General features: G+C 37.5%; 1 protein-coding gene and 2 pseudogenes across 5 annotated transcripts; 2 read left to right on the forward strand and 1 right to left on the reverse strand.

The window, feature by feature from the left end:
- Positions 1 to 57149: 57149 nt before the first annotated feature.
- LOC149228268 (uncharacterized) lies at positions 57150 to 167307 on the reverse strand. Of its 5 annotated transcripts, none has more exons than XM_089378130.1 (3): positions 164016 to 167304; positions 141084 to 141465; positions 57150 to 58245 (listed from the first exon to the last, which is right to left on the reverse strand). In XM_089378130.1, the coding sequence occupies exons 1-2, from the start codon at positions 166999 to 167001 to the stop codon at positions 141086 to 141088; spliced, it is 3366 nt and encodes a 1121-aa protein (XP_089234256.1). In that variant the 5' UTR covers positions 167002 to 167304; the 3' UTR covers positions 57150 to 58245; positions 141084 to 141085. The 5 variants fall into 5 exon arrangements, with proteins under 5 accessions (XP_089234256.1, XP_089234258.1, XP_089234257.1 ...); XM_089378132.1 differs by lacking the exon at positions 57150 to 58245 and adding an exon at positions 108288 to 108305; XM_089378131.1 differs by lacking the exon at positions 57150 to 58245 and adding an exon at positions 140536 to 140701.
- LOC149228269 (serine hydroxymethyltransferase 3, chloroplastic-like) lies at positions 112009 to 115702 on the forward strand (annotated as a pseudogene).
- A 64910-nt stretch (positions 167308 to 232217) lies between the features above and the next one.
- On the forward strand, positions 232218 to 233225 carry LOC149228270 (dihydropyrimidine dehydrogenase (NADP(+)), chloroplastic pseudogene; annotated as a pseudogene).
- The last annotated feature ends 55133 nt before the right edge of the window (positions 233226 to 288358 follow it).

The raw sequence follows: 288358 nt of genomic DNA on the forward strand, positions 1-288358 counted from the left end.
CTACTCTAATCTACGCTAGCATATAATACATCACCTAAGTATAATCATATAACCAATGTAGTCAACATATCATTAGATCTATATCATACCTCTTAACCTTATGATTAATCATAAGATTAAACAAGGAAACATCACAATACTCAAATGCTAGATCTAAGTCTTAAGGATGGAAGTTTGGAAAATAAATGATCCACGGATCAATTCTACTACCATTAGAAGGGACATAATATCAAAAGGGACAATCCACATTTTGCTTACACTTGTTGATTCTTTCTTGTAGCTGAAATATGGAATAAATAATGATCAATTATAAGAATTCTCGCCTAATAGCTATCTTTGGTACAAATCTCATTGATGTCGCTAGGGAAATGCTATAAGTGGCATGAGGAGAAATATTTTGGAGGACAAGACATTGACTATTCGGCCGCTTGTTACAAAAATCAAGTTCTAAAGGGTCAACCAACATCGACTCATCATGTTCAAAACCTGTGACCTGAACTTGACTAAGGGATGATAATAAGAGGATGTAAGGATGACTCAAATGCATCAAAAATCACATTTTCCTGATCATTAGACAAGGTGCAAGGCAAAGAAAAATATTTTTTCTTTAGGAAGAACCACAATCCCTTGTGTTCAAGTGGGGAAAATAACTTTTCCTTCAAATTACGCTGATCGTCTTCTTCATCACAAGCAATAAAAATGCATGCCTCTTTTGCTCTGCTACTATATTTAATGCTACATCTAGGGTTCCCTCGGCCAAACATGACGAAAATACCCTTTTCAAAGGAATCAAGGGGTTGCGAATACTCTCAAATTTTTACTATATCATGGTTTCCAAGAGACTCCTCTAAATGGGCATCAAAATCCTCTTAGGAATTTGTGAGACCTTCCCTGATAGGTTGAAGATCATCATAATGAAACATGTAGAAGAGGCCCTTCCATTCATTATAATAACATTCATGATTTGATGCACATAGGAATGCCTCATGTTGATCTTTAGCAACATGCTCATTATTATTTTGGGATTATGTGGTACTTTCTTCTTCTTGGCTATCACAAGGAACTTCATATTCAAATTTTTCTTGTATAGTTGTTGTATCCATCTTAGAAATAATGCTTAAATATTGAATATAAGTGAAATGTTGAATCATTTCATGATGGAGTCGCCAAGATGAGATTTAAATTCCTTTGCAATGGTGCTTGCCTCACCTTGCAAGCATCAAGTCTTTAAAATATTAAAAGAAACAAGGACTTCATTCCTTTAATGGAGTCACCAGATGAGAAGATTTATCCTTGTCTATGGGATAATCTCAATCAAGGAAATGAAGCTTAGACTTCATATTATGAGGAGTTTGGCTTAATTCCTTCCCTACAATGACGTCATAAAATGTTGCTTCAAAATCTAGCAATCCCGGGGAGGGGAGCTCACAAGAAAATAAGGAGACCAAGGGACAACAATGAGGTGGAGGCTCACTATCACCACAACACACCAACTCTACTCTTTAGTTGATTTTCACTACAAGGGAGGCTTCCCAGTTTAGTTCACCTAAAGGATATTCTTGGTATAGGGTTCAAGATGAAAATTGAATATGTTCATATAGGGTACTCAGACTAAGACCAAGGCTCAATTCTATGTAATAAGGAGAAGCCTACCCTCAAAGGAACCTCTAAAGGAGATTTAATAGGCTTACTTGAGATACTCATACCAAGGACAAGGCTCAATATTTTTAGACAAGGAATTTTGTACCTTAGGAGTAGCCTACAAAAGGCTCAAGGAGATAACTCCAACTAAGAACAAGCCCCAATCTAGTGAAACAAGGAATAACATGCTCTCCAGGGTACCTATCAAAAGTACTTATGGGCTAGGATTTAAGGGATAATCAATGATAATGGCTTACAAAGGCACATAAGACCAAGAAAAGGCTTATGAAAATTGGCTTAATCAACAAAAGGAGCGAAAAGCCTTCAAGTGACCCTAAGTTGAAGATTTAGTGACAAATTAGGGTTTTTTTTGCCCTAGAATTTCCTAAGGTTAACGACGTCAAGGGATAAGTAATGTTAATGGCCTACAAATGCACATAAGACAACGAAAATACATGAAAGTTGGTTTGATCAACAAAAGGAGCCAACAGCCTTCAAATGAGCCTATGTTGAAGACTTAGTGATGAATTAGGGTTTTTTCTAGCCTTAAAATTGCCAAGGGTTGATGACATCAGCCCCAGGGAAGTAATTTCAACCATGCAAATGGCTAGCTTTCGATGTTTTAAAGCTCAACAAGGTGAAACAAGTTCAAATTAGCTCAACATCCAAACCCTAACTGAATTTGAATTCAAACCCTAACCCTAATGGCTTGCCTTGAAGGACCAAAATTTTCATGCCCAAAAATTTAGGGGCTAAAATTTTAGGGTTGAAAATTTTCGAAGCCAAAAAATTATAGCCAAAATTCTAGGGCTGAATTTTTTAGGGCCCAAAATTTTTGGGGAAGCCATTTTAGGGCTGAAAATTTTCATAATTGAAAAATTATGTGCCGAAATTTCAGGGCCAAAATTTTAGGAGTATAAAAAAAGGAAGATATTTTTGAAGTTTTTGATTTGTTTTGATAATATATGTGGAAAAAGCTAGTGATTGATCTTGGGTGATGGATTCTAGAGGGAGATCTACTCATGGAAGAATCAACCCCTATAATGGAGTAGGGGACAATGAAAATCCCTAGTTTTCAAAACCCTAGCTATGATTTTATGCGGGGATAAAATCATTGAACAAATATTAACATGAAGGTTCATTCATGGAATTGTCACACGTTCTTAAGGGTAATGCATACAATAATTTTCCAAGATTTCATAGAAGAATATTCAACAAAAATTAGCACAAAGAAACCCTAACAATAACCATTCCATGCAATAACCGCACAAAGATATTCAACAATATAGAATACTTACAAGAAATGCATGAACCAATCCTTAATCATCCCAAAATGATGTCTCCAAAACAAGAGAATGTATCTAATAGAAAATACTTCCATAGAAAATCACATCTCCACAAAGATACAAGTATATTTCAGCTAGGCCAAATTCCTTTAAAGAGGCCCAATTGATCCAAAAGTGATGATCTAAATAAACATAAGATGAACTATATTTATATGAGGTCTACCTCAATTAATTTTTTACTAATGAAGTCCATAAGATAGGTTTGGCATAATATAACATTGGGTTATAATCCAACCCACTAGCTAAGTGACAAAATAACCCATAATTTCCAACATGTGTGAGTCATAGCCCTAGGAAATGCTAAAGTCATGCCATTTTAGGGCTCCAAATGCCATGTCATAATGTGATGAGGTTTAGAAAAGTGTCATAAAGCCAAAATCATCCAAAATTTGAGGAATTTCCCACAAGACCTCCTCTGGGGCCCCAAATCTAGCTAGGATGTCTCCATGTCATCTCCATAGGTAGCCAACTGTCAAAATATGGCATCCTTTCTTTAGGGCTACGACTTCTCCAAGTTCAAAACCCCTCCCAAGTATCTGATTGGGAGACCATCATCATCTGGACTTTCAATCAAGTCCCGCCCATTTGGTTGTGTCAAGGCCAACCTGGGGGCATGCTGAGTCGAATGGTGTTATCATGAATAATCCTCTATGCTAGGTCAAAGTAGACCAACATCACGGGTTTTGAGGATTCTATAGGAGATGCAACATCTGCTCAAGTCATTAATAGGAGGTTGAACTCTCTCAACGTTGCATTTGTTAAACCATATATCTCTCTAAAAAGGCATGAATACCTATGGAGTGGTTTCTTTAAAGGCCCTGGATGTTGTTGATCACCTAAGAAAATCAACATGAACTCAAGTGAAAGAAAACATCCATCACATACTAAGACCATAAATGCATCTAAGTGGACAAAGCTTAAATGTTAGAGCATATTAATAATTCAGACAAGGATCACCTTCTGCTATCTAAGTAGACCAAGTCCAGTAAATATTTTCTGTACCTTAATAGAGGTGACTAATGGTCAACCCCATTAGGTGCTTCCAGCCCTCAAGGGGAAGTTGTTGGGCTCCCGTTTTGTTGCATTTTTCAATAACTCCTTTAACCTTTTTACTGCTCACAACCTATAAACAATGTAAACTATCAAACAAGAACTATAAACTCAAAATGAAAAATCTAGCCAAAAAACCCCAAAAAACATGAAAAAATCCCAAAAACAAAAAAAGTTGATGTTGGAAATTTTTTTTTTTTTTTGTTTTTTTTTTTTTTTTTTTTTTTTTTTCGGGGTAACTTTTCAACATTTTTTAAAAATGGTAGTAAAAACTAAAAGTGTTGATGCTAGAATAACATCTTTTTTCGAGGTAAATTTCCAACATTTTTTTAGCAATGACGTTAAGGATAAAATATCACGACTCCGAAAAATCATAAAATTCCAACGATTTTTAGGCATAACATTAAAAATAAAATATCACATCTTTGAAAATCCTTAAAATTCCAACAATTTTCAACCATGGTGTTCAAGATAAAATACTTATAACTATTTTCAACCATACCATTAAATATAAAATATCATGACTGAAAAAAACCTTAAAACTTTGACAAATTTTCAACCAACATTAAAAATAAAATATGACATCTTTGAAAATCCTTAAAATTCCAACAATTTTCAACCATGGTGTTCAAGATAAAATACTTATAACTATTTTCAACCATAGCATTAAATATAAAATATCATGACTCAAAAAAACCTTAAAACTTTGACAAATTTTCAACCATGGAATTCAACTAAAGATGATGACTACAAAAAACCTTAAGTTTTCAACATATTTCAACCATGTCATTACGGAAATTTTTTATAAGCAAAAAATATTTAAAAATTAACCCCAGAATGAAAGAGTCATTATACAAACAATAATTTGTTTTTTAAATTCTAAAAATATAACGATTTTAAAATCTTAGCCTAAGACAACTTGAAACATTGCAACAAACATTTAAAAATGAACCATCAAATTGACACACAATGTAAGCGAACTCGACTCATTGTAATGAAAACTTAAAGACTAACCATGAAATTGACTCATTGTGGGGTCGAAATTGATCCATTATAATGAAAAATTTTAAATCAAGTATCAAATTGACACATAATGAAAATAAATAAAATAAAACAAAAGAATAAATAAATATAAATGAAAAATATAAAAGAAAACAAAAAACACAAAAAAATTAAAAAAATAATGGCAAACAAATAAAAATATATATAAAAACATAAAGAACTAAAAAGCATGATCCAAAAAAACAAAAAAAAATTAAAATATTCAGAAAAATAAAAACAAAAACAAACATTAAAAAAATAAGTAAATAAAAATATATATTAAAAAAAAACCCATAAAAATATATATAAAAAAGGACAGAAAAGAAGAAGGTTAAAACATAAAAAATGTAAAGAAAAAACAAGATTAATTTATGAAAAAAACATTAAAAAAAAAAATTCCAAAAAAACATAATTTAAGAAAAAAATGAGCAAAATTAACAAAAAAATAGAAAAATAAAAAACAATATTACATAATAAAAAAAATAAAAAATAAAATAATAATAATAATAATAATAAAATTTTAAAATTATGGCCTCGCTAGCCCAGCTCAATGGCCATATGCTGCGGGGCCAGGTGGAGGGCTGCGTGCAACTCACCCTTTCCCCAACCCCGCAGCCTAGTGGGCCCTGGGTAGGGCAAGTCCATCGCCCAAGCCTCACCTAGGGCCCGTGGCCTTTGGGGTGAGGGGGGAGAGGGTGCGGCGGCGAAGATGGGCGGGGCTTGGCTGAATGGCCTTTCCCCGCCCAAGGCCCATGGGGAGATGAAAAGATCTCGCCTCGTTGAGGCTGAGGCCCCATGAGCCTTGGGCGAAGCAAGGCCATCGACCAAGCACCACCCAGGGCTCGTGGGGTTGTGGTTTTTTGTTTTGTCTTTTTAATGTGTTTTTCAAATTCAAGCTTCTATGATCCATATCTTGAATATTTGAAACATTTTCGGTAGAAATCACAATAGAAGATTTTGGTCGACATGTTTCGAACCAACCTCTGTGTGTGTTTTTTTTAAATTAATTTAATTTAATTTAAATTATTTTTTATTGATTTTTATTTGTTTTTTTTTAATGTTTTTTATTTATAATTTTTTTAATTAAAAAAAAAATTGTTTTAGTTTTATTTTTTATTTTTTAATATCTATATATATATATATATATATATAACTTTTTGGAAAAGAAAAACTTCGAATGTCATCATCTTTCGATATAAAATTCATAAAATTTGCTATTTTTTCCAAATTTTTTAATTCATTTTTTTCATAAATATTTTTTATTTAACATGTCATTTTTAGTGAAAAGGTCTCGAAATATGTGTGTTTTTTTAATTATATTTATATGCAAAATGTATGTTTTTTTGTCTAGTGTTTGAAATTATTATTTTTTAGTGACAACTATTTTATGTGAATTGAAGTATTAATTTAATGATATATAAATATATAAAAATCATAATCTCAAAATATTAATGTTATTATTATTTTTAAATTTTGCAAAATAATTAAAAATTTCATTATAAAAAGGCATTGCAAAGAAAAACAGAAAATACATGTTTGGAAAACCCTTAAAAACAAACATCTTAGGATGAAAAAGAAGAAGAAGAATAAGACAACTTGAAAAATAATTAAATAATCAACATTTAAAAAAAAATTATGCATACTTAAGACATAAGAAAATTTCAAGTGTCAAAAATATATTTAAAAAAATAATATTGATGCTTTTCAAAATCCGTACAAAAATCACCACCATTTTAAAAAATTATCCACACTTAATATATTAGAAAATTTAAAGTGTCAAAAATAAGGCCTATAAAAAAGGAGCTCATGCTCCATCAACACTTTTCAAAATCAACATGAAAATCATTAACATTTAAAAAAAATGTTCATACTCGATATATAAGAAAATTTAAAGTGTCAAAAATATATTCTAAACAAAAAAATGTGTGTTCTAAATCAACAGTTTCAAAATCGGATGATTTTTTGCTACGTCAAAAAACGGATACTCGGTACAGTTCCCGTTTGATGGTTTACATTGTTTACATTTGAAACCACATATTGCCTATGTTATTATGCATTATGAACCCCTTGAACCTGAAACCATTTGACACACATGTTGAGGTAAAATTTCTTATAATATTTAATTCCTAAGTCTCTAACAAATTAACTAAATTTTCTGTTGATTTTGCTAATGATGAATTGTTTAATCCAGTTTCTGTACCAACAATTCAGTTTTGATACTCAATTATGGTTAGCACATTTGTGCCCTTCTAGAAGAAATTACGCTTCATGGGTTTTGAAACCAGAGGCATTAAAATAATTCCAGGTTGGTCAAATCACACCCAAGTCACACATGTGAAGCTCTAGCTCCAAAAGAACATTACAGGTCAAAGTTTCTAGACAATCAAATTTAGGCACGATTCTTGAGGCAATGAGGGTGAATCTAAAACTTTTGAAACATGAGTTTTGTTCGTAGTATGGAAAATTGGTTACAACATAGGTTTTTTTTTTAAATATTGAATTATTTGAGAGATATCAGTGGTTCTTTAATGCTAATCTACCCAAAATGCATAATTTCTCTGAGATTTGCAAGTAGTGCCTTGATTTGAGAAAAACTCCAGATCAACCACCTAAAGAGAAAGAGGAAACAATATCATCCATTTTCTAAAGTGTACAAATTATTTGTTGTATCTTGTTTATATCTTTGGATGTTATCATTTGGATATCACTTTGGATGTTATCATTTGTCATCTTGTTCCTATCTCACAGTTGAGCTCGGGGGATTGTTTTTTATAAACCCAAACGCTCTTCTTGTACAAATATTTAGAGATAGAATAAGGTTGGGTTAGAGAGAGTAGAGTAGAAAGGAGAGGAGGTTGATCGCTCATTCTATAATGTGTGGGAATAGTAGCTGATTATTGTTTTAGAGAACCATTATGGCAACAAGCTTATGTGTTTCGACTATTTGTAGATAGAGCAGATCTCTTATTCATAAATGATGCTAGTTCTTTAGTTTCTATGCATCTCTTTAGCATCTTATTAGTTTGGATTATAGTATTTTTAATTTGCAGATGTATTAGTTTGTTAAACTTGATAGTTCATTTTTAGATTTCTCTACTTGTCTTTAATTCCTTTAGAACGTTTTATGTTCTTGCTTTTACTTTCCAACATTCATTTTATGCTCTTCCTCTTTGCTTTGATAAGGCTAACTTAGTTTATATATGATGGGCTTACTTTGATTTGTAGCATAAGGAAGATACTCTATAGGAAAGGGTTATTGAACCATCAATACAACAAGAAGCTACTCTCACAAAGTTACATGAACGTGCAAACCCTTTGTATAAAATATTGTAACTTAGAGCTTTCATAACACTAGTTGTTCTCTCACCCAATGATGGATTCCATAGTGTTAAATTTCAACATTTAAGTTTAAATTGTTCTATAATTGCTAATATTAGATAAATTACAACTTTGATCCTATATAGATTTTTTTAGCATCTCCAAGTATTACAATCACGATTCAATAATTAAATGTTGTTAATATAATACATATATTTTGACCAACATTGGTGCCATTGTAGAGGAGGTGCTAAAACGGGATTAGAGAATTGGTAGATAAGTTATTTTCTTGTTTTTGTTAATACTCATGACTTGGGGGAGGAGAAACTGTAAGACGTAATGCAACCCTTAGAGACTTCAAAGCGGTGAGGACAATCTCGCGCAAAATAGTCATCGTTACAGATCAAACATGGGTAACGAGGTTTCCTGGCCGAAGGAGAGGAATCAAATGATTTCTCTTGAGGGGAATTATTTTGTTTCTTTTTGTTTTTCCCCTTCTTCTTGCTTCCTCGTTGCTTTTCATTCTTTCCTTTGTTAGATGACATGACATTGATTTCGGAAGCAAGATTGTTATCAGGTGCATTTGTAGTTTGATTGGAAATGGCAAGTGTTTGACCAGATGGTCTACCTGCCATTTGTGTGCTCGAAGAACCAATCACACCGTCACCGGCATGAGAGTCCTTACTCGATGGTGGTGGAGGAACAGTGAAAGTTGGTCGGGGTTCATTCAGAATCTTGTCATAGAGAGTGCCAGACTGTGTATAAATCAAGTCCAAATATTGGGCACGAGCAATTAATTCCTCTTTAGTGACAACTCCACCTTTCGCCACATCCTCGGTGATAGATGACAACAAGGATTTTATAAACCACTCAGCTAAAAGTTGATCAGGGACATAAGTTTTAACCATTTGACAATGACGATGCCACTCATGAATATGATCAAAGATATGCGTAGCAGTAGTTTGTTTAAAGTTGGTTAATAGTTACGTTTCAATTTCATATCGTATGGGTAACTGGAAGTGGGTTAAAAATGTGGTAGCTAAGGTTGTAAAGTTATCAAAAGAAGCTTGTGGTAACTCAATGTACCACTTCGCAGCCAGACCAGTAAGCGTTCTCTAGAAAAGACGTAGTCTAACTGAATCATCATTCAAAGATTTTGATGAACACCATAAATGAAAATTCATGACATGGTTGGACGGGTATTCTCCAGGGTTTCCATTGAATTTCAGAATATTGGAAGGTAATTTATGAGGAATCACCGCCACCAAGGTGCATAAAGAATTGGGTCATTGGTGAGCCGATTTAGATCTAGTAATTCAAGTGTTGCAACAAAAGCCAACTGTCTATTGAGGTCAGGTTGAGCATATCCAGGGTAAGATGGAATTTCCTGGGCAATAGGCCTTTGCATACTAGCATAAGGCATCTGATGCTGGTAACCTTGATAAGGATAATTTTGCTGAGAAAACCCGACGTGAGGTTGTTGTTGAGCACCAGGATACATTTGTTGTTGTCCAAACCCAGCATAGGCTTGTTGACCAGGACCTGGGTAAATTTGTTGCTGACCAAACCCAACATAGGCTTGTTGACCAAGTCCAGGTTGAGGTTGGTATTGTTGGAATTGTTGTTGTTGATATTGGGGCTGCCAAGGTTGTTGAAGCAATTGTTGTTGTTGTTGATACAACGATTGTTGATTTAACGGTTGTTTCCCACCAATGTAAGCTTGACCAGGTTGTGAATACACTAAACCAGTGTAGGTCTGAGTCATTCCAATAAAAGGTAAACTAGCCTGAGGTTGTTGGAATCCAGGCACAAGTGGTTGTTGTAAAACTACCTGAGAAGGCTGAATATGTACACATGAAACTTGGGGGTCTGAGGTTGAAGGGCCAGCTTCCACGGGTTGAGATACAATAATCTAAGCTTGTGATTGCAGTAAAGCTGTAACAACAGGCGTTGTAGGTATGGATGAGACAGATTTCATAGGTTGTGATGGATACACAAGCCTAGGTTGAATGGGCATTGTTGGCTACCACTGACAGACAGTCATTCCAGGCTGACCTAAAGACGACGACATACCGACATATGGTTGCCCCCCAGAAAATGGAGGATAAGGAGAATGTGCATATTGTTCTCCATATGGGGGTAGTCTAGTGTAAAGCGGATACATAGGATGGTAACCAGATGAACCAGCTTGATATGAACTTGATGGGTCCAGTTGTTCGGTATCTGTTAATGAAGAACCGGATAAAATCCCAGTAGAGGACATTAGTGAAGACCAAGGGCTAGAAGCAACACCTGAGTGAGTTCCCGATAAAGATTGGTAACCCAATGGGATGAACATAACACCATACAAGTGTGACTCAGGTTTCATAGTAAACATCGAAGAGGCTGCGACAAAAGATTCTGCCGTAGCCGTAATAGATGGCACTATTTGGGATGTTGACTCTGCCATAGTCAAATGTCCAAATAAATTTCCTAACGAATCAACGGGTGTTTGAAAGTAATCAAAATCAAAAGGAGAAGTAAAATGAGGAGTATAAGGATACATATACAATCCAGTTCCAAAATGGAATGGAGTTCTGGGTGATTCTACATCAGGTTCCTCTTCTATCGAAATCAAACTAGGTGGAAGATTTTCACCGTCAAGTCCGTAATAGATTTCTGGTATTTGTTCCAGAGGTAAAGAGGAAATCTCGACAGTTACAGATGTCTGAGGATGTACTGATCAATATTCTTCCCATAAGGTAACAACTTCTGATTGTTCAACCTCAAGATCCAAATGTTCTGGTAAAAGAACAAGTTCAAGTTGGGGTTCTTGAACAATTTCTAGTTCAAAAGTAACTTCTGATTGAACTGTGATAGGTTTAGGATTAACTTCTGGTTGAATAGATTCAGGTTCAGAAGTAATTTCTTGTTGAACAACTTCAGGTTGAGAATCAACTTGTTATTGAACAATTTGGGTTACCATTTCACTAGATTCAATTCTAGTTTCCTTATGTAATTGTGGAGATACCACTTCAGTAACAGATGTACCAGTAATTATAGGAGTAACTAGGGTCACAGTACCTACTGGTATAGGTGTTTCTGGTAATTCAGATGAAGAGGCAGAAATTTGTGAAGTACTGGATCCAGTCAAACGAGACCACTTCGACCGGATAGGTATAGCTTCGGGCGGTAAAGATAGTTTACTCGCTTCTCTCTGCAAACGACGGGGTAAGGATTGATTTTCCTCCACGATTACTGATTGATTTTATTACAAAATAGAAATAAACAAAAATGGGTAAGCTAGGCAAAAAGGTTTACCAAGCAACTGTGAACTGCAGAATACCTCCCGACGAATCAAGAAGCACAGGCAGGAAATATCCCTGAATGTTGTGTTCGATGTATCACAATGTACAAGGCGGCTGACTCAGTTACCTAAGGATGGGTAGCAACCTAGTGTTGGCCTCCCATATATACCCGAAAGTACGTGGAGGCCCAATCTGTATTAGCATTGTCTAATGCGAAACTGCACAGTGAGAGCATTCATTTATACTTTACGTACTATAACACCATCCTATATACCCAAAGGTACGTGGACGAGCTACGATATACTCATGTACATGGAATGAGGTATCACACTCGGAATGTATCGTAGACAAGTTAGTGACAATTGCTATGTTTTACGATGCCGGAACATGTCTCTAACCTATAAACTCTAAATGTTTTGTGTTAGGTGACAATGCTCCATTAGGTTAATTGATGTTAATTTTAAGTTGTACTTGATTAAGAATTTTCCTTTCAAGTTTCACCACGTGATGTATTTTAAATTCCTAAAATGCAACTAATATGATAAGCATTCTTTCCATTCAATTTGAATAATGAAAACCTTAGCTAGTAGGGATAGAGCAATCAGATTCTTTTAATCAAAGAACAAAGAACACATCTAATGCAATTTCCCTAAACTATTGCTATGAGCACACACAAACTCTTTCAATGTACAATGCAAGTTTTTCTTTTCAATTCCCTTAATATTGAAATGAACAAAGGGAAACTAATGCACATACAATCAATCAATCTTTTTGAAAGAACGAAGACATTATGATAGTTCCGTTTTGAAAGAAATGAAGACTTTTACGAGACTTTCTTTTGAACAAAGATCAGTCAACTATAAACTAACTTTGACAATGAATTGATAATGATAAAGAAATCATTTAAGAAACACTAAACAATCAAGGCCAAAGTAGGGCTAGCAAAGGAAACAGATTTCAGAGAGATAAGCATCATTGATCTTTCAGCAAGCAGAAACAAAAGAAAATTTGGGAAAATCAAGTCAAAGGAGGGATTTTTGACCTAAGGAGGATCAGTGCAGCCTTGAATGGGAGACAATGCACTTCAGAGCACTATCCTCAAGCCAGGGGTGCTCTGCAGTGCTCTGTCTCTAGATCAAACTTGCGTCGATGCTAGAGAGGCCATCCTAGGGGCTTGCAAGCACAATTTTTACCAAAAAACACTTCAAAAAGAGCTGAAACAAGATCAATGGAAGCAAGTAAAGTCTACTAGGGTGTACTAGGATGAAGGTAAACTTCCAAGAATGATAATCGTTCCCCAGCGGAGTCGCCAATTTGTTATGTGGAATTTTACATCTACGGATAAACACAATTTCCCTAGGTGGGTAGATACACCTAGAACAACAGATTTAAAGCGCTTAACCTTTTTCTATAGAAGATAAATAAGACAAAGGACCTACTTGTTATATTTCGTTTTCCCTTTGTCTCTTTGTATGGCTTCCATCACTCCTTCTCGAACTTAATCTGCTCGACAAGTACCTGCAATCATAAATAGAGGACAAAAACCAATCAAAGCAAGAGATCTATCTACTATAAGCAAATGGAATCGAAATAATTTACACATATAATCATCATACATAAAGACAAGAATATGGGAAAAGGTGTAAACAACTTTATTAAGTAGAAGGAAGAATTACAACCATGAAGTCTGATCCATTGTCACTCTTCCAGCTTGGGTTCCAACCAACATCACATCAAAAGCACAACACTCTGGCAGCATAACAATACTTTCTTACAATCTCAAACCTCACACCAACAGTATCTCCTTACAAATTCTCAAAGTCCAACCCCTGATCACTTAGATGAGTGCTCAATTTATAGGAAAATGGAGGAGGTTTGGTCATAAATGAGGGTATTGAATGGACTTCCAAACTTAGAATTAGTTTCCATGGAGGAAAGGATGAGATGATAGGAGGCTACTTAACTCATTCTCTATCCAATTTCGAGCTCATAGGAGATGATAAGTGTGGGAATCTTCTAGATGGCTCCAGAAGATAAGAATATTCCCATAACCCTATGATGATTTCGCTCAATCTCGCCCAACGCAGGTCAAAGTGGGCCTAAGTGCTCTGGAAAGCACCCTGACATGGGCCTACCTGCACTGAAGCACACTTACCCCTGACCAAGGCTGCGCTGGTCCCTCAAGGAGGCATTTCTAGAGGGCTTCAGACCAAGAAACTCTTAGGGAAGGAGGCATTCAAAGTGATGACTTATCTAGGGCATGTAGCAACTGAATTAGGGTTTGATGAGCCCTAATAGTACTGATATGAATGATGGGAGTGATGTGCACAAATGGATCTGTAACACTCCTAAAGAATTTGTAAAATAATATTGGAAATAATAAAATAAGATTAAATTACATCATCAAATTTTAAATGGAAAAAATAAAAAACTACTTTTCAACTCATATTTTCAACTTATCTCCCTATGGGTTTACTCAACAAGAGGGAACACTCGTTGGATGCAGAATTTGATTCCTCATCCAAGAAGTACCCATCTTGCATACTTTCGATGGACCGTGCTACATGAAAAATGATAAATAAATTTAAAAAAATGTGATTGCAATCACGGTTTTTTTTTTTGTATTTCTCATTCTTTGTGTAGCAAGGTCCATCGAAATTATGCAACATGGGTACTCTTTGGGTGCATAATTAAATTTTGCATCCAACGAGTACTCCTACTTGAAATTTGAGTAAAACATTAGGGAGATAAGTTGAAAATACGAGTTGAAAAAATAGTTCTATTATTTTATTATTTTTTAATCTTTTTACTTTTTTACTCCAAAATGGTGAATCATCCCCCACTGTTGACATCATCATCTTGAATCCTATTGTTTCTTATAAAGTTTATTTTAGTTGTACATTTTTCTTAGGAGGCTCATTTTAGACCTCAAAATTCCTCTAATGGATATTAATAATGAAGCATTTTTATATCTTATTCTTGTATTAGCTCTAGGATTTATATTATCTAAGATTTTATTATATCTCCAAGTGTATGACAATCTCTCTCACATTAGAACTTAATTGGCATATCGTTCTTGGAGCATGTTGTAGCATTTTCCTAGAGAAATAAAAATTCTAATGAAATTTGATAAGTGATGAAATAGGATAACTAAAGGTGCTAATTTGGGTTTTCATTGCTTGTTTACTAGTGATAATGAGCTTTTCCATATCAATGGTTCACAATCACTTTGAGAGATGAACTTGCATGACCATTAAAAGTGGAGTAGGGGTGCAATCCAAACCATTGTTTTTTATTCTAGTGACATGTCTCCTCTTCATTCATTTTGGCACCCACAAATGTTTTTCAAAACCATTATTCTTCTCCTCATAATGGATAATAAACTGACGAGTGGCAACATATGTCAACATTGTACATGGTCAGTGGAAAATGACATTAGCAAAAAAAGTGAAGCGTGGCTATATTTTTTCCAAATAGAAGCTTGCCATGTGAATAAAATTCTATGATATACCACATATAGTATTTGGTAAGGTTATTTGCCATATTAAATTGCAATTAGAGTACAAAGGTGCGGACTCTTGGAAGCATCAAACTCATCTACAACAAATAGTATCCAAGTATTTCTAGTACTTTCACATTGCATTCGATAAAATAACGATGGAGACAAAAACTCAATACACTTAATTGTTCAAAGAACTCCAACTATACAAACCCCAATTGAAGCACAAAATTTCATTGATAGGGTATATAATATTTTTGATATTGTTACTTCTCGATTTATCCCTTATGAGTTAAGAAAGGTTATTTGTGATAGATTTAGAGACTTACGTGATTATCTTCATATGTGGGAATCAAACCTAGCCAAATTCCTAATTCCACGAATTTTTGTTTTGTTGAGTTTGTTGCTTTGTGTGCACAAAATTATCTATCTGATATAAGAAACATAGTGTCTATTAATGGGTCTATGTTATTCTACATTAATCCTAAGTCCATTTTAAGAATGCTCTGACTGCCCCAGAACTTTGAAGAAACAATCCTAAATGAAGGAAGTTTGTCAGTTCAATACAATGAGTTAACCTCAAATGAAAAGCATGTGTTGTTACAATATTATTTTGATAAAGATGGAGTGGTCCCAAAGAACTATCCCCCATACATGTCCATGTTTTATTTCCCTAGATTTCAATACAAGCCATAATCGTGATGTCCATGATCATAGGGTAAGACCATGATAGAAATACGGAACAAGAAATCCTAGGGTTTATGGCAGTTATTTTTCCGTCGTGTACAAAACCCTTTATTAAATTTTATTATGCTCAATATATGGTAGATATTATTCATTCTCAGCTAGTATAATTCTAAGTAACAAGATATTTTAGGTATCAATCTTACTTAGTATACTTGATCTTATTTTTCCAAGCTCTTTCTTTTCAACGTCTTAAACTAAGAAAAAAAAAATGAGCTAGGCAAATGGGCTTCAACAAAGTTAATGTGAACCGTACCGAGTTCTATTTTTTTAGAGGTTGCAAAAAATCATCAAATTTTGAAAAGTGTTGATGCAACATCAACATTTTTTTAGCATATTTTTGACACTTTAAATTTTCTTCTTTATAAGTATGGACATTTTTTGAAAAAATTATTAATTTTCATGTTGATTTTGAAAAATGTTGATGCAACATCAACTTCTTTTTTTGGAGGGACTTAATTTTGACAATTTAAATTTTCTTATATATTTAATATGGATAATTATTTTTTAATTGTTCGTTATTTAACAATTTTTTAAGTATTCTTCTTCTTCCTTCAAATGTTTGTTTTTTAAATATTTTTCAGATTGGTTTTTTTGTTTTTTTTAATCAATTTTTTTTGTAATGAAATCTTATTTTTTTGCATAGTTAAAAAGGGCCAATATTTTAAAGCTAGGATTTTATATATATTTATGTATTGTTACTTAATAATTCAATGTGCATCAAATAATTATCATTAAAAAGGGAATAATTTTAAACATTTGACAAAAAGATACACATTTTGAATATAGATATAATAAAAATACACATTTTGGGAAATTTTTGCTAAAAATGACATGTCAAGTAAATGATTTTTATGAGAAATTTTGAACAAAAAAAGTTAAAAATTAGCCTTTTTTATGAATTTTATGTCAGAAATGATACTTTTCAATTATTCTTTTTCAAAAAATAATGATTCTCATAAAAATTACAGTCAAAATTAGGATAATAAAAATATTAAACATATAGCAACAATAATTGAATATTTATTCTTATCATAAAAAATCTCAAAGTCAGAACATTACAAGTATAACTAACGAATAGTTCTCAAAATTGAGCTTGATTTTCAAGCATAGATTAAATTGAATTTGCAATATCATATAATTCATGTTCATCATATTCTAGAGCTTCATTATTGTGTTCTTCCATGGTATTTTGTGCTTCAATTTGGCCATTTTCCTCTCTTGTTTGATCTTTGATGTCTGCAAATATCTCCAAGTATCTCATTACAATCATTCTATCTGATGGTGGTTGAGGTTCTTTTGTCTTTTTTGCTACAAGTGATTCATTAAAATCCTCTTTCCTCAAACCAACTTCTTTCATTGCATCTAGAAGAACTTCAATAAAATTAATTATTTGTTGAAAAATTTTGCATTATAGTGAGTCCTTTTTAATGGCTATGTATTTTCTTCCTTTTTGCAGGCAACATGTTAGTGGTGTACCTAATCATCAAGTATAAAATAAATTATTAAGTAAATTAGTATAAACACACAAAAAAAATTTGAAGTTTTACAAGAACATAAAAATTATTCGTTTCAGGGATCAAATATATATCTCATAGCTTGCTAACTACCTCGTAATTTCTACCATATCGAAGTTTGGCACAATATATAAATATTTGTCCCCCTTTGTTGCTTCGTTTATCTTTAATATACCATGAAAAGTCCATTTTATTTTCATTTGATATCATCTTCCATTCTCTAACATTTTTCATTGATTTTGAGGGGTCAATTACTTGACTTTTACCATAGGGGTTAGTTCGGTTTTGTTGAGTAGCATTTATAGAGGGTTCACTTGCAACTTTAGATGTTTTAATGATTGTCATTGATCCAGAAAACTTTACCAATACCTTCTTTAATGCCATTTTCATTATATATATATATATATATATATGGGGGGAAATTATACTCATGTCATATTAAAAAAACAATTACACTTGGAATTTAAACAAAGTTAAATATATTACTAATTTTAAAAAAATAACAAAAAAAATATTATAATGTCTAAGTAAAACCATTATAAAAATATAAATATAAGATAATGTCTCAAAAAAAAAAAAAACAGATGACTTAAACCAAAAAAACTTAATTAAAAAAAAACAACACTAACTTAAACAAATTAAATTAAAAAAAATACAAATTCCAAATAACATAAAAATAATAATAATAATAATAGAAAATTTTTAAAAATTCCAAACGTTTAACAATATAATTTTAAATCAACATTAAAAATAAAATAAAATTAGAGAATAAGAATAAAAAATTAAAATTAAGCCCACAGGCCTTTGAATTGACAATTAATGGGTGTATTGTTCAGACACTCATTGCGATAGGTCACCAGTTCAAATCCCCCACAGGTCATCTCTAAAAAATAAATAAATTAAAATTAAATAGTAAAAATTAAAATTATAACAAAGAAAAAAATATTCAAATATTCAAATCTAAAATTAACCATTTCATTTTAAAAATAAAAAATAACTTAAATTTAAAAATATAAAAATGTAAATTAAATAAAAAAATCATTTCACCATGTTTGGTGCCTAAGGGGTCGCGGCATGGCCAGAGTGACAGGGGTCCGCTACCACTCTGGTCGTGTCGCAACCCTTTGGCCTCTAGCACGCTAGAGGGTGGTTCCCACAATCACTCTCCGCCATGTTGGGGACCAAAGGGTCTCAGCACGACTAGAGCAGTGGGGGGTCCACCACCGCTCTAACAATGTTGTGGCCCTTTGACCCCCAACACAACAAAGAGCGATTCTCGAAATCACCCTCTGTCATGTTAGGCGCCAACAACAGAGGGACCCCCGTTGCTCTAGTTGTGTTGTGGCCCTTTGGCCCCCAACACGGTAGAGGGTGACTTCCAGAATCACCCTCTGTCTTATTAGGCGTCGAAGGGTCGTGACACGGACCACCCAACCTAGTGGAGGGTGATTTTAGGAATCACCCTTTGTCGTGACGTGGCCCTTTGGCCCCTAGCACGGTGGAGGGTGATTCTCAGAATCACCCTGCATCATGTTCAATGCCAAAGGGCCACAACACAGACCCCCTGAAATCACTCTCCACTATGTCACGACCCTTTGGCCCCAACACGGTGGGGGGACCCCCGCCGCTATGGTTGTGTTGCAGCCCTTTAGCCCCCAACATGGCGAAGAGTGATTCATGGACTCACCCTCCATCGTGTTGGGTGCCAAAGGGCCGCAATACGGTCCTCCCAGCACAATGGATGGTGATTCTCATAATCACTCTCCATCATGTTGTGGCCCTTCGACCCGCGGCACAACGGAGAGTGATTCTAGGAATCACCGCTATGTTGGGGGCCAAAGGGTCGCAACACAGCCAGAGTAACTTTGGTCGTTTTGCGGCCCTTTGGCGACGAATTTGATTTATTTATTTATTGATTCTTATTTATAAATTGTATTTTATTGTCTATGCTTGTTTTGTTTTCAATTTACAATTTTTTTAATCTATATTTTCTATTTTTTTATTTTTTATTTATATATATATATATATTTATTTTCAGTAATATTTGTTATTTATTGTTTTTAAATTTGAATAATTTTTTTATTTGTTGTATTTTTTAATTTTTTTTTGTTTATATATCATGTTTTTAACTTTGTTATAAAAAATAATTTAAAGAAATTACTTCTTAAGTTTTTTTTTAATTGTCTTTTTTAGTTTAAGATTTTTTTGGAAAGTATAAGAAAAAATTTCAAAAAAAAAAATAACAAAAAAATTTTTTTTTAAATGATTTTTCCATTTCAAATTCCTAATTTTTTTAAGATAATTATTAATTTATTTTTTATTTTTTTTCTAAAAATCCTAAAGTATGGTTTTTTTTTTAATGTTTTTTTTTCCCTAATTTTTTATATAAATGTGATATATGTTTTTATGGTTTTTACCCTAAAATGTGATTTCTTTTTAATTCTTTGGGGAAAAAATAGTTAAAAAATAATAAATTTTCAATAAAAATACATTAAAACAACATATTTACCCAAATTCCTTTTTAAATGGTAAAAATAAAAAGAAAGATAATATTTTAAATATAAAAGTATGTCCTTGAATGTCTTTTTATGGCTTTCTGGCTCCTCCGTAAATCACTCCAAAATTTTTAACAAATTCTCCACATGATTTGATATGATGTTGGGAATAGAAATGATAAAATCTAATATATAGGGAAGATGGTGGAATTAGTTTAGATTGTTAAATGTAAGCTTAAAATTAAAAATAAATAAAATTAGTATATATTTAAGATTATGGGTTTAGATTAACTTTTGTTAAATCGGGTACAAAAAATAAAATACAAATTGTAAACATAAACTTAATTACCTAATTAATGTTAAATAATTAAAATAAAAGTTTTATTTCATTTTTTAAGGAAAGTATTAAAAAAAATTGTGGAAAATTTGAGTAGAAAGTAGGGTTGAAAATTTTAAGGAAAACTTTGAGTAGAATGTTTTGGAATAAATCTTGGAGGAAAATTTTTTAGATGAATTTTATGGGGGAAATTTTTTGGAGAAAAACTTTGGAGGAAATTTTCATTCTCTAGCTTATAAATGTAGAGAGAGCATTTGTAATATTCAACATCTTCTATGAAATGTCATAGATTCATGTGATAGTGAAGTTTCTATTTCTACAACATCAACATCTTGTTCACACTTCATTATGAATAGAGAGTCAAACTTTTCACTTAGTAAGGAGATTGATGAAAATGCAAGTAATGATATTGATCATATTAATCAAGAAAGTCTTAATCCTAAGGATTATAAAGGCACCACTGATGAAGGGGAGGATGAAGAATTTCTTCCAAACGATAATTTTAGAGGCACATATGAGGATAATGCATTTTCTCTGAGTTAGGATTTCAAAGGTGCTCATGATGATGATGAATTCCTCTGAGCGAAGATTTCAAAAGCACAAATGGTGATGATGAATTTCCTCTGAGTGAGGATTTCAAAAGCACAAACAATGATAATGGATTTCCTCCAAGTGAAAATTTCAAAAGAATAGGTGAGGATGGTGAAGGATTTACTTTGAACGAGGATTTCAATGGAACAGATGAGGATAGTGAAGGATTTCCTCCGAGTAACAATTTCAAAAGCACTGATGATGATGACGAATTTCTTTGAACGATGATTTCAAAAGCATCAATGACGATGACAGATTTCCTCCGAACAAGGATTTCAAAAGCACAATGACAATGATGGATTCCCTCCAAGTGAGAATTTCAAAAGCATAGATGATGATGATGACTTTCTTCCAAGTGAGGATTTCAAAAGCACAAACAATAACAGTGAAGGATTTCTTCCGATTGAAGATTTCAATGGAAGAGATGAGGATGGTGTGTCAGAACCTATGAGTGAATTTGAATAATTGTCTAAGACATTTTATGTAAATGATGTTTGCATGGTAACTTGAAATAAATATTTTAACTTACATATGATCTTACATGAAATTATGAGTCATTTCTATGTTTTTTGGATTATATGTTTTAATTATGAAGAATTCATTTATTTCGAATATCCACAATGCAACAATAACTTTGAGAAATAATTTATGTTTCGTTCAATCAACTTAGTATTGATATTTTTATTAAAAGTAATAAAATTTAATGAATTAATGTTGAAGTTTAAATTATATGATGATATGTCATGATATTATTTATTGTTATGATTTGATAGACCATAGTTTAAAAAATTGTTGCAATTTTATGCCCCATTAAAAAGGGAATACTTCAATTTGATGGTTGATTTTTAAGTTTTCATTGCAATGGGACAAGTTGTGTTAGGCTAAGATTTCAAAAGAGCTATACTTTTAGCCTTTAAAATAAAAATTACTCTTGGTGTAATAACTCTTTGATTTAGGTGTTCATTTTTAAAGTTTTTTTTAGTCATAATATTTGGTTCATAATGTCATGGTTGAAATATGTTGAAAACTTAAAGTTTTTTGTAGTCATGATATTTGGTTTTAATTCCATGGTTGAAAAATGTCAAAATTTAAGGTTTTTGGAATCATGATAATTTGTCTTAATGTGATAGTTGAAAATAGTTATAATTTTATGATTTTTCAGATTCGTGATATTTTATCTTTAATGTCATGGCTAAAATTATTGGATTTTAAGTTTTTCATAATCGTGATATTTTATCATTGACGTCATGGCTGGAAATTGTTGAAATTTAATATTTTTTTGGAGTCATGATATTTTATCTTTAACGTCATTGCTAAATAATGTTGGAATTTCAACTCAAAAAAATAAATAAATAAATAAAAATAAAAATAAAAAAATGTGTTGATGCAGCATCAACACTTCTCATTTTGAGGGTGTTTTTTCATGTATTTTGTGCAAAAAAAAATTGGTTTTCACTTCCATTACTTAAAAAATGTTAAAATTCTTACCAAAAACAAAAATTGTTGCAACATCAACAATTTTCATTTTCGGGGTGTTTTTTAATGTTTATTTTTGTGCAAAAATAGGGGTTTTTGTGCTAGATTTCTCGTTTTGAGGTCACAGTTCTCGTTAAATTGGTAACTTTGTTCTTTTTTACTGAAAAAGAATGCACAAAATAAGGGTTTCATTGATATTGTTAATTGGTTTACATTAAGGGAATTTTGAGGTGTAAATTAGGCCTCCAAAGAAAAATAATAAAATAATGGTTATTAATTTTTAATGAAAAAGAAAAGAAACTACTTTTTTATTGTATTTTCGGATTATCTCCTTATTAATTTACTCGCATGTCAAACGTAGATATTTGTTGGATGTGGAATTAAATTTCATATCCAACGAGTGTATAATCTTGAAATTTGAGTAAACTTATAAGGAGGGAAGCCAAAATACAGTTAAAAAAATAGTTTTCTTCTTTTCCCTTCCAAAAGATTTACCCTTGGGGATGTGATCATCATCTTGAATCCTATTGGTTCTTTTAAAGTTAATTTGTTAGTACAACTTTTGTTTTGAGGCTCATTTTTTACCTAAAAATTCCCCTAGTGTGTTTATGGCTTATACTATTTTACATGGAGGATGAACACCTAGAATATTCCTAGAATAGAAAAAGCTTTTACAACTCATCCTAGGAGTTAAAGTTAGAGACTAGTTTTGGTATGAAAATGACATAATTATTAGGAGATATGGTTCAGAGGTTCAACGTTTCAAGTTACTAGCCTTTTTGAAATTGGATTTTTGCTACAGAATATATCAAACAAAGACTTGATTTCACTTTTATCCATTTTGCTTCAAAGAAACACCACATCACCTTTAAATTAAATAAATAAGTTGGTCCATTTATTGTTAATGCAAGAACAATTCAGGGATAAGTTGAGGATATGATTTTAGCATTGGATCTTCAACAAGCATAAAAGTGTAATTATGATCCATACCATGTAATTTCAAATAAAATGGTGAAATTTGGATCCACCCCTTATGAGCATTCAAGTCAAGCCAACATTACATAAGATTGCAAATAAAGATAATTAGGAACAAGTATAGTATTTATTGTAGAAAGAGAAAAAATTTCCACAAACAAATGGAGAATCATGATCAAGAAGATAAAATGCCTCATTCATGCGTTATTGGATCCCCTTAACAAAAAGAGAAGACTAATAAAAGAACATATCCAAAGTCTTCTCATATTGTTTTGATATGGAGAGAGTGAAATTTCAAAGAGGCCAAGAATTGATGAATAGTCAAAGCATAAGGGTAAACAAGTACAATTACAAGAAGAAACTTCAACAAGTGAGTCTATTTTTTCAATTGAGTATATTACTTCAACAACATTAGAAAGTTCAATGTAGGTTTACCAACAACCATTTGTTGATATTTAGGAGAAAATGGTTTCTACAAAACTACAGGGGATTAGTGTGAAGGTCACTACACAATTCCACATATTGATCACATAGACGTCATCTATTTTTGGGTTATTAGTTAAGACTATGATGAAGTATTTAATGTTTCTCTTAATAGGTTTTAACCTCATTATGGGGACAATCATATATGCAGCACTCATGTCTATTAGACCCTCTGTCTTTGCCTTCGTTTCAATTGCCCTTCTATCCCGCACAACAAGCTAACGTTGGTTGGGTTGTAGGCCTTTAAAGGAAGGATATCTTATTTGATTATGGGAATCTTCGTCTTGGGTAAACCCTAGAGTAGGTAAGGTCCACGCTACTAATTGGATAAGACTGATTATCATTACTACTACCACTGTTCCTTCTTGTTATTCCAAATTGTGCTAAGCTTCCTAAAAGTTTGCCATGTATACATATTAATCGATTGGAGATAGCTTCAATGCATGAATAGGGATACAACTTCCTTCACCCCTCAAGAAATAGGCAATCACTCGATAATCTTTTATGCAGAGAGAGATTTATTTCCTGCCAAGTGTTCAAAAGGGACAAAAGAATGTCATGAGTCCAAAATAGTTAAAACAAAGCAGTTTGTTTTCTCAACTCATGAACCTCAAAAAGAAAAATGTTCAAGGAAGGAAATGTACCCTCAAGTTTGGAATCAATATCCATCCCAAATGAATTTATTGTCAAACTTACAATTAGAAAAATGACATTTGAATTTGGTTATTTTAGAGCAAAAAAAAATTAAACAATCAAAAGAGTTGGAGATTACTGAGCCACTATACTTAATTTCAAATTCGATGATATAAATAGGATTGATGAAATGGACTTTTATATATATATAGATATAAAAATGAAAAATGATATACATAGATGTAATGAAGACTTGTGTAAGGGAAAAAATTAAAAAAAAAATGAAAACAAAATTGAAAAACAATTCAAACCAGAAAAGGTGGCCAACAAAACAAAACATATCAGAATTAATGAGTTGGAAAAATGGATAGTGGATTTGGCGTTGACCTAGACAATGCAAATTTTGTACAATCATTAACTAAAATGAAAGATATTGGCATTCAAGTGTCGAAGAAGAAATTAAAAATGCCAAATATAGACCATCTACAAACTTCAAAAGTTGAGGCCATACAAAAGGACCAAAGAGTACAACAGATGACACAAATGAACAATCAAATGGAATTACAACGACAACAAATTTATTCATTGCCTAAAGAGAATGTTGAACTTAAAGGTTCAAATGCTTCTTAAGTCAACCTTCCATAGTAGTTGATCCTACAAATCAATTACCAAGGACTCCTTTTTATTTCAATATCAAAGAAATTGGAATTGGGGATCTCAAGAAATTTATCTTTATAAAGAACAATGGAATTGATATCACTAAAGATCAATTAAGGGAGAAGCATGGGGTAAGTCTGGGTTCTCTTCTGCGGTCTCTAGTGGGTAGGGTTACAAGCCTTCGATGGTCTATGGTTGTTGCAGAGTTTGAAGGTTTACACTCGCGTCTAGCGTCTTTCTCTCAATTCTCTTTTTCGATGTTTATGATCTAATTATTTTCTGGTTTCCTTTTTTCCTCTTCTAGTTCCACATTAGAGATCCAAGTGGAGCACTTTCCATTGTCTTGCAAGTTCAAGGCTTGGGTTTTTAATTTCCTTTTATTGCCAACTAGTTTCTTCTATGGACACTTGAAATACATAACACAGAAGTCTTCGTTTTCTTCAGGGACACAGAAATCTCTGTGTTCTTCAGGGACTCAGACCTTTCGTTCATACAGTAAAGGTTTTGCGCATTGCTGTCGCTGAAGCGCTTAATGCAGTCCTGCAATTATTTGCAGGAAGAAGGGTTCACGAGAGCATATCATCATTCAGCTAAACAGAGACGGTTGCCGAAGGATCTGTTGCCGCAAATTGCAGAGAAGAAGAAAACATACCGAAGTGCACTGCTGTCAGGGACCGAAAGAAACAATGCATACGAGGTGCCTTCAGATCGCAGATTGCTTCAGTTGGGCATTTCGTACATTGAAACGTAGTTGTAGTGAGCTTCGATAGCACTCTCATCACCCACAGACTGAGTGGTGCCGAAGGATCTTTTGCCGCAAAGAAATTCCGCAGATTTGAATCTGTGTGTCCGGTAAATGTAATCCACTGGAAACTTGCGTAACCGTCAGTCCAGGAGTTTGGAAGCGCACTGGGGACCACGTCGCAGAAATCAAAATAACGCATTTGGCTCTGTCATTTGATCTAGCATCATTGTTCGTGGCGCGAGGGTTTTGGCTTCAAAAATTCAGAAGAGCGGAGCACGACAACAATTATTTTAAGAATATGCAGAGAGAACTTTTTGGGAACTTTCCCGCTGCAATTTTCTTTGACAGGTTTTTCTTAGAGCGACCATGAGTTCTCGTTTGTTCAGTGCAGCTATCCGAGCAGTGTGAGAAGTGTGGTCAACAGTGAGAGCAGTGTGCAGTGTGAGAGCAGGGAGCTTTTATGCCGCAGAAGTATCAAGCAGCGAGCAAGGAGCAGCAAATGCATTCAAATATGATGAATGAACAAGAAATTTCGGAACATGTGGAGACGAATGATTTAGGGCAAGTGAAAATTGCCTCATCCACCAAAGTTGGGAAGTGGGTTTGGGTCAATGCTAAACAATATCGAGTCATTTTAAAACGAAGAATAACCCATATAAAATGGAAGCAAACAAAGAAGAAACGGTTTAAAAATAAAAGTACTCGAGCCCTTCGCAAAAAGCAGTCAAACAAGTCCTCTATACAAGCATGTGGCAACAAGAAGTCCAGAGGAAAATTCATTGATGGTTCTGCCTTATATAGTCCCACATCCACACCTCTCCCCTGGGTATTTGATCTTTATGTGAAAGAATTGTTAAATGCAAAACAAAGGTTGGAGGTTTTAGAAGCTAAAGGGCAGGAAAGAGATCATAAAATTTATATAATAACCGCTAAGAACAAAGCTTTAGCAGAAAGCAATAAAGTTTTAAAAGAACAAGTGGCATTGCAACAGGAAACTCTCCACCATGAAGAGAACACAAGAGAAGAAACAAAAGGAGATTCCACCAAAGTTTCCAAAACTTGGGCTCAAGTTATTAGCAATTCTGCTAATAAGGAAGAAGAAACAAATATTCAGTTTGACAACATGAAAAATAGTGAAGGCAAGGAAAGACAAAATAGGGCAGCAAACATAATTATTAAAGGGGTGAAAGACTATTGGAAAAATGAATGTACTCTTGACTTTGCAAGAGACTTCTTGAAAAACAAGTTGTTATGGCAAAGACAAATATGCCAAGCATGGAGGGTGGGTAAGTTTAACGGGGAGAGAGTCAGGCCTATAAAAATCATTATGCCTAGCTTGCGTGATAAATATATCATTCTAAGAAATAAACATCTCTTGAGGGGTTCTCATTTTTTCCTAGAAGAAGATTTAATTATAAAACAACAGGAGGAAAGAAAGGAGGAAATTTTAAAGGTTAAGGTAGAAAAAAATGAAGGCAAGAGAGCATGGATTTATAAAGGCAAAGTTGTGATAACGTGATTTGGACCTCCTTCCAAAACAGAGTAGCAAGATGGTAATAAAGAAGAAGCAACTAACTCTTCAACAAGAAATCAGAAAGCAAGGTCAGTATGGGAATGCAGGGACAAAGACTCAAATGTGAGTCTTGCATGTCAAAATAAATAGCAATCAAGTCATACCCAGGTTTCTTAAGATTAATTTGTTGGAACTGCAGAGGTTGCCCATGGAGAAGAGGCCCTGGGTTAGGGCCTATTGCAGAAGATAGAGACATAATTTGCTTCATAGAAACACATGAGCATGAAGGGTGCAAGACACCTCTGTTTGAAGGATACTGGAAGATAGCAGCGTGGAACAAGGCAGCAAGGAATGGCAAAGGGCACAAGGGTATCATGCTTTTAGTAAGGGAAAAAGAAGGTCGCCTCATTCAGTTAGAAAAAGAAGACTCAAATAAGAAATTCATTTGGTCTAAAATATCAGAAAATGGAAACCGCATCAGAATTGCAACATACTATTTTGCGCTGCAGGTTTCAAAAATTTACAAAGATAGAGGGCTTGACCACAAAGATGCATTTGCAGCCTTAAAAGCGGATATTGCAACATATTCACAGCTAGGTGAAGTCCTTATAGTGGGTGATTTCAATGCTAGGACTACAAGTGAGCAAGCGAGCATTCTTTGTTGTAAAGATGATTGTAACCCTATTTGGCTTATAGAAGAAAGTAATCATCAGTGGGAAAGAATTTCATAGGATAGGGGTTGCAATTTCTTTGGTGAACAATTGCTTACTCTATGTGGGGCCTTTGATTTAGTCATTTATAATGGCTTGTTTAGATAGGCAGTCTGGTAATTTCACTTGCAATATTTACAATGGAGCAAGTGTGATAGATTATGTAATTTGCTCGCATGGTTTGTGTGAGAAAATGGAGGAAGTTTTGATTGGAGATTAGCTATGGGACTTGAAATCAAATCACAAGCCAACTTATTTATGTTTCTCTTGGATTGAAAAGAAACAATTAGAGTCAAAAATTCAGCATGTCCAACAAAATCTCCCACATGGCAGAATTCTTTTGATCCCAGAAAATTGTAATACCTTCAAAATGACGCTAGAGAGACTCTTCGAGAAGGAGAAAATTACAATTCACAGCCTTCATAGTCATGAATTAACACATTTAATCCAATGCGCACTTGCAAAGTGCAAAAGAGAAAAAATTAAGAACTCTGAAACAAATTGCTTTCTCGTTAATGCTTGGTTTGACGAGGAATGCAAAAAGGCAAGGATAATGTGGAAAGAGTCAAACAAGGATAACATAAAGCTCAAAGCTTACAAGCAATTATTAAGCAAGAAAAAGGTTGATTTCATAGTTTCAAGGAGGGAAGAACTAATCTTCCTTGGAAAAAATAATCCCAAATTATTTTGGAAGGAGCTCCAACCGAAAAATATACAAATTGGAAATAATTTTACAGCTTCTAAATGGTTTGACTATGCAAGACAACTCTATGAGCAGGTTAGCCCCGAGGGATAGCTCAAATGGTCGAGTTTCCGTTGATAGTACTCTCCCGGTTTGGGAGGTCACGGGGTCAAATCTCCTCGACGCCCTCGGGGTTAGGCCTGATGGCCGTGCTTCTCTACGTGGACGTAGCGGCCCACCTCCGGTGAACCACATCGAAACTCTATGAGCAGGTTCCCAAGGTTGACCCTGCCCCTTGGTCAACACCGATATTGAAGTCTTCACAGTACAAAAGGTAGAGATGGATATCTAGAAGTTGGGTGTTGGAAAAGCAAAAGACTTAGCTAAACTCCAAGCAGAATATCTAAAGTGGGGCTCAAAGATTCTTGCTCCTCACATTGCAGAAACATTCAACAACATCATACAACAAGGGCTCCCCACAGATTGGACAACTAGTCTGGCAATAACTCTTTTCAAGAGCGGTGACGTCAATAATCCCTCCAATTTTAGGACCATCATGATAAACCCTTTGTTTGCAAAGTTAATTGAAAGCATGCTAGAAAACAAAATTAGCAAGTGGGTAGAAGAAAGAGATAAGTGTGCTAAAGGGCAAGTAGGTTTTAGACCTAAACATTCCACAGTTAATCATTGTATAACTTTAAGGCACATCATTGAAAAAGTTTGGGACAAAAAGGAAGAAGTATTTTGTTGCTTTGTTGATTTCAAAAAAACATTTGACTTGGTTCCTAGGGATAAGCTTTGGCACAGAATGGATGAACTTGGTGTTCCTAAACATTTGAGAGCAGTGGTGCATAGGCTGTATAAGAGGTGAAGGTCAAAATTAAAACTTTAGCAGGCATTTTTAAAATTTTTAGAAGCGATATCGAAGTCAAGCAAGGTTGCCCATTGTCTCCTACCCTTTTTGGTTTATATATCGACAAGCTTAAGGAGTGGTTAAATTCGCAAGGGGGTGATGGTATCTATTTGGGAAAGTTTGTTATAAGGCTTATTTTGTATGTAAATGACCTTATTCTGATTGCTAAATCGGCTCTTGGTTTGCAAGAGCACTTACTATCCCTTGAGCATTTTTGTAGAAGTGTGGAGATGCAAGTCAATATCAACAAAACGAAAGTAGTGGTCTTCTCTAAGAAAAGAAAACATAATCAGCATAAGTTCTACTTTGAAGGCAACATTCTGGAAGAAGTTACAGATTACAAATACCTCACAATTGACTTCAACAAAAATCTAAGCTAGAATGGTTGTAGAAAGAAAAGAACTTTGGGGGTTTGGAAAGCATTTTATGCTTTCCAAAATAGGTGTAGAGAGGCAGAGTTATGGGACTGGAAAACCACTCAAACTCTTTTTGGGCTTCTAGTGATTCCGGTGATTCTCTATGGTTGTGAATTATGGGCCAGTAGTACATCCGACATGCAGTGGAGACAAATTGAGAAAATTCAGAAGCGTTTGATTACAAACAAATTTGAGATTAAAAGTGCAGTTCCTTATGATATATTGTTAATTGAAACAGGGATTGCTCCTATTGAAGCAATTGCTATGGCGCGAGTCATCAGACATTTAAAAAAAATTGAGCAAATGGAAAAGGGTAGATGGCCTAAGGTTGTCTTTAATGATAGATTGTGCAAGAGCAAAAAAACTTCAATGCGGCAAAATAACAAATGGTTTAGCAAATGGGGTATTTGCTTGAATACGTGTTCCATAAACAACAAAGACATAAAAGTTTTTGTTATGGAAAAGTTCCACAAGCATACTTGGGATAAGGAGCTAGGAAGAAAGAAAAATTACTATACTGAAGTGTTTAATCCCACTCATAGTCATCAACCAAAAGCATACAAAGAGGCTAATATCTCTTAGAGAGCCAAAATTCGTATTGCTCAGCTAAGGACTAATTCTCATCAACTCCGTTGTGAAACAGGGTGCTGGAAAAGACCAAAGGAAGTGTGGGAGTAAAGAGTATGCATTTTTTGTTCTTCCAGAAAAGTGGAAACAGAAAAACATTTCATTTTAGAATGTGAGGCCTTCAAAGACAACAGGGAAAGTTATGCAGATATGTTGGCAGCTAGCTCTTGGGATAATCTATTTATGGAGGGGTTTGTCGAGACGCTGAGAGCATTTATTTTGAAGCTTCATAGAAAAAGGGCTGAATACATCAAGCAAATGAAGAAACAATTTGTCCCATAGGCTATCTTTAGCCTCGTGGACGTTAAAATACTTTCTTTCTTCTTTCTTCTATGTGAGGTTTTTTCCTTGGGACTATCTTTGCCCCTCTTTTTTCTCATGCAGTGACATCGCTATCCTATCTTTTGTCTTCCGCACCCCGAGATTCAGACTTTCCTTTCTGACTACGTTGAGGGCTGGCAAGTGTGTTTTTCCTTGTAGGTTTTTAGTACAATTCATGTGGGTATTTATTATAGATAATTAATATGTCGTCAGATTTGGATGTCGTGGACTACAAGCTCAATAACCTATATCTAGAGGGCATTTTTTGCACTGAGGTGAAGTTAAGTTGAGGTACAAGCAATTTGTTGGTATAGAATGGAATCATACCTCCCAAAGGGGTTTCATCGAGTGTCATCCCAACCATTGAGGCTATTGAAAATCCACACTCTTCCTTCCTTCCAAAGTGACCCTGGAGCAAAAAGGTGGCAGAGATGTACCATCTATTCCCTCTATGAGGAAACCTATTAGAAAAAAGCCTCTGAAATCTTGCAAGGTTTCCGCTTTAATTATTGGTGAGGATATTGGACTTAAGGAAGTTCCTTTGCTTATGGAAAGGGTTATTGTCGGAACGTTCGCAGGAAAAATGTCAAGCCTACAATCAATTTCGAATTGGGTCAGTTTGAATTGGGATTCAGCTCTAATATTTTCTCCAAATATCCATATTTTAGTCTAAGGATGGTCCTACACCATCGTGCAATCAAAAGGTGATGTTTTGATGATTTGAAAAAGGATTGGAGCTGGAAAAAATTGAGCTCGTATTTACAATGATGGGCTATTAATTTCGATCATGCTTACAAATTGATGGCTTGATAGAAGCTTTGGGAAATTATGCCAGGTCTACTACTGATGTTCTAGTCTCATGATATTTTGGAAGCCATTGGAAATCATCTTGGAAACTTCATTTGCATTGAGGATGGGTGTCTGAGCAAAGCTTATTTATCAATGTGTCTGTCTTCAAATTAAGGTCGATGTTAGGAATGGTCTAGTTGAGGAGATAGAAATCAATTTATGTGGGAACAAGTGGCTCCAATTAGTTGATTACTCGAAGGTACCATTCAGATGTTATGCCCACATGAAAGTGGGGCATCTCTCATATCAATGCAAGAAAAACCAACATGGGATAAGGACCACCAAGAAGATATGGGTGCATAAGAATGCTATTCAACTCTTGAAGGACTTGGACTCAGCAACTCTTGAAGGACTTGGACTCAGCACCAACAACACATCAAAACCACTCCTCTATGAATCTAACTACTTTAGGTATAGTTAGGGCTTCTCCAAAGATTTTGGATAATTTGCATCCTCGTTCTGATTTAGTTTTTCCTATTAAGGATTCTAGTCTTTGAATGGTTTCTCCTCCCCTTCTTGCCTCGAGGTCTTATGAATTATTTTGTTCCTCCTCTGGTCTCATTTGTCCCTTTGTCGACTAGCCCACTTGTCCCTTACTATTATTATATGTTGGTTTCAACAGCGCCCGCAAAATCCTTTTCAGAAAAGGTTTAATATATCCATCCTTATCCTAAAGAGACTGTTACGCATGACTATGATTTACAATCTCATCTTAAGTCTACTAAGGAAGCCATTTTGGTAGGTGGGATGGTTAGTGACACTCTCCATGTCATTAACGTTGGTTGGAAATCCTATCTTTCCAAATCTCAGTCAAAAGTTAAGGAGGATGTTAGATCCGATAGACAATCCACCATTCTTGGGACCCTTGGAGCAAAGAAAGTCCCTGCGGGGACTACAAGATGATTATTATCTCCATGAACATCAAGGGTTTTAGGGGAACCCCTAAACAACTAGCCCTTAAACATCTCCTAAGGAAATTGAATCCCAATATCATTCTTATACAGGAGACTATGACATCAAGAGAAAAAGCTCAATCGATTCTAGAGTCTTGGTTCAAGGGATGGAACTTTTGCTCTCTATGTGAGGCCGGATTATCCAAAGGTTTCATCACGGCTTGGAATCCCTCCTTCAATGTCATATCTTCTTCTATCTCTAATGGTGTTATATTTGTTATTCTATATTTAAAATGCTTTGGATCATCATGGAATATTGTTAATATTTACAGTCCTTATGTTGGCTGCAAACTATATTAGGAGGATCTTCATTCTTCGAGTTTTTTGACAAACCACTCCACCATCATAAGTGGTGATTTAAACTTGACCATGTCAATTAGGGAGGTCTGGGGTCCCAACCCAAGAGCATACCCTTTGGAGGAATTTTTTTGCCACCTTTTTTCTTCCATGCATTTGTTGATATGCAACCTGTAAAATTGTCCCCAACATGGAGGAACATGTAGATGGGTGATGGTGCAATCTCAAAAAGACTAGCCCATTTCCTTGTCTCTGAGTCCATCCTTCCGGACAATTTGATCTCAAAATCTTGGGTCAAGCCTTATGACAACTCCGACCACAATCCTATCGTTCTTCGCCTCAAGCCGGAAAACACCAACCTCTTTTAAGTTTAATGCCTCTTTGTCAAAGGAGAACGACTTCGTAAAACTAGTCGAGCATAATTGGGTGCATTTGGAGGAGGATAGTTCCACCCACTACATGATTCAATTCTCTAACAATTTAAGATTTTTTGAAGCAAAAGATGAAAATGTGGAGCAGGAATTTTAAGGAAAAACAAAGGCCTTGTTTTATTGACAATGATGGAAATTTTTTTGACTTTTTAAATTCAAATGTCTCAGGAATATTGTCACAGGATTCCCTAGCCTCTCTTCAGTATTTGGAAGCTTCAAAAAGTGAGATATTAGCTCGTGAGGAAGAGCTATGCCAGCATTAAAACAACGCTATGTGGCTAGAGCCTAGTGACAATAACACACAAAAAATTCGTAATTTCGCAAATGTTCAGAGGATAAACAATACGATATGGGAATCATGGACAAAAAAGGGGACGTTGTAAAATCTTCTAAAGGCAGTCGATGTTGGGGTTAAATTTTTCAGCTCATTATTTTCGGAGCCTCAAGGTTTTTCTATTCTTGAAACTTTGGAGGTATTAAATCATTTTCCTCATGCTTTTAACGCTGATTTGAACAAAGAATTGGATGCACAAATTTTGCAAGCTAAAGTTTTGGGTGCATTTTCTTCCATGCAAAATGGGAAATGCCCTGGACCAAACAGTTTCACAGTCAAATTTTATATTGGCTTCTATGATATATTACAACATGACATCCTAAAAGTTGTAAAGGAGTCGCAATAAAGAGCATGCATGCATGGTTCACTTAGATGGTAAATTGGATCTGGGTTAGATTAGATTTGGCTTGATCCATGTCATTTAGAACCTTCTAACTCGGTTTTATATTAATACCTATTAATATTTTTATTTTCCTAAGTTTAGACTTAGGAACTCATTAAAAATATTAATTATTTTAATATCTCTCTCACCGCGTAGAATTTCCCCAAACCATTTCTGGGTCTTGGAGATCTCATGTGCTTTAGCCTCTCCACCAATTTTCATGGCTAGAGCACATCCAATGCTATCCCAAATCAACACTCCCTCTTAGCGAGGAATGTGCTCTAGTAATGCTCCATAACTAAACATCATCCAGCATCGGTACCTGTGTTGATGTTTGGCCTTGCTTCCCAACATCCTCTGCACTGATGCATCATGTACTGTTTCCCATGGCTCTACTACTGTCACTGCTACATCTGTACATCAACTCCCTCTGCATCTGTGTTGTTGTTGGTCCTTTCTCCCAACACTGCATCTGCACTGCAACCCTCCCTCATCATGCTACGTCGTGTTGCCCATAGCACTACCATTGCTACTACTACACTGCAACTCATTTACTGAGAGGATGGTAACTGATCTACCTAATTATTGACATCCATGTCAAGTTAGAAACCCTCCTGATGTGGAAGCTCTCTCTGTTGTTATCTTGTGCTCCCTCTGTTGCCTCTCCATTGCTACAACAACTCTGTGCCTCTCGCACTGCTACAAACACCTTTGTTCCTTCCTGCACTATTGCTACCTCCTTTGTGCCTCTCGCACTGTTGCAACCCACACAACGCTACTATAAATCCCTACACTCAAGCACTTTCTGCCGCTCCATTCCCATCCGCTTCTACCGACATCCGCCATCCTGCTACTGTCACTTTAGGGCTCCCATAGCCGGATATAATCCAAGTGTTTGGGTACCTCAAGGATCCTGCCCCACATCTCCTGTAGTCCTCCTGACTATAGTTCAATGTCACCCCACCTCTTCTCTAGAGGTACATGAGCACTCATGGCAAAATCGTCATCATCCTCTACCTCCTTTTCCGCCTTAGCCGGCGTTGCCTTGGAGTCAGAAGCCTCTCCCTTATTCTTCTTTTTGGGACACTGGATTGCATAATGGCCTAGCTCCCCACAGTTGAAGCACTTTATCTTGGAGATGTCCTTCTTCTTCCTCTTCCCTTACTGTCCCGCAGATACTAGAGCTGCATCCTCTTCCTCCTCTTTCTTGATTCAACCTCCTTTGTTGGTGCTTCCCACCTTGGTCAGCTGTCTGATCTCTTCTTGGTGAAGAGCTGCCCACAATTCTTCCCATCCTAAAAGATTCGCTCTGCGCAAAATGCTTTGGACAAATGTCTCCCACTCCTCGGAGACTGCGTTCAGGGCGGTCCTCACCATTAACTCCTGATCCGGCATAGCCCCTATGGAAGTCAGTTGGTCCTGAATCTCCTGCAACCTGCTAAGGAAGTGATCTATCTGCTCCCCCTTCTACATCTAATACGACCGCAGCTGATTCTCCAGTAGCATCTTCCTTTGCACTAAAGTGCCTTAATACAATGTCGTCAAGGTATCCCACATTTCCTTTGTCGTATTCTTCTCGAAAACATGTTGAACTACATGATCTTTGAAGCCATCAAGGATTATGCACTTTGCCTTGGCCATCGCATCCTCATACTTTTCGTTATCAGCTGGGTCAACTAGGATAGCCACGGTTCTCAAGGCAAAGGCCTTGATGCGATGTCTATCTAGAACAGACAGGATCCTGGCCTTCCAAATGACAAAGTTGGATGCTCCGTCTAGCCTGTCCTGATCCCTCAGTCCGTTCATTTCCATCTCTGCTCTTCTTTTCAACTCCTTTGAGTCTCTACTTCCCTCCTAGAAGTTCTCTCTTTGACTCCTTTTGAGTCTCTACTTCCCTCTTAGAAGTTCTCTCTTTGACTCCTTTTGAGTCTCTACTTCCCTCCTGGAAGTTCTTTTCTAGACTCCCTCTGAGTCTCAATTTCCCTCCTGGAAACTCTTCTTCCAACATCGAATCGTACCTCTGTGATCCCCTTTGCTCCTGCAACACTGATCTGGATTTCTTGGCTAGAAATCTGCCTAGGTAGCGACTCCCTCTACCTTGGTTATGTCCCGTTAGGTACTATTCAATTTCGACAGCAACAACACCCCACTAGCTTCACTATCCACAATCTGCCCACAGCGTCCTATGCCCCAACAACTGAAGAAACTGAGCCTCATGGCTCTGCGCAATCCCGGCAGTGGCTGAATCGCTCCTCTGGCCAACTACATCACTCCAACCTGGTTGAGTAGGATGACGTGGCTCCTCATGAGCCTCTTTTGCCTTCCTCTGCTTCTGTGTTGGCCTCTCTCTTGCTCTAAATGATGACGCAGGCCCTCTGCGTCACTCCTTCTCTACTGCTTTCTGCTTAGGAACAACTTTTGTCTCTTCAGACAGTTGTTTCTATTACAAATTCTTTGTCTCAACTGGTGCCTTCAACTCTCCTGTGATCTCCAATGCTTTGATACCATGTTGAAATTTCTAAGTCTAACCCGTTAGAAATTTTCCTGCACTATCTGGTTTATTTCACCTACTTGTTTAATTACGGAACCAATTATTTAACCATATAAATAATGAAATAAACACAAATCAAGTCTCAACCATATATAGATCATCAACTGAAAAAAAATAGACAAACACACAAGGGACATCGTTATTTTTAGACAATCGTCCCTGAAAAAACCCAACTTGGGAAAACCGGTGCAGCAGTTCTGAGGGTTTTATTATTAAGCAGCTTTTCTTGAAAACAACTGGGTGAAAACTGACTCACCCTATAGAGATATCTATCTGGCAATAATACCTCTCTTCGGAAGCAGATATTCGGCTAGTCTGCTCCATGAAACTCTCTCCAACGCCTCTCTGAGACTCTATGTCAGCCCTCCTGGCCTTTGCGTCAGCCTACAGATTCTTTGTGCTGCCTCTCTAGCCCTCTGCGTCACCGACGCAGGTCCTCTAGCCCTCTGCGCAGTCACTTTGGCCCTCTGTGTGGCTCCTGCTAGCTCTGCGTCTACCTCTCTACCTCTGGACTGGTCTTCCGGCACTATCTCTGCGTCTCTGCTATGCACTCACTTCCCCTTGCTGCAACTCTGATCACTGATTCAATTTCTCTCAGCAAACCTCACTCCAGAAAATCGAACTCACTGGTCAACTTGGTGTATCTCCAACTGACCCTCAAGCCTCTTCTTATACTTTTTATGTTGACTCTTCAATGACCGAGATTAAATCTCTAATCAATGACTAAGATTAGATTTGGCTTGATCCATGTCATTTAGAACCTTCTAACTCGATTTTATATTAATACCCATTAATATTTTTATTTTCCTAAGTTTAGACTTAGAAACTCATTAAAAATATTCATTATTTTAATATCTCTCTCACTGGGTAGAATTTCCCCAAACCATTTCTAGGTCTTGAAGATCTCATGTGCTTTAGCCTCTCCACCAATTTTCATGGCTAGAGCACATCCGATTCTACCCCAAATCAACAAGGAGGTCAGCTGGTCCTTGTCAAATCTATTCTCGAAGCAATTCCTATGTATTGGACCTCAGTTGTGGCCATTCCTAAAGGAATATTGAATAAGATTTGAAGTTTGAATTTTAAATATTTGTGGTTGGGAAGCAAATCCACAAATGGTATTCTATTGGTCAGTTGGAAAACCATTACCAAGCCAAATCTTTTTGGAGGCTAGCAATTGAAAAACTTATACTTTTTCAATGAAGCACTCACGGCTAAAAGCTTATGGAGACTTGTTAATAATAGGTTTTTGTTTGGAAAGGTCTTAAAAGACAAATATTTTAGAGGTACGAACATGATCCATTGGATCAAATTTCTGAGGAAATCAATATTCTTCCATTGTTTGGAAAACCTTTTCAAATGATTTTCCAATATACAGGAATTGGATTGCCTAGACGATAGGTGATGGCCTAAGTGTGAGGATAGGTCAAGACCCTTGGGTGGGAGTAGGGTATAATTATATCCTATTTGAAAATACTATATCCTCTCTGCACATTGCAAGGGTTCACTTTATGGTTGATGCGAAATATCAGAATAATCTAAAATGGGGAACAAGAGCTTGGAAATCAATGTAGGTCCTTGGTCTAACTGAGTTGGAAGTAGAAGAATGGTCAAATTTTGTGGGACTACTAGTCACAACAATTATTAGACTATCTAATGAAGAGGATGACCATCTTATATGGTCCAAAAACCCCTCTTTGAATATTTTCACTACCAAGCTCAATTACCAAGCACTCATGGAACAGTCAGATGTTGAAACAGTGTGGTGGTGGAAGTTTGTATGGAAGCAAAAGGAACCCCTTAGGTGTAAGCTAGCACTGTGGTTGGATTTATCAAACAAGCTTCTCACCTAGGATAATTGTATTAAAAGAGGATGAAGTAGCTCTAGCCATTTTCCCCTTTGTAAATTAGATGAGGAAACCATCTTCCATTTATTTGTTTCATGCCCATAGATCTAGCAAGTCCTGACCTTGGCTAAGGTTTCTTTCAGTCCTTCTGCAGCATCCTAGGACAAAGAATCTTTGGTAAATTAGGTCTTGGATTGGGCCAATGATCCAACAACGAAGGCTTATCCTATATTTTCTGCTTCAATTGTCCATGTTATATGGTGGCCTAGAAATCGGTGTTTATTTCAGGCAAACATATTCCAACAAAGGTTGTGATGGGGACTTTTGAGTTTACCTGCAATTTCCTTAAAGCATAGATTAAAAGCAAGAAGCCTCGGATCCCAACAATGCCTCCCTTAAACAAATCTGTCCCGTGGGGGTTTTTTGATGGGACAAGGAGACACTTATATCTATGGAGCAAGGGTAGTTCTATATCTAAATGAACAACATTTCCTCCATATAAAATATGCTCCAGGTCAGGGTACAAACATGAGCGCTAAATTCTCAACCCTTTGGGCACTTGTTTATGTGGTTTTCCATAAAGCAGTCATGCAACTACAATTTATGGGGAACTCAAAACTTGTTGTTGATTGGGTTTGTTGTATAGTTCGGATTGTTGCTCCACATTTGGCACATATCTTGTAAGGCATAAATCAGAGCATGAATATTTTGGATTAATTTTCATGAAATGATATCTATCAAGAACTCTAGTCACTAGTTGATAGACTCTCCAAGGAGGCATTACAACTCTTACCTAGAGTTTTGGAGTACCAGGAATTTGTGAACGATAGTCTAGTAGGTGTTGTATCCCTACAAATTTGAACTTGCTTTATTTTGTTGGCCTTTTGTAATTTATTTTACATTCAGACGAATGTATCAATCAAGAACTTTATTCTTATCTTTTACATGACCTATATAATCAATCAGGTTCCATAATTTTGGGAAGACTTTTGATCAAGCCTCAAAAGAACCTCTTAATATATACTTATTTTTTTCTAAGGAAAAAAACTAAGGGAGGAGGAGGAATTAGCAGCTAACGAACAGAGAATTAAAGAATAATTGGAGAAAGATTGGGAGTTGGTACAGAGAATTCATGTGGAGAACTTATTTGATTGGGGCAAAGCATATTCTCTTAGATCATATCATCTCGAAGATAACAAAATTCTAGAATTCTTTCATTTTAATGGATGATGAATATACTTTGGCATCATAGGTTCAGGAAAACATCATAAAGGTCCAAGAAGAACTGCAAAATAAGCCACAATGATTTGACCACTTAGGTGGTTCGACTTGGCTCACAAGTATATTAGTAAACCAATGTTCCCTTTGCATTTGACTTGGGAGTTGAAGAGATGAGGAATAGTGGTTGAAACATGCTCAATGTTCCACTAGCAGATAGGAGAACAACTCAACTTGCTTGGAAAATGACATGATCTAGTTCCTAAAAGCTAGATTTGGATGAAAGGAAGGACTTTTAACTTCACAACAGTTATTTTTTATTCCACTCTCTAACATATGGTCCTTTAGACCCCCAACATTCACCTCACGACCTTGCAACAACTATCTCTGACCTCAAACTGTTACATTTTCGGTCCAAACAACTAGTAGTAACTCAACCTTACCACCTTTTGCTTGGATCTCCAATGTCCCAGTGCATTTTGCCTTGATTTGGCATGCTACTACTTATTCTTACAATGATTTCACCTAATACTTCCCCATTGGCTAGAATACACCTCTACACTACCACATCATCACCATATATGTCACATCATCATGCCTAATCATGAGATCTCTAATGCCCTAAGGAATCTTGGAAATCTTCCACATGGGTTTTGTTCCTCTCATCCTAAAGACCAATTTGATGTAATGCATGAAAAATTCTGACAAGTCCTACCATTGTTTTCACATCTAGAAGCCCCATGTGCCCTCTGACCAACTTTGACCACATATTTCTGCATCATTCCTTCATTGTTTCAAAAAAATTCACCATGGAATGTTATCTTCTCATCATTTTGAGCATTTTGAGAACAATTTGACTTTTTTACTTTGGGGCCATATGCATTGAGAAACGTGAACTACCTCGAGAAAAGTGGACATGTTGAATTTGTGAGACTTCCATGTTGAGAACTGTCTGAGGAATACTACACGAAGACCAAGGCCACATACATAATTACACACATAACCATACAATAAGACATAGGTGTACCTTTATGTGGGTTGGACTAGCCCATGCACCATCCACTGTTAATTTGGCAGCTCAACGACAAATTCCAATCATGGGACTAGATTCCTCTTTTCGAGAGGACCAATTTTTTACTTTTGAAGCACTTGATTTAGACAAGGGAAAGTGTATTTTTGAATTGAAGCCCACATGTGCACAAAAGAACAGGCGGCCCAAAAGAGAAATTAGACACCCTCGTATGGAAATAAATACAAGTCAAGTGACCCTCATTTAGATATCATCATGATCATTCTTATTTCTTTAGTTTGGCTCGCACAAGTCTGCGGTGGTTCACAAAGATTTGTCCGTACAGGTCCGAAATTGCAGGGTATGAAGCTCACACGTGAGATCTAGGGTTTTGGTTTCCAGTCGCAGCGATGACATGGGAATTTTTTAGTTGCAATCATAGGCACACAAGCTCATGAGTGCAATTGGAGGGTTTTAACCACACACACATACACTCTTTGTGTGCAGTTGGAAACTACGTTTTTATTTTTCATTTGACCAGAGAATTTGACAGTTGACCACACACAGTGGTAGTTGACCATAGGCTTCTAAATCAAGGTTTCTTTTATTAGCATTGTTGGGTTCATCTCTTTGATGTTGTTTAGTTGATTTTGTTGGATAGCTTTGTGGTTGAAGATATGGATTATTGTACTCTTTCTTTGTTGAAACATTCAATGACAATCTAATAAGAAGAAAATTTTGAAGGGATTTTCCCCGTAATGGGTTTTTCCCTAGTCTCCGACCGATCCCGGTGTCTCTGTATGTGAATGTTTTTCTTCTAGTGTTCCTTTATGTTCCATTGCATTGATGATGATATTGTTCTTTCTATATAATTGCATATGTTGCTGAATAATATGGTAAAATTAAATAATGATATGATGTTGTGGGGTGAATTTAATATGTAAATGAAGAAATGCAATTATCTAAAGCAAAGAAAAATATAGCCCTACGAAAAATTAACATGGTACCAGAGTTGGGCTAAATAAAATTCATTAAGATCACCCATATCAAGATACCCTTGATGGAAGCAAGAGAAGATGGAGGAAACTTAAAATAATGTTAGGGTTTGAAGGCAACCCTAGGTAATTTGGTTATTATAGTCTAATGGATATGATGAGGTTAGGATTTGGAAGAAACCCTAGATTATGACAAAGATTTGATATGTGCAATCTAGAAACCTTAGCATGATCAGTGTGAAGATGTTCTAGCACTTGTGACAAGTTTGGTAGCACTAGATGGAATAGCCTCAATTAGGTCTCGTTGTTGATGAAGTTGGTTGAAATATAATGAGGGAAACAATGTTATATGGACAATGGATAGTCATGACTCTTGAAGGTTGGTTCAAGAGGGAGATGATCACCTCTCATTAAACATAGGTACGTTATTTATTTATGTTACTTTTTTATGTCTTTACTCTTGTTTAGATTTATTGATTTTCCCATTGATTATATTTCCTACATGTATATTTGAGTATTTGGATACTTCTAACCTCTTGATGAGATGAGATAAGTGGATCCTTCTTGAGGATCATCTGAGGTACAGAAAAAGATAACTAGTGCAAGAAGAGAAGAGCTACAGTTGCCCATGACAAGGGATACAAAGTGAAAAAGTATCTGAATGTTATAAGGTATGCATAGTATATTGTTCCAACTACAATATTGGATGGAAAAGGTAAGCCCTAAGGCATGATGGGAATATTACTTTCATGAATAACTCATATATGCATATGAAAGTAAGTTTGATTTATGGTACATGTGATATATTAGTGCACTTGATATTTGACAAGTATCTTACATTTTAGACATGATGGATTTCTTGATTTTATGAAGCAAGCTAGATACATTGTTTTTTATATATGGTGACTTGATACTATTGTTAATGCTTGTGATAAGAATGATAACCTTAATGATAAAAGTGTAACAATAAGATTGATACTTAGGACATTCTTGTTACGTTTTGATAAGTTTAGAAAGTATGAATGGATTCTCTGACTTAAAGAAGTGGTGTAGTGATTATGATCCTTGAAGTATGATGATACACTTGTTAGTTTCCCTAATTATATGGCACAAACCCTTGATGAAAGTTTGATGTCATTTTCATATGTGATGATAAAGTAGTTGATGCTAACATGTTATGACAATGATGAATATATGTTTTAGAACATGATATAACTTGATTTCATGATCTAACAGTTCTGTTGATGTATAATTCAACCTTCATTGCTCTCATACCCAAATTCGATGCTCCTCAGACCTTCAATGATTTCCGGCCCATCTCTCTCTACAATTGCATTTATAAGATCATTGCCAAGATTATTGCCAACCATCTCAAACCTATTTTATCTGAGCATATCTCTCCAGAACAATTTTCCTTCCTCAATCATCGTCAGATACATGAAGTTGTTGGTACTGCACAGGAGGTCCTCCATTCCATCAAGATCAAGAGGCTCAAAGGTATGATTCTAAAGATAGATTTAGCAAAGGCTTTTGATCATACTAGTTGGCTTTACTTGAGAATGCTATTGACTCATCTGGGTTTTCCCTTAGCTTTCATCCAATGGATCATGTGTTGCATAACCAATGTCTCTTTTAGTGTACTTATCAATGGATCTGCATCTTCCTTCTTCCATGCTGAACAAGGCCTTAGACAAGGATGCCCTCTCTCTCCCCTTCTTTTCTTGCTGGTTATGGAAGGTTTGAGTCGGTATATATCTGAAGAAAAAAGACAGGGTAGACTTCAGGGGATCAAAATTACCAACAACTGCATTCTCACCCACCTATTTGTTGATGATGTCCTTATTTTCCTCAACAGATCAATTGGTGATACCACAACTTTTTCTTCTATCCTTAGATCTTTCTGTTTTTCCACTGGTATGGAATGCAATCAAATCAAATCGACTATGACTGTTGTTGGTTGTTCTCACAATGAAACTCTCACAGCTCATCAATGATTTCCATATACCATACTACCATTTGATGATGGTCTAAAATATTTGGGTTTTAGACTCAAGCCCGTACAGTACAAGATTGTTGATTGGGTATGGCTTGTGGAAAAAATCGAGTGGCGACTGAATATATGGCACCACAGATGGCTCTCCAGGGCTGGTCGACTCACTCTTATCAAATCTGTATTGGAAGCTACTCCGGTGTACTGGATGTCTTTGGCCTGGATCCCAAGGGGCATTTTACATAGAATTCAACAGTTATGCTGCAGATTCTTATGGAAAGGAAAAAACGAAGGCCACACATATGCATGGGTAAGATGGGATCACATTGATCTTCCAAAGAAGTGGGGAGGATGGGGCATGAAAAATTTAGATGCCTTTGCAAAAGCTTTAGCTTCCAAAATGGGTTGGCATGTTCTTACTTCAAAGAATCTTTGGACTGAGGTGGTCATTCAAAAGTACATTAATCCACTTCATATACTTGAATGGATCAGGTGACCAACATGGAACAAAGCACATATATCTACAGTTTGGAGAGTTGTATTGAACTCACTATCTTTCGTCCGTGATGGATTAACCTAGAGGATTGGTAATGGAAATCTGGTTCATATCGGCATTGATCCTTGGTCAGGATGTGGGAATGCATACCAACTTCCTCCTGAGCTGCTACACTTCCTCTCGACCGCTGGTATCAATAGACTTTCTCACATAGCTGATCCAGACAATTCTACCATCTTCTATCAAGCCTGGAAATCAGCTGATCATCTGAGCATACCTAACATCTGGCACAATGATTGGAAAAACTTCATAAGTGCACTCTCTGAATCACATGTTCGGATCACTGATGGAGAGGATGAGCTTATATGGGCACACTCTCAGCATGGAACCTACACTCCCAAGGAAGGATATCCTCACATCTATTCTGCTCACAAGCCCCCTGTAACTGACTAGTGGTGGAGTACTCTCTGGAAGCTAAAGGCACCTCCTAGAACCAAACTCTTCATGTGGTGTATACTTCGCAATAAAGCCCCTACAGGGGACAATCTACAGAAGCGATCCTATTTCGGACCAACCTAGTGTATATTGTGTAAGCAGGCATCGAAGACAATTGAGCATTTATTTCTATTATGTCCTGCCACCATTTCATTATGGCATAATGTACTTGAAAGCCTACACCTCCCCAATCGCTGGCATGGTGCTAATATTATGGAAGCATGGCAATTGTGGTGGTCTGCTGCACACCCGACCAAGCTAAGAAACCTCCCCCTCCTGATATGTTGGTGTATTTGGTTGCAGAGAAACAAATGTATATTTCAAGGTTTTTCTCCACTTTGGCCACATGCATCTGCACACCTCATTACCATTTATAACAGTATACCGGATGACGACCGCCCACACACTATCCACAATATCACAGCTGAGAATATAGATAGGAACATCGTAGGCTTTCTTCGATGGTGTTGCACAACAGCATGGCTGTTGGGGAAGGCCTTACTCCATATCACTGAACATCATTCATATAGAATCTAGATGGCTCTGGGAGATGGACTTAATAATTTTGTAGAACTCATTACTCTTAGACATTTACTACACTTTGCACTAGAGAAGGGATGTCGTCGCATACAGATTTTTGGCGATTCAAAACTAATTATAAATCGGTTTAACCAACAATCTGAATGTCGTGCACACGCTTCGAAACATTTTGGATGAGACTATGCTTCTGAAACACAATTTGATTATATCTTCTGTCATCACATATACAGGGAGCGCAACCAAGATTTTGACAAATTATCCAAGGAGGCCTCACACCAGCCATGGGGGCTCTGGATGATACAGGAGAAGATTGATCAGGAACACTACAGATATTTTCATAGACCCTATGATGATCAACAATAGCGTGGGGCAATCAGGCCCTGATTATATGTCTTTCTGAGATATCATTGTGATCATATATATTTACAGTTTTTCATGTATATATTTATCAGATATTTATTTTTGATAGACACACTTCATGTATAACTTCTCAGTATCCCAACTTGGGATTGTATATTTTTTTTATTTTCATACTAAAAGTGGGAAACCACCCATACAACATATTCTTTGAAGCATCTACAACATGTAATTATCAAATCTTAATGAAAATTGTGATTTTTCCTTGGGGAAAAAACAGTTTGTTGATGTAGGACAATATTATGATAGACAAGTTGATGTTTTGAATGATGATGACTGAAGTGGCTTCCCATTTAGAAGGAGAAACTTTTCATGAGATTTTAACACCTATTATTATTTGAAAAGAAGACACTTGACTGTTGGAGGAAGGATTCTAGACATGAATAAACATCTGATGTTGTGGAAAAAGGTTTTGGCAGGTTCTGATTTTAGCAGAGAAGCATTCTCCTAGTCTAAGCCCCAACCACACAGAAGAAGTGTTAGGTCCCTATAATACTAGTGTAGCCCCTTATTGTTATTGTTGTGGCCATGTAGTCCCCATATTGTTATTATTGTGCCCCATAGAAGCCCACTATTGTTATTGTTGTGCCCTTACATTATTATTGTTATGTAGGCTTTGATTATATTGTGACCTCTTAGACTCCTATATATAGAAAGGAGATATTTTCATTTGTGTCATCCAATAATTGTTCATTTATGTAATGTAAAATAGGTTTCCCCCTCGAATACAATAATTTCTAAGTTATTGATCTATCTATTTGTGATTTGGTTGCATAACATTTGGCATCAGAGCTTTGGGTTCTAGGCTTTCGCTACTTCAAACATGTCATTGTGGAATTTCCGCTATAACGTTTTTCTCCGAAGCTTCAGAAGCTAAAATTGCAACCACGTGGAGCCGAAATTTTGGTGAACTTCGTGTACGAATTTCAGATCTTGTCTCGCTATATTTTCGAAGATATGATCCTAGGAAGTTAGGGTTTTGCAGGCTCCAGAATTCCATCTCAAACAGGTGACCTAGGGAAAATTGTCATAACTTTATCTTTGAACATCGGATTTGAATTTCGTAAAAACTAACGGAAAGAGGATGGACTATAGTTTTTTGGGTATCATTTTCACTACCGAAAGTTGAAACATTGACACGTAGAACTCCGCACAAGTTCGCTCTACTAAACTAGTCTATAATCAAATCATCGTAGGATAGGGAATAACTCTTTCTTGAAGAATCCAACCTTGGTCTGACTTGTTGGGTTTGAAAGAAGACTAAAAGGGATACTACATGACGAAATTTTAGATCTTGGAGATTTTCAATTACAGAGATACAACAACTACAATATCTAGCTCCAAAAAAGCAAGAAAAATGTGTGTATTTTTTAAATTTTGCATAACTTTTGTTTGAAAAATTAGTTTAGAGTGATTCAAAGAGCATAATGAAGCATAAATATCATTGTTTAATTTCAAAATGCCTCTAAACAAAAATGAACACACCTAGTAAGCAACCAAAAATCTCTTCTATGACACATGAAGAAGAGGAAAAAATGCAGCATGATATATCAAAACTGCGAGATCAAGTGCAACAAATTTCACTCTCACAAAATAACCAAAAATGAACCGGAAGCTAAGATGGATGGTTTGAAATACGACATGGAAGCAATGATGAATGTCAAGATGGAAGGTTTGAAGGATGGTTTAAAAACATATTTGAAAATGGACCTGGAAAGTTTGAAAAAATTGCTACAAGAAATACTTCCTAGTGGTGACAAGGTACTCCACGAAAATCATGATGAGGATAAAAGGAATACAAATTATGATTTTAGAGACTCTCATAGTGGGTTGAATACTAACCACATTCCAAAGATCGATATGAGGAAGTTTAATGGCAAGGATCCGGTGACATGGATACTACAAATGGAGCAATTCTTTGATCTACATGATGTGTCAAACATACAAAAGTTATGCATTGCATCTTTATATTTATAACAAAATCAGTTTGTATGGTATCGATGGCTTTGTTCTCGTAAACCACTTGTCACTTGGTCAATTTTTACAAAGGAAATGATAGCACATTATGAGGATACAAAGAGCAACAACTTTAGCCAATTGATAAATCTCAAACAAAAGGGTTCAAAAGCGGAGCACATTGAGGACTTCCAAAAATTGAATATAAGGGTAAATGATAATCTAGGGGAGCATAAGATTGATGTCTTCATAGGGACTTTAAAGGAGAACATCCAACATGAGGTTCTCCTTTGGGAACCTGATTCATCGGAGAAAGCATTCAAGGTGGCAAGAAAAGTTGAAAGCAAAATTATGGCAACAAGCAAGTCTACTACTCACAACTACAAAGATGCAAGTGTTGCTCCTAGCCTTCCACGGCCTACAAGGTTTACACCACAACAATTGGAAGAAAAAAAAGCAAAATGGTTTTGTTAAAGTTGTGATAGCAAATACAATAAAGGTCATAAGTGCGCCGAGAAGAAATTATTTTACATAGATTGTGAAGAGGAGGAAGAAAAAAAAATCATATTGGAACCTGAAAAAGTCACGAAAACAAGAACCCGACAGCTACAAAATCGATCAATTTTAGAGTATCTCATTAAGTGGAAGAACTTATCCATTGAAGATTCCACTTGGGAGGAAGATAATTTTATACATAAGAATCCAGAACTACTCAAACGTTGAGGAACAACACTTTTTTTAAGGAGAGGGCCCGGTTAGGTCCCTATAATACTAGTGTAGCCCCTTATTATTATTGTTGTGTCCATGTAGTCCCCATATTGTTATTATTGTGCATCATAGAAGCCCACTATTGTTATTGTTGTACTGTTACATTATTATTGTCATGTAGGCTCTGATTATATTGTGACCTCTTAGACTCCTATATATAGAAAGGAGGTCTTTTCATTTGTATCATCCAAGAATTGTTCATTTATGTAATGTAAAAGAGGTTTCCCCCCTCAAAGAGGATAATTTCTAAGTCGTTGATCTATCTATTTGTGAGTTGGTTGCATAACAAGAAGGCTTAAGGATGTGGTTGTAAGCCCCCCAGCCACACGAAAGAAGGCCTATGGGTGCAATTGTGCATGTAGGACAGAAAAACTAAAGCCTTATGCACGAGGTCGAGAGCGCACCAGAAGTATGACAGTGCTACAAATATGGTGCTGACAATAGAAAGTCATATGAGCAGAGAAGTTTGAATGTTTGACTTACTATAGAAAATGTGAATGTGTAGACTAAACTTGTGTTTGTAGGGGACTGGAATTTGCATTTCAGTATGTTATTTTGATTCGATCATTGAGTTAATATATGCAAGTATTTGATAACAGTTGCAAGGGTTTGACAAGATTTGACTTATTGGTTTAATATAGATGAACAATATTGGAATTTTGACATGATGTTTGATAGTTCATAGATATGTTTTGGCTATTGGATTGATTGAATTCATAATAATAAGAAGTTATAGTTTTGATGAGATTCGATTCTTGATAATGGTAACTTGCCTTGATGTGAAATTACAGTGCTATGTAGATATAATTGGTTTTGTATTGGCGTCATTGGCATTTGGCACATTGGTTGAAGAGTAAACAGTTATGATTCAGTATGCATTGATCTCACTAAGAATGAATAGAACTTAGATGAGTTATTCTTGGTGTAAGCATTCGCATCTAGGGACATAAATGATGATCATAAGAATGACTTGATGAAGTCTTGCTTGATATTATAAATAACAATTGTTGACAAGTTAAATAAATAAGGTTGTAACCTGGTACTTGGATGTGAGCTCTACTTGGGGACTTGGATTAAAAGGCTTAACAATGACACTAGTAGGAACTTTCTTAGCTTTGATATTTGTTCTGGTTTGACAAGTAGACTTATTTGATTCAATTGCATAGTATTTGTTTAAGGCTAAGCATATTGGTTTGGTTAAGTATTATGTTTGCAGAAAGCATTGTATAAAGCAAGCTCCCTGAGCCTGGTATGCCCGCATTGACAGTCACCTAGTAAAGCCTGAAAGATGAGTCGATCCAAACCTCTACTTCAAAGTGGTCCAAGGTATGCCTTTGACTTTGGTTTTATATGTTGATGACCTATTCATAATAGGGAACGAGCCTCTGATGATCAAAGGAAAAGGGAGTTGGCCTCTGAAGTTTGAAATGAAGAGCGTGGCATGATGAAGCTTGGAAAAGGGAAATATATCATGAAGCTTTTAAAGAAATTTTGGAAAGTGGGAATGCAAATCCTTGGACACCTAAATGGAATTGAAGAAGTTATGCAAAGATATTGCTAGACTTGACTTAGCAACCGACAATTGATTGAAGCATTGATGTTCCTTGTAACATCCATCTCGATATATGTTTTGCAAAGAACGAACTGAGTCAACTCACGATTAAGTCACTTCATACATACTGGGTTGTCGGCAATCACTTTTTGAGATATTCACATGGGATGATCAATCTGGGTCTGAGATATACTTCCAGGGATATATGACTACATGGATGTACTGATGCTATTTGGGATCGTTATTGGTGACATAAGCACATCTGGGTGTTGCTTTAGTACGAGATCTACCATGATATTTTGGATGAGAAGTTTGTAGCTTTAAGCACAGTCAAGGTTGAGTCCAATGTTGCTAGCATGGCTAGCTGTGAGGTAGGTTGAAGAAACTCTTTGGAGAGCTATTTTGAACAGGCTCTGGATGTGACAGTGATACATTGCGATAATAAAGAGTGGGATCTAATTGGCAGAGAATCTCATATATAATTGGGACTGAGATATCTTCATATATTGAGACAATGATGTTGTACAAGACAAGCTTAGGCTTGTGGTTGCTGCCTCCGTGAGAGGGAGGATGAATAAGGTATCCTTTTGTGATATATATTTGTTCTAATATAATATTTGATTTGATGTCCTACATGAACAAGAGATTGTTGCTATTGAGACATTATGATTGAACTCTTCAGTGAGTTGTTTAAGCTAGTACCAAATATGAGCACGTTGATATGTTTCTGATCTACAGAGAGCAGGACTGATCGAGGACACTAAGCCAACTCTTCCCCCTTGTCTGAGCTCCCAGGGTGTGGAATTGAGATAGAGGGTTCCTGGGGTTGAGGGATCTCTGGACAATAGGGTGTTACCCCTATCTGTTACCCATAAGGTGGAAGATGGTACTCCCCTATCTTGGTCTATGATGAGTATACCCCAGTTGGAATCATACCCACAAGTCAGGCTTGTTGGGATTGTTGCTCCCCATCTGACCAACGAGTTGAGAGAGAGCTTGGGGGTGTGTGATCCTTACCTTTGGTAAATCAATTATCTCACCCAAGTTGAGTATGATGCAAGTGTTCTACCACACGACTCCTCAAGGTCATTGATGGGTAGATCAACAAGCAATAGGATGGTTGTGATCCTTGCTTAGTAATTTGTATCTCGCCTCTTGCTCAATGAGATGACTTGGGATGAGAGTGTCCCATAAGACCTTCCCCACTGTCATAGACATAAGGTGAGAGTGTCCCATAGGACCTTCCTCATTGTCATTGGATTTCGGGTTGAGATGTGCTCCCTAATGTGGTTCCAAGTTGAGTAGGGCTCCCTGCTGGCAGTGATTCCAGGTGGTAGCAGTGGCTCCCCAATGGATAGACGATTCTTTTAGATTCGAGAGTGTTTAGCAAATGAGCAAAGACAATCAAGAGATAAGCATAAATGAGCAGAGATTAGCAGTGATGACATTTGATGACGACATACTTGAGATAGGATATGATTTGATGACAAGATTCTTGTGATGATTACATGATGTTGTTGGAATTTCTCCCTAGCTGAGAGGGAGTGTTACTTTGGCAGCTTGGTGACAAATTCCAATCATGGGACTAGATTCCTTTTTTTGAGAGGACCAATTTTGAATTTTGAAGCACTTGATTTGGACAAGGAAAAGTGTATTTTTGAATTGAAGCTCACATGTGCACAAAAGAACAGGTCGGCCCAAATGAGAAATTGGACACCCTCGAATGCTTATAAATATAAGTCAAGTGACCCTCATTTGAATATCATCATGATCATTATTATTTCTTTGGTTTGGCTCGCACAGGTATGAGGTGGTTCGCAAAGATTGGTTTGTACAAGTCCGAAATTGCAAAGGCCTTAAGCTCACACGTGATATCTAGGGTTTTTTTCCCAACCACAGGGATGGCATAGTTATTTTTCGGTTGCAACTACAGGCACGCAGGCTCATGAGTGAAGTTGGAGGATTTCACACGCACGCACATACACTTTACATGTGGTTGGAAACTAGGGTTTGATTTTTCAGTTGACTGCAGAATTTGACAGTTGACCACAAACACTGACAGTTGTCCACAAACTTCTAAATCAAGGTTTTGATTATTAGCATTGATGGGTTCATCTCTTGGATGTTGTTTATTTGATTTTGCTGGATAGTTTTGTGGTTGAAGATATGAATCATTGTACTCTCTCTTTGTTGAAACATCCAATGACAATCTAATAAGAAGAATTTGAAAGGGTTTTCCCCGCATGTTGAAAAGTGTAACTAGGTTTGGTCTTCATAATGACATGTAATTATGATTTTATGTAATAGATGAAAAGAAGAAAAATAAAATTATTGCAATGCTTGCACCATGGGTTTCATGAGCAAGAGATTTTATTTTAGTTAGGGCTCCCATTGAAAGCCCTTAGGAATATTGTCATTTAGTTAAAAAAGTCTAAAGAGTCATTGTCATGTAATGAAGGAATGTTACACATTGTAAAGAGTCAAAATTTGTTTTGTAAGTCACCCTCCAAGACATTGTCACTAGCCCTCACTCAAGTAGGCCTACAATGAAGGGATAATTCTAGAAAGGTGAAGTCATCCTACTCCAAGGGATCATGTCGACCTAACAGTGATGAACCAACTACTATATATACCAGTGCTCGACCTCATTTGGAAGATATCAATTCGGTGAAGCAAGTCTCTCTCTCAAGTGCGCAAATCATCCTAAAAGGAGCCTCTGAGTAAGTGAAGGTAGACAGACAACGAAGAATAGAGTCATCATTGGTGGACTGTTTTGGGCTAGTTTACCCTCACACTTCCGAAGGTTGCAGATCCGAAGTTGTCAAAAAGGAGGTTGAAAGGTTGCAGTCACATTAAGGTGATATTGTTTGGGTAAATACTTTGCTAGAAGGAAGCCCAGTAAGAGAAAGAATTTGCCTCTTGAAGAGACCATCCAAGAAGCAAATCTAATCTACGGTTTCTGTGGTGAAAGAGAGGTTGAAATTCTGAAGGAAGCCGAGAAAAGGAAGAGGAAGAGCAGCGCAGATCTAAGGGAGAAAGGAGGCTTGTGACTTGGCCTTGGAAGGGCTCTAGTGTCAAGGGTCTTTGTCATGGTCTTGGTATTTGTCAATTGAAGATTCTATAAGAAAAATTTGTTTGGGTTTTCCTCTCAAAGAGTGAGAAGTTTTGGCTCTGGTTGATAGCCTATATACTATGTCTCTTGTCTCTTTTTTGTTCATGAATAGGTAATTGTCTTGATGAAAAGAACACAATAATAACTCAAGAAAAGAAGATCATAATCAAAAAGTAAACTGACTATCACAAGCAATTATCATAATTAGAGAAATCATTTAAGTATAGATGTCCTAAATTTCTCAACACCGCAGTGGTTTTTGCCCTGGTCTCCGACCAATCCTAGTGTCTCTATGTGTGAATGATTTTCTTCCATTGCTCCTTTATGTTCTACTGCATTGATGATGATTTTTTTCTTTCTATATAATTGCATATGTTGTTGAATAATGTGGTAAAACTGAATAACATTATGATGTTGTGAGGTCAATATAATATGTAAATGAATAAATGCAATTATCTAAAGCAAAAAACAATATAGCCCTAAGAAAAATTAACATCACCCCTACATAACTAAGGCTCCACTAAACCATGAGTCCCCCTGAGACGCATCCAAAATTCCCCAATCCTATATAGGACAAAGAGATCAAGAACTTAGTCCAAAATGACAAGCCATGGCCGACCATCACAAGGCCTAAGATACCCAAATACGAAGACTCATATGGTTTTTACAAGGCTTTTGGCTTGTGACCTTGGTCTTAATGGTTATAATGCAAAGTTTAAAAAAGTATGTACCCCTATTGACATGAGCGGTAATAGTACCTTCTCCTCTTCCCAATCTATAAAGGAGAGGATAGGGGTATAGAATTTACTAATTAAATATTGCAAGTAGGAAATAGTTGAAGGGTATGGTTTGAAGTTTTCTATGTATTTCCTATTATGTGATTTAACATTTAGATTTGTGATGTTCTTCAATTTCTGGTAAAAATCAGATTTGTTGTTTTGATAGAGATATATGTTTCAATTTTCCTACATAGGTAGGTTAAAATCAACCTGAGATTGTTACCATATGCTAAAGAATTTTAACAATATGTACATACCAAGTTTTTATAATTGTTGAAGGAATAATGTTATTCAAAAAAAAAATTATAAAAATTGCAAGAAACTATCATTTCAAATATTAAACAAGAGTTGTCAATAGGTATCGAATCAAGTACCTAAATCTAGATAGGTATTGACTCTAGAGAGGTTTTGAATCAAGGTATTCAAGACAATATCTACAGATTGTACATGGAGGTCACTTGGACCTCACCTCCGGCAAGCCTAGGCTTGAATATGTTCTTCTGCCTACAACATTTTTTGGGGTTGTAAGATGGCATCATCATCCATCCCTCTTATACATGTAAACATTGGATGCACTCACTTAAGATCCCTTTGGGATAGCTCCAAGTCGGCTCTCATTGACTTTGGATAGAGATAGACCACCATATACCACAATCTAATAGCATATACCATGTGTGCCACCTGTAGGAGCTAAAGAGAAAGATGCACCTCACTTTTAGGTGCCCCCTATAGTATGAGATCAAAGAATGCTATCACTTCATCTATAGGGACTCATGGGGCTCCCTCTCTACTTTCGTCTAGTACCAAGACCAAAGCTGCTTAGCTATCTTCATCAGGGAGATCTTCCACTATAGATCACAACTCTTGCATGCCATGCCTTGTCTTGGGATGACTAGGATGATCACCTCATACTTTCATATTGATCCATCAGATCAAAGCAATGAACAAGAAGTAGAGTTCTAAAGTGCACTAGACAATAGAATGGTGAGACTTTGTCTGTTTCTCCTCAACCTCTCCCTATGGGAGACCAACCAATATTATCGAGACCAATTCAGAGGTCTTAAACTATACATCACAACACATGTTTTTAGCGTGTTATAGGGATCAACTCCATACAAATCTAGAGTAGGTAATCTCCCACACATCAGACTACCTCCCAATTCTAGAGGAGTAACCAAAGATCCATTTTCAAAGTTTCTTTCTTTTGACCTTGGATGCTAGGAGTATCCCTCGCTCATGTATCCCCTAGCATCATACAACCAGACCCCCCATTGGTTTCAAACGACTCTACACTAAGCCAATGCCTAGCTTGCCCCCCTCATCCTTGGCCATCACAGTTCCACATGCTTTAATACTATAAAAATGATAAAATGAATGCACATGCATATGAAAAGAGCGGAGCTGTTGTAATAAATGAGAAATGCGTTACCCTAAAATGTCGATGATCTCCTCCAATGCCAGAATAAAACAAAACTCGAATGAAGTTCAAGAAGAGGGATCAGAATAAAACAAAACTCAAATGAAGTTCGAGAAGAGGGATTAGAACTCTTTTGCAACACCTTAGAATAATGTCTTGGTGAATGTACAAACATCTTACATAATACCTTCTAATATTCTTCATGAGGACCCCCTCCTATTGACATGGGATTCTTCTTCTATACTAGGGGTCTAAACATATTAAACAAATGACTTTTATAATGACTTGAGTGGATTCTTCTTAGATTGACGTGGTCTGTATAATTTTTTCTCAAATGAGACTTTTAAAAATTTCATGTCAACCTTGAGGTCCCCTAGGTTAACATTCTGTGAACTTTCAACCTTAAGCTGGAATCTTAAATATGAATTTACAGCAGCAATATTTCACTTCTCTTCAACCCAATTTCACAAGGCAACCTAAGAGAAAAATAGCATTCAAGAGTGTTTCAATGTGACAAAGATACATACCTTAGGGGACATTTTCCAAGCATATAACACATGAAATGTCTTATTACAACAGTAAATCTCCTGCTTTATCTTTAAGATATGTATTAAATCACTTAACCAATTCAGCTCCGAGTTATATCAAATTAGCATGCACAACATACGCTGAAATTCAAACCTGCAAGTACACAAAATTTGGACAGCTGCAACACTTCATATAGATAAAATAGATGAAGTATATGTACATACCAACAACTTATCACAAACTGGTACAAGTCAAGCTCTCCAAATTCTAAATAGATAAGCCATAAGAAAACCCTAACCACTGACTCTTGGCTAGGAATCACTCCTAACCAAAGTTGGGTACTTCACCAAAACTCCTCAATAATCTAGACTAGCAAGTCGTCCTTGCCACCTACATTTGCATCCCACAAGTGTAGAAAAATGTCTCCTATCTTCTCAATAACAACCACACCAAGCAGCACTAGGGTTTCCAAATGTGACAAAACCCAAGCTGTCTTCTCTCAAAAGTGCTACAAGATAAGATGCTTGTTGTTATCTCCGAGATCTGCACAAAGATAAGTCTATTCGCCAAGTAAAAACGCTATGGAAACTTAAAAGGTTCGACCCATTGTCACCTCAGGGGATACTTCCCTCACTTTAGGCTAAATAATTTGCACCACGAGGGCGATTTCCCTTATAGGACTGACAATCTGCCCTTGAAACCAATTAATTTAATAAAAACATTGGTCAAAACAGAAATTTGAAGTCTTTAATAAATATATGATGGTGAATTCTAGTAGATGGATACCTTATCCATTGGACTAAGGACTGCAAAACACTTCAATGAATTGGAAACTTGACTATGGAGTATATTAAACCAACAAACACGCTAAAAACAATAGTATTTCCAGTTACAACAGATCTACGTTTACAATTACAGCCAACATATAAAGCCCAAAAAGCTACTGAATGATCTCCATTAAGTATTTTCATCAAAATGTAACATCAGAGCTGAATATATGAAGTAAAAAGTCAATCTTTCATTGTAGAACAACCTCCATACATTACATAATCCAGATTCGATATTAGTAGGCTTTAAGAGGACAAACAGGGCGTTCTCTCAGCCTGAAATGAACCGAACTGCTTCATATCATGAATGTCCAAAATAAATGGAATAATATAGAAAAATCCATTCAAAGTTATATTGAATAATTTATGAAAGATGATGATCAAAATTGAATTACAACGAGGGCTCCGTATAAATAAAATTACTTGGGCGCCTTTTCATCAAAATTCATGTCCTTTAGTTAAGACATGTCCATTCATTAGCATCTATCTCTTCATTAATTATGATTATTATTATTTATTGCTATTTACATTTATGTTTGTTACACAGCCCTCATTTTCTGATTAATAAATGTTACAACATCAAAAATATTTTCCAGAAAGGAAGCAAAAAATATAGGTACAGAACAGCAGTCTAATGCACGATGACAGCCCTGAATATGCCCATAATGAAGCTCCAAATGTGCAAAAGTATCTTCAACTTCCAGCCAGATAGCTTTGGGTATTTCTCCACAATGAAAACACAACATGTCAGTGAGGGGGAGGCCTCATTTATAGGCTGTCTTCTCAATAACCTCCTAATTGGCAATTCTCTAGAAAGTTACGGGTTCCTCTTCTCCTCAAGATAATTCTCTGGAAAGTTGTGGATCCCTCTTCAAAAAATGATAAAATATACATAAGAGGGTCTGCAAGTCTCGTTGAAATAAAGTGATCCTCTTATTAGTGCTAGATACCTTGAATGAGAAACTTATAAAGGCTTCATATGTTTTCTTCTTACTTGTAGCACTAAGACAGTTCTTCTAGCAACATCTCAAAATAACAAAATAAATCCCGAAAGCACTAGCCTTTTCTATACACTTCCATGTCGAGTGCTTCTCTTGAAAATGCAATGGCAACCCTCATATATCCCTCAAAATGATGGGTGCTCCTTCCTTGAAGTGTCTTTGACCATTGTGGGAGGGACTACGATGGTGTAAGTACCACAACACCAATAGGATCAAGTTCAAAAGATGCTCAATTAAATCAATGACAACATCCAATGTAACGCTTGGAAATATGAGATAACTCTTGCTCAATTCAAACTCAAATGCTCATAAACTAATAGGTCAATAAGGCATGGACCACATGTTATGTTTAAAATGAGTTCCGAATCATGTATTGATTACCATGAGACAGAATCCATACATAGAAGATGCATGTATTTGTATCTCACAATTATTCCAGTGTCCCTCAGTGCTGCCCATTGATCAGAAATGTGAACAGGGTATACTTCAGCAAGTCAAATGGACAATGAGTTCAGTATTGCATTATTATTCAAGCATGCTTAATTCCATGTATCATAGCAGAATTATCATCATAAGACAATAAAATAGCGCAGAATTTAAAATGCCATAAACACTAGCTTGAATGATACACCAGCAATAGAATGTATGTTTTTTACACAGTTTCACAGAACAGCTTATATCATTTCATGATATGCCAATATCACATTTGATCAGTAACGAAGCCCTGATAGGAAGTATCCCAGCAATGAATATGAATGTAAGAGCAGACTTGAAACGTTTATGGCAGTGGTACTTTAAGTGATTTTTAGCATGTTATCGTAGTGTTATATGACATTACAAAACTTCAAAGTGTAATCAATCTCAGCATTCAACCATGTTACGGCAAGCCAGATGAATTAGTATCATAAATTCTATATTGAAGCAATATTACCATATCACAGTGTTTCCTTTAAAATCATGAAAGAAAGTGAGGAAAAGGGTCCAGCAATGATACCAACAGACAGTAATGAGATTCTGAGAATTAACCCACGTTGTTAGTGCTCAAATCAGTGGATTAGTGGCATCAAATGCAAACAAAATTAACCTTTGCAAAGTGAGATTTAAAATGTGAATCAAACTCAGCATTTAAACACATTTAAAAGCCTTAATCCATGGTTACCATGTATTATTCATAGCTAACGAAACAATCCATAATATGTCTGAGAGATGTCACTAGAAACAAGAGATGAAGTGCCAATCTTAAAACATATTCAGAACCAGTGTTGATAATATCAGTGTCGGCAAAATATTGGCGAGGGTCCAGAAAACATCTTATCGGCAATATCAGCGAAAATATCGGCAAACATAAAAAATCAAATTATTTTTTCAGATTTTTAAACATAGCCGATATTTTCAAAATGGAAAATATCGTGATATTTACTCGGCGATATATTGTTTTGCCGAAAATATCGCGATATTTTCGAATATCGCCAATATTATCAACACTGTTCAGAACAGTCATATTGTAATTTGTAATCATGTAAATGGAAATAAGAACTATCCCATAGAGTTGATACTAAAAAAAAATATGATAGCATGACACTATGTATCAGCATTTAATTCATTTCTTGCATGTTTTAAAGGAAACATCAAATAGAGAGAGGCTAATTACCATCATATGACAACTATTCCAAAGGCATGGAAGAGTTTTACTTTGGTTACCATTTCACACATCAAAGCAGAATTTAGATCATGAACAACATTGATACCCTAGACATTTAATTGCAGAACACTGAACATAAGTTCTTAGAATGCTAACAATGTAACCAACAGGCAAAGCATTCAACAACATATACGTTTACTTGACATTATCAAAGCATTTTAAATTTTAACCATAGATTTGCCTCAAGGTTGTTCCAAAACTTCAATATGTTAGGATATTTGCAGAAAAGAAGAGTGACATTAACGCTGATGCACGAAATCTAGAAAAAGGGGCAAGATCGAGTATTTAATTCCAGCATTAACAACACATCACAGATTATAAATTGAAGCGCATTGACTCTGAATTATTTTAGGGTCAGATCCAAAGATTTTGCATTTAACTCAAATAAAACCTTGAATATGCTAAAATAGAATGAATAAATCCTTAGAAGAAACCGTTAGCATATAAGATCCAAAAGGGGAGAAAAAACCCAACGAGATTTGATAAGTTATGACTAGATCCAAAGAACAATTGATTTACGCATGATCTACTATAACGCAAGCTAACTGTAAAGATTTATCCTGAGCACACCATTCAGCATTAACAATGTCCATTAAAGGATATGACATGAAAATCAAGCCAATCCAACAACCTAAATCAAGGATTCAGTATTTAAAACCGTACGTTGTAGTATGTACATACTACAAACAAAATAAAAAAAGGGAAAAAGATAAAGAGAATTTTTGGTTTTTTGGTTGAAGAAAAGTGATAGGCCAGTACCTTAGGGGTTATGGAGTCCCTATGCAAGGATATATGTGAAATCTAGGGTTTTAAGATGACATAGTGTTGATGGCACCCAGAAAATTTCCCTTCAAGTGCTATCTAGGGTGACTAGGATATTTACAAGGATGACCAGGGGCATTGGTCCATGAAGAGCCCTCTCCAAGTACACCAAGGTGATCTTTAAAGATGTTGATTTGTGGTAGCATCGGATGTGCTCTAGCCATGAAAATTGGTGGAGAGGCTAAGGCACATAAGATCTCCAAGACCCAGAAATGGTTTGGGGAAATTCCACCCCGTTGGAGAGATATTAAAATAGTTAATATTTTTAATGGGGTTCCTTAGTCTAAACTTAGGAAAATTAAAATATTAATGGGTATTAATATAAAACTGAGTGAGAATGTTCTCAATGACATGGATCAAGCCAAATCTAATCTTAGCCGTGGATTAGAGAATTAATCTCGGCTGTTGAAGACTCAACAAGAAAAGTATAAGAGGAGGCTTGAAGGTCAGTTGGAGACACCCCAAAACTGAACAGTGAGATCGATTTTCTGGAGCGGAGCTTGCTGAGAAAATTCTAGCTAATGGTCTGTTGTAGCGAGGAGTAGTGAGTACATAGCAGAGAGGCGGGGATAGTGCCAGAGTGTCGGCGCAGAGACCAAAGAGGCTGACGCAGAGGCAACTAGAGCTAAGCAGAGGCAGCAAGAGCTACGCAGAGGCAGTTGGGGACTACGCAGAGGCAAAGAGGCCTGCGTGGGTGACACAGAGGGGCCAAGTGTTGACGCAAAGATCCAAGAGGCTAACGCAGAGGCTTCAGGAGCTATGCTAAAGCTAGCAGGGCTAACGCAGGACCAAGAGGAAGCGCCAAAAGGATTTTCGTGGGGCAAACTAAAGCTAAGAGGTTGAATATCTATCTCCGAGAAGAGGTATTACTGCTGTGTAACAATCTCTGTTGGGTGAGCCATTTCTAGCACCCTAGTTGTACTCAAGAATCTGCATAATAATAAAACCTTCAGAACTGTTGCACCGGTTTTCTAGCATTGGGTTTTTCCAAGGACGATCGTCCAAAACTAACGGTGTCCCTTGTGTGTTTGTCTCAGTATTTCAGTTGTTGATCTGTATATGGGTTAAGGCTGCATTTGAGTTTATTTCAGTATTTATAATTATAAAGAACTTGTTAATGGAATAAACAAGTAGGAGAAATTAAACCAAAAAATGTAGTAGGGATTTCTAACGTGTCAGACTTAGAAATTTCAACATGGTATCAGAGTGTTGCAGATCATAGAAGGACAGAAGACATAAACTATATCGGAAATTTGCAGCAGTAGTAGCTGTCCCGAGAGACAGAGTTGCTCCTAAGCAGAAGGCAGCAGAGAAGAAGTGATGCAAACAGTCTGCGTCATCATTTCGAGCCAAAGAGAGGGCCAGCGCAAAGGCAAAGAGAGGCAAAAGAGGCTCACAAAGAGCCACATCATCCTACTCAGCCAGGTAGGATTTCCGATTGACGTAGTTGGCCAGAGGAGCGATTCAGCCTTTGCAGAGATTGTGCAGAGCTAGAAGGCTCAGTTTCTTCAGTTGCCGGGACCTAGGGAGCTGTGGGCAGATTGTGGTTGGAAAGCTGGTGGGGTGCTGCTTCTATCGAAGCAAAACAATACTTAACGGGGCAGAACCAAGGTAGATGGAGTCACTACATTGACGGATTTCTAGCCAGGAAATCCAAATCCAAGTTGCAGTTGCAAGGAGGATTGGAGAGGAGAGGTTCAACATTTTAGTGGGAGGATTTCCAGCAGGGAAATCAGGACTTAGAGGGATATTTCCAGGAGGGAAGTCAAAACTCAAAGGGAGACCAGAAGAGGAGCGGAAATGGTAGTGAACGGGCTGAGGGATCAAGATAGGTTGGACAGGGTTTCCAACTTTGTCATTTGGAAGGCCAGGATCCTGGCAGTCCTGGATCGACATCGCATCAAGGACTTTGCCTTTAGACCCATGGCTATCCCGGTCGACCCAGATGAGAATGAGAAGTATGAGGATGCAACGGCGATGGCAAAGTGCATGATCCTTAATGGGGTCAAAGATCATGTCGTACCAAATATTGCTGAAAAGAACACAACAAAGGAGATGTGGGATACTTTGAAGACATTGTATCAAGGCTCTTCCGTGCAGCAGAAGATGTGATTGGAAAATCAGCTGCGATTGTATCAGATGCAGAAGGGAGAGCAGATAGATCCATTCCTCCTCAGATTGCAGGAGATTTGTGACCAACTTACTTCCGTAGGGTCTACACCGGATTCGGAATTCATGGTGAGGGAAGCCTTGAATACAATCTCCGAGGAGTGGGAGACATTTGTCCAAATTATTTTGGGCAAGGCTACTTTTCTAGGTTGGGAGGAGATGTGGGCAACTCTTCGCCAAGAAGAAATCAGATGGTTGACCAAGGTGGGGAGTAGTGGCAAGGGAGGTCGAATCAAGAAAGAGGAGGAAGAGGATGCGGCTCTAGCATCTACAGGACAGCAGGGGAAGACGAAGAAGAAGGATATCTCCAAGGTGAAGTGCTTCCATTGTGGGGAGCTAGGACATTATGCATCCCAGTGTCTCAGGAAGAAAAACAAGGGAGAGGCTTCCGGCTCCAAGGTAGCTCCAGCTAAGGCGGAGAAAGAAGTCGAGACTGATGACGACTGTGCCATGAGTGCTCATGCACCTCTAGAGAAGAGGTGGGGAGATATCGAGATGTAGTCAGGAGGACTACATACTAGGAGCAGGATCCTTAAGGTGCCCAACCTCTTGGATGACATCCAACTACGGGATGCCCTTAATGATAGTAGCAGGATGACAGAGGTCGAGTGGAGAAAAGTGTAGTGGAGCAGCAAGGCAGTGCTTGGGTGCAAAAATCTGAGGCAGCGCAGTGGAGGTTGCAGCAGTGCGAGAGGCACAGAGCAGTTTGCAGCAACGCAATGGAGGTTGCAGCAGTGCGAGAGGCACAAAGCAGTTTGCAGCAGCGCAGCGGCAGCAGAGGAAGCACAAGAAAGCAACAGGGGCAGCTTCAACATCATGAGGCTTCCAGACTGACCGGGATGTCAGCATTTGGGTAGATCAATTACTTACTTCTCGGTAACTGAGTTGCAGTGCAACAATTAGCAGTGGCAGTGCTAGGGGCAACATGGGCAACATATTGAGAGGGAGTTGTAATACAGATGTAGCAGTGGCAGTGTCATGGGCAGCAGTACAGGAAACAACGATGCAGATGATGTAAGGCAACATGCCAAGCATCAGCACAGGTACCGATGCAGAAGAATCAATGTGATGTTTCAATGGTGGAGCATTACTAGAGCACATTCCTCGCTAAGAGGGAGTGTTGATTTGTGGTAGCATCGGATGTGCTCAAGCCATGAAAATTGGTGGAGAGGCTAAGGCACATAAGATCTCCATGACCGATGAAATTCCACCCAGTTGGAGAGATATTAAAATAATTAATATTTTTAATGAGGTTCCTAAGTCTAAACTTAGGAAAATTAAAATATTAATGGGTATTAATATAAAACTCGGTGAGAATGTGCTAAATGACATGGATCAAGCCAAATCTAATCTTAGCCGTTGATTGGAGATTTAATCTCAACCGTTGAAGACTCAACAGGAAAAGTATAAGAGGAGGCTTGAGAGTCAGTTGGAGAGACACCAAAACTGATCAGTCAGTTCAATTTTCTGGAGCGGGGCTGGCTGAGAAAATTCAAGCTAGTGGTATTTTGCAGTGATTACATAGCAGAGACGCAGGGATAGTGCCAGAGGATCAGCGCAGAGACCCAAGAGGCTGACGCAGAGGCAGCGAAAGCTACGCAGAGGCAGCAGGAGCTACGCAGAGGCAGTTGGGGACTGCGCAGAGGGAGAGAGGCCTGCGTCGGTGATGCAGAGGGGCCAAGTGCTGACGTAGAGAGCTAAGAGGCTCACGCAGAGGCTTCAGGAGCTACACTGAAGCTAGCAAGGCTGACACAAGGCCAAGAGGAAGCGCCGAAAGGATTTTCGTGGGGTAGACTAGAGCTGAGAGGCTGAATATCTACCTTCGAGAAGAGGTATTACTGCCGTGTAACAATCTTTGTTGGGTGAGCCATTTCTGGCACCCTAGTTATACTCAAGAATCTGCATAATAATAAAACCCTCAAAACTGTTGCACCAATTTTCCCGCATTGGTTTTTCCGAGACGATTGTCCAAAAATAACGGTGTCCCTTGTGTGTTTGTCTCAGTATTTCAGTTGTTGATATGTATATGGGTTAAGGCTACATTTGTGTTTATTTCAGTATTTATAATTATAAATAACTTGTTAAGGGAATAAACAAGTAGGAGAAATTAAACCAGAAAATGCAATAGGGATTTCTAACGTATCAGACTTAGAAATTTCAACAAAAAGCTTCAGACGCAGAGTTCGATTTGGCCAGACAGAGGATCAATTCAGTTGCTGGAGGCCAGGAAGATTTCCGAAAGGTGCCACCGAGTCATTCGCAAAGGTTGGATTGGGCAAATGGCTTGATCAGTTGCAGTTCCAGGCAGAGTGTTTTGGTGCATGCACAGGTTTGACGTAGGGGTTTTGTGGAGCCCATGCGAAGCCAGTTTCGGAGTTGGATCAGTATTGGGTGAGACAAAAATTGTCTCACTAATTTTTGTGGTAAGTTTCTCCTATAGTGGATTGCCAGTTTGTGCATCCAGATTGTACTCAGAATCTCACTGCTGCATAATAATAAAACCCTCATCTTCTACACTGGTTTTTCCAAGTTGGATTTTTCCAGGGACAATTGTCCAAAAATAACCGTCTCATATTTTTATGTGTGTGCGCTAGATTTTCTCAGTTTCTAGTGCTATTTTTCTTCTGCAGCTTTATTTGTGAAGGTTGGAGTGTGATTCATTCGATATTTGTCGTAGCAAATAAATTGTTAAATTAATTAACAATTAGAAGAATTTATTCCAGTTGCCACAATAGAATTTCAGATTTGAAATTTTCACAAAAAATTGGTAGCTATGATCTGAATTTCATCATCAAAAACATGGAGACAAGTCATATTCACACCTTTGACCAGGTGAGCCCCATAAGAGGAAATTGACCCTCCTAAGACACATATAAATAGACCTAGTTGACTTGTCATTTGGCACCATCACATCACAAGCAATTCACTCTGAGAATTGTAGGAGACATTTCACACATGCGAATGAGAAAGGAGTCTTTTTTGTTTTGTGTTGACCAATGCATTGACCTCAACACTTGACATAGTTTGACCAAGTTGTTTGGATTGTTTTGGAAGGCCAAATATTCCTAGAATATTCTCTCTATTTGACCAAAATTTTCTAGTCACATTTTCTGAGGTTGACTACACTATTTAACTAGGGGTCAAACCTCTACTTTGACCAAGACTTCTGCTACTATTTGACCGATATTTTTCACTTTGGAAGGAGGCCAAAATTTGCAAGATTCGTTGACCATCTTTGTTTGAGGTTTTGTCCTTGTTCTGAGTTCATTAAACTACGTTGACGGCAGGGTTTGACTGTAACTGTTAACTGAAAATTTCACAAGGTTTGTTGACTAAGGTGGATTGTCTTCCACAAGCTGAATTTCGGCCCTCTATTGCAAACTATTATCTTTAACCAGATTTGACTCTCTCTCTCATTGGATTGTTTTTGACTTGGTTGAATTGGAAAATCAGAGTTTGACTTTGACTGGTTTATGGATGTACTATTTGGACTAGATATCTCATGTTGAACATTGATTGACTGATAGAAGAAGAATAATTGATTTTGGGCTTTCCCCTTGTGGAGTTTACCTTGGCCTTTGACCAAAATCCTCTATGTCTCTTTGTGCTTTCTTTCTTCTATTGTGCATTATTGTTTACTATTCTATCTATGATTGCTTCACTGTTATTGGGGTGAATGAGAGTGAATGAAATTGTTTTAAGTGATTACAATAGCATAGAACACTAAAAAATTAACACATCATGCTTTTCGGAAGTGTAGTATGGCCTGGACATCATGTGGAGCAAGAGTGGAATAATGTGCCTTCAAGGCCTTAGCTTCTTTGTGCAAAACCATCTCAAACGCGAGTGAAAGCAACCATTCATTAGATACAATAACCATAGATGAATCTAAGTGGACCATAATTAAATGTTAATGGCATAATATAATTTCAAATTGGGGTCCCCTTCAAATACCTAACCAGACCAAGTCTCACAAAAGTGTTCCATACCATTGTAGGGGTGACTAGGTAATCAACCCTACTAGGTGTGTCTAGACCCTAAGGGGAGGTGGCATTTCCAAGGTCAACCCTTCAATCCACAAGTGTTAGTGAGAATAGGTGGCAACATATGGGAATGACTTCATGGCTAAGTGCCATGGTCAGGGGACTAGCTAATGGAGGTCCACATTCTAAGTGTAGATGTAATGGAGGGAGCAATTGTGGAGGGATGACTTACCCCTTTCCTTGGCCTGCTTTTTCCACCCCTTTAGTGCGCCTTTTACTTCTTTTTGATAATTCCTTTTATATGGTGCATAGCTTGAGGATCAAAGCTTTCTCTTTATGATATATCATTTATTTTACCCCTTAAGATTGTTAGTTTCTGTAGCATCGAATGTGTTCTACCCACAAAATTTGGTGGAGAGGTTACAATGCATGAGATCTCCAAAACCCCGAAATTGTTTATGGAAATTCCACCTAGAGATGACTTTATTAGATTATTAACCAATTTTTTAAATATTTATGAAGTCTAAACTTGGGGAATATAATTAATTAATTAGAACTAATTAAGTCAAGGTGTGAATCATCGAGAAACTCACATGGATCGACTCTGATATGATCCTAGCCATTGATTAAGTTTTAATCTTGGTCATTGGCGCTCCAACAGAGGATTATAAGAAGTTGATGGGCACTAGGAGAAAACAAATCAGAACTTCAATTTCCTTGGCAAATCAATTTCTAGAGAGCAGCAACAGTTGCCAAAGAGCTAGAGATCGAATCAGAGACAGTGAGGTTGGAGGAAGATTTCCAGATCCAATGAGTGCATTTGCATAGAGGCAGAAGTACCACAATAAGGCTGACGCAGGGGTTGCGAAGAAGCCTCTAGAGGGCAATTCGATTTAGCTAAAGAGAAGCTGAGTTTGAGTTCCAAAAGTTGGGAAAGGATTCCAGAAGGTCGAAGCTACATACTCTTAGCTAATGGCAGACAGGACAGCTAAAGGAGCAACTGATTCAGGTTGAGCATGGTAGATACTACGCTAGGGTGACGCAGGCCAACGCAAAGGCAGTTTGGACGACTCACTTGGAGGCTAGAGTTGCAGTCATATCTCGGATTTCCCTGTGGGGTGAGGAAAATTCCTCAATAGAATTTTGCAAGTATTTTTCTCTGTAGGATTGCCAGCTTCGGCATCCAGATTATTGTACTCAGATTTTCTCACTGCTACATAAGAATAAAACCGTCCGCTGTTGCACCGTTTTCCCAAGTTGGGTTTTTCCGATGAAATTTGTCCAAAAATAACGGTGCCATTTTTATTGTGTGTGTGCTAGTATTTTCTTAGTTCCAACACTATTTTCTTCCGCAGTTTTATTTGTGAAAATCAATGTGAATTATTTGATATTTCACGTAGCAGAAAGCAAATAAATTGTTAAATAAATTAACGATTAGAAAAATCATTTCCAGTGGCTGCAATAGTATTTCAATTTTGGATTTTTCACATGGTATCAGAGTGTGTGTGACCAGTTGGGATGCTTAGAAGCGAAGGTGAGAATTTCGCTATTCATAGGGAGCAGCAGGCCGAAATTCTCAGATGCTGCGCAAAACCTTGACAAGCAAGCTGAATTGTTAAGGCAGAAGTTCGATTTTTCAGTTGCAAGGTTACAGAAAAATCAATTTGCCAAGAAGAGTGATTCCAGCAGTCGGAGGGACCAACAGTAGCTCAGATTTTCGTTGAGAAAATTTCTAGTTGGACGCAGAGAGTTTTGCAACAGCAAAATCAGCATCGGGTGGAAGAGAAATTGCACACATCGACAGAAAATTTCTCTCAGGGGATCTCGAGTCTTAGAGATCTAAATTTTTCCGATTGCAAATTGTTGGTGCTGTGAGCATATTTTCTCACTCCAAAAGGGAGTGCAAGTAGCAGATTCAACAGTGGAGCAGAGGGAAAGAGGGAGATTTTCAGGGTTTATTTCTCCAATTTTGAGTTTCCAATTTTTGTAGCTCTACATGGATGGTCGTACGAGATTGCCAGAGGAGGCCATGCGAGTTAGCTAGAATGCAGATTTGGGCAACAAATCGACTTCCAGTTTCCAGAGACAAGTGCCAAAGGAAGTACGAGTTGTCTAGTGGGAGTTACAGAATGAATAAGGGTCCCAGCCAGGGACTAGGCTCAAAAGGAGATAGAGAATAACCAAATCCAAGAGGAGGACTATGAAACTCCAGTGTACCGAATGGGCAAGGTCCAACGCAGTTGCAACAAGGAGATCAGTCAAATTTGTTCTGGATTGTTGCAGGGGGACCATCACCTTTTGCTGTCGGAGCCCACAATATCATAGTAGCAGGTTCAGTGTCAGCGAACCCGATTTGTCATTAGACAGTTGCAAATCTAGTCATAGTCAGTACTTGGGAGAAAGTTGCAGAACTAGTTTCAGTGACACAGGCAGCGTGAATTGTCCAATTCCAGTATTCAGGTGCAGTTCTAGCCAAAAGATTCCCAAAGGACAGTGCGAGTTGCCAAGAGGGAGCAGAGAGATTTCTCATTGGGAGATCGAGACTCAGAGGGAGTCTAGTTTCAGAGGGAGCATCCCTATGGAAGCTAGTGCTTCAGGATCTGAGAGATCAGACTCATTATTGTAGTAGTTGCAACAGCAGTGCAGAGGTAGCAGTAGCAGTATGAGTAAATCAGAGTCCGAGAGTTGCAGAGATTTGGGCAGGATCCTTGAGGTGTCCTCCTCATGGATCATTACCTGGCTATGGGGGCCCATAATATTCAGTAGCAAGATGGATCAGTGGCAATTGATGCAGTCAGTACAAGAGTGACAGTTGCAGACTAGTAGCAATCAAATGTTGAGGAGCGTAGTGCAGTGTTGACAGCAGAGCAAGTGGCTCAGTAGCAGAGTCAGCAACAATGTAGATTCTTCAGTGGACATTGCAGTAGCTAGTAGCAGTCAAGACTCGAGAGACAGATGCATCATACTCAACACAGATGATTCAATACTTTGGATGCTTCTCAGTTGCAGTAGTTGCAGTTGCAGCAGCAACATATGAGGAGTTGCATTGCAAATGCAGAGTTAGCAACAGTATGGCACTGTCAACAACAACACAGATGCAACATCAAAGTTGTGAAGTGGTTGGTGGGCAGTATGGCCAGACATCAGCAACGTGACAAGAGTTGGTACAGCACAGGGTGTTGTGGCAAGATGTGCAACACTAGAGAGAACATAGTCCTCGCTAAGAGGAAGTGTTAGCTTCTGTAGCATAGAATGTGTTCTAGCCACAAAATTTGGTGGAGAGGCTAGAATGCATGAGATTTCCAAAACCTTAGAAATCGTTTCTGTAAATTCCACCTAGAGATGACTTAATTAGATTATTAACCAATTTTTTAAATATTTCCCAAGTCTAAACTTTAGGGAATATGGTTAATTAATCAAAATTAATTAAGTCAAGGTGTGAATGATCCGGATCTTGGGAGGAGGCCCCCAAGATCTAATAGATTGAAATGGATCTTGGGAGGAGAGACCCCCAAGATCTGAAAACTTGAATTGCCAGAAGAAAAATAAGGAGAATGCCCAATAAACAAAACCACAAAGAAATTTTTATTTAAAATAGTAATGGAAATAAACCAGCTAGGGCGATGGTAGCTTATCTCTGAGAAGAGATGTAGCGGCTACATGCCTCTGAACTGTAAAGGCTACATTGTGGCGGACAATCTGTCCTTTTACAAAATGTGACTTGTTACTTATAGTATTTTTCCAGTTACAATACAATGGGTCAATTCCATGGGTGAATGAATACCATGGGTGGATTTTACAATACCACGGGCGGATGCCATTTACGATACCATGGGTCAATTCCATGGGTGAATGAATACCATGGGTCGATTTTACAATACCACGGGCAGGTGCCATTTATAATACCATGGGTCAATGAATAATATGGGTGGATGAGTACCATGGGTTCATGCCATTTTCCATTTGGATCATTCCTCCCTCCTTAAGAAGCAATGGTCCCCATTGCATAAAATTCCCTCCTGTGAAGCCTTTGTTGAATATGAAGAGCCACTAAAGATAAGGGTTTTATGTGGTTAACCCAAAACCCTGATAAATGAAGATCCAAGGATAGAGATACCCTGTAATGCTTGTGACCAACTGTGATTCTGACAGTGTGCGGCCTAGCAAATGGACTTCGATGACAAGGATTTTATGCGGTTGACCCATAACCATGATGTTGGTTGCTGATGAAGTAGCAGGTGCCTACATAGCCTGGGGTGGGAGGGCACATCTCCAAATAACCCAAGCCGAATGCTGCTATGTTGAAACTGATGAATGTGAAGTAAGTGCCTACTAAAGTGGGGTAGGAGGGCACGTCTCCAATGGGAACCCACTCCGAATGCTGCTCTAGAATTAAAATGGGCATAACTCAGTCAATATAACTCAGAATATTTATTATAACCTGTTTTTTGGAAGCAGAAAGATCATTTTGCATCTTCCCATGACTTGGAAATCCTTATCTAGACACTCTGAAATCTCAAATTCGTGCTGCAACAGTTCCGCCGTCACAAAAATTCTGATAAAATGGCTGATTTTAAATCAGCGATATCTCCCACATCCGAACTCCGATTCGACCCATTTTTTTTTGAAATTGGGTGATTTTTCGAGAGGAATCCAGATCTGGTATTTGTTTTTGTAAATTTTGTACCAAATGTTTCAGATCTGATCTGCAAATTCGTCGCCCATGGAATCATAACCTGCTCTGATACCACTAATCCAGATCTTGGGAGGAGGCCCCCAAGATCTAAAAGATTGAAATGGATCTTGGGAGGAGAGACCCCCAAGATCTGAAAACTTGAATTGCCAGAAGAAAAATAAGGAGAATGCCCAATAAACAAAACCACAAAGAAACTTTTATTTAAAATAGTAATGGAAATAAACCAGCTAGGGCGATGGTAGCTTATCTCTGAGAAGAGATGTGGCGGCTACATGCCTCTGAACTGTAAAGGCTACATTGTGGCGGACAATCTGTCCTTTTACAAAATGTGACTTGTTACTTATAGTATTTTTCCAGTTACAATACCATGGGTCAATTCCATGGGTGAATGAATACCATGGGTGGATTTTACAATACCACGGGCGGATGCCATTTACAATACCATGGGTGGATTTTACAATACCACGGCCAGGTGCCATTTACAATACCATGGGTCAATGAATAATATGGGTGGATGAGTACCATGGGTTCATGCCATTTTCCATTTGGATCAGTGAATCATCTAGAAACTCACACGGATCGACTCTGATATGGTCCTAGCCATTGATTAAGTTTTAATCTTGGTCGTTGGTGCTCCAACAGAGGATTATAAGAAGAAGTCGATGTGCACTTGGAGAAAACACACCAGAAGTTCAATTTCCTTGGCAGATCGATTTCTAGAGAGCAGCAGTAGTTGCTGGCGAGCCAGAGATCGAAGTAGAAACAGTGAGGGGCAGAGACAGTGAGGCTGGAGAAAGATTTCCAGATCCAACGAGTGCATTTGCATAGAGGCAGAAGTACCATAGTGAGGCTGACGTAAAGGCTGCACAAAAGCTTCTAGGGGCAATTCAAATTAGCTAGAGAGAAGTTGAGTTTCAGTTCCAAGGGTCGGGAAAGGATTCAAAAACATCGGAGAAACAGTTTCTCAGCTAGTGGTAGACAAGACGTCTACAGGGGCAGCTAATTCAGGCTGAGCATGGCAGATACTGCGCTAGGGTGACGCAGGCCAGCGCAGAGGCAGTTTGGACAGCTCACTTGGAGCTGCAGCTAGAGCCCGAATTTGCTTGTGGGGTGAGGAAATTCCTCACTAGAATTTTACTAGTATTTTTCTCTGTAGGATTTCTAGTTTAGGCATCCAGATTATTGTACTCAGATTTTCTCACTGCGGCATAGTAAAAAAACCCTCAGTTGCCACACCGGTTTTCCCAAGTTGGGTTTTTCCAGCAACATTTGTCCAAAAATAACGATCTCATTTTTATTGTGTGTGTGCTAGTATTTTCTCAATTACAACACTATTTTCTTCCGCAATTTTATTTTTGAAAATCACAGTGTGAATTATTTAATATTTGATGTAGCAGAAAGCAAATAATTGTTAAATAAATTAACGATTAGAAAAGTAATTTCCAGTGGCTGCAATAGGATCTCAGTTTTGGATTTTTAACATGGTATCAGAGCGTGAGTGCCCAGTTGGGAAGCTCAGAAGCGGAGGTGAGAATTTCCCTATTCAAAGGGAGCAGTAGGTCAAAATTCTCAAAGGTTGTGCAAAACCTTGACAGGCAGGCCGAATTGTTGGGGCAAAAGTTTGATTTTTCAGTTGCAGTGTTGCAGAAAAGTTGATTTGCCCAGAAGAGTGATTCTAGCAGTCAGAGGGAGCAGCAACAACTCAGATTTTCGTTGAGTAGATTTCTAGTTGGACACAGAGAGTTTTGCGGCAGCAAAGTCAGCATCAAGTAGAAGAGAAATTACACACACCGACGAAAGATTTCTCTCAAGGGATCTCGAGTCTTAGAGATCAAAATTTTTCCAATTGCCGATTGGCAGTTGCTGTGAGTAGATTTTCTCACTCCAAAAGGGAGTGCGAGTAGCAAATTCAGTAGTCGAGCAAAGCGAAAGAGGGAGATTTTCGAGGTTTATTTCTCCAGATTTGATTTTCCAGATTTTGCAGCTCTACATGGCTATAAGAGATTGTCGGAGGAGGCTGTGCGAGTTAGCCAGAATGCATATCTAGGTTGCAGATCGACTTCTAGTTACCAAAGACAAGTGCCAAAGGAAGTACGAGTTGTCTAATGGGAGTTGCAGAATGAAGAAGGGTCCCAGCCAGGAACTAGGCTCAAAAGGGGATAGAGGCACCAAATCTAGGAGTATGAAACTCCAGCGTGTCGAATGGGCAGGGTCCAACACAATTGCAACAAGGAGATCAATCAAATCAGTTACGGATTGTTGCAGCAGTACCATCACCATTGCTACAGGAGCCCAAAGTATCATAGGAGCAGGTTCAGTGTCAGCAAACGCAATTTGTCATTAGACACTTGCAAATCTAGTTGCAATCAATACTTGGGAGACAGTTGCAGAAATAGTTGCAGTGACATAGGTAGTGTGAATTGCCCAGTTACAGTATTCAGGTGCAGTTCCAACAAGAAGATTCCCAACGCAGAGCTTTGCAGTCCAATTTACAATGCAGGAGGATAGTGCTAGTTGCCAAGAGGGAGCAGAGAGATTTCCCATAGAGAGATCGAGACTCAAAGGGAATCTAGTTTCAGAGGGAGCATCCCTATGGAAGCTAGTGCTTTAGGACCTGAGAGATTAGACCCATTATTGCAGTAGTTGCAGTAGTAGTGCAAAGGTAGCAGCAACATATGAGTAGATCAAAGTCCCAGAGTTGCAGAGATTTGGGCAGGATCCTTGAGGTGTCCTCCTCATGGATCATTACCTGGCTACGGGTGCCCATAATATTCAGTAGCGAGATAGATCAATGGCAGTTGTTGTAGTCAGTACAAGAGTGACAGTTGCAGACTAGTAGCAGTTAGATGCTGAGGAGCGCAGTGTAGTGTTCACAACAGAGCAGGTGCCTCAATAGCAGAGTCAGCGACAGTATAGATTCTTTAGTGGACAGTGCAGTAGCTAGTAGTAGTCATGACTCAGGAGACAGATGCATCATACTGGACACAGATGATTCAGTATTTCATATTATTCTCAGTTGTAGTAGTTGCAATTGTAGCAGCAACAGATGAGAGGGAGTTGCAGTGCAGATGCAGAGTTGGCAGCAGTATGGCAATATCAGCAGCAACACAGATGCAGCATCAGAGTTGCGCAGTGGTTGGTGGCAGTATGTCCAGACATCAGCAGCGTGACAGGAGGTGGTATAGAGACAAGGTGTTGTGGCAGAATATGCAGCACTTGAGAGAACAAAGTCCTAGCTAAGAGGGAGTGTTAGTTTTTGTAGCATAGGATGTGTTCCAGCCACAAAATTTGGTGGAGGCTAGAATGCATGAAATCTCCAAAACCCAAAAATCGTTTATGGAAATTCCACCTAGAGATGACTTAATTAGATTATTAACCAATTTTTTAAATATTTTCTAAGTCTAAATTTAGGGAATATGGTTAATTAATCATAATTAATTAATTCAAGGTGCCAATCATCTAGAAACTCACACAGATCGACTCCGATATGATCCTCGTCATTGATTAAGTTTTAATCTTGGTCGTTGGTGCTCCAGTAGAAGATTATAAGAAGAATTCGATGGGTACTTGGAGAAAACACACCAAAAGTTTGACTTCCTTGGTAGATCGATTTCCAAAGAGCAGCAGCAGTTGCCGAAGAGCCAAAGATCGAAGCAAAGACAGTGAGGCTGGAGGAAGATTTCCAGATCCAGCGAGTGCATTTGCAGAGAGGCAGAAGTACCACAGTGAGGCTGATGCACGGGCTGCGCAGAAGCCTCTAGAGGGCAGTTCGATTTAGTTGGAGAGAAGTTGAGTTTCAGTTCTAGAGGCCGGGAAAGAATTCCAAAAGGCTAGAGAGACAATTTCTCAGCTAGTGGAACAAGACGGCTACAAGAGCAGTTGATTCAGGCTGAGCGTGGCAGATACTGCGCTAGGGTGACACAAGCCAGTGCAAAGGCAATTTGCACGGTTCACTTGAAGCTGCAGTCAGAGCCCAAATTTCCCTATGGGGTGAGGAAATTCCACTAGAATTTTTCCAGTATTTTTCTTTGTAGGATTACCAATTTCTACATCTAGATTATTGTACTCAGATTTTCTCGCTGCTGCATAATAATAAAACCCTCAGTTGTTGCACCAGTTTTCCCAAGTTGGGTTTTTCCGACAACATTTTTCCAAAAATAACGTGTCATTTTTATTTTGTGTGTGCTAGTATTTTCTCAGTTCTAGCGCTATTTTCTTCCACAGTTTATTTGTGAAAATCAAAGTGTAAATTATTTGATATTTGACATAGCAGACAACAAATAAATTGTTAAATAAATTAACGATTAGAAAAATAATTTCCAGTTGTCGCAATAGGATTTCATTTTGGATTTTTCACATGGTATCAGAGCGTGAGTGACCAATCAGGAAGCTCAGAAGCGGAGGTGAGAATTTCGCTGTTCAAAGGGAGCAGTAAGCCGAAATTCTCAGAGGCTGCGCAAAACATTGACAGGCAGGCCTAATTGTTGGGGCAGAGGTTTGATTTTTTAGTTGCAGGGTTGCAGAAAATTCGATTTGCCCAAAAGAGTGATTCCAGCAGTCGAGGGAGCAGCAGCGCCTCAGATATTTTTTGAGCAGATTTCTAGTTGGACACAGAGAGTTTTGCAGCAACAAAATCAGCATCGGATGGAAGAGAAATTGCACACACCGACGGAAAATTTCTCTCAGGGGATCTCGAGTCTTAGAGATCTAAATTTTTCCAATTGCAGATTGGAAGTTGTTGTGAGAAAATTTTCTCACTTCAAAAGGGAGTGCAAGTAGTAGATTCAAGAACCGAACAGAGGGAAAGAGGGAGATTTCGAGGTTTATTTCTCTGGCTTTGAGTTTCCAGATTTTGCAGCGCTGCAGGGATGGTCATACGAGATTATCGGAGGCCATGCGAGTTAGCCAAAATGCAAATTTGGGCAGCTGATCGACTTCCATTTACCAAGACAAGTTCCGGAGAAAGTACGAGTTCTCTAGTGGGAGTTGCAGAATGAAGAAGGATCCCAGCCGGGGACTAGGCTCAAAAGGAGATAGAGGCACCAGATCTAGGAGGAAGAATATGGAACTCCAGCGTGCCGAATGGGTAGGGTCCAACACAGTTGCAACAAGGAGATCAATCAAATCAGTTCTGGATTGTTGCAACGAGACCATCACCTTTGCTACAGGAGCCCACAGTACCATAGTAGTAGGTTCAGTGTCAGCAGACGCAATTTGTCATTAGATAGTTGCAAATCTAGTTGCAGTCAGGACCCAGGAGACAGTTGCAGAACTAGTTGCAATGACACAGGCAATGTGAATTGCCTAGTTCCAATATTCAAGTGCAGTTCCAGCCATAAGATTCCCAGCGCAGAGCTTTGCAGTCCAGTTTCCATTGCAGGAGGACAGTGTGAGTTGCTAGGAGGGAGAAGAGAGATTTCCGATAGGGAGATCAAGACTCAGAGGGAGTCTAGTTTCAGAGGGAATATCCCTATGGAAGCTAATGCTTCAGGATCTGAGAAATCAGACTCATTATTGCAGTAGTTGCAACAACAGTATAAGTAGATCAAAGTCCTAGAGTTGCAAAGATTTGGGCAGGATCCTTGAGGTGTCCTCCTCATGGATCATTACCTGGCTACGGGGACCCACAATATTCAGTAGAAAGATGGATCAATGGCAGTTGTGTCATTACAGGAGTGGCAGTTGCATACTAGTAACAGTCAGATGCTGAGAAGCGCAGTGCAATGTTGACAGCAGAGCAAGTGGCTCAATAGTAGAGTCAGTAGCAGCGCAAATTATTTAGTGCATAGTGCAGTAGGTAATAACAGTCAGGACTCGGGAAACATATGCATCATACTGAACACAAATGATTCAATATTTCAGATGCTTCTCAGTTGCAGTAGTTGCAGTTGCAACAACAACAAATGAGAGGGAGTTGCAGTGTAGATGCAGAGTTGGCAGCTTTATGGCAGTGTCAGCAACAGCACGAATCCAACATCAAAGTTGTGCAGTGGTTGGTGGGCAGTATGGCTAGACATCAACAGCGTGACAGGAGGTGGTATAGAGACGGGGTGTTGTGGCAGGATGTGCAGCACTAGAGAAAACACAATCCTCGCTAAGAGGGAGCGTTAGTTTCTGTAGCATCGGATGTATTCTAGCCACAAAATTTAGTGGAGAGACTAGAATGCATGAGATCTCCAAAACCCAGAATTCGTTTCTGGAAATTCCACCTAGAGATGATTTAATTAGATTATTAACCAATTTTTTAAATATTTTCTAAGTCTAAACTTAGGGAGTAAGGTTAATTAATCGAAATTAATTAAGTCAAGGTGCAAATCATCTAGAAACTCACACAGATAGACTCCAATATGATCTTAGCCATTGATTAAGTTTTAATCTTGACCATTGGTGCTCCAACAGAGGATTATAAAAAGAAGTCGATGGATACTTGGAGAAAACACACCAAAAGTTCGATTTTCTTCGCAGATCACTTTCTAGAGAGCAAAAGCAGTGGCCGAGGAGCCAAAGATACAAGCAGAGACAATGAGGGGTAGAGACAGTGAGGTTGGAAGAAGATTTCCAAATCCAGCGAGTGTGTTTGCAGAGAGGCAGAAGTACCATTGTGAGGCTAATGCAAGGGCTGCACAGAAGCCTCTAAAGAGCAGTTCGATTTAGCTGGAGAGAAGCCAAGTTTCAATTCCAGAGGTCAGAAAAGTATTCCAGAAGGTCGGAGAGAGTTTCTCAGCCAATGGCAGACGGGACAACTATAGGAGCAGCTAATTCAGGATGAGCATGGAAAATACTGCACTAGGGTGACGCAGGCCAACGCAGAGTCAGTTTGGATGGCTCACTTGGAGCTGCAGTCAGAGCCTGGATTTTCCTGTGGGGTGAGAAAAATTTCTCACTAGAATTTTTCTAGTATTTTTATTTGTAGGATTGCCAGTTTCGGCATCCAGAATATTGTAATCAGATTTTCTCACTACTACATAATAATAAAACCCTCAGTTGTTGCACCAACTTTCCCAAGTTGTGTTTTTCCATGGACATTTATCCAAAAATAACGATGTCATTTTTAATGTGTGCGTGCTAGTATTTTCTCATTTCCAGCGCTATTTTCTTCCGCAGTTTTATTTGTGAAAATCACAGTGTGAATTATTTGATATTTGTCATAGCAGACAAGAAATAAATTGTTAAATACATTACCAACTAGAAAAATAATTTCCATTTGCTGTGATAGATGAAATTTTCACAAAGATGAGTCAGTTTCTCGATCATCAAGGTTGGTACAAGCAAGGGTTCCTTAAGATGAAATGGATCCTCAAGTGCTCAGGAACCGGGTGATGGCTAATGAGGGGGCTAGAGCTCATGTTAGGCATTTTCTCATGCGATAATTTATGTCTTGGCCAACTATTGCATTTTCACAGTTATTTTTCTTTTGTTGTGGCTATCTTATGCTTTTTCATTCTTGTAGCTACACCAACCTCCAAAGCAAAGTTTTCCAACCCTACTCAAAGATGTGATATGAGTATCAAATCCCAATGAACCAATGAAAATTAACCCAAAGGATGGAAGTGGTATCAAAGTAATGATGAAAGATGTTATGTATGGAATGGTAATGGACATGAAACTTCAATCCAAGCATTCCAAGTAGTGTCCCTCCTGTAACCCTAAGGCCTTAGAGGAGGTCCCACTAGACTAGGGCTAAAGACTAATCCCCTGATAAGCTGAGAGAACAAGTTTACAGTCAAGATTGGCCAATCATCTAGATCACCCCTTTACTCATGTTAATATGCCCAAAACATTACATAAAAGTATTTCATTTTGAAACTCTTAAAGTACCTACTGAGTGATAGCCTGCCTTCATCCAAGAGGAATGTCAGATGGTGCAAAGTGAATGACCTATGTAAATGGAGGAAGAATGTAGCATATCATGATCATTGAGCAATGTGTAGGGCTACTAGGTGGTTGGTTGTCCGAGATAGGGGCAAAGTTTTCTCCTATATAGTTACCCATTTTGGTGGATAACGCCCTTCCCCCACCTCCAGATGCTAAAATGATTTATAAGAAACCAAGGTATTGACTTGATTATGTGCCCAGACTTGATGTGGTCAGGTCCCCAAGGTCCCTTGCAGATGAAGCAAAGTCCCTTCCTCCTCAGTTCATTCTAGCTGCATGACCCACCAAACCTGAGCAACTCCTCCCTAGTCAAATGTCTTCTGAACAACACAATACTCTGCTCAACCAACCTTTCAGCTAGTTCATAAGCAGCAAGTGAAATCAATTGTTCCTTCCTCCAAATGGCCAACAACTCAAACTGCATCTTCTTGCAAATGGCATCACGATCTCCCATAACTGAAGACAAAATGGACAACATGTTTGTTTTGACCATGTCAGGATGATGTTTCTTAATGATGAAGCATCAGAACATCTAATGGATCAAGTCTTCACACCCCAGATCAAACATAATTTCATATGTTCTAACCATGGCCATGATTTCTAGAACCTCAAGCTTCTTCCCAAGGGTAGAGTCTGCACTATTGTTTAAGTCCTAGAAAGTTTCTACTATCAGTCTGAAAACTCTCCTCATAACATCATCATTGTAAGGAGCTATAGGGGTGGTTAGTCTCATGATGTTACAAAGACAAGAGGCAACTAGAAGTGTGGGTTGTATTAAAGCTAGCATGGCAGGTTTCAAAACCCATATCAATTTCTTCTCCTCTAATTGGTTTATCTCAGAAAGGAATGTGTATAGTTCTAATTTGCAAAGGGCTTTTAATGTAATCGTCATGTGCTTCAAGCTTGGCCCCTGTGCAATTTTTTTTGCCTAATTTCCGGTTCTTTCTGCAAATCCTTTAGTTGCTCTTATTGAAGAATGGCATGGACCCCTCTTGAGAAAGATATGTTGTTCTGCTTTGTTCTTTGGCCCATAGTAGCTCTATAGCAACATATAACAGCTATAGATTCTTGAGCATTAATGTTTTCTGCTAACCTCAAGCCTTGTCACAATATAACCACTCATAACATGCCGCATCAATATTTTTCCAATGCAACTGTGCCCACTGTACTATACCCTCAAGATTAAGATACACATACGAACAACAACACTTCACTGTTTAGACACCTCGGCCTCTTCCAAGAAAATGGTTAGACACTACTCTAGAAATACCTTTGCCCTGCTATGAATTTTCTGAGTTGTCTTGGTTCAACTTTTGTGAGATTTTTCCATTCCAACATATTCCTGCGCTGTTATATACTCAAGAATAGCTTTCAATATATGCATATGCCTTTTTCTTCTTCTTCCTTTTTTATCACTGCTATTAAAATTAAAGAAAAAAAGAATAGCAATTACACAACACAGTGGATAGAATATGGATCCTGGAACCCTTGATGCTCAGTTATTGGAACCATAACACAAGAGTGGACCTGTTCCCCAGACCAATCAAAATATCTTGGCCAGTCATCCCTTTATAACCTCATTCTTGATCTTGACCAATTGTGATCTCCGCTCCACAACTTGGCAACATTATCACGCAGAGCTATCCTAATGATTTTATATATTCAGTCCCTTGATAACAACGAGTCTTTGTTACGTCTACTACGAGTGGATGTGACCTGACCGCATGGATACTCTAAGACTCGATGAATGTTGACTCAACCCATCAAATTGCTCCCCAATATTGCTTGCGTCTCATCTCTTTGAGATTAATTGGCATGACAACTTGGATTTTGTTTTTCTCGACCCCGCACACAGTACTCGGCTCTCAGCGTTAATAGACACAGCCAGATCGATCCATCAATACCCAGATCAAAATCACGAACCATATCTTGCATAGCCACTCTAAAATTATACCAGCACTTTGGCCATTACGCAACTCTCATGTACATATGTATATATCAACTTCCAACATCCAACCATGGGTAATTCACGACACAGAAAATTTTAAAATGATTGCCCAACGCACAGGTATGCACCGTCTGTTGGCTGGATATTCAATTAAGCTTTCGGTACTTCCACGAACTTGCTCCTCTGAAATATGTAGATTAAATTAATCAATACATACCCCCTGCTAAAGCAAACTCGACCTGGAAAATGTGAATCTATTTGAAAGCGAGTCTGGGACCTCTAGAGAGCATGAAACTCAACCTCTTTGACAGTGAAATTTACACCATGGAAATCTGAGAGAACTCGACCTTTTGGAGCATTTAGCAACAAAATCAGCCTCCTAAGTTAGATGATCTCGGCCTTCTTAATGTAATTAGTCTCCCTCCTCAAATTTGTGCAATTCGACTCCTCCTCGGGAATATAAATCATGGCTTCCTTCAGTAATAACAACTCAGCCTCCCCTAGTAATGTGAATATGTGCTTCTTTAGAAGAATGAACTCAACCTCTCCTGGAAGTGAGATCTCAACCTGAATATCATTCTGGAAAATAATTGAAGCAACTCGGCCCACAAGGAACAGAGTCTCGACCCACAGAGGAATGCAATTTGGCCACTTGAATCCATAAATAGAAATTCAGGGTGTGGCAAATATTTTGGCTTGGGCTGGATTTGATCTCTAAGAAATTGCAATTCAGACTCCATCAATAATTAACTTTGGCCTTCTATTCAGGAAATCGACCAACAGGTAAAAGGATCATGCAGCTCTCCACTGGGGTCTTGGCACCACAATAATTTGGTTCCTTCCCAATATGATAAATTTGCCCAATTAAATCTGGCACTACACAAATAAGAATTCCACTCGAAATGGCAAGCACAACAACTTGCCCAATGAATTTATTTGTAGGCTCTCTATGTTGATGCAAATTCGTAATTTGTTGGATTTTCACCTCTGCAATGAATGGCTTGACTTCAATGAAAACCTTCATGGAATTGGCCTAAAAAAAGTTATTAAATAGTTTTCAAATGTATAATGGGCCAATAATCGAATAAATGTGTTCTCCCTCAAGGCGTTCAGCCCTGCCAGATTGATAATTACGGTCCCACCATAAATTAATACAAGAATTTGACTTTAATAATGTACCATAGCCCAAGTGTCAAGTCCCACTAGCACAACTAGTTGAGAATGGGCCTTGTCAGCAAGGCAACTCAAGATCAAACCTCACGAGGGGTGGTTGTGCCCTGTGCTAGGGGGAGGAGACATGTTTAAAAATCTAGTCAGCTAAGGGTTGGTGTGGCCCAAGCTGGGTGCGATCCCCAGGTGACTTTGATGGCTTAGACACCCCTGGGTCGCGTCTCCTCAAGCTGCAGGTCAAGCCTGGAGGATCACAAAAAACTTGACAAACAAACAAAAAAATGTACCATGGCCCAAGTGAATGATCCGACCAGATAATTTTGGCCAAATTAATATTCATGCAACAATTTCCTTGCAATTTTGTCGCACATTTAATGAAAAAAAGTGTTGAGCTCCTTTTAACAAATCCTCATTTGTTCTAGGAACTGGGTTTTCGACTTCTCTGATAAATCCTTTAACAATAATAGCTGCAATTGGAAACTAAGAAACCTGCAGGTGGAGCCAAGGCCAAGGCTCTGATACCACTGTAATATCCCTAATGGAAATTTTAACAGTAGATACTAGAAATAAACCTAAATAGCAAAACAATCGTAAATAAACACAGCCAACAAATCAATACACAAATAGATGCCAATAAAATCACTGAGCCATTTTATTAATCCACTGAAAAGAGCTTGCCAAGCAAGCAGAGCAAAACCCAAAAAATATCTTTGATCCAACTGATGAATGACTCTGGCAATGATGTAGATGGCTCGGTGAGAAGACTACTGCAAAACTGCTCACTCCCAAAACTCCAATGAAGCATTGTGAGATTTCTGAGTGAAATCTCCTCAAGAGTGTTGCGTTTTCGTCCAACACCCACTAGCACACCCAAGGGTTTCCATCTTGGGGCTACCAATGAAGTAGAGAACCAAGTTCTCAACCTCTCATACAAGAAGAAATATCAAATCCAAGATGTCCCCTAATGGCCTCCTCCTCTTTTATAAATCTGATGGACCCCTCTAGAACCTCCTATTTTATTATTATTTTAATCCTGGAGCACTTTTCCCTCTTTTATTTCAATTAAAATATTCTTTTTAATGTGGGAAAAGGGTAAATTGGCCACCATGCCTCCTCAGGTCTCTGAAAATCACTTCTAACCATCTTGTCCTATATATATCTTCTCGTTTTGGTTCCAACCAACTATTACACTAAGGTGTTTTTCCAAGTATTCGACCCGAAATGCCACCTTCAATGTAATTAATTGAGTCAGGCCCATTAATAACACTCTTTTTTTAAAGTTTTCGAAATGCAGCGAAACGAAATGCAAACTGTGTGGATGATGGAATATACCAAGCAAATGTCGTAGGACTTCATAAAAACTCCTCAAAAGCCCTCCAAAAGCTCCTAGGCCCGTCGAGGACACCAACCTACACCTGTCTGCCCCCAACTCTGAAAGTCCATCCTATCCATGCCATAAGGTACACCAGAAAAAGGAACATTACAGATGGACCTAGGACACCCCCATGCTAGCCTTGACCCTATTTGATGGATGTTTCCTTGTTTTGGAGCCAAGAAGAGGTTGGTGATCATTGAGATGACTTGGGAGGTTAACATTTCATGCCCATGTGCCAACGCTTGCCTCAAAGCATGCCACATCACCCCCATGTGCCCTAGAAAGGTGACGTAATCATTCTTGGAGATGACATCATAGTGGAGGAGTGATTTGGGGATATATCCATGCACTTTAATGATTTCTTGGAGTGAGGAGCACTCATGAGCCACTTTATCACTTGCTCGATGGAGATTGCCCATTTTGAGAGGATGGCGTAATCATGGAAATTATTTATTCTCACATGTGTGGGTAATTTTTGTTGGAAAATATAGAGACTTGTAGATTATAACTTCTTTTCCTTATCATGATAATTACTTGTGATGCTAGTCAGTTCATTATTACTTCTTTAGTTTTGTTCATCAAGCAATTACCAAAACAATGAAGATCACAAAGAGATAGAGTACACAAGATATAGACTACAAACCAGGGCAAAACCCCTCCAAGGGGAAAACTTAGAATGCTTCTTTTCTTCTTTAGAATCTGCTTACAAAAGAGACTTCCAAGACCCGAAGACCAAAGCCAACAAACCCTTCAAGCCCCAAGCCAACCCCCAGTAATATCTTCCTTAAGATAGCTTCAAAACTTCGATACTACTTCCTTGATGCTGCAACTTTGGCCTCTGGAACAGAATTTCGGCCCTGCAATTTCATCCTCCTACAATTGCTTCAGAATTTCGACCTCCTGCAACTAGCAGCTTCACAAACCCTAGCGAGAGAAGGAAAGAGATCAACTTCGACTTCTGCTCCTCTTCTTCGTCCTTCAGCAGCTCTTCTTCACCTTCACTATTGCAGATCGAACTTGCTTTAGATGAGTGACCAAATGAATCAAGTTCCACTCCTTTATATAACCTTTCTTGACGGTCAAATTCCCTCCCTTTAGGCCGACTTGATCTGCTCCTTGGACCGACTTGGTCTTGGGTTTATCCATGGCTTTTTCTCGACAAAATAAATATTTTCCTTCATTACAACGAGTCCAAATGGGACTATGACACATGACCAATATTGTTCTTTATCCTAGAAAGACCTAGAAAAACCTAGAAGACCTAAAAGCACGAAGAACATGCTTTTGACTCAAACTTGAGTATGAAACCCATACTCCAAAAAATTATATAATTTCTTTTTCTTTCTTTTTTCTTTCTTTATAAAGAATATACAATGTCATGATTACAATTACATCATAATGAAAACCGAACCTAGTTACAATTTTCAACACTCCCTCTTAACAAGGAAGGTATTCATGGTACAAGGAATCTCAATCTTGAAGCATTCTCATAAGAAGAGTCAAATTGATAAGCATCTTTATCATAACCAGCGTTGTCCCTGAAGACTTTATCTGGACAAATTCATCTTTATTTATGATCATTATGCTAGGAGGATTTACGTGAGCTGCCACACTACCTCTCAAGGCACATACCTCATTTGGATGTCTACAAGGTATGCCCTTTTAGGACTATTCTTATCTTGGATTCCAAAACCTAGATCCTCAAAGAATATTGGTCCTCTTCGACTACTCTTATCTTGGATGCCCTACCTCATCCGCAAAGAGCATCGGTCATCAACTTCTTTCCCTAGATTCTCCAATCCATAAGAAGTTTTGTAATATCCCTAAGGGAAAATTAACAGTAAATATTAAAAGCAAAATAGACAAACACACCATAAAATTAGAACAAACCATTAATTTGCTCCCAAAACAACACTATGTACTCATTTTATTAATGGAAAGATGTGTACAATCAAGATGTTGGAATGAGTGCACCTGGGCTTGCTCTTAGCAAGCTAGTAAAAGCCCAAAATGATCCCTCCTCCAACTTCTTGTAACTTGACCCAAGTGTTGTGGAGTAAATTCCCATAAATGGTGCTACTACGTGAAATGATTTGTTTCTAAAGCCCTCTCTGTTGCTCAGAAAATTTCGAGAGATTAATCTCGGCCTCTATTCAAGAAACCCAAAATAACCCACGAAGGGTTTGGCCAAAGCTTGACCCCACAATTTCGACCCTCTTGGGCTTGACTGACTCTCCTGCTGGGTAAATTGACCCACCTAAGAATTCTGCTGTTGAATGCTCCCAAAATGCTTGCAACCCTTTTAGAAGGCTTCCCAAGCCTTCCCACCGAATTTTCTCCTCAAAGTCCCCTATCTTCCCAACTTCCCGGAATGCCTCTAGTTGTGACTGCGCAATCCCTACGTTGTTGTTACTCCTCCTACTGTTGTAACTCAATTCCCTGCTACTAGTACGAATTGGGATGAAGTAGAACTCCCTCCTAGGGCTGGCACTCGAGGTCCACCGAAGCAAGGGCTAGGATTTCCACTCAGAAATACCCGGTGTGCTGAACAACACATGCAGACTTGGCTCATTGCTCAAGTGTGCTCTTGTCAAAAGACAAATTCTAAAAATGATAGATGATTGAATGACCAAAATGAGTGCCTCTTGCTCTATTTATCAAAGAGCCTCCAAGATGCCCATGTGGGCCCAACTCGACTTCCTCCCACCAACTTCCCTCCAATGAGAGCGTACTCCACATGTGGGCCGAATTCTCCATGGGGTGGCCCCCACGCTCCACTAGAGCTGCAATATTTCCCTTCCTTCCTAATGTTTGGGCTATTGAAGATAATGGAGAATATCCTAGAATAGGTAGAGTTGGTTCACGTAACCTCAGGATAGGAATTAGTTTCTATTTCTTAGGATGTTGTTCTAACTTCCCTAAAACCATGTTTTCTATTTAATGTGTAATGTGCATGAACAATGTAGAGCGTTCTGCAGAGCCAAACTCTCCTGGTTTAGACTCTCTTTCGTAGAGCTGACCAGTGGGTTTTATTCTTTAATACAAACATTGCCATTTTTATCATGGTATCAGAGCGTCAGGGCTGAGGAACCTGTACGCTGGCTGGTGGGTGGTTCTTTGAACCGAGATCATCACAGTTGTAAGGCGGATAACTGCAACGATTCCGAGATCGTTGCTAGTTCTGAGTGTACCTCTGCGACAAGTGCACTGTAGCTCCTTCGCGCACACTTTCTAACTTTTTCGTCACAGCAAAGACGTGTATAGCTGCGACAACGTCGCAGAAACAACAGGCACTTCTACGACGATCGTGTAAGCCAATAACAAGGTTGTAGCTACGAGGGGAAGCCAAGAACAAGGCTGTCACTGTCAGAGAAGCTGTGTGGAGAAGCCAATAACAAGGTTGTAGCTGACAAAAGAAGGTTGTCTGGAGGCTGAGAAGGAAGCCAAAGTGATCTGTGGGTGTGCTGTAAGATCAAACAACATTGAAGAACAGTGATCTGTCTCTGTCACAGATCTGGGGTAAATTTAACATCTTTTACCTGTCGAATTTTTTTTTCTAAATCGCCAAGATGAATAACAATATATTTGAAGCATGCATGAACGAGCATAACAAGCTCGATGGTTCCAATTATGCAAATTGGAAGTTCAAGATGTAGACTCTGCTAGAAGCACAGAGTGCTTGGACGATTGTGAATGGGGATGAGCCGAGGCCCGCAGCTGGATCAGCATCGGTCCCAGATTGGGAGAAACAAGAAAGTAGAGCAAGGACAATGTTAAAGATGTCAATGAAAGACTGCATTATACCGCACATCAGAGAAGGTAAGTCAGCTAACAAGATCTGGGGAATTTTAAAGGAATTGTACGAGATCAGGAATTCAAATCGTCTTTTGTTCCTCAAGAGTAAGATCCTATCCATGAAGATGGAGGAGAATGAAACAATTGCTTCATTCATAGCAAGGATCAAGGATCTGAAAACCAAATTATCAGACATTGGTCATACAATGGACGATACAGATCTTGTAACCATTACAATGAATGGTGTCACTGATGATTATCAAATGTTCATCACTGGGATAAATGCCAGAGAGAAGATCCTGCATTTTGAAGAGCTGACAGGTATACTGATGCAGGAAGAAGAGAGGAGATCGACTCTGAAGCCCCAGAGTGTCGATCTTGCATTGATGGCAAGGAAAAACTTCTATAGGGAAAGGAGGTCCACAACAGCAAAACAGAGCAAGTTCACAAAAACGGCCAAATCAGACCCAAGGTATGCATCCGAATAAAAACTACTCTGAAACTAAATGTTTTTATTGCGGAAAATTGGGTCATATTGCCAGGGAGTGTAGGAAAAAGAAATATCATGAAGAATAGCAGAAGCCAAAAAGACATGCAAGTCATCTCGCGAATGGTGATTAGGTGCAGAATTTAAGATTGTTCATGGCAGATCGTGATGAAAATGTTGATGCAGACATCTGGTATGTAGATTCAGGAGCGTCAACACACATGACAGGGAATAAGCACTGGCTCGAGGATTTTAAAGAAATCAACGAAGGCGCACAGATTTACCTAGGTGATGACAAAAGTCATCAAATCAAAGGATGTGGGAAAGTTTTTGTTATTCTATGCGATGGTAATACCAAAAAATTTATAATGTAATGTATGTGCCTGGAATAACAAAGAACTTGATTTCTGTATCTATGATTACAGATCAAGATTTGAAAGTTGAATTTTTAAAATCTAACTATTACATTAAAGATCTGCTAGATGGCATGAAGACAATTGCTACAGGAATCCGAACAGGAGGACTGTACAAGTTGGATGTGAGACCTGCACCGATTCGAGCATTGACAGCAACGAGCCTGACTACAAAAGAGCTTTGGCATCAGAGATTCGGCCACATCAACTACAATGATTTGTTGTTACTACAGAAGAAGGAAATGGTAAGTGATCTTCCTATGCTAAAGCAAGTACATAATGACTGTGATGCCTGTACTTTAGGAAAAAATGCATAGAGAAGAATTCCCTGTTAGAGTAGAAAAGAAACAGAGGGATATACTGGAGTTAGTGCACACAGACCTTTGTGGTCCCATGCAGACAAAATCATTAGGAGGTGCATTGTATTTTCTATTGTTTATTGGTGACTGTACGAAGTTTCCTTGGGTGTATTTCTTAAGTAAGAAGAGTCATACCTTCGAATACTTTATGCAGTTTAAAAATATGATTGAAAGACAAAGAGGGGAACAGATAAAAATTCTCCGCTCTGATCAAAGGGGAGAATACAGTAAAGATGAGCTTATTAGATATTGTAAAGATCATGGAATTTTACAGCAGTTCAAAGTACCCCATACTCCACAGCAAAATGGAGTGACAGAAAGAAAGAACAGAACTCTGGTGGAATGTGTTAGAAGTATGCTGAAAGGTAAGAATCTGTCAAATGGTTTTTGGGCTGAAGCAGTGAATACTACAGTTTATTTGAAAAATAGGAGTCCCACAAAAAATCTTGAGTTTAAAACTCCTTTTGAAGCATTATATGGATATAAGCTTGCAGTAAAACACTTAAGAATATTTGGATCTAAATCATTTTCCCACATTCCAAAGGAAGATAGAAGAAAATTAGATTCAAAAGCCATCAGATGTACTTTTATAGGGTATTGTTCGTCATATAAAGCATACAGATTATTTAATCCCTCTAGTCACAAGATCTTTGTTAGTAGAGATGTTAAATTCCATGAGCAGGATAATGAAGAACCTGATGAGCACTATGAGGAATGGGACATTCCGTACTTTGTGGAAGAAGAAGCAGAAAACAATCAGGGTCAACAGCAAACAAAGGCAGAGGATGAACAACAACAGCAACAGTAGCAAGAAGAAAAAGTAAATGATGATCATTTAAGGTTTGAAACCACCACCCCACCACTCAGGAGATCAAGTAGGAAAGCTCAAATTCCTGCAAGATATAGGGAAAATGCTTTTATAACTAGTATGATGAATGCGGTTGAACCGTCTAGTTGCAAAGAAACAAATGAAAGTAGTGAATGGAAAACAGCCATGGAAGAAGGAATATGATTCAATAATCAGAAATAACACTTGGGAATTGATTGAAATTCCTAGAGGAAAACAAACCATAGGTTGCAAATGGTTATATAAACCGAAAATTAATGCAAATGGAACTATAGAAAAACTGAAAGCCAGGTTGGTTGCAAAGGGGTACACACAAAAAGAAGGGATAGACTATGAAGAAACCTTCACCCCTGTAGCTAAATTGAACACCATCAGAATGTTAATCGCTTTAGCTACTAAGAAACATTGGATGATGCACCAACTAGATGTAAAGTCTGCATTCTTTAATGGAGAACTAAAATAGGAGGTTTATCTAGAGCAATCGGAAGGGTTTGTCCAGAAAGGAAAAGAACATTTAGTCTGTAGATTGAAGAAAGCACTTTATGGACTAAAACAAGCTCCCAGGTCATGGTATGAGAAAATTGATTCATTTTTTCTGCAAGCTGGCTATAATAGAAGTAAGAATGACCCTAATCTTTACACCATGAAAGATGAACAAGGGTGCATAGTGTTGATTTCATTATATGTAGATGATTTGATAATTACAGGTGATGCTACATATCTAATTGATGAAATCAAGCAACAGATGTCACAGATGTTTGAGATGAAGCACCTTGGTGAACTCAGATACTGTTTAGGTCTTGAAATCTGGAGAGATTCAGGTCAAACATTTCTATCCCAAGCAAAGTATGTCAAAGGCCTGTTAGAAAAGTTTAGAATGGATCAGTGTAAGCCTGCACCAGTACCATTGCAGCAGAACATCAAATTGCAGTGTGAGGATGGCTCAAAAGCAGCGGATGCAACACTTTACAGACAGTTGGTTGGGAGTCTAATCTACCTAACCACCACTAGACCTGATTTGGCTTATGCAGTTAGTGTGCTAAGCCAATTTATGTCTAAGCCACTTGAAAGCCATTGGAATGCAGTGAAGAATGTTTTGAGGTATCTACAAGGTACTGTAGATTATGGAATTATTTACACTGACTCTTCTGATGTTAGATTGGCAGGATTTGCAAATTCAGATTGGGCAGGAAATGTAGATGATCGCAGATCTATAACAGGTTATGCATTCAGTCTTGGATCCGGGGTGATCACATGGAGCAGCAAGAAGCAAAACACAGTCTCCTTGTCCTCAGCAGAAGCAGAGTATCAAGCCATGTGTGCAGCGATATGTGAGGCGGTTTGGTTGTGGAGACTTCTCCAAGATGTTGGGGAAGAACAGACAGTTGCAACAACAATCAAATGCGACAATCAGAGTTCAATCAAGCTGGCCAATAATCTGGTGCTATACAAAAACACTAAACATATTGATACACAATTCCATTTTGTCTGGGAGAAAGTGCAATCCAAAGAAATCCATCTGGAATATTGTAATACATGTGATCATGTTGCAGACATTTTCACTAAGCCTCTTGGAAAAGTTAAGTTTCAAATGTTTAGGGAGATGTTAGGCATATTTGTGAACCCATTCTCCATTAAGGGGGAGTGTTGAAGATAATGGAGAATATCCTAGAATAGGTAGAGTTGGTTCACATAACCTCAGGAGAGGAATTAGTTTCTATTTCTTAAGATGTTGTTCTAACTTTCCTAAAACCATGTTTTTTATTTAATGTGTAATGTGCATGAACAATGTAGAGCGTTATGCAGAGCCAAACTCTCCTGGTTCAGACTCTCTTTCATAGAACTGACCAGTGGGTTTTATTCTTTAATACAAACATTGCCATTTTTAATTTCCCTCTAGTTGTGACTGCGCAATCCCTATGTTTTTGTTACTCCTCCTGCTGTTGTAACTCGATTCCCTGCTACTAGTACGAATTGGGATGAAGTAGAACTCCCTCCTAGGGCTGGCACTCAAGGTCCATCGGAGCAAGCGCTAGGATTTCCGCTCGGAAACACCCGGTGTGCTGAACAACACATGCAGACTTGGCTCACTGCTCAAGCGTGCTCTTGTCAAAAGACAAATTCTAAAAATGATAGATGATTGAATGACCAAAATGAGTGCCTCTTGCTCTATTTATCAAAGAGCCTCCAAGATGCCCATGTGGGCCCAACTCGACTTTCCCCCACCAACTTCGCTCCAATGAGAGCGTACTCCACATGTGGGCCGTAATTCTCCATGGGGTGGCCCCCACGCTCCACTAGAGCCGCAATATTTCCCTTCCTTCCTAATGTTTGGGCCCCCACTTAATCCCAAAATTCATGTGGGACCTCTAAACCCACATCTCCTAAGTGCAAACATGAAATAAGACAAAATTGGGCAAGATTGATATTTCCCTTAGCAATATTGCTAAGCAGGAATATCACAGTCCTCCCCGCCAAAACATTGCTTGTCCTCAAGCAACTGCTGAACAAGCGCTCTCTCCATGTTGATCCAATTACCACTACAAGCAATACTGAGGTCCTAATTATGCCACTGAGCCACTCCTGATCCTTGTGTTGACCTGTGATAAAGGAGTCCCAATGGCAAATCTGGGTGACCTCCCCCTGTGGGAACCCACTCTCCCCAATCCGTAACCCAACTGCTCAGCCCTATAGCTCCCGGGTCCCAAACTAATCTCAAAGTGAGTCCATCAAGTGGATGTTGCCCAACCAGGTCATAATTGCGACCCACTCGTGCTCCTACAAAATCATCCACTATGGTAAATCTCGCTACACACCCAATAAGGGAAAACTCCACTGCGCGCAAGTCTATCCTGCCAGGGCACCCCACCAAGGTTACCATCTACCGATGCACGCCTAGAACCCTGTCGAAATAATAGTGAGAATGGCCTTCCTCGCCCCATAGTGATCATCCTGATGGTCTCTGACCTGTCATCCGAAGGAGGATGCAATCCTGTCTCTGTCATCCCCATGATCCTCCCAAAACAAGGTAGTCCTCTAACCCAATGGATCCTTGGATCCCACAACCAAATTGGAGGCCCATTGCTCCCAATTCCTAGTGCCTGCCATTGAGTAGTGCCAATGACCGCCAAAACCCATACGTGCCAATCATCCTGCCATACTAGCACAGTGCCCCAAGTCATCAACGAATCTCTAGGGGGAAAACTACTCTCTGTGTAACTGAAACCCAATGGAAGACTTGTACGATCTTCCCCTGTAGAAACTAGCACATCCCTGAATGTGGTTGAACTTCCAAGCCTTGAGAGGCTGAGATCCCATGTTGATCGCAAAAGGAAACTGCCATGCTGACGTTGCGGCTCTCTAGTCATAACTGGTGGTGCAACATGTTCATACTGCCCACTATGTGTGGACTGTATCCTCCTCTCTTGAGGCCTAGTGGCAAAAAATATGTGAGAGCCCAACTCATCATGTCTAGGCATCTCCATGATGCCGATATCTAAGCCTCTACTGCCAATCTCGACCTTGAGCAACAACAGGATAAGTCTGCCTTGCCATGCAGTGGAGGTCTCAGTGATCCCCCATGTGTCAATCCCAAGGTGAACTAGATCACCCTCTACCATGATCCTTCTCATCACCAAAGGGAGTGATCCACCCGCCAACTGGATCCCTCGATCCCCTAACCATACTAGGATCTCATAACTCCCACTCCTCGTAGAATGTCGTTACGTAGCGCTGCTACCTACTAGAACCCATTTTACCCTCATCTCTAATCCCTATATGTATCCCATGGGTGGACCCTAGGTATCAGGAGTCTGTCTCGCACAATCCAACCTGCCCTGCTCCTGCCAAACCACGCAATGTAGTCCGATATCCCAACTCTTGAAGATACATCTAGATATTGTTTGTAATATGGGTGCCCTCCTGTAGACGAAGTCTACCATCCACCATCCCTCAAGCTCTTGTGACAACTTAGACTATCTCACCCAAACTACATCATGCAGTTCCCTCGCAATCGACTCCCCCTGTGTGAGCCCAGGAGTGGAACCTATGCTACCTCGGCAATAAACCAAGTCGTCCCTAAGCCTACATTCGTCAGCTCATGCCTCCACCAAACGTCTCAACTAGAGAGTCATGGGTGGGGAGGTCCCCAAGGGTAGGATCAAGAATCTGCTGGGGTACTGAAGAATAACCCTATGGGTGTCCTTCTCTCTATCTCAGATCTGTTGATAAACCAAGCGAAGACCTATCCCTATACACCACAGGATATCCTTGTCTACCACTATACCACACTTTACCGTCCTGTGCCTTGTTTGTGTCAAGGCACCAGTCACTCCTGGCATGTACTCAATGTGATGTAAGACACTCCTACTCCACCATGCACCTCCATGTCCACCAGTGGTCCACTGCTCAATGCTAGATGCTCCCACACATCCATGGACGTGATGGCCTAGAATTGTGTCTCTACGTGTCGGGCCACACCTAATCAGTATCATTGCCTCCACCATTGCATCACTATACCCGCCAATGAATGGATCTTCTCTCCAAATCCCCCCTCAGGGATTCGAGAAGTGAACCTCCCTATGTGTCAGCAGTGATGCCACCATTGCTCTGCTCCTTTGCGTCTTTTGTGCCCCACACAAAAGTGAAGAGTCCCCAACTCCATACAAGGCACCGTTTGGTAGCCTACCAATGCCACTTCCTCCAACAAACTCATGCCACAGTATGTTGATCACCCAGTTATCCCGTGTACAGACATCATACCAAGACAACCAAAGGAGGCTGTCCATAAACTGGTTAGCCACTGGTGCTGACCGAGACTCCCCTAGCAAATGTGCATGCTCAACTGCTAGGTCAATTGTACCATCCAAGTTGTAGTCAACCGACATACGTATGAAATGATAAGTAGTCCCACTCGGATCCCAATGCCAATCTGGGCTTCTGGTATCCCCAGTGCTTGGAAGCTCCTATTGAGCTACACCCGGGTCCACCACCATCTCCATAGCCCACTCCACAAGGTACCAACTCAAAATCTCTCACCATCCAACCCCAAGAGAGGGATCAAATGCACGAACTCCCGCACATAGAACAACCCCGACATGCAGATGTTGCACCTTGTGCAACTCTGATCGTCTCATCCCACCATCCAGGTCAACACATGAGATCTGACTAGGTAGCTCTGTCTCTCTCTCTCCAATGGGCAAAGGTGACCCAACAGTGCTGCTAACCTGGTCATCCCCTCTGGTATGTCTAGACAACTCCGCCTCTCTCAATCCAATGCGTAGGGGTGGGCTGATAACGCATTAGATCTTGTCAGTGCGCCTCTGAAGCGAACTATGTTGGAATCCCAGTGCGTGGTATCTATGTTGCCCCTCATCAATGGCTAGCCCAAAGGATGGTTGCACATTCTCCTCCATCATGGGCTTGACATAAGCCTCCAACTGTTCCTCCAATCTGTCTACTAGGGCTACCAAAGGAAACTCCAACAAGGGTGACTCTTGCGTCACACTAGGTTTATCCTCATGCTCCTCCTGCGTGCCATTAGCCTCATGCTCAACTGGCTGGAACGTATCTAGGTGAACTCCCTCCTCCAAGGGTATGTTCTCTCTCATCTTGTCACTACCTCCGCCTCCCATCTTCGTCTCTACAGTATTGCTACTAGTGTTTTGTTCGACAATCATGCTCCTCTTAGTTCCTTCATCTGTGGGTCGGAAACTACGGTTTCTTCTTGTTTCATTTGCTAATAACCATTCTTCGAGAAGCCCTGCCAATCTCTCGATGCTCCTAGTAACATTTTCAAATTCCTCCTGCTGAGACATTTTTGGGCATAAACTCAATCTGGAGAATAATATGGAACAAGTGTTTTAGCCTCTGGAATTCTAGTCCACAATAGCACTTGAGCATTTGTGTGATTTAGACCCACAGCTGGCCAAAATCATGCTCTGATACCACTATAATATCCCTAAGGAAAAATTAACAGTAAATATTCAAATCAAAATAGACAAACACACCATACAATTAGAACAAACAATCAAACCATGAATTTGCTCCCAAAACAGCTCTGTGTACTCATTTTATTAAAGGAAAGAGGTGTACAATCAAGGTGTTGGAATGAGTGCACCTGGGCTTGCTCTTAACAAGCTAATAAAAGCCCAAAATGATCCCTCAATCACCCTCCTCCAAGCTACAGTAACTCGACCCAAGTGTTGCATTGTACATGCCCAGAAATGATGTTGCTGCCTTAAATGACCTACTACTAGAGCCCTCTCTGTTGCTCAGAAAATTCAGGGAAATTAATCCTGGCCTCTACTCAAGAAACCTAGAATAACCCACAAAGGGTTTGGCCAAAGTTTGACCCCACAATTCCGACCCTCTTGGGCTTGGCTGACTCCCCTGTTGGATAAATCGACCCACCTGAGAATTTTGCTGTTGAATGCTCCCAAAATGCCTGCAACCCTGTTAGAAGGCTTCCCACGCCTTCCCACTAAATTTCCTCCTCAAACTCCCCTAACTTCCCAACTTCCCAGAGTGCCTCTAGTTGTCACTGCGCAATCCCTACGTGTTTGTTACTCCTCTTGCTGTTGTAACTCGATTCCATGTTGCTGGTATGAATGGGGATGAAGTAGAACTCCCTCCTAGGGCTAGCACTCGAGGTACACCGAAGCAAGGGCTGGGATTTCCACTCGGAAACACCCGGTGTGCTAAATAACACATGCAGACTTAGCTCACTGCTCAAGCGTGCTCTTGTCAAAAGACAAATTCTGAAAATGATAGATGATTGAATGACCAAAATGAGTGCCTCTTGCTCTATTTATCAAAGAGCCTCCAAGATGACCATGTGGGCCCATCTCGACTTCCCCCCACCAACTTCCCTCCAATGAGAGCATACTCCACATGTGGGTTGTAATTCTCCATGGGGTGGCCCCCACGCTCCACTAGAGCCGCAATATTTCCCTCCCTTCCTAATGTTTGGGCCCCCACTTAATCCCAAAATTCATGTGGGACCTCTAAACCCACATCTCCTAAGTGCAAACATGAAATAAGACAAAATTGGCAAAGATTGATATTTCCCTTAGCAATATTGCTAAGCGGGAATATCACAAAGTTCAAATCTAGATGCTTATCCAATCCTCCAAACTCCATTCTTCCTTATGGCCTTCACTAAGACTTACGGTTGTTAGTCCTAATCTAGTGCCTGACCCATAAAGATAAGAACTATCTGATATTACTCCCTCTCAATCAGGGAAGAGATATCCACCAAACCAAGCTTACCTCTCAGGTACTCAAGCTTCTTGTTTGGTAACGCTTTAGTCAGTATGTCTGCTACCTGTTCATTTGTAGGTAAATAGTGTAGCTCCATGACCCCATCTCGTACCAAGATTCTGATGTAGTGGTACTTGTTGTTTATATGCTTCGTCTTAGCATGAAACACCACATCTTCCGTCAATCTTATGCAACTGTGATTATCACAATGTATCCATGTAGGGCTAAGTGGTCCTGAAAACAAATATGATAGCAACTTCCTACGCTGAATTACTTCTAGATAGACCTCACTTGTAGCAACATATTCAGCTTCAGCACTACTCAAAGCAACTGTATCCTACTTTTTGCTCATCCATGAGACCATGAAAGATCCTAGGTTGAAGCATCCACCTGTCGTGCTTCTTCCGTCTACCTCACTGCCACCCCAATTTGACTTTGTATATCCCATGAGTTGGACTTCATTACCCGTTTACCGATAGCAGTGATATATAGTCCCACATAAATATCTTAGGATATGCTTGGATGAAATCTAGTGATAATGTTTTGGCTCCATCTAACACTAACTTAGGACATTTCCTACAAAACAAATGTCTGGTCTTGTGTTTACTAGATACATCAAGGACCCAATCAATTGTCTGTAGCAAGCAGGATCCACTGGACTAGATTTTGAGCTCCTCAACTTCATTAAATCGGTAATCATAGGAGTCATCATAGGCTTGCAATCCAGCATGCCATACATTTGAAGGATCTTGATCACATACTTCCCTTGACCAAGATATATCTCTCTTGGCTTCTACCATACTTCTAGTCCCAAATAATAATGCATAATCCCAAGATCCTTCATATCGAATTCGGCTGCTAACTGCTTGTTGCATTCCTGAATCTGATGCTCCACATTTGTAAATAGTAGATCATCCAGATACAAGAATATGATAATTGGCTCATCCTAGACCACCCTAATATATAGGTTAGGGTTTTCAATACTCTTGGTAAAACCAAGTCTCAATAGGTATGCATCCATTCTTGCATACCAAGCCCTAGGTGCTTGCTTTAAGCCATATAGAGCCTTCTTCAATCTGCAGACATGAGTCTCCCTCTGATTTATTTCAAATCCTTGAGGCTGCTCAATGTAAACCTCCTCATTGATGGTCCCATTCAGGAAAGTTGTCTTGACATCCATTTGATGGATGTTCCATCCCATAGTAGCATCCAACGAAGCCAATTTTCCCATTATGGTTGTATACCTAGTTGTGGGAGCAAAGGTTTCTTCGTAATCAATTGCTTATTTCTGTGAGAAGCCTCTTGCTACAAACCTTGCTTTGTGTTTGTCTATGCTCTCATCTGCAACATGCTTTATCTTGTAAATCAATTTTGAAGTGATAGATTTGTCACTTGGCCTAGGGACAATCTCTAAGGCATCATTCTTCATTACGGGTTGGTATTCTTCCTGCATAGGATTCCTCCACTCTTGATGTTTAGCTGCATCTTCATAGGAGGAAGGTTCTGCTTCAATAATCCTTGTCAAGTATGCAACATATCCAGAATACCTCTTCGGTTTTTTACTTTCCCTGGAGGTCCCTGATGTTGTATGTCCTTCTGCTTCTTGAAGAGTAGTTTTCAACCAAACATGCCTCTTTCGACTTTTTGGAATAATCAGTGGTTGCATGGGTTCACAAGTACCTTCAACATTTTCTTGAGTAGAAGTCTGCTCTTAACCATCATTGTCCCTAGAGATATCCTCAAACATAGGTATTTCTTCTTCATCAGAGTCAACCGAAACATCCCTTGATTTCTTGTAAGCTATGTTCTCATCAAAGATAACATCCTTACTTACTTCAATTCAACGATCCTCCTTGATATAGATTCTATACACTTATGATGAAACACTATATCCCACAAAGATGCCCTTCAGACTAGTAGGATCTAGCTTCTTTCTCTTGTCCTTGGGTATATGAATATACATAGGACACCCAAATATTCGAAGATGATCCACACTTCGCTTCTTTCCCATAAATGCTTCTTCCGGAGTCATGTTGTTAAGAATCCTTTGAGGACTTCTATTTTGTAAGTAGATAGTTGTCGTGCATGCCTCCCCCATAGGAATTGAAAGAGATCTTGATCATGTAGCATAGCCCTAACACATTCCTCAATAGTTCGATTCTTCTTTTCTACCACGCCATTTTGTTCAAGATTATAAGGAATAATGAGCTCCCTCTTAATCCCTGCTTCCTTGCAGAAAGTTATTAACTCCTTGGAGGTGTATTCTCCACCATTATCGGACCTAAGAGTCATGACCTTTCTCTCGGTTAGGTTTTCCACTTCATTCTTGAACTCCAGAAACTTCTTAAATACCTCATCCTTATTCTTGACAAGGTATAACCAAGTCTTCCTTGAGTAATCACTAATGCAAGTTAAATAATACTGATGCCATTGCCCACTAAGCGACTTTATTGCCATAGGTCCACATACATTCGAGTTTATGAGATCTAAAATTTCATTAGATCTGATGTCACTACTTGCAAATGGTTTCTTTACGTTCTTGCCTACAGTACATCTCTTAAAAGAACCTTCATGTTATTCCTTCAATTCGAGGATGCCATTGACCATTTGACTTAGAGATGGCAAAATCTTAAAGTGAATGTGTCCATACCTTCTATGTCATAGTTCAGAAGGACTCACATCCAAGTGAACTAGAACCTGGACTAGAGGTGTATAGAGTCTATATAATGTCCCCTCATTAACCCCAATCACCTTAGCATCATCAATACTTGAGCCCTTACCCCAAACCAAAACCTTGCCATCAACAAAAGAAATTCTATCACCTTTATCCTCTAGACAAGAAATAGATAGTAAGTTTTTCTTTAAACCTAGAACATATAAAATGTTGTTGAGGTGAATGCTTCCCCTAATTCAAGCTCCAATGACGTAGACCCAACGCCTTTCACCTGATAGCTCTTGTTGTCTCCAAGTTCAATAGAATGAGATGATTTTTCCTTAGATAGGGTTTGAAGTTGACTGCATTCTCCCATCATATGTCTGGAAGCACCATTGTCAATAACCCATACATTCTCGTCCTTGAATGTGTCAGATAAAGCGGAGAACAAACTTCCATTTGCTACTTCCTTTGCGAGCTTGGAGATGATCTCCAATAGACAATTCTTGATAGATGTAGCAAGATTTCCAAGAACCTTGAAACCCTTCCTTATAACCCTTACCATTGCACCAACAAAGATGTGATATGTAGTCTCCTTTTTGCACCTTATCTCTGATTCCATGTTGGAAAATATGAAGACTTGTAGATTAGAACTTATTTTCCTTATCATGATAATTACTTGTGATGTTAGTTGGTTCTTTATTTCTTATTTAGTTCTATTCATCAAGAAATTACCAAACAATGAAGATCACAAAGAGATAGAGTACACAAGATATAGGCTCCAAGCCAGGGAAAAACCCCTCCAAGGGGAAAACCCAGAAAATACTTCTCTTCTTCTTTAGAATCTGCTTCCAAAGAGACTTCCAAGGCCCAAAGACCAAATCCAACAAATCCTTCAAGCCCGAAGCCAACCCCCAGCAAGATCTTCCTTAAGACAACTTCAAAACTTCGATACTACTTCCTTGATGCTGCAACTTTGGCCCCTGCAACAGAATTTCGACCCTACAATTTCGTCCTCCTACAACTGCTTCAGAATTTCAGCCTCCTACAACTAGCAGCTTCACAAATTCTAGCGAGACAAGAAAGAGATAGACTTTGACTTCTACTCCTCTTCTTCATCCTCCAACTACTCTTCTTCACCTTCGCTATTGCGGAGCGAACTTGCTTTAGATTAGTGACCAAATGAGTTGAGATCCACTCCTTTATATAGCCTTTCTTGAGGGTCAAATTCCCTCCCTTTAGGCCAGCTTGATCTGTTCCTTGGACCGACTTGGTCTTGGGCTTATCCATGGTTTTTTCTCGACAAGATAAATATTTTCCTTCATTACAATGAGTCCAAATGGGACTATGACACATGACCAATATTATTCTTTATCCTAGAAAGACCTAGAAGACCTAAAAGCACGAAGAACATGCGTTTGACTCAAACTTGAGTATGAAATCCATACTTCTTTCCATTTTCTTTCTTTGTAAAGAATATACAATGTCATGATTACAATTACATCATAATGAAGACCGAACCTAGTTACAATTTTCAACAATTTTGATGTATTTATTATGTTTTAAAGCTATCTTAAAAGTTCACCTTGTGACCTTTAGGCCTAGTTGAACATTGAAGTAAACTTTTCAGGCGTTTACTTGTAAATTAGTGAACAATGACTTGGTTACCCTCATATAAATAAAGGGGAATCATTATTATTTGTATCATCACACTTCACCTCACTTCTCTCTCTTAATAAGCGCGCACTAGCTCTCTCATTCTTTTCTCTTAGATGCAATGTGATCTTGGTGGAGCGAATTGTCTTGGGAGGAATATTTTTGCATGAGGAGACTTGTCTTGGATTGATGAAGTGATTCTTAATTGAATAATGTAAGTTTATTGCTGATTTTCTTCCATTTTGCATGCAAATTTCTGAAATTAGGGTTTCTTTGTGCCATATTAAAAAGTGCAATATCTTTTATGAAATCTTGTTTCTTTATGCTTTGCAAAATTAGTCTTTCAAGAATCCATCAAAGGAACTTTGTGTATGCCTCCTTTGATCTTAAATCTCCACTTAAAGAAAGTCGTTAGGGTTTCTAAGAGAGGGTTGTCAATCCTCCACCCTCCTCATCTAGGTTCCTCTATCTTTGACCTTGCCATTATTGACTCCATTTCCCAATTGAGAGAAGGCACTAGACTAGCTTGTGGTGGTCATTTTAATTTCTTCTTTTTCTCTTCAATTTATGGTAAATAGGGTTAGGGTTAACTTAAATCTGCATTTTATAGAAATTTATTGTCTATATTTATTGCCCTATTGAAAGGTATTACATTTAATAAATATAAAAAGGCAAAATCTAGCATTAATTGCATGTTTTCACTCCAAAATTAGTGTTGACTTTTTGATAATTATTGTTGTCATATGCATTTTCAGCCATAAAAATATCATTGTTTACCTAATCCTTGTTTGCCTCTTCAATATCCTTCACTCCTTTGTTGATCTTATCACTCGTAGGCCATTTCTCAAGTTGTTATATGCCATTCTATGCCCTAAATCTGCAAATCATAAAACCCTAACTTATAGCAACCTTCTTCAAAATTATAAAGGTCCTAGGAAAGTGTACTTGAACTCTTGGCAACTCTTATCTCAACCTGTCAAGGCTTGGCCAGTACCTTTTCGTTCAATTAGTAGACCTTATATCACCCTTGCGTCGTCCTTAGTTACATATCTTGTTGGTGATCTCTTATAGAGAAGCCTCCCTTGTGGGGATAAGATCCACCACTAAACAGCTAAAAAGAAGCTACTGAGGTGACAGTGGTGGCAAATATCTTGTTGCCATAAGACTTGTTGCTACAAAATCTAGCAAGCTTAAGAGAGGGATGCCCATTGTCATCAAAACCAAAACCCCCTACTCAGATTCCTTTGTTCCCATATTCAGATTCCTTTTCATTGATCTGCATTGGTTAAGGACCTCAGTGACCAGCTAATCTATCTAAAAAACCTCAGTGTTTTTAACGTAGGCTGAGAAGGCATTATATTTTTTCACAGATGGAAAATAAGCCTCATACATGGCCTCAAAATATTCGAAGTATCTCAAATACCTCAGTCAAAGTTAGTTAAGATTTCTTTTATAAGATTGAACAGATGCTTTAGTTTTCAGTGTTATCCAGTATCTAACTTGAGTAGTATATGATATAATCACATGAGTTTGACCAGCGATTGCAATGTTTAAGGAGATAAATGGTATGATTTTTTAAAACAACTAGTGTTATCTTTCTTACTCTGGAGTATGACCATGGATTAAGTAAAATATGGTATCGAACTCCAATTTGTTGCCTCTGATCTATGGGGAAATCAATTAAAAGACCTAAGATGAAAGATCCAAGGCTCAAGATTCTCAGAAGATGATCCAAAGTAGTTTGAAATTATTTAGTTAGTGAAAAAAACAGTGAAGGTGTCTTCAGGAAGTCTACTAAGGCTTGTTTGAATTGCAATCCCTAGATCGAAAGGTATGTGTTACTTCTCTTAGTGATTTTTAGTTGAAATTATTTTGAAGAAGATCTCATAGTGAGGATGAGAAAACAGAAAATATGTTGCATTTAAACTAGTGCTAGTGTTCTTGGTTCCACATTGAGTGTATGAAATCGTTGGTTCCACATTTAAACTAATGAAATCATTTAGTCTCTTCTATAGAAAACTCGTATAACATAACTCCTACAGGTTAATGTATCACGGGATGTGTAGCCTTAGTTAATGTGAACTGTTTGAGGTATTTATTCCATAACAGTTAATATTCCTCAACTGAATTCTGGGGGAAGTCAAATTGGAGTTGTGATGTCATTAGGAAGAACAAAGGTTATAGGATTTAAAATCACAGTAGTAGAAGGAAGAAGGGGATCCCTTGTGATTTGTGGTAATGATCTAGATTCTACAGTAAGGGGTAATTGCAGATCAATGGTGGAGAAAATAGTTCTAAATGAACCAACATCTTTCATGTTGCCCAATAATATCCAACCCGTTGGCTTAAGGGCCAACAGGAGAATTGCTTATAGTCTTCCAATATTTGGAAAAAGGGTCTGCCTTTCCATCATTTATTTCAATGTCAAATAAATATTAATCACCATTCTTCATCCTCATCAAGCTATCAAAGAAATTGAGGCTAGAACACAAAGGCTATAGATTATATAGATTTCCCTTTTCCTGAGTCACATTATCTCTAGTCAAGTTACACACATAAAATTAATTTGACTCTTCCTATGGAGCTATTGAACTAATGGATTTGTTTCCTGGAAAGTCAGATACTTTCAAAAGTTTTAGAGCATGCTCCATAAAGAAAACTTCATTTCTTTTGCAAGTAATTTTTTCTTGTGCATTTTATAAATTAGATTTTAATTCTTCTATCTCCTCTTTTGGTATTCTCTCCAATGTTCATGAAAATTATGTAACAATCCAATTGGTGAAAGTCAGACATGCCCAATTAAAAAGAAATGGAACACTACTCACAGGAAATATGAAAACACATAAAGCACATTGCTTTGGAATATAAGATTATGCCAACTGCAAAAACTAGGGAAGCAACTCAGCCACACAATGCTTGTAAAATCCCTCAAATTTGACATAAGGACCACAAAAGACATATAAGGGGGCAATCAAATTATATTTCTGTGCCTATAATGTAGGCCCATACATCAACTTTATAAAGTGATATATTGTTTAACAACCTGTAATAACATTCTTAGAATCAAGGTACATGATCTAGTATGATGCCTGACAATCCAATAAGTCCTTCCAGGCCTAATGTACCTTGTTATATGACCTTTCAGATATACCAATGGATTCAGTAAAATATTTTCAGTAATAATGTCATATTGAGTAGGTTCATTATTGGAGGTTGTGGTAGTTGGATGCCTCTTCATTGTTCCTTCACTCTCTACTGCATTTCTTCCATCATTGGGGATGAGATACAATTGCATTTTATCTAGCCAAAAAGAATTCAAAGATGCATGATGAATAGGATATGAATAGTGGATCACTATCAACTGCAACAACTCTTCTAACACCCATGTTTGATGCTGCAAATATCCCAAGAATTCTAGATCCAATTCCATAATCTAACACATTCTCTCCACCTTTTACACATTGTTGTAGCAACAAGATACATAATCTAGTAGTCGGATATTCCCTTGGTTCCACATTGAGTGTATGAAATCGTTGGTTCCACATTTAAACTAGTGAAATCGTTTAGTCTCTTCTATAGAACACTCGTATAACATAACTCCTACAGGTTAATGTATCATGGGATGTGTAGTCTTAGGCACTAGCAGAGGCATGGTCTCAACATTTATGACAATGTATTAACATGTCAAAGATATAATACTGGTTGTCAGTGCTGAACCTCGCATTCCTACCACCATTCTCACCAGATTCCTTAGTTTTGGCAAGATCACAATCTAGGCCTTTGTTCCCATATTCAGATTCCTTTTCATTGATCTGCATTGGTTAAGGACCTCAGTGACCAGCTAATCTATCTAAAAAACCTCAGTGTTTTTAAAGTAGGCTGAGAAGGCATTATATTTTTTCACAGATGGAAAATAAGCCTCATACATGGCCTCAAAATATTCAAAGTATCTCAAATACCTCAGTCAAAGTTAGTTAGGATTTCTTTTAAAAGATTGAACAGATGCTTTAGTTTTCAGTATTATCCAATATCTAACTTGAGTAGTATATGATATAATCACATGAGTTTGACCAGCTATTGCAATGTTTAAGGAGACATATGGTATGATTTTTAAAAACAACTAGTATTATGTTTCTTACTCTGGAGTATGACCATGGATTAAGTAAAATATGGTATCGAACTCCAATTTGTTGCCTCTGATCTATGGGGAAATCAATTAAAAGACCTAAGATGAAAGATCCAAGGCTCAAGAATCTCAGAAGATGATCCAAAGTAGTTTGAAATTCTTTAGTCAGTGAAAAAACCAGTGAAGGTGTCTTCAGGAAGTCTGCTAAGGCTTGTTTGAATTACAATCCCTAGATCGAAAGGTATGTGTTACTTCTCTTAGTGATTTTTAATTGAAATTATTTTGAAGAAGATCTCATAGTGAGGCACTTTCATGGAAAGTCAGATACTTTCAAAAGTTTTAGAGCATGCTCCTTCCATAAAGAAAACTTCATTTCTTTTGCAAGTAATTTTTTCTTGTGCATTTTATAAATTAGCTTTTAATTCTTCTATCTCCTCTTTTGGTATTCTCTCCAATGTTCATGAATATTATGTAATAATCCAATTGGTGAAAATCCACCACTAGGACGATGAACCTCTCTTTCAATACTATTCTTGTTCCATTGAGTAACATTCTTGTCAGGAAGTCCACTTATATCTAAATCTTCGTGTACAACATATATCATGGCATCTATGTCAATAATTAGTTTGATATTTCTTTACCATTGATGTGGTCCAAATAATTCACTGAAAGCACTACAATAATATCCAACCCGTTGGCTTAAGGGCCAACTGGAGAAACAATTTGAGTTTTTTTCCAAGCGAGAAACTAGATTTACATCATAGTCTCAACGTTTTACATATTTACTTTGCATAAGGAGAAATTTTGACACTTTCCTAATCTCCCTCATGGCATGCACACATTATTCTTCTCGATCATGTTTCCTTCAATATATATTTCCATAACAAATCATGCTCTTGTAACAGGTGACCAATAATGATGGTACTGATATGCTCCACAAAATGATGCAGAATATTGTCGAAGGGATACTCCAAAAATAATTTGATAATTATTTCAAGAGCCCTTGAATGAACCAACATCTTTCATGTTGCTTTGTGTTAATGTGAACTGTTTGAGGTATTTATTCCATAACAGTTAATATTCCTCAACTGAATTCTGGGGGAAGTCAAATTGGAGTTGTGATGTCATTAGGAAGAACAAAGGTTATAGGATTTAAAATCACAGTAGTAGAAGGAAGAAGGGGATCCCTTGTGATTTGTGGTAATGATCTAGATTCTACAGTAAGGGGTAATTGCAGATCCATGGTGGAGAAAATAGTTCTAAATGAACCAACAACTTTCATGTTGCCCAATAATATCCAACCTGTTGGCTTAAGGGCCAACTGGAGAATTGCTTATAGTCTTCCAATATTTGGAAAAAGGGTCTGCCTTTCCATCATTTATTTCAATGTCAAATAAATATTAATCACCATTCTTCATCCTTATCAAGTTATCAAAAAAATTGAGGCTAGAACACAAATGCTATAGATTATATAGATTTCCCTTTTCCTGAGTCACATTATCTCTAGTCAAGTTACACACATAAAATTAATTTGACTCTTCTTTTGGAGCTATTGAACTAATGGATTTGTTTCCTGGAAAGTCAGATACTTTCAAAAGTTTTAGAGCATGCTCCTTCCATAAAGAAAACTTCATTTCCTTTGCAAGTAATTTTTTCTTGTGCATTTTATAATTAGCTTTTAATTCTTCTATCTCCTCTTTTGGTATTCTCTCCAATGTTCATGAAAATTATGTAATAATCCAATTGGTGAAAATCAGACATGCCCAATTAAAAAGAAATGGAACACGACTCACGGGAAATATGAAAAAGCATAAAGCAAATTGCTTTGGAATATAAGATTATGCCAACTGCAAAAACTAGGGAAGCAACTCAGCCACACAATGCTTGTAAAATCCATCAAATTTGACATAAGGACTACAAAAAAACATATAAGGGGGCAATCAAATTATATTTCTGTGCTTATAATGTAGGCCTATACATCAACTTTATAAAGTGATATATTGTTTAAAAACTTGTAATAACATTCTTAGAATCGAGGTACATGAAGTCTGCTAAGGCTCGCTTGAATTGCAATCCCTAGATCGAAAGGTATGTGTTACTTCTCTTAGTGATTTTTAGTTGAAATTATTTTGAAGAAGATCTCATAGTGAGGATGAGAAAACAGAAAATATGTTGCATTTAAACTAGTGCTAGTGTTCTTGGTTCCACATTGAGTGTATGAAATCGTTGGTGTTTAACAGTACCACATTGAGTGTATGAAATCGTTAGTGTTTAACAGTAAAAAAGCAAGGGAATTCTACAACAAATCCATATGGAATTTACTCATTTAACAATGGATTTCATGCTAGATCATGCCTACATTCAAATCCATGAGGATTAATATTCTATTTTCTGCACAAAATTCAAAGAGTCACTAATTTTTCTAATAGAATTTGTCCAAAAAATTGACTGCATGGAATGGGAATGATTCAAAGCCCACCCATAGACATCTAGCATGGATATCGACCCCAGCCAAACTAGTAAACCAAAAGAACTAAGATAGACCTGCAAGGATGATGTTGTTTCAATGTCATACAAATGAATTATTATATTTTGTCTTAAAAGTTAATAGTTTCCCATTATCATTGTTAAATAATTTTTGTGAAATTCCATTTTGCCTCAAAATTCAATTTCTGATATATGTTCTTTCAATGTTGACTCAACAATTCTTTTGCAAAGTACAATTCTATTTTATATGAACAAGTGAATTTATATGAAGCATATGTCAACTCTTGGAAATTGTTGATACAGGTTTGCAAATCAATTTAAAAGTTTACTTGTAGAATATTCAGTGAGATGTCAAAAGATAATCGTGGAAAGAAACCATCAAGGAAAATGAATGTATTATCATACTTTCAAAAGACTCCATCCAAAAATACACATTCTCTTCATGATTCAAGCTCCTTTGAACAATCTGTTACTGAGAGAGAGGTTAACTCTTGTGGAAATGCATTTGATATCCATACGATGGATGAAATAATAGGTTCCTCAAGTGATCAGGGTGAAATAAATGCAGTTTCAACAAAAATTGGTGATGAAAATGTTAAAGATTTTTCCTTGGAAGGTGACACAATCCATTCGCGGAAAAGGAAAAGAGGCCAGTCGACCATAAGGAGACAATTCCAAGAAAATTGGGTCTCTAGTTTTCCAATTATTGAAGAAATACCTCCTACAAATGAGAACGAGGTTTTCCGACAAGTTAGATGTAATGCGTGTAGTTGGAAAACTCGAAAAAATTTCAGATGAAGCTAGATACAGTACAAAAGCATGCAAGAAAAGTATATGAAAAGAAAATTGTAAATGGTAAAGAGAAATCTATTGTTAGATGGAAATCTTCTGAGGAATGTCGACATGTTGAATATGCAAAAGAATATAAAAAATATTTAATAAGAGGAAACTTGAGGCAAGTGGAGGAACCATCATATCTCTATTTGAAAAGACGATGGAAAGAAGTTTGTTATCCAAGACGATACAATTGAGCACTGTATTTCACATCTTATCTAAAGGTTGTCCTATGACAGATTATCTAGATCACATGAAATTTCTATCTTTTCTTCAAGTGTCAAACTTTCCATCTTCTCATTGGTCTGTAACCAGTGGTTGGGAATGGGCAAGATATCTAGCTCAAGTAGAAAAGGATGATTTGAAAGAGAAGATTGCAAATGCTAGGTTTTTGGCATTGTCTTTGGATGAGGTTACGGCTATAGATAATACTTCATGGATTTGCATGAACATTTATATGGTTAATGACCATATTAGGCATTCCTATCTACTTGGGATTAAAAAGATGAGAGATACTTCTACAGCTGAAAATATTTATGAACTTGTTCTTAATGGTTTGAAGGAAAGTGGTATGGATCATTTAATGATTGCAAAAAAGTTGGTATGTGTTGGAGCAGATGGAGCATCGGTAATACAAGGACAAAGGAATGGCCTTTGTGTTAGGCTACAACTATCAACTTCACCATATATGTTTAATATTCATTGTATAGCTCATAGCGAATTTTGCATTTAAAATAGTAATTAAGTTTCCATTAGTTTCAAAAGTTGAAGATCTTGTATGTGAAGCTCATGCATGCTTTTCTCATAGTCCCAAACGATATTTACAATTTCAACAATTTGCAGATGGTGTTACGGATGGAAAAAAACTACAGAAAGATGTTGATACAAGATGGATCTCATTAAATGGACCAACTCAAAGACTATTTAGTGAGTTCAAATATTAGGTAGGGTTGATGTATAAAAATCGCTACAATGTAGACAAAGCTCAAGATCTTCTTTCTCGACTAACTAATATAGAGACATTATTGACATTGGCCAGAATTCTTCCTATGCTACATGAAATGAATGTCCTCGTGAAAATGTCTCAAAATCACACAATGCATATTGTGAAATACACAAATGCGAGAAAGTCAGCATGTCTTGCATTGGATAATTTGTATATGATGCCAGACTCTTTTACTGGTCCAGAGTTTAGAAGTTGGACTAAGATCATCAATATAGAAAACACTGAAATTTTTTTGACGTTTGATGAAAATGGGATACTATGTATCGCAGTGCGTGGGTATATAGTTCCCTTTCATTATATTAGTAAGACAGGACGAATCACCAAAGATTGCCCCGTGTCAAGAGACCAATTTGAAAATATTGTGATTTCGGTGAGACAAAATTTGATAGAAATTGCAAAATCACTATCATTAGAGATAAGAGAACAATTTCCTCGAGATGAATTATTGGAGGCCATGTGTGTGGTATACCCTCAATATTGGAACAATTGTCAATGTCCAAAAACTTTAAAAGCCGATTTCCAAAAAAGATTAAAATGTTTAGTAGATCTTTTTTGCAAGAAAGTCTCGATACATGGAAAACAAATTGAAGGTTTGAATTTCTGATCGGAGAACCCACAGTAATGGAGTTTTTACACCAACGTTTCGAATCCCAAATGGGATCCATCATCAGGGAAAAAAGAAAGATGAAGAGAAAGATGATAAAAAGAAGAGCCAGAGGGAGGAAATAAATACTCATGAGGGCAGAATAATAGAGGTAAAGCACAGGTCGGCTGGAAATAAATGATGAAACCTAATTTTAATATTAATTTTATTTATTGATTTTTGATTTTAATAAATTAATTAATTTATTAAATTAATCTTATTTATTTAATAACTTTTTAAGATAATCTTAAAAATGTATAATTACCTAGATATTAATGTATATAATGATAATAATATCAAAAAAAAAAAAAATTTAAAGAAAAAACTTGAAACCCTAAAGTAATATAATCTAAAAACCAGAATATAAATTTTAATATATTAATATTTAAATCATAAACCTAATACTATTAATATTTATATAACCTAAAGACAAAACTAAAAACTTTTCATCTAAAAATTTAACTAACCTAAGTACTCTATACACATTCATATATATATATTAGAATTAATAATTAAGCCTACACCTTCATAAATATATATTTAGAGTTAATAACAATCAAGCCTAAAGCCTATATCAATTTCTAAAGACTAAAGTAAATATTTTAATCTCTTAAAACTATATATACAATTATATCTAAAACTAATGCAAATGTATTAATATTAATAAACATGATTCTATAAGTTAATGAATCTATATGACAAAATAATATAAGTTAATGACACTATGTGTCAAAATAATATTAATATATAAGACTTAATAATAATAATATGGTTATATTCATCAAAATTGTATCAACAAGGTGGACGCTTTGCTGAAACAATGTGGAACAGTGGAAGCAATGTCATTTTTTGGAGAATCCTAATGAAAATGGTGCTATAACAAGATTATGGACTACTTTAAGTGCTAGCCAATACCTGCAAGAAAACATATCAGAATATTTCAAATTAGCAGATTTGTGTCAAACCATGATTTTGGGATCAGTGAAAGATGAGAGAATGTTTAGTGCATTATCATTCTTGAAGTCAAAGTTGAGGAACAAGCTTGATAAACATGTGGGTACATGTTTAAGATTATATGTAACAAAGTATGACATTGACAATTTTCCATATGAAAGAGCGCTAACTGTTTGGCGATCAGATTGTGATAGAAGGGGAGAAACCAATATAACAAATTTCTCTAATGAACTTGATATAGAACATAATGTTTTGGAGGCTCATAATGATAGTTCATTTAGAGAAGATCGTGTTCACAATTTAGAAAATAAGGACCAAGATGAGAACTGGGAAATTGAAATATCCTAGGACTCTTATTTTGGTATACAAGTTCCATTGATCATGCAAGATTACTATATGTCAAATTCAGGTAAAAATAGGTTCTATATTTGTGTTTTTCATTGTAACATTACAGCGACATTACTTTGATGCGTGTTATTTTAAGATTGATGTTTCATATTTAATCATTACATTGTTTGTTTCTTATCTGTGACAGGAAATAAAGTTGGATTTGATGAGGTTGGGACCTATTTCTTTTCACATAGATAGTGTCCAACTATTATTAAATGATAAATAACTAATTTAACAAGACTAACACAAAGCATCAATGGGCTCATTCAAGTACATGAAACTACCTTGATGTCTAACTCTGATATCTTGGAAAATTTTAATGATTTATACGTTGCTTGTGCTTGGGGCATTTTATTGAGTTTTGAGTTTTGTTTTAGTCAAAGATTATGTTAGTCTCTTAAATTATTTTAGTTCTTACTTCATGCTTAGATTCATAGATCTAGTTTTATAATTATTATTGTTTTCTTTATATATTTTGTGGTTTGAAGAAAGTTGTTTTTATTTCCTTTCACTTTGTGGCATGATTTTATAGACTACTATGCTTATTTTATATTTTCTTGGAAAATAATTATTGATATTAGGAAAGGGAAATGAGCCATGGGTAGCTAAGCGAAGAGAAAAATGATTTATGTACTAGGTTTCTACGCATTCATCGTAGTAGACCTCAATAATACAATTAATGCTCCTCAGAAACCGTGCCTCAGTTACCGAGGGTACTAAATTTATTGTGATTTCTTTATCTAGTTTGTAAATTACTCTATGCAGAGGGAAAGCAAAGCTTTGTAGATCCTCCTCTGAGTGAGCTCGATCCTGAAATGAATGTGATAATTGAGAAAGAAAAACAGTCGCAATTCAATGACTTGGAAATTATTTCTTCTGAAAATTTTACATCCTGGGCGGTTATGGAAGCTGTTGGATCATGTCTAACAAACAAGTATTCAAAAGGACTCCCTGGTAAGAGGTAAGTGCCTGAAGATATAACTTGGAATGTGAATAATGGCACCATCATGATTGTGATTGTGTCTGAGCTGCTTGGCAGTTTCTTCTTGCCACTTGGTATTTTTTTTTGTTAAACTCAGCTTCTCTTAGTTTTTGGACCTGTACGTTTTAGTTTGAATGTTTGACATGTGTGTAATGGTTTCTGGGTTCAGCGTTATATTGTAGAGACATGTAGTTGTTGCATGAGTATCTGTTATCACAATGAAGGATACAGTTGTTGGACACTTTTCTATATTTATTCACTACTGTGTTGGGTTGGGATTTATGCCCTGCAGATAATATGTTGGCAATGAATTCATTGACCAAAGTGAGAGGCTTTGCTAGCAGAAGGCCCTAGAAGCATTCCATCTTGACAACAGTACATGGGGTGTTAATTTTCAACCATTATCTCGATCCCCAGCTAATTTTGTTGTTTATACAACTCTCCTCCAACCACATCATCGCATTATGGTGTGTATGGTTCTGAACTACAAACCTCCTTTGATAAGATTATCATTCCTATTTGGGCATGTAACATGTGAAAATTTCTTTGCAACGTTTAGGGTTTGGACTTACCACATGGAGGGTATCTGTCTCTTGGATTCATGACAGCAAAAAAGCGAGTATCTGCGATATCAATTTACTTCGAATCAATGCCATATCATCTAGATGAGTCCATAGGTGAGCTCACATTTCCAGTCTAATAATAATTAGGAGGGAAACAATTCCATGATTGACAAATATTGAACCAATCTTTTGGGGAAGTGTTCAAAGTGTTAATGGTTGGGTTTGTTTTCTTGGGTTATAGGATTCATTGACTATGAGATGCTTGAGAAGAATGCCACCCTTTTTAGGATCAAGCTTATCATTGCTGGTGCTAGTGCATATCCCTGAGATATTGATTACCCTCGCATGAGGCAAGTATTGAAGCTGGGTATTTCTACAGATCTTATAATGGCAGTCCTTTCAAAAATTTATCTTTCCAGCAACATTTATTCTAGCAGATTTTATCAATATGTTCTTATAGTATGTAATGTTGGATTTTTTATGATTTTTAGTACTAAAAAGTTTGTGGTTTGGGAAGATTGCCAATACAGTTGGGGCATACTTAATGATGGACATGGCACACATAAGTGGTCTCATCGTTGCTTCTATAATGGCTAGTCCATTTGATTTTTGTGATGTAGTAACAACTACAACGCACAAGGTGAGTTGATGTTATTAATTTTCTATGCACTTTACCCTTTCGATTAAAAATATGACCATATTAGATTGATATTTTTTTGGATCTATCTTAATGCTATCTATCTGTGCCATGCCCCCCTTGGAGAAGAAAAAGAATCCCATTAATGTTCAAGAAAACGGCGAAGAATTAAAACAAATATGTCATTCCCATCATAGGAGGAGTGCTTATAGAGTTAAGAGGTGTAGATTTTCCTTTTGATTCTCTTACATGTTCTTTGATTCAGTTTCCTATTTTCAATTTTGTATGTTCTTTTTGTTTCTTATCACTACTAGATCAAAGCTTCGATGAAACTCATTATGTTCCTTGAATTGTTTGTCAATTGTTTCACTTTTTTCCTTTCATTTTTATCTTTTTGATATTTTTCATTCTAAAATATTTTTGGATTGGAGGGTTGTGATTTTTAGTCTTTACGAGGTCCTTGGGGAGGCATGATATTCTTCAGGAAGGAACCAGTATTGGGGGTCGACCTAGAGACGACCATCAACAATGTAGTTTTTCCAGGATTACAAGTCAATCTGAGTTCTCCTTCCTTTCCTCCATCATCCATATTGTTCTCCTGCTCACTAATATCATAATATTGGATATATCGATTTTTTGTATCATTTCATTTCTAAAAGATAAATGAAATAATTTGTGGCTTTCTAGGGAGGACCACATAACCATACCATAGGAGGGTTGGTTGTTTGTTTAAAACATGCTTTAACTATAGAGTTCAAGGCTTATCAAGTACAGGTGTAGCACTCTCACATGTCTAAGCTTTTGTAAAATTCATGCATGTGAGTTATTTTTTGAATGGATTTTTTTTCTTATCAAAGGTAAAATAGTTTTAGTAAGTTGTAGCAAATTGTCGAGCCCTTGCAAACAACCTAATGGATTTGGGTTACAATTTGGTGTCTGGTGGTAGTGAAAATCACCTAGTTCTAGTTGATTTGAGGCCCTTGGTAAGGATCCTCTGTTCATATGATGGAGTACACAGCCTACTTGTATATTGATTTCTATTGGATTTAGCTAGTTGAATGTAACATGGTATATATTAATGGGCTTGGACAGGGCATTGATGGTGCAAGAGTAGAGGACGTTTTGGATGTTGCTTCTATCACACTGAACAAGAATTTTGTACCAGGTTACATGAATTTTTTCTTTGTATATTTAGATGTAAGGGATTCATTGATTTTCCTTTCTCCATGGGATGATATAGCTTACTTTCATACCTTACATTTTCAGGTGATAAAAGTGTTATGGTTCCTGGTGGTATACGCATAGGGACTCCTGCATTAACCACCCGTGGGCTTCTTGAGGATGACTTTATTAAGGTTGCAGATTTTATCCACGAGGGGGTGCAGATAGCCATTAAGGCTAAGGGCTCTGTGAAAAGTACAAAATTAAAAGATTTTATAGAATTTATTAAGTCAGACAATTTCCAGCTACGAAATAGCATTGTTGATCTCAAAAAGCAGGTTGAATCATTTGCTAGCCAATTTCCATTGTCTGGTGTTGGCACTGAAAATCTTAGTTAGAGATATGACGTGCTCACAAGATCAGAAGTGTCCTTTATTAACTTTTAGGTTGGGCTTCAGTGACGATAACCAGGTTGGTAAGATTTGGTTCCATGTGTATATTATAGTGATGAATAATGTTTTAAGCTGAATTTTGTCTGAATTTATGTGCTTTCCTAGCATTGGCATTAACATATTCTATTTTGGTGTGTTGGATGTTGAGTTTGCCATTTTATTTATTGGCAATTATGTATGACTCTCTTTTTGTTCATCACAAGAATTTTGGGTTGAAAAATATTGATAATTTGTATGGAAGCTATTATAGCACTTATTTATGTGGTGTGACTATGGATATTTTATATAGCCTAGAAATCAATATTCCATACTTCTCAAGGGCCCAGGTATTGGGCCAATTACACAGTTTCATAAAGTGTGTTCACTAAGATACTTCTACACATGCACAAATTCCATGTATACATGACACATTTGCAATCAATTGGGCTTCTAAGATTTTATTGTTACATTCATCATCTCACATAGGTTGGCAAGAATTGGTCCCATTTGTAGATTATAGCAATGAACCATGTTGAGATCTGTATTTTGCTTGAATTTATGTGCTTTCCCAGTATAAGCATGCAGATTCTGTTTTGCTGTGATGGATGTTGAGTTTTCTATTTTATTTATTGGCAAAAAATGTCTACATAATTTGTATGGTACACCCTTTCAATCCTTCATTTTCTTGAGCAGTTATTTAGACTCTCTTCTATTGGTTAGGAGTAAGTAATAGGAGCAGTTATTTAGACTCTTACATTTATTGTACACACAGTGGAAAAAGTCTGCAAAAAAACGCGATTTAATCCTAAAAATGTGATTTTTTAAACTAAACGATTTAATCCCCCGACTTTTTGGCAATTTTTTCAAAAAGGAAAAAATCGTGATTTAATCGTTATACTCCCGATTTAATCGGGAGTCGACCCAAAAATTCGGCCTCCCTCCCAGGCTGCAAATAAAGAGGCCTCAAAGGCGAAAATAATATAATTTTCTGTTGTTTAATCTTAAGGCAGAGAGTGGAATCTTTCAAACATAGCCCTAGAAATTTGATGATAACATTGTGTTGTGCAATTTGTTTTGTTGTTGAATCTTAATTTAGAGCATTATAGTTGGTTGGTGTTACTGATAAAATTAATTGCTTAGTTTCTATATTCTGTTGAATGTTGAAACATATACGGCTATTATTGGTTTGCTCTTGTTGGATGTTATGTCTACAAAACAATAGGGATCTATATGAGATGTGCAAAAAAATGCAGAGAAGAGACATTAGCCAAAGGCTAAGCTGTCAGAAGGCTGCTATAAGAAATTGAGAAGACTATGAAAAAGAAGTGCATACCTACCTCGATGAGCATGATTGTGAGACATAAGAGCAAGAGGACAAGGAGTATCCAGACTAGCAAACAAGGAAGTGTAAATAGCTTAAGAACATTCCCAAGAATCAACACTGTTATGATCATATTTTTTGTGGATAATGTTGAAAAACATTGGTGATAAAATGCACTTAGAATGTAGACTGCAAGAGTGTAACATGCTTTTAGTGATCGAATTCACATGTAAAGAATGACATTGTAGTAAAACACTGAAAACACCTCTAAACTATGACTTTGACTCTAGATGTTAAAAAAATAAAAATAAAAATGAATAGTTGTGTTTTTTAATTTTTCTGACTTTTTGTCGACTTTTTCAAAAAACTCCCGACTTTAACAAGTTTTTCAACTTTTGGACCCTTGCCGAATTAATCCCGACTTCGAATTTTTCCACATTGAGTTGAACCCTAGTGGGCATGATAACAACACCCCTCTTTCACTGACCAGGTAAGACCCTGTTGACAACATTGTTTAGCTTTTGATTTAATAGTTTTCTAGTCTTAATTGTCTTAACAGGAGAGGGTATTATTCAATGGAATCATAGTATCTAAATGATGAACGTGGGTTAAGTGTTGTTTCAAAATATTTGACTCTTGAATGCTCAAATTTTTGTGTGACCACCAAATGCAAGGCCTTTCAACCAACTGGATGTTCAAAGTAGCACAAACTGTAGTGAGTGGAGTCTCACATTGCTAGAGATTGTTTTTAGTTGGAAGTGTTGAAAAGAATAATGGGAGTTTGCCAATCTGGGATTATGAAATATATGAGTAACTGCTTCTATACCTTGGTGAACTTTCATTTGCAGTAAATGATGTTCCAATATGCATAACCTCAAGTCCATATAGAGCCCAATGCTTCTTTCCCCTTGTGCATTTGATCAGGCATGAATAGGTAATGCTTATCTTTCAATGCTTTCCATGACCCAATCCTAAGTTTGCAATCTATAATGCAAAGGAGTAACTTATTCAACTATGTTCAAAATGACCATTAATCAAATCAATCTACCAGGGCCATTAAACATTTTAGAAGCACCAGCATTGGATAGGAGCAACTAAGAGCCCCTAGATCATAATCAAATCAATCCTAGACACAGAGATCATCATTCTGCATATGCAATCCATGCCGATGACCATTCACCTCTCAATTTTCCAATGGAATGTTATACATTTAATCTATAATTCATGGAAGCACCATTGCAGCAACTCAATTTACAATACTGCTCTCTAGATCACTGTCAGAATTTCATACAATGTATCTTTATTCTTGGGACTCATCAATCAAGATTTCCAGTGGAGCATTATAAATCTAAACCATCATTAATGGAAGCACCATTTCTTCAACTCAGTTTACAATACTGCTCTATAGGTCACTGCAAACATTTCTCTCACCATGAATCTTTAGTTAGGGATCAACACTATTTCATAAACTCTCTCCTTTTAAAGTTTTGTTTCTTGTCACCTATGTTTACCTTAAAGTTTTTCATTTCCTTGTTGCTATGCACTAAATCAACCTCTATTATTCTATAATATTTGTTCGTTTAATGTTTTTATGTCATGCATGAGGAAACAGTGTTGCTCTTGTGAGGGTAAGAATGCAAGTGACAAGGGTTGATCATCTACAACACTCTGCCTCAAATGAGGGGTTACATCAAGTAGGTTTTGAAGAGCATAACGATATAAAAGCTGAAGAGCATATGATGTAGATGTTGAAGCTGGTGCTTCTGCGTGAATTATAGTGCAAGGTGCAAGTTTAACCAAGAAGATTAGTGTTAACAGACGCTGAACTAAAGAGGATATGCTGAAGGCAATTGATGATGTTGACTTCAATGGATGCTTAATAAGAGTTGTAGTGAGAAAATACGGAACTCACCAGCATCAATACATTATTGGCTAAATACCTCATTCAAGGAAGAAGAAGAAAGGGGTTGTTACAATGTTAATTGAACAAAAGGAGGAAATAGTTTATTGGTGTGAGATACTTGAAATTGGCCATGACCTAGAGTTGATACAACTTAAGGCTAATGTTCCTCCACTTTGAGTCCATTCAAAGATGGATTTTGGGGAAATCAGGGTGTGCATGAGTTAAGAAAATATATCAAGAGTTGGCATTATGAACAATTGAAAGCCTAAATAGAGACAGTTATGGCAAACACAATAGGCATACATAGTGTTGGCATTGCTTAGACATTACTCATAAGTTGCAACCCCTAGAAGTGTGTTTGGGCCTTTTAAGAATTTGCAGTCGCTCCTGAATTTGAAATTCTGAGAATTTTACATTTGAGTTTATGGCGATGTACTTTACTCTCTGGAAGTGGGCTTATATGATAGTTTGTGGTCAGAGTTTGGCTTCTCATATCTCTAATCTCTCTGGATATGGGCATACTAGTTAAGAATTTGAAATTCTGAGGATTGGACATTTGAGTTTAAAGCATTGTACTTTACTCCTTGCAAGTGGGATTATATGTTTATTTGGCATCTACAACCAATCTTGATTCTCAGAAAGGTAGTTGTTCTTACTAACATTCAGTTCACACTTTGTCTATTGATTTTTGGTTTTTAGTCAGGTAATACATGTTTTCCCAATGTTTATACTTTGTTTCTGGGAATATGGATTTGTTTCTAAGCCCCTGTGAAGTGGTACATAGAGAGTTTTACTCCTCAACCTATTTGCAAGTTGTAGTTTTGAGTCACGACTACTCACTGATAAAGACATATTTGGAGCCTTTTCAATCTTCTCTGTCTATACAATCTTCACCCATATCTGGAGCCTTGTCATCTATGTCTCACAGCAGGTCAAATTTATTAGAATTAAGGAGGATTTAATGGAAACATGAAGACATGGTAGATGGTAACAAAGCTTCCATTCTCACTCCCATTTCCATATTTAATGGATAGGAGCAGAAATGAGTAGCTCAAATTGCAGAAATTATAAGCACTCTAGTGCAAATCAAACAACAATTGGTCCTCCTTGAGACAGTGCAATTTCTTAAAAAATTTAGTTGAAAATCTGAACAGAGATGCACTTTCAGTGGCCTCTAATAAAAGGATGTTAAACCAATGAACAGAGATGCACTTTTAGTGGCCTCTAATAAAAGGATGTCAGACCAATGAACAGAGATGCATTTTCGGTGGCCTCTAATCTGATGATGTTAGACCAATGTGAAAATAAGGACAAGAACACAATGATTCAGATGATAAATCCATGGGCATTAGAGAACAGGAGCCAGCATGCAATGACACAGGACTGGAGGAAGCAACAAGACATCTCATTGTTATTTAGTATATGTTTTCTAAAATAATTAGTAGTTTAGGCATCTATTACAAGTTATATAGTAGCAGAAAAATATGGAAAATTTTGCCTAAAGGATATCAGTAAGCCCTGTAATTGTGAGAAAGTAAAGAAAAGAGAAATTTTTCCACTTTTGCACCTATTCAGATTTCTCAAAAGTCAAAACAATTTATCTCTTGCTTTTCTCAAGGAATCCCCTTTTGCAAGAACCAGGGAGAATATTAAATACCAAAATTGTGGTACAGGATGCATCAAAGTGAATAGTAATAATGGAAGGGATAAGTGTCCTTATCTAAATGGAAAATCAAGGATAATAAAAGAAATGTGGTGTGTGAGTCTGGGTTGATGACAGGTTCCTTTGGGCATTACATGTCAGGAGAGGAACATATATTCATCTTGCATATGTCTATTCATCATCACCATAGCAAACCAAAGCTACAATAACTAAATCTGCTCCACCACTTTTAGCAAAAGAAAATTGTGAATGAACATTATAGCTGCAAATATCACTTGATACATAGCATCATAGTTGTATTATCTTTCTCCTTTGTTATATATGTTAGGGATTAAATCTTTCTGCAAAGCAACAAGAACAACCTCCAGACCACACTCCCAAACCCCAAAAACATCCTCTATTTCATGGACTCTATATAGAGCTACATGCAAAGTATGTAACATGAAATGTAAAGATCATCACATCAATTGTCTTTGTTTAGTCCTATTACCACAAAATTTAGTACCCTGGTGCTAGGCCACACTAGATCCCCCAACAAAAAAGGGATCCACCACCACTGTCACCTTAGTAATGGATTTCCTTCTTGTTTTGTGGGCAGATGTTATCCCCATAACTGTGTCAGGACTCATGCATGAAGCCATCGCAATGCCTTAGAGGAATATGTAGTACATGTAAAGAGTAGGCTTTCAAGAACTACCTACAACTTGGGGAAATTTTACTATCTTTATGTTGAACAACATATGTAACATTACTGTTGTTCTATCGACAACTCATGATATATACTAGCTAGATACAATATAAATACATGAGTTATATGGGTGCTCTGAGGCTTACAAATACATTTTGCTTCTTTCTGTTGCAAATTTTGAGGTAAGAACAAGATAATGCTCAACAACAACTCAATGGTTAATGATCACAATCTTGTTTTGACAGTGTTACAGATGCACTATGTAGACCACAACATATAATATTTTGCATACTTGAGCATTATCCTGCTGCCTTTGCAAATTGAAATGATCACATGGATATTATTCCTTCCTGTTGTTATTTCTAAGCAATGGCAAACATAACCCATTTATGCATATCTGTGTGGTTTAGTGAGCACTTCATCTTAGTTATGTCTCAGTTGAAGTAATGAAGATACCAAGGCATGGATATCCCAACAAAAGCCAATAAAGACAATATTGGGATTTAAAGCAGCTAGGAAGCATATGCTAATATTAGATAACCTAGTCAGTAATATTTTTGAAATGGTGATCAGTAATCGAGAGCAATTGCTACTGCACCACACTCCAAATTTGATCAATGATTTACCCATCACTTAGTTACAAAATCAGTGTATATTTTTGGCAGTGTGATGGTTACCAAAAATAGTTATTTTCATTCCTATAGTGAAACTATTGATTCACTCTTCTTTTAGCTTGTCTGGACAAATTTTGGCCACCCAACCATAATGATGTCCTATAGGGATCCCAGGTTTCTCAGCAACTTTTGGCATGATCATGGAAGTAGTTTGGAAAAAAAATTCAATATTGACTTTGTTCCACATTGAGATTGAACGTCAAACTGAGGTGGTGCTGAATTTTTTTTCCTTGTTTGTAGACTCAAAGATTAGGTCCAATGCTTCCACCTTTAATTGAAATAAATTTACTACTGCTTTTCTTTTATTGAGAATCCACCGTCAAAAGTCGCTTGGAGAACTGTTATCACCCCAAGAAACTCTCCTAGGTTGTATCTCAGAGATGCTCGGGAACATTACAAACTCAACAAAATTGTTGGAAATGGGTGGATGAATGGAAGGAATGATGCATATTCAAGCCAGATAACCACTTCTACTATGCTTAACCCCAGACATGGGTGAACACCCCCAGACTACAAGGCTTTAGACCACCAATTACTCACAGTTTGAGGAATAAGTGAACATGGAGAATACTGACCACACCAGCAGATGCACAAGACCATGTGATGGCCGGCTGCAACCAATAAAAGGTCTATAAATCTATTTCCTAATGCACAGATAGGATGACAACTCTCTGGCACTAAGCAAACAGAAACCTGCATAACATATTCAATGATACATACTAGATTCTAACACAGAGGTGGGATGACAATCCCTCTAATGCTAAATAGAACACATGAAAAATGCATAACAGGCACAGCCTAGAACAAAGAAGAAGTGGAAAGTGAGCAATTAACAGCAAAAGAAGCTTGTATTAGTTGAAAATGAAGACCAGACACTGCAGGTATCACAGTAGTTACAGTCTCCAGAAGTTGAACTTTACATCAAAACAATATCTATCAACCTTCATTACATCTTCTTTCTGGGTATATATAGAGGTTGATTACAAAAATATCTGCTATCCTATGCGTGGAGGGGTCATAATGGACCACCAACCACATCACTATCTGATATGGGTCTCTGAAACAAACTGATGCTTCAATAAATAAGTTTAACATTCTCTGTTGCTCAGTCGTCCTTCCTGCACAAGTGGAGTACAAAATGAAACGGGCTCCATTACTGATTAGTGCATTTAACCACTCGAGGCATGTTCTTCTTGCTCTTCAACCATAATGCTTTTGAATGGAGTTGTTGAAGAATAACTGCACTGGGTACAGGTAGGTGATCGCCTTCGTTCTTCGGCAGCAGAGAACAGTCAAAGGTGGCGTAGACTTCATGGCAGAGGCGTGAGTATGACGAGAACAACTTTCGGCCGTCGGATCACGCGGATGCACGGCTAAGATCGACTCACAGGGGGTATCGGGAGAAAGCGTGAATGGAGAAGTGTGGGCCGTCGGATCGTGTAATTGAACGGTGGAGATCAGTTTACGGAAGCTATCGGGAGGAATGTGAGCGGGGAGAACATGGGCCGTTGGATCTCGGGCAGGGAGATCCAACGGTCATCGGGCGATGAAGTTGCGCGATGATTAGCGAGCGGGGAGGGCGGTTTTATTGACGGGCGGTATTCCCCGCACCGCCCCGGGAGGGTAGGCGGTATCCGTAAGCGGGAGCACGAGCACATTCAATGAGCGACACATGGCAGGGGGGACTGGAGGGAAACCACTTTCCCCGCGTGCTATCGTGCGTGCAGCTTTTGGCGGCGGGAAGCGCGAATGTCGTCCGATCGTGCGACAAACGATCGAACAGCAGAGGTTTTACCGCACATGTTTATTGATTGATGTGACAGGGGAGGGCCTCGCCGGTAGTTGTTTTTTTTTTTGTATGCGCACGGTTAGATGACCACGGTCTCATGGGTTTAACTTTGCGCCCGGGACCCGAGGGAAAAAAGGATTACGGGGTTTATAAAGGATTATAGAGGAAAACAGAAATAACGGGGTTATGGGAACATAGAAAAATGAAGGAGGAGGAGGAAACGGAGGTAGCTGGAGTTATAGAGTTATAAAGAAAATGAAGGAGAGAAGGAAAACCAACTGCTGTGCCCCCCCCCCCCCTTTTGATCATCAACAACCCAATCAAACCTGCATTTGTCCTTAAAATGTTGAAAGTAATAGTAGACCTAACACTGGCTCCTTCTGGGGATGAGATCCTCCCTGTGAGATCTCAAGAACCTGCAGATCAATGCCTTCCTGATGAAAACAAATTAGCAAAATTCTCATTGTTCCATTGGGCATGGAGTCTGACTGAACCTATACAAAAACTGATAAAACAAAATATTTACAACTTTAAGGCCAAAAGACCTAAAATCACATAAATTTTCAGAAAACGCCCATTAATTGGGCCATCAAAAACTGCCTCTCCTCCCATACTTTTCAGTATGAAGGTGTTGTTCCCCTGAATCTGAGAAATGATGAAAGGCCCTGTCTAGAAAGCATCAAATTTCCCATGACTGCCTTTCTTTTCTTTTAGTGCATCCCACTTCAAAACCAAGTCTCCAACCTGAAAATTATCTGTCTTTGTCTTCCTGTCAAAAGCATCCTTGATCTTTTTCTGATGTGCTGCAGCCTTTTCAACCAGTTGTTCTCTAATCTGATGTACCTCTGCTAAATCAGTGATCCTCTTTGCCATTTCCTCTTCTTCATTCTGCTCTTCTTGAAGGAATTTTGCGACAAGGAAAGTTAACTGAATTGGGAATACAGCTTCAGTGCCATATACCAGCCTGAATGGAGAATTTCCTGTAGATTTCTTAATGGTCACTCTGTCAGCCCACAGTGCATACTTGAGCTTAGAATCCCAATTCTTTTTATTGTCCTCCAACAGCTTCTTAATTATCCTTATCAGGCTTTTATTTGAAGATTCTACTAGACCATTTCCTTGAGGATAATATGAGGTGGAATGAACCAGTTTAATACCCATTGAATCACACATATCCACCAATTCTGGCTTGACTTTGAGTAAGTTCTGAAGGGATTTCTAGCTTCAGCAAGAAATTAACTATTGCAGAATACCAATCACAAGAAGCTAGATTCTCGGCCACTGACTGCTTTCTCTCTTGTTCAGCTGCTTCCTCTTCTTCATCTGTCTGACCAATTTCTGCAATTGTGCACAGGAAATCTATATCCAATGATCTGCAATTTTCTTCAGCTAACAACCTGACAAGACACTGACCCCTGACAAGTTTGGTGGGCTTCAGTTCTATATTAAATTCAGTTAGCTTTGCAATCCATTTAGCCCTTCTTCCATCAGCATCAGGTTGTGTCACGACATCTTTTATTGCAACAAAGGGTACATATGCAATTATCTTGGAATGCAAGATATAAACTCTGAAAGCTTTCAAGGATTTGATAAGGGCATATGCTTGTTTTTCAATAATGTCATACCTCAATTCAGCATCCCTCAAGTTTTTGTTGAAAAATGCCACCGGATGCTCTGAGCCTTCTTCATCTGCTTGCAATAGAACTGCTGCAATAGTGTCTTCAGAGGCAAATGAAAATATATGGAACTCCTTGCTGTAATCTGGACTTATTAAAGTGGGAGCCTCCATAATAGCTTTCTTGATGGAATCAAATGATTTTCTTGCTGCATCAGTCCACCTGATTTCTAACCCTTTCTTCAACATGGAAGTAACATGCTTCACCAGTTCTGTAAAATTTGGTATAAGCCTCTTTACAAAATTAATTTTGCCCAAAAAGGATTGGATATCCTTCTTCGAGCTTGGGGCAGACAAAGTTTGTATTGCTTTTACTCTTTCTGGGTCAATTTGAACACCTGCAGCAGAAACAACATGTCCTAATAGCTTGCCTTCTTCTAAAGCAAATTGTGACTTTTTAGGATTGACTAAAATTTCAAACCTTCTGCACTTCAGAAACACTTATTTCAAATGATGCAAATGGTCTTGATGGCTGCTAGAATATACTGTTATGTCACCAATGAAGATAAGGACAAATTTATCCTTCTCTCCTACAAATGCTATATCAATCCAAAAGGCATCTTGGCATATATAAAAATGCCCCAAGGAGTGGTAAATGCAGTCTTCTCTTGGCCATCTGGATGCACAGCAATCTGATTAAACCCTAAAAATCCGTCCAGGAAAGACATCATTTTGGCTCCTGAGACCTTCTACAACAAATGCTCCATCTTGGGTAAAGGGTAATTGTCTTTCTTTGAGCATTTGTTTAAGTTTCTGAAATCAACACACAGTCTGATTTCTCCACTTTTCTTCCTCACTACTACTAGGTTGGCTACCCACTTGGAATATCTGAGAGGGACTATGATTTTGGCAGCCAACAACTTTTTAATTTCTTTTTCAAACAGTGGAAGAAGCATAGGATTTATTGGTCTCAGCTTCTGTTTGAAAGGAATAGTGGCTTTCTCTAAAGGGATTTTATGCTGAATAATCTTTTTATCATAAGTTTTTAGGTCACTATACTCCCAGGCAAACACATTAGCAAATTGCTTCATTAATTTATAGTATTCAAAACTTTGGTCAGCAGACAGATGAGAGGACAAATTTATGTATCTAGGCTGACCTGGACTCCCTATATCATGCTTACAGACTGCAGATTGGTCTTCTTTTTGGGCAGCCTTGTAAGGCACATCATTCTAGTCAAACAGTCTTTCTAGAGGAATTAAACCCTTAGGAATATGATTGTTGGGAAGCTGGACAATGCTATCTTTGCCAATTTTATTTCTAAGCTGGGATTTGGGGCTTTCTAACAAGGCTTCATTATCTTGGTCAATTTGCATTTCAGAAAACTCATCAATGACTTGTAGAAACCTATTTATCTCATCATCATCATCAAAAACTTTCCAATGCTGGACATTATCAGGCAAGGATGGTCTATATTTCATTTGGACTTCATAAATCAGTCTAGGAGGCATGGGAGGGATAAATAAACTAGCAGACACAACAAGGGAATCAGCAAGCTGATTTTTGGCTCTAGGGATATATGAAATACAGAAATTTTCAAAGGAATTTTTGAGTCTCCATACCTCATCTCTGTACGCTTTCAGCTTTGGGTGCTTTGCCTGAAATGTTTTATTTACTTGCTGAATGATCAAATCTGCATCTCCAAATACCTTTATGCTTCTGATTCCTCTGTCTTTTGCTGCATTAAGGCCCAATATCAGAGCCTCATACTCTGCTATATTGTTTATGACTTGAAAAGCCAGCTTGAAAGACAGCTGAGTTCTTTCTTGCTCTGGAGATACTAGCACCACCCCTGCTCCTGTAGTCTCCCTGGAACATGCTCCATCAAAGAACATCTCCCAAACCTAACTTCCTTGCTCTTCCTCAGCCTGATTTGATGGTTTCCTGATCTGCATTGCGGCCTTCTGAGATTCTTCTATTTGGAGAATACACGCTCCAAAATCAATGTCCACAACATAAATAGGATGATTGGTAGGATTTTTCTCATCACTAATGATGTATGCCAGTTGTGTTTCTCTATATAATCTCCTGCTTTCTCCTCCAAAAACTGGGACAGTAGCACAAGATAGATCATTTTGCAATGTCCCACCTAGTCTCTTAATCCACCCTCTGGACAGCAGCATGCCAAACTTGGGAGGGACATTTGCTACCACAATATCCATCATCATACTCTTCATGGGCAGCTGAGTTAGGGTAATGGCCAGGTCTTTGATTAATCCTAGACATTTCACTTTCCTTGAATCAAAAGAGAATAAATCATGATATGGTCTGGTGATGTCAAGGCCTAACTCTTCCATGACAGCTTTAGGCATTAAATTGTGGCTGGCCCCTGTATCTAGCAGGCAATTGTGGAGGATTTTGTCATGAATGGTCAAGGAGACATAAAAAGATGGAGAATTATTATCACCAGGTTCAATCATGGGGCTAAGCACAACAGCAGGCTTATCATCTTGCAAATTGACAGAGTCAGTGGAGGTCTGTGTGGTTTCCAGCTCAAGAGCTTCAAGGATAGGCTTTCTAAATACTTCACTCTTCACCAACTCTATCAGGGGCACAGATATTTTTAATTTCTGGACTTCTAACTCAAGGCTGAAAGAGGAAGGTGACTTATTAGAACCTCTTACCTCTTGAACTGGAGCTTTGATGATGACTAGGTCAGCGACTGGTCTTCTCTGTCTGATATTCTGTGACTCTGTTTGAACAACAACTCTTTGGGCAGGATTTTCCTTGACATTTTTTGCATTTGACCTCAGATTATATCTTTGTTGTTCACCAGTTTGTAGAACAGCCTCTCTGTCCCACTCCGGACTGTCTTGTTCTTGCAGCAAAGATTCTTCATAAGCAGCCAATGCCAAAAATGCAGCGCTGCCTTTATCTTCCATGCAGTGAATTGCATCCTCGTCTTCAAATTGTTCCTCCTCCATGACTACATTTTGAAAAGGAGCTTTAACTTTCTGTTCTTCTTTTGATTCTTCACCCCTCTGAATAATTTGCAACTGTTCATTTGCTCTTCTGAAAGGATTTGGGTTTCTTGGAGCAAATGTATTCTACTGCCTTGTTTTTCCTGAATTTTGCTCAACCTTTAGCTTAGAAATTTCAGCAGCCAATGACTCTATCATCTTAGTCATTTTGTCTAATTTAGGCTCTACAAGTGATGCAGAGGAAGTAGAACCCTGACCTCTCTGCCTCCTTCTGTCAGCTTGACTTTTGAGCTTTTCTGCAGCCACGATATTAGACTCTACTTCTAGAGTTGCATCCTTCATGTCTGCCAGAGTAGCACATCTCTTTTCTCTCAACAACAAGCAGAAATCAGAGTCAAAAGCATTGACATAAGTGAGTTTGGCAAAGGTGGGGGTAGGCTTTACTTCAGCTGGTATCTTATTATACATACAATTGAATCTTTTATTAAAATCAGGCAATGATTCCCCATTTTCCCTCTTCGAGTTACCAAACTCAGTATGATAATATAGCAAGTCCTTTTTATCTCCCCAATGCTTCAAAAATGCATCATCTAAGGCTTCAATATCAACAATAGATCTAGGGGCTAGTTCTCTAAACCACTTTCAAGCCTCTCCATCAAGGCTCTGGACAAAAACTCTCATCCACACATCGTTTTCACTTATATCTAAGTTATCAGCATAACTATAAAAAGCTTCAAGGTGTTCTTCAGTTATTACTCCCTCTGTGCCAGTGAACTTAGGCATATATTTCTGATACTCTCCCACAGGCATGGGATTTAAAGGAACAGGCAAGACCAAGGGTCCATATCTAGCAGCAACAATTCTTTCTATCTTCGTGGGTGCTTGCTGGCCTGCCATGATTGGGATATGTGGAAGGATACTAGCAGATTGAGCAGTTTGAAACAATGAAATAGATGACAAAGACAAAGGGATGTTTTGGACTGTATGGGAAGCTTTGGACTGAGATTCAAAGGGGAACTAGATGGACAAGGGGTTGTATTAATCTCTAAAGAAATTTCCTTAGTAACTGTGCTGGGCTCTAAATCTTCAAACTGTATATCTTCAGCTATAACTTTATCTTTCAGAGATGCATGAGATTTCTTAGGCTTACCTGATCCTGATGCCCCTTTCTGTGATGCTTTCTTCGATTTGACAGTCCTCTCAGGGTCAAGCACTGGTTCAGCTAGTGATTTCTGAGGATTTCTTCGAGTATGCCTCACAAACTGAGCCAGAACTACAACATGGAGTCGCCAAAGGTTGGTCTTCCTCCAATGGAGTCACCAGATAGATGATTACAACCAAAAATGTGCCCAGACTTTGTCTACCATCAAAATCTAGAACTGTGTCGTTATCCCAAGGAAGCTAAGCTTCAATCTCCTCTCCCCGGCAACGGCGCCAATTAATGTTATCACCCCAAGAAACTCTCATAGGTTGTATCTCAGAGATGCTCGGGAACATTACAAACTCAACAAAATTGTTGGAAATGGGTGGATGAATGGAAGGAATGATGCATATTCAAGCCAGATAACCACTTCTACTATGCTTAACCCCAGACATGGGTGAACACCCCCAGACTACAAGGTTTTAGACCACCAATTACTCACAGTTTGAGGAATAAGTGAAAAAGGAGAATACCGACCACACCAGCAGATGCACAAGACCATGTGATGGCCGGCTGCAACCAATAAAAGATCTGTAAATCTATTTCCTAATGCACAGACAGGATGACAGCTCTCTGGCACTAAGCAAACAGAAACCTGCATAACATATTCAATGATAGATACTAGATTCTAACACAGAGGTGGGATGACAGCCCCTCTAATGTTAAATATCAAGAGCACATGAAAAATGCATAACAGGCACAACCTAGACCAAAGAAGAAGTGGAAAGTGAGCAATTAACAGCAAAAGAAGCTTGTATTAGTTGAAAATGAAGACTAAACGCTGCAGGTATCACAGTAGTTACAGTCTCCAGAAGTTGAACTTTACATCAAAACAATATCCATCAACCTTCATTACATCTTCTTTCTGGGTATATATAGAGGTTGATTACAAAAATATCTGCTATCCTATGCGTGGAGGGGTCATAATGGACCACCAACCACATTAACTATCTGATATGGGTCTCTGAAACAAACTGATGCTTCAATAAATTAGTTTGACATTCTCTGTTGCTCAGTCGTCCTTCCTGCACAGGTGGAGTATAAAATGAAACGGGCTCCATTACTGATCAGTACGTTTAACCGCTCGAGGCACATCCTTCTTGCTCTTCGACCATAATGCTTTTGAATGGAGTTGCTGAAGAATAACTGCATCGGGTACAGGTAGGTGATCACCTTCATTCTTCGGCAGTAGAGAACAGTCAAAGGTGGCGTAGACTTCATGGCGGAGGCGTGAGTATGACGAGAACAGCTTTCGGCCGTCGGATCACGCGAATGCACAGCTAAGATCGGCTCACAAGGGGTATCGGGAGAAAGCATGAATGGAGAAGTGTGGGCCGTCGGATCGTGTAATTGAACGGTGGAGATCAGTTTACGGAAGCTATCGAGAGGAATGTGAGCGGGGAGAACATGGGTCGTTGGATCTCGGGCAGGGAGATCCAATGGTCATCAGGCGATGAAGTTGCGCGATGATTACCGAGCGGGGAGGGCGTTTTATTGACGGGTGGTATTCCCTGCACCGCCCCGGGAGGGTAGGTGGTATCCGTAAGCGGGAGCGCGAGCACATTCAATGAGCGACACGTGGCAGGTGGGACCGGAGGGAAACCCCTTTCCCCTTGCGCTATCGTGCGTGCAGCTTTCGGCGGCGGGAGGTGCGAATGCTGTCCGATCGTGCGGCAAATGATCGGACGGCAAAGGTTTTAACGCACATGTTTATTGATTGATGTGACAGGGGAGGGCCTCGCCGATAGTTGTTTCTTTTTTTTGTATGCGCACGGTTAGATGACCACGGTCTCATGGGTTTAACTTTGCGCCCAGGACCCGAGGGAAAAAAGGATTTATACGGGGTTTATAAAGGATTATAGAGGAAAACAAAAATAACAGGGTTATGAGAACGTAGAAAAATGAAGGAGGAGGAGGAAATGGAGGTAGCAGGAGTTATAGAGTTATAAAGAAAATGAAGGAGGGAAGGAAAACCAACTGCTGCGACCCCCCTTTTGATCATCAACAACCCAATCAGGCCTGCATTTGTCCTTAAAATGTTGAAAGTAATAGCAGAGCTAACAAGAACAAAGGCCTCAAATCCCTCAACCCATTCTCTAAGCCATGTGATACATCCTTGCAAGGGATTTCACTTGTAATGCCCAAAATTTTGTTGTAGCATCCCTCAAAATAAGTAGCCATTGGCAACTGTTTGACTCCAAATGAGTGATAATTTGTTCTTCTAAAGCCCTATCTTTTCCATTTTTTCTTCAATTTCCTGCACCAATTTTGGTACATTGGATCTATCCAAAGTTGTCTTCTCCCTATTTTCCTGCTTTATCGATATAGACTCGTAGCTCTAAGGAGAAGGATGATGAAGATTTACCTCCACTCTTGGATGCTACTCACCATCTTTCTATTCCTGAAATCCTTTGTTTACTTTGTGATATTATTTCTATCCTTTCCTTCTTAATCCTATATGCCTCGTGCATAATCAGAGTGTTAAAGTGACATGTGATAATAGCAATGTAGGAAATGCAGTGAGGTCCAATCCTCTCCCTATCATTTCATTCAAAAAATTACTTGCACCGTTGCATATAATTTGATAAGACCCTATGAGATCCTCTTGAACTTCATCTACAGCCACTGTGATTAAGCCCACAAGCAAATGCTTTGTTTCTACATTTTGGAGCTCGCCACTTAAGTGACTATTAATATACAAGCTAGTAAAGGTTTCTATTGTATGTTCTTGAAAAGGAAAAGATGATTGAGCCTTGAATTGCTTAGTCAAGACTCAAGACTCAATACTTGTTTAGTAAATATTGGATTTACCACACTTGAGTTTTTGGCACTGCGCTCAACAACCATAAGGGCTGAAGGTAATGCCTCAATTGTATCAGCAATCTGAGAATCTGATGTGCAAGGCTAAAAACTTTCACGAAGACTTGAAATTACTAAAGATAGTCCACTTGATATGTAGTTGCTGGTATCAATGTTGTTCTTAGCAAACCACATGGGGTTGTGTATGTTGAATATACTTGAAGAAGGTTTTCATCCACGATGATTTGTATGATGTATAACCTTCAACAATGGCAGCAATTGCACTATATGATTTTCCATGACAATAGTAAGAGCACTTTGTTTTGTAATGGAAACATACAATCGTTTTGTAAGAAATATGGTGAATATGAAAAATGCTAATGGGACTTGGAAATGGTGCTTGCTACAATTAGTATGGTGCATCAATAATAGAGAGGATGATGAAATGGAGTATATAGAGAAAGTGTGAAATGGAGGATAAGGCATGGAGTATGAAGATGATGATGATTCTTGCAAATAGAACTTGCAATAGGATGTACAATGTTTATTTGTTGTGATGATTTTTGTATAGATACATTAATCCTTCCAATTGTTTTATTGTGTAGGTATCTTGGAATTCTTTGTTTCTCAATCTAGTTTGAGATCTTCATTAACCTATTGCTATTCATATTTAGTCCCTGCGTACTTGAAAACACTTATGAACCAAAAGTTTTTTTTTCCTCCTTTTTTTCCTTCATTTTTTCATTTTTCCTGTCAAGATATTGTTGCCATTTTCGGTTTTCACTAGTGCCTTACCCCATTTATCCTAATAGGGTTTTCATGAGAAGGAATTCCTTTATTGTAGACTTAAGGTTGCCTCCATGGTGGTTTTCAGCCAAAGGTCTATCCCAAGTGCATTAATGAGGTTTCCACTTGGATATTATATTATTATTATTATTATTATTTTCTTTTTCATTTGCAATGTTTCTGATATCTAGGCGGCTTGAGAGCATTTTTACTCTCAACCACACCAAATTGTTAGGCTTTGAATATGGTTGTGACTTATTCCTTTTATAGAGGCTTATTGTAGATATTTTCTAAAGAGCGACTACAACAACCCTTGGATTTCTTAGTGATTCGCCATTTTGTACTAGTGATTCGCCATGATTTTACAAGATAATATAATCTGGCAAGACATTCGCCAAAAAAATTATATATACATATTATATTATAAATAAAATTGCCTTCCATTTTTCCTATGTATCATGGAGATTCTGTTGAAGTTTCTAAGTTTACTTATTTAGAAACCCTCCATGCACTTTATCTGATTTATTCCTACCTACTTGTTATTTTTTTTAACAAGTTATTTACAATGTAAATACTAAAAATAAACACTAGTGCATGCTCAACATATTACAAATCAGCAACTAAAAAGAAACAGAGACAAACACACCATATGACACCATTATTTTTGGACTAATGTCCCCGGAAAAACCCAATGTGGGAAAACCGGTGCAGCTTTCTGAGGATTTTCTTATTAAGCAATATCAGAGTACAATCTGGGTGCCGAAACTGGCCTACCCAACAGAGAATTTCCTTAGCAGTAATACCTCTCTGTTTCTAACAAATCTACTGGCTGAAACCCCGGATAATCCTTCCGGCGGCTACTCAGTAGCAATCTGCCCCAGAAACCCCAGTGTTTGCCCAATCTGAACTACGTACGTCAACCCCAGGAGGCCCTACGTCAGCTCTCTAAACCTCTGCATCAGCTACGCTGGCCTCTCTGGTGCTCTGCACAGCACTTAGCTACCTATGCGTGGCCCTACGTAAGCACTGGCTGCTCCTGCGTCACTCTCTTTGGCTGCTTTGCTGCTATCCCAACACTATCTCTGCCTCTCTGTCTCTCTGTACTCAATGCCACTCAGCTGCTCTTTGATCACTGATTCTATCTCTCTTAGCAAACCCCGCTCTAGAGAATAGAATGATTGATCACTCTAGTGTGTTCTCCAAGTGACCCTCAAGCCTTCTCTTATACTTTTCTTGTTGACATCTCAACGGCCGAGATTAAGTTCTTAATCAACGACTAAGATTAGATCTGGCTTGATACTTGTCTTTTGGACCACTCTAACACAGATTCATATTAATACACATTAATGTTTTATTTTCCCTAAGTTTAGACTTAGGGACTCCATTAAAAATATTAATTATTTTAATATCTCCTGATCTATTTAGAATCTACCCAAACCCTTTCTGGGTATTGGAGATCTCATGTTCCCCAACCTCTCCACCAAATTTCGTGGCTAGAGCACATCCGATGCTACCCCAAATCAACAGATTCGCCCATTTATTATACATATAAATTTAGGGAGCCTCTTAAAATTTTCCCTAATCAACATTATTCCATACATTCGACATGAAGAAAATAGATATTCAACAATTAGGTGCACTTACAAGATATCATGCAAAGATTCCATCCATTCGTCTAAAGAATAGCTCCAAAGATAACCAAAATCAACTCCAAATATCAATGTTTATTTATAGATCCAATCTCTACCACAATAAAAGAGGGCCAAAATTTCTCTAGAGAGAAAGAGTCTGAAATCTCCAAGAGTGTGATGATGAGAAGTTACATTTGAGGCCTCCTCTATTTATATAAGGAGTTTGAATCCTTATTTTAGCCTAATGCCCCTAAAAATTATAAAATAATGTGTTAATACAAACTAGATCACAAGTCAACTTAGTAGCTAATGTGAAAACATAAAAATCCTCTACACATGTGAGCCGAAATAGAGTAAAGTGTTCACATCATGCAAGCATAAGCCCTTCTAGGGCTAGCGTTGAGGGAAAATGGTGCCAAAACAAAAGTAGAAGCCCTCTAAAATCACTATCTTAGGGTTGTCCCATAGATCTTTATCATAATCATCCTATGGACTCCAATTTTGGGTTTGGGACAAAAAAATGGGTCTCATGGGTCTCATGGGTCTCCTAGTGGTGTGAATTTCTGATTCTACTGGTTTGGGACAAAAAAATGGGTTTCATGGGCCTCCTAGTGGTGTGAATGTCTGATTCTACTCCAACGTTGAGGGCACTGAAGATGGTGCTAGCCCTCCCATGTCTCAAGGTATGAGATAAACCTCATCTGGGCCCTGGATCTATTGCCTGACCCTGAAGGACTGCTAAGCTAGTTGGGGGCATGCTGATCCAAGTGCATTAACCCATAAATGATATAGCGAAAAGTGCAGGAGCTTTGTGGATGTTGAAGGTGCACATGGATAGAAATGTTGCTCTACAATTGTTCAAAGTCCCATGGCTTTGAACACATCACCTACGGGTGTCAATATGCTCCTTTGGTGGACTTGGGCCCCAATTAAGTTGCCCAGCCCATTATGAAACCACCTATCAATCACACTCAATATCCAGTCCTGCAACTTCACCATTAGGGACATATAATCATTTTTTCATTTAATTGGACCAAGCTTGAAGGAAATGGGTAAATTGACATTTCTTATAAGGCTTCCCCTCCAAATTTGGGGCTTTGAACTCGTAATGGTGTTACCTCCCTAGATAGAAGTGGCTAATAGACAATCCTATTAGGTATTTCCATCCCCTAAGGGGAAAGACATGTCCTAGGTCCACCCTTCAATCAATAGGTGCCATGTGAATAATGATGGAATAGAGAGGAAAATACTTGATGGCCAAGTGCCATGGTCAAAGGGACCAGCATGAAGGAAGCTCCACATCCTAGGTGTATAGATGTGAGGAGGGAGAAATCGTGGATGCATGAGCTACCTCGGCCTTTGTTTTTCCACCCCTCTAACTGCCTTTCACTTTTTTCTTGAATTTTCTTTGTATTACTGCTCGAAGCTCCAAGGAATGAGAGCATGCTTTGTATGATGTATAGCAGTTATTACCCCCTTAGTGGTGGGGCAATTCATTTCCCACCAAGGATTGGGACATGCAAGGGTTCTTTTTCCATGATGTGGCTGGGCAACATCAGCCCCATAACCGAGTGATGGCTATAATATGGAGGTAGAGCTCATGTTTAGCTTTTGCCCATGTGCTAATTTGTAAGTCTCGACCATCTTTTGCATTTTTATAATTTTCTTTCTTTTGTTTTGCTTGTGGCCATTATATGCTCTTTACTTTTCTTTTAGCTGCATCTACCTCCAGGGGCAAATTTCTAGGCCCAACCCAGGTATGAGGATATATGAGTGTCGAATTCCATTGAACTAATTGCAATGTTCCGAAATAGGAAAAATAGTGATATACAAAGAAAATAACACATGCAAGCACAAAATTTCCAAAAATCAGTGAACACCCATGAAATCTCCACAAATACCACGCAACTGAGCCGTTTTATTAAATATATGGAGCAAGAGTACAATGGTATGGAAGGAGTGCACCTGGGCTTGCCTCAAGGGAAAGCTTGACAAGACCTAGGTGAGAAAATGCAACGCCCAGAAGAGAGAGTGAGCTGCCCCAAATAGGCCTTGCGTTGCCCCAGAAAACTACACTCTATGCTAGAAAGATGTATCTAAAGGTCCCACCTCTCGTGCTCAGAAAATTCTACATAATTAGCCTCGGGCTCCTCTCAATAAACCCACCAAAACTCAAAAAGGGTTTGGCCTAGTTCTGACCTCTGAAAATCGACCCCAAATACCATGTCCTCCTCAAACTAGCTGGAAAATACGACCTATCTAGAAATGTGTTGAAGCAGCCTTCCAATTCCCCCAAAAATGTTGAACTCCACTCCCTCGATGATCTCCTCAAACTCCAAGCACAACCTAGCCCCCAAATTCCTTTCCTCAACCTTCCACGTGTGCCCAGAAATTAGCTTCTGCGTTGACCCATAAATTGTGCCACTGCAATTATCCGAAAGTGGTTAGAGTCCCTTGTTGGAATTCCCAAATTGGCTTGAAATCGCTATTGTAGGTTCCTCTTAATTTTGCCCACAAGACCCAGAAAGGAATTGGTACCAATCCTTCAAACCAGAAAACCCACAAAATGGAGCAATATTACCAATAGTTGCTGGTTGGAAAGAGACTTGTTTGACCCTGCTAGAGTGCTCAGAAAATTCAACCAAATTAACCTTGACCTCTCCTCAATAAACCCTGAAAAACCTAGTAAGGGTTGGGCCTAATTCCAACCTTCCAAAATTGACCCCAAATAATGTGAGCACCCTCTACAATTGGGTAATTCGTACTTCCTGGTAAATAGCTGCCAAAGCCCTCCAAAATTAGTTGAGGATACCTCCAAGAATTATCCTTATGCCCCCTTGCAAATCTTCAGCCCCAACTCCGGTACAAGCCTCCACAACCGACGTGCTCCTCTAATGACTGCGCAAGCCCAGTAAGACTGCCTTTGCGTGTGCACTGGAGGAAGAATTTTGGCCAGATGACCAGCCACTGATTCAGCCCGGTAAACTCCACCCAAGAGTAGCAAAATCCAAGGCAATTATGTCCCCAAAAGTCCGAAACCAATGTTGCTCTGAAGCTCCCTCTCCTAGGAAGTGCGTACTTCCCTTCTGCGTCCAGTCTACCCCAGAACAATTCGATTTCATCTGTATAATACTCCCAGACTAGCTCACAAGTGTGGAAATGTCTCCCCTAGGGTGGCACTCGAAGTCCACCAAAGTAGGAGTTGAGATTTCCCCTCGGAAATCTCGTGTGCTGAACAACACTTTGTTGACCCAGCTAAACAACTTGAGCAAACTATGGTTCAAATATCAAATTAGCAAAAACATCCCCAAAATGAGGCCCTCCACCTCTATTTACCTTGTTGCACCTTCTATTCCTTCATGTGGCCCCCACAATCAGAGTTCCCTCTCCTCTTTCTCCCCACAAGTTCGAACTCTCCTAAGGGGTACGAATTCCCTTTGAAGTGGTCCCCACATTCCACTTGCGCTTTGATTTATTACCTTTTCTAATGTTTGGAAGCCTTCTTTTCCTAAAAAGCCAAATAGGGTCCTCCTAATCCACCTTTCCTAAGTTCTAACGCCAAAATATCTCCTGATGGTCAAAATTGCAAAAATGGAATTTCTTCTTCACCATATTAATTAATTGGGGACACTACACCAATGGTCAGTTGAACCCGAAGAACGGAGGTCGATTATAGGGCTCATGATGTGAGATGGAAAGTGGTAAGTATGGAAAGGGAGAGATGAGGCTATGCTATCTCAATCAGGGTTTCTCAAGTAGTGCCCTTCCTAAAGCCATGGGCCATTAGGGGAGGTCCCACTAGATTAGGGTTGAAAATTAACCCCCCATGTAAGGTGAGAGAAAAAAAGTATGGTCAAAGTCCTTCCTTCTTCCAAGTTACCCCATAATCCATGTCAGATTCCCAAATACAAATAAGCATAAGCCCCTGCATGCATAATGAATAAAGAACCTTTTGGGTCAAATGCCCACCTTCCAACATGTGCTCTTAGCAAACAGGCGAGGAAACATGTGACTAATGTAGGTGACTGTAATATGAATGGCACATCACATCGGCTACTCGGTGGCTATAAGGGGTTGCTGGCTACCAGCTAGAAGAGATGAATAGGAGAAAAGTTTCTCCTAGGGGTCAACCACTTTTGGTGGGTAACAAGACCTAGGTTGTCTAGTGAGACTTTGCACTAGGCCTACTATATTTTATGGTACCATGACTAATCCTGAAATCAGTTTTAAAAGAGTCTTCTTCAAATTTTTGTTGTAACTTTTTTCGGCAAAGTTTCATAACAGTAAAGCTAATGCTCAAACATAACTCTATGCTTATTAGCCACCAACATTCTCACAATTCCATGCCTATTATCCCAAAAAATATCCTCTAGCATTACTAGTATGTTTTTCATGTCATGCATGGCGTGAACCATGGGAGCTATTCTGCAGCTCTCTTTACCCCAGTTCAAACGACCATTAGACTTCTTAGAGAGATCAAACAATCCAACCCAACAAAGAACAAGATGTTAATAGCTTTATTATTTATGTGGCATTTATTGTTGGTACCATACTGATTCATGTCATTGTAAAGATTATCACATGCATATTTTATTATCATGTACTAAGCCTATAACATGAAATTCCCTAGGGTGGTTTCCGTCTGGAATATACATTATTGAGAATCAAGATAGATTGATTAGTGGGGATCCAGTGGGACAGTCATACGGATGCCTGGCTGATGGAAATTGGTAGCTGCCAGTTATTTCACATCTGTATGATCATATATGTTCTATCTTTAGTGTGCTTCTAGATTTTATTCATTACTCGAGCATGCCACATGAGAGGTTATCTAGGTTGAAGAGAGAAGAAGTATCTTCAACTGTCATTTCCTACTATTGTCATAGGCTCTAAAGTGCTAAAGAAAGTGCTAAGTCTGATCACTGCCTCTTTCTTTAGCTTGTGTTCTAGCTATGATGAACCAAGACACTAACAACTAAGGATGCCAAGGAGATTTGGAAAACTTTACAACCATTTGCAATGTTTCCTCTTTCCCCTTCAAAACTTAAGAGGACTCTTACTAAAGTAAATTATCAAACAATGACTATTGATTCCAACTTCTTACTTGTATTTCCGAGAGGAAAGCCATCTAGTTGGACAAGTCCTTGACAATGGAAGAGGTTAAATCCTCTGTTTAGACTATGTGGGAAGTGAAAACTCCAGTGAGGATAAGATAACCATTGAATTTTAGTGGTGTATGTGGCTTAAAACCAAACTAACATTAATATTATAAATTAGCATTTGTTTTATAAAATTAATACTAAAGAATCCAATAGAGATACAATTGGTACTCAAGTTGGCTTACAAGATTCTAACCAGGATTGGCTAAAAGGCTAAAGTTAGTTGCCAATGTGGCTGGAGCCTAACAAACCTATTTTGGTCAAGTTGATGCATCCCCAACAAACTAATCTCAATATAAGAGCTTATAAAGCTGGCTAAAGAATCAAGTCAAAAAGTTTTGTTCTTAAATATTGAATTTGCTAAGGCTTGTGGCATAGCTCAATAAGACTTATCCTTAACATGCTTTTATAGATGGGGTGTGATCCAAAATTTCTAGAGACAATCAGGTCCCTATTCTCCTATGCTCCAAATAATGTGTTAGCCAATTGCAAGCTCTTCAACTTGTTTGAGTTGTCATTGTCCCTAACCCCTTCTGAATTATTGTAGGTGATGCTCTTGGGTATCTTCTATGGGCTACTAGAATACAAAGCAAAGGGGATCCATCTCCTTCAAGACCAATAAATGCCAAAATTCCCATTTGTTGATGGCATGGTCATATCTCCAGAATTGACTCAACAGGTGGTCCATGGTTCCTTCCATTGTCTAGATACCTTTTTTTTAGTCTTTGGGACAAAGATGAGCAAGCACAAACTAATTTTCGGGTGGTTGTATCAAACACTATCCCTGATTGCATTAATCCTAAGGAGAGAGAATAATCACAAATAGAACTATTGAATTAGACTAAGGGTTAATTAAAATGGCTACGATGGAGAAAAAATGCAGATAGTCTATGATGTTTTTGCTAAGCTCCATCTACTTACGAAATTTGAGAATTTTCAGTATCAGCTGCCAAGTAGGACAGTGAGAAATGCTTGTTCTCCTTGCCTACATGGGCACAGAAAGCAAAGTTTTTTTATGCACCTCATTATGGATGCATGTACATTTCATGATTTTGTATAATATATGACTCGGCTTGAAAAGTAAAAAAACATTTAAATGACTCATGATTTATTATCAAAATATCCAATAAGAGATGGAGATGAACGAAACAACCATGACCTTCTTTAGCATTTATTATATCCTTGTAGTCCCTCAAAATATATACAGCCTGTAGGTGGTTTGACATAATGTCAGAAGGTATATTGTCCCACGTTTTGTTTTTTCTCCATCAAAAGGCAATCCAAATCTAGAGCAGTGATATCTGACCTACTCAATATGTTCAAGAAATAAGTTTTATATATCAGTAAAAGAGGGAGCAATAATCATATATGATTATTCCTACATTATATTCAGAAAGACCGGCTATGCATGGAAGCTAACAAGGCATGGAGGAATCATCATTTTATCCCTTCTTCTAGAGTTACAGCCATTAGTAGATGTAGATTGCCGCACTTGTACAGGTAATGGTGAGTTCAGAGAGCATGTATCAACTAAAAACGTTTGAGATAGTACATTACCATAGCAGCATATGACTAGAAAATGTATTTCGGTTTCATAGATACAATGCATTACACAAATATTCACATAATGAATATTTCAAATTCATGGAGAATTTGCAAAGACTAAATGAAAAAACATGTATATATACCTTTATGTGATATCATGATCCAAAGGAGTTTCTGATGTCGGAGATGAAAGAACACTTGCACTCTTCTCTCTAGCATCTACTAGCATTTTCACCACCTCCCGCATTGTTGGTCTATCAAAAGGTGATGTAGTTGTACAGAACAAAGCAATTTTCAGAACTAGAGACATCTCTTCAACTGTTCTCCGTTTGCTTAGATCTACACGATTGTCAAGTACTCCAGAGGTCAATGAAGTTGATTTAATTGACCTCTTCACCCATGTAACAAGGTCTCCTCCTTGGTCAAGGGGTTGAACAGGTGGCTGTCCAGTAAGTAGCTCTAATAAAACGACACCAAAACTATATGTGTCACATTTTTCTGTGACTCTCATTGTATATGCATATTCTGAAAACAAGCCAAAAGAATGTCTCAGATAAAATTTCCATTCTGATCGAAAAGAACCCTTTCAAATGCCAGAATGATTTGTCATTCTTGTTATTCAGTGTCCTAAAACATTGGAATTTCTTTAATACGCAAATAGATGCATTAAAGGTGCACTTCTATTACCATTTTTAATATCTATATAATCTACATATGCACGTCTTTGCCAACTGAAACATTTCCCTCCTTTTTCATCTACGACCACATAAAATAACTCATGACTCACCTGTAAATCGAAGTTGTTTTCAGAGTGTATTATATCAAAAACCGTGTTCAATATTGCAAAATTATTTTTATAATAAAACAACACAGAAATACAAGGAAACCATGTTATAATTTTAAAATAATAATGATGACAAAAATAAACTAGGGTGCATATTGAAAGGTGATATCCACCTTGGTAACATTTCACAGGGATTTCAGACATAGAATTTTATGGTGAAAGAAGGAATTACACTAATGAGGGAACAATGTAAGCCCTAGGAGAGGTCCCTGATTCACTGAGTTTAGCAACTCCAATTTGTTTACTACAGTGTAGGATTGTCAATACTAGGGGTAAAATGGCGAGATAAATTAATGTAGACAATTATTATATTTTATTTCATTTACTAGTCCAAGGAGTTAGCTCAACCAATTATCACCAATGTTCCTATGCATTTGGCTAGTTCCATACCAATACATACTATTACCCCTCATGTCAACAGGGGTACATATGAAAACTTTTGCAACATATATCACCACCATTATAAGCCCAAGGTCACAAGTCAAAAGCATTGTAACAACCATGCGAGGCCATGTATTAGGCATCCCAAGCCTGTATCTTGTTCTTATTGTTTGTATCTTGTTGTTTTGGCCGGACCATGGCCCATCCCTTGAAATTCATCTCGAGTTCCTTTTGTCCTATATAGGATTGGAGGGCCTTAGGTTAGCTTGCTTGAGGACTCATAGTTTTATGGAATCCTACTTTTGTAGGGGTGATCACCAGTGTATGGGCCACTCCAGCCTACGTCAAGGTGTACCTATGTCTTACTACAAGGTTAGAATCTATAGAGTCTATAGGTGGCCTTGCCTTTGGTGCATTATCTGTCAAACAACTCTCATGCATGGCAATCTCATTTTGATAACTTTCATAGTTCCTGAGGCAGTTTACAGTTCCCAATGCAAAGTGGTCTCGGTGGTCAAAAAGTCAATTTGGTCTCAGTTTGTTCAGCTTGATGAGAGGATTCCATGCCACATAAAAAATTTCCAATCATATGAGGTAGTGGCTAGTTACAACTTGGTCAATGTTGGTCAAATATGTCAAATAGGTTTCCAAGTGGCAAAACAGTGCCAACGTTAAGTAGTATGGCACATGCATTACATCAAAAGTTGTCTACATAATGAGAGTAACAATACTCAAGTGTCGGATTTTCCAAATTCCTTGGGGAATTAAAGAATCAACATAATGCGCAGATGCAGTGTTGCAGGGGAACCCCCCTCGATCCCGCTCCCAATCCACGCTCCGGGAGGGAGCGACTTGGGAGCGGGTCGGGAGCGCGCTCCCGAAATCGCTCCGGTAAAAAAATTTGCACTCCCTGCCTATTTCTGGAGTGAAGCAAGGAGCATCGCTCCCGTCGCTCCAGGAGTGATTTTTATAACCCGGGAGCAGTCAGGAAGCGACCACTCCCGACCGCTCAAAGGTTATAAAAATCGCTCCCGGAGCGACAAAAACGACACCGAGAGCGGACCACGAGGAACAAACAAACAAAAAAGAAATGGGGTGGAAAAAAAAATCGCTCCCGACCGCTCCCGGGTTATAAAAATCACTCCCAAAGCGACGAAAATGACACCGGGAGCGGACCGTGCAAAAAAAATTATTGGGCGCGGAAAATTAAAAAATAAATAAAAAAAATTCGGTTTTTTTGGAAATAAAAGGAGGGAGGGAAGCAGGGAGGGTTTCATTTCATCATTGTGAGAGTGAGAGTGAGATTGAGATTGAGAGAGGGAGATTGAGAGAGGGTGAGAGTGAGGAGCAAGGAGAGAGTGAGAGAGAGCAAGGAGAGAGCAAGGAGAGAGTGAGGAGCAAGGAGAGAGCAAGGAGCAAGGAGCAAGAGAGTGAGAGAGCAAGAGAAAGCAAGGAGCAAGGGGAGATTGAAGAGCTTGCAAGGGGAGATTGGACGCCAAAGAGGTAGGCTCTACAATATTGAATAGAGTGTCTAGCAATTTTTTTTTAATGTTTATTAAATTATTCCTAAATAAATAAATAATTTTTTCTCTATTTCCCATTCCCATTCCCATTCCATTTTTTTAAATTTTGCAGATTCAAAACTTCAAATTTCAAACATCATGGTTATATTTCTTGGCATTTTCTTCTTCTTGGTTCCTTTTTTGGTTATTATGGTGCTGGAGAGTAGAAAAAGGAGGGTTGAAATTGAAAATGAAGAAGGGGATGAAGAAGGGGGACATAGTGGATTTGATGAAAACCCCGGTGAGGAGGAGCTGGAGGAGAGTGAACATGAGTCAGCTCAAAAAACTAAACAAGACCAAACCCCATTGTGGAAATATGTTAACAGGCCTGAAGCAGGGAAAGGGGGTGGAACCACTAAATTTCATTGCCCCCATTGCAACAATAATTACACAGGTTCATACACCTGTGCCAGAAAACACCTCTATGGGAAAATGCCATGGGATGGAGATAAACAAATAGGAATCAAAACTTGTATAGGTGTGTTAGCAACAGATAGAGCCAAATACATAAGGGAAGAGGAGGAAGCCCAATACAAATCTAAAAAATCAAAGGGTTTCTTTGAACCAAGCTCACAATCACATGCACAAAGAACTCCTTCAGGATCCTCCCAAGGCAGTGGATATGGAGACACAGGGTCACTAGGTTTAAGGCGTAGAACCATATCAGATTTCCTTGATGAAGGGTGTAGGAATGATGTGGATTCAAAAGTTTACAGGTTTCTCTATGCATGTGGGATACCATTCAATGTTCTTCGCTCACCTTATTGGCACGAAATGGTTTCTGCCATAAATGATGCCTCTAAAGGATACAAGAGCCCTGGGTATGAAAAGGCAAGAACCGTTGAACTTGATCATGAAAAAAGCAAAAATACCACATTCTTTGAATAGAATGACAAGTTCTTGGACTAACCATGGGGTGTCCATTGTATCTGATGGATGGACAAATGTAAAAAGCAAGCCATTGATAAATGTTCTTGCTGTGTCTGTTAGTGGTGCCATCTTTCTTTCAGCATATGATTACTCAAACAAGTTCAAGACCACCATCAACATTGCAGAACTATTACTTGAAACAATTGACCGTATTAGGCCATACAATGTCATCCAAGTCATCACTGATAATGCTCCTAATTGTAAGGCAGCGGGAGCAATTATTGAGGATAAATACCCCAACATATTTTGGTCTAGGTGTTTGGTTCACACAATGAACCTTTTGATGCATGACATTGTTAAGAACAAAAACGAACATTACAAATGGATTGGTGATTTGTACAAGAAAGGCAAACAAATGATAAAATTTATTACAAATCATAGCAATACCCATGGCCTTTTCCGCAGTCACTCAAGATTGGAGTTGTTGAAGATTGCGAGGACTAGATTTGGTAGCTATTACCTCACTAGAATGAGCAGAAGCCCAGTAACCATGATGTAGTATAGGTTGGCATCTGCCTAACTCTTAGTGAACCCCAATCCTCAAATGTAGTTGTCGATATGACTATACCACGCTCTCAAAGCCTGCTTGAGCCCATAAAGAGATCTCTTCACTCTACACACGCGTCTTTGTTGAACTGCTCAAACCCCTCTAGCTACTCTATATAAATCTCCTCCCCAACTACTTTGTTGAGGAATGTTGTCTTCACGTCCATTTGGTGGATCTTCCACCCCATCTGTGCTACAAGTGCCAAAATAGTCCTGATGGATGAATATCATGCTATTGGGGCAAAGGTCTCATCATAGTCTATGCCCTCAATCTGTGAGAAGCCCTTGGCCACAAACCTGGCCTTGTACTTCTCCACACTCCCATCTGCTCCATGCTTCACCTTGTACACCCAGCGTGAGCCAACTACTGATTTTCCCTCAGGTCGTGGCACAATCTCCCAGACATCGTTCTTCATGATGGAGGAATATTCCTCCACCATGGCATCCTACCAAACCTACTAAGAAGTTGCCTCCTTATAACTAGAAGGCTTAGTGTCCACCACCTCTGTCATCAGTGCCATATATCTTGTGTACCTTTGTGGCTGCTTGCTCTACCTAAACATGGTGCTAGGAGCCTCAACATGCTCTTGGGCCTCCTGAATCAACCTATCAACCCACTTGGCTCTCTTCCTCCCTGTGCCAAGAGTCTCTAACTGAGTAGCTGCCTGCTCTCGTCCTGGTCTCTTCTCCTCATCATCATGTAGATCATCCTACTCTGCAGCCCTCTTGCCACCTAGCTGAGACTCAATCTATGATCTTGGTTGAGGCTCCTCCTGCTTGGGAGCGAGTAGCTCTTCCTCAGGTATTGCAATTTGCTCTCGCTCTAAGGACTCCCTCAGAGCTCGATCCTCCTCAAACCTCATATCCTGCATAAGAACTGTCTTCTTGAGTCTTGGTAAATACACCTTGTATGCCTGAGTTGTCTCATTGTATCCTACAAAAATACCCTTTTCTCTTGTGGGCTCTAGCTTCTTCCTACTATCTTTGGACACATGGGAATAAACTTTTGTGCTAAAGATACATAAGTGTGAAACATCAAGCTTCTTGCTTATGAAATTCTCCTCCAAGATAACTCGTCCAAGAACCCTGTGTGGACTCCTATTCTGTAGAAATACTGCAGTGTGGCATACCTCTGCCCACAAGAACATAGGCAACCCTTGGTCATGCAACATGGCCTTGGCCGCTCCAACTATATTGTGGTTCTTCATCTCATCCACCCCATTCTGCTAAGGGTTGTGGGGTGTTGTCAACTCTCTCCTAATGCCCTCCATGACACACAAGTCTCCAAAGGCATTGGAGATATATTCCCCGCCATTGTCACTCCTCACTACCTTGATCTTCTTCCCGGTCTGGTTTTCCACCAAAGCCTTAAACTCCATGAACTTGTTTAAGACCTCATATTTCTTCTTCATAAAAATTATCCAAGTTTTCCGAGAATAATCATGAATGAAAGTAACATAATACCTGTGTCTCATCAGTGATGGAGAAGAGAAAGGCCTGCATACTACTGATCGCACCAGCGCCAAAATCCCTTTAGCTCCATTGTCTTAGCCGTGGAAAGAAGACTTGGCAAACTTGCCAAGTGTGCACCCCTTGCATACTCCACTCTTGTCTGTAAGACTTCCCTGTGGTAACCCTGTAGCAATCTGATGAAGAATCTTCAACGCCCCATGATGCAAGTGCCCCGTGCGCCTGTGCCACATCTCCCCCACATCTATACTCGGTGCATCTCCTAGTTTGTTGCTCAAAGTTGCACAAGACTCAACCTACAGTCTGTACAAGTTCTTCATCCTCACACCAATCTACTTCATTCACCGAGAAGCTAGGTGCTTGAGGTAAGCCTTACCCCTGCTGAAGATGACACCATATCCCTTGTCCTCAAGGGTAGTTATTGAGACAAGGTTCTTCTTCAAGCCTGAAACATAGAGAACATCTTTAAGATGGAGAGTGCTCCCAAACTCCCTCTCAAAGCTGACTGTTACCCACCATTTTGTGGGTGATATCCCTAGGAGAAATTTTTTCTCCAAGATGGTCCTCAACCGGCAGCCAACAACCCCTTGCAAACACTAGCTAGCTCATTGTACCATTTCTCCGCCACCTAAGTCAACCATGTGGTCCCTCGCCCATCTGCCATGATTGTATGTTTGAAGGTGGGCTTCCTGAACCTAAAGTATGCCTTGTCATTTGGTAATTGATTATTGTAGTTTGCTTATCATGGACACTTCTGGGCATGGATTAATGGGGGGATTCGGCGGAAAGAATGGGTTAGGTCTATGCCCTTGTCCCGTAGACCCATTTTGGATATTAATCTTGCATTCTAGTCCCATGGGATCTCTTTTACTGACCATTTGGCTTTAAGGATGGTATTTCATGGAAAACTCCGATTTTGGTTGCGTGGTCCTGCTCCCTTATCCGCTTATATTGCCCTCTTTCAACTCATTATTACCCCCATTCATCATTTCTCCCACCTAGGTCCACATTCCCCCACTGGGTCCACATATGATTAGCTCACCCCTTCCCATTGCCCACACCTTGGGTCATGCTTGGAATGATGCCTCGGAGGTTGATGCAGCTAAAAAGAAAGACAAAAGCATCTTTGGCCACATTCAACAGGAAAATGTACCACGAAATGCAAAAGATGGTCGAGACAAACACATTTAGCACATCAACAAAAGCCAATACATGAGCTCTTCCCCATCATCATGGCCATCACCCTGGTTCCTACAAGTTCTATGAGCCTCCTTCATCATATAGGAACCCATGATTGTCCCAATCCCTGGTGGACAATGAACCACCCTACCTTAAAAGGGGATAATCATTGCTATATCTTATGCATCACGCTCTTACCCCTTGAGCCCCGAGCAGTTAATCAAAGAAAAACATAAAAAGGCAAAAGACATATAAATAAGGGTGGAAAAATCAAGGTCAAGGCACCTCATGTACCATGATTGCTCCCTCCTATACATTATAAATCCAAGGGTGGGCTTCCCTTTTATCAGCTACTTTTGTACCCCAGAATGTGGCCCAGGGCTGCCCCTTCTCATCCCCTACTTCACTCACCTATCCTGTCACATGCCACCACCATTTGAAGGGTGTACCTTGAACATATTATCCCCTTTAGAAGTAGGAACCACCTAATAGAATACTTGGTTAACCCCATTTGGAGTTTAGGACACATTGGCACATCCCGAAGGCCATTATGGAAGGGTAGGCCATTATGAAGTCCCCACCTGTGGTCCATGGTTGGTAAGCTCATTTACTCGATTTCCCCAATGACTTGTTATACTGGAAGGCTAGGGGACGCATTGGATCTTATGCAGGATTGCAGATGGTCCCCATCTTGGGTTTGGTCTCCCTATACAGGGTCCTAATCCTCCAAAGGGCTACATTGGCACATGTAAGGTGTGTGCTGAGAGCCATGGGCCTCCACAGCAGTAGACAACACTCCATGGATCCCCGAGGATGATCAGAGATGCTCGAGATACTCCCATTGGACGAGGATGATGCAAATGGTTCACCTTTTCCCAGCCGACCCCAGGGATGTACCATGCACTTCGCAGCTCACCCAAGACTTGTAAGATGATGTGGCATCGCCTACACCATCATCAAAGCCCTTACAAACGATCTACACGCATCCTCGACTCATTTGGAGACCCATGATGTTATTATTGTGCCCCCATAGCTATTGGGAGCACCACAAGTTTATTATTTGGAGAACAAGGGGCCAACCCCTTGTCCATCACTTTTGAAGGTCCTACTCTTCATTATGGCACCCATGGACCTCATTAGGCCTCTTAGAGGACCCTATGACATGCATAGATTATTATTTGACCTCTTGAGAGGGCTTATTCTTTCATTTATGAGCTAGTTTGGTGGGCTTGTCGCCAAAAGTTAGATTATTATAACATTATTTCATTTTTGGGGCTTCTATAGGCTAAAGAGGCTAATTCGAACTCCTCATTAGTGTATAAATACAAGTGAGACGAGTTCGTTATCTCATCATCACTTTGGATTAGATCTCTTCTTTCTCTTGAGAATTTCACACTTTTTCTTAGTGGGTGAATTGGAGCTTTATGGATGAATTTTAATATGTGGATTTGGTCTATCTTATCTTGGAGCTTCTCTCTTGTCAAATTGTGGATGGTTGGATATATTCTATTACATGTAAGTACATTCTTTTAATGTTATTCTTGTTTTAATTTTTCATATACATTGGACTAGGATTTTCGCTATTCTTAGGACTAATTGCTACATGCATTTACTGCTTTAAATTGTGGAATTTTGTCTCTATTATAGCATCTCTCAATGTATGGGCCATGTAATGTGAAAAAAAATCTCCTAGGGGTAATTCTATCAATTAAATGATCTTGATAATCCATCAGGTTTTGCACATCGAAGTATGAAAGCTGCAAGATTGCTTCTCTTTGACATGGAAGGCTAGCAGTAGCAAAGTGGTCTTGAAGCCTCCTTAACTAAGAACCAAAGGTCCTCATTCATATTTATCATAGACTCCATTCTCCCAAGACTAAGGCACTGATCTACCAAGAGGTGGTCACTTTAAAATCAACTCTTTTTCACATTTTTCTAGGTCTAACCAAGTTGGGTCATCTAGGGCATCATTTTTCCGACAAAATAGCCCTCCAAAAAGTTCGATCTCCTAGCTCCTCCTGCATTGGTGTCTCCTCAAGGCCTCCTCCAATTTTGAAGCCATTCCGACAGTGGAGTTGTGAGCAAAGCCAAGCCCTAGCTTCAAGATCAAACTTGTCCCTGATATCTCCAAGGCTAGTGCCCCATAGGATCAATTCAACACCTTTAGTGAATATTCTTTCTTTGATCCTTTCCCTCTCCTTATTTGGGTTAAGAACATCATTGGTTGCTAAACTCTCACCTCCTAACCTAGGCTGGGTCCACTTGGTCCTGTGTGGTCTCGTTCCTTTGAAGAGAGAATTCTTCAAGAATCATCCGGGATACAAGAATGAACAAAGTTTCTTCAGGTTAAACATTCCAGAAGACTTGGAATATGTAGATCTCCATTTAGGATACAAGAATATATATTAAAATGTATGAATAAGAATGATGATACAATTGCGAATGAGGAGCCTACTTATATACCCTAGGCAGGTGTCCCTTTATGAACGGTCATGTCTCCTTAGACATGCCTCTTTGTTTAACTAATTATTACTTTAATTCCATATTATTATTATTATTATTATTATTATATTATCTATATTTATTACTTTTACATAATTCTATTCATAACATTTGTCTTCCTCTTCAAAAAGCTTTGTCCTCAAAGCTTGTTGATGAAAGGGCTTGATCTCTTTTTCTGCTACAAATGTCTTCTGCCTGATCTCTTTTTCTGCTACGAATGCCTTCTCGTCTTGGGACAATCATCTTTATCGATATAAATTGATATGATCCTTGGAGTGATATATAAAATTGCCGCACAAAGGAAGGCTCTGACCATCCTAAATTAATCTTTTGTGAAATATTTTGATTACTGGAAACTTGTGATGAACTGTTATCACTAGACTGAGTTGTGCACACTTCAGTATTCTTGAAAACATAAGTTTGTTGTCTATGTCCTGAGTGATATGGATTCTTAGATTGATTGAGATGTTTGTTCTTATGATTCGAATGTAGATAAAGAGTTCTTTTGGTTTCCCTTATCATGTGTGTGGAAAGATTCTGATTTACTTCAGGTTCCGATGTCATCGAGTTGGTTACAAAATCTTCACTTGGAATTTCCTTCATCTCAACATCTGAGTGTGTTTTTTCTTTAACTAACGTGTCTTCTTCTTGAGTTGTGATATTCACTGGATCGGTATTCATTCCATTTTCTTCAACTTGAATTTCTTTATTTGAAGAATTCAATGCTTCCTTCTCAATAAGTTGTTGTACCTTATTTTCCAACGACTTTTTGTCCTTCTTAAGCTTCTTAATTTGTGTTAATAATTTTTCACTATGGTCTTTAAGCCAAGAAACTTCTTCATTTCGATCAGAAGTGATTTTGTCAATTTATTTCTGCATATTTTGTAGTACTTTTTTACCTTCTTGAATAATTACTTTTGAAATATCTTGTATGTCTTTGTGTGTTACTAAATTTTGCTTCAGTGTAACATCCTAGAGTGTTATTTTCTTCTTCCTGTAGGAAAATGTTAAAACTTATTTTTCATATTTAAGATGAAGGATCATAGAGTTTCCATCCAGGGTGAACCCAAAATAATGTCACCGTGATTGCTCTATAGAGTTTGAACTAAGAATTGCAATATAAATGTATAAACCTCAATGTGTAACTGTTAATTGTTTGTCATATTTTTGGTTGCCAAAACAGTCTAATTTTTTTATTATATTTGACTCTGAAATCACTAACTGGTTTGCGATTAGGCATTATATAATTTTTATCTTTGGCAGGTGAGATAACAATGTGACATTTTTTCCTGCAATAGACCCTTTAATTCTAAATAGCACTAAAGCATAATTACGGAAATTTGCCTTCTTTCAATTCTGAATTAGATGCCATTTTTCTCTTCAATTGTTGACTCAATATATGTCTTTTGTCAAAATTTTATAAAAAAAAAAAAAAAATTATGCTTTTAAATAAATTAAATAATAATAATATTATTTTTTTAAATAATTAAATTAATTATATAATTAGTATATATATAATTTTAAATACATATAATATATATTTTTACTTATATAATTAAATCTTTTTTAAAATTATTATAACTTAATAACCTTTATGGCTCACGATTGAATGAAGCGTACCCAAAAAACGTGACCGAAAAGTATTACGATGAATATAATAGTGATTACGATGCAAGATTTAGCTGCCTGGAGACAAAGTTGTGGCTTAATAGCGGAAACAACAGAACGGACGACTCGACCGATCTGCTCGTCAGACGGTGTTGAGCGTAAAGGATGGTGGCTGGGTAGATTTGGCAGGACAACAAGCTAGCGGTGAGACAACGACAGGGTGGCTAAGTGGTATACAGGCTACTATGGCTCATACAGAGCAGACAGAATGACGTTGTGGTTATGGAAAACAGCAGAATGGGAGTCGCTAGGGATCGGTCGAAAAAATTCAGCTGATGTCGGTTGTGTATGGCGCCACGAGCTGCGATGTATCGAGGTTAGCGAGGTAAGGCAGCACTACGGTGGTGGTTGCAGTTATCTAAAGGAGCAGCGACACTCGTCTATCCACGGAACCGCGGGCTTCCGCTGCGTTGTGGAGAGAGGCTGGCAACACAGCCTTTTTGGTGGCAGCAGAGGTAGAGCTCCCTGATTTTTTAAATATATATTTGTTTTTTAACTTTTTTATTTTTATTTTTATATATATAATCCTTTTTTTCAATTTTTATTTTTGTTTTCGTTGTTTTCTAATATTTTTATCTTCTTCTTTTTTTAATTAAATTTTTTTTTGTGACCTCTTTTTTAACTTTTATAATTTTTATTTTTTAATAATCTCTTTTATTTATTTTTTTCTTTTTTAAATGGCCAAGGACCTCTGACGAATCAGCGATAGAGAAACTCCAAGCTTGTGCAGCGAAGTGCTTCAATTGTGACGACAACAACGTTGACGCGAGGTTGATGGCCAAAGACCTGGATCAAAGAGCGTGGCTCTGTGCAGCGATGGAGCGGCCAAAAGATTGAACTGCTCTAATACCAAAAGGAACGAACAAAGTTTGTTCTTCAAGTTAAATACTCCAGAAGACTTGCACTATGTAGATCTCCATTTAGGATACAAGAATATATATTAAAATGTATGAACAAGAATGATGATACAATTGAGAGTGAGGGCCTTGCTTATATACCCTAGGCAGGTGTCCCTTTATAAATGGTCATGTCTCCTTAGACATGCCTCTTTGTTTAACTAATTATTACTTCAATTACATATTATTGTGATTATTATTTATTATCTATATTTATTACTTTTACATAATTATATTCATAACAGATTCCAATTTCAATAAGGATTTTGTTGATTGTTGGGTAGCATCGAATGTGCTCTAGCTCCGAAATTTTGTGGAGGGGCTAGAACACATGAGATCGCCAAGACAAAGAAATCATTTGGAGAAATTCCACCCGGATTGTATTTTATTAAAATAATTAATATTTTAATGGAGTTCCTAAGTCTAAACTTAGGAAAATTAAAATATTAATGGGTATTAATGAAAATATGGGTGAGAAGCTTCTAAGAGACTAGGATCAAGTCTAATTTAATCTTAGTCATTGATTAGAGATTAGATCACGCCTGTTAATTTCTCAACAGGAAAAGTATAAATGGAGGTTTGGGGTCAGTTGGAGAAGACACACAAAGAGATTGAGGAAATCGATTTTCTGAGGTGAGAAGTTCTCAGGAGGGAAATCGATTGGGAAGATCTTGCAGCTGAGGGGCAGTGATAGTTTGGGAATATAGAAAGAGAGGCGAAGAGAAACTTGTGGAGGCAGCACAGTAGCCGAGCGAGCTAACGATGAGCCAGTCTGGGCCCAGGCAGCCTTGACGCAGAGCCAGGAGGGCCAGAACAGAGGAAGAGTCGCCTTCCACGCAGAAAATCAAGGAATTGCGGGAACAGTCGGGAAAGCTGACGCGATGGGCAGAAGTGTTGACACAAAGCCTCAGAGAGCTCCACGCAAGCCCGCGCAATTACTGCGAAGGGGCAGCAAAGTTGTAGCAAGGACTAGCCAGTTTTGTTGCCGGAACAGCCAGATTATGCCAGGTGAAGTGAGATAAAACTCACTCAGGTTCTCCTCCATTGTATTTCTCTGTCACTGGTTTGTCGGGAGAGCAACCAGCGTTTGTATTCAGAACTTCTGCTTAACAATAGAAAGCCCTCAGAGTTGCTGCACCGATTTTCCCGCATTGGGTTTTTCCAAGGATGTTTAGTCCAAAAATAAGTGTCCTTTGTGTGTTTGTCTCATTTATTTTTCAGTACTTGATTTGTATATTGGTGTAGGCTGCAGTGTATTTACATTAAAATTTTCTGAACATTTCTGAAAATAACTTGTTAAATGAAGAATACAAGTAGGTGATGTAAATCAGTTTTCTACAGTAGGATTTTTGGTTTGTTAGATTCAGAAATTTTCACATGGTATCAGAGCGATTGCAGATCAAGGAGGACTGAAGCCATTAGCGAAAGGACAGAGAAGAATCTGTGCTGAAGACAGCGCAGTTTTTAGCCGAGAGAGCAGAGGAGGGGTGCGTCAACCTAGTTGTGTGATGTTGTAGCTGTAGAGGGTAGCGCAATGATTGTTGGGCCAGCACAGAGATTGTTGAGTCTCATTTTTCCAGTTGTCGGGGCTAGAGGCGCAGCGCAAACTTCATCTAGAATTGCTGGTGGGGTGTTGATTCTGTTGGTGCAGAACAGTACCTAGTGGGGCAGAAGCAAAGTAGAGGGAATCAATTCCTCAGAAGATTTCTTGCCAAGAAATCTAGATCCAGTGCTTACCAGTAGCAAAGAAACATCAGAGGGATGGTTCAACAGTTGTTGGCAGAAGGATTTCCGTGAAGGAAACTGAATTTCAGAGGGAGCTTGTTCCTTAGAGGATTTCTAGCGCCAAAGAAATCCAGATCTGAGTTTTTGTTGGGGCAACAACGAAAGAGGGAGAAGAGAACCTGTTCAACACTCATTTGAGCAAAGATGGCTGTTAATAGACTGAGGGATCAGGACAAGTTGGATGGAGCATCCAACTTTGTCATCTGGAAGGTCAGGATCCTGGCAGTTTTGGACAAAAATCGCATCAAGGATTATGCCCTGAAGACGGTTGTTGTTCTGGTTGATGTTGATCCTCTCAAGAAGTATGAGGAGGCACAGGCAAAAGCAAAGTGCATGATCTTAGACGGGGTCAAGGATCATGTGATCCCACATATTGCTAAGAAAGACACAACAAGGGAAATGTGGGAGGCCTTGACCACTTTGTACGAGGGAACTTCTGTTCAACGGAAGATGTTGCTTGAGAGTCAGCTAAGACAGTATCAGATGCAGAAGGGAGAAGAAATCGATCCCTTCCTTCTTAGGTTGCAAAGGATTTGAGACCAGCTAACTTCCATATGTTCTACACCAAATCCTGAATTCATGGTCAGGACTGCCCTGAATGCAGTCACTGAAGACTGGGAAACTTTTGTCCAGAGCATCTTGGGCAGGGCTTCTCTCCCCAATTGGGAGGAGATGTGGGCAGCTCTTCGACAGGAAGAGATCAGACGATTGACCAAGGCGGGAAGCAGCAGCAAAGGGATCAGAGTCAAGAAGGAGGAAGAGGAGGATGCAGCTCTCGCATCAACGAGACAACAAGGGCAGCAAAAGAGGAAAAAGAAAGATATATCCAAAGTCAGATGCTTCAGATGTGGAGAACTGGGTCATTTCGCCACTCAGTGTCATCGGAAGAAAGGAAAATAAGAGAAGTCTAACTCAAAGGTTGCTCCAGCGAAAGCTGACAAAGGGGATGATGACGGGGATTGCGCCATGAGTGCTCATGCACCTCTAGAGAAGAGGTGGGGCGATATTGAGCTGTAGTCGGGAAGACTACATGCAGGGGCAGGATCCTTGAGGTGCCCAAACTCTTGGATCACATACAGCTACGGGAGCCCTTAATGACAGTAGCAGAATGACGAGAGTCAGTTGGTGCGAGGGATGTTGGAGCAAAAGTGGCAAAGATAGAGTGCCAAAGTCTGAAGCAGCGCAGTAGAGTGTTCAACAGTGCAGGAGGCACAAAGCAGATACAACAGCAACGCAATAGCATCAAAGGGTCAGCACAGATTAGCAGCAGAGGTAGCTTCAGCATCAAACAGTATCCCCACTGACCAGCATGTCAACTTTTGGGTGGCTTTTCAATTGCTTACTTCTCAACAACTGAGTTGCAGTGCAGCAGTTAGCAATGGCAGTGATATGGGCAACGTGATGCAGCATTTGAGAGGGAGTTGCAGTACAAATGTAGCAGTGACAGTGGCAGTGTCATGGGCAGCAATACAAGATTGCAGTAGCGCAGCTGATGAAGGGCAGCAGGCCGAGCATCAGTAGTGCAGAGGATCGATGTCGTGGATCAGTGTGATACTTCTACTGGGAAGTATTGCTAGAGCACATTCCTCGCTGAGTCGCTAGGAGGGAGTGTTGATTTTTGGGTAGCATCGGATGTGCTCTAACTCCGAAATTTTGTGGAGGGGCTAGAACACATGAGATCTCCAAGACCCAGAAATCGTTTGGAGAAATTCCACCCAGATTGTATTTTATTAAAATAATTAATATTTTTAATGGGGTTCCTAAGTCTAAACTTAGGAAAATTAAAATATTAATGGGTATTAATGAAAATATGGGTGAGAAGCTTCTAAGAGACGAGGATCAAGTCTAATTTAATCTTATCTATTGATTAGAGATTAGATCACGGCCGTTGATTTCTCAACAGGAAAAGTATAAATGGAGGCTTGGGGTCAATTGGAGAAGACACACAGAGAGATTGAGGAAATCGATTTTCTGAGGTGAGAAGTTCTCAGGAGGGAAATCGATTGGGGAGATCTTGTAGCTGAGGGGCAGTGATAGTTTGGGAATACAGACAGAGAGGCGGAGAGAAACTTGTGGAGGCAGCGCAGTAGCTGGGAGAGTTGACGTTGGGCCAGTCTGGGCCCACGCAGCCTTGACGCAGAGCCAGGAGGGCCAACGCAGAGGAAGAGCTGCCTTCCACGCAGAAAGTCGGGGAACTACTAGAACAGCCAGGAAAGCTGACGTAGTGGGTAGAAGTGCTGACGTAGTGGGCAGAAGTACTGACGTAGAGCCTCAGAGAGCTCCACGCAAGCCCACGCAGTTATTGCGAAGGGGCAACGAAGTTGTAGCCGGGGCCAGCCAGTTTTGCTGCCGAAACAGCCGAATTCTATCGAGTGAAGTGAGGTAAAACTCACTCAGGTTCTACACCATTGTATTTCTTTGTCACTGGTTTGTCAGGAGGGCAACCAACATTTGTATTCAGAACTTCTGCTTAATAATAGAAAACCCTCAGAGTTGTTGCACCGGTTTTCCCGCATTGGGTTTTTCCGGGGACGTTTAGTCCAAAAATAAGTGTGTTGTTTGTGTGTTTGTCTCATTTATTTTTCAGTACTTGATCTGTATATTGGTGTAGGTTGCAGTGTATTTACATTAATATTTTCTTAACATCTCTGAAAATAAATTGTTAAATGAAGAATACAAGTAGGTGATGTAAATCAGTTTTCTGCAGTAGGATTTCTGGGTTGTTAGATTCAGAAATTTTCACAGATTTTAGGGATTGGGAAACTCTTTCACAAGTCATATTCCCTAAACCTAACCCTCAAATCCTCCCATCCTTCTCCTAGAAGACATTGTACCTTGCGTAGAAAGCAAGCAAGCTCTATCCTTCAACCTCCTCTGGAAAGGGATCTTTGGGTCACTCCACAATCACTCATTGATTTATCCTTCATTGGTGACTCCATAATATACCGGGTCTCCTCCCATCGATGAAAGTCTGTAAATAATAGGGAGCCTTAGCTAAGGTGGCAGTGGGCTAGGTCTCTATTTGTTGCCCTTGGTCTAGCATTTGCCCTTTAGGGATCCCCTTTAGGTCCCCTGCTAGTTTGAGCGGTAACACTGACAATACCAACTTCCCTAGATGCATACTTGCCATAATCTCCAAGCTCAATTTGAAACTCCATGTCCTTCTCCTTCAGCTGACTGAAATACTCCTTGTTCTTGGTCATATGGAAGGAGGCTCCAGAATCAATATACCACGTGCTACTCCCTACTGAACTTGCCATGCAAGCTATCAATGAGAAATCTTTCTTGAACTGAGAAGCAAACCCATCTACCTCAGTTGATGCAGTAACATGATTCTTACCAGACCTCTTATTCTGATTAGGACACTTAGTAGCATAGTGCCCAAACTCATGGCAATGGAAGCACTTGATCTTGCTCAGATCCTTCTTCTTCTTCTCGCCCTTCTGATTGGACTCGGCCTTCCCTTTGCCTTTCTTGCCCTTGGCTTTACCTGTAAGAGAAAAATTCTCCTCATCCTCAGCCTTTGTTGATCTACCATCTTTGTTCCCTTTGCAGATCTCTCCCTGAACACGGTCAGTCCATAACCTTTCCCAACCAAGAAAATTCTCTCAGCCACTGACAGCATCCTGGAAACTATACCAAGACTTATGAAGTCCTAGTAGAGCAAAGCTCACAAGGTCACTCTCTGGTACAGTGACACCCACACCACCTAGCTCATCTCGAACCTGAGTGAACTTCGAAAGATATGTGATGATGGGCTCTCCTTTGCTCATCCTGATGCTCCTTAGCTTCTCCTTGAGAGCTAGCTTCCTGGCATCACTGGTACCCTGAAACAAATCCAAGATGGCTTTGAACATCTCATACGCTATCTTCTTCTCATAGAGATGAGGAATAATATGATCTTTGACCCCTTCTAGAATAATCCTCTTTGCCTTGATATCATTCTTAGTATGTTGGGCCAACTGTTGGGGATCTTGAGGTGGCGGGATTTGATTCTTGATAAACTCTCCCACCCCATTATCCTCCAACACTATTGTGATCCTTTCCTTCCATGAGGAGAAGTTCGATGCTCTATCTAAACAATGATCTGCTCTCAGTCCTTGGTACGCCATCCTCCTTGTCCAAAGAACTGCTCTTCACAAATCTGATCTTTGTTCTTCACAAATTTGATCTCTTGGTGCTGGTCTTTACGTTGTTCTCTGCTCTGATACCATGTAGATTTTCCTTGAAATTCTGCAACTGCTTGAATGAACAAACTGAAACTAGGTTCGATTCACCAAGACACAGAATTTCTCTACTCTAGATTTGCAGCGGAATAGAAATAGAGATAAAAACACAGTCACACAATAACATAGCAATTTTTCTAGGGAACCCAACTGGGAAAACCCTCTGCTTGCTGTAGAATTTTATTGACAGAAATTTGAGCAAATAGATCTCTTTACAAGGCAATTTGCTTCAATAGAAAACAAACTTGTTCTCACTGCTAATACTTAGCTGAAAGACTGTGCAAAAAACTCGACCCAGCCCCTCTTTCCTTGCGCAGTCTCTGCCCCTATCTTCTAGTGCAGGAAATCTCCTAATTCCTAACGCAGATTTGGGCCCCTATTATTTAGGAATTTCTTTCTAAATCCTAGCGCACACCTGCAACAAGAAAGGCTTTCTATATCAGAGTAAGGCTCCTCCAAAGTATGCTCTCTCCACAACAAGGTTCTCACACAAACTAGTGCAAAATAATAATGATACAAGTTGTGCCTTCATCGTCCTTTTAATCAATTCGATCATGCTAATTCTGGCAAGTACGAATTTAGAACAGCAGTTAGGATTGATGAGTGAACTGAGTTCGAACTGAACTCTCTCCACTCAAAACTTGGAGTTAAAACTAAGCTTTGCCTCAATCGAAGCTGAAGCCCTCTCGTCCTATTCTAAATTAGAACTCGCACTTGGAGAACAACATAGCCTCCAATCTCTGCGCATGAGTTGACTGCTCCATGAACTCGTCCATGCTAAAAGAACAGTTTGTTGTCTTTCTTAACTAAAGCACAAGTCAAAAAGACCTTCTCTCACTACTATTTTCAACACCAAGAACATCCAAGGTTCATGTAGTAGATAGAATGCTCCATGCTAGAGAAGCAATTATCCATATCCTCAAGGACCACTTGGTGATGGCACAAAATTGAGTGAAACAACAAGCTGAGTAGCATAGATCTTAATGTTCGTTTGTCGAAGGGGATCAGGTGTTCCTTTGTATATTTCCTTATAAACAAACATCACTCAAAGATGAAGTTCCCCAAAAGATAGCTCCTAAGTTCTATGGTCCATATCAAATTTTACAACACATTGGTCAGGTCACCTACACGTTGGCTCTTCCAACTCAGCCCAAGATTCATCTAGTTTTTCTTGTGTCTTGTTTGAAGAAGGTTGTGAGATCAAATTTGCAAAATACAGACCAAACTACCAGAACTTGATGAAGGAGGTTCCATTTGGATCCAACCAAAAGCAATATTGAATACCAAAGAGTGCTAGTTGCATCAATGCACAATCAAGGAAGTATTGATCCAATAGAAAGCTATGCAACCAGAAGATGCCACATGGGAACCAGCAATGGTTCTCCAACAATTCCCTCACCTTCAGCCTTAAGAACGGTGTTGCTTTCTAAGGGGGAGGGCATGTTAGGGCCCTACCCTAACCCCTTGCTTAGATACTATATAAATATATGAGGCGACCTCTATTGAATAATACCCATTAAATAGTTAGTTAATAGTCATTTATTGTAAAAAGGGTCCTTTTTATTAATAAGGCCCAAATTGGTTGGTCGGCACTCATTATAAGAGGCCCATAGGTCAATAAGATTCTCTATGGATAGATATATGTAGAGTAGAAGGTTATGTAATGCTTTTTCAAGAATTGTGATTGTATTTAAAGCATTGCTCTTGGAGGTTGCCCCCATGAAGAGGCAAGTAAACATAGTTCTCTATTTCTTGTTATCAGAGAGATATTTCTCGGGTTTACCTCTTTTTTCTATTGTGTTCTTGGGTTTTTGCCCTATATTTTATGTGAATTACACTACAGCAAGAGCTGTCATCCACCTTGAAGGAGTACCAGTCAACACTCTCAATTTCTTCTCTCTTTTATTTACTTATCATCCATAGTACATACACTCAGTTGGGGGAGTATTCTTGGAGTTCAAGGTATCACTTTTGCATCTATTCTTAGTTGCACGAGGGCACCTCCCTTGGCCAATCATAGCTCTCTTATCTCATTTTATTTAGAGTCTCTTTCATTGAACACTCCATTCTCATCTATAAAAGATGAAGAGTTCCATTGAGTTGGTTGATTATCTTTTGAGTTCTATATTCTTCCATCTGATTCCATTTGGGTTGAGTAATTGTGAGAAAGCATACCAGTCATGGAGAACTAGAGATTGATCTCATGCTGTCCATGTGATTACATCCTTGGACTTGGTGAGACTTAGCACTTTAGAAAAGATAGACATCCCCCAGAGTGCTTTGCAGTTGAATTCATTATCTCCAAACATCGTATTTATTTCTTTGGAAGAAACATATCATCTGATTTGGTGGCTAGATATCATTTTACTGGTATATAAATTGCTGATTGCTTCATTTTTCTGAATTGACTGACCTCAGCTTTCACGCCACTCAATCAAGTTTCTATTCTATTTGACTTCATAACCCACAGGAATCGAGAAATGATGGTCATAAATAATTTTTTCAAAGTTCTACTTTGCTGTTTTGTGAGCATTTTGCACGCAGATTTGCATTTCCAGCACAGACTTAAGGTGCTTTATGGCATATTTGCATGGAACAAGATTACTTGGCATATTAAAATGTATATCTGTTATTTACTGCTGTTTGAAATTGTTACCATGCAGGTTTGATGTCTGTTATATAATTTCCAGGAAGTTCTTATGACAGATCTGAAGTAGTTTTGGCATGCAAAGCTAAGTTTTTATCTTTATATCACATAGAGAACCTCCCCGTTGTTGGAAACCACCAACCCAAAGTGAAAGGGAACATATGAAGGTGACAGTGTACTATTCCTACTTTACATTCAGAATCAGACAGTTTCAAGCATTAACAGGCTAAGCAGGATAAAGCATTGACATTCACCCTGTGACCACATCATGTCATCAACAAAAAGAGAGCCATGAATATGAATTTGACTAGACTAGAACATCAGCAAGGATCCCATGCAGCATGTCATGCCAAGGCAATTATCGACTGTTAGGTTCCTGGAATTGTAACAATTTCACAATTCATATTCAAGGGAAGAGATACAAATAGCTCACTGGAAGAACGGTTCGGAGTAGTTCAATTCAGGATGAAAAGTAGAAGCTCTGTTCAGTTGAGTATTGTATTGTAACAAAGAGGGACGGAGACCTCTCTGAGTGAATTTGGCTCCCAATCATTGTACTCAGGCCCAATAGTTTGGCCATTTGAATGGAGTAAAACAAGTGTTGTTTGTTTCAATCAAAATCTATTTGGGAATCCTCATCATATATAGATATATATATATATATATATAGAAAATTGGACTAAACGACGGGTTTTGGAGTCTTTTAATGGACTAAACACACTGCTTTCAACTCGAATCTGTGAATCCGTGTTCTGAAGCGCATCCAGGTATTTTCTCTATTTTTCATATTTTAATTAAAAATTAATTATTTAATGTATTTTTGTAAAACCAGTTCGTTTAGACCAAACCAGTCCCAGTTAGACCGGTTCCGGTCGGTAAACCGGTTCATTAAAATAAGAAAAAATATATCTAATATATACAATTAGAATGGAAGGGTAATTTTAGAAAGACATTTGTCATAAAAAAATTACTTGAGATAAAAAAAAATCTTGACTGACAAGAGTGTCCATCAAATTTATACCCTGAATTCGATTGAATATTCTTTGTAGTAGTACAAAATCAAGAGTTGAAATTTAGATGCTTAGAAAGGTGTTTTGAAGAGGATTGCAAGTAGGCAAGATGTGTTGTCACTAGGGTTTACTGGTTCACATTGATCTGTTCACCGCCATGAAAAATTCGGGGGGGGGGGGGTGAATCTGGCTCCCAGTCATTGTATTCAGGCACGATAGTTTCGGCATTTGAATGGAATAAAACAAGGATCCCATGCAGCATGTCATTCGAAGGCAACTATCGACTGTTAGGTTCCTGGAATTGTAACAATTTCACAATTCATATTCAAGGGAAGACATACAAATAGTTCACTTGAAGAACAGTTTGGACTAGTTCGATTCAGGATGAAAAGTAGAGGTTTAGTTCAGTTGAGTGTTGTATTGTAACAAAGAGGGGCTGAGACCTCTCTGAGTGAATTTGGCTCCCAATCATTGTACTCAGGCCCAATAGTTTGGCCATTTGAATGGAGTAAAACAAGTGTTGTTTGTTTCAATCAAAATCTCTTTGGGAATCCTCACCATATATATATATATATATATGGTAGTATAACAGAGATACTGAAACCTCTCTGAGTGAATCTGGCTCCCAATCATTGTATTCAGGCACGATAGTTTGGGCATTTAAATGGAATAAAACAAGTGTTGTTTTTTTCAATAAAATTCCATTTGGTAATACTCAATATATATATATATAGACATAAAATCTGGGGCTCCATTGTGATATTCTAATAAGCAAGCTTCTGGTCTGTTTATCTGAAGATAAGATTCCTGATAAAATTGCATTTGGGAATACTCAATATATATATATATATATATATATATATATATATATATATATCTGGGGCTCCATTGTGATATTCTAATAATAAGCAAGCTTCGATCTTTTTTCAAATGCCACAAATAAAACATGCTTGTCATTTCTTGCTTATCAGGAATCTTATCTTCAGATAAACAGACCAACTATAGCTGGTTCGGAACCTTCAAGATATAATCTAAGTTCTGACCTATTAACTATGAAATTATTATATGATTTACAATAAAGTATATAATTTGAATTATTCATAGAAGAAAATTGTATCAACTCTTATTTTGATAGTCTGGTCAAACAATGGAGATGTTGGCAAGAGTATGTGAAAATCCTATCAAGAAGATCAGACACAACCTATTAATTCTGATTATTTTGTTCATCCTTCATGTAGAACTAGAAGTAAACGACATTTCTGCAGAAGCAATTACCCTGCAGTGAAATGTTATGAATGACATGGTTGTGAAGGCCAAAACACATTCACGGTTTATTGTAATCTAGGAGTTGCATATCAGACCTCCGTGATACTGCAGAAAAGAAAAATCTAAGAGACTGTAGTTTGCTGAAAGAGTAGATGCATCTTACCAGGAGCAATATAGCCATATGAACCGGCAACAGCAGACATGGACTTTGACTGTGGCATGTCAATCACCTTAGCCAATCCAAAATCCCCCACATGAGCTTCAAAATTCTCATCGAGTAGGATATTATTGGATTTTATATCTCTATGAACAATATGCGGCTTGCAATCACTGTGTAAATAAGACAGACCCTCTGCTGCTCCAAGAGCAATTTTGTAGCGAGTATCCCAGTCTAGTGTACAAGAGTTCCCATGAAGAATTTCACCCAAACTACCATTTGGCATATATTCATATAAAAGAAGATTTGATTCTTGATGATAGCAGAAACCATACAGCTTCACAATATTGCGATGCCTAATCTTACCAAGAGTTGATATCTCAGCATTGAAACTATTTTCCATGTTGGATCCTTCACGATTAGAAGCCAACTTCTTGACAGCGATAAATTCCCCAGAAGGCATGGTTGCTTTATAAACAGTGCCACAAGCTCCTCTTCCAATCACAGCACTCTCAGAGAAGTTGTTTGTTGCATCTACTAGATCCTGGAATCTGAAGTCTTCCTTTGGGGAAAAGTAAAGATCTGAAGCAATAGGTTTATGATGGTCTTCAAATGGAACAAGCACATGTACAGGCTTTCTCATAAACCAGCAAATTGCCACCATGATACACAAAGAGACCCCCCCAACTGTTGCAGCAATTATACCAACAATTTGCTCTGTGGAGGTTTTTGTCGTTGGCAACATGGGGGAAGAAGTGGATGACTGTGCATCCAGACCTTCACATGCATTCAACATAGATCCTCCACATAGCCCTTTGTTTCCCATAAAATTGGTTACATCCATATGTTTGAATGGGGTTGTCTGTGGAAGAGGGCCTGCTAGTTTATTATAAGAAACATTGCACACCATCAAACTAGACAGTTGTGCAAATGAAGCAGGGATTTGGCCGACAAGTTGATTGTTATTCAAATAAAGAAATTCCAGCAAACTCAGGTTGCCAAGTTCAGCGGGTATCTCTCCTGTAAGAACATTTTGACTGAGATTAAGAGCTATCTGCAAGCTTGAAAGTTGACCAAGCTCCGCTGGTATAGAACCTGAAAAATTGTTTCCTCCCATTTGCAACGCTGTTAAACGAGGTAGATGCCCCAATAAGCGAGGTATACTTCCACTCAACCTGTTGTCAGAAAGCATCAGCAATTCCAAATGGACAAGAGTGCCAAGATTTTGTGGTAAATGACCAGTAAAATGGTTTCTGCTAAGATCAAGCCTTTGGAGCTTAGTACAATTCACAAGCTCCGAAGGAATGCTTCCAATGAGCTCGTTTGAGGAGATATTGAAACTCACTAGCTCTGACAGTCTCCCTATCTCTGGAGGAAGGAAGCCTACAAAATAATTATTGGATATGTCAAGCCTCTCCAGACTTGTGCAGTTCCCTATCTCTGGTGGAATTGGCCCGGTAAATTGGTTCTGGTAGAGTTCAATAGCAGACAAATTTACCTGTTTTGTAAGCTCAACAGGAAGACTTCCAGTGAGCTTGTTATCACCTAATCGTAGCTGAACGAGAGATTTGCATGTCTTCACGCCATATGGAATATTTCCTGTCAACCGGTTGGACCAAAGGTTCAACAAAATCAACTTCTCAAACTTGCAAACTTGAGTTGGTATGCTACCTATAAGATTATTCTCTGAAACATCAAGCACTGATAAATTACTGTAGTTGCCAATGTCTGGAGGAATAATGCCCTCCAATTCATTATCGAATAGCTGCAGGTATACCAAAGAAGTCAATTTTTGGAATTCAATTGGAATGCTTCCTACAAGTTTATTGATGGACAGGTCTAATTTTGCCAAATTAACTAGCTGACTCAGCTCCGTTGGAATTCTACCAACGAGAAAATTTTCAAACAGATGAAGCAGACGAAGACTCCTTATGTGGCTTAGCTCAACCGGGATCGTTCCAGTCAGTTTGTTCTCAGAAAGATCAATTTCAATTGCATTTGTGCAGTTGCCCAGCTCCCTCGGAATGGTGCCATTCAAATAAGTCCTATAAATGTACAACTTCTTTAGCATTCTCAGATTTCCAAGCTCCACTGGAATCTCCCCGACCAAATTGTTATCATACAGAGCCAGCATCTCCAAGTGGCTGCAGTTGCCCAGCTCAGCTGGAATTCTGCCTGAAAAATCATTTTGCCACAGAATCAGATTAGCCAGCCTCTGAAGCCTCCCAAGCTCCTTCGGGATTTCACCCTGAAGAATGTTCTGAGCCAATCCTAGGAACTGCAGGCTCTCGCATCCCCCAATCTGTGCTGGTATAGGACCGGACAGCGAATTCTGCCCTGCACGGATGACTTGCAGATTCTTAAGATTCCCAATTGTATGAGGAATCTGACCAGTAAGATTATTGGTGTAAATAACAAGCTCCACAAGAGATGTCAGGTTACCAAGCTCTGCTGGTAGACTTCCACAAATGGTATTATCATAAAGGTAAAGCTGGGTCAGTGATGATAAATTTCCGAGCTCAGGGGGTATTCTAGAGTTAAACTCATTGTTACTCAGATCAAGAATCTTCAACTTTGTGCACAGGCCAAGCTCCGGAGGGATTTCCCCTGATAGCTTATTCTTGGAGACATTGAATACCTTCAAGGAAACCAGCTTGGAAATGTGGGAAGAGATATTGCCAGACAAATTCATTTGGCTGAGATTGAGCGAACTTACCTTGCCATCTCTGCTGCAATTAACGCCTTCCCATTTGCATGGGGACGATGGCTCCGATTGCAGGGCATTCCAAGTCCAGAGTCTGTTAAATGGGTCATCCAGGCCACTCTTCAACTCCAGAAGGGCCTTCCCTTCTTCATTCAAGCACTCAATGCTGACAACCACGAGTGCAGAGAGTAATAAGATGCCCGCCAATACCTTGAATCCTCTGAATTGGGCCATGCTGATTGAATGCTGCAACTCAATAATAACACTTCCCGCTGCTTCATTGTGCATGTGAAAGAAGAATCAAATACCGAGGTGAAAAGGAAGGAGAATAGGAGAGTCCTGGAAGTGGTGAGGACCAAGCAAGTGCGTGTGTGATGTAATGCATTGCATGGTTGTCCCATGCTTTCATGATTGTATTTGAGTGCGGTGGGAATCGAACATCTAACCAATCGGATTTACCGCAAACCAAGGCGATCTCTTCTACACCTGTCTCGATTTTTCTACCAAACTGCTGCATCGTGAACATATGGTTGAAAAAGTGGAGGAAACGCACGCACGTCCACGCTGCGCGTAGGCATTATGCACTCAATGATGTTGTATTAATAATAACTTACACTCAGAATATACTGTTTAATCTGAAGCAGAAGTATTCTGGATCAAACTATATATTTGAGGAGTTTGTGGAGTTTGACATCATTTGTTGCCCAAAAAAATTGTAATAGATTTTTTGAAATGTAAACAATTTTGCAATCGGCATAGTTTTTTATTTTATTTTTAAGTAGATTTTACTTGTTATTTTGGTGGGAATTATGTTTACTTTCTATAGTTCTATGTCTATTTTTCCAGTTTTACTATAGTTCGATGTGTATTTTCTCGGCATTACGATGACGAGTCATGTTTATAGAGACGGGTGGATGGAATGGCAAACCACCATCTATATCACTAGAGCTAAGCACTCATTAACAAGTAGATTTTACTTATCATTAAAATCATAATATCAATATCATCAAAATCATAATATTAATATAAAACCAGCCTATATCCATCTAAATTTTGGATTTACCAAGTGTAGGGAGGACTCTAAAAGAAGTTTGCATGTCAACATATTTCATCTCTCTCATCTCTTAATAGATTTGGAGTTAAGATGGATTTACATTAGTTTAATAATTAATACATTTCTAACATATTGGGCTGGAGTTTTTTTTTTACCAAGTCAAAATGTTTAAAGCTATATTACAACATCTTTATGGTATTGGCTGCCTCTTTACCCAAAAAAGCTAATACCAAATTTAAAATACACTTTAAGATAAAAGTTGTGTAGAGTTAGAGACCATTTATTATGTAAATTTCAATTGGAGTTGATTCATTCATCATCAAAATCATAATATCAATATTAAAAACTAACACCAAATTCAAAATGAATGTCTAACCTTTGGAATAGATTATATTTATCATAAAAAATCATAATATCAATATAAAAAACTACTAACACCAAGTGTAGAGTTAGAGATTATTTAAATAAATATGTAATTAAGACAAATTAAAATACATTACAATATAAAATTAAATGTCTAAAGTTTAGAATAGATTATGTTTATCATTCAAATCATAATAATTACACATAAAAAACTAACACCAAATTTAAAATGCATTACAATATAAAACCAAGAAGTGTGGAATTAGGGATCATTTATTGGGTAAATTTTTATAATTAACATCAAATTTAAAATACATTACAATATAAAACCAAAAGGTATGGAGTTAGAGATCATTTATTGTCTAAATTTCGAAATGTTATCGATATAAAAAACCAACACCAAATTTTAATATAAATCAGGAAGTGTGAAGTTAGGAATCATTTATTGAGTAAATTTCTATAGTTAACATCAAATTTAAAATACATTATAATATAAAACCAAAAAGTATAGAGTTAGAAATCATTTATTGTCTAAATTAGATTTTCAAGATGTTCTACATTTCCAATAGATCCACTCATCATCAAAATCCTCATACCAATATAAAAACTAACACCAATCCAAAATACATTAAAATATAAAACCAGAAAGTATGTAAAAAAATCTATAATTAAATTGTGTAAATTTTTCAAAATATCTAAATTTTTAAGTAAATTTCGCTCATTGTCAATTCTGCTCATTGTTAAGATGAAATGAAATGAAATTATTTTAACATTCAAGAGGCTAGAGATAGTTTATGGGACAAAGTACTTTTCCATTTGGTTCTTGTATTTGGCCTTTTTCATGTGAAGTCTCACAATAAATGCTCCCGACTGCTGGACAAACCCCTAGCTGAATAGATTATCCCAAGAGCTAGCTCCCAAAATCTTCTCGACAAACCCCTCACTGAATAGATTATCCCAAAAACTAGCTGCCATAATATCTGCAGAGCTTTCCCTATTGTCTTTAAGAAAAGTAATTTCAAATAATGTGATTTCTCTTACATAACAATAATAAATTATCCTCCATTCAGTGATAATTATCTTCTCAACTCATCATCAAAATTACAAAAATCTATATAAAAACAAACACATCATCAAAATTACAAAATTCTATATATAAACAAACATCAAATGCAAAATACAGTTCAATGTAAAGCTATATACTGTAGGTGAAGACAATCCCTTTGGATCTGTACTAGATCTCATTCATTCCCTGATTGAAAGAAGAACCATTATTTCATTCATTCCCTGATTGAAAGAAGAACCATTATTGGTGATTGTACAGCACTAACTCCACCAACACGCGGACTTCCTTCCTTCTTCTTCTAAAGTCAACCACTTTTCCCTGCAACTTTTTAACCCCATGGGACCCTCGCGCATGTTACCAATTTCCCCTGCAACCCATCTGTCCTTTTTATTATCCAAGGCTCACATGCTTAATTATTTTAATGGCCAAACGCTTTCGTTTGATAACGTGGGGGTCTCTGAATCTTAATCCCATCCCCATACCATAACATGCCGCACACGTTTAATATCTTGACTAAAGCTTTGAATCTTTATTATAAAAAAAATTGGGCTTTGGGAATAAATTAAGGAGGATGCCAGTTTCCATGGCTGTCCATGTGGGATATTACGTCATGAGGTTGAAAGGGGAAGGGATAAGGTCAGTGGGGCCGTCGGTGGTGGGTGTGCATCCCCATATCCACAAGCCAAATCTAATGCGTTGGCTACGATGTGACACACATCACTATTCTAAGCAATTGATCCCTTTTTCCTTCCCTAGGTGGATCAACATTCATGACAATTGACTAGAAGAGTGCACATCACTAGTTAGGTATTTCACCCATTGAAAACAGCCCCATGTCTTGTGTTTTTGGCTTATGTGTGAGAGGTTAGGGGTATATGCTTGTAGGGGAATGATTGCATTTTTGACTTGGGTATGAGGTGAGGGATAGAAACTTGCACAAGAGAAGACTCTAAATGTTTTATGAAGAACTGTATTTTTTTTATTGAAATTTTCAAGAATTTTATTGATTTTTTCAAGAATTTAGGTAAGAATAATTGAAATTGTAAAATCTAATATTTTTGAAAATTTTTATTTTATTTGGATTTTAATTTCAATAATTGAACGAATTGTATCTTTTTCACTGAAATTTTCAAGAATTTTATTGATTTTTTTCAAGAATTTAGATAAGAATAATTCAAATTGTAAAATCTAATATTTTTGAAAATCTTTATTTTATTTGGATTTTAATTTCAATAATTGAACTTTATACTTTTAGAAATTTGTGATTGGATGTTGGCAAAAAAATCTTAAGAAAAATAATGACCATAAAAGATCAAAATCATTGCATGTTTAGACTAGGCTCTTATTGAATAAATGAAGGAGAACATTAAAGGTTTCAAGTATAAAAAGAGTGATGAAGACTAAATGTTTTATGATTTGCATTTTTTTGGAATCGAGTTATATAAGAATAATTGAAATTGTAAAATTCAATATCTTTGAAAATCTTTATTGCATTTGGATTTCAATTTCAATAATTGAACTTTACATTTTTAGCAATTTGTAATTGGATGTTGGCAAAAAAAAATCGTAAGAAAAATAATGACCATAAAAGATCGAAATCATTGCATGTTTAGACTAGGTTTTTATTGAATAAATTAAGGAGAAGATTAAAGGTATTAAATATAAAAAGAGTGACAACACAATGTTTTAGGTTTTTCATATTCTTCAAATCCATTTAATTTTGTGGGGATATTATAATTTTTTGGGTGGAGTTGGTCTAATCATATATTTTCTTGATCTTGTAAAGTAGTTATACAACTCATTCATATAAATGGTTGATTTCCTTTATCTAGATCTAGATGTCCACAACTACCTATGTAATGTCTACATTCACATTTTCCTAGTCTTTTATTAGCTAACATGAGATCAGAAATTCAAATCCGTGTAGTCATGTTGTCATTGATCTTGGGCTTCCTATCATTAATCGACATGACCTTCAAGTCCATCACATGCCTGCTCTTCTTAAACCACACGTTCATTTAATCTAGTACTTGCATCATTTAAGTCAAATGTGTTAGCTTACATGAAAGGCTTGAAATAGCTGTTGAAATATGGCAACAAGAATATTCCAATTTAATTTGTCCTTGAATTAAATTGTGAATTAAAATCAAATTTAGTCTTAACAACTACCTGGAAATAATTAATTAATTTATTTTAAATTAATTAGTTGGAGAGATTCAAGTTAGAAGTCTTTCTGAAGTCATGCAAGAGTTATCCCTTAAATTAACGAGATAAGATTGAGTCATATTTGAGTTGTAATTAGTTAACTCAGTTTACTGAGTTAAGTCCAGTTAAATTAGTTCCAAACTATTTGAGGAACTAATAGTGAGTTAACAGTCAGTTGATGCATTAATGCATTCAACTAGTGCTACTCCAGTTAACCGAAGATTCCCTCTTCAAAAACTCATGCATGTCTATTCTGAGAAAGACCCAGTTGAGATTAATGTTCAAGGATAGTGTACTATCAGTTGCATGTGTTTTCTCATGGAGAAAACTCATGCATGAAATCAAGGATTCATCCTTGAGGATTGTGCAGTTTTGAGGACCAATCATCCACAAGGAACAACACAAGGAAATAGGAGCTTGAAGGGCAGAGAGGAAGGTTGGAGAGAAGCCAAGATTGCCTGTGAGCATCTATGAGGATTGTACTGAGAGCTGGCTAGTTGTGAGAGCTAAGGCTTTGTATAATTCCTATGTATTTCCACCATGTATGATAATACAATAGTGTGGGGTTTTTAGCTGAGGCTTTCCCCAAAGTATTTTCATGTGTATTGTTCTATTGATTCTTCTTCTTCTGGTTATATTGTTCAGCTCGATCTTTAAGCTTCTGCAAATTGATAGTAGAAGTAGGTTATAGTATTCTACTTTGATTTATATTGCATTATCGGGTTAACCTATCATAGATTTTCTACATGGTATCAAAGCTGTGAACAGTATATTGAGAAGAGAATTCGAAGTTTGAAGTTCGAGGTTGCAGGTGCAAATCAAATTCATGTCATACTTCAAGGTTGGCCAATGGCGTTCTATGCCTTGAGACTCAAGTATGCCTTGGAAGGTAGCTTGAATTACATAGCATGGAAAGATAGAATGGAGGTTGCATTAGAAGATAATGGCTTGAGGGAATTCATTGATCAAGAAATCCCAAAGCTAGCTTCAACTAATGCACAAGAGTTGGCTGAGTGGAAATGTGTGTGGTGAAGGCGAGATAGATCATCCTTAAGGGAGTTCGAGACCATATTGTCTCGATTCTCCATGGGAAGGATACTCCATTTTCAATGTGGAAGACATTGAAGGACCTCTACCAGAACAGTAGCGACCAGAGGAAATTGGCGCTTAAGGATAAGATTCAAAGAATCAAGATGGAGAAGGGCGATACTATTTCCACATATCTGAACAAGCTCACCACCTGCAGAGATGAGCTTGGTAGTGAGGGAATAACTACTGCCGATGATGATATGGTGAGCCTCGCTCTCCTTGGCCTTCCAAAGAGTTGGAATAGATACCAGGACTCTGTGAATGGAAGGGAGAAACTGTCGGATTGGGAACGACTGTGGTCAAATCTTATGTAGGAGGAGATCAGGAGGAGCACACAAGATGGTTCTTCATCCAAGAATGATGATGAAGAAAATATGGCCTTAGCAAGTAAGGCAAGGAAAGGGAAGGGGAAGGCTTCCCATTTCAAATCAAATTCTTCTCATGGAGGGAAGAAGGGTGACATGTCTAAAGTAAGATGCTTTAATTGTCACAAGATGGGACATTATGCGATTAATTTCCCATCGAAGAAGTCCAAGAAGGGATCCTCGGAAGGATCGAAAGGTAAGGCATTAGCCTCTCAATTCGAAATGGACTTTACCCTCATCGCATGCATGGTGTCATTGATGATGGGTTGTGTCTGGGATCTTGAAAGTGGAGTCTCATTCCACATGACCGGTGATAAAAATTTATTTAATGCCTTAGAGGAGAAAGACCTCAAGATGCGCATAGAGATGGGTGATGACGGAAGGTATAGTGTTTCAGGAGTGGGCACGGTTACCTTTCAAATGGAGCATGGAGCTCCTCTCACCTTGAGAGATGTGATGTATGTGCCTGGACTGAAGAACAACTTGGTATCGGTCGCGATGTTAGAGGACAAAGGCTACAATGTTGTCTTCAATAAAGGAAAGGCGTTCCTAAGACACATAGACCCATGTCAAACCAAGAGGATAGGGATTCGGGTGAAGAATCTCTATAAACTAGAGGTATATGATTGTAAAGCATTGAGTACGAAAGCAGAATTGGTGCAAAGCCAAGACATTGGCGAGTTGTGGCACAGGCGGTTGGGCCATTTGCATCATGGGCCTTTGAAGATAATGCAACAGATATCTACAGGACTTCCCAAAGGTAAACTTGAGCAAGTTAACACATGTAAAGGTTGTACCTTAGGAAAGTACACAAAGTCTTCCTTTCATGATCGAGATAGTCGAGCAGAAGCTATCTTAGAGCGAGTTCATACTGATTTGTGTGGACCATTCTCGACGGCATCCACAACAAAGCAAAGGTATTATGTGATTTTCATTGATGACTACTCTCGTAAATGCTGGATTTATTTCATGCAGAAGAAGGACCAAACCTTCACAAAGTTTTGTGAGTCCAAAGCTTTGGTCGAGAAAGAGTCAGTGAAGAAGATCAAGGCCTTGAGAAGTGACAATGGTGGAGAATATGTCTCTCAAGAGTTTAAGGACTTCTGTGCAGTGGAAGGAATTAAACGAGAGTTGACGGCACCTCATAACCCACAGCAGAATGTGGTGGTCAAGAGGAAGAACAGAACTATTATAGGGGCAGCAGGGGCAATGATGCATGACCAAGGCCTACCACTTCACTTGTGGGTTGAGGCATGCAACACATCAGTCTATTTGCAAAATAGAAGCCTGCATCGCATACTTGGGATGAAGACACTAGAGGAAGCTTTCTTTCGTAAGAGACCAGATGTGGGTCACTTCAGGATCTTTGGCTCATCGATATATTGCCATGTGACAAAGGATGCACGGAAGAAGCTTGACCCGACAACAGAGTTGGGGATATTTGTGGGGTACACTGATACAACTCACAACTATCGGGTGTACTTGCCTACCAGTCAGAGGACAGTGGTTCGCAAAGATCTCAAGTTTGATGAGCAAAAGGCCATGCGAGTTTCCCTTGAGAGGGAGCTCCAACTACAGGCTGTGGAGGAATTGTTGGTTCCTAAGGAGGAGGAGCCTCAGACTGATGCGGAGCAGCCACATGCAGAGGTTCCAAGAGTGGAGACATCCACTCAAGCGAAGTCTTCCAGAGATGGACAAAAGCACACAAGAGAAGTTGACAAATTGTTGGAGGATGAGAGAGAGAATGTGGGAGCACCATCTTCTCAGCACAGACAAAGGAGGTCACCTGAGAGGTACACTGGATACATGACCCTTGCTAGGGAATGTGTTGAGACCGAGCCATCTTCCTTTGAGGAAGCAGTGTAGCAGTCGATTTGGGTTGATGCTATGGTGGAGGAGTATGACTCCATAGTTTGTAACAATGTTTGGGACGTGGTTCCGAGACCGAAGAACAAGTCAATTGTGAGTTCTCGTTGGCTTTACAAGGTAAAGCAAGTTGTTGATTGTAGTGTGGAGAAGCATAAGGTAAGATTTGTTGCCGTGGCTTTTCACAAGTCCAGGAGGATCATGTTGCTGCAGTATATTTCGACAGAGGAGAAAGATGCTGACATTTTGACAAAGGCATTGTCAAAGTGTAAATTCGAGTTCCATAGAGACAGGATCGGGGTGGCAGATAATCCCTTTCTTGTTGAGAGGGGGTGTTGAAATATGGCAATAAGAATATTCCAATTTAATTTGTCCTTGAATTAAATTGTGAATTAAAATCGAATTTAGTCTTAACAGCTACTTGGAATAATTAATTATTTATTTTAAATTAATTAGTTCGAGAAATTCAAGTTAGAAGTCTTTCTAAAGTCACGAAAGAGTTATCCCTTAAATTAAGGAGATAAGATTGAGTTATATTTGAGTTGTAATTAGTTAACTCTTTTTACTGAGTTAAGTCCAGTTAAATTAGTTCCAAAATGTTTGAGGAACTAATAGTGAGTTAACAGTCAGTTCATGCATTAATGCACTCAACCATTGCTACTCCAGTTACCTGAAGTTTCCCTCATCAAAAACTCATGCATGTCTATTCTGAGAAAGACCCAGTTGAGATTAATGTTCAAGGACAATGTACTATCAGTTGCATGTGTTTTCTCATGGAGAAAAGTCATGCATGTAGTCAAGGATTCATCCTTGAGGATTGTGTAGTTTTGAGGGCTAATCATCCACAAGGAACAGCGCAACGAAATAGGAGCTTGGAGGGTAGAGAGGAAGGCTGGAGAGAAGCCAAGATTGCCTGTGAGCATCTTTGAGGATTGTACTAAGAGCTGGTTAGCTATGAGAGCTAAGTCTTTGTATAATTCCTATGCATTTCCACCATGTATGATAATACAATAGTGTGGGATTTTTAGCTGAGGCTTTCCCCAAAGTATTTTCATGTGTATAGTGCTATTGATTCTTCTTCTTTTGGTTATATTGTTAAGCTCGATCTTTAAGCTTCCGCAAATTGATAGTAGAAGTAGGTTATAGTATTCTACTTTGATTTATATTGCATTATCGGGTTAACCTATCACATATTTTCTACATTAGGCTAGATAGAACACCCAAAATTCCCTAGACCTATGTTGGTTGCAGTAGGCCCTCTTGTCCATGCTCTTCATTCTTTCGTTTATCCTCAAAATTATTCCAAAATAGGAACTCCCCCTAACATGAGAAATCAATCAACAATTATCTAAATGACAATGTTAAGCTTGTAGACATCTATTATGTCCTCAAGGTCCTTGTAAAAATGGAGTGCTACTACATGTTAAAACAACTCACCCTTTGCTCCTTTGATAACAAGAACAATGTCAATGAAAATAACTTGATAATAGATCATAAATACTCTTTGCAAATGCGTTGAAGCCATGAAGAAGAAAGAACAAAGAAAGGCAAAAAATACTCATGTTGGATAATTGCAACCCCATGCTTAGGAAAATGAGGGAAATGTAACCTCATCATTGTCCCTTAATGGGTCAAAAGTTGGCCCCTATCCACTACCATGAATGGGGCCAAAGCTACCACTATATTTATTTGTGAGGTTGTTATCACTACCCTACCTGTTGAGCCCATAAGACCTCTACCCAATCTAAGTGTGATCGACAATTATCCCCTTAGGCTTCTTAAGTGTTTAAATTGCATACTGAAGTAAGGAAGAGTTTAATAAGAGGAAGGTGAGTGTGTCATCCTCTACTCTTCTTTATTAATTGGTTATGTGCATTCTAAGATTAAAAAAAAAATATTGTGCTAGACAAGACACTAGTGGAAAAGATCAATCTTGGTTCAAATCACTAGTGGAAAAGATCAATCTTGGTTCAAATCAGAGAAAGATGAATGAGGTAAAGAAAATGGTTGAACAATGGAAAATATATTGTAAGGCATTGGATAAAAGTATGATTCCTCTAACAAAAATAAGATGAAAGAATGATTCATTGCTTATAAAGTCAAAAGTGTTGGTAAAAAGTAGTTTATTCACGTCACTTTTGGAAGATAACATTTTCTAAAGAATACAATGTATCTATAAATGAACCTTCATAAATATCATTATGAAAAAAAAAAACAAATCTTTGTAAAACATTTAAGAGTATTATAGTGTTTTACGACTATTAATAACAAATAAATAGGAAATGATAGTTTTTCAAATTATGATGTAGTGGTTGAAATATGGTATTTTAGTCATTGGTACTAAAACTCTAATAAATATATATTCTTGGATTACATATTGGTTGAATAATTAATGTACATTATGAATTAAAAAATATGAAAATATACAATAAAATTTCATTATAATATTATTTTTTAATGATATTAATTAAAATAAAAAACATGTTTTTCAACGACTTATCTGAGGTTGGTATGCTTATACACCTATAAATATAGATATGTCATTATTCACTATACTATGGTAACATATATCTAAATGCTTCAATGACATCATCATAATCACATAGAAGATGACCATGTTTACAAATAACAGAAACAAATGTCATTTTTCCATAATTAAAAACAATTGGAACTTCAAATTTACTTTTGAGATTCATTTCCCATCATATTAATCATATAGAGCATGGGGATTTAGCTTCTTCTCCTTGGTTTTGGTGGTACTGGGATTAATTTTAGCAAGTAAAAGTATCATTTTCTTACATTTTAACATTTCTTATATTTAATTAAGTATGATAATGAATCTTCATCAAAATTTGTATTTTATTAAGATTTTGAGTAGAAAGTCTATATGGTGATTCTTCTAGGTATGATTATCAATACTCCAGGCACATGGAGGTTGTGATTCTTTTATGCTTTTTTGGTAAACATTTGGATAATCTCACACAATTCAATATCTCTATTCTTGATCCTAGAGTACCTAAAATCAAGAAAGTCATTTTCTCATAAATCTTATTAATTTTTTTTCTCCAAAGAAAACCTTGTGAAAAAACACTAGAAACTTCCTTGCATTTCATGGATATACCCAGTGTAAACTTTATGGCATTGACTATGACATATAACCTAGTAGGGAGGACAATGAGTGATGCATGCAATAAAGGAAACCAACCCAAGGAATCGACCCCGAGACTTATGCATGAAACTCAAAGTACATAATCACTCAAGCTAGCCTATTGGACTAGTAAACTTTCTCAGTATCATTATACTTATCTTTAAATTGAGAATGATTTTTATCATCACTCCTTTTTTTTTTAGGTTCCAACACTCTCATAATGTTTGATGTTATCTCCAAAAAAATTGTGGTACATTTAGACTAGCTAATAGTGGTCTAGATCGATCATCACATGCCTTATGATCCAAATATATGAAAAGTACATAATAGGGAGTTTAAATTCAAAATATATCTCATTTTCTTTTGTTCAACATATATTATAAAATGCATGAATGTTCAACTTAATTATGAAATCTATGGAAAATTCAATTATCTATTTAGAGATCCTTATGCTTTAAGATTCTAGATTTATTATGAAAATAAAAAATGAATCGCCTTTTGATCTTTTCACACATCACAAAGATTCTAGATCTTTGATATTTTCATTAAAAAGTGTTTTGGTTTCAAAGGAAGTTGTTACATGCTCTTAAATCCAAATCCATCTTAAACTTTTTTCTAATTGCTTCATTCTTCTAAGTAAATAAAAGAGGATTTTTTTCTTCAAAACTTTTTAGTAATCCAAAACTTGAATTTCACTCATAACGTAAATTCAATATAGCATATTATTTATTTTTCTTAAGATAAATTAAAAACATTATTTCCATATTTCTTCATAAATCTTTTACTAACCTTAACTTTTTTTCTCTATGTTCCTTGTTTTTTCATTACTTCCCCATGTCCTTGAAAAGGAAAATTGATGTAAAAAAATTCATTTATGGTTATTATTTTAAGTTTTCTTATTATAGATTAATTTGATTTATAATATTGATTGCTTATGTACATTAATACTGAATTAAATCAAAATTTAATTCAATTAAGAGAGAAATGAATGTTTAAACATATCACAATCTTACACTTTCCAAATTTCAATTCACTTAAATCAAGATTGAGATGAAAACCAATCATAAAAATTGAAAGCCATCTAGAGCTTTACGTAGCCCTATGTTTGATTAGTTAAAGAAATAAATATACATGATATTAAGATAGAGTTAAGTCAATGGATAATGTTTTTTCAACAATCATCTTTGTTAAACTTACAAGAGAGAAAAGGATATTTTATAGTCGTGGAAACTATTCCAAAATGTTAGAGGTTGTTTTAAATTTGATATGTTACTACTTACTAATTAAATTGTAGATCACAAAATATTTTGAAATCGATCGTGTTACAACTTTACAATGAAATAATAATTATTTTAAATTTATACATAATTCAATTAAACCTCTTTTATTTTCAATGTCTTTGGTTATACCTTTGAGGTCTCATTGCTATTGATTTTTAAAACTATATCATATTGTTATTTTTGAGGCTCTCATTTACTCTTGAATTTCCAACAAGAATCACCATACCACAAATATTATAGGAAAACATTGTGATTGCACATCTCAATACTTTTCCCATAATCATGGGTGCAACAACAATGTTGGCATTATGATACAAGTATTGTCCTTGATGGAAACTCTACAGGTCAACTCAATTTTGATAAGAGGCTAACAGGAATATTCAGAGGCAATAAGGCAATGGTACAGAGGATCGGGAAGATCGAAGTAAGGTCCATTGATCAGAATAAAGAAGTTGAAGGAAGAAGATGATGTAAGAGCAATTTAAGAGATACACGCAAGTTCACTTAGTCCAAGCAGTGTATACACGCAGGTACTCAGAACAGAAATAGCGTATAACGTACACACACACTTCCGCAGAAGGCAAAGCACGTACATGTTGAAAACCATGGTTTTGGTCCGAGGTATTTGGTACAAGGTGTAGAATTTCCTATTGTAGATCACCAGATAATGCAATATACTAAAGCAAAATACTTGATCTACTTCTACAAACAAACTTGCAGAAGATTAATCGATTTTGAGCAAGATCAAATAGAACACATATAATAGAGAATGAGAAAGCAATCACACATGAACATAGAAGAATACTCTGGGGAAAGCCTCAGCTAAAAAGCTCGATCTCTGTATTATCATACAAGTGGAAATATGTCCAGATTACACAAAGCTTTAGCTCTCAAGCTATCCAGCTCTCAGTACAATCCCTCAATACATCTCACAGACTGAATAGGCACAACATATGCCTTCCCTTAGTCCTCCAAGCCTCCTATTTCCTTGCGTAGTTTCTCCTGGGGTCCAATGCTACCACCTATGTGAATTCCCACATCACACACTCATCAAAACTCAGAAATAACTGCGCAATCCTCAAGGAATGAATTCCTTATGCATGCAAGAGATATCCTCAATGGAATATTCCTGCAACTGATTGTACAATGTCCCATCATCTGATCTCAACTAGGTCTCTGACTGAATTGACATGCATGAGTTATTTATGAGAGAATATTCAGTTATCTGAAGTGCAGTAGTTACATGCATGCATGCATTAACTAACTGAACTCACAATCAGTTCCACAAACTGTTGGAACTAATCTAACTGGACTTAACTCAGTTAACTGAGCTAACTAATTACAACTCAAAGTACAACTCATCATGATCTCCTTAATCAAGGGATAACTTCCTCAATCAAAGGGGAAACTATTGCATGTCTTCACATAGACTTCATGTTTGATTTTCTACAACTAATTAACTCAAGATGAATTAATTAATTATTTTACAAACAACTACTAAGATCAAATTCGAATTTTAATTCTCAATTTTAGTTCAGGGACTAACTAAAATTGGAATGTATCCAGAAATACTATTTATAGCAGTGTTATTTTTAGCACTTCTATTTTTAGCATTTCTATTTTTAGCATTTCTTGTTGCTATTTTCAACACTCCCTCTCAAGAAGAAAGGGATTATCAGTCACCCCAATCCTATCTCTGTGGAACTCGAACTTGCATTTTGACAATGCCTTAGTCAAAATATCTGCAACCTGTTCCTCGGTCGAAACATACAGTTATAACATGATCCTCTTCACCACATAGTCTCGAAGATGATGATACCGAATATCGATGTGCTTTGACCTATCATGAAATACTGGATTCTCAGAGAGTTTGATACAACTCTGATTATCACAATAGATCACAGTTGGATCCATCCTCTGACCAAACAATCCAACTAGAATCTTCCACATCCAAATGGCCTCACATGTTGCCTGACTGGCAGCCATGTATTCAGCCTTTTCTGAGCTAAGTGCAATTGACCTCTATTTCCTACTGTACCAAGAAACTGCAGCTGAACTAAGGTTGAAGATTCCTCCTGAAGTGCTTTCCGGTCTGATGGACTCCCTGCCCAATCTGCATCTGTGAAGCCCTGAAGCTTTACTCCCTCCATCCGTCTGTACCACAATCCATACTGAGATGTGCCCCTGAGGTATCTCAGCACATGCTTCATTGCCTTCCAAAATAGCTTGGCAGGCTGAACCATAGCTTGACTCCGCTGGTTCACTGCAAAGCAAAAATTTGGTCGTGTGTTCACTAGATACATCAATGAACCCACAAGCTACCAATAAACAGTAGCAGCTACTACCTTACCTGAAGTAGCATCCTCCTTCCTCCAGTTACCAGCTAGAGGAGTCTGCATGAGTTTGCACTTCTCCATGTGGAATCGCCTGAGTATCTCATTGGCATACTTGCCTTGAGACACAGACACTTCCCCATCCTTCTACCACACTCCCATGCCTAAAAAGTAGTGTATAAGACCCATGTATTTCATCTTGAACTCTCTTGCAAGGTCCTCCTTGCAAGACTTGATCAAATGATCATCACCTGTCAAAATCAGATCATCCACATAAAGAACAATGATCAATGGCTTACCTTCTACCATGATGTGGTAAAGGTTCACATCTGATTCACTCTTGGTGAAGCCCAACCCAATGAAATAGCTGTCGATCTTGGTGTACCAAGCACGAGGTGCTTGCTTCAACCCGTACAAAGCCCTTTTGAGTTGGCACACATACGACTCACAATCGAAGGTCTCAAAACTTTCCAGCTGCTCAATGTACACCTCTTCCTCAATATTCCCATTGAGGAACGCAGTCTTCACATCCATCTGATGGATCTTCCAACCCATCTGAGCTAATAGTGCCAACATCAATCTGATAGATGAGTATCTTGCTACAGGAGAAAAAGTCTCATCGTAGTCGATCCCCTCGATCTGTGAGAAACCACAGGCAACAAACCTTGCCTTATGTTTCTCAACACTGCCATCAGCTGCCTGCTTTACCTTGTAAAGCCATCAAGAACTCACCACTGACTTGTCCTCCGGTCTTGGGAAAACATCCCAAACATAGTTCCGAACGATGGAGTCGTACTCCTCGACCATTGCATCAACCTAGAATGGTTGTTGCACTGTTTCCTCGAATGAAGAAGGTTTGGTCTCTACACACTCCCCAACCAGGGCCATGTAACCAGTGTACCGCTCGGGTGACCTCCTTTGTCTTCACTAAGAAGATGGTTGTCCCACATTCTCTCTTGCATCCAGCATCAACCTGTCAGCTTCCCTTGAGCGTTTCCGCCCATCTCTGGAAGATTTAGCATGAGTGGATGTCTCCACTCCCGGATCCTCTGCATGTGGCTACTCCGCATCAGTCTGAGGCTCCTCCTCCTTAGGAACTAAAAGTTCCTCCTCTGCATGCAACTTGAGCTCCCTCTCAAGTGATACTCGCATGGCTTTCTGCTCATCGAACTTCAGATCTCTGCGTACCACTGTCCTCTGATTGGTAGGCAAGAACACCTGATAGTTGTGGGGTGTATTAGTGTACCCCACAATTATCCCCAACTCAGCTGTTGGATCTAGATTCTTCCGAGCATCTTTGGTCACATGGCAATAAACTGATGATCTAAATATCCTGAAGTGACTCACATCTGGTCGCTTCCTGAAAAAGGCTTCCATTGGTGTCTTCATCCCCAGTATACGGTGCGGGCTTCTGTTCTGCAAGTATATTGTTGTATTGCATGCCTCAGCCCACAAATGAAGTGGTAGGCTTTGGTCATGCAACATCGCTCGAGTTGCTCCCACAATCGATCTGTTCTTCCTTTCGGCCACCCCATTCTGTTGTGGGTTATGGGGTGCCATCAACTCCCATTTAATTCCTTCTGCTGCACAGAAGTCCTTAAACTATTGGGAGACATACTCTCCACCATTATCGCTTCGCAAGGCCCTTATTTTCTTTCCAGATTCTTTCTCTGCCAAGGCTTTGAACTCACAAAACCTTGAGAAGGTCTGATCCTTATTTTGCATAAAGTAGATCCAACATCTATGAGAAAAATCATCAATAAAAATAACATAGTACCTTTGTTTAGTGGTGGAGGCTATAGAGAATGGTCCACACATATCTGTGTGAACTCGCTCCAGGATTGGTCTAGCTCTACTGTCTCGATCCTAAAAGGAAGATTTTGCATACTTACCCAAGGTACAACCTTTGCATGTATCCACTTGCTCCAGTTTTCCCTTGGGTAGTCCGGTAGAAATCTGTTGCATGATCTTCAAGGCCCCATGGTGCAAGTGGCCCAATCTTCTATGCCATATCTTGCCAACATCTTGGCTCTGCACCAACTCTGCTTTGGAAGTCAATGCAACACAATCGTCTACCTCCAGCTTGTAGATATTCTTTACTCGAATCCCAATTCTCTTGGTCTGTCCAGTGCCGATATGCCTCAGGAATGCCTTTCCTTTACTAAAGACTACATCATAGCCTTTATCTTCCAGCATAGCGATGAACACAAGATTCTTCTTCAGACCCGGTACATACTTTACATCAATCAGGGTGAGAGGAGGTCCATGCTCCCTCTGAAACACAACCGTACCTTCACTTGAAACATGGTACTTTCCATCATCGCCCATCTCGATCTGCATCTGGAGATCCTTCTCCTCCAAGGTACTGAAAAGATTCTTGTTGTTGGTCATGTGGAATGAATCTCCACTGTTCAAGTACCAAACACATCCCACCGTCGATGAAACCAAGCATGCGATGAGGGAGAAATCCAATTCGAACTATGAGGCCAGTGCCTCACCATCTGATCCCTTCGAGGATCCCTTCTTGGATTTCTTCTATGGACAATTCGTAGCATAATGGCCCACCTCATGACAATGAAAGCATATCACTTTCAATTTGTTAATCTTCTTCCCACCATGGGAAGAACTGGATTTGGAATGGGATGCCTTCCCTTTCCCTTTCCTCGCCTTACTCGCTAAGGCTAGATTTTCTTCATCATCTTGCTTTGATGAAGATCCATCTCTGGTGCTTCTTCTTATCTCCTCCTGCATCAGATCCGACCAAAGTCGTTCCCAATCTGGCAGTTTCTCTCTTCCATTTACCGAGTCTTGGTAGCTATGTCAGCTCTTAGGAAGACCGAGGAGAGAAAAACTCACCATGTCATCATCGGCTGTCATGATCCCTACAATTCCAAGCTCATCCCTGTAGGTGGTGAGCTTGTTCATATATGTAGAGATCGTGTCGCCCTTTTCACACTTGATTTTCCCAAGCTTGTCTTTCAACGCCAACTTCCTCTGATCGCTGCTATTCTGATATAGATATTTCAATGTTTTCCACTTTGAAAACGGTGTCTCCTTCCCATGGAGACTCGAGACTATGTGGTCTCGAACTCCCTCTAAAAGGATTCTCCTTGCTCTAGCCACACATTTCTTCCATTCCACCAATTCTTGGGCATTAGCTGTTGTGGGCTGGGGGACTTCTTGATCAATGAAGTCCTTCAAACCGTTGTCCTCTAATACCACTTCCATGCGATCCTTCCCGGCTAGATAATTCGAGCTGCCATCAAGGGCATACTCGAGTCTCAAACCGGTGAACGGCATTGGTGAAATTGAGATGTGATAAGAACTCGATTTCTAGAATCAGGAACTTCAAACTTCGCTTTGATCACCTATGCCCTGATACCATGTAGAATTTCCCACTGTAGATCACCATATAATGCAATATACTAAAGCAAAATAGTTGATCTACTTCTACAAACAAACTTGCGGAAGCTTAATCAATTTTGAGCAAGATCAAATAGAAAAGATATAATAGAGAATGAGAAAGAAATCACACATTAACACAAAAGAATACTCTGGGGAAAGCCTCAGCTAAAAACCCCGATCTCTGTATTATCATACAAGTGGATATATGTTTGGATTACACAAAGCTTTAGCTCTCAAGCTATCCAACTCTCAGTGCAATCCCTCAATACAGCTCACATACTGAATAGACACAACATATGCCTTCCCTCAGTCCTCCAAGCCTCCTATTTCCTTGCGCAGTTTCTCCTGGGGTCCAATGCTGCCACCTGTGTGAATTCCCACATCACACACTCATCAAAACTCATAAATAACTGCGCAATCCTCAAGGAATGAATTCCTTCTGCATGCAAGAGATATCCTCAATGGAATATTCCTGCAACTGATAGTACATTGTCCCATCATCTAATCTCAACTGGGTCTCTGACTGAACTGACATGCATGAGTTATTTATGAGAGAATATTCACTTATCTGAAGTGCAGTAGTTACATGCATGCATTAACTAACTGAACTCACAATCAGCTCCACAAACTATTGGAACTAATCTAACTGGACTTAACTCAGTTAATTGAGTTAACCAATTACAACTCAAAGTACAACTCATCTTGATCTCCTTAATCAAGGGATAACTTCCTCAATCAAAGGGGAAACTGTTGCATGTCTTCACATAGACTTCATGTTTGATTTTCTACAACTAATTAACTCAAGATTAATTAATTAATTATTTTACAAACAACTGCTAAGATCAAATTCGAATTTTAATTCTCAATTTTAGTTCAGGGACTAACTAAAATTGGAATGTATCCCGAAATACTATTTATAGCAGTGCTATTTTTAGCATTTCTTGTTGTTATTTTCAACACAAGGTATCTTTGGACCATCTTATTGACCCTAGGTATTTAGTCCGAGGTATTCGTTCTGTGGTATTTGATCCAAGGTATTGGTCCTAAGTGGATTCGGTCCATGGTATTGAGAAAGGCCAAAAACTATATAAAGAAGAGAGGATCATAAGGCCAAATGTGCAAGTGATTAAGATTCTAAGGAATACTTCTATCTGAAGTATATTTTATGTTGTAGGGTTATGTTTGGGACTAGATCTGAAATATTTATGTGCACCTTGACTTCAATATTGGATCAGGATCATGAAACCTAAAATGAATTATTCTTGAATGATCTGATATTGGTTGAGGCTAGATCTGATGTTTTGTGCTTGTTTTATTCGCTATCTATCATGATCTAGGTTTGTCTGAAGCCTGGAATTGCAGCAAAGTTCTGAGTCAATATTTGCAGATCTGTACGCAGGTTTGTCTTGGCCAAAGAGCGTATACACGCAGGTTCTGTTCTTTCAAGTAGCGTATACAAAAAAAAGGCTTGATGTTCAGAGATGAATGATCTATCAGATCAGTATTGTGCTGCTATTTTACTGTTGTCTGTCAATGAAGTCTTCTTAGATCTAAATGTAAATCCAAATGCAGAAGGAGGTTGATATTTGATTGATTGTATAAGTGAGAAGAAGTGTTTTCTATTGCCTGCCCGTGTAAAGTTCTGTAAGTTGACAATAGATGTTCAGTATACTGCTGGTTGGTACAGTTTGTGATTTAGAGATTTTATGATTCAAAATCTTTAGAGGTATACGAAGGTTGGGCTGAAGGAAGTAGCGTATACACGCAAGTTTTCTTTATTGAAGTAGCGTATACAGTTTGACACATGAATTTTTGAGGTTTTCTTTGGTTCTGAATGTTGATGTAGGTTTTTGGGTTCAGCATAGTGTCTGATGACAGTGATATGATTGTTTCATATTAACTGCATGTTGGTTGATGAAGTTTGAGTTTCTAAATTTCTGATGGGTTATTGATGAGTCAATGTCTTCATATGTTTTGATATGTGACAGGAGCATCCAGTCTGAAAATTCATGAAACGTGACCCCTGGTGGAAGAGTGGAGTTTTCTGTAGGCTGGCACCTACATACTAGTAAACATATTGGCTAGTACAAGAGCTAGGGGGTTGTAGCTCCCTTCCAGTAGAAGCTGGAGAATGAGAGAAGGTTGTAACCTTCTGCATGTAGAAGCCTGCATACTGGTATGAGTCTGCACCAGTACAATATTGTAAACATATTTTCTTATTATTAAAAGAAGACAGAGACGACAACAATAGGTGGTTTTCACCCACATTGGGTTTCCACCTTAAATCTTGGTGTTCATGTGTGTTGCTTATGTGTGATGGTTTATTATGTTTATACTTCACATGGTTACTGTTTAATGATTGATGAAGTACTGATGCACTGATTAAAGATCAAAATATGATGAATTAACTAAATCATAAGTTTACTGCATAAACGTTGGTTACCTTAAAGATAGTTGTGTGTACACACTAGTTCCCCTCTCTGAAGTAGCGTATATAAATTTGATTATGAAAAATAAAAAAATTTGATCTGATAATACTAATTCACCCCCCCTCTCAGTATTATTTCCAACAATTGGAATTAGAGCAAGGTCATTCAAAAGAAGCTTGATCGCTTGAAGGAATATCCATCAAGATGAATAATCATGAAAGCATGGGATCCATCAAACCGCCAATCTTCGATGGGAGCAACTTTGTTTATTGGAAAATAAGAACCACTGCTTATCTACAATCTCTTGGAAAAGATCTTTGGGAAATTGTGGAAGGAGGATATAAATTTCCAACAGCAATTCCTACAGACACGACAGGTAAAAAGAAATATGAAACCAATGCAAAAGATGTCAATACTTTATTGGGAAGTTTGTCACAATTAGAGTTTGTCAAAGTCATGTAGCTCAAATCAGCCAAAGAGATATGGGACAAAATCGTTCAGAGCTACGAAGGAGACTCTCAGGTAAAACGTGCTAAGCTTCAAACTCTTAGAATTCAGTATGAAACTCTTAAGATGCATAGTGATGAGAGTATAGCTAGTTACTTCTTATGTATAGATGAGGTTGTTAATTGTATGAAGAATCTGGGTGAAGAAATAAAGGAAGTTACCTTAGTTGAGAAAATTTTGAGATCCTTGTCTGCTAAATTTGAATCAAAAGTGTCTGCCATAGAAGAAAAATAGGATCTGCAGAATATCACTATGACACAGCTTCACGAAATCCTAACTGCTTTTGAGATGAGAAAAGGAGGTCCATCAGATATGAGAGAAGCCACATTTAAAGCTTCAACAAAAGGAAAAGAAAAGGAAGAACACAATGAATCAGGACACATTTTAGAAGAAGAAGATGAGGTAAATTTTGTCAAGAAGCTTCAACGGGGTTCTGGAAGGTTCAGAGGTAAGCTACCTTTCAAATGCTTTGCTTGTGGTAGAGTCGGTCATTATGCTGCCAGATGTCCTCATAAAGATAAATATGAAAAAGGAAAGGAATATGCAAAAGGGAATAGGAAACAAGTTGTGAATAGAAGGAGTTACTATACTCATGAAGATAGCGATGGTTTATCTAATAGTGATGAAGATGAAACTGGACAAGATTATAGACTTCTCATGGCTTATGATAGCAATGATTTTTGGGATAGTTTAGAAGAGGATAGTGATGGTTTATCTAATAGTGATGATTATAGACTTCTCATGGCTTTTGACAATGATGATTTTTGGGATGCTTTAGAAGAGGAAAACTTTCATGAAGAAATATCTAAACTCAAAATCCGTTTAGAAGAAAAGAATCTGATCATAGATCCCTTGACATACCAACTTGCTGAAAAAGAAAAACACAATGAAAAAGTAGAATGTGAAATTGTGGGTCTAATAAAAGATCTTGAGAAAACAAAATCTCTCAATCTTAGATTTGCTAAAGGATTATAAACTTTAAATGAAATTATCAAAGTTCAACGTTCTCCTCTGATAAAGACAGGTCTTGGATATATTGAAGAAGCATATCAATCACAGAAGTCGTCAACCTCCACCAAAAGCTATCTTTATGCGGCAAAGACCAGCGAACAGTATGACAATCGTCAGCAAAGGCATAAAGCTGATCACCGGGTAAATCATAATCAATTTTCTCCAAAGATGAATATCAATAGAAGCCACAACCAACCTCAGGCAAATCATACTCAATTTTCTCCGAAGATGAATATCAATAGAAACTACAATCAACAGGTAAATAGATTCGATAGTCGCAGAAACTTCTTTAATGGGCAATGTTTTTCATGTCATAATTTTGGGCACAAAGCTGCTCAATGCATTGCCTACAAAACCATCATGACTAGAGAAGCACGAAATCAAAGGAATGTAACAGGGATCAAGAGAATTTCCTATAATAACTTTTCTCCTCTTGAAAATGAAATAGAATGCTCAATCTGTAACAACTTTGGTCATGAAGAATCTGAATGCAGGAGCAAAATTCGGCAAACACCTCAAAAGGAGCAAACACCATTAAATCCCAAGATATGGAGAAGGAAATATTCTCAAACATAAATATGTGGTATAGCCTTGTATGCAGAAGGACAAGAAAATCAATGGTACATCGACAGTGGATGCTACAAACACATGACATGTGACAAAGAGAAACTTCACTCATATAATGCCTTAGAAAAGGAAAAGAATGTCTCATTTGGAAATGACACTCCAGATGTCATAAAAGGTAAAGGTTTTGTTTTCTTGAAAGAAAAGGTTAAAGATGGAAATGTTATGTATGTAGATGGTTTAAAGCATAACCTATTGAGTGTTAGTCAAATGTGTGATCAAGGAAATGAAGTGGTGTTTCGATCAAACGGATGTGTTGTTCATGAGCTTGATACAGGAGAGACCGTGATCAAAGGTACAAGAACTCCAAACAACTTATACATACTCAAAGGAGGACAACAACAATGCTGTCTAAGCAAAAATGATGAAAACTAGTTGTGGCATAGAAGATTGGGACATCTAAGCTTTTCTTAAATAAGAAAAGCATGCAGACTCAAGGCTGTTCGTGATCTTCCAGATATCAACATCCTAGAAAATACAATATGCAAACCATGTCAGCTCGGTAAGAAAACCAGAGTTTACTTCATGGAAAAAGAAGGGTCAGCTAGTAAGCCTCTTGAACTTATCCATACTGATTTATGTGGACCAACAAGGAAAAAGTTACCTCGTGGAGAAGAATACTTTATTTTGTTCAATGATGATTTTTCCAGAATGTGTTGGATAGGTCTTCTAAAGCATAAAGATGAAGCATTTGAAAAGTTCCAAGCCTTCAAAGCTTTGGTTGAAAATGAATCAGATTGAAAAATCAAATGCCTTAGATATGATCAAGGAGGGGAATTTATATCGGATGAATTCTTTGACTTTTGAGAACAACATGGAATAAAAAGGGAATTCTCCACTGTAAGAACACCTCAGCAAAATGGTGTAGTAGAAAGGATGAACATAACAGTTCAACAAATGGCTCGAGCCATGCTAGATGAATATGGAACTCCTGCAACCTTCTGGGGTGAAGCTGCATTCACTGCCATGACTATTCTCAACAAAGCAAATGTTCAGGTAAATATCACTCAAATTCCACATGAACTTTGGTATGGTAAGACTCCTACTGTAAAATACTTCAAAGTTTTTGGAAGCAAATGTTTTATCAAAAGGACCAATGAAAAACTTGGTAAGTTTGAACCCAGAGCGGATGAAGGTATTCTTCTTGGTTATTCTTCCAGAAGTAAAGGATATAAATGTTATAATAAAACACTTGGGAAAATTGTTGAAAGCATTGATGTTGTAGTTGATGAAGCATGCAGAAATCCAAAACAGATAAAATCAATAGAAGATTATGACAATGAGGAAGATGGGGATTACTTTCCCACATCAAATCAAAATTATATTGAAGAAGAACCCAATGAAGCACCAAAAGAAGATATAATGGTAGAAGAAAATGCTTCGTCCAGGTATGTTCAGAAAAATCATCCAGAAACTAAAATTTTAGGGGAAAAGGAGGCTAGTGTACAGACAAGAAGAACTATTACAGGGACCTCAAGTTATCTAGCATTACTATCCTCCACCAAACCTCAAAATGTAAATGAAGCATGCAAAGATGAATGTTGGGTCAAGGCCATGGATGAAGAACTTGAGCAAATTGAAAAGAATGATACTTGGGAATTAGTTCCTAGACCTCATGATAAAAATATTATAGGAACTAAATGGATATTCAAGAACAAGTTGAATGAAAATGGAGAAGTCATTAGAAACAAGGCTAGACTTGTTTGTAAAGGGTATGCTCAACAAGAAGGTATAGATTTTGAAGAAACTTTTGCACCTGTTGCCAGACTTGAAGCCATAAGGATGTTTCTTTCTCTTTCCAATTTTTAGAAATTCAAAGTATACCAAATGGATGTAAAATCATCCTTCCTTAATGGAGATTTAGAAGAAGAAGTTTATATTGAACAGCCAGAAGGATTCATTCTTGGAAATGATGCAAAACTTGTATGCAGACTCAAAAAGGCTCTCTATGGTCTAAAACAAGCTCCAAGGGCCTGGTATTACCGCCTTGACAAATATCTACACCAACAAGGTTTTACAAAAGGTTCTGCAAATAACAATTTATATACAAAGATTGAAATGATAAATTGCTAATTAGTATTGTTTATGTTGATGATATCATTTTTGGTAGCAATGAAGAATCCATGAGTCAGAATTTTGCTTCAGTAATGCAGCAAGAATTTGAAATGTCCTTGCTTGGTGAACTTACCTATTTTCTTGGTCTACAAGTTCAACAAACTAAAGATGGTATTTTTCTTTCACAAACCAAATATCTCAAACAGATCTTGAAAAGGTACAGAATGGAAGATTCTAAACCTGTATGTACCCCAATGGTAACAGGATGCAGTCTCAACTCAAATGATGAATCAATAGTAGTACATCAACCAACTTACAGATCCATGATTGGCAGTCTGCTTTATCTAACAGGTACCCAACCTGACATCATGCATGCAGTAAGAATAGTTGGAAGATTCCAAGCAAATCCAAAAGAATCACACCTTCAGGCAGTCAAAAGAATTTTCAAATATCTTCAAGGAACTCGGGACTTTGGACTATGGTATCCTATAGATGCAGATCTTACTCTTCATGCATATACAGATGCAGATTGGGCAGGAAGTGTTGATGATAGAAAAAGCACTAGTGGTGGTGCATTCTATATGGGTTCCAAGTTAGTGTCTTGGTTTAGCAAGAAACAAAGTTCAATTGTTTTATCTACAGCTGAAGCAGAAAATGTGGCTGCTACATCTTGCTACACACAACTACTTTGCATGATGCAAACTTTGCAAGACATTCAGATCACATGTACTCCACCCATCTCCATTCTATGTGATAATACAAGTGCCATCAGTATTTCAAAGAATCCAGTCATGCACTCCAAGACCAAGCACATACCCATCAAGTACCATTTTCTACGAGAACAAGTGCTTGAACAAAAGGTCAAATTGGAGTATGTCCCCTCCAAAGAACAGGTTGCTAATATGTTCGCTAAACCACTACCCATAGAAACATTTGAATATCTCAGACAAAATCTAGGAGTTGTTGCTGCATCATCCTGCTGTTAAATCTAGTCTTTCAGAGGAAGTTTACTACATGTTGGTTTCATGAAGTATATGCTCGGGTACACGCAGGTTGCCTTGGCTGAAAGTGCGTATATGTTTTTTTCTAACAAAAAAAAAGAGTGGTAGCATAGGTTTAGGGGGAGCGTTCACTTTCCACATTGTTGGCATTATGGTTGCTGAACTCATCTATTTCTTAGTTGCATCAGTCATTAGTGTGATATAACTTCTTCTGTCATGGTCTATATTTCAATGAGTTCTATTGGTCATATGATGTAATTTATTTCCCTAATATCCTTGGGATGGATGATGTAATAATTGTTGTATTTTTGTCATGTATAAACTTTGGTATATCCCCACTTGGTTGGGCAGATGAGTCAAATATGGTGTATCCCCACTTGGTTGGGTGATTGATGTATGTATGAGTTCGTGGTCATAGGGAGGTCATACTCACTTTGTTGAGTTATAGTGTCATGTTATTATATTGAATCATCTCTCTGCAGACTTGGCATGTACTCAGGGGGAGTATGGATAACATCATGCAAAGGAGGAGAGTAGAGTGGTCCGCCCTTTGCCCTTGATGTCAAAGGGGGAGAGTATTTTGGTATTTTGGTGTTGTATGGTATCTCTAATAGTCTTTACAACTTGCAGTAGTCAACACCATCATGGTTGCCATCAAGTCCAAAGGGGGAGATTGTTGGCATTATGATACAAGTATTGTCCTTGATGGCAACTCTACAGGTCAACTCAGTTTTGATAAGAGGCTAACAAGAATATTCAGAGGCAATAGGGCAGTGGCACAGAGGATCAGGAAAATGGAACTAAGGTCTATTGATCAGAATAAAGAAGTTGAAGAAGATGATGTAAGAGTAGTTTAAGAGATACACGTAGGTTCACTTAGTCCAAGAAGCGTATACATGCAGGTACTCAGAACAGAAATAGCGTATAACATACACACGCACTCCCACAGAAGGAAAAGTGCGTACATGTTGAAAACCATGGTTTTGGTTTGAGGTATTTGGTCCAAGGTATCTTTGGACCATGATATTGACCCTAGGTATTTAGTCCGAGGTATTCGGTCCGTGGTATTTGATCCAAGGTATTGGTCGTAAGTGGATTCAGTCCATGGTATTGAGAAAGGCCAAAAACTATATAAAGAAGCGAGGATCATAAGGCTAGATGTGCAAGTGAATAAGATTATAAGGAATACTTTTATCTGAAGTATATTTTATGTTGCAGGGTTATGTTTGGGACTAGATCTGAAATATTTATGTGCACCTTGAGTTCAATATTGGATCAGGACCATGAGACCTAAAATGACTTATTCTTGAATGATTTGACATTGGTTGAGGATAGATTTGATGTTTTGCACCTGTTTTATTCATTATCTATCATGATCTAGGTTTGTCTGAAGTCTGGAATTGCAACAAAGTTCTAAGTCAATATTTGTAGAATTGTACGCAGGTTTGTCTCGACCAAAGAGTGTATACACACATGTTATGTTCTTTCAAGTAGCGTATACAAAAGAAAGGATTGATGTTCAGATATGACTGATCTATCAGATCAGTATTGCTGATTTATTGTTGCTGCTATTTTACTATTGTCTGTCAACGAAGTCTTCTTAGATCTGAATGTAAATCTTAATGCATAAGGAGGTTGATATTTGATTGATTGTATAAGTGAGAAGAAGTGTTTTCTATTTCTTGCATGTGCAATGTTTTGTAAGTTGACAATAGATGTTCAATATACTGGTGGTTGGTATAGTTTGTGATTCAAGATTTTATGATTCAGAATGTTTAGAGGTGTACGTAGGTTGGGATGAAGGAAGTAGCGTATACACGCAGGTTTTCTTCATTGAAGTAGTGTATACAGTCTGAAACATAAATTTTTGAGGTTTCAGTTGGTTCTGAATGTTGATGCAGGTTTTTGGGTTTAGCACAGTGTTCTAATGTCAGTGATCTGATTGTTTCAGATTAAATGCATGTTGGTTGATGAAGTTTGAGTTTCTAAATTTCTGATGGGTTATTGATGAGTCAAGATCTTCATATGTTTTGATATGTGCCAGGAGCATCTAGTCTAAAAATTCATGAAACGTGGTCCCTGGTAGAAGAGTGGAGTTTTCTGTAGGTTGGCACCTATGTAGTAGTAAACATATTGGCTAGTACAAGAGCTAGGGGTTTGTAGCTCCCTTCCATTAGAAGCTGGAGAATGAGAGAAGGTTGTAACCTTCTACAGGTAGAATCCTGCGTACTGGTATGAGTTTGCACAAGTACAAGATTGTAAACAGATTTTCTTATTATTAAAAGAAGACAGAGACGACAACAGCAGGTGGTTTTCACCCACATTGGGTTTCCACCTTAAATCTTGGTGTTCATGTTTGTTTCTTATGTGTGATGGTTTATTATGTTTATATTGCACATGGTTACTATTTAATGATTGATGAAGTACTGATGCACTGATTAAAATTCAACATATGATGAATTAACTGAATCATAAGTTTACTGCATAAACGTTGGTTGCCTTAAAGACAGTTGCGTGTACACACTATTTCCCCTCTCTGAAGTAGCATATATAAATTTGATTATGAAAAAGAAAAATTCTTGATTTGATAATACTGATTCACCCCCCCTCTCAGTATTATTTCCAACAAACAATATAACACATATGGTAAGGTGCATGGTTATGGATGCAGCATAGTAACTCTACCAAAGCAAGCATGTTTTTTGCATGCAACTCATTTTTCCTTTCTTATGACCTCACCACTTGCAACACAATTCCTTTCCCACAACACATGCACTTAAAACCCATCCTCCAAATTTTTAATCCCTCCTCCTTGACCGACGCATTCAACATCATTCAATTGAGATATTGGGTTTCATCACTTTGTTTCTACCCGGTTCAATGCAATCACTATTAATTGTAAGCTCATTAAAGTTTTATGGCCTTGTGACTCAAATCTATCATCTTATCCTTTCATTTAATTGAGTCCATTTTCATGAAGTAGAAGGTATATGCATCATACAACTAAGTGTGTTTGACAAGTAAACTAATGGTTATGGTTAGTAATAGATAGCGAGTTAAGAAAGAATAAAAATCTAATAAATAAGAGGCTTGTGGAATACTCTAAATTTTGTCAGGATAAGGTAGAAAAAATACAACCTAGTCTTATTGAATAATTTTTTTTAGTCCTATATTAATACCCATAGCTTGTGCTATATGTACCAATAGTAAGTTATTGACTAGAGGCTCTAAAGTTGCAACTTTATCTTAAATTTTGGGATTTGAAACTTCTAAGGATCACCCTAGGAAGATTTGTCATGGTAATACCTTTCAACCACCCCCCTTACACATAGAGACTCATAACAATTTCATGTATGAATATAACTTGCTTCTTTTGTTCTCACATCTCTCCATAGCTCTAAAAGTAACACCCCAATTTTCATCCTCGAATGAATAATGTATGTTTCTACATGATGAAAGGCCAAAGAGCCTATCAATGTAATAGTTAGTGAAAATCATTAATAAAAATAAATTACCAACTATAAATAGACAAGGGCAAGAGTTATGGGGGGTTATGAATCCATGAGAGAAGCATGTGGCTAGAAAGGCTAGACCAAAGTTTATCATATTTTATTAAACCCATGTTTGACTTAGTTGAGAAAAGGAGTTACATGAAATTTTTGTTTGGGATGCCACATTATACATTGTGAGCATTCATATTTTGACCTTATTTTTGGATGGTTAGGAATTCCTCATTCATTCTTTCTCTCGCTTCTTAGAGACAAGAGTTGTGTAGGAGAGATCCATTGCGACTTGGTTATGTTAATATTGGTTATTCTATCATGTTAGGATGTCTAATTACATGGATGCATTGGCATTGTTGAGGAAATTTCCCATGGATAAGAGTCTTTGGAGCTTCTAGCATTCATATTTCCTTACCAGTAACATTGGATCCCTGAAGGGAAATGAAATATCCTAAGGGACTCATTTTAGAGAAGGGAATTCCTCTCCCAAGGTTGTGTGGGATAAAAGGGAAAGAGAGTTGGAAGTTGACATTACTATGTGATTGGTTGAACAAATTTTGATAGTGGGTGATTGTTGTGAGATTGTGTAAACTATGACAATTAAGAGTATTAACTATGTGTGAGGGATTATAGTCGACCTAGGAACCAATCCTTATGGATTCATAGCCTCAACTAGAGGGTGACTTATTGCTGAGCTATTTAGAGCAATAGAGTTTATGGTCTAGTGGAACATCCAATGTTTATAGCTAGTCGATGGAGTCATTTGAGAAAGATTAGTTTTCTCAATATATTTGATTCATGGTGTGTTTACTCTTTTCCTTCTTGTTATTCAATTTTGTATATCTTTTTTAATTCTCTGCATTGTGTGATGACTAATGAACTTCATGTTAATTCATATGATTCTTTATTAATTGCATAAGTTTCTTTTATAACCCTTTTTCCTTGAATTCATGTGATTTGTATCAAGGGTTGATAATTAGTTAAAGAACATGAGCTCTTAATGTAGCCTATGATTTGGATACATCACAAATTGTATTAGAGATAATACTTTTATTGTAACATTTCTAAGCTTGGAGTTATCAAAGCAATTGTTTCATTATCAAGCTTGTATGGGTAGAGTTTAGTTCAAATTCGTTTGAAATTGTTATTATAGAGTTGAATATGTGTTGAAACGAGGAAAGATGGTTTAAATCAAAGAGAGATCTCCAATGTTTGGATTGAATCTTGTGTGGAATGGCTATGGAATTTTGAATGGGTAAGTATCGATTCATAATCAAGCATGGGAGCTTAGAGCTTCCACATTAGACCTGTGTAATTTTTCCACACACACACACACACACACACATAACCCATTAACAATTGAGATCAATTCGTATTTTGAAATGTATGGTTCAAATTCCCTATGGAATGGTTAAAAAAAATTCCAGGTTTTATTGAAACCACAAAAAATGTAAAGTTTTTCAACATCACCAAAAATATGAAGGTTTTTAGAAATCACTAAAATAAGATGGTGCATTTTGATGATTGTATAAGACAAGTCAGTGTAAATAGAGGGTTGTTGACGAGTTGCAGTTTTTGGGATCAACAAAAAAGGAAGAACTCTTAAGTTGTGTTGTCAATAGAAGAAGTTGGCTTCTCTTTGATGGATACATCAATTGAAATCACATATGGATACTTTAAGTGGAATTATCAACAGTTACGTTAGGGGAGCCTTTGATGGATATGCCAGGTTGAATTCTCGATGGAGACCATTTAGTTGGCCACCAACGAACACTTTTTAGCCAACCACCAATGGATACCTTTCTATAAACCCTTGATAACAAGGAACCTATACATCATTGATGGGATTTTTATGCCTCAACCGAAAAGGAAGAAATCTAGAGTTATTAGCATAAATAATTTGTTGATCATTGATAGGATTTTCAGTCGTCAATCGAAAAGGAAGAATTTTTTATTTTTCCATTGCAAAACTTGGCTTGTCAATGATGAAGGAATCAAATGACTTTCTATGATGATTTTATTAATTTTTCTAGTGAGATATTGTGATCATGAAATAAAGTTAATATGTGGAAGTTACACTTAGAATAAGTAGAAGGAGGAATAAGGTACCAAATCACCTCTAAGAACCATAACTTTCAACTTATAGCTTAGAATGGAGCATGGAAGTAGTCAATGGAAAGATCATGGATTGCAACACCCTCCTCCCACATCTACCCAAGCAACCGGCCAGCCGGGGTAAACATGCAATGAGAGGCCACTATGATAAGACTCAACCTCCTAGGTAACCTTAAGGAAATGGAGTCGACAAAACAAGACCTTACAGACCTCCCTCAGGTGCTTCAGGACCCCTAAGAGCTAATCCACCACTCCAGGTGCCCAACCCCTGAGTTAACATAACATTTCAATGAACTAAACCCAAAGTCGATCCCATGACAAGGCATGCATGTGACTGGAACCCTATAGTCGCTCCCATAATGCCTGCAAGGGAGAGACTGCAATATTTTTCAGCCAATTCTGTGCCAGAGACTACGAGATTTAAGCCACTTTTTCAGGGCTAGTCTCCAAACCAATGCCTAGAACTTGATGAGACTTTCTAAGACAATAAATGACACCAAGGAAAAGCCTCTAACATAAAACTTGATCAAGGGCTTGACCTAACCAAGCCTAACCATGACAGACATTTTGTCAAACACTTAGTAAATATGCAACCTACAGGTGTAAATAACATATTTAAGCATAGGGGTCTCATACTTATCTGAGATTCGCCATGAAGCATTGTTTCCTTATCACTTTAACTTCCATTCCATCCATTAGGTCATAGATACATTATTCATTCATTTACAAGTAAAAACATGATGAGAGCCATACATAGCTGCTGTCATAAAACATATACATAACCAACATAATAGGGACAAAAATATCAATGAAATCACAACCATATACACCACATATGATCCATAATAATACTCATAGAAATACATGGATAAATAACCTTTCATTAATGATGCAAAATCCAAACCCGGGATGGTACTTCCATGTTCCACCCGACCATAGAATGGCTAAACCAAATATCTCTTCAGCCATTCACCCCCATGCCATATTCAAAACATGAATGTTGGAGCTCATAGAACACATCAATCAAAACTCATCTAGGGCTTCCAGAGGCCATCCACCTTAACCCATCAAATAGTGATTCCACCTCACGGTCAGACATCACAAAACCATCATCAAATTGGTCTCCTTCCAAGCCTTACAGGGCTTCCAGAGCATTTGTCCAACCAAGGCTTCCAGGACTAGTAACTCAACCCGCAACTTATTCAGGGCTTCTAGAGCGTTTGTCCAACTAGGGCTTCTAAGACTAGTAACTCAACCCACCTAGAGCTTCCAGAGCGTTTGTCCAACCAAGGATTCCAGGACCAGTAACTCAACCCAGGATGTTACAGGGCTTCCAAAGTGTTTGTCCAATGAGAGCTTCCAGGACTAGTAACTCAACCCAAGCTAAGGAAGCATGAGAACCAACCAAAACTAAACAATGAAAGTAACCCATAATCACCATGGCTATCTAGGAAATGAAAAGGCCATGAAATCCACTGTTAATCCTAGCCATCCTCCATGCCAATGACAGATCACAACCAAAAATCCACATGCATATGCCATGCATGGAAAAACTAGTGAAGAAATCATACATGCAACTCAGTACCTGCAAGAAAATATAATCTAGTTGCTGATCCCAATGCCTTCTTGCACTTTCCTGCTCTTCTGTTGCCTTCTTGATCCAAAAATCCAAGTATGCCACACCCACCAAGAGTTCTCCAAGAAAACTCTAAGTCTCCAAGAGCATGAGAGAGAGAAAGAATAATGAGAGAGCTCCAAAACTGAATTGACCAAGTCTTGCCCACTGATCCTCAAAAGCCTTTTTATTAATGAGGCCTATATTTTCTTCATTTTCCATTATTTTCCTTCATTTTCCTCCTCACATGCAACCTATGACCTTTCACCTTCCTTTTCTCCTAATTTCCATTATTTTCATAAATAAAATGCCAATAAATGCCTCATGCCTTTCCAAAGCCTTTGCTAATTTACTTATCCATAATAAACTGAATCAACACCCATTAGGATGTTTCCTGAACCATCCAGCTTGGAATACATGTCCCATCACTGTGGCCTTATATATATTTTTACATGGAATTTTCACCAGGGTTATTACATAACCCTCCCCCTTGGGAGAACACCATCCTTGGTGTTCAATGACACATATAACCAACAACAATGTTGAAAACAAAACATACTGCCTATGGAGCTTTATAATATAGTGTTGTAGCAGCTACAACACCCTCCAAAATTTTGTCTTACATCCAAATTTCATATCCTTCATTGGTTTTTCCTTTGATGGTTGCAAACACTCGAGCTCACCCCATGAGCTCTTGTGAAGTCTTTTCACCCTTTTGCTTGTTTGACCAGCGGTCTTATTTTGGCATGTTTATTGCTTTGTCATGCTTGCAATCTTGTTCTGGTGAGTTTGAAGGTTTGTCTTTGTGTGTTTGGGTTGTCTTCGCTATGTAAACATCTATCGTACTCACACACAAAGTTGTAAGCACTGTCACGCAAGTGTCGTCACGGTCGTCTGAAGGTCTATCTCAAGTGTCGCGCTTGTCACTCTCAACTCTAAGACAATCTCACCGAGGACATGTTTTGTCTTGTTGTCATGGTGGTCTATGTTGTCTCGCCGTCGAAGTATGCTAAGTGTGTGATCACAATGTCAAGTCCGCACAAGTTCACTTGCTTTCAACACTTAGGCATTTTCCTAAAAAATTGTCCGACCGGACAACCCTCTTCCACCGGACCCCAACTAAGTTGCACTACGCAATATGAGCCCTCAGTGACCTTGATCTGCTGCCTGGAACTTTGCAGTACTTGAGGTTTTCCTCTAAGTCATTTGCACTGCGTAATCCCGGAGGTGAGCAGCATGTCTGCCTCCCAAAACTGTGCAGAAATTGCCTTCATGTCCAAACTGAACCGCACATTTATCAAGCACAGTCATCAAGCCTCCCTCTGGTTTGTCAAAACCCTGCACTGCACTGAGACTTGGTTCTCCACTGCTCTCCAAAACTGCGTAGACATGCCCAGCTGACCCCCCTGCTGCCTGTCCTGCATTGTTCTCCAAAACTGCGCAGTCATGTCTATCAAACCCTATGTTGCCTATCTTGCACTGTTCTCCAAAACTATGCAGTCATGTCTAGGAGGCCCTTTGTTGCCTATCTTGCACTGTTCTCCAAAATTATGCAGTCATGTCTAGGAGGCCCTCTGTTGCTTGTCCTACACTATTCTCCAAAACTGCACATTCATTCTCAGCAGGTCCCTCACAGCCCTGTCATGCCTTGCTCTTGAAAACTATGCATAACTGCTTAGTAGGTCCCGTGCACCCTGTCTTGCCTTCCCTCTAGGAACTGCACATAAGTGCCCCTCAAGGTCCCACCTTACAGCTACCATTGGTGTCCTTCACTATGAAATTTTGTCTCCTAGTGATCACTGCGCAGTTTTTCTCAACAGTGCAGGTTGTCTCCCAGAGTTCCTCATTCCAGCTTGAGTTGCACTCTACACTATCTCAGTGAATTTTCCCCCCTCCCTGTCACCTAGAACACGATAAAAATGTAGCATGCTAGACTAGGAGGTTTTGGATTTGATGTCGTCCTGTCATGATTGAATTGTAGGAACAGGTACATTGATAGATCATGGCGAGACGACAAACATGATGAAGAAGGAGCGCACATGCTAGAAGACTTGCTTGCAGTTGGACAGACATACCAAGAACATCAAGCAACAAGCAAAAGGAACATATGCATTGAACCATCATGCAATACCAAAACCATCGAAGACCTCGCAACACTATGCCATGCAGAGGAGAAGACAAAGCACACCAAGAGTACATCCATCACTCAACAACACAACAACTTGACGTGGACACCACAGTCAACCAGTACATGTCAGCAGTGTCATGTCAAGTTGTGTCATGAGATGTCTTAGCCACATCACCACTATCAGTGATATCCTCTGTAACTCAATGTAATGTAAAGTGAAGTCTAATGGATGCACACAAGAAGTTGAAGAGTCATGTCAGTTGAAAAGTCATTGGAAGTTGAACGTTCATGAGGGTAGTCCAAGAGTCACAAGGGTCAAGCATCACCATTGGTTAAATACCCATCCCATTGTATGAGCAAGGAATTTTCACCTTGGATCCTTCCACATAGCCTTGAGAGTAGATAGTCAGTTCTTTGAGGAGCGAGGAGTGGCTCCAATGTCCCACTACTGGGACTAGTGATGTATGGTGTACAAATGTGTCTTGGAACTTTTGCTTAATTCAGAAGCCTGTTAAGGCCAACACGTTATCACACATGTTTTATAGATATTTGTAAGACTACTCTATAAACATTTGTAATGCATGTTTTCTTAACTTGTACTAAGATATTTGAACTACTTTGGTTGTTTTAGTACTTACATTCTTGAAGATGTGTTGTATTTCTCATCACCATTGTCTCATCCCTGTGGACTACTCCGTGGGATACTAGACAGACCACCTTTGTCTATTGGCTATTATCGTTGTCACATCCTTGTGGACTACTCCACAGGATACTTGGCAGACCATCTTTGTTTTCTAGTTATAATGATCGTCACATCCATGTGGACTACTCCGCTCGGTGGTGTACGTGTTGTCCTCTTCACCTCGCTTTTAATGACTGTCGTGTCCGCTGTGGACTATTCTGCTGGATGCTGGGCAGACCCTTTCTGGTTCATGTGTGTCTCTTCCTTGGTGGTAGTACTACCTCTCATTTAGAGGCTCACTTTACTCTCCCCCTTTGTAGTAAGATAACCTTGACACAGTTACATTATGCACTCACCAGGCGCACGTACCTTGTTGTTTGAAGATACCAGTGTAACACTTTCATATGCTGACAATTAGATCCAAGGTAGATCTCTAAGTATATGGAAACTAGGCCTCCATATCAGATGAGACTCCTACACCAAACGGTGTGAGGTCTAGTTCGAACTTCACATCGGGGAGATCCCCTTTGTTGGTGGGTCTAGCACCGTCAACACATAGCTCGTTGCAGTATTTACAATGACAACTACTGAAACATGGAAAAAATACCATTTATTGGAGCTTTATAACACAACTCATTATGGTATTTACAATAACCACATATACACATACACATTTTCTTCAACCAACAAATAACCATACTGTCTATGGAGCTTTATAAATCCAGCTCGATACCGTATTTACAATAATATACTCATATATACATTTTCTCAACCAACAAAAAAAAATATATGGTGCCTGCATCCGCAACAGGGGAATCTAGAGGCTTACACCTCCACCCTCAAGTAATACCAGGATTCACCTCCTTCCCAGGAAGTCTAGAATCCACTACCACAATCAAACTACATGTAATGTCCAGCACTATAATCCTGTGCCACTTGTCCTCTTAGTGAACAGTTACTGGCTCATTGTTCCATGGCACACTCCCAATGTGCATCTAATTCCATCTGGCAATGATAATGACCAAAAAAAATATATCCCCAATCTTCCCTTCTCTTTTACATAGTCCCTTGGGCAATCTGGTCAATCCCTTTCGTGCAGTCACTCACCTTCCAAATTCCATTGGCACCTCCATCTCGGGAATTCCATCCCTTGGAAAGGCTTCCTCACATCAGAAGATACAAAAACCAAGGCATATCCATGCCTCAAAACCATCGTACCGGTCATAACATGCTCATGACAATCAATGGACACTATTGGGTACCAGTGCCCCATAATGGCCTTGCTCCTTAAGTTCTTTACTAGCATGTTGCTGCCTGTTATTATTTCTTTTGTTGCTACTGCTAATTCTTGCAGTCGATTTCAACCACTCAACCGGGCATGTTCATGCATTCTTGTACCAAGCACATAATTTCCTTTAGATTCAAAATAAATTGAAATAAATTCAAATCATACCTCATTGGTAGCTCGTTAATAAGGTACATTTGCAATTTTGTTCACTTCCTGTCACAACAAGTCAAACTAGCATCTTTGACCAAATCATCATGTATAACATATCACATCAGGTTAGCTCGAAACACAACCATCATAGATCAAAATCATAAATCACACATAACCATCATAAACCAGAATCATAGATCACATGTTATCATCATAGGCCAGAATCACAAATCACATCCATGATAAAATTGGAATAAAATACTGATACTTTATCCTTTGATCAATCCTTAGCTTCTACCTTTGTCTTTATTTCTTATGCACTCTAGATTGGTTGTCGCACTCGACGAACACCTAGTGCCTTCTCCTCAACCATGTGCACATACACACAGTGTGCTTCACACCCATACCACCACACATGACATACAACACCATGCACTACATGCATCTACACCCAGTGTACAACACAACACAATACATACTCTTACATCCAATGTACAACACAACACAACATGTTTACATACACAATGTACATCACAAGACATACATCTGCACACAATGTGCGACACCTCAAAATGCATACACATACACTCGATATACGACACAGATCATACATCTATACCTGATGTATAACGCCAAACAATACATGTACCTACACCTGGCGTACAACACAACAAAATATATGTACTACACAAAGTACAACACAACGAGTACTCATGTCACGATACAACAACTACATAATACACATACATAGTATCGCATGCACACAACACAACATGTACGACACACACACAATACCACATATACACCAGTACCATATGTACAACATAGAAACAGTACTACCTGTACAAAGCACCACCTGCATAACATGTGCTCAGCATCACATGTACATGGCACCACTTGCACAACATGTACACAATGCCACATGTACATCGTACCACCTGCACAACATGTACACAATACCACATGTACACGGTACCACATGCACGACATGTAAAAGAATAATCCGAACTTAAATAGGAACGCAACAAATTGCAGAAATAACCATAAATACAAAGATGCAACAAAAACATTTCATTTCATTAATATCAAATACTGAAATATGCTTACAAACAAAATGTAAATAAGACTAGCTCGGGCATTGGTAGCTTATCTCTAAGAAGAGATGTGGCAGCTACATGCCTCTGAACTGTGTTACAATGAGGCTTGGAGGCCTATTTATTATTGAGAAATAATGGAAAACACTAAACATCCAAAAACCTAACCCTAGGAGATGAGGTGCCAAAACTATGGGCCTCGTTTGGGTAAATTGATACATCAACTTCCCGGGGTCGTAAATCTGGCATATGATCTCCGTTTGACGCACACAATGGCTCGTTAGAAATATCTATCTGAGGAATACAACTTCCAGCCAGAAAACACAAGTCCATCACCATTGTTGGCCTCAATTTTCCCAAAAAACGTTGTTTAGGGCCTCAAAATGGCTCTAAAAGTTCAAGACCCAAAAAACTACCAAAAATAGTAAACTTTGCTATGATTAAGGAAACTGAAAAACTGAAACAGCCAGTGGTGGGGGTCCGATTGGAATAGGCGGGTGGCCACCAATATCCACCTGGATCAATCCTCCCCCCTTTGGAAACAATGGTTCCCATTGTGTTGAGTGCCTCCATGAGATGGGGAAAATTCTGCTGAACTTGGTCCCTGGTGAGCCACTTGCCTTGGTGCTGGAGTTGACTAGATTTGGCAACCCGATATAGTTGGATCTTTTGTTGGCGAGTGTTCTTGACTTGTGTGTCCATAATCTGATCAGTTGTGGCATGTTCCATGTAGTCTAGGTTTAACTCTGTTGGTGTGACTTGTTCTGCAATGTCTGATCTATCTAGTAATGGTGGGAAGTATGGTTGAAGGCAATCCACATTGAACATTGGATGTAGGCCAAGGAATGGGGGTACATTGAGCTCAAAATAATTGTCTCCCACAACCTTGATAATGGTGTAAGGATCATATCAGAGTGGTCTGAGCTTCCGATGGGCTTTGGTAAAGCGTTCTTTATGCAAATGCAACCAAACTTTGTCGCCCACCTTAAACTTGTGTGGCACTCGATGTTGATCATGTTGTTGCTTGTAATTGGAATTTGACTTCTCCAAGATGTCGTGAACCTATTGGTGGATGTGTTGGATGCGTTCAATAAATCGGGTCGCTTTATCAGCCTTAGACAATATATGTGTGGATTCTGTTTGTGTAGTCGCATGAGGCATGGCAACATCAATCAGACACAATGGTTGAAATCCTAGACCTAATTGAAAGGGACTACGATTAGTTGAGCTATGGATAACTCTGTTATAACTGTGTTGCACATAGGGAATACTCTCATCCCTGGTTAGTGGATGCTTGGAGTTGTACATGCGGAGTATGTCTACTATCATCCTATTGAGGACCTCGATCTAGCCATCAGTTTGGGGATGGAAGGCAGTCGACTTGGTGAGTTTGGTGTCCAATTGTGCCCAGAGGCTTGACCAGAATGTGCTCAAGAACCTTCTATCATGATCTGATATAATGTTCTATGGGATCCCAAAATGTACCCACACTCATTCAAATAAGAGCTCGGTAGTGTCCTTTGTTGTGATACTCTTCTTGCATGTCATCAATATAGCCATCTTAGAAAATCTCACAAATACATAGCCATTACCATGCTTGGTAGAAGGGAGGCCAGACATATAGTCCATGGAGATGAATTCCCACGGCTGGCTGGGAGTAGGCAGAGGAGTGTACAGACCTTGCTTCTTGATGGTTGGCTTGGTGATGGCATAGGCAGTGCAGGATATGATATATTTCCCAACATCCAGTCAACACTTGGGCCAATAAAGTGATTTTGTAGTACAACCATAGTTTTCTCTACACAAAACTGTCATGCAACCCAACTGTAGTGTGCCTCCCAAATCAGTAAGGCACACTCGCTTGAAGGAACACAAAGGTGGCCCAGGTAGCATAATAATGCATCTTGGAGGTGGAAATCAGGAAATTTCTTTCCATCTAATAGCATCTAGCATGTGGAGGTGAACTCTGGATCATTTTTATATAGTTGTGGCCATCCAGAGGTCGTGGCCACAAGAGTTGAGAACAATAGTCAGTGCTGTAACTGGGGGCCGGCTGAGGTAGTTTGCAACATGATTGGTGCTACCCTTTTTTTATTTTATGTTCAAGTGGAATTGTTGCAGATATGTGGACCACTTATTATGGCAATCATTTTGAAGCTTCCGTTGTGTCTGTATAAATTGAAGGGGTCAATGATTGGTGTGGATGACCGTCTCTTTCCCCAGAATGTAGTGCTTCCATTGCTGGCAAGCCTGCACGATGGAATAAATCTCTTTGTCATAGGTGGGGTACTTCCAAATTGTATCAGAAAGTGTCTCACTATGATAGGCCACTGGATGCCCGTGTTAGGCGAGGATTACACCAATAGCATGGTCTGAGGTGTCTGTCCCAATTTCAAATGGTTGCTCCAGGTCTGGAAATGTGAGTATTGGTGCAGAGCAGAGTCGGTGCTCCAACTCAAAAAATGTCGTCTGTTGGGACTCAAGCCAGGAACACTTTACTTTCGCTCCGCCCTTAGTAATCTGACTCAAAGGCCAGGTGATATGGGAGAATCCCAACATGAACCTCCGATAAAAATTTGCAAGGCAAAAAATGCTGTGAAGCTCCATTAGAGTGGTCAGGGTTGACCAATACCGAATGACTTGGATCTTAGTTGATTCCACATGCACGCCACACCCATCTATGATGTAACCCAAATATTGGACCTGGTTCATGCCGAAGTTGCATTTCCCCAAGTTGGTACACAGTTTGTGCTGCCGAAGGGTTTGAAGGACCTGTTGAATGTGTTGCAAGTGTTCCTCCCAACTCTTGCTAAAGATGAGCATGTCATCCAGATAAACAACCATGAATGAGTTGGTGAAGGGATGCAAGATGTCATCCATTAACCTCATAAAAGTAGCAGGGACATTTGTCAACCTGAAGGGCATAGCCAATGATTCAAAAAGGCATTCCTTGGATTTGAAGGTGATTTTACATACATCTGTGGGCTCTATTGGAACCTGGTGATAGACAGACTTCAGGTTGATCTTGCTGAAATACTTGCCCCCATTGAGTTGCTCTATAAGGTCATCAATCTGTGGGATTGGATACCTGTTCCTGACAATGATTTTGCTTAGTGTCTGCTAATCAATGTAGAGCCTCGAGGTCCCATCCTTCTTCTTTACAAGTACAATCGTGCTTCCACAAGGTGAGGAACATGGTCGGATGTGCCCTTTTTGTAGAAACTCCTGGATTTGTCGCTTGATCTCTTCATTTTCCAGAATGGAGCAGTGATATATTATCTCATTGGGTAGAGGTTCCCCGGGAGTCAGAGCAATCGAATTCTTGACCTAATGGTGCAAGGCTACCCCTGTGGGTGAGGAGAATATGTCCTTGTATTCTTCCATGATCGTATCCACCTGCTTTTGTTGTGTAGAGGAACCCTTCCCGGGGGCCATTGATGTGGCTACGATCTTCCACTTACTTTGAGAGCAAATCAGAAAGAAAACAAATTTCCCAGTCTGGGAGATGATCTTACTGCATTTCTTAGCAGAGATCAAAGAGATGGCGGTAGGCGAGGCTACCTACAGTATCCTGTATAACTTACTACCCAAAGAAATAATAATAGAGCAGGGTATAGACTCATATACAACATGTCGCTTCCACAAGTATGGTTGTCCTAGTAATACATCACAAAATTCAAGAGGAGCAACATCACACAGTGCCTCATCCGTGAAGGGCTTGATGTTGTAGGGAAGAAGACACTGGTGGTTGACGCAGAGATGTTGTCCTTGGTGAAGCTACCTGATGGTGTATGATTGCAGATGTGTTGTAATCGGTAGGCCCAACCGCTTCATGACCTCTCTTGAAATGAGGTTCTTTGGCCTCCCGTTATCGACAATGAACTGCAGCAGAGAACCCTTCACCCACATCTATGAGTGGAATAGACATTCCCCCTCCTCTAGATCTTCAGGCTCAATCTTATGGATCTTTATGGTGGCCACAGTGGCACTGGGCTCCACATCAATGATCTGTTTCCCTTTTTCATTCCCCTTGTTAGGTTCTGACTCAGTGTTGGAACATGCGTTTGACCCGGAAGCCTTCAGCTCGGCCACCAGTGACTACTTGGCCCAACACTCACTTTTGTTGTGAGTGGAGCTGTTATGGAACTCACACCACTTTGCTATGTCCTTGTTTGTCTTTGTGGTGTTTTTATTTGCTTGTGGCTTCAGTGGATTATCCTCGATCGCCCCACCTTGGCTTTGCCCTTTTCTCTATGGTTTGGGGGTGCCTTTCCTTTGCATCAGATTCACATATCCAAAGTCTCGCTTTTTCTGTTTAAACTTATGCTTAATCTTGACAACGTATAGGTAAGTTGTACCAAGCGAGGATATGTCCAGGAACTCCATTTCATCCTAGATGTACATGTGTAGGCAGCCACGGAACTTGAGTAACAAATGTTTCTCACAATCGTTGATACCCAACTTCATGTGAAGAGTATGAAAAACATTGGTAAACTCTGACACGTCTTGGTCCCTTCCCTGCCGTAGTGTGGTCCACTTTATGTATTTATCCTCATAGCTCCTAATAGGGTAGTACTGTTCCTTGATGGCGCCCCGGAACGAATTCCAAGTGGGCGCGTCTGAAAATTGTGAGGGTGTACTTTCATCCTTCTTCTCGCAATAGGTTTCCCACCAGTCCTTGACATGGGGGGTAGCTTTAAGAAGTGCAAAAGTAATCTTTTTCCGGTTGGAAAAATATTGAACAGAAAAATATCCTTCTAGCAGATTTAACCATTTATCTACGATGTCCACATCTATCTGACCCTCAAATATGGGGATGTCAAAGTTAACTTGTACCTTAAAGGATGTGGTGCTTCTAGAGTAGTTGGTGGAAGGAGATGTGTCGCCCTTGGGTAGTCGGTGAAGGATCTGGGCAAAGTTATCCATCATTGTGTTACTCTATCGCTCAAGGGCTTCTTTGAGAAATATTTTGAAAGGATCTCTTGCCCCCTCATCTTTCTTCTCTTCTTCCATGGGAGGTTTTCAAGATTTGTGAGGCTGGTCTTGTAAATGTTTGACCAGTTCGAGCCCTAACTCCTTATACCTCGACCTCGTTGGGGACATGCAAAGAAAAAAAGAGAAAAAATAGACCGCCTTGATACCACTGATCCGAAATTAAACAGGAATGCAAAAAATTGCAGATATAACCATAAATACAAAGATGCAATAGAAATAACATTTCATTTCATTAATATCAAATACTGAAATATGCTTACAAACAGAATGGAAATAAGACTAACTCGAGCGATGGTAGCTTATCTTTGAGAAGATGTGTGGTAGCCACATGCCTCTGAACTGTGTTACAATGAGGCTCGGAGGCCTATTTATTATTGAGAAACAATGGAAAACCCTAAACATCCAAAAACCTAACCCTAGGAGATGAAGTGCCAAAACTTTGGGCGTTTGGGTAAATTGGTACATCAACTTCCCGGGGTCGTATCTTTGGCATACGATCTCCATATGACGTGCACAATACCTCGTTAGAAATATCTATTCGAGGAATACAACTTCCGTCTAGAAAACACAAGTCCATCACCCTTGTTGGCCTCAATTTTCCTAAAAAACGTTGTTTAGGGCCCCAAAATAGCTTTGAAAGTTCAAGACCTTAAAAACTGCCAAAAATAGTAAACTTTGCTACAATTAAGGAAACCGAAAAACTGAAAGAGATAGTGGTGGGGGTCCCAATGGAATAGGCAACTGGCCACCAATATCCACCTAGATCAACAACACCACATGTACATAGCGCCACATGCACGACATGTACACAACACCATCTGCACACAACGACACTTGTGCCACATGTACACGACACCACTTGCTCACAACACCACTTGTACAATCATGCACACAACACCATATGTATAACATGCACACAATGCCATATGTACATAGCATTGCATATACAACTTGTACATAACACCATACACAACATTGCAAATCCAACATGCGCACATCACCATATGCACATAACAATGCATATCCATCATGTGCATAGCACCGTCTATACCCAACACTGCATATGCAACATTCACACAACACTATCTGTACCACCTTGTACATAAGATTTCATAAACAACATGCACACACACACACACATATATATATATACACACAACACTACATGCGCACAACATCACAGATGCAACATGTACAACATATACAACATATGCACAATAATAGTACCTCACATCCAAAAGCACATTGTCTCTACCAAGAAACCTTGCTTCTAGTGTCTTATCCATGCTTGTCCCAACATGTCGTAGACCACACTGCTTTCATTTCGTTGATGCATCCCTCAATGTTACCTGTCATAACATAAACATAGGCATAATACAAGCATATAATATCAATTCATATCCATATGATATTGACCTCATATATTTGTCATGACTACTCTTCCCAATTCATTCCTCGTAAGACTAGGAACCTCTTTATGTCATTTGTCTGTGTAAGCAATCATTCCTCCATAAGAATGATCCCTGATGACCTTGTCGGATAGTGACACAAATACATAGATACATACACATATATAAGCATTAGCATAAACAACCATGATCCTGTTGGGCAATGATATGCATACATACACATACGTACATATAAACTTCAACATAAAATAATAATAATCTAGTCAGTCAATGACATACATATATACATGTATATGCATATAAACATCAACATAATCATGATCCCAACATAATTACATAAGTTCAAGGTTAAGAGAACTTCCTTATTTGTGCACAACATTGAGAACAATTGTTCCCAACATAGCTAAGGCATCTGACACCTTAGATCCATTTACTTTACCTTTTTTGGTTACCTTTCTCATGATTGTCCTATGATTGTCCATTTACCATAATGGACCCAATCAATCCAACCAACTTTCAAGGTCTTACCTTCTGCTGCACTTACTCATGCACATAGCTTAATCTGAGTCTTACATTACCTGTTGGGTAGCACACAGCTCTCCTTGAGCTCCATTAAATTTCCTCATTCCCCAACTAATGCCCAAGACACTTAAAACAATAAATGAAAGACTGAGAAGAAAACAAGAACAAAACCATGGAAAACCAACAACAATACGACACCACAATCAAAGTGGCATAGATATGCACTAGATATAATGAAAATCACCATTCAAGCGTAAAAATCGCAAAATACCAAAAGAACAAGACTAACAATAAACACCGTGACACAATCCCCCTGGTTCCCAAGGAAAGCTCAACCTGAGCCTTCTTCAAAATTTCATGGAAGTTTCCTTTCCATGCAATCCCCTGCATCATATTTCCATAAACACATAACTGTCAGTGCATAAATAAACATAATGACATACTAGTTACCTTACCTTGTTGTGCCAAACATGTTGCGTGAAATTGAACACATCCATGCCATCTCTCAAGGGACTCCAATTCCCTTGACAGATCCACCTGCAACTAGAGACTAGCTAATATACAAGTCAATTACATGTCCATGAATATAGCACATATCCACATAATTTTATACAAATCAAGGTTAAGAAGACTTCCTATGTGCAAAGTACTCATTCGTTTGGAATTAGGGTTTCCAAACATAACCAAAGGAATTATTTTCCAATTCCTTTTTGTTACCCTTTTTACCTTGTTGCAATCGAGGCTTACTATGTACTATCACATCACCCAACTCTTAGTTATATAAACATATCAAATATTACCTTGCCATACTAATACCAAGCATGTTTCCTACAACTATTTACCCAGGTCAATCACACGTTCAAAATATCAAGACAATCATACCTATCAATTTGAAATCAACTTTTACAAATAATCATGTCATAACCCATAATCAACTCATAGTCATTAGACATAATGCTTCCATAGTCAACTACATTCAAGTACATACCAATTGTCTCAACACATATTTATTAGTGCAATAATCTAAAACAAGATCATTGGAACACATACTCGTATTATGCAACTCATCAAACATTAAACCAACTTGCAAATAAATAAACCAGATGACATGATAGACACCAATCACTCAACATCAAATAGATGACATAATCAAGAATGAAGCACCAAGTATACTACATAAGCAAACTCATACCTTAGTGTACCTCAGGGGAGGCTATCTTGTCTGCACAATCAATCTAGTTAGCAAGATATAACTTTACAACATGTCAACTCAAACATAAATAAGATCACGATATCCATAACACTAATTAACTAACATGTTCACATCATAAGCTCATAAGCATTTATCGTTCATGCATAACAAACACGTGCGAAAATCCATCACAAATATGTCGACTCATACCTGAATATTGTAACCATGACCATCTGCATAGTCCAATCCAATTTAGCATGATACATATAACATTAATATATAGATGTTAAAACCATAATCATCAAGTTAACTAATATATAACAACAATTAGTTAACATAAACCATTCTCATCAACAACGTATGACCTAATCATCAAGCTAATTATCATATAACAACAACAAGTTAACCTATAACATACTCATCAACAACATATAACATGATCATCAAGTTATCTAACATAAAACAAAAATAGCAATGCATACAACCACATGTTACTATCATTCATGACTATCTGACACATGTGCATGTGACTATATTAATCAACTATAATCTATCATGGATGTAATCATAACATCAAAAACATGTACATAAACCTGATGTATATAACCCAAATGCATATAACAATCCTTAATTTACTTACCTGCATGCCCAACATGCAAACCTGTATGACGATATGCTCTTATCCAAAGGTCTAATGCTACAACCTCATTATGATGATTTGCATCTCTTGCTCTATCTCAGCTAACACATTAGAATCATAAAAACCAATAGCACCATGATGACCTAAATTTGCATACAATGACTTCACAAGGCATTTTTGACCTACTATTCATGCATAACTATAACCAAGACTATACATGCATAAAAACTACATATAAACATATAACACATGAGTGAAAAACCATATACACACCATTCTAGCTAGAGTCTAGTCATCAATGCATGACCATATCAACTACACAAACCATGACCTCATGCATGACAACAACAACCACCTCATGTGCATTTGATAACATGTGAACATTGACCTGCATAACAAATGCATATACAACCACACACTAATGACAACGCATCCTAACAACAACATCATCAACCTTCACATGACGACATCACTACAACCATGATAAATTCCATGCAAATGCAACAAGCACATGGGCTACATGCATAAGGAACACATATGCAACCAACATGAAAGCATGATCAACACACAGCCCAAGGAGAGTGCAACCATGCTTTGATACCACTTTGTAACACCCTCCTCCCACATCTACCCAAGCAACCGTCCAGCTGGGGTAAACATGCGATGAGAGGCCACTATGATAAGACTCAACCTCCTAAGTAACCTTAAGGAAATGGAGTCAACAAAACAAGACCTTATAGACCTCCCTCAGGTGCTTCAGGACCCCCAGGAGCTAATCCACCACTCCAAGTGCCCAACCCCCGTGTTAACCTAGCATTTCAATGAACTAAACCCAAATTCACTCCCATTACAAGGCATGCATGTGACTGGAACCATATAGTCACTCCCACAATTCCTGCAAGGGAGAGACTGTAGTCTTTTTCAACCATTTCTGTGCCAGAGACTATGAGATTTAAGCCACTTTTTCAGGGCTAGTCTCCAAACCAATGCCTAGAACTTGATGAGACTTTCCAAGACAATAAATGACACCAAGGCAAAGCCTCTAACACAAAACTTGATCAAGGGCTTGACCTAACCAAGCCTAACCATGACAAACATTTTGTCAAACACTTAGTAAACATGAAACCTACAGGTGTAAATAACAGATTTGGGCATAAGGGTCTCACACTTATTTGAGATATGCCATGAAGCATTGTTTCCTAATCACTTTAATTGCCATTCCATCCATTAGGTCATAGATACATTGTTTATTCATTTACAAGTAAAAACATGATGAGATCCATACATAACTGTTATCATAAAACATATACATAACCAACATAATAGGGACAAAAGTATTAATGAAATAAAAACCATATACACCGCATATAATCCATCATAATTCTCATAGAAATAATAGGATAAATAACATTTCATTAATGATGAAAAATCCAAACCCAGGATAGGACTTCCATGTTCCACCCAACCATAGAATGGCTGAGCTAAGTCTCTCTTCAACCAATCACCCCCGTGCCATATTCCAAGCATGAATGTGGGAGATCATAGAACACATCAATCAAAACTCATCTAGGGCTTCCAGAGGCCATCCACCTCAATCCATCAAACATAGATTCCACCTCATGGTAGGACATCACAAAACCATTGGCAGATTGGTCTCTATCCAAGCCTTCCAGGGCTTCCAAAGCGTTTGTCCAACCAAGGCTTCCAGGATTAGTATCTCAACCCACAACTTATTCAGGGCTTTCAGTTGGTTTGTCCAACCAAGGCTTCTAGGACTAGTAACTCAACCGACCTAGGGCTTCCAGAGAGTTTATCGAACCAAGAATTTTAGGACTAGTAACTTAACCCAAGCTGTTATAGGGCTTCCAAAGCGTTTGTCCAACCAGGTCTTCCAGGGCTAGTAACTCAACCCAAGCTAAGGAAACATGAAAACCAACCAAAAACAAACAATGAAATTTACCCACAATCACCATAGCTATCTAGGAAATGGTAAGGCTAGGCAATCCACTGTCAATCTCAACCATCCTCCATGCCAATGACAAATCACAACAAAAAAACCACATGCATATGCCATGCATGCCAAAACTAGTGAAGAAATCATACATGCAACTCGGTACCTACAAGAAAATCTGATGTAGTTGTTGATCTCGATGCCTTCTTGCACTTTCCTGCTCTTCCGTTGCCTTCTTTCTCCAAAAATCCAAGTATGCCACACCCACCATGAGTGCTCCAAGAAAACTCTAAGTCTCCAAGAGCATGAGAGAGAGAGAGAATAATGAGAGAGCTCCAAAACTGAACTGACCAAGTCTTTCCCACTAATCCTCAGAAGCCTTTTTATTAATTAGGCCTCTATTTTCTTCATTTTCCTCCTCACATGCGACCTGTGACCTTTCACCTTCCTTTTCTCCTAATTTCCATTATTTTCATAAATAAAATTCCTATAAATGCGTCATGACTTTCCAAAGCCTTTGCCATTGCCTTTTCCAATTTCCTTAGCCATAATAAACTGAATCAACACCCATTAGGATGTTTCCCCCACCATTCATATTGGAATACATGTACCATCCCCGTGGCCTTATATATATTTTTACATGGAATTTTCACAAGGGTTGTTACAATGGATAATAGAATACAACCATGTAATCTAAATTAGAATTTGGGCATCCAAATCCTCAAGGAATTAGCATAAATGCAGGATCTCATGTACTCTCGTTAAAAGGTTGAAGAGAAAAATAAGGGGTGTTATAGCATTACCGACAAAATTGGGAAAATTGACAAAACTTCAATAGGGCATAACTTGCAGCTCATAAATTAGAATGGGTCATATAAATAGTCATTGTAAATATGTTGAAGAAAATTGTACATATTTCTACCCAAAATTTTGAATTGGATAACAAAAATTCTTAGAAAACAAAAAGAAGGCCATTAATAGCCTTAATCAAAAGAAAAATCGTACTTGTTTTTTATCTAACAAGTATAGATGCTTGTTTTTAGCTAAAATAATTTAATTTCATGCACATTTTGTAGAATTAGATGTATCATTAGATCAAGTCGAGCAGAGGAATTGTAGATTATATACATGGAAGGTGCATAGAAAGCCTACAACTAAGGCCTAAAGATTAGTATATGTAACAAACATATTGAATCTAATGGGCATAGAAGCAGGGTGGAACCAATAAACTAGAAGTAACTATATGGAGTTTCAAGATGGAAGTGTAAAGTTACCAAGTTCTAATGAAAGGATAATAAGAGCACAAGAGGAATAAAATCAAAGAAACACTTTGTTGTTGCAAAGTCTAAATCCACTGTAAAGGAAAAAGAAGAATGGAGCAAGTTCGAGACATGAAGAAGAAGATAGACCTCATGCATGAATGAATAATTATAGAGGATATAGACATTTCAGAATTTTTGGTAGAGCTCGAGGACATCGCTACTCACCTAATCCACTGGCTAGGAAGTTTTATGAATCTAATGAATCAAGGAGAAGCCCATAAGTACCCCTTGTTAGAAATGAAGAAGAAGGTATGAACTAGATAGTTTGCAAAGTGAACTTATGAAGATTAATCCATCGATATTTGAAGGTCAAAATAATGAGAAGATGATTTTGAAACCTAGTTATTTGGAGTCAAAAGTTGATAGTTATTCACCTAATTCAAAAGCTATAATTGTCATATATCATCAAAGGAAGGTTTCTATGTGGCAAAAGCAATTGAAGCAAGTTAAGCATAATGATGACAAAATGATTTATTGGAAGAGGTTCAAGAAATATTTTTAGTGGAAACATGTTTTAAAGAACTATAATGATAAGAAGATGTAGGAGTTCTATGAACTCAAATTAAGAAATATGGCCATGGAAGAGTATGAAATGAAGTTTTTGGGGTTTTTAAGATATGTGGAATTTATAAAAAAGAAGAAGAAGAAAATTTAAATGTTCTTGAGTGGACTACCACATTTTTATAAAAACAAGATTCAAATTGATGAGCCCCAAAATTTGGCAGAGACTATTAGAAAGGCCAAGTAGCTATATGAATAAATCAAAGTAAAAGAGACCTATTAGAATTCCTAGTATGATAATAAGAAATACCAATTGAATCATAGAAGGAAGGGATTCAAACCTACTTTCAACAAAAATAGCCCTAATAAATCACATCCACAAGATCAACCTAGTCAGGATGAAAACAAAATGGAAGACTTCATAGGAAAGACATGAGGACCACCAATAAAATTTTGGGTATGTAAGGGATATCACTAAGTTTGTCCTTTTTGTTGGAAATGTTGTTGTCGTTGATGTCAAATACAAGGGGAAACTACGTATGTCAAAGATAAAAATTGGAAAATGAAGATTGTTGGAAATATTGTTTTTGGACTTTTGATTCCCAATTTGGATGCTCTATCTTTGAAGGCATTTTTACTATAATTTTATATCTAAAATTGGATCATAAGATATATGGTTGGAAATTATATTCTGGTATCTTTCCAATGGTATATGATACTCCTTCTAATTCCATAGGAATGAGGAGATATGAAAGATTTCATTAAGATGGCCCATCTAAAGTACAAGCAAATTGACCCAACCAATTTTACAAATTAGCCCCATAAGTGAACACAAACACTATAAATAAAGGTCACATGGGTTAATTTGTATAAAATCCAAGCAAGAAGAGATCTGAGGTCACAATAGGAGTTGACGAATAATTTTTGGGGTGATTCTTGGAGTCTAAATATGGAAGCAAAAATGTGATTTATGGGGTGAATGAGTCAACTTACAATTTTATCTATAACTTTTCTTCTCGGATGTTTTAGAACATGAAAATTGGAGGATACAAATAGAAAATATTCATGTACCCGTGGATAAAATTTTAGACCTTCATTAGCTATAATTTTGGATATATGGTGTAAGGAATTTAGTCTTTCTGAATGTTCATCAAACAAACCAACTTGCCATTTTTGCTATAACTTTTTTTATGGGATGTTTCCGAACATGAAAGTTCGAGGATAAATATAGAATATGTTAATTCACCTATGGTTAGAATTCAAGACCTTTGTGCTCCATAATTTTGAAGATATGGTCTAAGGAAGTTGGGCTTTCTGAATGTTCATCAAACAGGTCAACTTGCCATTTTCACTATAACTTTTGCTCTAGGATGTTTTATAATGTGAACTTGGGGGATATAGATAGAGGTTATTGATGTACTTGTGATCACAATTTCATACCTTGGTTTGATATAATTTCATAGACATGGTCTAAGGAAGTTAGGCTTCCTGAATGTTCATCAAAGAGGTTAGCTTGGCATTTTTGCTATAACTTTTGTTTTCGTAATGTTTTGAAACGTGAAACTTGGAGGGCATAGATAGAAGATATTAATGTACACGTGTTTAGAATTTTATACATTTTTTTGCCATAATTTTGGAGATATCGTCAAGGAAGTTAGGCTTCTTGGATTCTCATGAAATATACTTCAAAATGTTCGACTTGGCTTTTTTGCTATAACTTTCATTTTGGGATGTTTTAGACTATTGGATGAGACAAAGAAGATATATCTGGGTACTTGTGGTAGAGATTTCAGAACCATATATGAAAAATTGGATGCATGGAATGCTCTGCAAGTTCATTCTTGGGAAGAAGCAAAAATAGACAGGTTTTAGGAGAAGTACAACTAATGAAGGAAGAAGCAACAAGTAGACTTGGTGAAGGCAGAAGCAACTAATAGACTTGGTGAAGGAATAAGAAGCAAGCAGACTTGGTGAAAGTAGAAGCAACTAACAAACATTGTGAAGAAACAAGTGGACTTAATGAAATAGGTTGGTGCCTATGAATTTTTTCGACAGTGGGGATTGGTGTCTCCTATAGGCTAGTGCCTATAAAGTAGCTGAGGGGATTAGTGTCTCTTGTAGGTTGGTGTCTAAAAGGAAACATAGGGGATTGTTGTCTCCTGTAGGGGATTTGTGTCTCTTATAGGTTGGTTTCTACAAAGGGGCAAAGGGGATTGGCGTCTCTTATAGGTTGGTTCCTACAAAGCAACACAAGAGATTGATGTCTTCTATGGTTGGTGCCTACAAAACAACAAAGGGGATCATTGTCTCCTATAGATTGGTGCTTATAAAACATAAAGGGGATTAGTGTCTCCTGTAGGTTGGTACCTACAAGAATATTTTTCGAAATAATTTTTGTGGTTTTCTCCCCTAAGGTTTTCTATGTATATCTTATGTTACTTGTTTCATTTGATGTTTTATGATGTTTGAATGGCTTTAAATAAGTTAAAATTTTCATTATACCGACTCACCTGCCTTCTCAATATAATTGTGAATATAACAATTGGTGTCAGAAAAAGGTTCCTTCAGAAGTAGTCCAACCACTAGAAGGTAGATATTAGAGGGATAAATGGTTAGTAAGGATAATTATTTATCAAATAGTGCCCTTCTCTTTAATGGAGAAAATTGAGCCTTCTGGAAGATAAGGATGAGGGCATATCTCGTGTTTGTTATTGTTGATGCTTGGCAATCTATAGTGGATGAAAGGAAGGATGATAAGCATAAGACATAAGTAATGATTTCCATTTTAAGTGCCCTATAAAAATTAGAGGATGATAATGTGAGTCATTGTAAAAGAACAAAATAAATATGGGATAAGTTGCAAAACACCTATGAAGGAGGTGATATTGAAGAAATGAAAGTTAATGGGAATATGAAGATGAATACTGCATATTGAATAAAAACAAAGAATTCAAATCATAAGGAAGAAGTTTTCAAAGATTCAAACAAGATAGAAAATATCAAAGCCTGTGATTGTTCTAGTGATGTATTAGATGTAGAAGAAGTATAGTTTATCTCAAGAGGATATGGAAAATTGAAAGCCATTAATGCTCACGCTATTGATCATAAAAATGAAGATTGATATTTAGAGGAAGAAGTTGAAGGTGAAGTGGATGTAGAAGAAGTGAAATCCATGAAAAATATAAATAACAAACACAAAGGTAAGCTACTATTTTGTTGTAATTATAGAAAAATAGGTCATCTTGCTTTAGATGTCCATTGGAAAAATATGAAGGTAGTGATGATAAAGAAGAATGGTTATGCATATGATAATTACAAAAAGGAATTCCTATTCATGACCATGGAGGCTCAATACTCTGATCAAGAGAAATCAAATTTAGAGGAAGAAAATAGTGATGATATTAAGGGATAACTTATCAATGCATTAGAAGAAATAGGGAGACTCAATAAAAAAGCAAAACAAACTATTATAGAAACATGTGAAAGGAAAAAATCATGATATTGATGAATTAACAACCTCTGTCACGAAGTTAAAACTAGAAGAGGCAAAGGAAAGAGAAGTGTTCCTAACCCAACTCAAAGAAAATGAAGGACATTGTGAGAAACTAGAAGTTGAGATTGTTTCATTGAGAAAGGATTTAGAAAAAGCCAATGATTAGTTGAATCAAAGTTTGAAGTTTGGAAAGAGTTCTGAAAGCTTAAATGACATTCTTAGTTACTAGAGATATCCTTTTATTAAAATAGGTGTTGTTTATCATGAAAATTCCAAGGGAAAATATAGATCAATCACATCAAAAGAGAAATACAAAAAGGAACCTGAAAGTTATGTTAATTTGCTTAAAATATATATCAATGAAAATAATCGCAGGAAATAAGGAGAGAACCATAAGAGATCTAATTTTCAAAAGAAAGAAAACAACGCCGGGAAAGGAAGTGAAGATTGGCCAAGACCCAAGAATGGATTTATAATATCAATTCCCTCAAGAAGTCCTTTTACATATAGGTATCAAAATCTCTTTTATGGCTATTACTTTTCATGTAAAAATTTTGGTCATAAGGCAATAGATTGCAAACATATGTAAGAAATGGCTATATGAAGAATAAGAGCAGGGGATCATATAATATCTCAAGTGATGTTTGTGTGAGAAACAACCATAGAAGTTTTAATGAGAATGTTGTAAGAAATTATAATTCATTTGCTCCCTTATTATATAATGTTGAATATTTCAAGTGCAATAATTTTGGGCACAAAGCTCATGATTGTAGGAGTGCATTGAGGATTCCAAATAAAAGTAGAGAAGAATATATTATAAAAAATATAAATCAAAGAACAAAGGTATGGAGAAGGAAGCAAGAAGAGCAAGTAGAATGTGGCCTAGGTCTATGTGTTCAAAACAAAGATAGCCAATGGTATATAGACAATGGATGTTTAAGTTGTATGAAATGAGTTAGAAGTGGATTTCTCTCTCTAAAGGGAGTTAAAGGAGGCGATTTCACGCTTGAAAATAATGATTCAAGAAGGATAATTTGAAAAGGTGCAATCAATCTTAATGATGACAGGTCAAAAACTCATAATGTTATGTTGGTTGAATATATGAAGCACAATCTACTGAGTGTAGGTTGAATGGTTGATCAAGGGTATGATATTAAATTCAATTCCATGGAATTTGAAATAAGAAAAATAGATTAAGGAAGATTGGTAGCAAATGAAATCAGGTCACCAAAAAATGCATGTCTCCTCAATAAGATTGAAAGAAAGAAAAATTCATCTATGGGAGTAACATGCTTAAAAACTCGTAAGTTAAATAAAACTAAGAGATTGAAACACATTAAGAAGATGAGAACTTTAGAGACTGAGTTGCAGGAGAAGAATGATGAAATGGAAAGGTTGCAAGATATGAATCAATAACAAATAATGTGTGAAGAAAGTGAAGTAAGTGATGTATTTCAATTAACATCAATGCACAAGTTGAGTGGGAGTAACATATTTCCCTTGATATCAAAAAGGGGGAGAAGTTCCAAACAAGAAAAATAATTTGCAAATAATGAATATTGCAAAGAAAGAGAAGCATCGGTTCAAGGGGAGCATCTATTTATAAGAAAGAAGAAAGTTTTAGTCAAAGGAGTAAAATTATAGACAAAAGAAATCATAAGCCTAGGGGAGCAGTCACAAAACTAATAAGTAAAGGGAAGCATAATCCCAAGGGGAGAAGACCCAAAAAGTATAAGTAAAGGAAGTTCAAGTATAGGGGGGGAAGTCTCAAGAGTAAAGCAAGATAAGAGGAAATATTGCATACGGGAAAATATAAACACAACCTTGGCAAGGGGAGCCTTGTTGTAGATAAAGGAAAAATAAGAAACTCGAGAAAGTAATTTTTTTGTGTTAACATCTCAAGGGGATAAATTGTGGCTAAGTAGAAACAATCTTTCTCATTGATGTCAAAGGGGGAGAATATGTAGACATAAGGAGAGATAGTAGACGGGGGGAGAAGTTGTAGTCATCAAGAGGAGTTGTCAATAGCAGAAGAGTTACAAACACTAATAAAATTTTCATATAGAAGTAGAGTTACAAATAAGGATAGGCACAAGTTTAGGGGGATCATCCCTTTTCCATTGATGTCAAAGGGGGAGAAGTTGTAGGCACAAGGAAAATTGCAAACATAATTGACTAAAGGTTTTGCATCAATGACAAAGGGGGATATTTTTAGAAATATTGTTGTCATTGACGTCAAAGAAAAAGGGAGACTACATATATCCAGGATAAATATTGCAGGAAAAATAAAGATTATTAGAAATATTGTTTTTGGAATTTTGATGCCCAATTTGGATACCCTATCTTTGGAGGAAATTCTACTCTAATTTCATATATAAAATTGGATAATAGGATATATGTTTGGAAATATTATTCCAATACCTTTTCAATGGTTTACGACACTCCCTCTAACACCATAGGAATGAGGAGATATGAAAGATTTGGTCATGATGACCCATCTAAAGTACAAGTAGGCTAACCCAACCAATTTTATAAGTCATCCCCATAAGTGAATGTACAAAATCTATAAATAAAGGGAAGATGAGTTAATTTTTACAAAATCAAATCAATAAGAGATTCAAGGTTGTAAGAAGGGTTAAGGAATAATTGGTGATTCTTAGAGTTTAAAGTTAAGCAAAAATGTGATTTATGGGGTGAATGACCCAACTTGGAATTTGCACTATAAATTTTCTTTTGGGGTGTTTCAGAACATGAAACTTGGAGGATATAGATAGAACATATTCATGTACCTATGGTTAAAATTTTAGAACTTTGTTTGCTATATTCTCATAGTTATGGTCTAAGGAAGCTAGGATTCTTGAATGCTCATCAAACATGTCATCTTGAAATTTTCACTATAACTTTTTTCTAGGATGTTTCAGAACATGAAACTTGGAGGATACATATAGAAGGTCTTCATGTACATTTGGTTAAAATTTTAAGCCTTGGTTCACTAGAATTCCAGAGATTCATTCTAAGGAAGTTAGAATTCTTGAATGCTCATCAAACATGTCAACTTGGCATTTTTGCTATAACTTTTGTTCTTGGATGTTTCAGAATGTGAAACATGGAGAATAGAAATAGAATATATTAATGTACCTATGATTAAAATTTCAAAACTTGGTTTGCTATAATTTTAGAGATATGATCTAAGGAAGTTAGACTTCCTGAATGCTCATCATGAATGCCAACATGGCATTTTCACTATAAATTTTGTTGTGGGATGTTTTATAACATGAAATTTGGAGGATAGAGATAGAATATATTCATGTACCATTGGTTAAAATTTTATACCTTGGTTTTATATGATTTCAGAGTAAAGGTCTGAGGATTTTAGGCTTCCCGAATGCTCATAAAATCTACTTCAAACAAGCCAACTTGGTATTTTTCTATACTTTTCTTTCTAAGATGTTTTAGATTGTGAAATTTGGATGAGATAGAGAAGAAATATTTAGGTACCTATGGTAGAAATTTTAAAAGTATATATGAAAGATTGGATAAATGGCATGTTGTGCAAGTTTATTCTTGGGAAGAAACCAAAAGCAACAAGTGTTGGGAGAAGTAGACTTGATGAAGGACAAAGAAAAAAGTAGACCTTGTGAAGGAAACATCAACTAACTGACTTGGTGAAGGCATATGCAACAAGCAAATTTGGTGAAAGTATAAGCAACTAGACATTGTGAAGAAGCAAGAAGACTTAATGAAATGGGTTGGTGCCTATGAATATTCACAGTAGTGGGGATTAGTCTCTCCTATATGTTGGCACCTATAAAGTAACCAAGGGGATTGGTGTCTCTTATAGGTTGATGCCTACAAATCAGTAGAAGGGATTTGTGTCTCTAGTAGGTTGGTGCCTACAAAGAAAAAAAGGGGATTGGTGTCTCCTGTAGGTTGGTGCCTATAAAGCGGTAGATGGGATTGATGTCTCTTGTAGGTTGGTGCTTATAAAGAAACAATGGGGATTGGTGTCTCTTGTAGGTTATTGCCTACAAAGTAGCATAAGGGATCATTGTATCATGTTGTTGGTGCCTATAAAGCAACATATGGGATTGTTGTCTCTCATGGTTGGTGCCTACAAGATATTTCATATAAAAAAGTTTTGTGGTTTTATCCTATAGTTTTTTTCATATATATCATATGTTACTTGTTCAGATTGATGTTTTAATGGCTTTAATTATGTAAGAATTGTCATTATACTGATTCAACCCCCCTCTCAATATAATTTGAATCCAACACTTGTAGAGATGAAAAATGAGGACTCTACACAACATTGAACAAACTGCGATAGTGGAATACATGGGAAGAAATATTCCATGGATATATGTATCCATAAAGGATCAACATGTAGAACATCAATCCCAATGATTTAGGTGGAAGGTAAGATTATAAATCATATTGTTTCTATTTTGATTGATTTGAGAGTAAGTCATTGTTACAGTCATCCTATAATAGTGGATAGATTTCATTTGATGAGAAGGAAGCTTGAAAAGGTCATGGTTGGTTTAGCTAGCCACTAGAACTAAAAGAAAGGTCAACAAGATTCTCTTAGGCTATCTAGTAGATATAAATGGAGTGACTATAGATGCTAACCTCTATGTCATAACATTCATTTCTTATGGTATCCTATTTGGAACGGACTGGTTGGATAAGAATCATGATATCCTAGATTTCCATAATAAGAACTTCACTTGTCTTGACGAAGAAGGAAAACCAAGTATTATGAAAGGAATTCCAATACCCATTTTTATAAGGGATATTTTAGCCTTATAGCTAAAGATATGTTTTAGGAAAGGATGTCGATTATATATATATATATATATATATATATATATATATATATATATATATATATATATATATATATATATATATATATATATATCATGTGGAAGAACCACATAAGACCAATGGGCTAAAATTTGAATAATTTCTAGTGTTTTAGGAGTTTTGAGATGTATTTGAAGAAATACTAAGATTGCCACCAAAGCGGGATATAGACTTTTCTGTTGACCTAGTGCTTGGTACTACCCCGATATTAAAAAATCCTTATAGAATGTGCACCTCATAAGTAAAACAACTACAAATGCAACTAGAAGAGTTGTTTAAGAAAGGATACATGCACCCAAGCATCTCACGATGAGGAGCACTAGTTATGTTTGGGAAAAATAAGGATGGAACATTAAGGTTGTGTATTGACTTTAGATAATTGAATAAGGACACATTAAATAGTAAATAAACTTTAGGCAGAATTGATTATATCTTTAATCAGTTGAGAGAAACAAAGACATTTTCAAAGATACACCTAAGATCAAGGTATTACCAGGTGAGAATTAAGGAAGAAAACATTAGTAAGTATTTTTTTAGAACAAGTTATAGACATTATGAATTTTTAGTGGTGCCTTTTGGATTTATCAATGTACCAATTTCCTTTATGTGATTGATTTGTAGTGGCGCCTTTTGGTTTAACAATGTACCAAATATGTTTATGTACTTAATGAATGGTGTATTCATAAAATATTTGGATAAGTTTGTCATTGTGTTCTTGGATGTCATACTTATATTTTCTAAGTAAGAGGAAGAACATGAACATCACTTCAAATTGGTGTTACAGGAGGTAAGGGAGCACCAACTATATGCCAAGCTAAGAAAATATTATTTTGACCAAGAGTATATTCACTATTTCAGACACATCATTTCATAGGAAGGCATAACAATTGATCCATAGAAGATTGAAGCTATTAGAAGATGACCAACAACAAGGAATGTTTCAAAAGTTAGATCTTCGAATTTTATAGGTGATTTATTGAAGGTTTTTTATGGATATCTCATCCCATCACTTATCTACAAGTGAAGGAACTGAATTTGAATGGATAACAAAGCGTGAAGAAAGTTTTATGCTTTTAAAAGAGCTAATTACTAGTGCACCTATTTTAAAACTAAATGATCCAAATGAATATTTTGTGATAGGCACAAATGCATGAAAAGAGGGGTTTGTTGAAGTCCTTACTCAAAATAGGCATTCCATTAGCTATGAGTATGAAAAGCTTAAATAAATTGAGATAAATTATGCCAAGCAAGACTTTGATCTTGCTTCCATGGTACATGCCTTGGAAATGTGGAGTTATTACTTGATGGGGAACTAATTTGAATTGAGGAGAGACCATAATGGTTTGAAATATTTATTTCAACAACGGAATTTAAATGCTAGATAAATATGATGGCTGAAATTTGTAAGTGAGTATGACTTTGATATCAAGTATATCAACAGAAGGAGAATAAAATTGTTGATGCACTTAGAATAAGGGTACATGTCATGCATGCTATAGCCATCATAATTATAGGGAGAATTTTTAGAGGCTATTGCTACAAACCAACATTATCAATAACTAAAAGATGGATTACAATAAGAAGATGTACAATAGAAATTTAAAGATTATGAACTAGAGGAAGATAGAACATTTATGCATATGAATAGTGTATGTTCATAATTCCAAAGAATTGAGTAAGCTAGTGCTAAGGGAAATGTAAAGTGTTCCATATGTAGGACATCCTAGTCACTAGAAAATGATTGTATCAATAAGAAGTCAATAATATTGGTCAAGAATGAAAAAGAATGCAGTTGATTACATTGTCAGGTGTATGGAATGTCAAAAATAAAATGCTGAACATAGACGCTGAATAAGTTTGCTACAATTTTTTCCAATTCCTTAGTGGAATTGGGAAGTGGTAACCATTGATTTTATTACTAAGTTTCCTAGGGAAACAATATAACTTGATTCAATAACGGTGGTGGTGGATAAATAGACAAAGGTTTTCATTTTGTTCTAGTGAAACTAAGTCATAAAGCAACTAATATTGCACACACACACACAAGATAAATTGCTAGGTTGCATGTAACACATAAAGAAATTGTTTAGTTTATTTTAAGCTTTTGGAGAGGATTATTAATAGGATTTGGTACAAATTTGATTTTTAGCACAACATATCATTCATATATAGATGAGAAAACAAAGAGACTCAACCAAGTGATTGAGGACATGTTAACAATGTATGTGATGGATAAGCCATCCAAATGGGAAGATTATTTGCATTTGGTTGATTTTAGCTACAATAATGTGTATCAGACATCACTAAATATGAGCTTGTTTGAAGCTTTGTATGGATAAATTAAAATTAAATAGAATTTGAAAGTTGCACAAGATAAGAATAAAAATTATGTAGATAAAAACATGACATATAGGGAATATAAAGTGGGAGTGTATGTATTTTTTAAAGTGAAGCCAAAATTTTTTTCCTTGAAGTTGTACAATTATACTAAGTTGGTAGCTATTTTATGTAGTCCATTCGAAATATAAGACAGGATAGGACCAATTGCATACATGTCTGCATTTCCTACTTACATAAATGTGCATGATTCGTTTCATGTATCTTAGCTGAAAAGTATGGGCATGATCCTAACCATGTCATTCATTCGACTTTGATTTAGGTGGAGCTGGTAGGATGCATTTAAGTACAACCAATGTGTATACCAGATAGGAAAGTCATGGTGCTCTGGAACAAAGCTAGTGTGCAAGTAAGTTCTAATGGACTAGCTAAATAATTGAATAAGCAACATGGGAGCTTGGAGAAGCAATGTGGGAGGCATACCGAGAATTATTTTTTAATTCTACATTAAATTTTGTATATATAGAAATATGGGAGGCATGCCCACAATTATTTTTGAATTTTTGATAAAATTTTGTATATATACACTTGCATGGCGATGTGCACTAAGGACGGTGCCAAAATAAGGGGGAGGGAAATGTAATACCCTAATTTTGATCCATGAATGAATGATGCATGTTATATGATGAAAGGCTAGAGATTATAACAATGTAATAATTTATGAATATTATTAACAAAAATACATGACTGACCTTATATGGAAAAGGAAAGAAGTTATAGGGGGCTATGATTCCATGAGAGAGGGAGTAGCTAGAGAGGCTAAACAAAAGTTTATCATATTTTATTGAGTCCATATTTGAATTAGTTGAGAAATGGAATAAAAAGAACCTCTTGTTTGGGATGCCACGCAATGCATTGTGAGCATTCATATCATAACACTATTTTTGAATGGTTAGGAATTACTTGTTCATTCTTTATCTTGCTTCTTAAAGGGAATAATTATGCAGGAGAGAGCAATTGCTAGTTTGTTGTGCATTAAGATTGGTTATTATTGAGCATGTGAGGAATTCTAATTAGATGGATGCATTAGCATTGTTGATGAATTTCCATGACTGAGAATCTATAGAGCTTCCAACAATCATATTTCCTAACTAGTAGCATCGGAGCCTTGGAGGAAAATGGAATAAACAAGGGAATACATTGCAGGAGAAGGGAATTCCATTCCATGGATTGTGCATGCTAAAGGGAAAAGAGAGTTAGAAGTTGAGATGGCTATGTGACTCGTTAAGCAAACTACGACAACATGGGATTGTCATTTGATTGTGTAAATTGTGATAGCATGAGAGTATTGGATGTCTCTAAGGAACTAGATCCAGTCTAGGCAATGTTGAGTCTCAAAATTGTCTTCCATCTTCATCCATATTTCCATCATTTCATAATTATCTAGCCTAAAACCCTACATCAAGTAATCATCTTCATGATCATATGGGTTAGAATAATCATTTTCCAAAGTTATTTATTTTATGTATTTTTAAGTGAATTTATGATTAAAAACTAGGAAATTAACATGGTTTCATTTATATATATATGTGTGTGTGTGTGTTATGAGTTTTGTGACATGTGTAGGCTTATTTGGAGGTTCTATAAGGATCTTGCTTGGCCTCCCAAGCACAAATTCGAGTTTCAACTCAAGAGGTGGACCATATTCCAAGGAGAAAGATCATGGAGATCTTGATGTGTCATGGCATTTGTATCTAGTGTTTAGGGATAAGTTGAGCCAAGTATGGATCTAGTAGATATTTAAGGGATTTACATTTATTGAGAAGATATCCCTAATTCATGTATAAATAAGAGGAGTGTGCGTGTAATTTGGTATGAAGATTTTTGGATACTTTTGAGATAATTTGAAGAATCATTTCTACTATTCTATTTGTTGTTCATGCTGTGGATGCTTTATTAAGTTAGTTGTAGCTGAAGAGTTCTTCAGGTGTACAAGGCAAGATTGGAAGGCTCCCATACCAACATAAGTACACTTGAGTTAAATTTTGTATAAATTAGCATAGTTTTGATTTAGTATTTCTTGTTTTAGTTTTATGATTTAGTTACTTAAATGTGTTATGATTTCTGTATGGTTTTTGGATGATTTTGGTTTAAAATCTAATTTGCCTATGAAAGGAAAACCAAGGATTTAAGTTAAATTCTCTTTCTATCAAATTATGAATCATAAATAAAAATCATCATTTTGCATTTCTTGAATTGTTTCTTGAATTCCAGTTTATGATTTGATGCAATGGTAATGTTGTTGGAGTAGAATTGTGATGAAGGACAACCAGGACCTCCTAAGTTAGGAGCCTCTTCTCTTTCTTTCTACACATCACAAACTGTTTCTCTTTAGTTTCTCTTCTTGAGGACAGTACTACGGGGAAGGACAACCAAGACATCCTAAGTTAGGAGCCTCTTCCTTCGCTTATTGCATCTTGAAACAAAGACTTTTTAGTTTCTTCAAACTTAGAATTTATTTGTAATATGCATTTCCTTTAACCTTTGAGCCTTGCCTTCCGAAATTGACTTTACCTGAAATCCATATACTTTGGGCGTGCTTACAAGTCTTACCCTGACATTTTTGGCGCCGTTTCTAGGGAAACACACTCAGATAGAGTTGGTTAGGAAGATTGTTCAGAAAACATATATATATATATATATATATATATATATATATATCATAAAAACAAAAACACATTTCATTATGGTTATTCATGCTTAGATATAGAAATTAGAAAGGTAGATCCCCAAAACAAAACCCCCAACCACTAATAAAAACTCACTAACTACAAAATCCATTTGCAAAACAAAGATCTACAAAACATGATGTTAAAGAAGTCATTTGGAGAAGGAGGGTATGCCACCACAAGGATCTTGTTAAATCCTTGTCGACAATTTAGAATGGTCACTAGGGATGAATCCTCATTTCAAAAGATAGAAGAGGAACAAAGCATCCATGAAGAGGATCCAAAAGAAGAGAACCTAGAAGCTTCTTCTAGTTATCTTTATAAGGATATCAATGAGTTATGGATCACACGTGATGAAGTTCAAATAATAAATCTAGAAATTCAAGAATATCTAGCATATGATCCCTTGTGCATTCATGATTTTGAACACATTCCACAAGAAGAACTTTGTGATATGGCAATTAAGGAGGACCAAACAAACAAAGATCATTTCAAAACTTGGTTTCAAGTAGTCATTAGACCACAACATCACTCCATTTTTCAACATTCTTTAGCATCAGATCTTTATGATCAACTAATTTTTCAAGTCCAAGTATTCATTAAGGTTTATTTTTCAAACTTGGATATGAGTTTACTCATCTTGTTACGAAAATGGATGCATTGGACATTATCTTATACTTAAGTGTGTTCCATTTTTTGTGATTTTTATGATAAATTTGCAATTTTGTGGCGTAGTAAGAAGAACTCATTTTCCAACCTGACAAAAAGATTTTCAATAAAAAAAAATCATGTTTATAAAGAAGGAAAATGTGAAATTTTGAAATGCAAAATCAATTCTTTTCACTCTGTTCTAATTTCCAGATTTTAATGTGTAAAAGAACTCACGGAAAATTGATAAGTAGGCTCTCGTGCGACCTGGAAGAATTTTCTTTGAATGCGTTAGCTTAAAATTGAAATTCAAAATTCATCACAAAAGAAAGAAAAAAATATTGCTTTGAATTTGATCTAATTTGTTGGATATCTGGTGCATCAATAAATCACATGATTCCCATTATGATTTGTTTTTGCGAAGCTATAGAAAGGGCTTGTTTCTGAAACCGAACCTGATTTGATTCATATCACATGCATCCATCACGATCCAACTCCTGGAGAACTTTCTCCTATAAGAACTATGGCTGGGAAAAATATTGAAGTTATCAGTGACCGTCCACTTGCGACCATGTTGAAAGAATTCAAACAGTTGAAGAAAGAATATCCTGATAGGATTCTCATTGCTTCCATTATGGAGGAGTATGATAGAGCTGCTTGGCAGGAGCTTATAGAACGAGTAGAAGAAATTGGAGTTGATGCATTTGAGATTAACTTCTCCTGTCCTCATGGGATGCCTGAGCGCAAGATGGGTGTTGCAGTCGGAAAAGATTGTGCTTTATTGGAGGAGGTTTGTGGTTGGGTAAATGAGAAAGCAACAATCCCAGTTTGGGCAAAGATGACTCCAAACGTGACAGAGATTGTTGAGCCAGTGAGAGTGGAATTGAGGGTAAGAAGTGAAGGAATTGTGGCTATTAACACAATTAAGAGCGTAATGAGAATCAATGTTGACACATTATGGCCTGAACCTTGTGTAGAGGGTTATTCAACCTCGGGTGGATATTCTTCAAAAGTTGTGCATCCAATTTCTCTTGCAAAAGTAATGTCTATTGCACAGATGATGAAGTCCGAGTTTCCTGATCCAACGTTATCACTTTCTAGCATAGGAGGAGTTGAAAATGGAGGTCATGCTGCTGAGTTTATACTACTTGGAGCAAACACTGTTCAGGTCTGCACTGGGGTCAATCTTCCACAATTGAGAATCAAAAGAGGACCTACTGGACAATGTGTGTGTCTGGTTGATGCCGAAGGCAATCACACCATGCATCCAAATGTTTATCCAGATGGCCATGTTTTCATTTCCATTCTTCATGCACCTAGGGATGATCCAAATGGCTATGAGTTTGCTAGAATCCAGACTTACCTGTGTAATCCCACTCATCCTCATCCATGCTTGGCGGTGGACATGAAAGATCCAACAACTCTATTTAGCAAATCTTTAAGTGGATTTCGGCTAGATCTGGCCTGTAGGCACATATTTCTCCCTAATTGTGCAATCCATATGTCACAGTTGCCGAATTCATATAAATAACCGAGCCTGTGGAAAATAAAAAGATATCTAGAATCTTGAAGGAAAAGTTCTGGCAGAGAGGCAGATTTGTGCGCACCAAATTACTGTTATCGGTGTGCTAATGCGCTTGCCTATCCATACACGTGGCAAGATGCATGAGTCAATGCTGCCCAGTCATATAAATCGAAGGAAAATCCTACACAGAAGGCAGTTAGTTATGTTGCTCTTTGGACTACTTTTGCAGAACAATAGAGCGCTGGAGTCAGCACCATTTGCAGTTTTTGTTGGGTCAGCATCCTCCAGGCAGAAGTGCAATTCAACTTACTAAATGCATCAGAATTTAGATGTTGTATGTGGTTGGGCATCATTCAAAGCCAATCTCGTATGGAGGCTACGGAAAACAACCATTCAGAAGGGACAAAATTATCAGATAATGGGAAAAAAAAGACTAAAAGGGATAATCATTTTCAGAATTCTTCTAGCAAGTTTGCCAAAAGTGAAAGCAAATTTCTCTCATCTTCAAAGTGTCGAGATATCAATATCTGTGCTCAATGCTTTGATAATTCAAACCAAGGGCAATGCCAGATTTCCCATTCCAGGACAAAGATGATGAAAGTGTTGATAAAGAAGGGCGAGGTTAAAGAAGTTTAGTTAGTTTTTGATGGCTTGGTGGGTGAGGGCCATAGGCCCTCTCTAGTTACTTTTACAACCCTTGTACGTGTTTTTACTACCCAAAAATGTTACAAGTAGCTAAAATCAGTTATGTCTCGGATAACAGAGTATGGAATGAAGCCAGGTGTTATTCTTTACAATGCCATTCTCAATGGTTTCTGCCAATCTAGGGAGATTGACAAAGTAATGGAATTTTTTAGGAAAATGAAACAAAGTGTCTGCTCACCAACAACAAGCACATTCAATAACATAATCAAAGGGTATGATATTCTGGGACAGCTTGAGGAGGCCATCATGGTGTTAAAGTTGATGCATGAAACAAATATAAAGCCCAATATTAGGACTTATAATATACTTATAAATGCTTGGTGTGCGAAGAACAACTTGACAGAAGCACGAAAAATAATGAGCGAGATGAGAGCTTCTGATGTTGTCTCTTATAATACATTAGCTAAGGCTTACGCACAAAGTGGAGAAGCATATAAGGCAGAAGAGTTGGTCATAGATATGCAAAATGAATATCTGAGGCCAAATGAGTGCACTTGTGGCATTGTTATCAGTCGTTATTGAAAAGAAGGCATAATGGATGATGCACTTAGAGTATTATATAGGATGAAAGATCTGGAGGTGCCTCCAAATTTGGTTGCTTTCAATACTCTAGTCAAAGGATATACATACAGGCTAGATTTTTCTCTTATTGATGAGGTTAAAATTCAAGTTCAAATTTTATAACCAACGCAGTGGACATTTTCATGGGCATAAAAACGTTTTTCACTTCAACACATCATATTTCGATTGATTATGGTCAACCTTTTCTCCCAGATTCGATCTTGAGCAAATCGACTAATGAAAATGCTTCAACACATTTCACTTTTCACCACCGAATATAACCAATGCTTTTCAACATGTTTCACGCATGAAAATGAGGCCAGAAAAGCCACGTTCTTATCTTTCACATTCTTCATGGCAAATTTTTTATAAATTTCGATGTTATGTGTTTTTTTTGTATTTTGAGTGAAGTGTTGTTGTTTACACATGTTTTATGTTTTAGTGTTTTATATGTTATGTTTTTGTTTGTACATATGTTTCAATGTTTTATGTTTTTTTTTTAATGTTATATATATATATATTTTAATTTTGTAAATATTTCATTAATTTTTGTATTGTATGTTTTATTGTTATTTTCCAAGAAAATTGCCATGAAAGATTGTCATAAAAATTGATGTGAAATTCATTGACATTTAGCAAATTGAGAAAAGAGTTGTTGTGATGGTTCACTCAAACACACCCGTCGAAGCAAGAAACAGAAGAAAGAATCAGAAAACATAAGACAAAAGCAATTGAATAAAGGCACAATAGCTCACTTAACTAAACTTAATTGCAAATTGAATTTTGTTAAGGTTGAATTTTTGCATTGTCAAAATCATGGTCAAAATTTATTATTGGTTTTGTCTAATGTTATGTTTTCAAGCATGATGCAGGGAAGAAGAAGAACTATAAAGGGTGCTTTATCTGCAGGGTTGATTGATGAATTTTTGACCGAAGATTGTTTTGCAGGAATCATTAAGCATTTGAAAAATAATATTTCTTTATCTTTATGAAATGCTATGGTTCAAACATAAATTGAGGAAATTGTGCATATCGTCATTTTTTTAGAAATTGGATTTATTATCGCAATTGTGAAATTGGACTAACCATGATAATTTGAAACGAAGACACGTCATGAACCTGTTTTACTAGCATTAATTATGAAAAAAAAATTACGCATGTACTGAGAGAAATTGATCACTTCTCTTTGAACACAATTATGTTTTATTGCAATATTAGTGCCATGCTTGTTTTCAGGTTCCAGGACAATCGGAGAATTAAAGGAAGCCAATTTATGCATGATTGGTTTTCTACGACCAATTTAAAAAAAAACATGAACCACTTAAATCCATTTCTATCATCCATAAATGCCATCATTTTTCATCTCCAAACACACAAACTATTCAAGCATTTTCACTAAACATCATCGTCACCATTTTCCTTGCAAGTGTCGCATGTTTCCTTTACATTTTCCATTCACATTTTTCATAATTTCCATTCATTTTCATTAACCCATTAATAAAAACATTCAGCTTGCTTACATGTTGATTTGTCCTTTTGCTTTTCGTTCACTTGTTTACCCTCTTGCCATTTTCCTTTCCATTAAATAAATCTCGCTCGATGCAAATTTTCCATCTATGGTCCTTCAAAATCATTATTGGGGGATTCATTAATGCCTCCCTTCTAACAAGTCTTGGCCTATTGACATCAACACATTATCTAGGTTCACGGCTAGAGTTCTTATTAGTACCTTGAGGCTTGTATGCATTAATGACAAGTTCTCACGTTGATAATCATGGGAATACATCAATGTCCCTTGATCGTTGGATCTTGCAAGTGGCTCGACATCAACTCATCTATTCGCACTTCACAAGATGTACTTAGGTACCTTGGCACTCGTTGACATTAATGACGAGTTTGCCTCGCATTGGTTAACGACATTCATTAATGGCCAGTAATCCAATGACTTCTCTTCATGCTCGACATCAACACATTTATTCGCATGACTAGAATTGTACCATCGGGTTTTGTAACGATTGAAGACTACATCATTTCAGCAGTTTGCAGCAGGAATCAATTTGTAACAACAACAATAAAGATCACAATATTGTCATCAACACAAAGAGAACAAAGAATCAAATCAAATTCCTTTGTTTACATACTCCATGATCCAACATCAGCAACCACACTCTTCAGTAAACACAACTCATCCACATTGAAGGTAAGTGAAGGTATGTTGTTTTCTAATTTTTAGTCATGCAATTCCTTAAAATGCTAAAATAGTAATTTTGGAAAATTCCTCACTCCCTTTCTCATATTGTCATAAACTGAAAAACACCTTTAGTTGGGGGGAAGGGACATCAATTCATATTCACATTTCATACATCATCACACATTTTCATTTCATTCCAACTCACATATTCTTCCCAATCAACTATTGTTGCAGTATGATTCCAAAAGATTATATGCTTTGCTAATTATCAATGTTTTCATGTAATTTGATGCAACAAAAAATAAAAAATAATAAAAAGTATTGTTACACAAGAACCAATGCTAAAAAATTTCGGTTGTCACACAAGAACCAACCATAAAAAATATATGTTGCAATCAAATGTATTACACTTTGCAAAACAGAATATGATAACGCAAAGGTCACAGAGAATCCATACAAGCAAAAGCTCATAACGAAGAAAAGCATTTCAAAAAGATCAACTTATGGATAAATGAATCAATGCAATAGTTGCATGAGGACATGCAACAACTTCAGTTGGGGGGTATGTTGAGTCTCAAAATTATCTTCCATCTTCATCCATATTTCCATCATTTCATAACCATTTAGCCCTCATTTCATAATTATCTAGCCTAAAACCCTACATCAAGTAATCATCTTCATGATCATATGGGTTAGAATAATCATTTTCCAAAGTTATTTATTTTATGTATTTTTAAGTGAATTTATGATTAAAAACTAGGAAATTAACATGGTTTCATTTATATATATATATGTGTGTGTGTGTTATGAGTTTTGTGACATGTGTAGGCTTATTTGGAGGTTCTAGAAGGATCTTACTTGGCCTCCCAAGCACAAATTTGAATTTCAACTCAAGAGGTGGACCATATTCCAAGGAGAAAGATCATGGAGATCTTGATGTGTCATGGGATTTGTATCTAGTATTTAGGGATAAGTTGAGACAAGTATGGATCTAGTAGATATTTAAGGGATTTACATTTATTGAGAAGATATCCCTAATTCATGTATAAATAAGAGGAGTGTGTGTGTAATTTGGTATGAAGATTATTGGAGACTTTTGAGATAATTTGAAGAATCATTTCTACTGTTCTATTTGTTGTTCATGCTGTGGATGCTTTATTAAGTTAGTTGTAGCTGAAGAGTCCTTCAGGTGTATAAGGAAAGGTTGGAGGCCCCCCATACCGAGCTAAGTACACTTTGGTTAAATTTTGTATAAATTAGCATAATTTTGATTCAATATTTCTTGTTTTAGTTTTATGATTCAGTTATTTAGATGTGTTATGATTTATGTATGGTTTTTGGATGATTTTGGTTTAAAATATAATTTGCATACAAAAGGACAACCAAGGATTTAAGTTAAATTCTCTTTCTATCAAATTATGAATCACAACTAAAAATCATCCTTTTGCATTTCTTGAATTGTTTCTTGAATTCCAGTTTATGATTTGATGCAATGGTAATGTTGTTGGAGTAGAACTGTGAGGAAGGACAACCAGGACCTCCTAAGTTAGGAGCCTCTTCTCTTGCTTTCTACACATCACAAACTGCTACTCTTTAGTTTCTCTTCTTGACGACAGTACTGTGGGGAAGGAAAACCAAGACCTCCTAAGTTAGGAGCCTCTTCCTTTGCTTACTGCATCTTGAAACAAAGAATTTTTAGTTTCTTCAAACTTAGAATTTATTTGTAATATGCATTTCCTTTAACCTTTGAGCCTTTCCTTCTGAAATTGACTTTACTTGAAATCCATATACTTTGGACGTGTTTCCAAGTCTACAAACCCGGATTGACAAGTAAAACACTTACGTTAGTTTACTTAGTAAATTAACCTGACAGGCACCCATTCTTATGTATTCATTACCCCAACTCGAGGGCGATTTGCTGCTAAGAGATTTGGAGTAGAGTCTATAGCTTGGTGGAATTTCTGACGTCTATAGCTAGTTAGTGGAGTCATTTGAGAAAGATAAGTGTTCTCTCTATATTTGATTCATGATATGTTTACCCTATTCTTTCTTGTTATTCATTATTGTGTACCACTGTTAATGTTATGCATTATGTGATGAATAATGAAAATCATAGGAATGCACATGATACTCGATGGCTTGCATGAGTTTTGTTTCTTTTGCATGTTTCTTGAATTCATGTGAATTGTATTAGGAGTTAATATTTAGATCAAGAATGTGTGTTCTTTGTTTACCTATGATTTGGGTACATTACATTTGGTATCAGAGACAAAATTTTACTGTAATGTGGCTCAACTTGGAGCTAGGTACATTACAATTCCAATATCTCTCCATAGCCCTAAAAGTATGAGGCATATGCATATTTTTCATATTTTCTTTATTTGATTTTAGTACTATATTTTAGTAGTGCTGCTAGTCTCCTTTAGGCTCAAATTGGAAACCAAAAACAAATATAGGACTTAAAACAAAAAAAATAATGAACTTTTCAAATTCATCGTATATCTATTATAGTTTGAACAACATAGGGAGAGCCAATTTTTTTTTATTTTTATATGCTAACAAAGTTATGATAGAGGACATCTAGGATGAACAAAATTAATGGCAAAATTGAATCTCCCTTAGGCAATCATGCGTATATTAGGAATTTGATTTGAGGTATCAAGAAAATTTGGGCTAGTAGGTTAATACCTCTACTTTGGCCTCGAGGTTTCAGTTATTGGTGATGGTTTTGAGGAAATAGAATGGATTAGATTTGACAAAAGAAAATTATTTGTAATTTTAGCTATTCTATCACTCATATTCATCCATCATGCTGTCGATATCTTCATTCCATTTTTTTTTTATAAACCTTCACCACATGTGATTTATACCAAGACATTCAAATATAGGGTTGGAAAGTCACATTTGAAGAACATCATGGTCACACCAAATAGATCCTCCATTTTTTTTTATGAAATATATAGTAAACACATAATTGTTGATTTCTCATCTTCCATGTGGATGTAGAAAAATGAATTATAGCCTATTAATAAATCTATCAATGTTTTCGTTGGAAGCAACATTGAAATACTCATAAAAAAATATAATTAAAAGAATTTCTAGCTCTATAAAAACATAAAGAAGACATTGTAACCTAGAAAGTGATGCTTCTATTGATTGATGCAAGTTTTTGCATTCTCGAATGACACAATGAAAATTCCCATCACATGTATTTGCATGGAAATTGTTGTTACCATCGTAGTTTCACAATAACATGATGTTGTTAGTTGCAAACTCCTGTGATATAAAGGAGGAAACCATATAATATCATCCTCACATGACAATCCATATTCGAAATGTTATGAGAAATATCTTCTAAAGCTTTCTCACCTCTACTAATCTCCACAATTTCATGACCAACATCTACAAATTTTATGAATGCATTCATTCCCTTAAGCTTGTTAACATTGTAACTCTCTATTTGTTTAAGATGTTTCTCTTGAGGGGAACACATACAATTGTATGCACAAAAATTGTATTCAAGGTTACTAGAATCAATGCAATATAACGCTCACTAAGATTGATTATGCACAAAATTAACATGGGATAGTGCATTGTTTTCCCATTTTCCATCCTCCTTTCATATGTTTTATATATTTTATGCTATTAGCATTGTTTTATTTTAACTTTAACTTTTTATTATTGTTTTGGCACATGGTATCATTATTCATAATCGATGAATTTGACATCATTAATACCATTCCAATTATAGTGTTTAAAGCACTATTAATATCATTATAAAAATATATAAAGATTCCACACACAAATAATTGTAATTAGAGGAATGTTAAGTAGTTAATAACATGTAAATAATTACTCATTCCAAAGATCACACAATTTTTTATTAAGTTCAAACAATAGATAACTCTAGATCAAACATCATAATTAATTAGGTTAAACAAAAATATTTTGTATACATTTAAAAAATCATAGTAATGTAAACTTCTGTATTAATGAAAATAACAACTTATTTATTGAAATTGGGTCAATCATTTAATCACATCGAAAGAAACTAAAAATAAATACTTGTATATTAAATAAATTTATGGAGAAGTGGATTTCTATATTAATGGATGTTGTCATCTCAAATAAACTCAAAATCAAATTTATTTAAACAAACCTCAAGGATTAAAGAATTTTTTTGGTGATAATCACATCAAAACTAATTTGCTGACGCGTTTCGAACCATCCAGTGTGGTTCATCATTAGCGCAAGATGGAGAATCAGATCTCAAGGATTTTAGCACAAAGTTAACAAATGGTAGGGCTAGGTAGGTATCTAGAATCTCTTTGCAATATTTACAATGACTTTGTTACATAGTGGTAATGGGCAGTGGATTTCATATAAAATGAAAACTTGATCATGTAAATAGAAAGAAATGCTAAGCTTCCACTAAATTCTTCTAGAAAAGTTTGTTGCACCAAGGCATAGACATCAGTTCTAAGTGGAGCACCAATGAACCACAAGATGTTTCTTTTGGCATATGCCAAATCTCTATGAAAATATTTACCAATTGCAAACTATATTTGATACAAGGTTTTGAGGTGCATAAGTAAAACTTAGCCAAAAAGTTAATTATAATATATATATATTAAACCTAAGCACCAAGTAGTAAACATGCACAAAATAACAAGCTACAACAACACAACCAAAATACAATATACATGATAGCCAACTCTAGTACAAATCCCTTGTCAAATTTTAGTTCAATATAATTTGGTTTTTATTTTGATATCTTTTTAATATTTTTACATATAAATGTGATTAAATATTATTTATAATTTTATATATTTTAATGATAATAATATTGATAATTATTTTTTTCTATTTTTAAAGTTTAATTTAATTATTAAATATATAGTATATATTTACTTTTCACAAAATATTCTTAATAGTAGTTATATATCAAATGTTGAGATATATATATATATATATAATGAAATTGATTAATTTTAAAATTATCATATGAACATGTGTTTTATGAATACGAATTATGTTTTTTTGAGCATGTGGTATTAGTAAGCCATGATTTTGGCTCATAATACTATAACAAAGTCATTTTATGTGTTAAGAATATTCACAATAAAGTGGAGATGAATCTCCATGGTTAAAAATCTTGTTATATGTTTATTTAAATGTATATATGTTTAACTCGTATATTAATTCTTTTTATAATTAATAATAGTACTAAATAAATTTGTAATTTAGCTCATTTTTATATTTAAATTAATTTAGGCAATGTGAGATGTATCATAGTATTGGCGTTTACCAACCATTTAATTTATGTAACTAGGTTAGTTTATATTAAACTTGCAAATTAATTGGTTAATTGATTTTTTCCAAGAAAAAAGCAAGTATTTGCATTTAGATATAAAATAAAAATACATTTGAGTGTATATGTTGAAGCATTACGCTGGCCCACAACCCATTTGTATGTTGCTCTATTAAGGAGTCCCTTAGGGAGTCCAAATTTTTTCTTAATAACATCATCAAAAGATAACCACCCCCCTCACTTAATTGAATGTTCTCAAAGGCGAGGCCTAGTTTTGAAAATTGTATCAATCAAGTTCATTGTAAAATCCACTACACCCATTTTTCAGTTAAATGAAGATATCCTAAAAGTGGTGAAAGAACAAAAAGGGATGCTACCAAAATAGGACCTGTGCAAAATCAACATAAAAGGTGTCTCCTCCCGAAACCTATAGTGTAAAAACATGATATGGATAGTGATATGCAAAAAAGTAGTTGTGATCTCTAAGAACTGGAGTGCAAGTGTTTAGTCTCATGGGTTTGGAAAAAGTTTGTTTTTGCATCCTTCTTTGTATTTGATGATTTCTTAGTCATGTTATCCCCTTCATCCATTCAATTACTAGGTTTTAGTCTCCATATATGTGTAAAGAGGATCCTTAACATCTCAACCAGCTAAAGGACTAGTTTCAGTGAAAAAAGTTCTGCCACGTTATTTGAAGCATGCCCAATGTTGTAGGAGAAAGTGAAAAAGTGCTCTTCTATCAAATGAATGATACTCCCTAAACCATCAATAGATGAGCTCTATTGTGCAACTCCATAAAAAAATCCCATGGGTAATCCTTTTGAATGGAAACCTCATCACATGGAGAAGGAAGTTTATTATTTTGTTTAGGGATAGATTCTTGTATACCCAAACTGTGCAAGGAAACCTAGAGATATGATTGTCTTTGATTATAAAATATTGCATTATTCTAATCCAATTAGATCCCCCAATTTACTATGAGAGGTAGATCTTGAGATGGTCACACAACTTTCCATCCAACCATTTTTTGAAACAATCCTCAATAGGGACCCCTTGATAGGATTTCCCAATCCCCTCTATCCTTTGTATTCCTTCCCAAACAACTTTTTAAAGGGATAATGGATGAACACATGTGTGATTTTTTTTGTATCTGCAAGGCAGAGGGAGCATCTACTTGGCCCACAAAAATATATTTTCTGAAGAATATCCCAAGAGGTCACTTTGTTGTTTAGAAGCATCGACATGAAAAGTTTGGATTTTTTGTAGCACTGGAATTTTCAAAGACTATTTTCCCACCATGAGGGCATGTGGTTCAAGGAGAGTATCCAGATAAAGGTATCCAAATTTCAAGCTATATCTTCTAGAGGGGGTAGATGACCAATAAAGAAGATATTATGCGGGTGAAAGAGTAACCAGATATTGTTGTAGAGAGATAATATAACATATCCATTCAATGGCTTGATCCCCTTCAAGATTGAGCTTCTCTATGGATTTCCAGGATTTGGGCGTCACAAATCCTATTTTGTTTGAGCCTTGTTGTAAATTGAAATAAGCTTGAACATTTAGGGTTTGAATCAACTGTTTCATAAGGAGGTGGGAATTTTGGCTTCCAATCCAAGGGTCTCTCCCAATGAGAATGTTTGATCTCTCCCCAAATTTCCATCTTAGACCCTTCTCTATGATATGAAAGGATTTCATAATGGCTCTCCATAATATGGACCCATTCTTTGTAGATTTCCTTGTAGATATGCTCCAATCTAGTGTGGATGTGGGGAATATATACTTATGAGACATGACATGAGCCCAAAGACTAATTCATTTAATCAACTTCCAAGCCCCTTTGTTGCTTAGGATTTTGAGAACTAAGGTAGATTCTTCGATCCCCATCCTCCAAGGGTTTTTGTTTTAGCAATGGAGGACCATGTTGAAAGGAAAAAAAAACCTCTTCTCTTATTTTCCAGCCGAAAGAAAATGGAGGGAGAGTTGTTTGATTTTATGGAGGATGCCCAATGGGGCTCACGATAGAGATTCCAAATAAACCAAAATAACTTCAATAATGAACTTGCACAGAACTAGCCTTCTTTCTCTTGAAAACCATTTATTGCCCCAACCTTTGATTTTAATCTCTATATTTAACAGGAGCCAAGACCAATCCTTTTTTTGTGTAATTTTTTGCTTGTAAGAGGAACCCCAAATATTTAGAGGCCCTCCTAGGGGGAGGGGATATTGGTGGAGAAATATGGAGACATTCTCCAATTCTACTACATCCAAGGCATTTCCATAAAGAGAGGATTTTTCCTGATTTATTTGTATACCAATGGCTAAAGAAAAATATAGCATATGGGAAATTGTAATTTCTTAACTCCGGTCCCATGAAGATGGTGGCATTGTCTAAAAAAGGAGATGAGTGAGAGAGAAATATTGAGTGATCTTAATACCATATAAGTGATTTCTCCTTTTTGCATCTAGGATGGCTCTGCTCAGACCTTTAGTGACTAAAGGAAGAGGAGGGGGGAAAGAGGACATCCTTGACGAAGACCTATTTGGGGGTTGAAGAAGGGGGAATTTGATCCATTGATGAGTAATTCCATAGAGGAGGTGTTAATATGTAACACCCTCCTCCCACATCTACCTAAGTAAACGACCAATTGGGATAAACATGTGACGAGAAGTTACTATGATATGATTCGCCTACCTATGTTTTAGTTGAGGAAGTGGAACCAATGGAACACATCACACAAACCTTCCACATCAACAATAGAACTACCAAAAGCCATGCCAACCACTCAGGTAACCAACCCCTGGGACCAACTAAAGTTTTAGTGCATCAAACCCCTGGATGCTCCCTTGATATGGATAAGGGTGTGTCTAGGAGGCTCTAGTGTAGAATTTCCCACTGTAGATCACTTGATAATGAAATATACTAAAGAAAAATACTTGATCTACTTCTACAAACAAACTTGTGGAAGCTTAATCGATTTTGAGCAAGATCAATTAGAAAACATATAACAGAGAATGAGAAATCAATCACACATGAAACATAGAAGAATACTCTGGGGAAAGCCTCAGCTAAAAACCCCGCTATCTGTATTATCATACAAGTGGAAATATCTCAAGATTACACAAAGATTTAGCCCTCAAGCTATTCATCTCTTAGTACAATACCTCATTGTTTCTCATAGACATAATAGACAACACATATGCTTTCCGTCAGTCCTCCAAACCTCATATTTCCTTGCGCAGTTTCTCTTGGGTCCTCTAGCTGCAACATTTGTGATTCTCACCTCACACACAACACTGACCTCTGAAATAATTGTGCAATCCTGAAGGAGATAATTCCTTCTACATGGATGAGTTTCCTATATAGGAAAATTCCTCCAACTAATAGTACACTGTCCCTTCCTCTAATCTCAACTGGGTCTCTGGCTGAACTGACATGCATTGGTTATTTATGAGAGAATATTCAGTTATATGAAGAACACTAGTTGCATGCATGCATGCATTGACTGAGTGAACTCACAATTAGTTCCTCCAACTATTTGGAAATAATTTAATTGGACTTAACTCAGTTAACTGAGCTAACTAATTACAACTCAAATACAACTTATCCTTGTCTCCTTAATTAAGGGATAACTTCCTCAATTAAAGGGATATCTATTGGATGTCTTCACATAGACTTCATGTTTGATTTTCTCTAACTAATTAACTCAAGATGAATTAACTAATTATTTTTCAAACAACTACTGAGATGAAATTCAAATTTTAATTCTCAATTTTAATTCAGGGACTAATTAAAATTGGAATCTATCCCGAAATGCTATTTTTAGCATTTCTAGTTTTTGCTATTTCCAACAGAGTTGGAGTATAACTTGAAATCCTATTTATAGCAATGCTATTTTTGGCATTTCTTGTTGCTATTTTCAACATCACAAGCTCCCACAATAAGGGCAAGGGATATTTCAGGGACTTTTTTCCCCAGCGTTATGCCTGCAACTCCGGGATTTGTGCCACTTTTTTAGGCCCTGAGCCCAGGTCATTACCAAGAACTCGATGATAGGTTGAGAAATGAAATTTCACAGCGGAACAAAGATACATTTGCAAAAACATTGACAAGGGCTATACTGGAGCCCTACTAGCCATGCCAGGCATTTCGTCAAACATATCACAAATATGAAAGCTACAGGTCTTAACAACAGAACTGTGCATAGAGGTCTCATACTTATCTGAAAATTGCTAAGAAGCATTGATGCCTCAACACATTAGCTGCAATTTCATCTATTAGGCCATAGATACATTATTCATTGATTTACAAGTAAAGACATGATGAGAGCCATACATAGCCACTGTCATAATGCATGTTCATAACAAGCATAATAACAACATAAATACCAAGGAAACAACAACCATATAATCAACATATAAACCAATATAATACTTATTAATTAACAAGGAGAAATAACCTCATATTAATGATGCAAGGGCCAACCAGGTTTGAGACTTCCACAAACCGCCCGACCATAGAAATGGCTGAGCTAAATCTCTCTTCAACCAGTCACCCCTATGACATATTCCAAGCATGAATGTGGGATCTCATGGAACAATCCATCAAAATGTAACCAGGGCTTCCAGAGGCCAAACCACCTCAACCCATCAAACAATGATTCCACCTCACGGTTGAACATCAAAAACCATCACCATATTGGTTTCTACCCAAGCCTTCTAGTGCTCCAGAGCATTTGTTCCAACCAAGGCTTCCAAGACTAGTAACTCAACACACAACTATCACTAGGCTTCCAGAGTGTTTGTCTAACCAGGGCTTCTAGGACTAGTAATTCAACCCACCAAGGGCTTCTAGAGCGTTTGTCCAACCAAGGCTTCCAGGACTAGTAACTCAACCCAAGTTGTTACAGGGCTTCCAGAGTGTTTTTCCAACCAAGGCTTCCAAGAACTAGTAACTCAACCCAAGCTAAAGGAAATATGAGAACAAACCAGAAAAAAAAAAAAAAAAAAATGAACCCACAACACCATGGCTATCCCGAAAATGGAAAGGCTAGAAAAATCCATTGTCAATCCAGGAAATCCTCCATGCCAATGACTGATCATGACCAGTAAGCCACATGCATGTGCCATGCATGCCAAAACTAGTGAGGAAAACATACATGCAACTCGGTACTTGCAAGCAAAACCCACTGTAGTTGTTGATCCTGATGTCCTCTTGCTCTTTCCTTCTCTTCTTTTGCCTTCTTTCTCCAAACATCCAAGTATGCCACACTTTCCAAGAGTGCTCCAAGAAAATTCGAAGTGTCCAAGAGTATGAGAGAGATAGAATAGAATGTGAGCTCCAAAACTGAACTGACCAAAGGTTACACTGACCAAGCATGAGTAAAAGCTTGCCAATTGATCCTCAAAAGCCTTTTTATCAATGAGGCCTCTTTTTTCTTCATTTTCCATTATTTTCCTTCATTTTCCTCCTCGCATGCAACCTGTGACCTTTCACCTTACTTTTCTCCTAATTTCCATTATTTTCATAAATAAAATGCCAATAAATGCCCCATGCCTTTCCAAAGCCTTTTCCATTGCCTTTGCAAAATTTCTTTATCCACAATAATCGAAATGAACACCAACTAGGATGTTTTTTCCCACCATTCAACTTGGAATACGTGTCCCATGACCATGGTCTTATATTTTTTACATGATTTTTTAACCAGGGTTGTTACTTAACCCTCCACCTCGGGGGATCCTCGGTGTTCAATGAAACCTATAACTAGCAAGAACACTAGAAAAAAACATACTGCCCATGGAGCTTTATAACATAACTCGTTGTAGTATTTACAATGGCCATCTGCTAAAACATTACAACCATACCATTTACTGGAGCTTTATAACACATCTCATTATAGTATTTACAATAATAACCACATATACACACATACACATTTGCTTCACCCAAAAAATAATTATACTGTCTATGGAGCTTTATAAATCCAGCTTGATACAATATTTACAATAATACACACATATACACATGCATATTTGCTTCACCCAAAAAAAATAGGATATGATGCTTGCATCAACAAAAAGGGAATCGAAAGGCTCACACCTCCACCCTCAAAGTAATACTAGGATTCACCTCATTCCAAAGAAATCCAGAATCCACTGCAAGGTCAAATCTCCATCCAATGTCCAACACTATAATCCTGCACCACTTGTCCTCTCAGTGAACAGTTACCGATTCATTGTTCCATGGCACGCTCCCAAAGTGCATTTGATTCCACATGGCAATGCTAATGACCAAAACAAATATATCCCCAATCTTCCCTTCTCTGCTACACAGTCCCTTGGGCAATCCATTCACCCTTTTCCGTGCAGTCACACACCTTCCAAGTTCCACTGGCACCCCCATCCCGTGAAGTCCATCCCTCGACAAGGTTTCCTTGCATCAGAAGGTCCAAAAACCAAGGCATATCCCTACCTTAAAACCATCATACTGTTCATAGCATGCTCATGGAAATCAATGGACACTATTGGGTACCAGTGTCCCACAATGGCCCTGCTCCTGAATGTTTTACCAACATACTACTACCTGTTCCAATTTCTTTCACTGTTACTGCTAATTCTTGCAGTTGGTTTCAACGACCCAACCCGGGAATTTCATGATTTCTTGTACCAAGCACATAGTTTCCATTAGATTCAAAATAAATTGAAATAACTTCAAATCATACCTCATTGGTGGCTCGTCAATAAGGTATACTTGCAATTATGTTCGCTTCTTGTCACAACAAGTCAAACTAACAACTTTGACCAAATCATCATGTACAAAAACATCACATCAGGTTAGCTCAAAACACAACCATCATAGATCAAAATCATAAATCACATGTAACCATCATAAACCAGAATCATAGATCACACGTGTAATCATCATAGACCAGAGTCATTAATCACATGCGTAATAAAACTGAAATAAAATACTGATACTTATCCTTTAATCAATCCTTAGCTTCTACATTTGTCTTTATTCCGTATGCACACTGGATCAGTTGCCACACCCAACAAACACCCAGTTCTTTCTCTTTAACCATGTACACATACACATAGTGTAAATCACACACATACAACCACACATGACATATAACACCATGCATTACATGCACCTACACTTGACATACCACACATACGCCTACACCCAGTGTACACACAACACAATACATACTCCTACATCCGGTGTACACCAAAACATAATACATACACCTACACCTAGTGTACAACGCAACATAAATATGTACACATAGTACAACACAATGAATACATATGTCACGATACCACGACTACAAAATGCACATACATAGTACCGCATGCCCACAACACAACATGCATGACATGCACACAATACGACATGTACACCAATACCATATGTATAACATGTACACAGTATCACATATAAACAACACCACCTACAAAACATGTGCACAACATCACATGTACATGACACCACTTTCACAACGTGTACACATCGACACACATACACCGTACCACATGTACAACGTGTACGCAATACTACATGCACAACATGTATACGACACCACATGTACAAAACATCACATGGACGACATGTACACAACACTCCCTGCACACAGGACCACATGTACAACATGTACACAACACCACATGTACAATCATGCACACAACACCATATGTACATAATACCACTTGTACAACATGCACACAACACCATATGTACATAGCACTGCATATACAACATGTACATAGGATCATATGTACACAACACTACATATCCAACATGCACACAATGCCATATGCACACAATGCCACATATCCATCATGCACCCAATACGATATGCACAAAACACCGCATATCCAACATGTACATAACGCCATCTATACCTAGCACTGCATATGCAATATGCACACAACACCATAGGTAAAATCACTGAATATAAAGTATGCACAACATATACACAACAATAACACTTCACATCCGAGACCACACTGCCTCTACCAAGCAACCTTGCTTCCAGTGTCTCTCTTCCATCCATGCTTATCGTAGCATGTTGTAGATCACATTGTTTTCATTCTGTTGATGTATCTCTCAACATTAGTTTTCCATAAATTAAACATAGTATAATCACATAATATCAATTCATATCCACATTATATTGACCTCATATATTTGTTAGTACTACTCTTCCCACTTGATTCCTCATAAACCAGGAAACTCTTCATGTCATTCACCTGCGTAAGCAATCATTCCCCCGCGAGAATGATTCCTAACGACCCTTTCAGACAACAACATACATACATACATATATATACATATAAATATTAGCATTAAACAATCATGATCCTGTTAGACAACGACATACATACATACATACATATAAACAATCATGATCCATGATGACCCTGTCAGACAATAATGTACACACATACATATATGCATATAAACATTAGCATAAAGCAATCATGATCACAACATAATTACTATATCTCAAGGTCAAGGTTAAGATAACTTCCTGCACAACATGCACAACATTGAGAACAATAGTTACCAAGATAGCCAAGGCACTTGACACCTCAAATCCGTTCACTTCACCTTTCCTGCTACCTTTCTCATGACTATGCTGCAACCGTCCATTTACCCTAGTGGACCCAACCAACCCAACTACCTGTCATATTCTTACCTTTAGTTTCCCTTACACATGCACCAGCTTCATCCGAGTCTTTCATTACTTGTTGGGTTCCACACAACTCTCCCAAAGTTCCATCAAATTTCTTCTTTCCCAACCAATTCCCAAGACCCTCAAAACATAAAAGGAAAGAACAAGAAACAAACAAGAAGAAAATCATGAAAACCAATAACAATATGACACCACAAAAAAAGTGGCATGATCATGCACGAGACATAAAAAAACTGCAAATCAAGTGCAAGAAAATGACATTACCGAAAGCACAAGACTCTAAACAGACACCATGACTCAACCCCCATGGGTTCCCAATGCTTCCAAGGGAAATTTCAACCTGATCCTTCTTCAATATTTTATGGAAATTTCTTTTGCCATGAAATCACCTGCATCATATTGACATAAAAACGTAACTATCAGTGAATAAGTGAATATAACATTACACCAATTACCTTACCTTGTTGCGCCATGCATGTTTCCCTGCAACTGCTCACACATGTTGACCACATGTTCCAAGGATCAAGGCAACATATCTACTTATTTGAAATCAACCTTTACCAATACTAACAATCATGTCATAATCTATAGTCAACTCACATTCATTAGTCATAATACATAATGTTACACTCAAGTACATATCAGTTGTCGCAACACATATGTGTTAGTACGACCATATTAAAACAAGATCATTTCTTCATGCAATCTTACAAACACATACTCATATCATGCAATTAATCAAACATTCAAACAAACTATAAATGTGCCATGTTGGATAAATCAACTAGACGGCATAATAGATACCAAACACCCAAACACCAAATAGATGACATAATCAAATAGTCAAGCACCAAATATACGACATAAGCAAACTCATACCTTAATGTATATCAGGGGAGACTATATTGTCTGCACAATCAAGCTAGATTAACACGATATAACTTCACACCACATCAACTCAAACATAAATAAGGTCATGATATCCATAACAGTAACTAGCTAACATGTTCACATCATAAACTCATAAACAATTTTCATTCATGCATAACAATCACATATGAACATTCAATCTAGATTAGTACAACATACTATCATAATTAGGTTGACTCATACCTGAATGTCATAACCCTACCCATTTGCATAGGACAATCCAAATTAGCATGATACATATAACATCAATATCTTAATGTAATAACCCTAATCATTAACTAACATATAACAACAACAAATTAACATATAATATTCTCATCAACAACATATAACATGCTCATCAAGTTAACTATCATAAAACAACAATAGCAATGCATACCACCCCAGGTTACTATCATTCATGACTATCCGACACTTGTGCATATGACTACACTAATCAACTAGCATTTATCATACATGTAACCATAACAATAATAGAATGACAATCATATCAGTAACCCTAATGCTTATAACAAACATTAACCAACATACCTACATGCCCACCATACAAACCTGTATGATGATTTTCTCTTACCATGAAGTCCATTGTTGCAACTTCACTTTAATGATCTGCATCTCCTGCTTTATCTCAACCAACACTTTAGAATCATAACATCATGATGACATAACTACATACAATGACCTCATATTGTATATCTAACCTATTATGCATGCATAACCTTAACCATAACAATGCATGCACAAAAACCTATAGACACTGTCATGCATAGAAAATGCATATAACACTGACATGCATTCATGAAAAACACATCTCGACAACATCATCATCAACTCCTACATGACAACACAATTGTGACAATGACCACTACCATGCATACATAACGATCACATATACAACCTACATGTATGCATGACAAACACATTCTACCCATCTAGTCATAGGGTTGAACCATGCTATGATACCGCTTTGTGGTATCAAATGACACCCAAAGAAAACATAAACCAAACATCACCCAAAGAGAACGAAACTCGTTCTGATACCACTCTGTGGTATCAAATATGACCCAAAGAGAGCACAACCTTCTCTAATACCACCCTGTAACACCCTCCTCCCACATCTACCCAAGTAATTAACCAACCGGGGTAAAAATGTGATGAGAAGTTACTATGATATGATTTGACTCCTTATGTGTTAGTTAAGGAAGTGGAACTGGTGGAACACATCACACATACCTTCCACATCAACAACAGAACTCCTAGGAGCCATGCCAACCACTCAAGTAACCAACCCCTGAGACCAACTGAAGTTTTAGTGCATCAAACCCCTTTATGTTCCCTTGATATAGATAAGGGTGCATATGGGAGGTTCCAGAAGCTCCCACAACAAGGGTAGTTTTTCAGGCCTAGAGCCCAACTCACTGCCCAAAACTCAACGACAGGTTCAAAAATGAAATTTCACAGTAGAATAAAGATACATTTGCAAAAAAATTGACAAGGACTAGACTGGACCCCTACTAGCCATGATGAGAATTTCATCAAACATATCACAAATATGAAAGTTATAAGTCTTAACAGTAGAACTGAGCATAGGGGTCTCATACTTATCTGAAAATCCCTAAGAAGCATTGATGCCTCAACACATTAGCTGCAATTTCATCTATTAGGTCACATATATATTGTTCATTCATTTACAAGTAAAAACATGACGAGAGCCATAAATAGCCACTGTCATAATACATGTTCATAATTGGCATAATAAAAACATAAATACCAAGAAAATAACAACCATATAATCCACATATAAACCAATATAATACTCATGAATTAACAAGGAGATATAACCTCATATTAATGATGCAAAGGCCAACCGAGTTTGGGACTTCCACGAACTGCCCGACCATATACATGGCTGAGCCAAATCTCTCTTCAACCAGTCACCCCCGTGCCATATTCCAAGCATAAATGTTGGATCTCATGGAACAATCCATCAAAACTGAACTAGGGCTTCCGAAGGCCAAACCACCTCAACCCATCAAATAGTGATTCCGTCTCATGACCAGACATCACAAACCATCATCAGATTGGTCTCTACCCAAGTCTTTTAGGGCTCCAGAGCGTTTGTTCCAACCAAGACTTCTAAGAGTAGTAAGTTAACCCATAACTGCTGTTGGGATTCTAAAGCATTTGTCCAACCAGGGCTTCCAGGACTAGTAATTCAACCCACCAAGGGCTTCCAGATGATTTTTCCAACCAAGGCTTCCAAGTTTAGTAACTCAACCCAAGATGTTACGGGGCTTCCAGAGTTTTTTTCCAACCAAGGCTTCCAGGAACTAGTAACTCAACCCAAGCTAAAGGAAACATAAGAACCAACCAGAAAAAGAAAGAAATGAACCTGCAACACCATGGTTATCCAAGAAATGGAAAGGCTAGGAAAATACACTATCAATCTTGGCAATCCTCCATGCCAATGACATATCATGACCAATAAACCATATGCATGTGCTATGCATGCCAAAAATCGCGAGAAAAACATTCATGCAACTCGGTACCTACAAGCAAAACCCACTGTAGTTGTTGATATTAATGTCCTCTTGCACTTTACTTCTCTTCCTTTTCCTTCTTGCTCCAAACATCCAAGTATGCCACACTCTCCAAGAGTGCTCCAAGAAAACTTTGTGTCCAAGAGTTTGAGAGAGAGAGAGAATAGAATGAGAGCTCCAAAACTCAACTGATGAAAGATTACACTGACCAAGCCCAAGCAAAAGCTTGCCAACTAATCCTCATAAGCATTTTTTATAAACGAGGCCTCTATTTTCTTCATTTTCCATTATTTTCCTTCATTTTCCTTCTCACATGCAACCTGTGACCTTTCACCTTCCTTTTCTCCTAATTTCCATTATTTTGATAAATAAAATTCCAATAAATGCCTTATGCCTTTCCAAAGTCTTTGCCATTGCCTTTGTCAAATTCCTTTAGCCATAGTAACTGAAATGAACACCCAATAGGATTTTTTTCCCACCATTTAGCTTGGAATACGTGTCCCATGACCATGGTCTTATATTTTTTACATGAATTTTTAACCAGGGCTATTACATAATACAACTGTAAATCCAGTCTATGAAAGATGCTACGAAAACAAGGTGGAGGAGAAGAAGATAAAGGTAGAGCCAATCTAATCTATCAAATTCCTTGGAGGGATCCACCTTGTAGATAAATGATTTTTATTTTTGTGTGAAAATTTAGTGCATTCCTTCTTAGACTAGTCTAATAACCTCATGGATTTGGAAGTCTTTCAGAAAACCAAAATATTTAAGGGAAATTTGGGAGGAGAGAAAATGATTTAATCTCAGGGAAATGATTTTTGAGATGATATTGTATATGGAGTTGCATAAAGAGATGGGGAAAAAGTGATCAAAGGAGTTCATTTTGTCTGATTTAGGGATAAGGGATAAGAAAGTAGAGTTGAAGGGGGCTAAGATCTAACTAGACATCATGGAGTAATTGACTACCCTAAAAAGGTCATCTCGAAGGAAGTTCAATTAGATGATTTAAAACTCAATTGAAAGTCCATAGGCCCAGAGATTTTGTCCTTTTGAAGAATTTGCATGACCCATTCCAATACTTTCCTAGATACTTCCACCAATAAATCATCATTTCCATCATCATCTATAAAGCCAGGGAAAATATTTTCAAGTTGAAGGATTTTATTAATGTTCTCTTTGGGAGGATTTTTGAAAATGGAATTGAAATAGTTGCATCCTTCCTCATCCATGTCTTTGAATGATGTGGCTTTGGAATCGTATGATTTTTTAATTTCCCTGACGGTATTAATTTTTTTCATTGGTTTACAATCTTGTGGAAGTACTTTGTGTTTTAATCTCATGCCTGTAGCCATAGGGATCTAATGTTTAGTCCCCATTCATGGTCCTTTTGTAGAAGTAATGAGCTCTTTTTCCCTTCAAGATTTTTTGGCATCAGTTTTTGATCTTTTGTAAAGGTGGAGTGGTTAGTTGAGAGTAGAACCTATTTGTTGAGAAGTGTAGGAGGAAAGTCTTAATTTGACTTAGCCTTGGTCAAACAAAGAAAATTGCAAATTTCCACATCAACATACAACTTGGAGGCAATTAACTGAGGTGACATGGCTCTTTTCACTCACTTAGCTCGGTAAATTTGAGTTAGTGGGTTTGGAGTTAAATTTGCATGTGTTGATTGCTAAATTTTAGCAATCCAGTTCAATTATTTCTATTGGTACTCAGTTAAACTAGTTATAACAGTTAATAGAACTAGTTGGAGGTCAGTTGTGCAGTGGGACAACAATCTAACTCAGAGATCATCTAGTTAACTGATTAATCAACAAAAATAGCTCATGCATGCAAGGAATTTGAATTTCTTAGTTGTGGTGGAGATTCCAAGGAAGTCTAACATCAGTTGTAAACTAGTCTTGAGTGTACAATTGTTGCATGCAATCAATGATCAATCCTAGGGAATTGCACAATCATTTTGGAGTAAATTCCTAAAGAATAAGGGCTAATTTCCTCAAGATTTGCGTAAGGAAATAAGAACTCAGGTGGGGGCAGAAATTGACTAAGTCTAGGTAAGAGCTTCTCATTGAGAAAAGAGAATAATTATTCTTTTGCAGGTTGAGCTAAAAGCCATAGCTAACATTTGTAATAGATTCTCTATTCATCTGGTTAATGCAAGCAGGCTTAAGGGGTTTTAGCAGCTGGTTTCCCCTAGATACATCTGTGTACATGTGTATATGATTGTCACATGTTAGCGAATGTTGTTCCAAATTGTGAATTAATTTCCGCAGAGTAGTAGATAAGAATTGTATCTATTGATTTAGATTAAATTAATTGAACAATTGCAATTATATCTCCATATTTCTAGATGGTATCAGAGCAAGATTCACATTAGAACAAGAATTTTGAAGCTTTTCCTCAGGAGGTTCGAATTTGCAGCTTCAATGTAGCAGGATTTCCTCAGATTTGGGAGAATGGCCTTCAATGGACTGAGATTAAAGTATGCCTTGGAAGGAAACTCAAATTTCATTACCTAGAAGGATCACATGGAGGCAGTGCTTGATGGTAATGGATTGTTTGAATATGTCAAGACAAACATTCCAAAACTAGGATCATTTGATGCTTACAACCTAGCCAAATGGAATAAAGATGTAGCCAAGGCAAGGAGAATAATCATGGAGGGAGTGAGAGACTACATTTTCTCAAATATCCATGGGAAATAAAATCCTTTCGCAATGTGGAAGGCACTGATTGAGCTATTTGATAATATCGGTGACCATAGAAAACTGGCCCTCAAAGACAAACTTCAAAACATTAAGATGTAGAAGAATGATACTATTTCGCAGTATCTCACTAGATTTACACAAGTTTAGGATGAGCTTGGAGGGCTTGGTGTGAATGTTGTAGAAGATGACTTGGTAAGCCTAGCTCTTCTAGGCCTTCCAAAATCCTCACATAGCTACTAGGACTCGGTGAACGAGAGGGAGAAATTACCAAAATGGAAAAACTTATGGTGTGATTTGGTACAAGAAGAAATTAGGCGAAATACCAAAGATGGAAGTTCATCCAAGGGAGAGGATGAAGAAAATTTTGCATTGATTGGAAAGGGTAAGAAGGGAAAATGTAAGAAATATCAAACCAAACTAGATTTCATCCAAGGGGGCAAGAAGAAAGACTTGTCCAAAATAAAATGCATCAATTTTCATGAATTCAGGAATTATGCTACAAAGTGTCCACACAAAAAGTCCAACAAGAAGAAATTAGGAGGAGCAACAGGTGAAGCATTAGCTTCACAGTTCAAGTTAGACTTCACCTTGATTGCATGCATGGCCAACACTGTGATGGGGAGTGTGTGGTACTTGGATTTAGGTGCGTCGTTCCACATGACATGGTGTAGAGAGTTTTTCAGTGACTTGGAGGAGGAAGATCTCCAGATGCATATTGAGCTTGGGGAGTCAGGATCCCCTCTTTTTCTCAAAGATGTTATGTTTATACCAGGCCTAAAGAAGAACCTCATCTCTGTATTAGTTTTGGAATTCCGTGGCTATGATGCGATCTTTAGTAAAGAGAAATCCTTTCTAGGACACATTGCTATTGGGTAGGTGAAGCAGATCAGGGTTCATGTGAAGAACCTGTACAAACTTGATGTGGAATATCGCACTGCACTAAGCAGTAAGGTATAGAAAGTGCAGAGTCGAGATGTTGGTGAACTCTATCATAAAATACTTGGTCATTTTCACCATGGCACCCTTAAAAATTATGCAGCAAATAACCACTGGCCTCCTTAAAGGATCACTTGAGCAATAGGATGTCTCCAAGGGTTGTACCTTTTAGAAGTATGTAAAATCCACATTCCATGATCAATACAACAAAGCGAATGTAGACATGGAGAGAGTCCACTCTGATGTTTGTGGACCCTTCTCGACATCCTCCATTGCCAAACATAAATACTATGTTATTTTTATTAATGATTTCTCAAGAAAGTGTTGGATCTTATTCATGTAGAAGAAGGATGAGACATTCTCAAAATTTGTAGAATTCAAGGCACTAGTTGAGATAGAGACTGGTAAGAAGGTGGAGGCTCTCAGGAGTGACAATGGAGGTGGGTATGTTTCAAATGAATTCAAGGAATTTTTTTGCTAAAGAAGGAATTCAAAGAGAACTGGAAGCTCCCCACAACCCACAACATAATGGGGTAGTTGAGAGAAAGAACCAGAGCATTGTGGGAGTTGTGAGAGATATGCTATATGACCAAGGCCTACCACTGCATTTGTGGGCAGAGGCATGTAACACAACAGTCTACTTGCAAAACCAAATTCCTCATCAAATTCTTGGTATGATTACACTGGAGGAGGCTTTCTCAGGGAGAAAGCCGGATGTGTCTCATTTCAGAATTTTTGGAGCCTCTGTTTACTGCCATGTCTCCAAAGATTCGAGGAAGAAACTTGAGTCGACAACAAAGTTGGGAGTTTTTGTGGGTTACACCGAAACTCCACACAATTACCGGGTGTACTTACCTTCCCTCAGAATGAAATTTGTGTGAAGGGATGTAAATTTTGATGAGGAGAAAACAATGAGATGCTCTCTTGAGAGGGAGCTTCAAATCCCACTAGAAGAGGAGCTTTTAGCTCCAAAGGAGGAGCCTTAGGAAGTTGTGGAGCAACCACAAATGGAGGATCAGAGAGGAGGCAGAGTGGAGACATCCACTCAAGTAGAACCATCCAGAGAAGGTAGAAAGAGAACCATGGAAATTGGTAGATTGGTGCAAGATGAGAGGGAGAATGTGGGAGCTACTTCAAATTTACGCAGGCAAAGGAGGTCACCTGAGAGGTACACTAGATCCATGGATCTAATAACTGAGCTTGTAGAGATTGAGCCATACTTTTTTGAGGGAGCAGTTGAGAAACTAGTTTGGGTTGATGCAATGGTGGAAGAATATGAATCCATCATGAAGAACAATGTTTAGGAAGTGGTCCCAAGATTGACAGATAAATTAGTTGTGAGTTTGAGATGGATATTCAAGGTTAAGAATGCAGAAAATGAAAGCATAGAGAAGTATAAGGCCAGATTTATGGCCAAAGGATTCTCTCAAGTTGAGGGAATTGACTATGATGAAACCTTAGCTCCTGTAGCAAGGTATTCATCCATTAGATCAATTCTTGCACTTGCTGCACAGATGGGGTGGAAGATCCACCAAATAGATGTAAAAACAACATTTCTCAATGGTGTTATTAAGGAGGAAGTGTATATAGAACAACCAGAAGGTTTTGAGACATTTGATCATGAGTCTCATGTGTGAAAACTCGGGTGAACATTGTATGGTCTCAAACATGCACCCCAAGCTTGGTACACTTGGGACAATAGTTATCTCACTAGATTGGGCTTCACCAAAAGTGAAGAGGATGCAAACCTCTATCATATTTTGGTAGAAGGTAAATTGCATATCATTATTTTATATGTTGATGATTTAATATTGACAGGTGATGAGTAGTTGAGAAAATCTTGCAAGGAGAACCTTGCAAGGGAATTTGAGATGAAAGACACGGTCTCATGCACTATATACTCAGGCTAGAAGTATGGAAAGGTGACGGGGAATTGTTTGTGTCTAAAGGAAAGTATGCCACCGAAATACTACAAATATTTAACATGGAGAGTTGTAAGCCCATGGAGACACCTATAACGACCATTTGGAGGAAGGAAAATGCCACTTCAGGTGAATAGGTTGATGCTACCATTTACCGACAGCCAGTGGGTTCACTAGTGTAATATCTTGTGAACACATGACCATATATGTTCTATGTAGTCAACCAACTGAGCCAAGCTATGGTTAGGCCAACCAAATTGTATTGGAAGGCATAAAAGCATGTTTTATGCTACCTCAGAGGCACTACCTAGTATGGATTATGGTACAAACAGATTGAGGTAGTGAAGTTGTGTCTTCACAGATGAAGATTAGGCAAGGATTCCATCCAACCGAAAGAGTACATCAAGTGGAATTTTCAGTGTTGGGTTCACAACAATTTCCTGGTACATCAAGAAGCAGAGGTCTGTGGTGCTCAACTGAGCAAAAGCTGAATACATGGTTGCAAATCAAGAAACATGTGAGGCGATCTGGATGAGAAAGATACTCTTGGGAGTATTTGGTCAGGATATGGATCCAACTATGATCTATTGTGATAATCATATTTGCATCAAGCTCTCTAAGAATTAGGTATTTCATAATTGACCCAAGTATATAGATATATGGTATCATTATTTACAGGACTATGTGCAGAGGAGGATAATGTTGCTATAATACATTCTTACAGAGGAACAAGATGCTAACATCTTGACAAAGGCTTTGTCTAGAGGGAAGTTTGAATTCCACATGTGCAGGATAGGGGTGGTTGATAATCCCTTTTCTTGCTAAGAGGGAGTGTTGAGAAGTGTAGAAAGAAAGGCTCAATTTGACTTAGCCTTGGTCAAATTGAGAAAAATTGAAATTTCCACATCAACAGACAACTTGGAGCCAATTAATTGAGGTGACATGGCTCTTGTCACTCAGTTAGCTTAGAAAATTTAAGTTTGTTGGATTGTAGTTCAATTTGCATGTGTTGATTTCTAATTTGTAGCAATCCAATTCAGTTATTTCTACTTGTACTAAGTAAAATATTTCTAACAGTTAATAGAACTAGTTGGAGCTCAGTTATGCAGTGGGACAATAGTATAACTCAGAGATAATCCAATTAACTGATCAATCAACCAAAAATATCTCATTCATGTAAGGAATTTGAATTTCTCAGCTATGGTGGATATTCCAAGGCAGTGTAACATCAGTTGTAGACTAGTCTTGAGTGTATAGGTGTTGCATGCAATCAATGATCAATCCTTGGGAATTACGCAATAATTTTGGAGGAAATTCCTAAAGAATAGGGGAAAATTTCCTCTGGATTTGCATAAGGAAATAGGAGCTCGGGTGGGGGAAGAAATTTACTAAGTCTAGGTCAGAGCTTCTCATCAAGCAGAGAGAACAATTATTCTTTTGCAGGTTGAGCTCAGAGCTGGAGCTAACAATTGTAATAGATTCTTTATTAATATTTTTAATGCACCGAGGCTTAAGGGTTTTTACCAGCTGGTTTCCCCTAGATATATTTGTGTACTTGTGTATGTGATTGTTGCATGTTTACGAATGTTATTCTAAACTATGAATTAATTTCCGCAGAGCAGTAGAGTAGAATTGTGTCTCTTGATTTAGATTAAATTTCTCGAGTATTTGAAATTCTATCACCATATTTCTACACTCTTGTAGTTTGGCTTTGACTCAAAAGGGTTTCCTTTAATATTATATCTTCTTTTCCTTATCCCATTGGGTTATTATTTTATTTGTTGTCTTCACATTCTTCTGAAATTGAATAGGAGGGGAGTCCTTGATGGAAGGGTTAAAAGAAATATGGGCACCTTTGATATTCCCAATGAGTGAGGGATGATTGAGCTTGAAGGGACCCATAAGTTTTAGGGAAAAGGGATTGATATCCATTTTAATGGGTCAATGGTTTGATTCGTCATCAAAAGTGACGTATTGTTGAAGTTGAAGATTTTGTTCTAGAAAAATCTTGGATATAAGGAACTCATCCAATCTCTTTGTAATGTAGGCTTGCCTTGTTCGATTGTTTCTCCATGTGGGGTGAATTTTTGGGGGTAGCACATCCACCAGGCCTATTGCATCAAGATAGTCCACCAAAAAAATCTGACAGAGCATCAATAAGAAAAAATGGCCCACAAACTTCAAAGTGTCCATCTGAAAAAATTCAGATCACCTCCCATTATAGTGTTGTTCAAAGGGAAGCAAGGCACACTGGAGATATTTTTCTAAAATGGTTTGTTTTCTTGGTAGGGTCCATAGATATTTATACCAATAAAGGATAATTCATCATCTCTAGAGGTAAGATTTGTGGCAAGACAAGACCATGGAGGCCAAACCATGGTACACACAACCAATGTATCCTTCCATCTAATGACAACCCCCCCCAGAGTGTTCATTTGCATCTAGATAATGAAAAGACCAACACAGAAGAAGGGAAATAAGGATGGAAACCCCTTTTATGACTTTAATCATAGTTTCTTGGATAAAGTGAATAGTGGGGAAGTGCATAAAGACCAACAATTTTAGGGTCAAATTCTTAATAGGGTTGGCCATCCCTCTAATGTTAATAGATAAGATTCTCATTTGTAACCATTTGAAGGGGTTATAGTTATAATAACCTTGATGATGGACATGTGTTTCCCTTTCTCACCACCAAGGAGGCATGTTTCATGGTAGCTAAGATGAAGGATTTTCTGCCTCTTGTAGTACCTTGGTGTCCTATATCTTCTAGTGACCCCAAGCCCCCACCTTATTATGGTATGAGAGAATCCATGGGATCCAAAGAGGGGGAGAAAACTAAGTCACTGAGGGAGTGAAGGTCATAGGCCAGAGGAGGGGGGGCGACACGAGGATGGGGGAGATGATCATTGAAGAGGAAAGAGAGGGAGGAGAGATGAGGAGAAGGTTTAATGGAGCTATAAGGAGGACATAGAGGGATAGAGGGGGAAAATGGAGAAACTGGGAGAGAGTGGATGCCCATAAGGAGAGAGGAGGAGGAGGAGGGTACAAATTGAGAAGAAGAACTTGAATAGTAAGGCAAATGACCATTTGAAAAGAAATAGATAATGAGGGTGTAGATTCCAGTTGCCTACCCATTTTAGTAGGATCCACTTTCATTTCTTTGGGAGAGCTTGCTTCAATGCTAGTAATGGGAAGTGTGGATTTGACCAGTTCTAAAAAAAGTGCATGCACAAAAGATCCAACCAAGCTTGTTGAGGTTGTTGGTCCACCCTTATCTAGGACATCAATTTGAGTGATATCCTTCCCCTTTGTTTCCAAAGCCACTTCTGGAGAGCTAGGATATGGAGAAGTAGAAACCTCTTTATCATGAAATTAATTTTTAACCTATTTATTGGTTGACTTTACTAGTGGAAAATCCACCCCCAATTGATCGTATGAGTGAAATCTCCCACAATTTTAGGGTATCCCTTCATAGTACATGGATTTCTTATGGGTGAGCTTCCTTTCTTGAATAGAAATGGTATTCAACAATCCCAAAGCTAGATTGATTCCCACCAATATATGTGCCATTACCATGTATTCAAAGGTTCAATAGGTGTCTACTTCATAAAAAATACCCAATGTATTTATGATTTCCTTGAATACATTTTTGGATTAGAATTAGAATAGGAGACCAGGAAATATCACCCATATTGGGACCACAACCAATCTTTGTATTCTGGAATCGAAGTCCACAAACCAATTTTTTAGGTACAGGGCTTGGAAGCCTACTTCTAATACCTTTCTAGTAGTTTATCCATGTTATCTCTTGAAGCAACAATCTATCTCATCCAATCCTTAGCTAAAATGAGGGATGTACATTATATCCAAGGGTGGGGGTGAAATGTTTAATAGTACAAGACTGCATGACCACAATTTCCATTATCTTGATCATGAAGTGACCAATAACCATTGTTTATTCCATTTTCTTGATATATTTTAGTTTGATGTCTTCCCCTAGGACAAGGTTGACCTCTTCTACTTTCCTTTTCACACATTTTTTGATAATTTTTGTTTGTTCTTTCTCTGTTAGTTGTAGGGTAGGTGATCGACTAGGAGACAAAGACTTACCTCTCAACATCTCAAGGGTGATAAAACCACTAAGAAATTAGTTTTAGTAAGCGGGTGGAGGTAGGTTAGAATGGAGGGCTAACGAGAAATCTGTAAGGTCCTCACAACTAGCAAAATTCAAGGGGGATCATGAAAAGTAGGAGATGACATTAATAAATACCAAAGGAGAACCACAGGAGTGGGTCTTGATTAACGTAGGAAGGGTGGGGAGGGGCCCTTCAATCAGAATATTAAGTGGAGGATGGTCAACATCAATAGTACAAAGATTGTCAAAACTAGAGGTTGTTGCAATCCCACCTTTGAATAACTCCATCTACCTTGAAACTTGAGATTTTAGTGGTTATGGCAAGCCCTTAGATGGAGCCATCATATTTCTTAAAGGGGGGAATGTGGTAGGTTGAGTCCATATCGAAAACCCTTAGTATGATTCGTCCATATAATCCACCTGCTCCTCATCCATGGAGTCATAGAATGTTGTATTAGATCCTGATGTGTAGTGTGTAGATGCAAGCCACAACTCTAAATCTTAGTTTGTTGGAAAAGTACTGAGAGGGGGGGTGAATCAGTATTTAAAAAAATCACAATAATAATTTTCTTTTCTGAAATATATACGCGACTTTACTGAACCCAACTCGCATACATATGCCACTATTGTAAAAAAAACTAGCGTATGCTTAATAAACTTGTAAAACAACTAATTCTTTATTTGTTAAACTTAAACCAGAATGTAAGAGATTTATCAGGCATTTGATAAGCAGTAAGCAGGTGCAGTAAGAACAGAATAAAGTATCACACATAAGAAACACACATGAATACCAGGATTTAAGGTGGAAACCTAATGTGGGAGAAAACCACCGCTGTTTTCATCTCAGTCTCCAAACTTATTAATATCAAAAAAACTTCTTTCATTCTTGTACTGGTGCAGACTCATTCTAGTACATAGGCATCCACCTGCTTGAGGCTACAACCTTCACTCATTCTCCAACTCCTACTGGAAGGGAGCTCCAACCCCCTGATTTGATTACCATCTACTACTGGTAGGAAGCTTTGACTTCCTCACTGAAGGCTCCAACCCTTAGCAACATCTGTGGACCATGTTTCATAAATTTTCACACTAGATCCACCCACTTTAAACATCACAAATTAAAGATCAACTGAAGCAAACACCAACTTAATTCAAACAGAATAGTGAGATCACTGTAACTAGAAAACAAAGTTGAACTTAGAATACCGCATCAACACATAGAATCAACTGCAACCCTGATCATTCATATGCCAACATGTATACGCTACTTCACTTAAGGCAACCCTCGTGTATACACACTTTTCTGTAGATCAACCTACGTACAAAACTCAATATACTAAAAACATGTAATTTTGAATCAGACACAAAGTTGATCATAGTTATTCTGAAATATTATGTTAGCTTACAGAACCCTCATATAATTAGTAGCATCAATAATATTTTCAACCAATCGACATGTAACCAAATTCAATTTCATCATTCAATCAATTCTACTTTAGACATTATCACTCAACCTAGATCAACATGAGGACATCATTGACAAAAAGAAGAGATACAACAACACTGATCAGGCGGATTAGTCATTTATGAACATAAACCTTTCCTTTATGTACGTAACTTTGAAGAAGCGAACCTGTGTGTATACATGACTTTACCGAGACCAAACTGTGTATAGATCTGCAAATTTTGACCTAAAATTGCGCAGCTCTTCAGAACTTCAGAAAGACCTAGATCATAATATTCAAAGATAAAAACATGCGTCAATACTTAGATCTAGTCAATCCATGAGCATATCATACAATGGAAAGTCATTTTAGGTCTCATGATCCTGATCCATCATTGTATTCATCGGTGCATAATTATTTCATATTTATGTGTCAACTATGGCCCTTACAATGCAAATATACTTCATATTGAAGTATTCATCAAAACCCTTTCACATGCACACTTAGCACTTTGATCTTCACCTCCTTATATAGTTTAGCCTTTTTCAATACCACAAGTCAAAACCATACTCCAACCAATGGTTTTCTTAGACGGGATCAAAACAACCGTTGTTGGGCTCAATACCATAGGGCAATACCATGGTAAGTACCCTTGGTATTTAGAATACCATGGTGTGGAAACTGTACGCGCCTTTGCTTCTTTAAACTCGTGTGTATACGCGACTTGGCCTTGACGAACCCGCGTATAGATCTTCAAATATTCACCTGTATCAAAATTCTGATTCTGATTTGTAAACCTTTGTCCCATCATTCTGTTCCATCACTCTATCACCTTTGAACTGACTTGTGGAGTCATCTAGTTACCATATACTTGTTATGTTATAAGTGAGTTGCCATCAAGGACAACACATGCATCATAATGCCAACATAGTCATGAGATGCAACCAATTTGCAAACTGCTTCATCTAGCTAAGGTCTTCTAAATTAATTGGTTAATTATCTACTTATCAAGTCACTTTGAATGTCTTATGAAACCAACATCACATAAATATGACCAGTATCTTTTACTTGTTTGAATGGAAATATGTGAAAAATGACATTAATTGTTAAGTATATTAATTTTACTCACATAGTGAGTATATATAACCATACTTAGAATTAACTTGTGCTTAAATTACAATTTAACATGTGAGTTAAATTTAATAATTACATAAATTCAATAAATTAAGATTAATTAATTAAATCTCTATAATTACGCTGATAGGGATGTCTATTTTGGAAAAGGACTTCTAGAATTTTAATTTAGCTACCAGCTAACATAGCCATATAAATTAAATGATTCGTAAATGTCGATAGGCATCAATCTCATAATAAACATTAAAAAACTTACTTCATTATACATTTTAGGTTGCTAAAATTAAAAAGGTCATAAAAACTAACTAATTTATAACTTCAAAAATTATTATTATTATAAAAATAATTAATTATGCTAATAAGTTGGTTGTGTTGTTGTGGCTTATTACTTTGTGCATGTTTATTACTTGGTATTTGTTATGTCGATAGGCATGTCTATTTTGGAACAAAGATTTTAGATTTTTAATTTAATTATCAATAATTATTAGGTGGATAGTAGAGATTTAACCTCCATAGAATATTCTAAAATATTTTTAGTAGTATACACAAATCAAACATTGATATTTATTTTTAAAGTAGTTATTCATTTTTTTCAAATGTCATATGAACAAGTGTCATATGAAATGAATTATGGTTTTTGGGGCATGTGGTATTGATTAGCCATGGTATTGGCTCGTGGTATTCGTTGTCCATTCCCTCCTCGACCTACGATGACGACTCTCCTCTCATTGATGGTTGCCTTGAACTGGTTTCTTCCGTCCCTTAGTTGGAAAAAATTCTCCTCAAAATTTCCCTGGCCATTCCAATTATTCCAATCACCTTGCTCCCTCTAGGGATACACCTAGCCCTAATAACATTAATGCTTATTTTAATTCTAAGGCCAATCTTTACTTATATCCTAGAGGTAATTCTAAAGGTATTTTTAAGCCTAATCTTAATGATGGTTTCAATATTAATGCTAAGTGTAAACCTAAATACAATCCTTATTCTTTAATTAATTGTAATTCCCTTAATTATTTTCCTCCATCCCCTTCCAATATCTATTCTAATCCCAAATCTAAACCTAACTCCAATATTAATCCTGACTCCAATATTAATAATAATTCCCTCTCCTCTCTTACCCCCAATCATCCTATTCTCCTCCTCCTCCCTCTCTTGATGTTAAAGTGGTTAACCTTTCCTCTGTAGAACTTGATGGTCCTTCCTTAAGCCTTTTAGAAAAAGGATTTGGTTGTGCTATTGTTCCCTGTTCCATTCCCTTTGAGGATATTATATGCCTCATCGAATCCATCTCTCACCACCTTCCCTCCCATGTGGCATAAGAGATTTGGAAAGAATTTTGATGCATTCTCTGAGGCTTCAAGCTCCCCAAACCTAACCTTACGAAAGAATAATTTAGGGTCATTTTTCAACTTAATTCCAACCCTGACATTCTAATTTTAAAAGTTGATAAATGTAATGTATCCATTGTTATGAATTTTTCAACTTACAAATGAAAGTTTCTTTATCTTCTTTCCTCCTCTTCATACAAATATTTAACTAAGAACCCTATCAAATATGTGACCAATAAGGTCACCAAGGCCATTAAATCATCCCTCCTTGACCTTACTATCCAAAAGAAACTTATCCCCCTTAACCCCATTACCCCCAAAATCTATGGTAACCTAAAATCCACAAGACGAATATTCCCCTTAGACCTATAGTTAGCGCCATTGGTGGGCCCACCCATGCCCTTTCTAGATTCCTTTCCAAGAACCTTTCGCCCTTTTTCGATCACTCTGACTCCTTCATTAAAGATTCCATTAATTTCATTTAGAAAAATAAACACCTTAAACTTGATGAAAACGACATCATGGTTAGATTTGATGTTGTTTCCTTATTTACTAAAATCCTAGCCCCTGAAGCAATAGATCTCATTTCGAAGATTGTAGAATATGAAACCCTCAAACTTATCAAAATTTTCCCTACCACCACCCTTCTCACTTTTTATGGAGTTTGTTATGAGAAAATTGAGGGCACAATCATGGGCTTTTGCCTTTCTCTTGTTGTGGCCAACGTTTTCATGGAGCATTTTGAAACCTTAACCCTTGAAACCTTCCACTTAAAACCTAAATTCTAGAAGAGTTTTGTCGATGACACATTTATTATTTGGTCCCATGGTATGTCAAAACTCCAAGCCTTCCTCTCTCATCTCAATCACATTCCCACTCACATGCAATTCACCATGGAGCTTGAAGATAACGATTCCCTTCCATTTCTTGATGTCTTTTTCTCTTGCTTCCCTGATGGCTCTCTTACTCACCAAGTCTATTGGAAGAGGACTCGTACCAATAGCTACCTCCATGCCAAATATCACCATCATCCTGCACAAAAGTATGTTGTGCTCAAAACCTTTATTACTTGAGCCATTTGGAGCTCTTCCTCTCAATTATTTCTCAATGAAAAAGCCATCTCACCAAAGCCCTTAAAGCTAATTGGTTACCCCTCATCCTTGATCAACAAGGCCTCTCATTCCATTCTCCACCCCCAACCTAGATACATTTCCAGTAATCCACCCTTAGCCAAAGTAACCCTTCCTACACTAAGGAGGTTACCAATCATATATATATATATATATATATATATATATATATATCTAAAAATAACATCAAGACCTTATTGAAACCCCAGGCCAAAGACAAAAACAACCCTTTTCTTTTCCCCAGAGTCTATGAAATCCCATGCTCCTATGGAATGTCATACATAGGAAAAACTGGTAGATCCTTCAATGCTAGGATCAAAGAACATATTGCTAACACCTACCATAACCACATTGCAAAATATGCTATTGTGGAACACTCCCACAATACCAAACATCTAATTTATTTTAATAAAACCAAAATCTTGGCCTTTCCCCCCTTCCATTCCAACCATGTCATTAAGGAAGCCCTAGAAATTTAAAATCAACCTAACAACTTTAATCGAGAAGATAGGTACCAATTAAGCCATGTTTGCAAGACCACTATCCATTTATTGTCCTCTAAACCCCATAACCCTAATTTTAGTTCTAACCCTTCTTAAACCCCCTTCCCCTTCCCCCCACCTCCCTCGTCCCTTCCTCCCTCCCTCCTTCTTCTTCCTTGCTCATCCTTTTCTTTCTTCTATTTTCCCTTTCTTTCTAATACATAAAGGTTTTTTATTGCCCCTTTACCCTTCTATTTTAATTCTATCTTATTTTAAGTTTTATCTCATATTCTAATATTCTAATTCACTATAATTCTTTTTAGTTTAATATTTAAATCTTCGAGTCACAAATTTATCATTTCTATATCGATATTACTTTGACGAAAGTAAATTATTATAAACTTAGTCTTACTAATTAATAATGTATTCTTGTTCTTATTCCCTCCAAGATAATTCTATTTATCCCTTTTTTTATTATAATCTTATCCAATATTTATTACAAATAAATTTTCAATTTCAAATCAAATTCTAATTCAATATATATATATACTTTTTCTCAAAATCAATTTTATCAATTTAACCAATTTTGATAAAAATTCAATTTCAATCTCTTTTATTTTTCCCTTTCCCAAAATCTCCCAAATCCATCATTTTCATTATTAAATTTATCATTATAATTTTCATTATTAAATTAATTATTTAAATTTATCTTTGTTGACATCATTTTCACCTACCATAGAAGTTAGATTTTAACTCCATCCTATGTTTTTTCATTTTTATTTGTCTTTAGTTTAATATTTAAATCTTCTAGTAACCAATTTATCAACTCTACTTTGACCAAATCAAGTAATTATAATCCCATTCCAACTAATTAGTTTATTCTTATTCCCTCCTTGTTAATTCTCCTTTAACCTTTATTTATTTTAATTCTCCTTTAACCTTTATTTATTTTAATTCGTCGATAGACTCATATATTTCAACTTTGGGTGCAAGGAGGTTTGTTGAATTTTCTGTTTCCTTAATAATGGATGAGAAGATTTTATGGAGAGCGAATGTGCTACGGATACTCTGAGTGCGAAATCAATTAATTAAATATTTTAAACACGCGTGCAGGATACACGTTGTATATTTGACTTTGGAAGTTTAGGTCAGCTCGTTAAAGTTAGTATTTATGGAGAGCGAATATGCTACGCATACTCTTTGAGTGCGAAATCAATTAATTAAATATTTTAAAAATGTGTGCAGGAGACACGTTGTATATTTGACTTTGGAAGTGTAGGTCAGCTTGTTAAAGTTAGTTGAAGTTAAAAAAGTTAGTGAAATATTGAGTTGGTACTCGTTGAAGTTAAAAAATTGCAGTTGTCTATAACGCGATTTTTTGAAAGTCTTTCTGACAGGTTTTTCCGGTGAAAATCTGGCAGCAATTTATTGGAATCGCAAGTTTGATAGCCAGTTTCTGCACAATCAAAGCATCCCAGGGGTTTTTCAGGGTGCTGAATCCGAATATGCAGTTAAAAAACCATTTTAACTGCAACAAATCATGATTTAATCTCAATTTCTTCCGCCGGATTCCGTCACCGGAATCTCCAAAAAGTCGAATTATAGACAACTCCTAAAAAAATTTAGTGAAAGATTAAGATAATAAAAAAGTTAGTGAAATATTGATTACTCGTTCAACCACTCATTACTCGTTAAACGTAAAAAACTTAGTAAAAGTCAAATTACTTAAAGTTAAAAATGTTAGTGAAAGATTGAGATGACAAACAAGTTAGTGAAAAATTGAGTTGCTCTCGTTACGCGTTGAAGCACTCATTACTCGTTAAATGTAAAAACGTTAGTAAAAGTTAAGAAATGTATGATGTACCGGTCACTCATTAGTCGTTAAACGTAAAAAACTTAGTGAAAGTTAAAAAATGTATGACGTACATGTCTTTTTCGATTCACATAACTATTTTTTCCACTACAAGTTACTATTTTTAGAATGTGAGGTATGGTTCAGTTTAGGTTAGTTGCGGATTCAGTTTTGTATTTTAAAAAATTAAAAGAAATGTTTCTGTCTAATTATCAGTTAATTATTTTTATGATAATTTAAATATGAAATAAAATTATTAATATAGAATTATTAAATGCTGCTACAATTCTATCTTTGTTCGACTGTCTTCTTGCGCTTCTTAAGGTTGCTGGTGGAGACATAGCACTTGAGTTGCAGAGGTTGGTTGCTAAGGTTGCTGGTGGAGACATTGGACTTGCGTTGCAAAGGTTGGTTTCTAACGTTGGCATTGGAGATATTGCCTGGCTTTATGTTCCAGACGTTCCTTGGTCTTCTGTCGTGAAAAGAGTAAGAGAGCTTACCCATCTTTAGAGGAACATTCACTGTAGAACTACTTTACAGATTTGTGTGTTAAGAGAAAATACTATGAAGTTTTGTTAAATGTGAATTGTAGTTATGGCTTTCTGTAAAATGAGAGTACAGTAGAAGGAAAACAATTTAGAGGAGTTGATGAAAGAATACGTAGCATATTAAAAGTATAATGAATATGAACTATAGTGCGAAAAGTTGAAGGAAGCAACTGTAGGTTAGCAGAAGCCTTAGTTGGCTTACGAGGAGCTATCGAACAGTTATGGACACAGTCTCACTGCAAAGAGCTATGGACATCATCATTACCAAGTAACTGGCTCCATTAGAACCCAACAAGAAACAAGAAAAAATAGGTAAGCTGACCTCACACCATGTGTGAGAACTCGAGTTCCTTATTGTTAGGCTCCAACTAGTGTTTCGTATTATAGCATGAATCTACAAAGACTTAATGGGTAACCTACATGGCATAATTGAGGTAGAATTTCACTTTTATCAAGTACAGTAAACAAAAAACAAACAAACACTGAGTTTAGTTTATACCAGGTCACAAGACCTTATAGAACTGGAAGTTAGAAACAACCATTCCACTCATATCCAACCTTGGCTTTGCATACAATTTCACTTCATCGCTGCAAACAAAAGCATGCAACAACATCCATGCCAACATTAGGTAAAATCCATTACAAATTGGCATTATTTATTTGGGATACTGAATACTACCCATCTTTACAAGTACAAATGACCTAAATAAATAAGAATTCTCCATTGCCCATTGTGTTTCTTGCAATACCAGTGTCTTATATTTCTTACTCAGATTATAAAATGTATGCCTTGCTTCTTTTGCAAATTACAGAAAAGAGATTCTTGAATTGAATAGTAAACACAATAATGGGATTATGACATGAAAACCTCATCCAAGTAATTTAGAAGACGAGACAACGCACATTAGTAAAAAAAAAAACTAATTTAGGTTTCTCCATCTATGCGTGATGTAGTCGGTGGCTGTATCTGTTACCTGAGCTAGCCGAGAGGCCGAGCTGTTTCCAGCAGCCTTACTGGTAGTCCCAAGATGGATACCAATCTTGTAATAATTGATGACTATTCTAATCGAAATAGAAATCCTTCACCCATGAGAAATTAAATAATGTAACTACAAGTCATGCTAAAGAAACAACTAACAAGTCACACTAAAATCTGGACAACTCTAGTTGATAAAAATACATAATTGCATAAATGCTCTGTCAATGAAAAACCTCATCCAAGTAATGCAGGAGATGAGATAGCACACATTAGTAAAAATTAAGAAGAAATAATATAATTTAGGTTTCTCCATTTATGCATGATGTAGTCGGTGGTCGTATTTGTTACCTAAGTTAACCCAGAGGCCGAGCTGTTTCCAGCAGCCACATTGGTAGTCCCAGGATGGAGACCAATCTTGTAATAATTGATGAATCTTCTAATCAAAATAGAAATCCTTCATCCATGAAAAAATAAATAATGTAACTACAAGACATGCTAAAGAAACAACTAACAAGTCGCACCGAAATTCAGAAAACTCTGGTTGATAAAAATACATAATTGCATAAATGCTCTATTAATGAATATGGCGTGGAAATAAAACTTTTTGGCTATAGATTATTTAGAAGATAACATTCTCATAACATTGAACCGCCAATTGTATGCTTGAACGTTAATACCCCGGAAAGGGTGAGTTAATATGACCGTTCAGGACCACAAAATGTAGAAATTTTGAATAATGTGACACTTATTCACAGAGATTATCCCGATTATACACTATTGCGGAATACATGCATAATACATAACCTCCTCTACGTTGATCATCAATTTAGCAACATTAAAAACAATGAAACATCAATCGCATGCACACATTAACACAGTATGTAACCCGGGGAAAGCTTACAGCTGAAAACCCCACACTATCTGTATATTAATGATTGAGAACATGTAACAATACATAGTACAATACTCCTCACAAGTATCCAGCACTATCTCCACCTGTTACACACAAAACTAGCTCAGATCTGAACAAGTCACAGGTTCAAATCTCCTCCGCTATTTTCCTGCCTCCACTGCACAATCCTGCAAGAGAATCACGTGAGCACAAGCTACAATTGCCTTGATATTGGCCCACACTGCGCAGTCCTCATTGGCATTACTCAAATCCATGCATGTGCAAAATCTCATGCACAACTGATAGTCACAACTCACCCTTTCACTTACCTCTAACACCTGTCTCTGTTGAACTGTCCATGCACTGAGTTAACTGATGTATTCTTTAGTTTCTTTATGAGTTAATAATTAGTGAATTAATTAACAATCAATTCACACAACTCATCACTAGTGTATTCTTTAGTTAGACTAAATACAACTAGTTCAACTAAGTCAAACTGAACATAACTCCATCAACTCCACATCTAACTCCATAGAACTCACATGCATGAGTTCTAACTGAAGTCCTCCATGCAATAGCTCAACTAACACATAAGAAACCACGTGATTCCTTTTGTCAGCTGCATGTGCCACATCCGTAGCTCGAACTGAAGTGCTCCAAGAGAATAAGATAATGTTTAAAGTCCAAATATTACTAAGGGTTAATAATATTTGATTGTTTCTATTTTTAGCATGGCAGACTAAAAATAGACTCTGATCACTCCGCTGTGAACCAAAAATAAAAGTCCATCTATTTTTCCCAACATGACCAATCATCCATAAACAACATCTTGCAACTCATAGACCATGATCCATATGTCTAAAAATAGACTTTGTGCTAAAAATAGCCTGCGGGCCCACTTAGTGAAGGCGACTTCTTTCCACTAAGCTCCATCATCTTGTTGCATTCTCAACACTCCCTCTCAACAAGATATGGATTATCTGCAACCCCTATCCTGCAACTCTGGAATGTTCTACATGCAACACATTTGCCCTATCCACTTGCTCCAACAACACTTGGAACAAAAACACTCCCAATTGACCACTCTGTTGGGCTAGGAACATACTCTGATGCTGAAGCTCTACTTGCTGCTGACAAGTGCTCCCTCTCTGACATCTGTGCTACTGCAACAACTCCATGCATCTCACACCATTGCACACCTCTCTGTGCCACCTAGCACTATGCAAAACACTTGTGCCTCTCACATTGCTGCAACCTGCTAGCTATGCGCTGTCCTGGGATTCCCTACACTGTCGCTCTTTCTGCTGCTCCATCCACATCTGTCTCTACCCAATCAATTAGTTCCTGCTACTCCACATCGGGGCTCCCGTATCAAGGTCTCATCCAAGAGGTTGGGTACCTCAAGGATCCTGCCCCTCCTCCTGGGGACAATCAATCCACATCACCCCACCTCCTACCTAGAGGTATGGCTGCAGGCGATCCCTTTGCCCACTTGGCTCAAAGTTTCCCCCTACTGGAGGTCTCTGCATGAGTAGATGTCTCTACTCGATCTCCTCTCAGCTTCCCTTGTTGTGGCTGCTCCACAACCTCTTGAAGCTGCTGCACCAGTCGTGGCTCCTCCACAATCGTCTGAGACTTCTTTTGGCTCTGCATGTTGAGAGGTAATATAAGCTCCCTCTCAACCACCAAGTCTCCATCATTTGCCTCGCTGCTCAAGGCTTTGCATGCATCTACATGCAACTGATAAAGGTTCTTGACTCGAACCCCTATCTTCCAGGTTTCTCCAGTTGTCTTGTTGCGCAGGAAAACCTTTCCCTCACTGAAGACAACATCATATCCCTTGTCTTCTAACATCACCACAGAGATAAGAATCTTCTTCAATCCTGGAACATGCATCACTTCCTTCAATCTGAAGGGTTTACCAGACTCCCTCTCAAAGGAAATGGTACCGATACCGGTCGCACTGTATCTACCATCATCGTTCATCTCGATGTGCACTCCAAGATCTTTCTCATCCAGATCAGAAAACAAATCTCGATCTCCTGTCATGTGAGAAGACGCACCACTATCCAAGAACCATACCGATCCCATCACACTTGATACCAAGCATGCGATCAACGAAAAATCCAGCTCAAACTGCGAGGCTAAGGCCTCTCCCGCTGCAGATCCAACAACTTGCTTATTTTTCTTCTTCTGCGGACAATCTGTGGCATCTCCATTCTCAGCTTTGATGTTTCTGAGTTTATCCTTGAGCGCCATTCCACCAGCTCAAAACTCAACCGCTTCTGATCTAAAAATTCGTGAGAACAAAGTATTTCTTGTACAGTGATCCACTGTATGGGCATTCACCGGATATCTCACCTTCCAAAAGAAGGATGAATCCAGAGGCTACCTGGCCCGATTACAGACTCTGCCTGAAGGAATAAAATGTAAACACTTTCTGAATAATAGATCTGATGATCAATCCTCGCTTTGATATCCTGTAGAACTTTTTCTACAAATCAACCAGCTTCGATACCATGTAGAAATTTTGAATAATGTGACACTTATTCACAGAGATTATCCCGATTATACACTATTGCGGAATACATGCATAATACATAACCTCCTCTACGTTGATCATCAATTTAGCAACATTAAAAACAATGAAACATCAATCATATGCACACATTAACACAATATGTAACCCGGGGAAAGCTTACAGCTGAAAACCCCACACTATCTATATATTAATGATTGAGAACATGTAACAATACATAGTACAATACTCCTCACAAGTATCTAGCACTATCTCCACCTGTTACACATAAAACTAGCTCAGATCCGTACAAGTCATAGGTTCAAATCTCCTCCGCTGCTTTGCTTGCCTCCACTCCACAATCCTGCAAGAGAATCACGTGAGCACAAGCTACAATTGCCTTGATATTGGCCCACACTGAGCAGTCCTCATTGGCATTACTCAAATCCATGCATGTGCAAAATCTCATGCACAACTGATAGTCACAACTCACCCTTTCGCTTACCTCTAACACCTATCTCTGTTGAACTGTCCATGCACTGAGTTAACTGATGTATTCTTTAGTTTCTTTATGAGTTAATAATTAGTGAATTAATTAACAATCAATTCACACAACTCATCACTAGTGTATTCTTTAGTTAGACTAAATACAACTAGTTCAACTAAGTCAAACTGAACACAACTCCATCAACTCCACATCCAACTCCATAGAACTCACATGCACGAGTTCTAACTGAAGTCCTCCATGCAATAACTCATCTAACACATAAGAAACCACGTGATTCCTTTTTTCAGCTGCATGTGCCACATCCGTAGCTCAAACTGAAGTGCTACAAGAGAATAAGATAATGTTTAGAGTCCAAATATTACTAAGGGCTAATAATATTTGACTGTTTCTATTTTTAGCCCGGCAGTCTAAAAATAGACTGTGATCACTCCGCTGTGAACCAAAAATAGAAGTCCATCTATTTTTCCCAACATGACCAATCATCCATAAACAACATCCTGCAACTCATAGACCATGATCCATATGTCTAAAAATAGACATAGTCTAAAAATAGACTTTGTGCCAAAAATAGCCTGCAGGCCCACTTAGTGAAGGCGACTTCTTTCCACTAAGCTCCATCATCTTGTTGCATTCTCAACACAAAATATAAATATATATGGTTAACCATAGTAAGTAAATACCATACAGCCATTTATGTAGCAAGAGCATGCAATGATTTACAGATACTAAACTTTAACTAGGTTTACAATTAGAATGATGGATAAAAGGTGTGAGTAAAATCAACAAGAAACCCTGTCGCAACAACAATCCTTATCCTCTTAAAAATTGTGATGAATGCAGTAGAAGTAAATTACCAACACCTGTATGACACACCTGGTGAAAAGAACTAAGAGAATAAGTAATTCGGTGTAAACCCAAGCAAATTCCATAATAGCTAACTAAACATTTAATGACGACGTAACAAAAACAAGGAACCAATTCGAACCAGATAAGAGAAACTTGATGTCTTATACACATTTAGGTCGGGATGAGAACCTAGAGATAAACCCTCTGTTGCATAACAATATAGAACAAGAAAATCATAACAATGTGTAGGCCTTAGGCAAACCAATATGCTACAGGAGCATTCAACTTAAGGAAAATCATTGTATTTTAGTAGACATAGGGGGTCTTGTGTTTTAAGGAAGTTGGTTTCCTAAGTGTTGAATTAATATAATTATTAAGGGTTTTGACTGATTTTAATGAGAGTAGGATTTAATTGAATATTGTGAGGCATAATTTTAAATGTTGTCGAATGTAGGAGAACATGAGAGATTTAGGATAGTTGAGTGATGAGAGGTTTGAGAATTAATTGTAAAACTCAGATTAGGAGTCAGTTCATGAATTTATGGATTAGAGAGGAGTTTTAGGAATAAGGAAGAGATTTAGGAATTTTGTTGAGGAGTTTATGGATCTAAATCAGAAATTGGTTTTAGAATCCCTTTGTATAAATGAAATCCTAAAAGGCATGCTCAGAAGTTAGTCAGAGGTTGGAAAGTTAGAGGCTAGATAGATAGGTGAGATATGTTTGATTGTAAGCCTACGGGCAGAGTTTAAACCGAGGCCACTGATATTAGAACATCAGGCCAGAGAGACAGAGATCTCATTCTGTAATCATTGTTTATATTTATTAATATAATCAACTCAATTATGAGTTCGAATATGTGTTTCAAGTGTTGAATTATAGTGAATCGGAATTCTGTAATAGATGTGTGCAGGCAGAATTCGGTGAAACACAGAGAAGAGGAGAGTGAGACAAAGGATCATGATGGATTATTGAATCCATTAGAAGACAAGGTAGAGCTCTATAAAGACAGAGATCAAAGGAGAGTGCAGAGTTTAAGCTCAGAAGAGAGAGTGCGCAGTAGAATAGCGAACACCCAGAACCTTTTGAAGAAACCCGAGAACCACCGCAAACACTGAAAACAACGTAAAATCTAAGTAAAAAAAGGAAGACTGGAGAAGTGAAGTATCGACGCACAGTAACCGTTGGATCTAGATGATCAACGGTCAGGATTAAATCGCATAGTGGAAGAGCGCGGAAGATAATCAACGCAAGGGGTGGTTTCTCAAAACCATAAGTGGTATTTCGGACGGAGAAGAAGTGGTAAGTGGTATTAGAGGATAGTTACCTGATTCCACTTAGCGGAGGACACGTAGCAGCGAGGAGGAGAGAGGAAACTGCTTTATCGGGCAGTTAATCCCCGTGCTCGTTGTCGACCCGAAATTAATGTCAACCGTTGGATTTGATGGAGGAAGATCGATGGTGGAGGATTGTCATGCAAGTTGTTTGATCGGCGATCGGGGTTTCAGAGATCGGAGTGCAGCACTGTGGAAAGGTGATAAGGGTGGACCCGATAAGCCATATGGTGTGCTTAATGATATTTGAAATCTGATATTGCGTTATCGCATATCGGATGCGATAGAGGCCTTTGTTAACGAAACTGCGAAGGAGCGATTAGCAATAGAGATAAAGGGAGTTTCGATATCTATGTAGAGGCCGTATTAAAGTGGAAAAGTATGTTTTGTGGGTATTTCCTTTGTAAATGGATTATAAAGGATTAAGCGTGGATATATGAGGTTTTATATATAAGTCCAACTTTATCAAAGGATGGAAGGTTTTATGTGTTAAAATATATGTAACCAATGTTAAAGAGGGGAAGGTTATATATATGCAGTTAAAGGGTCATCGAAGGTTTAATAAGGGTTAATAAAGGGTGAATGAGTCCTGATAGGATGGATTATAATGAAAGGGTAAATAAAGTCATATGTGAAGGTTTGAGGGTTGATAAAGTCCCGATACATGCATATTGAAGGAAGGGTTAGACTATGTTGGGTTTTAATCAAACATTCCGCATAGAGATTTATTAATGGGGCCTTAAACCTTAGTAAATGAAGATTTTAACTCGATACAGAGTTAAAATTCCTGGGACAGACAGGCTATGTGCATAATCCATGCAAACTGTGGGTGTAAGCGGGGATAACCCTGCATCACAATAAAATGAATAAAAAAGGAAATTGGTTACATAAATGAAAATACCTTCTATAACCGACAACCATTCGGGGGTAAACAAGATTCATACATTCAGATAAATGAAAATGAGTAAACCATTAACATTGCTGAGCTGAACTGTAACCCAATCAAAACCAGAAGGGCTAGTAACGCGAAACACTGTAATATATGACAAATAACTAGAGAAAATATATGGCATGAACAGTAGCCCCTTGGCAATCCATGAAGTTGGGTCACAACCGAAACCATGGAACCAGTTGCTGTCGTAACCCCCCTAAAGATTGACTGGTTCACTTGTAAAAAAAAACCCAAAACCTTAGTCATTTGTTACAAAAAAAGAAGAAGAAGTGTAGTTAATCATTTATATGGTAAAAACCCTTGATTACCTAAGTCTGCCATAAGGAATATATCCCGAAATTGTGAACCAGACAACTACAAGATGGGAACCGGAAATTCTGAACTGTGACTATCACTGGTGGGAAAATCAGCAGCATACCAAGACTGGAGAAGGGGCAAAGGGTGACCATCTGCCAGGATAAACCAAGGGAAAACACTATAAATCATGTCAATACATTGGGTAAACCTGAGGAACTCTGTAATGGAGGTAACAACTAAACGTTGTGATGACACTAATTGATTTTCATGCTACAGGAAGTGGGGTCGAGAATGGTTTGCAGAGCCGTTCTCTCTATTGGGCGATGCAACAAATGATTGTCCTGAACAATCCATTTAGAGGCAGTTACCCTAATTCCGACCCGAGCTACCTGAGCCGTCAGATCATCTAATGGAATATCAACCATGGGATAGCTTCCATGTGGTACACTTGGAGGGCACAAGGATGGCCTCGGGAACCATCCACAATACTCCATGGTCATTAAAAACATTGAAGGATCGTAAATATTGAAATAATGTAAATAAATGTAACATAGCCCTATTGTATATCAATTGCAAATGAACGATTTAACATGTGTCCAACCTTGTGCATATTCGAATCAAATCCAAGGGTTATGACATATATGTCTAATAATAAATGTGATTAGTTGTTAGGTTGTCTTTATTTGTTTTTTAATGTATGAAGTTGTCTTTGGGGTTAAGCAGTTAGTTGTTACAAGTGAAAAGGAAAGATTTCCTGTTCTTTCCTATTATATCATGAATCTACAAAGACTTAACGAGTAACCTACAGGGCATAACTGAGGCATAATTTCACTATTATCGAGTACAATAAACACAAAACAAACAAAAAAATATTTTAGTCTATACCAGGTCACAAGACCTTATAGAACTGGAAGTTAGCAACAACCATTCCACTCATATCCAACCTTGGTTTTGCATAAAATTTCACTTCATTGCTACTAACAAAAGCATGCAATAGTATCCCTGCCAACATTGGATAAAATCCATTTATTTATCTGGGATACCGAATACTACCCATATTTACAAGTACAAATGACATAAAGAAATACGAATTCTCCATTGCCCATTGTGCTTCTTGCAATACTAGTGTCATATATTTCTTACTCAGATTATAAAATGTATGCCTTGCTTCTTTTGAAAATTATACCATGAACTACATTTTTACTACATCAACCCTTAATACTTGTACACGAATGACTTTAAAAACACATTTGGGACATTATGAGATGACGAAAGTTTGATGCACATAAAGTCACTGACTGTCCCATGTCGACTCGAAAGGGCATTATTTTTTTTTTAACAAAACAATGCGTGATACTATAATTTATGTTGTAGTATTTAAAATGGTTAGTCTAATATTGAAGTGTAGAAGAATGAAGTAATTATGAAAATGGATTGTTTTCCTAATCAAATAATGAATGAATGTTGTTTCTATTGTGATTGATATGTTTTTATTTTTTCTGTAGTACAAAAGTGAATGAATGAATGTTGTTGCTATTGTGATTGATACGTTTTTCTTTTTTCTTTGCAGTAGAAAAGGGATTTTTTCCTTTGTTTCCAACAAAGTTTTTGCTTTTGGTATGGATGTTGCTATTTGGAAATTTCTCCCCTTTGAGATTATTGAGTTTCTGTCTCAATGGGTTCCTTTGTCGGTGTTGATGAAATTTAAGTTGGTTTGTAGAGAATGGTGTCTTTTTTTGGAAAACCCGCTTTTCCTTGCGGCTTTTGATCGATGCCGTGAGAAAGAGTTAGGATTTATTTCTTTCTCTGCTCATTTTCCCCATGATTTCTTTGTAGCATCATACCTTAACAATAGTGGTCGCTTATCGACTATGGTGTTTCCTTTTATTTATTCTACATACAAAATTGAATGTACAGTGGGATCAATGATTATGTTCAACATGCCTGGAAGTTGTTTGCATACAAAAAATTATTTGATTGTGAACCCTTTTATGAAGACATTTAGAAATGTTGGAGTTCTTAGTGTTGGGGAGCGAGGATTATTCTCTTTATTTCAAAAATGTAGTCCAAGAAATTATGAATGGGTGTTTTGAAACATGTTTGTAACAACATGGACTCACATTTTTTGGTTTTGAGTAGTGTTGACAATGTTTGGAAGATGATGGAGCTTCCGTACGGTGGTGTAAGTCCACCAAAGGAGGTTATCTTCCTTAAGGAAAAGTTTTATTGGGTATATCTACACAAAGATTATGAAGATTACCCTACTTATGGTTACACTATCTATTGGTTGGAATTGAAGACAAACAATTGGGGTTATTCATTTGTTCCTATTGTTGACATACAATGTATGTCATTAGGATTATACATGAATTAAATTGTTTGTCTTGTTAGTAATGGTTGCACATCTGTTTGGTCACTTGAAAAGACAGAGAATTTTGAATTTGGTCAAGTGTCAACAGAGCAAAGTTTGGAATATTTTGAAGATGGTTGGGGACACTGATGATCGTTGCTTGAATTTGTCTCTTTCGATATAAATAATAAATGTGCAGGTTACCTACCTTTGCGCATAGTTGGAGAAAAAGTGCTTATGCTCGGTTGGTCTGGAGTATAGTTAAATTTGTATGATTTAGTGAGTGGATTGTGCAAAACAACAATTGTTGATGGATTGTCCGTGCTTGAAGTGTTATGCTTCTATCTAAAAATAGTTCAGGATTTTGATGATGTGATTGAAAATGGAAATATTTTTTCGCTTACTCCTAATGCAGATTGTATTATTGACATACCTCCACTACCTGTGGATGTATTCAATTAACATTTGAGGGATGAGCATGTTTTTTTTTTTGCATATTACTGAACACCATATGTATGTTTAATGTTTTTAAATATTTTTTTGAACATCATTGTAATTCATGTTTTAAAGTTATATTAAGAACATAGCCTCATGGTTGTATATAGAATTGGTTGACGATTTTGTTGATGTCATTCAAAATGGGAATGTATTTTTGGTTATTTGAAATGCAGATTATATTCTTGACATAGATGCAGTATGTATCGATGTATTGAATTAGCATTTGAGGGTTGAACATGTTTATTTTTTATAATGGACTGTGGTTCGTATTTCTTTGTTTTTAATTTCTGGAAGTTGTTCTTATATCAATTATCTTTAAGAGGAACATTTTTCCATGTGTTCCAACTTTGTGTTCCAAGTTTTTTGAAGTTGATTGGGGACACAGATGGTCGTTTCTTTAATCTGTCTCTTTTGATATAAATAGTAAATGTGCAGGTTACCTATGTTTGTGTATAGTTGGAGAAAAATTCATTATGCTCAGTTGGTCTGCAGTGTAGTTAAAGTTGTATGATTTACTAGGTGGATTGTGCAAAACAACGACTATATCAGCCAAATTTTGATGATGTGTTTGAAAATGGAAAATGCAATTAGAATTTGAGGCTTCAACGTGTTTGTTTTTTGATAATGTAATGTAGTTCGTATTTTTTTTTTTAATTTCTGGAACTTGTTGTTGTATCGATTATGTTTAAGGGGAACATTTTTGCATGTGTTTGAACTTTGTTGTGGGAAAAATAATTTCTCAAATATTTCTTCTCTGCACTTTTGTTAGTTTTTAGTTTTTTGAAGATTGAAGACTATATATTACTGTCAAATTAAATTGTGAAATGACTTTTCAACTGACTTTAACTTTATTACAGAGATGTTAAGTGAAATGAAAAATAAGAGTGGTGCGAAAAGACCTCGCTCTGCTGGTACATGAAAACGATCAAATGAATACCAATGAAAGTGGTATCAGCAGAATAAGGAAGTGATTAAAGCATGCAGAAGAGTTGTGTATCAAAAAAAGAAGAGAGCTTTAGCAAATGATGCAGAAGGAGGACCTGTAAATCGTAAGTATGAAAATAGGAGAGATTTTCGGTAGTGAAAATTTTGTTTAGACAGTTGTTTCGTTGGATGTTTATGATATGAAAGAATTTATTTTTTTGAAGGTTTACTAACTTTTGTGTTTTTTGGGAATAATGCGTTTCGAAAGCGAGTGTTCATATGAACGACAATGTTATTTTTTGTGAAAGAAATGAAAGAAATTCAATTTTTGGAGTTGATGAGAACTATAGGAATGAAGAATTTCCTTGAATGGTTGAAAATTTGGGAGACTCTGTTTGCGAAGAGGGTCAACCATTTCTTGGTAGCAACTATATTGTTAATATAGTTACCCCTCATGAATATGTATGTAAGGTGCTTTTTGCAACAATGTAGCGTGTTCAAGTTTTTTTTCTTTTGCATATTTGCTTTCTTGTCCATCTGAAGTTTTTAGTGTTGTATTGTTTTTCCAAAACAATGTCAAATTCAATATTGACTTCGAAATAGATTCAGAAGTAGTCGAACCTTTGTTTCTTCTTGAATGCGAGGGTTGACGACCAACTTGTCAAACTTCAAGAAATGATGAAACGTGTGGTTTGAGTAATCATAAGTTTAGAAACTTTCATTTGTATGTGCGAGAACATTTTGTTTACATGTTTGTTTGCTGTGTTGTTCATTTTCTTGAAATTTTGTTGTTATTTGATATATCTTATGATATCTTGTATGTTTTGAAACATTATGTTTACATATGGATGCTTGATAGAGATCATAACCTTGGGGGCTGTGGAAATGTTGGAAGAGATGTTATAATGGAATATAGAGAATGTGAGTCCAAGGAAGAAGTTGTTGCATATGATTTTTTGGTGATAGAAATTTGCTTGCTAGAATGGTTGATGATTTGGGCCAATCTATTGGAAATGTTGGAACCAATATTTGTCGACGTAGCTCTATAGAGAATATTGTTGAAGCCAACAAATGTGACAAAATTTTTCCTCTTGGCGGAGTACATGTGCTTAATGCATATTTATTTTGGAAGGTTTAGTGTTTCTCAATCTTAAATTTATATTCTTTTATTAATTTGTTCCTTGATGTTTTTTTGCAAAATTTTGTTCAAGTAAATAGTGCTCGACAAACAAATTTGCAAGCAAATAAACAATATTAGTTCAACGACTTCCAGATGGACGATCAACAATGAGGAAAATGTATTTTTTTCATTAACAAATTTTATTTCTTTTGTACATATTTTGTTCTTACAAAGGTTATTTTCTTTGTTCGAAGCAGAATTTGGTGAGGTGTAATGAATGTAGAAGAATGATTTTTGATTCTATTATGGAAATAAATGATAAAATCAATACTCGAGTTGGACGAGTTGTTTCACATCATTGCCAACCTGGAATGGTATTTCGTAGAGAAAATGAAAGTGTTTGCTATCATTTTAGCAAACAAATGGTTGATATGCATAAAAATTTTCGGTCGAGGATTGATAGATTGTCTGTTGTGCATATGTGTCATGTATGTAAAGAATGTTATCCTAGTATACAATTTGTGAGATTGCACGAGGGTCCCATTTGTAAAATATGTAACTGTGAGAAAGGTGCTCATTGCTTTTCTCACTTTAACAACATGGATCTAGGTGAGCAGCCTGAGGTTTTAAAATTTTTGACACAAGTTGAAGAGATGTTGATAGCGCGGGTAAATCTAATATTGCAAGTGACGCATGCTCGTGGTGGTCAATATAAATATAGTGGCCACACGATATGTTTTCCACAAGGTATATCTTTAATTGCGAAGAAGCTTCCACGATGTGTTGAAGGACTAGATTTTTTGATTGTAAGAAGGCGAGGTGTTCAATCTGAATACTGTGAATGATATGTGAAGAGAAAACGTGTGATGGATGCATTGCGTTATAAAATTGAAATGGAAAAGTACTATAGGGATGTGGAAATTGACATGGATTCAGTTGCTTCTCTCCCAAAAATACCTACTAATGTTTCTAACAGGTTACAATATGTTGATAGTCATGTTGATGATATACCTAGGATGGATGTTGAGATTGAAACATATGGGCCTAATTGTTTGCGTTTTCACCCGTCGCCCTTTTTTTCTTGCTTGTTTAATGAATCCAGGGAAGTTGACCGAATCAAAATATTTATTGATAATGCAAATAACACATCCGTTGAAGCAATAGATTGGCCACATATTGGTACATCTCCCATTAATGAATATAATACTGAAGGACTCCTAGATATGGCGTTCCCCACTTTATTTCCTATAGGTGATGCTGATTGGTTGTATCCTCGCATTTGCAATGTTCAGATGCACAAATATGGTTTGCATCTATTGAGATTTTATGATCAAAGATTTGGAAGCCATCCTCAGTTTCGATATTTCTTGTTGAATATGATTATGCAACATCGTATTCAAGGAACAACTTTATTTTTTTGAAGAGAAATATTTATGAAAGTGTGCTCGCAACTGTTCGGGAGTTTCGTCAATCACTTTCTGATTTTCCAAATAATAAGTTGGCTGAGAAATTCATGCATTTTTGATCCTGTCTTAGGGGTACGAGAGCTTATTGGACAAAGTGTCATTCTGAATTAACTGATATGATCAACCAATTGGGTTGCCCTACTTTGTTTTTTACATTGAGTGCAATTGACACAAAGTGGTATGATTTGAATAGTGGTATGCCTTCAACCACATATTGTCATCGACAAAGTGAACATGCTAGAAAGATTGAAAATGTTATTGGGTACCCACATATAGTTTCTATGTAAATGCACCAAAATATTCAATATCTTCCATGATATAGTGTTGCAGAGATATATTGGTGCTAAAGACTTTTGGTATAAGTTTGTTCTCATTCCTTTTCGACAATTATATAATGTTCTGAAGGAAAATGTATGTTGTTATGTTTGCTTATTATATGTTGACTGCATGTTTTGAATCTTGTTAGGTATGAGTGGCAATGTAGAGGTTCGACCCACTTCCACGGTTTTTTTTGGTTGCCTGAAGCACTAGATGTGGAAACATTGATTGGTCCAATCCGACTGCTGTCGGCGTAACAAAGTTGTACCTTGACAAATATGTTACAACATGGAATCCGCGTGACATACATTAGGGGAATTTTGAGGTCTAAAATGGGCATCCTAAGGAAATTATAAAATAATAGTGGAAATAATAAAATAAGATTAGATTACACCATCAAATTTTAAAGGGAAAAAAGAAAAAATGTTTTTTTCAACTCGTATTTTCAACTTATCTCCCTATGGGTTTACTTAAATTTCGAGTGGAAACACTTCTTGGATGAAAAATTTGATTCCTCATTTAAGGAGTACCCATGTTGCATACTTTTTGATGGACCCTACTACATGAAAAATGTTATTGCAATCATGTTTTTTTCATGTATTTCTCATTTTTCGTGTAGCTGAGTCCGTCGAAAGTATGAAACATGGGTACTCCTTGGATGAAGAATTGAATTTTTCATCTAACAAGTACTCTCACTTGAAATTTGAGTAAAACCTTAGGGAGATAAGTTGAAAATACGAGTAGAAAAAGAAGTTTCCTTATTTTATTATTTTTTAATCTTTTTACTTTTTACTCCAAAAATGGTGAATCATCCCCCATGGTTTACATCATCATCTTGAATCCTATTGGTTCTTATAAAGTTTATTTTGGTTGTACATTTTTCATAGGAGGCCCATTTTAGACCTCAAAATTCCCCTAATGCATCATCGAAATGTGATGATCGCTTGACTTTTAAATGATGATCCATGTGTTTTGAATACTTAACAAATTTTTTCTTGCAATCCTGAAGAAGATTATGAGCATTTAATTAACCGTGTGCAAATGCATACAAAATGCAGCGTTGATTCTTGTTTACATAAAAAGGGTTTGTTCGTTCATGTCGCTTTCATGCTCCATAGGAGGTTCGTGCGGAGTTGACATCGCCGATAGATGAAAAGGGAGAAAAAAGTATGAACAAACATGAAATGATGGTCGTTTAAATGTTCACAATGTTGATGTTTTAACAATGTGGCGAGCAAATGTTGATTGTAGCCAATTCTTTCTTGACATCAGGTTTTGAAGTATGTTTCAAAATATGCTTCAAAGGCATAGAGAAGATCGGAAAGTTATCATCAAATGTTGACTAGAGTTGCTGGTGGGAGTGGGTGGCTGGCTCCTGTATTATATGCGTATATAAGGTTCCTTGTTAAGACGCTTATTGAGCGCGATGTTGGAGCTTAAGAGACATGCCATTTGTTGCTAAAGCTGCCTCTTGTTGTGTGTAGTTGGAAATTCTTCTCCTTGAATGTTGGTAAGAAAGTGTACCAAAGGGTTTCGCTACATTCTAATGAAGTTTTGTGCGGAAACAATTTCATTGAGG

This window comes from Pinus tabuliformis, chromosome J (genome assembly GCF_031772625.1).
Source record: "Pinus tabuliformis cultivar Carrire ecotype Pingquan chromosome J, CPIR1, whole genome shotgun sequence".
NCBI classification, from domain to species: domain Eukaryota; kingdom Viridiplantae; phylum Streptophyta; class Pinopsida; order Pinales; family Pinaceae; genus Pinus; species Pinus tabuliformis.

Coding starts and splice junctions, on each gene's coding strand:
- LOC149228268 (XM_089378130.1), bottom strand. CDS start 167,001: ATGCACAATGAAGCAGCGGGAAGTGTTATTATTGAGTTGCAGCATTCA. Junction 141,466..164,015: donor ATATGGCTATATTGCTCCTG/GTAAGATGCATC, acceptor GCTTGTTTTCAG/AATATGCATATACAATGAGA.